This window comes from Carassius carassius, chromosome 17, assembly GCF_963082965.1.
Source record: "Carassius carassius chromosome 17, fCarCar2.1, whole genome shotgun sequence".
Lineage (NCBI taxonomy): Eukaryota > Metazoa > Chordata > Actinopteri > Cypriniformes > Cyprinidae > Carassius > Carassius carassius.
In genome coordinates this window covers 4,643,820-4,932,177 of record NC_081771.1, presented here as the reverse complement: position 1 = coordinate 4,932,177, position 288,358 = coordinate 4,643,820, and the positions used below count along the sequence as shown (strand labels likewise).

General features: G+C 36.1%; 11 protein-coding genes and 1 pseudogene across 20 annotated transcripts; 7 read left to right on the top strand and 5 right to left on the bottom strand.

Annotated features, from left to right (window-relative positions):
- Positions 1 to 12,383: 12,383 nt before the first annotated feature.
- On the top strand, positions 12,384 to 23,866 carry LOC132160821 (syntaxin-16-like). 3 transcript variants are annotated; one of them, XM_059570524.1, is made up of 9 exons: positions 12,384 to 12,818; positions 15,095 to 15,106; positions 16,203 to 16,310; positions 17,005 to 17,145; positions 17,310 to 17,472; positions 17,579 to 17,667; positions 21,163 to 21,306; positions 23,089 to 23,169; positions 23,334 to 23,866. In XM_059570524.1, the coding sequence occupies exons 1-9, from the start codon at positions 12,687 to 12,689 to the stop codon at positions 23,436 to 23,438; spliced, it is 975 nt and encodes a 324-aa protein (XP_059426507.1). In that variant the 5' UTR covers positions 12,384 to 12,686; the 3' UTR covers positions 23,439 to 23,866. The 3 variants fall into 3 exon arrangements, with proteins under 3 accessions (XP_059426507.1, XP_059426508.1, XP_059426509.1); XM_059570525.1 differs by lacking the exon at positions 15,095 to 15,106; XM_059570526.1 differs by lacking the exon at positions 15,095 to 15,106 and having other exon boundaries at positions 12,385 to 12,767.
- A 2,186-nt stretch (positions 23,867 to 26,052) lies between these two features.
- Positions 26,053 to 33,854, top strand: LOC132160820 (probable aminopeptidase NPEPL1). Its single transcript, XM_059570523.1, has 12 exons — positions 26,053 to 26,246; positions 26,905 to 27,090; positions 27,943 to 28,113; positions 28,233 to 28,322; positions 29,504 to 29,585; positions 29,850 to 29,992; positions 30,227 to 30,304; positions 30,840 to 30,940; positions 31,035 to 31,158; positions 32,058 to 32,234; positions 32,837 to 32,947; positions 33,030 to 33,854. Exons 1-12 carry the CDS (start codon positions 26,097 to 26,099, stop codon positions 33,192 to 33,194), a joined length of 1,578 nt encoding a protein of 525 aa, XP_059426506.1. The 5' UTR covers positions 26,053 to 26,096; the 3' UTR covers positions 33,195 to 33,854.
- Positions 33,855 to 34,124: 270 nt separating this feature from the next.
- On the bottom strand, positions 34,125 to 36,455 carry si:dkey-249d8.1 (uncharacterized). Of its 3 annotated transcripts, none has more exons than XM_059570146.1 (4): positions 36,271 to 36,455; positions 35,965 to 36,149; positions 35,616 to 35,808; positions 34,125 to 35,078 (listed from the first exon to the last, which is right to left on the bottom strand). In XM_059570146.1, the coding sequence occupies exons 2-4, from the start codon at positions 36,057 to 36,059 to the stop codon at positions 34,239 to 34,241; spliced, it is 1,128 nt and encodes a 375-aa protein (XP_059426129.1). In that variant the 5' UTR covers positions 36,060 to 36,149; positions 36,271 to 36,455; the 3' UTR covers positions 34,125 to 34,238. The 3 variants fall into 3 exon arrangements, with proteins under 3 accessions (XP_059426129.1, XP_059426128.1, XP_059426127.1); XM_059570145.1 differs by having other exon boundaries at positions 35,616 to 35,811; positions 35,969 to 36,149; XM_059570144.1 differs by having other exon boundaries at positions 35,616 to 35,811; positions 35,969 to 36,455.
- A 5,928-nt stretch (positions 36,456 to 42,383) lies between these two features.
- Positions 42,384 to 46,063, top strand: LOC132160818 (cathepsin Z-like). Its single transcript, XM_059570522.1, has 6 exons — positions 42,384 to 42,684; positions 43,740 to 43,903; positions 44,741 to 44,920; positions 45,002 to 45,152; positions 45,229 to 45,394; positions 45,477 to 46,063. The coding sequence occupies exons 1-6, from the start codon at positions 42,536 to 42,538 to the stop codon at positions 45,600 to 45,602; spliced, it is 936 nt and encodes a 311-aa protein (XP_059426505.1). The 5' UTR covers positions 42,384 to 42,535; the 3' UTR covers positions 45,603 to 46,063.
- Positions 46,064 to 46,557: 494 nt separating this feature from the next.
- On the bottom strand, positions 46,558 to 53,347 carry LOC132160817 (negative elongation factor D-like). Its single transcript, XM_059570521.1, is given in 14 exon segments — positions 46,558 to 46,655; positions 46,836 to 46,965; positions 47,071 to 47,211; positions 47,294 to 47,389; positions 47,509 to 47,623; positions 47,849 to 47,988; positions 48,105 to 48,239; positions 49,515 to 49,680; positions 49,771 to 49,901; positions 49,985 to 50,137; positions 50,239 to 50,346; positions 52,182 to 52,291; positions 52,996 to 53,125; positions 53,228 to 53,347. Coding segments are annotated over 13 exon segments (1,464 nt in total). The 5' UTR covers positions 53,000 to 53,125; positions 53,228 to 53,347; the 3' UTR covers positions 46,558 to 46,620.
- Positions 53,348 to 62,040: 8,693 nt separating this feature from the next.
- LOC132160816 (guanine nucleotide-binding protein G(s) subunit alpha-like) lies at positions 62,041 to 100,350 on the bottom strand. 3 transcript variants are annotated; one of them, XM_059570518.1, is made up of 12 exons: positions 99,766 to 100,350; positions 88,334 to 88,406; positions 86,127 to 86,181; positions 85,916 to 86,035; positions 78,139 to 78,236; positions 64,495 to 64,549; positions 64,265 to 64,338; positions 64,040 to 64,098; positions 63,719 to 63,839; positions 63,446 to 63,576; positions 63,243 to 63,310; positions 62,041 to 62,934 (listed from the first exon to the last, which is right to left on the bottom strand). In XM_059570518.1, the coding sequence occupies exons 1-12, from the start codon at positions 100,019 to 100,021 to the stop codon at positions 62,788 to 62,790; spliced, it is 1,257 nt and encodes a 418-aa protein (XP_059426501.1). In that variant the 5' UTR covers positions 100,022 to 100,350; the 3' UTR covers positions 62,041 to 62,787. The 3 variants fall into 3 exon arrangements, with proteins under 3 accessions (XP_059426501.1, XP_059426502.1, XP_059426503.1); XM_059570519.1 differs by lacking the exon at positions 99,766 to 100,350 and adding an exon at positions 90,353 to 91,763; XM_059570520.1 differs by lacking the exon at positions 99,766 to 100,350 and adding an exon at positions 91,394 to 91,759.
- Positions 100,351 to 102,625: 2,275 nt separating this feature from the next.
- LOC132160815 (tubulin beta chain-like) lies at positions 102,626 to 109,409 on the top strand. The gene is made up of 4 exons (XM_059570517.1): positions 102,626 to 102,911; positions 103,634 to 103,742; positions 104,001 to 104,111; positions 107,818 to 109,409. The coding sequence occupies exons 1-4, from the start codon at positions 102,855 to 102,857 to the stop codon at positions 108,948 to 108,950; spliced, it is 1,410 nt and encodes a 469-aa protein (XP_059426500.1). The 5' UTR covers positions 102,626 to 102,854; the 3' UTR covers positions 108,951 to 109,409.
- A 1,066-nt stretch (positions 109,410 to 110,475) lies between these two features.
- Positions 110,476 to 111,252, bottom strand: LOC132160467 (ATP synthase subunit epsilon-like protein, mitochondrial). Its single transcript, XM_059570143.1, has 3 exons — positions 111,094 to 111,252; positions 110,747 to 110,871; positions 110,476 to 110,614 (listed from the first exon to the last, which is right to left on the bottom strand). The coding sequence occupies exons 1-2, from the start codon at positions 111,123 to 111,125 to the stop codon at positions 110,748 to 110,750; spliced, it is 156 nt and encodes a 51-aa protein (XP_059426126.1). The 5' UTR covers positions 111,126 to 111,252; the 3' UTR covers positions 110,476 to 110,614; position 110,747.
- Positions 111,253 to 111,992: 740 nt separating this feature from the next.
- LOC132160814 (charged multivesicular body protein 4b) lies at positions 111,993 to 116,640 on the top strand. The gene is made up of 5 exons (XM_059570516.1): positions 111,993 to 112,303; positions 114,916 to 115,093; positions 115,254 to 115,368; positions 115,531 to 115,651; positions 116,403 to 116,640. The coding sequence occupies exons 1-5, from the start codon at positions 112,120 to 112,122 to the stop codon at positions 116,465 to 116,467; spliced, it is 663 nt and encodes a 220-aa protein (XP_059426499.1). The 5' UTR covers positions 111,993 to 112,119; the 3' UTR covers positions 116,468 to 116,640.
- A 2,684-nt stretch (positions 116,641 to 119,324) lies between these two features.
- LOC132160812 (adenosylhomocysteinase B-like) lies at positions 119,325 to 131,955 on the top strand. 2 transcript variants are annotated; one of them, XM_059570514.1, is made up of 10 exons: positions 119,325 to 119,481; positions 121,134 to 121,324; positions 123,123 to 123,198; positions 125,157 to 125,309; positions 127,719 to 127,831; positions 128,007 to 128,214; positions 128,481 to 128,568; positions 130,493 to 130,610; positions 131,133 to 131,327; positions 131,547 to 131,955. In XM_059570514.1, the coding sequence occupies exons 1-10, from the start codon at positions 119,454 to 119,456 to the stop codon at positions 131,676 to 131,678; spliced, it is 1,302 nt and encodes a 433-aa protein (XP_059426497.1). In that variant the 5' UTR covers positions 119,325 to 119,453; the 3' UTR covers positions 131,679 to 131,955. The 2 variants fall into 2 exon arrangements, with proteins under 2 accessions (XP_059426497.1, XP_059426498.1); XM_059570515.1 differs by lacking the exon at positions 119,325 to 119,481 and adding an exon at positions 120,862 to 120,881.
- A 13,678-nt stretch (positions 131,956 to 145,633) lies between these two features.
- LOC132160810 (eukaryotic translation initiation factor 2 subunit 2-like) lies at positions 145,634 to 151,422 on the top strand (annotated as a pseudogene).
- A 6,730-nt stretch (positions 151,423 to 158,152) lies between these two features.
- Positions 158,153 to 242,927, bottom strand: LOC132160811 (RNA-binding protein Raly-like). Of its 3 annotated transcripts, XM_059570512.1 has the most exons (11): positions 242,825 to 242,927; positions 238,708 to 238,792; positions 194,186 to 194,387; positions 173,213 to 173,492; positions 171,034 to 171,106; positions 170,176 to 170,223; positions 165,262 to 165,419; positions 164,706 to 164,819; positions 162,936 to 163,066; positions 162,679 to 162,723; positions 158,153 to 158,663 (listed from the first exon to the last, which is right to left on the bottom strand). In XM_059570512.1, the coding sequence occupies exons 4-10, from the start codon at positions 173,466 to 173,468 to the stop codon at positions 162,682 to 162,684; spliced, it is 822 nt and encodes a 273-aa protein (XP_059426495.1). In that variant the 5' UTR covers positions 173,469 to 173,492; positions 194,186 to 194,387; positions 238,708 to 238,792; positions 242,825 to 242,927; the 3' UTR covers positions 158,153 to 158,663; positions 162,679 to 162,681. The 3 variants fall into 3 exon arrangements, with proteins under 3 accessions (XP_059426495.1, XP_059426494.1, XP_059426496.1); XM_059570511.1 differs by lacking the exon at positions 194,186 to 194,387; XM_059570513.1 differs by lacking the exons at positions 158,153 to 158,663; positions 194,186 to 194,387 and having other exon boundaries at positions 162,515 to 162,723.
- Between the last annotated feature and the right edge of the window lie 45,431 nt (positions 242,928 to 288,358).

The window sequence follows — 288,358 nt, the reverse complement described above, 5'->3', positions numbered from 1 at the left end:
CAGAGGTTACAACAGCTGCAGCTTTCAATGATCCGGAAACTAAAATAAGTAACAAATAATGATGCTGAGACATTTCATAAATCCCCCTTATTACTTAAAACTAATCTGACCCAAATTAATCCATAAGAAAGTAACTGTAGTGTAATTACAGGTATTTTCAAATGTAATATAATCGAATTCCAAGTACTTTGTTTTTGGAATCTTATTATGTAATGCAGATTACATGTAATTACCACTGGTTTTGAGTGTGTTTTAGCTTGTTGCAATGCAGTGGATAATTTCAAGGCAATTGGTATTTTTTTCTTTTTTTTTTACTTAAATGTAGCCGCTTCCCTTAACAAAAGGAAATGGATGCAAAATATATTGGTACTATTTTGGATATATTTCTTTAGCCTAATTAATCTGTAGCAGCCAGTACTGGATAGTTAGCCTAATCGTTCTTGTTCATTTCCTCTATTTTCACATTTAAACTCCTTTTGTTGCTATAAAGGACTAATATTAAAGACTTTTTAGTACTGTAAATTTAATCTTTAGCAAATGGATGTTAATTTATTATCTAATTATTACACAGTATATTATAAAATTTATTAAAATGTAAAATATGTTTCATGTTCTTTATAGTATAATGTTTTGATTCCTAAATGTACCTTTCATTGAATTGAAAGCAATTGATTTTAGTTTGTAGTGTTTTATTTCTTATTTATACAAAATTTTATATAATTTACTTTTAATGTAGAAATAATGTTAAAAGCATGTATTTGTCAATGGGCATAAGAATAAAATAATAATACTCTAATATCAGAATTTTAATGTTGTATCTTTACTAACAATGAATCTACTGGCAGCTACATGTTTAATAAAACATGAAAAGAGCGCTTCATAACTTATGTTTTCATCATTGTTACAAGTTATTATTATACATTATCATTAAGGAGATTATCTTGAAGCGTTAGGGGTGATGGACGTGTTTTCTGCAAGAACAAAGGCTTTCTGTGTTTACGTGGGATTATAGCAGATTGGAAAAATGGAAATGTTTTTGAAAGCTCTACTCACAACACATTTCAAATTATGTTGGAGGTTCCTCATTTTGGCTCAAAGACATTCCCCAAGTGAGAACACGCGAAAAGTAAAACCCCGAGATGATTGACTTTATCATTAATCTCTGTAGATCTGTGAGCAAACGCCTGGAAAATACAAACCCCTGTGGCATGTTTGCTTGCTCTGACTCTTCTTTGTGTCTCTCGTTCACTCTCTCTCCAACATTTGCTGTCTAGTGTTAGTGATAAGACTTGTTGCCAGGAGGTTGAGAAGATTAGCCTGTTCTGAAGTCAGCAGCTCTCCCGTCTGCTAGCGGTTCGTAATATGAGTGTGGCTTGATATGCTAAGCATCTCACTCTCAACACTTCATCATGCACTGATCTGAGACCAGCTACCCCAACCAGACCTCAACCGTTGTGTTAAAGAAACCTCAAAACACATCTGATATCAGCAGTGGAATGAATCTCCAGCACATCGCTTCTCACTACATCTACAAAGCTGGAGATATCAATGGGCTCTCTGTAGATACATAGATTAACATGCCACTGGCTGACTAATTAACTGCCTCCAGTTCAGACATCATTATCTAAAATTGTCCCAACCGTGAAGCCAAGCATCCAAGAACAAGCCTAGTTGTTGTCATGCTTATTTAAAGCAACATGAACATATATATTATGGGATTTGATAATTAGACTATGACTGTAATATTGTTTCAAAGCATTTTTTCTTGATAAGTTTTAACCATAAAAACAACAGTTTTAACCTAACCTGTTTTGTTCAGAGTTTGGCTGGTTGAGGCCCATGCTAACTGCCATCTGTCTGTAAAGAGCATATTTTCTTTTTTAAATGGTATTTTGTCTATTTACATTCAGATTTGACCAATCTCATATGTCACTGTTGAATTAAAAACAAACAAACAACAACAGAAAAAACTTACACCAAACGGTAGTATAGCACAGCTTCCACAAAAAAATAATTAGCAGTAAAAACTATTTCCACAATTTTTAAAAGGTTTCTTTAAATTAATAATAATATTTCACAATATTACTGTTTTTGCTGTATTCTTGATCAAATAAATTTCTCAGTGAGCATTTTTGAGAATCTTTTTTTGGTGCAGTTTGTAAAAGAGAATTCTTTAAAAAAGCATTTAAAAAGCCTTAAAGATTGCAAACTTTAATGATAGCATTTACTACATTATAATAGGTCTTTCATAAGTGAACAATTCTTATAAATTCATAACAGTGTAAAATGGATTTTTTTTCCTTTCTGTCTGCTGACTGTGACGTTATACAGCTCAGATCTAAATAATCTTGAATGTCCTGTGTCAGCCGAGCAACTGCCTTTGAGATGAATGGGAACACTAACGGACAGCTTTTTCCAGGTGTTATAGACCTCCTTGATATTAGCATGGTCATAAAATAGTTTCCTTTTCCAGTATTCCCAAATGACTCTTTCTGTGCCATGTATGTGTTTTCCGATGTCAATTAAAGCTAAAGGCTGTTGACATAACAACATTCCCACTTGTCCTGAGAGCCAGAATGAAGCCTGTAACATGAGCCTTTTTGCAGATTTTGACACCATTGATATTACTACACATATGTGTGTTAGTGGTGGTGAATCAGGGTTCATGGGTGGTACAAAAAGATTTACTATATATATAAATTATTTATAATTATACATTGTTGAATTAAACTATATAATTTAATGTACCTGAATCTCCTTCAGAAACTCAGAAAGGCCAAATGGAGTATAACATTTTTTGCCCACCCAGGCTAAACAAACTGGGTATACAGGATATTTACTGTACCTTTGTAAATGATGTTGGTGAGTCTGTTCAACCATGCTGCTTATCTTGAAAATGTTTCTTTCATTATTCACAGAAATGTATCTGTTGAAACAGAAACGTCCCATGACTGTGGGATTCCTCCTGCAGTCTGCTGGTTTTAGCTGAACAGATTATAGAGGAAGCCAGATGGGTGGTGGAAGGGGTCACAGACAAAGCCATAATTAGCTGTGGCTAATTGCTGTGTGGCTTCACTGGTTTGGTTAACTTCAGCATTTAGCCCTTGCTGGTAGATGCCGGAATTACATCTACATATTTCTCCATTGACAACTATTTAAAAGTAGCTGGGTGTTCTGGTAAATATTTTGCGTGCAAGCATTCTTCGAGTTTGCTACGGAGAAAAAAACTGTAGTTGTGATGGAGAGGAAAAGGTTGAGGCTGGGTGGTAATGGAAGGTAAACGGTCTGTTTGGGAGTCTTGCAGCAACAGGTAAAATGCCGCTCTGATTTCACACCTGCCGACAGGTGCTTGGCAAAGTATGAAAATGGAGGGTTACTCACAAAGAGGATCAAGGACAGTTGTAGTCACACCCTTCCGCCCTCACGCTACAAACATCCTCTTTCAGAGGAAGAATGTTATCATGCACCAGTAAACATCAAATCTATATCAAAGACATTTTGCCGCCTGTACTTTTACAGTTTTTTTTACATAGTGAAATATTGAAATACAAATTGTAAAGTCACTGCAACTTCTTTGTCAGCTTACTGTTTCTCAGTTCATGACCCCTTTAAGATGCCTGTTAAAACCTGTCCCAATTAACCTGAATTCACACATACCTGTATGTATCTTTTTAAATCTTTGTTTATTCAGCTACATATGAAATAATAAATTCATATTTCAAGCTATAATTTGTTCTTTCTTTATTTCAGTTGATTCTAGGGTGAAATATGACCCAGATATGTGCTTGACATGTTTAATGAGAGTCAACTGCATAGAGAAAGGCCATTGATCTTTATGTTGGTTACCTTGGCCTGATTTAAAGATGCTGACACACAGAGGCATCTACTGCATGTTGGTTATGGTGTCATTCTATCTTCATAGTAATCGATCCAACATGCTCACCAGTGCAAGCCATCATCTCCATCCCCTCCTTGTTAAAGAGTCTCTCTGCTACCATTTACAACAATACACATTCTATTTCCATCACTTTGTGATGTATGATTTATGAAGCACTCCCTCGTATCGAGATCATGAAGTTCCATCTGTAACTTTTTTATCTCGCTTCTTGGGGAATTTACGACAAACAGCCGGTTTACAGTTCTCTGTGCTGTATAGAAATAACAACCCAGTGTAATGGCATGTAATGCACATAATTATTTACAATCACATTTTTACTGCAGGGACGCTCGGCAATGATACGGGAAAGAGAGTTTGTGGGAATAGAATTACGTTCAAGATTTAGTGATCCTTAAAAGAAAGGCTTCCCTTGTTGGATTGGTTTACCTCTCCTATGTGGAGTTCCCCTTCTGGAAATGGTTGGAGGAATAATCATAAAAACAGCATTGCAAGAACAAGTGAAATGAGAGTTGCTCATGTCGGGTCATGCGTGTAGCCACAAAAATACTTTGAACCGTTAAAAAAATCCATATTAAAGCAATACAGAATATAAATATAGTGACTTCACTAAAGGTATCTATTATGAATAAACACTATTCTTTTGAACTTTCAATTCAGTCCTGAAAAAACTCAGGATTGAGCAGCTCTTCTATTGACTGTGGGAACTGGAGACGGATCAAACAGGCCGTGTGCAAGGGAAGAGTCATTTCAGATTCACTGGTATGAAGCGTCTCCCGCGGAAAAACCCACAGGTCCCTGATCCGCCAGCTTAAGACCCTCTAGTCCCCCTATATCCCAGCATCCTATAATGTTTGTCTACATACTGTACTATGTATAAAGAGCGCTCTTGAGCCTGTGATTAACAGAGAACAGAGAAATGGAGCTCCAGCTCCAGAATGGAGAATTCTCTGCTTGATATGAACTCAAGGCCTGTAGAATTCCCAAGATTCCAGACTCAGTGTAGCAAGGAGACCAGCTAATGGTCTGTTCCTCCTCAAAACCTTTCAACTCATCATGAAAACTTACTCACACTTAGATCATCACAAGATGTTAATAGATGGACTGGAGTTGTGTGAACTGCTCAATGAACGAATCATTCATGCATCATTATCAAATATGTGCATGTGTGTCTGACATTTCTCCCTTCACGAAACACCCAAAAATCAGTTTTAATTACATTGCAACAGAAGTCTGTCTATTCAGCAGATGTTTGCACACACACTTTCTTCAGAGGCATATTTATAATCACAGAGAAGTGCTGGTGATGAAAAACATCGAACAAGTCAATCAAAGTGGGACAAAAACGGGCAAAGACAAAATGATGAGACATTTTAATTTATCTGTTTATTTTAAAACCTCCTCAATCTTAATCAAATTATTTAACCTCTTATTCTGTTTCTGCGCAAAAGCTGCATATATGGTAAAGCTCAATTTTCAGCAGTCTTGAGTGTCACGTAATATGCTGAAATTTTTCTTATATGTTGATTTGCAAGAAATATTTATTATTATTATCAATGTTAAAAACTGTTTTGTGGAAACTGTTATTTAGAATTGTTTTTATACAAAGTTCAAAACATTTTTTAAAATATATTTTTTGTAACAATGTAAAAGCTTTTACTGTCCCTTTTGATGAATGTAATGCTTACTCACTGAATAAAAGTATTCATTAATTAAAATCTTACTAACTGCAAACTTTTGAATGGTAGAGTTGGCAGACAAAAATATCATGCTGATGAAGTTCATATAGTCGCTGCTTTAAATTATGTATATTTGTACTGGTTAAGTTAATGCTATATTATGCTTTAAACTGAAGTTTGATAAGTATATTAATCTAGTGATGAGAGATAGTTTCAGATGTAGGAAAAACAAGCAGCACTGTAAATTATGGTAATTCCAGACGTTTCACACATACCACGCAAAACATCTGTTGTGTTTGACAAGAGAACTGAATATCTTATTCTGAGACTCCTCTGCTACAGAGGAATTCATACATGTGTGTGTGTGTGTGTGAGAGAGAGAGAGAGAGAGAGAGAGAGAGGGAGCACACATTAGTGTATACGCACAAATATACGCATTTTATGTACCATATACTATGGAGAGGAAGGTTTATCTGGTAGATGATCACACTGCTTGCAGGTTGATTTGCCTTTGTTAAGAGTGGTATGTCTGTGTTTAATGGAGTGTGTGTGTTCATGTGCAGTTTCGTTCCTTTGATCTTCAACATTGATGGATGATGATAAAAAAAGCAAAGTTCAATGTACTTTTCCTCGCCATGGAAAATACCTTCCACTTTCTACTGTACATGACTTCATTTTTTTATTCCAGTCTGTCATTTAAATCAATTTTCACAGTTTTTGAAATATTTAGGCCTCAGTTTAAATTGTTTGTATTTCAGTTGCACATAATATAACAGTTATGCATAAATGAAACAGGTGAGATTTTTGATAATATACTAATAAACTAAATGTGTTTTAAATACACAATAACCAGTTCATTTATCATTATTAAATGCACTTAGTTTCAGCCTATATATATAAATGGAATGCGTAAATCTTTAGGCCAAAATATTTTTTGAGTGCAAAGCAAATAATTTTTAATAATTCAGTAAATTGTTTGGCCTAGCTCATGGTTATATTTCTACTTTTTAGAGTTGGCACTTTTGGTACAGTTTTGGGTCACCAACGTAAAATTCCAGTTGAGCACCACTGTTCTGGCTTTGCAACCTTTCCTAAAACTGTGTGTCCTTTCTCTCTCTCCTTTGTCTCTCTCTCACACACACAAAACCTCACATTCTTTATAGTCTGAACCTCTGCCCTTCAGATTCCATCCAGTCTGTAACACCTATATAATCATACCACTACTGCGCCCCCTCTGTGACATGTGGGCCAATAATAGACAGGCCAGGTAGCTAAGCGATGAGGAATTTCACATTGATATTTGATCCCATCGACCCATGTAGCATGGTGAGAGTGTATGGGACACAGTGCATGTCAGAGATTGAGGTTTCCTCAGCTCCTGCCCAAACATCCAGAGTAGCTCATAAAAGAGTAATGGATGTTTTATCAAAGCTAAAAAAAAAAAAAAGAAAGTGAAGTGACATTCAGCCAAGTATGGTGACCCATACTCAGAATTTGTGCTCTGCATTTAACCCATCCGAAATGCACACACACAGAGCAGTGAACACACACACACACACACTGTGAGCACACACCAGGAGCAGTGGGCAGCCATTTATGCTGCGGCGCCCGGGGAGCAGTTGGGGGTTCAATGCCTTGCTCAAGGGCACCTAAGTCGTGGTATTGAAGGTGGAGAGAGAACTGTACATGCACTCCCCCCACCCACAATTCCTGCCGGTCCGGGACTCGGACTCACAACCTTTCGATTGGGAGTCCGACTCTCTAACCATTAGGCCACGACTTCCCCTGTTAATAGCATATGGCAAGCAAAAAAAACAAAAGACACTGAGAATGTTGTTGCTGAGGTGTTTGATGTATTGAGGGCACAGAAAGGGAAAAATAAGAGTCCCCCAAAGAACTGGTGGACTGGTATTAACCTCCTGATTAAGGGACATAGAAGTAAACTAAATATTATTGGAAAGGTGTAATTTAGTGTCTAACATTTGATGTTCATTAAAAAATGGCACAATTTCACTTCAGTTCATGTTTATTTATATAGCACTTTCACGATACATTCATTACGAAAAATTCGTAATGAACTTGTAAAGTTGTAAGATCATAGTTAGACATTATACATTAAGATATGTTTTTACAAATTTTATAATTGCATTATGAAATATTTGTCAGTGTGTCAATGTCAGTATGATTTCTTAATGTTTTCCCATATGCTCACCAAGCATGCATTTATTTGATAAAAAATAAATGTAAATTACTTTTTGGAATATATTTTTTGCAGTCCTTACTCCAGTGTGTTAAATATTCATATCCATCACTATAATATATGCTATAATTTGTACAGTGAGAAAACAAATACTCAATAATGATCGTTTAAAGGTGATTCATGGACTGTGACAGGTGTGTTGAGTTTCGTCTGGCTCTGGAAACATGATTCGTTTCGGTCCTCATGTCATCAATCTCTTTTAACTCTTCTCATATCAAAGTGTCTAAATAGCCAGTCTCTAAAAGTTTACAAAACAAAGACAAGAGTTCACTTCAAGAAAGACAGCGCAGCTCAAATGCACCAAAAACACTAAAGATAACACAAACACCCATCAAAAATTATAAAGTTAAAGTTATATAGTTTCGTATAAAGTTTCTCTTGTCATTAAAAAGCGTTGCGTTGCGTTTGAGCGAGGAGATCCAGCTGGCGGAGCTGAGTGTCCGGGTAATGGTGATTTATGAGAACTGTGGAAGGAATGTTTGAGGAACACATGTCTACAGCTCCGCTTCAGACCGCTGCTGTGTGACAGGTGCTGCATGCGAGAGGCAACACTTTCTGCTCATATCAATATTTCTCATTTGTGCTGATGAGTCAATAAAAAGTAGAAGCAAATGCTGTGGCTATTTATGTACATAAAAGATGACAGAAAGGAGATTGTATTCCATTGTTGTATATTTGTAGTATATAAAAAATTATGCTAACCATTTGAACCGTTATTGTAACATGCTACCGTTTATTCATTTGCTAATAGTCCTGCTATCTACAAGAGATATATCCAGTGAGAGAGCAAACAAAGCACAACACAACACTAAGCTCTGTCACTCTTATCAGGCGCTCGGGTCAAACATAATCAAAGAGATTCCTCTTTAGTCAAGGGCAAATAAATGTCATCACTCACGGCCACAAAGTATGAAAACCCTGTAAATGGTCTGTGGGATTTTCTGCACTTGAGCACACATCATTCCTATTGCATACACATGCGTTCTGCTTCCATTCCCCATGAGTTCCTCCACGCTGTGGGGAATTGTGAACCTGCGAGAGATTCGCTGTAAAACATTAAAAACACAACCACAGCCCTAAATTCCAGGAGATGTTTGCTAACCCCATGCCTGTGTCTAAGAGGACTGTGGGGGCTCAGGGGGATGTGATGAATAGGCTGAAAGAGCATGATGAATGTGGCTGCTGGTGTGTGTCTGTGTGTGTGTGTGGGGGGGGGGGGTGTCTATCAGGGTTTGGGTACACATGAGGGTTAAGATGAAGCAGAGAAGAGATTCTCACACTGAACTGTGAGTGGAAAAAAGAGAGAATGTAGCTGAGTGATGGAAAAACAGGAGGAGAGAGGAGAGACAAGTGTGTGAGAAAACAAAAAAAAAAACTGGAGAAACAGTCCTCAGGGAAAAGCTTATAATTTAGGATGGTAATCATTTTCAAACTTTGAATGAATTAGGATGATGAAAATTTTATTTATTTAATAACATATGTGCTAAAAAGACCTTAAATTAAGATAATTCAGATTGCATTTTTGAAAAGACAAAAAACGTAAATACTGGTTATTGCTCTGTGCAAACTTGATAGAATGACTTCTCAAACATCAGTTTTTCACAATCCAGTCAGTTCCCAAATTGTAAAATCAAGACTCATCTTTTTTTCTTACAGTATCCTGTTTCACTCTGAAATTTTGTCAGATCATGGTAGTAAAATGAGTTATGTAGAGGTTTTACGGTAGAGTTACTGTAGTTTGATCTATAACATATGATATTTTATTCATTATGAAGAATAGACTAACGGCTGCTAAAATTCAGCTTTGCCATCACAGAAATAAATTATTAGTAATAATATTATTTAATAATTGTGATGTTTATTTGTGTATTTTAGATCAAATAAATGCAGCCTTTGTGAATATTGGAAACTGCTTTCAAAAACATTAACAAATCTTAACCACCCCAAACTTTTAATCTGTAATGCGTAGTATATATAATATGATAGAAAATTGTATTGAGTGTCCTGAACAGTTTAGGAAGGGGATTTGGGTTACACAGCTGCTCTTTTTGTGAAATTCCTGCTAGTTACTCTTGGTCACAGCCTTTATTTTCTGTTACTGTCCAGATAAGGTAAAAACACTGCTGGGTTTTGTCTGCTTTATAGCCCCAGTTAACCTCTAACATTACTGTGCTCTCCATTTATGAACTTTTATATGCAATACACATTCTGTAGTTGTCTGTTCATGTTCATGTTGTATAAACCTTCCAGTGTCTGTCTTTTCTTATTCTGCAACCTCAACTTTGTTTTATTAGGCCTTTATATTTTATTTAATATTTTACTATGTATACTCCATTCCAGAGTATTCTGTAATCTTGGATCTACGATTGTAGTTTAACTTCCAACTGTTCACTCACACATATCACAGGAGGCTTCAAATGATGTTCCTGTGGGGTTGGCTGCTGCTGCTGCTCGTTTGGCAGGAAGTCCCAGTTCTTTATGTAGCGTGGCAGGAGGGTGCTTTTTAAGCTTGTTATAAGTTGGCAGCATGCAATAATAAATTCACCAGCACTGCAGAACATCTTTGAAGGGTCGCCTTTAGATGCATGCTTTTAAGTTATATAGACAGCAGGTCGACAGGGGTGGGTTTGTCTTACGCAAAACCCAGCAGATTTGGCACGTCACACTGGTTAGCACATGGAAAGTAAAGCTGGAAAATCTCTCTTTCTTTCTGTAAATGCAAACTATCAGTCAAACCTTTGGACACACCTACTGATTTTTTATAATGACTATTTTCCACATTTTAGAATAAAAGTTAAGTCATCAAAACTATAAACAAACACAAATAGAAGTATGGGAATGTTGTGACCAGATAAATAGATGAGTGGACCGACGAATAGATGGTGACCCATACTCAGAATTCGTGCTCTGCATTTAACCCATCCAGAGTGCACACACACCATGAACACACACCCGGAGCAGCGGGCAGCCCTTTATGCCCGCAGCACCCAGGGAGCAGTTGGGGGTTCGGTGCCCTGCTCAAGGGCACCTCAGTCAAGATATTGCCGGGCCAAGACTCAAACCCACAACCTTAGGGTTAGGAGTCAAACTCTCTCACCATTAGGCCACAAATAATTGAGTGGACCAACGAACAGATAGATAGATAGATAGATAGATAGATAGATAGATAGATAGATAGATAGATAGATAGATAGATAGATAGATAGGTAGGTAGGTAGGTAGGTAGGTAGGTAGGTAGGTAGGTAGGTAGGTAGGTAGGTAGGTAGGTAGGTAGGTAGGTAGGTAGGTAGATAGATAGATAGATAGATAGATAGATAGATAGATAGATAGATAGATAGATAGATAGATAGATAGGAGACTAGCCGTGTTTACAGTTTTCACAGATGGGGTTTAGACAGTGTGAGGTTAAGTGAGATAAATGACTCAGTTCCTCTGTTGCTCCACCTGGGAAAAGCAACAGCAATGTAGAAATGCTCAAACAAAATCTGTCAATTCCCACCCAGCCACTGGAGAAAGCTATTTTATCATTGTTATCCCCTCAACATCCAAACGTTTTCTACATCTGGAGTAAAACGTTTTCTTAAAGCGTTCACACAGCCGTTTTCCCTCTCAACGTCAACACTTGAGCGCGTGATCTTTCCGGTAGGAAACACTGCCGCCGTGTGGTGAAACTTCAAATGATAACATTCCTTGTGCAAATTGTGCCAATACCAAATGGTCCATACAACGCCACACTTTATTAAACAAAATTATTTATATGCTCCAATTTTGAAGGATAAAGTTGTTTACAATTTACGATTATAGCTTACATTTGTTTATAAGGCTTTCGGCTAAATATAAATATATAGGCTTTGTGTTTACATACTACCGTCTTCCTATTTTTCATTCAAATTAATTATTGATGAAGAACAACATACAAACAAAAACCTTCATAGTACAAAAATTAATAATTTAAGATATTTCATTATTTCCATTATTATATTCACGAAATAAAAGATACAATGAAACGACAGCTCCTACTCTCCAGTTAAATTCAACTTTTTATCCAATAAAATATTACATTTTGTATTATTAATATATATCAAAGTCTAAATAATCAAAGCAAAATACATTTAAAAATGTCTTTATATATTATTTAATAAATACAAGGTTTAAATAAAAAAAATATTTAGGTCTAAGCTAAAAATCTTCTGTGATTTTGCTTTTTTATTATTGATCACTAACAAAATACAAACTAGACAATGATAGTAGATAAAAAGTATATTTTTAAATATAGTGAATAATTATATTATATTTTTCTATACAGTATAAAAATAAGAATTATTTTGTTAAATATTTTTTTTCGTATTATTGATATATGTGAATCAATAAACCAGGCCAAATCAGTAACCAAATTGTTAAAATATTACAACATTTATTATATGATATGCAATTTAATAAACAAAACGATCGTGTTCAAAATAAAATTCTAAAAAAGTAATAACGTCACTGAATTTTGCATATTCATTGCTAAAAGCGGAAGTTTCATTGTGATGTCACGTCTACGTATTCCACGTCACGGAAGTCACAGCGATGATGTGATGAACCATTATCTAAAGCCGAGCTGAGAACTTGGGGTTATCGGTGTTTTAATGTTGCAGTACTCTACAGGAGACTGACTCAGGACTGTCTTGGTCTAAAAGAGAACCGACACCTCTCGAAAGCGGAGGCGCTGAGTCGCTGGGCGAGCCTGCTGTTTCGCAGGCTATAGCTCGCTAGTTTAGCATCCAGCTGCCTTGACGACGAGCTGAGTAACTGATATCGAGGCAGCTCGCGGTTATTTCATTTTACTGTCGCCTTGTATTGCGTAGCCATGGCAACTCGGCGACTGACCGATGCCTTCTTATTAATGCGGAACAATGCAATCCAAAACCGGCAGATTTTGGCTGAGCAAGTGAGTACATACGACCCCCGTCGTACTCTGAATACACGTAGCAATGCTGCGGTGAGTCTAATGTTCATTGTCTGAATTGATTGTTTTCGCGTGTGTGTGATTCTACACTAGCTAGACGACAGCCCTAGCTAGTGGTGTTTGTTGATGTCAGTCGGCCCAGTCAGTTGTCCAACAAACCTCTAACCTTACTGTTTTGTTTTCCGTGTGAGGAGTTTGCAGGTCTGTACAAACCGGCTAGCTGTTCATCAAACTCTTCTCATACAGTCTCATTTGGATTTACTTAACACGGAATGGCAATTAAATTACTGCGATAGAAGGTTGATGTTCGTGCTAGTTTGGCCAACGTTTAGATCATTGATTTATCAGTGCGGGACGTTTTGACCCTAAAATATGACGGGCCCCTTTCGGAAATATGAAGGCAGCTGTATATTTTCATTCATGAAGATCCATTTGTACTGTTAAGTTAAGGAGGCATATTATACTATAAAAGAAGTTCATTGGCTTTTTTATTGTCAATGTGGCCAAAATAAGTCATGAAAATATAAGCTATAATAATATTAGCTATGGAAATAATAGCTGTTCGATGAATGAACTTGAAGAGAAACATTTACATATTTTTTTATTTGTGGTTTATTTCAAATTTGAATATCAGAATAATATAACACAGAGGATAAGTAGTGATTCATCTAGGATAAATAACTTTAGGTCTTTAGAAAACAAAATGAAACGATAATGTCAAAATCAGTATACACTACTGTTCAAGTTTTTTTTTTTTCATTATTATTATTATTTTTTTCTAATGTTCACCAAGGCAGCGTTTATTTGAATTGGAAAAAATACAGTAAAAAAGGAATATTGTGGAAAACTATTTTGATTTAAAATCAAATAACTGCTTTTTTACTTCAATGTCGTCTGATCCTCCAGATACTATTTATTATTATTTTTTTCTTCTTTTAAACATTTTTCATGTGCTGATTTGCTGCTCAAGAAACATGTCTTAATATTACCTGAGTGTCTGATTTTGCAGGATTCTTTGATGAATGCAGAGTTCAAAAGAACAACATTTATTTGAAATAGAAATATTTTGTAAAACTTTACTGTCGCATTTGATCTGTTAAATGTATCCTTGCTTAATAAAATTATTCATTTATTTTTCAGAAATTTTATTTTACCCCAGACCTTGAACAGTAGTATAGGTTAGCTTTTTTCCTGAAATTTGATTATGCCAAAATATTTTAAATTAAATTAAATATTTATAAATTAAGGATATTTTGGCTTGGTTAACAAGGTTTATGGAAGTTACAAAATATAATGGTATTTTAAAATCATAATTTATGCCTTTTATATATCACTTTTCGTTAAATGCCTCTAAGCTGTTGTAATACCTTATTTTTATGCATTTAGAAACATAATAATTTAGTGTGGTGCTTTATCGCAACATTTCAAAAATATTTGTGTGAGACTCTTTGATTCTCTACATAGTTTTGCTCTAGTTATGTTTTGACATTTTAAAATGAGACTCCAGACGAAGACAGTATGTTTTGTCTCCCAATCTTCCATAGATCTTTCCTACAGATAAGCTATGCATCACATTTTTTGTTCTCTTTGATGCTGGTGGTTACTAGCACGGATGTCATTCTGATCCTATATCAATCATATATCATGCCTGCTTGTGTTTTGTCTGGTGTAGTGGCTCCATTCTTTACCATCTGCTTGCATGTTTCTGTTTTTCCCTGTATGTACTTGTGGTCTAGCTAAGCACTTCTTGCTCTGCCTTGCAAAATCCTGACAGGATCTTCTGCTGTGCATTGCTCAGATCTAAAGTAATCATGCCAGTGTGCTGCTTTGGGTTAAAAATAGGATTCATCTTCTAGCTTAATCTTTTATTGCATTTTATAAATTCAGTAACATCGCAAAGTGCTTTGTTTTTCCAAACCAAATATCTTATTTAGTGAATTTATGAATCAGTAGCACAGTCATGCATTAGGATTAAGATGTTGGAGTTACTGGGCTGGAATGGACAAATCTTAGGTACCTTGCAACATAATGCCAAAAAAACATATGCACATGTATATTTTGTATATATGTATTTCAGTTTTCTTAATTAACATATATATGAATTAATCTTCAGTTGAGAACACTTTGCATTTATTGGTTTTTGTTCCTGATTTGTCCAGTTCTGTCCATGTCCTGCTGTCAGTCTTTTTGATGCTGATCTCTGCTTTTTGTCTTGGGCTCTTCTGCTCTCACTCCTCGTGTTCCTCCCCTTCTCTTCTATATCTCCTCTAATTGGATGGCACATCGCTGGGCTCTTCTTATCATATTAGGAGTTTGATGAGGTAACCTTGATGTTTTAGCATCCCTTTACTAAGCCACGCCCCCTTGGTTACTGTTGCTAGCTCACATGTGCTTTAAAGAATGTCTCTCTGGAATTAATTAATGTTAATTTACAACCAATAAAAACAGTTATGTCTGTTTATTTAGGAATGATTGCAAAACGTATTTATAGTCACAGCATGGACTTTTTCCTGATTTGACAGTGTGTATCCTTTCTTCCTGATTTACAGTTTTAAGTGACCCAACAGCATTTTATTGATTTTTTTTTCTGTACAATTGCTTTCAAAACAATTTCAAACCTTCCATAGACTTGCATTAAAGGAGCATTGCGTAGGTTCTGAAATTTCTAACCGTTACTGACACCAGTGGCCGTTAGAGGAACTGCAGCCAGTCTCATGCTCATTCTCAGTGTGCACGCTCTTTTTTTTTTTTTCTTTTTTTTTTTTTAATACTTACGAGTATTGAGGAGTGTCCGTGGGTGTCTGAATTGCGCTGGAGGCTGGTCGCTTCATTCCATTCGCAGAGTCCATTTGAAAACACTATTGCCGCTGCTTACTATAATGGCTGGCGTGCCGTACGGTTGTAAGCCCAAGTAGACGAGAACGCGCATGACATCACATTTTGTGAATTTTCACGCCAATTCAGGCCCGACTTCTCCACACACAATTGAGCCTACAGGCTGATAGAGGCAACCGTGGTGGACAGTCGAGGTGCCATTCTTTTTTTTTACATCATGGTTGGCTCATACATGTATAAATGAAAACTCTATCTTAAAGATTTTTTTTAAGTAAAAACCTCCACATAGCTCCTTTAAAATAGAGCTTGTCTGATAAAATTATGGAACAATAGAAGGATAATGTAGGGTTGGTCCGTGCCATTTTTAAAGCGGGGCTTAGTAAAAGATCAGTTTGTGCAAAGTTTGAACACTGTTGTTTTTTACACTGATTGCTCATTTTTCATTAAATATTTTGTCCAATAATTCTTTCAGCTACCAAAAATAATCTCTCCTAAAGATACATTTACTATATTTGAATTAGTTTCACATATTTTATCAATAAAAATGTGATATTTGCACTCAATTCTTTCTCTGTCTGCTAGTTGGCTGATGACCGTATGGCCCTGGTGTCAGGCATCAGTTTGGATCCAGAGGCTACTATCGGTGTCACGAAGAGACTCCCGCCTAAATGGGTGGAGGGCGTGGATGAGGTAATTATTAGATCTTTGTTTTAAGTGATCTGTGACATTTAAAGGCATGTTCCAGTTGCAAAACAGGTTAAGCTCTACTGGCAGCATCTGTGGCATGCTATGAATTACCAGAGGAATCATTTAGACTCGCCCCTTACTGTGTTAAAAAAAAATAACAGTAACATATTTACAATATTAAAAAAGTTATTCAAAAGTGACATTTAAGGAAGTGAACAAGACATTTATTATATTACAAAAGATTTCTGCTTCAAACAAATGTTTGTTTGTTTTTGTTTTTTATCAAAGAATCCTGAAAAAATGTGTAGGAACATGTTTCTTGAGAAGCAAATCAGTATATTAGTATAATTTCTGAAGCAGCGGTTCCCAATCCCAGTCCTTGCTCCCTTATCAGTTATTTAAAATTGTCATTTTTTTTTCACAATATTTGTATTTTTTTTTATTGTAAGTGCAGACTTACTGAACATAAAATACTTTTTCCCAAAACATGAAAAATTCTTACCAACTTTAAATGTTGGTGAATATTAATTATTGCTTGCATAAAAAGTGGTCTTAAACTATTTAATGTTTAATGTTTATCCACAGTATTTGTTTTGAACCTAGATATAGATATTTGACATTGGCTATATAGTCTTTGCTCAAATAAGACTTCTATCCATAGTCAACAGAGTGAACAGTGATGTCCTTGTTCCCACAGATTCAATATGAAATCACACGTATTCGTCAGAAGATGAAGGAACTGGCCAGTCTGCATGACAAACACATGAACCGGCCCACGCTGGATGACAGCAGTGAAGAGGAGCACGCCATCGAGATCACTACACAGGAAATAACACAGGTATAATAACACACGCAGAAATCCTGTTTTATTACAGTCCCATCTGTTTTAACTAAAGAGGTGGAAGTGGACAGACAGAAAAACTACAGCAATTAATCTACAGCACACATCATAAAACGGAACAATTTTCAGCAGTTGTAGTGAGCCTGCATATGTGTGTGTAGATGTTTCACAGGTGCCAGCGGGCTGTGACGGGGCTCCAGACTCAGAGCCGTCATTGTACAGAGCAAGAAAACAGGCTGTTGACCAATGTGGTCTCCTCACTGGCCCAGAGCCTTCAAGAACTGTCCCTCAACTTCAGACACACACAGTCAAGCTACCTGAAACGTAAGTGTATGCAAACACAAGATTTTTGTAAATCAACATAAGAACATTAGCTTGTACCTCATGCGGTGTATTTTTGACACATTTTTGATACATCTTTTGTTTATAGGTATGAAAAACCGTGAAGAAAGATCCAAGCACTTTTTTGACTCTGGTCCTCTTGTGGAGGAAGATGAAGATATTGCGCTATATGACAGAGTGAGACTGTTTTACAAATACTCATGTTTTTAGTTTATATATATATATATATATATATATATACACTACATACATGTCTCCATATTGGTAACTGTATGTGACCACAAAACCAGCCTTAAGTGTAAATTTTTCGAAATTGAGATTTTAAATCTGAAAATCTGGAATCTGAGGGGGCAAAAAAAATCAAAATACTGAGAAAATCGCCTTTAAAGTTGTCTAAATTAATTCTTAACAATGCATATTACTAAACAAAAATTAAGTTTTGATATATTTACAGTAGGAAATTTACAGATTATCTTAATAGAACATGATCTTTACTTAAAATCCTAATGATTTTTGGCATAAAACAAAAATCGATCATTTTGACCCATACAATGTTTTTTAGCTATTGCAAAAAATATACCCCTGTGAAATAAGATTGGTTTCAACCAATCGCTGTTGCTTTAAGTTACTGACATTGTTGGGAGCACATTTACAATTAATTTGTCACATTTTGATGCTTAATGACCCTTGAAGCATGTAAAATCAAAATTCCAGACCTTAAAGGAATACTCATTTTCCAACTCCCCTAGAGATAAACAGTTGAGTTTTACCATTTTTGCATTCATTCAGCCGATTTCCAGGTATGGCGGTAGCACTTTTAGCCAGGGGCGGACTGGCCATCTGTAGCACTTCCCGCTGGGCCGCTGGCAAATGTGGGCCGGCCCACCCGGTACACAAATAAAAAATAATAATAATATATATATATATATATATATATATCTTTTTTTTTTATTATTATTATTAATTTATTTTTAATGACGGAAATCATAATATTACATCTCTTTTCTATGCAAATGGATGAGTGAGTTGATCGCGAGGCTGCGGCCGACAAGGAGTGTGTTTTGTTTGCATGAGTGTTTTGCCCTCCCTCCCTGTTTAGTTTGATCTAGCCCATTGCGTATCTTGAAACGCGCCCCCTTTCACGTCGTCTAATTTACAGAGAGAGAGAGAGACCGATGACACAGCGAATTTCTCTGAGCAGCAGGCCACTGTATACGTTCACTTAAAACATAACCGCCTGTGTTTACGAGATTACTTGCACAGACAATTATTTTGAGATGATTTGTGTGTATGTGTTCATTCAGAAGTTACGATACGCAAAAGATGAATTAATTCTGTGTACGCGCATAGTCTAAAATGCTGTTCTCAGTGCGTGCTTTGAACGAGTGCAAATTTAAACAAAATTGTTAAAAACGCTTGAATCAGCAAGATTTAGAAACCAGTGCAAACAATTAACTACGATCTGTTTCACCCCTTCAAGTGAGTGAACAACGCAAATCAAGTTAGGAATTTTACATCACTATTCAAGCTAGCCCGTTGGGCAGGGCGGTGATATATTTTGGAGCCCGACTGGAAAACACAATAGCCCCAGGATGTCGGGCTAGCGATTTTATGAGCCCTGCACCTCAGATCTATCCAGTTTGTGAACCATTGGTTTCCACACTGGTTTCAACAAAATAGATGATTATTTTAAAAGATTGACTCAAAAGAATAATGTGTTCACGAATCGGATCATTTACTTGTATTGCCGAGTCAAAGATGATCTATTGTTGAAGATCTTGAATGAATAAAGACTTCAAGTTCATCTGTAAAGCACATAAAGCTATCGTTTGAGTTTATAAACTTCTATTTCATGCATGATTCGTATGGATCTGTTAACTGAATGCAAAGTGTGAGTTCTTGGAGATGTTTTGTGTCGTGATGAGCATGTATCGCTCATTAGAAGTCGCTAAATGCATAGCTGCTGCACGCATTTATTTATTTATTTTTTTTCAACGGAGGATCAGTTGCCCTATTGTTTAAAATCCCCAAACTGTATACTTAAATATTAAATTAATACATCAAAACAGGGGCGGATGCGTTATGATGTGATGGGCTGCTGAGGGCCAGAAAGTCCAGGGCCACTTTTTGGTCCCAGTCCGCCCCTGCTTTTAGCTGTAGCTTAGCATAGATCATTTAATATGATTAGACTGTTAGCATCCAGCTCAAAAATGATCAAAGAGTTTGCCGTACCATGGGTGTAGTGATATTTCGTAATATCACTGCACCTGCTCCATCCATGGTACGGCAGCAAAGTTCCTTGATTATTACGCCGGAATAAGAGTATAGTCTTAGTACACAGTGTAAGTACAGCAGATTCAAGTTTTAAATGGGAAAAATATCGAAGCTCATTGGTCATTTTTTGAGCGAGATGCTAACGGTCTAATCCGATTCAATGATCTATGCTAAGCTAAGCTAAAAGTGCTATCACCAGACCTGGAGGTCGGCTGAAAGGATTCAAAAACAAATTGAAAATTGAAATTGAGTTGAAAAATTTGCCTATTTTCAAAAATAGTGGAGTGTTCCTTTAAGAGTGAACGCTGTATACATTTATTTAAATATGGACAAAAATATAAAATTAATATATATTTGTTTTCAGCAAATATTTAGATATTGGTGTGCAGTGGTCGACCGATATATTGGCCGATATTTGGCATTTTTAAATTAGTGGCATTGACTGATAAATTTTGGCTTGGCTCTTATTTTGACAGCGAATAACTATGCTGTGTTATATCCAGTTTGCTGCTGTCATATTCATATTCCTGGTCTTTATTCAAGAAAATATATTTTCCAGTGCTAGCATACTTACTGGGTCCACTGTTGGTTAGTGTTTACTTACTTTTTAAAACTATTTTTAACTAATTTTTATTTGTGAAAAATACTATAATAGGATTACAGAATCAAGAAGTTGCTAATTAGCGCAATTTTACAGAGATTTGTTTTTATCAAGTTAGAATTTATTTTCATGTTGATTAATTTTGATTATTTAGTTTTTAGTAAATATAAAAAATAATCGACATTTCATTGCAACTTTTGTTATGTACCGATTATAATACGACCCCCCTTTTTCCAGATATATATTTTCTTAAATTATTTTCATATTGCATATTTTTCCTGTTTTAATTTCTGTTTTGAAAGTATGGTAAATACTTGTCAAATGTACCAACAATCACATTTAAAAATGTACACGTTTAGATATATATCCATAAATATAACAGGTAGCCCATCTGAATTATAGGGCTATAACATTTAGTGTATCCATCTCATAGAAGACTACTAAACAAATTTTCACAGTAGAAGTAAAATCTTAGTGTAGTCTTTAAATCTGGGTACTGTCTTACGTTTTAAAATCACTTACAGAGGAAGTTTGTTCCCATCACGCTAACATGACAGTCACAACTCATGCCGCTGTAAGCATTTCTTTTTCTTTTTTTCACTCGCAATCTTTACAGCACATTACATTATGTATTTCATGGCACAATCGTTTAGTATAGTATAGACCCTAAATATAAAACGACTGTTTTTTCAGATGCATTTCCAGGAAAAAAAAACATTGTCTTGTATTCGGGTCAATACGGTAATAGCATTTTATTTTCAGTACATGGTTGACAACTGACTCTCTCACTCTTTCAGGGGTTTACAGAGGATCAACTAGTGCTGGTTCAGGAAAACACTGTGCTGGTAGAAGAGCGAGAGAGAGAAATTCGACAAATTGTTCAGTCCATCTCTGACCTTAATGAGATATTTAGAGATCTTGCTGGAATGGTTGTTGAACAGGTCAGTGTGCTTCTTAATGGGAAATATACAGTTGCAATCAAAATTACTCAACCCCTCAGAGACTGCAGTACTTTACAAATACAAGCTTTTCTGAAGATGTAGGATAAAATAAAAATTGCATCTATAACAGTTCACTGGCATATTAAAAGATATATTGTCAATATATAATGTACTTTTTTTGAGTTATAAGATTTTTAATAATACTGCTATGTCATAATTATTCAACCTCTATTCAACATTGCTGTTTTTAAATCATTTATTTGCATGGTGGGGAATAAAGCAGTCTCAAAACACAATTAAGCCTTTAGAAACTCTATTAAAAACAGAATTAGCTCGAAGCTGTTACACATACAGTTAGCCTATGCATGTGTTGAAGTTGAGTAGCAAAAATGTCAACAGAGATCTCACAAAAGCTTAAGAGAATAAATATTGTATTACTTTAGAAAGGCAAAGGCTATATGAAGATATCCAAGACATTGAAAGCTCCTAGAGACACAGCTCTCAGCCTTATTCCTTAGCTTAAAGTGTGTTTTACCAGAAAACCTTTGAGGGTGTTGAAGAAAAAGCACAATATTATAAAATGCAGTGTGTAAGAAGAACACTAAACAAGTATGGCCTTCACGTTGAGACATCGTGCAGAATACCACTCTTGATCAAGAAGAACAAAAGGCCAATTTTTACTTGATAAAATTAATTTGGATCAGCGGTATGTCTGCTGCAAAACAGGCAAAGCTCATAAGCAGAAGAACACCATGGACACCAACATCTCCATCGTCAAATTTGGATGTGGATCAGTCCTGTTATGGGGTTTCTTTACTGTAGAAGGAAGTGGAAATCATGACTGTATGAAGGACATAATGGATTCATTGAAGTATCAGGCCATTTTGACAAGAATTGTGATGCCTTTGGTGCAAAGACTGAAGCTGATGATCAATGGACTTTCCTGCAGGACAGTCATCCCAAAGTACACATCCAAATCTACTACTGCTTGGTTCAGGGATCAGTCACAGAATGTGCTTGAGTGACCTGTTCAGTCTCCAGGCTTAATTCTCATTGTGAATATCTGGTTGAATTTGAAGAAAGCAGTGGCAATGTGAAAACCAAAGATTATCAGTGATCTGGAAACTTTTTCAGGTGAGGAATGGGCCAAGACTGTAGTAGAGAGGTGACCGAAGCTTCTAAACACTTACAGACAGCGTTTATTGGTGATTTTAAAGAATAAAAAATCTGCACAAAGGGGGTTGAATAATTTTGAACATGAATGTTTAGAGCCAATTAGAATTTAATCATAATTCATCAATGTTCCATTCTCAGAATCACTCAAAAGTGTATTAACAAACTTTCTCTAATACTTTACTGATGCCTTTGTTGAACTGTTTTCATAAAATGTTGTTCTCCGCAGCAATATGTCTTGCAGGTCAAAGGGGTTGAATATTTTTGATTGCAACTGTGTGTATGTATATGTGTGTGTGTATGTGTGTATATATATATATATATATATATATATATATATATATATATATACACACATACACACACACACACACACACACGTCCTAAAACCTGTACTATTTTAGATTCTTCATGTGTAATTTTATTTATTTAAACTGATTTATTATAAATTATATAGGAATTAAAAATTCAAAATGAATAATAAAATAAGGATTATAAATAAATTAGGTTCCTACACAAAATGAATATTATGCTTTGAGGCAGTTGCATAAATATGCAAATTATGTTTTTAAAATATGCATTGTTAATGTCAATGTAAATTGAATGCAGGGCACAGTCCTCGACAGAATTGACTTCAATGTGGAGCAAGCTTGTGTCAAAACAGATGAGGGGCTGCAGCAGCTGCAGAAGGTGAGGCTCTTATCAAGCCTGATGAAGAGAAACTGATTACATTTACTTTGTCAGTCATTTATGGTGTAATATAAATGTATATACAATATCCACATGATACTTTAAAAATAATATCACATAATAGAGATGGAAAGCACACTCAACTTTTCTCTTTCCTTTCTTAGGCTGAACAGTACCAGAAGAAAAACCGCAAGATGCTGGTCATTTTAATTCTCTTTGTCATAGTTGTTGTTCTAATACTTGTTCTGTTCGGGACAAAGTTTAGGTGAATCATTCCATGGCCTCTAGGAGGGATCTACCTGTATGTATGAGAGAAATTGATGTGTGCTTGAGTGGGTATGCATGCTAACTTTCAACACCATTGTTTGAGTGTGTCGAAAATTTGGAAGGGTGTTTGCTTTTTAAAATGCTACACAACAAACATGCTACAAAACAAATAAGGACGCCCCCTTCTGGTCCCCGAGCGCAGTGTCTGGAGATGTTCATGTTTAATTCTGTAGTGAAGAGGCAGTTTTAGTACTTGGGTTTCTTTAAAAGGCCCATTTGTCTTAATTTTTCCCACACAGTAATCAGGAGCGTGGATGCAGTATGGCACCATGCTCATCTCAACTGCACTTGTCATCTCATTTGAAGAGTAAACAGAAGGATTAAAGATGTTATCCTCGGAAGATGATCATATCAGCTTGGGTGAACTAAATAGAGAAAAGAATTACAAAAAATAATGTAAAAAGAATTTCCAGATCATATTTCATCCCAAAATTTGGCTGAAGGTGACCTAAAAGCCTTGTTAATATTTTGCCTCAACCTGTATTTTTATTTTTTGGACATTTCCCTCTCAAATCTCATTACTGTTATGCAGAATTACATTATTTTAAATCAAAAAGCACAGTTGCAGTATTACAGTATTTGTTTACTGTATAACAGTGGGATCTAATGGGAACCACGATTGATAATAATGGAAGGTAAATTAGAATACATTAAAATCACTGAGACTTGGGGGGGCTCAATGGTTGTAAAAAATAATAATAATAATTTCATGATGCATATATTTTGAATATTGGGTTCAATATCACCTAAATGTGTTTTCATAGATTCACCCACTTTCTTGGGTTAATCAACATCAGTTGTGAGCATCTTCAGTGCTTTTGAATCAGACCTTGCTTGCAAGTTAGAATGTGTTTGCTTGATGCAAACCCAAGATGACATCATAAACTCATGTTTTCCTGTAATTTAATCTGAAAATGTTCCACTGTGTGTGTGTATGTGAGAGAGAGAGATGCACTGATATTCCAGTCAACCATGGAAGAAATTGATGAATGAGTAACATGTACTCAAAGCATTTACCATGTTCAGGTTTTTTTTTTTTTTCTCGTAAAATGTATATCATTGGGATTATGACATTAGTTCCTCTGCCCACGTCAGCAAAGGTGTTTTATGCACCATCATGTGTTTGTCGACGTTTTAATGGCAGTGTTGTCATTACATCAGTATCATTTCAGTCAGTGACTTATTCAGTGAAAAGCAGGAGTGATTCATCAAGATTTTTGTTTCACTGTTTCTTGCCTTAAATTGTGAACATTTGTGTGCTGAACTTGGATGTTTTTAAAGCTTTCCCTGTCCATGTTTCATTGGCTGGTGTTGTCACTACCGTATCGTTCAGTCTGACCTTTGAACTTAAACTGAACCTTGACCTTCAGTCTCGGACTGAAGTTCAGTTGGGTCTGCTGACTGTAAAACTACTGTTCCCTGCACAAGATGAAATTATTTATTTAAGATGCAAATATGTGTACAGAGTTAATGGAGTTCTATTGGTAGACCAGAGTCTTTTTTTTTTTCATTGTATATTGTAATGATTTACTTTTTTTCTGTCCTTTCAAAAATCAATTCCTGTTGGCTTTTGTGAAGGTTAATTGTATCACTACTGTATGATGGGGTTAAATCATGAAGTTGACTGTGTTATTTTATAAATACAGAGACTGTTTATTCTTATGTAATTTTAGAAGGTTTGAAAAAAGTATAACTGCACATTCAAGGCTTAAATCCATTTCAAGTGATTTACTCGCTGGTTTTGGCTTGAAACCCAGTGTGAATATAATATTTTTCAGCCATTATGGTACTATTGTATGCTATCTGAACCTTCTGTAAACGCTGAACAGGTTTTTAATGAAATTAAAACATTATATATATATTAGTTATAAAAATTAATGTAGTACTGTGTCAGGACTTTAAGCTCAACTGAAACAATAACTCTTAACTAAATCTCACTATTTTCTGCTTAACCCTATAAAGCTGACTGTATATATGTATTTCTAAAGCCTCTAAATTACCCGCATGATCAAAACTTTACTGAAAATCCTGTTGTACACCATCTAAAACATGCCTGTGTAATCAACTCTTACTGATTTACATTACAAGCTATTGTATTTTCATTTTACATTTTGGCCATGTAAATAACATCAGCTGCACACAGTTGCATATTTTTGCTTAGTTCAGGCCTCTCACATCATACTATATGAGCCATAAATGTCTGGTATAAATCAAACATGATACAAAGAAAAAAAATTCGTCTAAACCTTCAATAAAAAATGTGATTTTTTTTTTCGGACTATGGTTTCAAGGGTTAAACTGTATTTGGTCATAATTAAAAAGGTGTTAATGCCACTTACTATGTGATAAAACGTGATGTGATGCTTTGATACTGAATTATTACCATATTCAAACACCACTGCTACTCCAAGATACTTCAAGTAATGTTATTAATAATACTTTCTGCCGTTTTATAAGCCATTCCTCGTTCGAAAACCTGAACTAAACTATCTAGATTTAAATAAATACACCGCGCGTCAGCACAAGGGCTCGCGAGATGGGCAGGAGAAGCGGAAGGCCAAAGTGCATCTTCCCTCTAAAGAGACTCGTTCTGGCGGAAGATGGCGAACGTTCTGCTGGAGTTCAAGGCGTCTGCCGCGGACTCAGAACCGCAGAACCGGCCGGTCCTCATCGTCGGCCAGCTCGCTAACCTGCAACAGATCAACTGGACCCAGGTGAAAGGAAAACTGCAGCCGGTGGTCACCAAAGAGGTAAGTAATGTTAAATAAAAAGTAACTGAGCTTGTAAACACATATTGAGGTTAGCTTACTGGCTAAAGTTAAAGAGCAACCTGCCTCTTCTGACTGGTGTGTAACAGACCGCTAATCTGCACTTACTTACGGAAACCTCAAGTTAACAAAATAAGTTAACGATATAAATTATTGTTATTCTAGACGAACCGTTACAAATTTCAATAAAACGACACTTTTCACAGTCATCATTTCTTTCCTCTAACAAAAAGTAAAATGTTATTCTTTTAGGTATCATAACAACATTATGGCATTTTGGACATAGGTTACCTTTTTTATGTTTACTATGTGCTGTGGTAATATTAATTTACATATTTTGGAGAACTATATAACTCTGTTCAGTTAACAACGTTACAGCCACAGCCCTTATTTGTATGAGTTTTTCTTAAGTCAGCCACATCATGTTGTTTTTGTTAAAGGAAACACTTAGTCAAGTAAACATTTAGCATCAGATTTCCTAATAGACTTAGCTGTTATTGCATGCATTTATGATCAGCATGTTATTTTACCTAATAATGTATTTTAGGTTTCAGGTACACTGGTAAACAATAGAGCATGGCACTATAGTTTTTCGCTGTATATTTTCGTTTATGTGTGCTGTGTCTGTTTTTGCTTTCAGATATGGCAGGCAGCATTGGCCTCTCTGAATCCCAACCCTACAGATAGCTGTCCGCTGTATTTGAGTTTTGCAGCCGTGGGGGCCCTTCCTTCACGAGTCAGTCGTCACAACAGCCCATCATCTGCACACTTCCTCACCCGCCTCGTCCGAACCTGCCTGCCCGCCGGCAACAACCGATGCATTGTGGTCAGTCTCATTTCACACTTCATTATTAATATGCTTAAAACTCTTATTTTATGCAAATTGACCACAAAAATATTTCAGCAGTTTCAGACTGCATTGGTCTCAGTAGTTAATCTTCATTTCCCTTTTCTGTCGCTCATAATTTCCATATGACACATACAATCTTTGGATCTCCTTCACTCTCATATAAATATCAGTTTTATTTTAACCGTATCCCGCAATTTGTTTATCTTTTTTACACTTTTCTTTTTTTTTTTTTAGTAAAAGACTGATTTTTGAGTGTAACTGTATTTCATATGTAATTATGTATTTAAATGAGTTCTGAAGGAACAGGATAGGCTGCTGAAAATTCAGCATTGCCATCAAATTAATAAATGGCTTTTTAAAAGATATTTGAATAGAAAACATTTATTTAAAATTGTAATAATATTTCACAATATAACTGTTTTTCTGCATTTTTTCCTTTTTATCAAATTAATCCAGCCTTGGTGAGAGACTTATATTTAAATCATGTTATTTATCCAAATGTATATACAAATTATTTATCATTTAAGAACAATTTAAAGTGTGTGTGTGTGTGTGTGTGTATATATATATATGTGTGTATACAAATGTTTTTGTGTAATTTCATGAGTTACAGATCTGTCTAAGTCTGATACCACAGTCTGATTACAGAAATTAATTTCATGGCTCAGTAAAAAAAAAAAATGTTTATAGGAATGCTATTTACAATGGAATGAAATGGTGAACATTAAAATACAGCCACAACACTTTAATTGATTTGATGAAGCTCAACTTGAAACATTCCTTCAAATTTGACATCAGCTAAAATGGTGGGTTTGTTTGGTTTTCCAGATGGTGTGTGAGCGCTCTGATGTGTTTGCATCAGCGTGTGCCATTGCCCGAGCTTTCCCGCTCTTCACCCGCCGTTCAGCATCTTCTCGCAGGACAGAGAAGAAGCACGTCACTGTGGAATTTGTGACTGTGGGTCAGGACAACGGCCCACTTGAGGTCTCCACACTAGAGGTAAAGCATTAAAGTGTTCAGAGTTACCTTCCTGTTGCTCAGATCAAGTTGGTTACTAAATAATTTATGATTATGCATTTATATTACATCCATTTAAATGTGCAAGTGGTTGTTTCCAGTGTCTTGCCAGTGCAGCGGATGGAGTTCGTCTGGCTGCTCGAATTGTGGACACTCCATGCAGTGAAATGAATACTGATGACTTCCTGGAGGCAAGCATTTCTACACGCAGTTTCTGTGAAACAGTATTATTATATATGTATTTATTTAGATTTTGATTTCAGTTTTCATTTTATTGTAAGTTTTATTCAGCTTTTTTTCTATGTGCTTTTGTCACTTTTATTATATTTTTTGAACACAGTTAAGCTTAACAGAAATGTTTATTTCAGTTTTAGTAATTTTAGTACTTGAATTTATTTTATTTTAGTTTGCACTGCAGGTTTTAAGAGTCAGATTGAGATTCCTTTTATTTGTCATTTTTATCCTCCACATTAAATGAAATTGTGTTACACACATTCCCCACTCAATAATACAGTGCAAAACTATAAAAGAAATACCTAATAGGAATACTAATGAAGTTAAAGTAGAATAAAAAGGGCAGTGTCTTGAGTGCATATTATAATTTTCAGAAAAGAAGACACTAATGAAATGGAGCTGGGCAGTGCGACGTAATTGAAAAAAAAAATGTTAATATGAGCCTGAAAGGAGAGAGATAAATCGAAAATAACACCTAGATTTTTAACAGTAGATGGTGATATAATAAGAGTACCATCTACTTCACAAGAAAAGTCATTAGGAATGTTTAGTTTAAAAAACAAAAAATAACCAATCTTTTATGAACACAAACAGAGATTTTGTCAACTTGATTCGATAGAGTGGGCCTGTTTTCAGGGTCATTAGCATATAAATGGTAATTAAAGCCGTGTTGGTACAGGTTTTGATGCAGGGGTAGTATGTAAATAATGAATAGTAGTTGGCCAAGAACGGATCCCTGGGGGACACCTTGCTTCAGATGGGCAGTAGGAAATCGCAAATCCTGCACTGAAATGTAGAAGTGTCTGTCAGAGAAATAAGAAAACCAATGCATTTCAAAAAAATTATATATTTTTCAGTGTTTTTAAGTACAAATACAGTAAAAATTTAACAAATTTTTAAATTTTTATGCTTGGAACAAGAAGAAAAAAAATCTGTCAGTGGAAAATGAAAAAGTGTTTTCTTTTTTTCTTTTTAAGTGTTGGTTTTAATCTAGTATTTATATTTTATTTATTTTATTTTAAAGTTATTTCAATTAACAAACATTTTAATAGTTTTAGTTAACTCTAACAAAACTGCTGTGAGAAATGAATGCTGAAATTGCTTTTCCGCTCATAATACATTATGTAATCTTCTGCAGGAAATCAAGGCAGTGGGGAATGAATTAGGCATCACTCCAACTATAATTCGAGGAGAGGAACTGAAACAAAAGGGCTTTGGAGGTAATCCGAAGTTTCTTCTTTTAAAACGTCAGCAGATTGCAACATTCTCTGATCCATTATGAAAAAGATGGACTTGCATTGTCATCACAAGATGATTTCAGAACTGCTTGGTGCTTCTTCTTTCAGATGAAGTTTTACTGGCATGTAAAGAAAAATCATGCATGCTATTTTAAGCTTGAAATGAATGCGTTTTGTTTTGCATGACACCAGATGACTGTTATCTCTGTGCATATGTTCATGTGTGCAAAATCACTTTCTCTTTAGGTATCTATGGAGTTGGTAAAGCTGCCCAGCATCCTCCTGCATTGGCTGTGCTCAGCCACACTCCCTCAGGAGCCACACAGACCATCGCCTGGGTGGGCAAAGGCATTGTGTATGACACCGGCGGTCTCAGCATCAAGGGCAAAGTAAATACTGCGCCTTACTCTCTGCCTAGTGCATTAAAAGATGGACAGAATGTTCAATAATAGTGTTTTTTTGTTTTTTTCTTCAAAGTTAAGTTTTTTTTTCTGGTATTAATATTAAATTAATTATTATGCAATGTTGTTTGCTGCTGCTAGAGGCACATAAATGACACCCTTCACCTTTAAACACCACATTTGACAGCTTATTTGTACAATTTATTTTTCTCCCCTTTATAGACCACAATGCCAGGAATGAAGAGAGACTGTGGAGGAGCCGCAGCCATTTTAGGAGCTTTTAAAGCTGCTGTTAGACAGGTACTGATTATTTTGATATAACAGATCACTGACTGCTAAACTTATCTACATTAAAGGTCCTAACCCCGGTCTCAGGTGGTCTGATCACTAGTGGGCAGCCAAGATGGCTTGCACTTTACACTTGGTATTAATGTGTCTGCAGTCACCATTTAATATTTTATTTATGAGAGGTTGTCTCATTTCACATCTAAGTGTGTGTGTGATGTTAGTATACCAAATGTGTTCATTGAAGACTTGTATACACTAGTGCTCAAAAGTTTGGGTTCAGATTTTGCTTTTTAATGAAATATCTTTTAGTGATAACCAATGCTGCATTTATTTGATAAAAAATTTAGTTTACAATTTAAAATATGTATTTTCTATTTTATATATATATATATATATATATAACTTATTCCTTTGATCAAAACTTATTCCATTCTCAACATCATTACTCTTGTGTTCAGTGTCACATTATCCTTCAGAAATCATATTTTTATTTTTTTATTTTAATGAATGTTGGAAGTTTGACATTGACTTCTGTTGCATGTCTCAGGGCTTTAAGGACAATCTTCATGCAGTTTTCTGCCTGGCTGAGAACTCAGTGGGACCTACAGCCACTCGACCAGATGATATACACACTCTCTACTCTGGAAAGTAAGTTTTGGCGTCCCAGTGAAAACATCTTCCATGTGTCCTAACCAGCGATGCAGTTTGCATGTAACTGAGGTGTGTTTCTGTGGTTCTTCAGAACAGTGGAGATAAACAACACGGATGCTGAAGGGAGGCTGGTGCTCTCTGATGGTGTTGTATATGCGAACAAAGATCTCTCTGCAGACATCATACTGGACATGGCCACACTGACCGGTGCTCAGGTGCGTTGATGTTGACACATTAGTGGACTTGATTGCTTCTCTTCTTAGTAAAAAGGTGATAATTCTAGATTCAGTTTCAGTGCAGTCATTCCATCTTCTTTGTGTACAAGTCTTTACAGATTTTGACTGAGAACAAGATATTGTATACTGATATTTTCGAGGCAGGATTTCTGGGCCAGATTTCATTTCAAGCCAAGCATAAAAAGAGAAATCAGTGTCACATGATATCAGGAGGAATTGGCAGAATTCCAGAACCAAACCAGTTCTCTGTTAATCGGCAAACCCGTATCGCTGTTTTTAACTGCTATATGGCTGTTGCACTTTGGATTTTCGCAAAACCTAGTTATATTTATATCCTAAGTGGCCACTCAATCCCTTTGGGAGGGGGGGTTTCATGCATTTTAGTCAGAAGTGCTGACCAAAATTTGCTTTGTAAAAAAATATATATATAGTTATTCAGCAAGTATGGATCAAATGAATCAAAAGTGAGACTGAAGACATTTATAATAACATAAAATATTTATTTTACAAATAAAGTTCTTTTGAACTTTCTATTCAAAGAATCCTTACAAACGAATTCTTACAGGTTTTCACACAACTTTTAAACAGCTCTGTTGTTTCATCATTGATAATAATAAGGGATGTTTCTTGAGCAGCAAATCAGCATATTAGAATGATTTCTGAAGGATCACGTGACACTGAAGCCTGGAGTAATGATGCTGAAAATTCAACTTTGTCATCACAAGAATAAATGATGTTTTCAAATAGAAAAGGTTTTTTTTTTTTTTTTTTTTACTCTTAATAATATAATTGTTTTTAAATCCAGTTCCCAGTCAATAAAATGATGTCCCATACTACTCCAACATCCCATGTCTTGTGTTTTCTGTTTCCTGCTGCAGGGAATCTCCACGGGGAAGTATCACGCTGCGGTGATGACCAACAGTGAGCAGTGGGAAGCAGCTTGTGTGAGAGCGGGCCGCAGCAGTGGAGACCTGGCACATCCTCTGGTCTACTGCCCTGAGCTTCACTTCAGTGAATTCACCTCCGCTGTGGCTGACATGAAGAACTCTGTGGCGGTGAGGAAACGGGAAAGAGATGGGTGTGAAGTGAAAGGGGATAAAGAGAGTGCCCGTTGTTTTTGTTTTTTTTCACAAATGTTCACTATAGTGATGGAAGTTACCGGAATGGTGCACCATATAGTTCATAATAATTGTTTACCATTAGGACATAAGGGACTTTTTATCTTTTATCTTGTTTTTTGTTTTGCTTCTTTTATGTCTTTTTAGTTTTTATCTTTTTTACTTTTTAATTTAATTTTTTTACTTTTTAGTTTTTTGTTTATTCTTTTTTTTTTAACTTTTTGTTTTATTAAAAAAATACATTTACTTTATTTTACTTTTTCTTTTATTTTACCCTTTAATTTTATTTAGTATTCGTTTTATTTTATCCTTTCTTTTACTTTTAAATTTTTTTGTTTTATCTTACTTTTTATAAATGTTTTACTTTACACTTTTTTTTTCTTATGTTGAATATTTTATTTTACTTATTTAATTGTAACTTTTATTTTATTGCTGTGTGAATTGGAATTTTCAGTTCTTCACAACTTAAGACACATCCAATTAATTTGAATACTAATTTGATTTAAGTTAACATTGGTGCATATTTTGTTTGACTGCAGGACCGTGAGAATGCGCAGAGCTCTTGTGCTGGCCTCTTCATTGGCTCTCATCTGGGTTTTGATTGGCCAGGCATTTGGGTACATGTGGACATCGCTTCACCAGTCCACGCTGTGAGTATAGACTAAAATGAACTGAAATTATGCTTATTAATCCAAGAACCTTTTATAATTGATCAGTGTGGATTGTGCACAGGGGGAGCGAGCCACTGGTTTCGGTGTGGCTATGCTCTTGGCTCTGTTTGGCCAGGCATCTGAGGACGCTTTGCTCAACTCTGTGTCCCCTTTGGGTGCCGCCACAGCCAAAACTGCCTCTGAAGACCAGATGGAGAGAGACTGCAAGAGGAGAAGACTTGTCTAAGATGATTTCCAACTGTTCTTGATCTTCAAAACTATTAAATATCAGTCACGTCTTGTACATGTTCTTTCACAAAGGTTGTATCCATTAGACACACACACACCCCTTGCTTTACCCCGTCCTGTACGGACCACCTCAGATAACCTCCCTCAGTAAAGCTTATACACCTAGTAATGAATTTAATGAAAAGTGCAACAATGTCTCAGTGTTTTGTAATGTACATGTGAATATCTTTCAGTTTGCCATAGGGAATGTTGCAGAAACAGCAAGAGGCTTGAAGTATGTCAGCAAATACTGTACTGGGGTCTTCAACATCTTTTCTTTTTCAATCAGAAAGTGTTTAAAATGCAATCATTTGATTGATAAATGATGACACGATACCGATGTTAGTGATGTTTTTGACTCTAAATGTGTGCTGGCGATATTCAATGTTGATGCCAATTTTGTAAGTGTGGCAAATGAAGAAAATGGAAATTTGAATGACAAAAAACAAGTAAATAGTCAAAAAAAAAAGGCATTTGTTCAAATTTATTTTCTCTGCTATATGTCTGCAAATACTCAGAAAATCTAAAGATTGTGACATCATCAACATTTCAATGCAAAGGGCAATAACATCACAATCAATTTCTCACCACCAATTAAACTTTCAAATTAACATTAAAACCGTTTCTATGGCATGTATTAATAATAGTAGCTAACCTGTGTAATCATTAATTAGAGATTATTTGGAAATATGTAATCCATTCATTTTCCCCAGTAAACATTAATCTTAAGGTTTCATCTAAAAACAAAATAGAAAATGAACATTATATTATATATTTACTTTTAGTAGAATTTAATAGACGTGTGTGTATATACTGTATATATCATTTTGCATTGACATTTTAATGACAATTATAGACAGGTGTGTGTGATTACATTTGTATTGACTTATTTGAAGTATTTAGACATCCTGGTAGTCTTTGTTAGACTTTAGTCTTTATACTGATTTTATCTGAAGTCATGAATAATACAGTAATGGGAAGTTCTGATTTTCTATGATTAGAGTCAGTCAGTAAATTTTCTTTTTCTGACTTGTGAACTGAATAGAAAGCCATAATCTGGGGGTGAATGAAACTCGGATTCTTCCACAGGTTCAGCTTTAACAGGAAGCTCATCTTCAGACTTGATATCAGTCTTCTGAGGAACATCTTCCATCTTTACAATGACGTTCTTGTGAATTGTAATCTGCATGGGCGGCAGAGCAATGAAGCTCTTAATAATGTCCTTTGGTGATGCAGTGGGATTGACTGTGAGCGCCGACCTTATGACCTCGTCTTCAATCTTAGCCTTCATAACATTTCCTGTTCCTGGTTTAAGATCCAGGTGACCACTAAAGTTCATCCCGATGGCAGTGCTTTTGTAATGTGTGTTGCATGAGATACAATATAGAGTTGGGCTTGACAGTGTCACACTCTTCATTTGGTGTTTACGAGGACAAATTAAGACATTTTTAATGTTTGCACCAAGGATGTCACATCTGATAGTTTCTGTCGGCACTTGAACAGCAGCTGCTGTACCTTGAGATGGGATGCTGACGATCTGTGTGTCTATGGTAGTTGATGGGGATGTCACTTGAACAGCAGCTGCTGTACCTTGAGATGGGATGCTGACGATCTGTGTGTCTATGGTAGTTGATAGGGATGTCTTTCCCCTGATCTCTCTCACAGAGACGCCTGTGATGCTGTACCATTCACCCACAGTCATGCTGTGCTCACGCCAGACCATTAGACTCATGGAGCCTGTGGTATCTGCTACAGTATATTCAGTTTTTGGAAGACTCTGTCCATCCCATACAACACCGATTCCCCTGCGCAGCTCCTGGATAATCTTTGCATTGATGTTCACCTGTGCAATATACAGAAAACATACAGATGCAGGGGGCTCAGTGACCTGACACTTGGCTTGGTTATAAAAAAAAAAAAAAAAAACATTAAAATGACAACAAAAATTACTTGAATACACCCCTCCATTTTTTTTTCCTGATTAAATTTAATATCTTATTTTACGCAAGTTTTTTGTTTGTTTGTTTATTTTTTGTTGTTTGTTTTTGTGGGATTGTTACAAATATCCGGATATTATAAAAAGAAAAATTAAATTAAAGAAAATTAAATGATTTTTTAAAAACATTTTTTACAATCTTTTATAATTGTGTCTTTAAATAATCAGTAAAGTGGTTCAGAATTTATTATATTAATAAATGGAAAACATGAGTAACAAAAGTAATCTAACATGCAGGAAACTATTAACTTATTGTTTGTTTGTGATAAATAAAAAAAATAGGAAATTATATCCTATAGTTTTAGGTTTCATCGTCCAGGAATTTGTTTCATTTGCAAAATGCAAGATAGCATTTTGTGATAGTATTTATTATAAACTACCTACCCTCTTTGGTTTTGTATGCAGTTTAAGGAGTTCAGACAATTGCACAGCTTGTGATCCAGCAGAAAAGCTGCTGTTAAATGCTTCTCCGAGGTCACGGACGCAGGACATTTTCGAGCTGTGAGTGTAGAAGATGTCCATGCTTCTGCTGGAATCCACTGACGACGGTAAAACCACGTCATCTAGTGTAACTAAGCTCCTGCACAAAAGATTTGATAGTTTAGAAACAGAGATTAACAGGATAGCTGTTTGAATGATGCTGCTGTATTGTGTAGTATAGAATTAATCTTAATAAACCATTTAAAAACTTTAGAAAAATAAGATGTCTTTATGTTTGTGAGAGAAGCAAGACTCACCGTGTTTTTTCAGCGTTGTGGAAGTGCATGTGATCTTCCGGTCTGAAGACCACAACTTTACTATTTCCACCTTCATGTTGAAGAACGGCATCAAAATGATTGTCTTTTACGGGGCTCACGTCGCACAGAAAGCCCTTGACCTGTTTCCTTAGTTTTTTGGCTGGACTTTGTTCTGCCATGTCTGATCACATGTATAGCAGCTGTTAACGTCATTTTTTCAAGTTAAAGGTGCCATAGAATGCATTGATATAATATTTAAAATTGTTCCCTGATGTCGCCAGAGTGTATATGCGAAGTACTACCTCAAAACACCCCACAGATAATTTTTTTTTGTAGCTTGTTGAAATTGCCACTTTTAGGGTATGAGCCAAAACGCTCTGTTTAAGTGTATGTCCCCTTTAAATGAGAATGAGCTGCTGCTCCCCAACAATCCCCAGCTGCAGAACCGCAGAACCGCAGAACTCTTTACGTCACAGCAGTCTCGACAGCAACGCCACGCCAGCAGCAGCAAGCCGAGATGGGTCTGACCCGAGCGGCAACCTCGCGCTCTCTCTCGTGAGGACAATAAGGAAGTGACTAAAACTGCAATTTATCGACTGGCCGCTTGATGCTGGCTGCAAAAGGGAGTCAATCCCATAGACTCCCCATGTTAAAATGCCCAACTTTACAGCAGAAAAAAACATGTTTACAGCCTGGTTCAAAAAATGATTTTGGTCTATATTGCTAATTTTGCCTTTCATGACACCTGTGAGGGGGGTGAATTTTTTTTAAAACTCATCCGTTTAAATTAAATTAAGACTTAAAATTCTGCATAGTTAAGGGCGTGGCCACTTGAGTGACAGGTGGATTGCCGCTTCTGACAATGCCGTCGCGCTAGGTGGGCGTGGCTTCAGCAATCAGCTCCCGCCTTTTTGCCCATTATCGATTATCCGGGAGAGTCGCGCGGTGACGCGCTGCCAAGATGGCGACGGCACACTCTGCACACTTTACGCTTCAAAACCGCTATTGAGGAGTCTATGGGTGACGTCATGGACATTACGTCCATATTTTTTTACAGTCTATGGTCTGACCATAGACAGTAAAAGAAATGGACACAGCGACCCCATTGGAACTCAATTGAGACAAGTGAAGCCCATTTTTAGCTATTTTTAGCACTTCCGTTTCTGACGCGCAGACTCAAACTAAGCTTGATGACGTCAGCAACCTGTCTGACAGATGTAAATCTTCTAGTAGCTGTGCGTGCAAACTGCCATCGTTAATCTTGCAGAGACGGCGAGCTTGGGCTTTGGCGCGAGTGAGCAGGAGTATTCTGATTAATTATTTTGTATAGTATTTTAAAATGGGCTTCTCTCTTGATGTCTCCCCGATTGCCTGCGAGCTTCTCCTCCTGTCTGTACGGAAATTTCTCTACTGTGCGACAGAGAGTCGAGTGGTTATGACGCAATCGTTAGCCTATTTTTACAAAAACTGTTTCTACCATAGACATCATATATATGATGTCTATGGTTTCTACGGGGCCATAATGTAACATTGAAGGTAATGGAGCCCTTTATACATTGTCGGGTATCTTTAGAAATAAATAATTGACAAATGGAGTCTTTAAACGCCTCAGATGTAAAGTTATTCGCTGTCAAAGTGATGCCAAAATGAATGCAAAGTCAATGGGATGCTAACGCAAGTGAAGTTCTGCTCAGGCAAAAAAAGGAAGACAGTAACAGTACAAGAAAAGGCAATGAACAAAAAGTCTTTGGATAAACAAAGAAATAAAACGCGAGTTAATATCGGCGTGGCTTTCCAGCGATGGCGAGAATTGAGGGAACTCAAGGGGCTGAAAAGTGACTCCTTGATGGCTTTATTTCTGCTGGACAGGTAAATCTTTCTTTTTGTATCTTTTCTTTTTTCTCATACATATTTTTAGGGCCCGAGCACCGAGGTGCGAGGACCCTCTTGTATCTGCTTTGTTTATTATTATTATTATTATTATTATTATTATTATTATTATTATTATTCTCCCGAATGAATCGCATTTTTGAGGGCTTAAACATGCTCAAAAAGTCATGAAACTTTGCACACGCGTCAAACCTGGTGAAAATTTTCGTCTGATATAGGATTCAGAAGAGGGTGTGGCAAAATGGCTCGACAGCGCCACCTATACTAAGAAAATCAACACCCTTCCAGCTATGTTTCACGTACATGCACGAAAATTGGCACACATATGTAACACAACAATACCTACAAAAAAGACTCTTGGAGCTAGGGTTGTGCCGATAGACGATAGTATCGTGTATCGACGATAGTCAGAGATATCGACATAAGCAGATTTCTCTGTCGATAATCAAGACGATATTAGGCTCATTTTCCTATTAATGTATTAGATTATAATAATAATAACTATTATATTTATTAGGCTGCTTATTAAAATAAAACTGCCCAGCTATTTCATTTCAGCATCGCATTTCACACACACACACACAGCGCGTGCGAGCGCAGGAGGATTAGAGCCTGTAGTCACTGAAACTGTCCGCCTTGACTCTGATAACTCGTTAAATCCATGAAATGAAAGAAATAGAAAACGAGTTGGTGTCCCACACATTTAATGGCTGCTACAGGACAACACGCTCTTCTCATACATGACAGATTAACTCTTTCTTGGCGTTACAATTAAAGTAAAGACAAAATATTAACAAGGTGGCAGAGCGAACTTATCATCCATAGTGGTTCTCACGTAGACCTTCTATTAGACTTATCACTTATAACACTCACTATGTGATGATGACGTAGAAGGCTTATAACACTCACTATGTGATGATGACGTAGAAGGACTACGTGAGAACCACTATGGATGATAAGTTTGCTCTGCAGCCTTGTTATTATTTTCATGCACACCACACTATAATGTGATGCATGCAAAATACAGAGTTTTGGCCGTTACTAAGTCACCATCCACAAACAGACGTACATCTAATCTAAAGGCCTTTGCGATGTTAAATTGCGAAGATCTTGAGTTTTCGTTGAAGGGCGTGTCCGTGGTGGCCTGGCGAATTTCGATGATTCGCCATGAAAAATGAAGTTGCTCATGTTTGATGAGACTCCGAACCTGAACAGATTGACATGCCCATATTCAGTTATAGTCATAGCGCCACCTATTGGCAACAGGAAGTGACATATTTTACACTGCGACTAACTACTCTTAGAAATTTTATGACATCAATGTCTTTTTTGTGGTCAGTCTAATCTAAAGGCCTGTGCGATGTTAAGTTGTGAAGATCTTGGGTTTTCGTTAAAAGGCGTGTCCATGGCGCCATGACGAAGTTCGATGTCTCGCCATGGGAATAAAAGATGTTATAACTCAGGCATAAAATGTCTGATCTTCCCCAAACTTCACATGTGTGATAAGAGTCCTGGCCTGAACACATCTGTAGGCCAATATTCCATCGGGTGTGGCAAAATGGCTCGATAGCGCCACCTATACACTTTCAACATAGCGCGCCTCTAGCTCCGTTTCACGTACATGTACAAAAATCAGTACACACATGTAACACACCAATACCTACAAAAAAGTCTCTTGGTACGAAATCCGAATCCCAACAGGAAGTCGGTTATTTAGAATTTTCTCTGCAAAATTGGCGTTGTACTTTAACGAACTCCTACTAGAGATTTATTCAGATCAACACCAAACTTGGTCAGTTAAATCTTAAGGCCTTTGCGATGTTAAATTGCGAAGATCTTGAGGTTTCGTTAAAGGGCGTGTCCATGGCGGCCTGACAAATTTCGATGTTTCGCCATGAAAAAGAAAGTTGCTGTAACTCAGACATACAATGTCCAATCTGCCCCAAACTTCACATGTTAGATAAGACTTCTGCCCTTAACAGATCTACATGCCCATATTCAGTTATAGTCATAGCGCCACCTGCTGGCAACAGGAAGTGACATGTTTTACGCTGCGACAAACTACTCCTAGAAATCTTTTGACATTAATGTATTTTTTGTGGTCAGTCTAATCTAAAGGCCTGTGCAATGTTAAATTGCGGAGATCTTCAGTTTTTGTTAAAGGGAGTGTCCATGGCCCAATGACAAAATTTGATGTCTCGCCACAGCAAGAGAAGTTGTTGTAACTCAGGCATAAAATGTTCAATCTTCCCCAGACTCCGCATGTTCGATAAGAGTCCTGGCCTGAACACATCTGAAGGCCAATATTCCATTATAATGATAGCGCCACCTGCTGGCAACAGAAAGATTGGCACATATATGGAATAAACATTGATATATTCCACTTATATTTATGAGTTTAAATGCATATTTCTCACCGTTCGCCTATTTACTAAAGCCACTCGCTGCCGGTGAGCCCGGGTGCGAGGGCCCGTTCATCGCTGCTTGCAGCTTTAATTTTGTTTATTTTTTCATGAAGCCCGTGTCATTAGCACACGTAGTTGCATAATATAGCTAACATAACATTACTTAGCGTGCCGTAGTAGAGGCTTTGGAAGGAGCCCAGAAGGGAGGGGGTGGAGTGAATGGAAATAATGAGCTGTCTTTAAAGCAGTCGTAAGAGGTCTACAGACACTTGATTTTTATACTTTCTTTTTCAGAGTACTTACATTTTAATTATGTATTGATATATAAATAAAGTTTAAACAAATTTGAAAAAAAGTTTTTTTATACATTTTTTACCTACCCTGCCTTTAAAGGAGTTTGTACATGTTTGAGATCAGCCACCTTAACATATTAGTGAACTTGCCACTTCCTCTTACTGTAACTTTACCAACATTTTCCACAGATAGTGTGAAAAAAATGTCTATGTTAGATGATCTATAACAGTATTATTACATATGATATTAATCTACAGTACCATAAGTAGTAGGTAGTTTTAAATGCATCTAATTCCTTTGTATAGGAATAATACACACTTTTAATGTCTCTTTGGCGCTGACATTGTTCCTCCAGCAGCTACAGCAAGAGAACAGTAATGGTGGACCGCAGCTTCTCACCCAGGGCTGTGTATATGCTAATAGGACAGAGAGCGTCACAAATGGATGGGACTTTCACCAATTCTGATGTCATAGTAGTGAGGCCAAACAACTGTGTTCAAACACCTTATAAAAATGATTTTTTTCATTCTATGGCACCTTTAAATTGGAGAAGCTGACACATGAACATACAGCAAACAATATCTCATCTGACCAGATTATCATATAATGTTCAAATTGTTAGATCAAGCACAATTAGAGAAATAAATCTCTTTCTAGCATTTTTGTTTCTAGTCCTTACCAAAGATTATAAACCTTTAAATGGTGTATGTCAAGCTCTCAAACACGCCTGCAAACACACTGATAACAACTGACTCAAAACAACTCTGCATTTAGAAAAATATATTTCAAATGTAGCTAATGGAAACATGAACATCTAAACAATAAAGTGTACATTATCATGCACACTGAGCTACTATTATTACTTACAGAAAACTATTGAGGTGTTGGAACAGTTATGGAACTGGACAGCAATACTATGTTTGTTTCTTTTGTTGTTTTTGTAAATACCATGATACTAATAATTACCATACTGATATTCTATATGGTATATCCAAGGTATTTTTTGTTTGTGTTGTACTGCTTTATCAAACCCATGAACCCACTTATTCAGGTGACAGGGAACCACTTCTCAGCTGTGCATTTGTTTCACTGAAAACAGCAATGCTTCAGCTGGTGAAACAGATGTCAATACCATTAGGCCTACTGCTGATCATGTTATATATACAATTATGTAAAAGAATAACAGAGAATATGCTTACCTGTACTCTTCTCTCCTATGCTGTAAAAATTAAGACTGCACTCTGTCCATCACATGAAATGCAAACATGTATTATAAAACGTTATGATCTGTAAATATTATTGGAAGCAGAAGTATAAAGCCCTAATAGTGATTCTTTATTGTACTTATTTCAATATTTTTTAACCGGTATTGTTACTTTTAACTAAAACTATATCTTGTTTTTCGTTAATTAAGCTGAAATGTGTGTGTATATATATATATATATATATAGAATAGAATATATATATTCTTGTTTTTCATATTCCTTGCCTCGTTATCCGATTTTGCATTATTCATTAATACTAATCATTTTGACACACAAAGACACTCAGAGATATGGACACACACACATACGTCACACTCTAGTGTATATTTTAGATATTTAAGTTTTGGTTACAAAAAAAATAATTAAACAAATTATAAATAAAAAAATGTTTTATTACACACTGAATTTTTGTGACAAAACGACCTATACTGTCGCACTCTATAGAATAAGTTGTCACAATGGGAAATTACTGTTTACGAGAAGTTATGAAGTTGGGCTTTTCTTTCTGTTTGAGACAACTTCCGTGTGTGACAACTAACCCCCGTATCGCGTAGTACTGTCAATTATTGGGCATTTTGTGGCCAGAAAGCGTCCGACAAACACAACATATTTTAACACCCAATAATAGAGTTCGTTTCGATTTATTCTCCACGCCTTCGTGCAGACACGAGGAATAAAACCGCAGTGCAGAGTCAGACTGGTGTAATGATCATATGACCGAGACCGAGCGCCTGAGATTCAACATGGCTCGCGTGCTGCTCTTTTATCTGTTTACTCTGTCGGGTGTCTTCGCCGGACGGTATTTTAATGAGAATGAGCCCTGCTACAGACCCCAGCCGAGGAGAAACCTACAAGGAGTTAAGTATGTCAAACTATAATTTTTCTAACCTTCATAAAACTCAAATTATACATAAAGATTTGTATGTCTAAGTTACCTGAGTAGTGCATGGAATGCGTCTCTAGGGCCGTGTCTCAAATCTCAACGTCTCAGACAACAGTTTTGAGTATCAGAACTTTGTTCCCAAGTCAGGCGAGTAATACATTTTATTGAGCCTAAACAACTGTCTAGGTAGCTACATCTGGGGTTTACTAGTGAGTTTTAATAGGTTAACTTTTAACTTTCTTCTTACTCTTTAAAAAAAAGTAACAGATAAAATAAAACAGGTAGTGGTTCTTTTTTCCTTCTGGGTTTGTAAATTTGTAAGCAAAAATACGTGTTAATGTCAAGTTATTTCCTGTTCTGTTCTGTATGCTAATATATTTCCTGTTATTTTCTTGTAAACCTTATTTACAGTTAGTTCATGTAAGAGCTTATGAACGTTCTAATGATATTTTATTTATTATTATTATTATTATTATTCTGGCTCATATGGGATATGTGTGGAATAACACTATGTTTACTATTTTTGTTGCATAAAATATGTGAATTTTCTGCTTTGAACTGATCTGCCAAAATGCACAGTATTGACCACAGCATACTGTATCCCACAATCCAATGCACTCAAATTGACTTTCAATTTCCAGTGTAATGCATGAATCATTTTCCCCATTATTTGGTCATCTCATCTTAATTTTTTGGCTCCATTGTCGCCCAGTCTATTGCAGGCGACTCACGTCATGGCAATTCGGCACATGAAATTATTAAGAGAAAGACACAGCAGAGTGGTGAAAAGGTAGCCATCATGAGACCGTTTGACACCTGCTTTATTTATGATTATAAATGTCATGCCCTCAAGGTTCATTTCCCATTTTTAGTTGTTAACTGAAGAACAGATGGCCTGTGCATGGGTTATTTGCTGGAGTTTCCTTCATGGCCTCTTGCTGCTTGCTGTGAATGCCTTTTCAGTGTTATTGTGGTTAGTGAAGAGAGAGCTGGATTTATGGCTTGATGAAACAACTCTTTCTTGTGTTCTTCAGGACTGGACCACGTCCTTATGAATATATGAATTTAAAAGTGCTCCCCAAAGCATGGGACTGGAGAAACATTGACAGCATCAACTACGTCAGCACCACACGCAACCAACACATACCACAATACTGCGGCTCCTGCTGGGCGCATGGAAGTACTAGCGCTATGGCAGGTGAAGGAAAATATTGTTAAAAATGTAGAGCAGGTCAACCAATCCTTTTTTTATTTTCTGTGTATATGTGTAAATCACAAAAGGAAATATTAAGCAAAATGTCCTGGGCTGGCTGGTTTTTCCCATTAATTTCTGGTAAATATCTCCATGTTCTGTGAGGAAAAGTAATCAAGGGATTCACATGAGAATGAGTAACTAAAGACACATTTTTGTGAAGCTTGCATTTTCATGAGGAACCAAAGAACATCACCAGCTCTAGCTTATCATGACTTACAGGGTTGTTTAATTACAAAAATGCAACAGTGTGCATGTGTATGCCATATGACGTATGCCTACCACCTGACTGTCATCTGATGTGCAGTTATGACTTAAAGGTGTTTTCCTGATCTCTACGAGTTTGTACATGTTTGAGATCAGCCACCTTAACATATTAGTGAACTTGTCACTTCCTCTTACCGAAACTTTTCCGAAACAAATACTGTGGAAAACAAATGTCTATGTTAGATGATCTATTACAGTATTATTACAATATAATAATTATTATAATATTAATCTACAGTACCATAAGTAGTAGGTAGTTTTAAATGCATTTAATTCCTTTGGACCTTGTTGAAATAATTTAATTGTCATAATTGAGAAACTAATTGTTTATTTTTATTTAAATTGGAATAAAATAAAAACCACTCTTAATTTTTTATTTGACTGCTTGGCCTCATTATTCAATATTTGCTAATAGTGAAGCACATCTTTTTTACTGACCCTTTGTTGTAAAAAAAAAAGAAAAAAAAAAGTTCTTCTTTTTTTGTCAGCCTATGTAAATTATTTTTTTACTTGTAGATCGTATAAACATCAAGCGGAAAGCAGCATGGCCATCTGCCTATCTCTCTGTCCAGAACGTGATTGACTGTGGCGACGCAGGCTCCTGTCATGGCGGAGATCATTCTGGTGTGTGGGAATATGCACACAGTAAAGGCATTCCTGATGAAACCTGCAACAACTATCAAGCCAAAGATCAGGGTAAAAAGTTGTTTGCTTTGGCTTCTGGTAGTTTCCTCATTGGACATTTGTATATCATTAGTTTGTATTTATGTTTTTCAGAGTGTAACACCTTTAATCAGTGTGGAACCTGCACAACCTTTGGTGTGTGTAATGTAGTAAAGAACTTCACTCTCTGGAAAGTCGGAGACTATGGCTCAGTCAGTGGGCTGGACAAGATGAAAGCTGAGATCTATTCTGGAGGACCCATCAGGTATGCAACATTTTGTGGTATGCAAATGGTTGTGCATAACCAGTATTTCTCGATTTTTGACCCTTTGCCTTTGTAGTTGTGGGATCATGGCAACAGACAAGCTGGATGCGTACACAGGTGGTGTGTACACTGAATATGTACAGGATCCCTATATAAACCACATTGTATCTGTAGCCGGTTGGGGCGTTGATGAGAATGGAGTGGAGTACTGGGTCGTCCGTAATTCTTGGGGAGAGCCATGGGTAAGCAGAGCCTGACAGCTGGGCTAGAGTGTTCCTATGAACAAATGATGATGAATGTTTTTTTTGCTCTTTCGTTATACAGGGAGAGAAAGGCTGGCTCAGAATAGTCACCAGCGCATACAAGGGCGGCAGTGGGAGCCAGTACAACCTGGCCATCGAAGAGGACTGCATGTATGGAGACCCCATTCTACCCAAAAACTACCTGTAGATAGCTGAGATGTTATTCACAGACAAAAGAGCCTTAGATTTGCCAAACATGATTTTTTTGATGATGCTCAAGATCAGTTACAGAGGTTTTGTTTGAATCGTTTTTAATCTCAGGAATGTTTTAGATAAATTGTACAGATTTGTTTCTATAATTCTGCATTTGTAGGCCTCCTTTTTATTGGTTTTCTACACTACCTAATGAGCAGAAAGGGATAATTTTTTATGCACATTTTTAGGATGTTTTAAATGGACCCGAACTCAGGCCAAATGGTCATCTATTGTTTTAAGTTTTAGGTTTTAGGGTTTGCCATGTTGTATTAAAAGCAAAATTACATAGTTTGCCATTTCTTATTTTTTGCCTTTAATGCATCTGTTAAACCCTGTCAACATGAAGCCATGGATCAGTTTAATCGATGCGCTGTTTTCAAACAAACTCTTTAATAAAAGTCTTATCAAGTTCTACTTCTTGTCATTTTATTGTGGTAAATTGTAATTTAGTTTAGTTTAAACTGGAGTGGAACAGTCTAAACTGTGTCTTTGTGATCAGTTGTATTCCGTTCTATCAGACAATCAATAATTTTAACAAATTCTTTGAATCTTTGATTTAAAGACTACATCAAATGATAAACTCATGTTGCAATTGCCCATGGTCACTTTTTTAGTTAAGTTAGTTTGGAAATATTTTGAAGAATTATATACAGCAGTAAATCTGCCTCTTAATGCAACAGCATTGAATTAAATTGGCATTTACTTTTATTGAAGACTAAAACTTCCAAAGAAACATGTCACCAGTATACCTGACCAAATATATTGTGACCTTAGAAAGGATGACACTATAGACTTAGTACAACCTTGTTTAATAAAAATGATAACAATATACAAAGAGGAAAACCAACGTCTTGCATATATAATTTCAAGGCAAAATAGAGTCTCTGAAATCTTATGACCTCAAAAACACACTTTGAGTCCTGCAGTCCTATGTTCGTTCCACTTCTCAAACGTCCTACTAATTTAGATGGTTAGTTCATCATAATGAAGTTGGATTTGCAGTGAGCTATAATGTAAAATTGGAGATTAATGACCAAGTGTTACATAATTCTGAGTTGCATTTGCATGCCCCATAAGTCATGGTTCCTCTAGATAAAATGATGCCCCTTTTAGAGATACTATGAGAAAAAAACATCATAAATGATCCATCTCGTCAAACATATTTTCATTTTAAAAAACAACTCACCAATGAACTCCGCTACAGGGTCATGTTCTCCCTCAGTGCGGATTGTTCCCGCTATGCTGTCATTTTCTAGGATGGGTAAAAACAGCTGGACAAAGTCTGAGGTATATGGAGGTGTTATCACGTCTAGAACCTGTTCGAAATGAAACAAACTTCAGACTAGATACTGATCTCAGTCATCTATGAAGAAACTGCCACTAAAATCAACCAAAGCTCAAAACTATGACATAAGCCTCACCTCTGTAACAAAGTATCTGATGAGTGAAATATCTGTGTTGAGTTTCTCAAGACATTTGCGGATGTAGTCGACCACTGGAAGAACATAACCTCGACTCAATAGGTGAACCATACGATCCAGTAATGTCTTCTTAAGCTCCATCTGAAAAAACAGAATAGTAACTTGAATACTGGAGGAGCAAATAAAAATGCACTGTTTCTACCATTTTTGCAGTCTTACAAACCTGCTCCATGACATCAAGCTGCGAGTGCTCTGTCTCGAACAGTTTGATGAGCAACTGTAACACCTGCGGATGGAGAAGCTGATGGCATGTGCTGATCTGAGACATAAAGACAAATGTTAATGCTTAAACGATGGTGAATTACAATCTTCATAATAATGGTTTGGGTAGTGACCAGTTCGTACTCTGTTGGTATTGTTGGAGTATATTTCATTTACCTCATCCAGTAGTGCTAGATGGACAGGAGTGTGGTCCGTCTGTAGCTGGAAGTAACGAGGCTCAGACACGGTCCAGTCGACCCACTTCAGCACTCCCATCGTTACCACTGGAAACCTGCAATACAAATCCAGAAACACCAAATGTACAATCTTACAAGACACCACCATTCAAAAAGTCAGTAAGTTTTTAAAAACAATTTAACTTGTATTCAGCAAGGATGCATTAAATTTATCAAAAGCCATTCATAATTTAAAAGATTTCAAAATAAATGCTGTTCTTTTGAACTTTCTACTAAATAAAAATAATCCTTAAAAAATATAGAAATCTGTTTGTTCATACCTTATGCACTGGTATAATGTGCTGAGTTCTGCTACTAGCTCAGTAGTTCCCTTGTTCTCATTGCAGCAGAGATTATGAACCGTCTCGATGGCCTTTGAGGTCGACTTCAGCTCATCTTTATTTATATTCACACGCTTGTTCTGGAAATAATTAATATTTTATGTAATTCTCGAAAAAAAATTCTCGTCAGAATAACATACTAAGAAATATGCATTTTTTTTATACATAATGTGTTAAGTGTGTATTCAATCCGCACCTATTTCCATGTTTCCACAACACTAGCAGCATACGCTAAAATGTGGATATATTTGTGCTTGTGGTCCTGGTTGATTTTAGCTCCGGGTTTAAATAGTGACTGCATGAACAGATCCAAAAAGGCAGGAACTCGGATCTACATGGAGAAAGAAGCAGTTTACATTTTTCTGTAGGTATTTGTTCAAGGAATATTTCACCCAAAAATGAAACTTTACACACTCTCAGGTCATCCAAGATGTAGATGGGTTTGATTCTTCATCAGAACAGATTTGGTGAAATGTCGCATTATATCACTTGCTCACCAAGTGAATGGGTGTCGTGAGAATGAGAGTCCAAACAGCTGATAAAAACCCTCACAATAATCCACACAACTACATCATTTAACATCTGAAGCAAAAAGCTGCGTCTGCAATATTGCTTTCTTGACTGCTATCTTGTCTGAATCAGGAGAGAAATATGCCCAGATTTCTTACAAACATCTTACAGATGTTCATTGATGGTCTGGAGACTTGTGGATTTTTTTATCAGTACTTTGTACTCTCACTCTGGCGGCACCCATTTACTGCAGAGGATCAATTGATGAGCAAGTGATGTAATGCTACATTACTCCAAATCTGTTCCCATGAAGAAATAAACTCTGTATCTCTTGGACAGCTGAAGGTGATTTTTGGGTGAACTATTTCTTTAAGCTAAAAACAAAACAATAGAAATACAGTTGATTTATGTGCATTTTCATAACTTAAACAAAAATACACAATGGGTTAGGAGTCATCATCATCAATCGGCTGCGAACAAGGTAGGTTGACAGTCGGTCACTAATTTTGTCCATTCTTTGCGATTGCTGGCAGCTTCTCGTAGTTCGCTCACTGTTGCTGGTACGTCCTTATTGATGAGTTTGCCAATATATTGGTGGTATAGCTTTCGCGATCTGCCTCGACTTCTTTTGCCATGCCGCTGTTGTGGCGCATACAAGACATACTTGTTGATCAAGTCGCTCTCATGTCTTCTTAGGCAGTGTCCTACAAATCTTAGCTGCCTCTGTTGTACTTGAAGAACGAGTTGGTTGTGGCCGACTATTTCATAAATCTCTTTATTGCTCTTCTTGTCCAGATGCTTTATGCCAAGCATGATTCTGTAGCAGTTGATGGCAAAACTGTTGAGTTGGTCTCTGAGTTTGCTGCGAAGGATCCAGCTCTCGCAACCCATACTCCTATGGGTTAGGAGTATTAATCATTTATTCTATGCGTTTCACTTTTGAATTAGCTTGTTTCCTGATCTAGCTCTCTAAAAAACCTGCAGTTGTATACTACACATATTATTATTTTGTGACAAAATTACTTATGCTTCTTTATTGTAAATCGCTTTGGATTAAATTGCTGGCTAAATTCATACATGTAAAGTAGATTCTGACCAGTTCTACAGGAGGTGGATCCATGCTGCTGAACATCTTGAACAGGACTGTAATGTCTGCTGGGTTCAGAGCCCCTTTGGACAGCATGGCACCAAGAGCCTGGCATGCACGCGGATAGACAGCAGCTGTGCCCAGCGCTAATGTGATCTGACTGGCATCATGTCCCCTAAACACATCAAACAAATCAATAACATAGTTATTATTAATCATCAGATCAATAAGGCAGATGAAACAACCTGGGGTTACACAAAAGCACCTCTCATGGGCGTATTTCTGTACTTCCTGTCCAATTCGCCGCATTGCTGAGCCACCCTGCTCCTCTTGAGCGAGGATGGACATCATGGCTTGAGCAAACAAGTATGTGTGCTCTCCGTGACACACCATCTTCTACTCAAAACACACACAAGAATGAAATCTGATTATGAAAACACAATCATAAACAAATACAGTGACTTCAAAAAGATGCTCACAGCAAACTCGGGCAGATTTTTCTCCAGGTTCTGTTCCCCTCCATCCAGCAGTGTGGCGAGAGATGTTCGTAGGACTCTGGAGAAAACCTCCAACTGTTGACAGGCCGTGGACACGCTTGTGATCTCTCCTTGATATCCTGCATCTGAAATCAACTACAGACAACATACATGATCAAGAAACATGTTTTACCACAACATAAAATCATTTCATCAATATGACCATCTTTGAATCACTTCAGCCCAATTTTTGTTACCTTGACAGTGAAGTTGAGCATCAGGCAGTCTGGATGAGCCTCAGCTAGTTTGTAGAACAGATCTCTCCATGTTGTGTGTGCTATCATCTGCTCCAGCCATGCTGGTGTCTGAATAGAGAAGAACATTCAGCTCATTAGCCTGATAAACAAAGTCAAGCTGTAAGCAGCAAAACAATTCTTCTTCTGTATTATGGCGGTTATTATGAAGATTATTATGAAGTGTAATGGATTATCGAAAAACAGAAAAAATACAAAACAGGGTTTTACACATAGACGTGTCAAGACCTAAAACATGCATTTACACAATAGATTAGGTGACTTTATTTTCAGAATCAGAATTAGCTTTATTTGCCAGGTGTGTGCAAACACACAAGGACTTTTTTTTTTTTTAAGGTGCTCCTGGTACATACAAACATACATGCATACATACACACCTGACATGAGAACAAGAAATTAAAATAAAGTTAGCAAGACTTGGCAATAAATAATGTGAAAGAATCTGGAACAGTATACAGGTACAGTATACAGGCTGGTCATATAATTAGAATATCATCAAAAAGTTGATTTATTTCACTAATTCCATTCAAAAAGTGAAACTTGTACATTATATTCATTCATTACAAGACATGGGTTTCAGCTGTCGCATTCTTTGTGTCAAGCCACTCTTGAACAACAGACAGCGTCAAAAGCGCCTTGCTTCAAAAAGGACCGGACTGCTGCTGAGTGGTCCGAATTTATGTTCTCTGACGAAAGTAAATTTTGCATTTCCTTTGGAAATCAGGGTCCCAGAGTCTGGAGGAAGAGAGTAGAGGCACAAAATCCAGGTTGCTTGAGGTCCAGTATAAAGTTTCCACAGTCAGTGATGGTTTGGGGTGCCATGTCATCTGCTGGTGTTGGTCCACTGTGTTTTCTGAGGTCCAAGGTCAACCCAGCCATATACCAGGAAGTTTTAGAGCACTTCCTGGTATATGGTCTGCGATATGCCAGACCCAAGAATGCAGAATAGCTGAAGGCCACTATCAGAGCAACCTGAGCAGTGCCACAGACTGATCGACTCCATGCCACGCCGCATTGCTGCAGTAATTCAGGCAAAAGGAGCCCCAACTAAGTATTGAGTGCTGTACATGCTCATACTTTTCATGTTCATACTTTTCAGTTAAGAGAGAGTGAAGTGACATTCAGCCAAGTATGGTGGCCCATACTCAGAATTTGTGCTCTGCATTTAACCCATCCGAAGTGCACACACACAGAGCAGTGAACACACACACACACCCGGAGCAGTGGGCAGCCATTTATGCTGCGGCGCCCGGGGAGCAGTTGGGGGTTCGATACCTTGCTCAAGGGCACCTAAGTCGTGGTATTGAAGGTGGAGAGAGAACTGTACATGCACTCCCCCCACCCACAATTCCTGCCGGCCCGGGACTAGAACTCACAACCTTTCGATTGGGAGTCCGACTCTCTAACCATTAGGCCACGACTTCCCCAGTTGGCCAAGATTTCTAAAAATCTTTACTTTGTATTGGTCTTAAGTAATATTCACATTTTCTGAGATAATGAATTTTGGGATTTTCCTTAGTTGTCAGTTATATTAAATAAATATTAAAAGAAATAAACATTTGAAATATATCAGTCTGTGTGTAACGAATTAATATAATACAAGTTTCACTTTTTGAATGGAATTAGTGAAATAAATCAACTTTTTGATGATATTCTAATTATATGACCAGCACCTGTATTGATTTATGTACTTTTTTTATGCATTTTTACAAATTTTTACTCTTGTCTATGTTTACTATAATTTCATTTTGAAATTGTACTTAACTTCATAGAAACTTTATTATATATACTGTATATTAGTGTATATATATATATATATATATATATATATATATATATATATATATATACATACATACATATATATTTATAAAATAAAACCTCACCTCTCCCTCAACAGTGAAAATAGAATCTGCTTTCTGAGGGTCAAAGTGTTTGATTAAGAGACTCTTTAAATGATTCTCCACTCGCTCCTGCACCTGCGCGGGCTCAACACCTGCAAACAAACACACGAAATTCAGTTTTTGTTGTGTTTTTATTGCAGGTGTGACTCTCAAACTGTCCCGTTCACGTTTTTATATACAGTTTCACATACGCCTGTAACTTTTTTTTCACTCGTCTTAGCAGTAAATATAGCCTCTGTAACCATGGTGACCCGCGTCCAACTAGAGCGCGACTTCGTCCGTTAATTAATCCACAGCAGCTTTTATTTCTGTGAGTTCTTGAGTCGTGTGAAGACTACAAAACTGACCAGAGCAGCTCCGGTGGACAATAATGACTGGATTTAAAACCTTCAGACGACACAAACCTGATATCTACGTGTCTGTAAGTTACCGGTACCACACACACACACGAAACACAGGAGAGACGCGAGCGACTCTTTCGCACAAAAACGTTAAGAATTGACAGCCAACTAACGTTAAGCTCAACTCGCTCTGGTTTAAGTTACTAACTTACACTAGCTGTCCAGTAAGTTAAGTTCCTATTAACGAAAATTAGTCTGCGAGCCCTTAAAATTTACGGCTATCACTCTCGTCAATAACTGAAATGTGTGTGTGATCGTAACCGCTACAATAAATTCAAATAACGTTACTGGACGGACAACCGTTTTTTGCTAATGTAAAATAGGGAGTCGTGACGTATGCAGAGATTCAATAAACATAAACACGTTTATTCAGGATATGTGTATCATTGACTTACCCATCTGGATGAGCCACTCCGCCAGAAGATTGACGGTCTGTGCTACAGCAGAGTAGTTCTCTGACAGCAGCTGGATGACATGCTCAGGTGAACCACCTGCCTGGAAATACCTGCGGAGACACGATTCCACCTGCACTCACCAAGGAGATCAATGACTCAACTCAAAGTTGCTTTGAATCATCTTCCTCTTTAAATCTATACAAATCATCCTCTCTCAATTTGAGTGACTTACGTTTTCAGGGTGTTAAACACGGTGGGTTCCATGATATAGTCTCTGCTGGAGAATTTCTGCAGACAATCCTCCTGAACTTTTCCATCAGCCTCAGCATCCGCGTATCCATCCTCCAGGAGCGACAGAAAGATGGGAAACGGTCAATTTATCTTTTAGTGGCGAATTAGAGGCTATTTAACTGTATTACAGTAGTTCTTAGATCAAGATATAATTTGTGCATATTACAATCTAACACAATAACTCACGATATTAAATTATAATCATTAATAACCTTGAAAATGACGTGTATGGACAGCACTAGTTAAGTTATTATTATGATTATTATTATTGAACATGGCACAATGCTAATTCCATGTTTTTGTCTATGTAACGTTACTATGTTTCATCACGATGCAGTCATGGATTTTGCACATGTTCCACGTTATTAACTACCCTGTATAGTTTCATATAAATACGAATATGGTACCACGACAGTAACTTGCTTTTTGTAAGGTTGAATAAAAATCAAAGCAACTCCTCATTTCAAAATTGAGCTAGTAACGTTAAACCAGATTATAATTTCATGGTCTTGGTGTCTGTGGTGTGTTTTCAGGAAACTAACGTTACCATGTTGCCGTCGTGTCCCTCCCATTCTGCAACATTGTTGTAGTATTCTTCGTCCATTGAGAGAAATAAACGGATTTCTTTAACCCAGAAAAACGACTGTTTACAAAATACGTACGAGAACACCCAGCGGCGCGTGTGTAATACGTCACTTGAGCGCTTCCTTCTGGACTGTACCAAATGAGACACCCTTTTTTTATTATTACTATTATTATTATTACAAGAAAAACTTGTACAAACATACAAAAAAACAGGGAAGCGAGATATAAATACACTCCAATAAGAAGCAAACATAAAATAAAAATAAAAAGACATTCTGGATTTGCATATAAAATTATAGTACTATTGATACATAAAGGTGCAAAAATAAACTTACATTCTTTTGGAAAAGTTGTCATAATACATAAAAAACTTGCTACTCTTTTTGTTCTTTTTAAGTCTAAGAGATGAAACAAGAGAGTCCAATTCCACAAGAAAATGGGAGAAAGACAAAGGAGACTTAAGCCATTTCTGTTTATGAATGAAGAATTTTGAATTCAATATAAGAAAATTAACAACATATTCAACAGATAATAGCTTTGGATTTTCATAATAAAAGATAACATCTTTGAGGATAAAAGTGTGGGACACATTTGTAAGGTTAGAAGCCAAATGAGGCACCCTTCGCTGCACACTGTAGCGCGGTGACGTCACGTACCTACGTATGTACGTCACGTATGTGTTTATCGCGCATGCGCTTGTAATTTTCATTGCGTGATGACGTTAGTTGTTTTCGCGTCGTGCGTGCATTAAAACGATGCGCATACTTAAAAGAAAACTCTAATAAAATGTTAAAGTATTAAAGAACATTAAGGTGTAAAAAAGACGGGGAAAACAACCGTGTTTAACCATGTTTCATTTGAGGTAAAATTATACGGAATTAAAGTTTATTCTGTAATATCTGTGTAGTATCTTACTTAAAATTTATTAACATTCTGTTGCACTTTACTTCACTGTGTATATTGTAATATTACACTTCAATGGCACCTTATATTTCTTATTGAGCTAGTCAAAATTACAACAGATAAAGTACAGTCGTCGGCTCTAATAGTGCAGATGGTAAAACGTGTTGTTCACAATATGATGCAATCGATCCGGTCCGAATCTGCCTTTTTTCCCTACCTTTTCAAATTTCAAATCACATCAGAAAAGCATTTATTTTAAATAAAAACGAAAGAAATAATCAAACAGTTTTGAGGGAGAACTTTATTGTCCTAATATGCTGGCATTTAATAATTTGAATTAAAATTATAATTTACACTCAGTCATTATTGCATACTGTTTTATATTGTACTACAATACTGAAGTGCAAATAATTGCCACTATTTGCAATAATAATATAAATAGCAGAAAATCCTGCTATTTTAACATAGTGTAAATAGAATCTATAGCCATTTGCTCTAAGTGTAAATAGCCGCTGCCTTTCTTATTTTAATCTTTCCTTTGCTATGGTTCTTGTTTATCTATTTTTTAACTAGAAATTTGTACATTTTTCTTTTGTTTTGGCAATTCTGCATGTGAAACATTTAAGCCATTAAAGTAGTTTTAAGTTCAGTTGACTACATACAGTATATTTTCAGTGTCTGCATCCCATTTTATGCAAGGTGCCTCCAAAAAAAAAACTGATGACAGAAATCTTTTTTTTTATTTCAAAGAACAAAACAGAAAATATAATTGTATATACAAATATAGATTAAGACTATAGACATGACACAAGAAAAAAATATCTGAAGTTCACCTCCATCACTGATAAAACAATAAGTCAAGCAGTAGCCCTCAAATTCTTTGAATGGATAAAACCCACACAGGACTCTCCTCCTGCGATTCCTCACACAGCCAGGTGGACAGTCTTTAAATATCTCACTGCACCGGAGGCACTGGGTCAGAGAACATGACTCCCGGAACTCAGGTTGTATTGTTCAGACAATGCACTCCAGTTCACGACACCTAATTTACATAAAATAACAAACAATACTAAAGCAATATTAAATCATTTTGAAGAAAGGCAGAAGAGCCATACAAGGAAAATATTTTAAATGTATTTTTAAATATATTAGTGAAGTGAAGTGACATTCAGCCAAGTATGGTGACCCATACTCAGAATTTGTGCTCTGCATTTAACCCATCCAAAGTGCACACACACAGAGCAGTGAACACACACACACACTGTGAACACACACCCGGAGCAGTGGGCAGCCATTTATGCTGCGGCGCCCGGGGAGCAGTTGGGGGTTCGATGCCTTGCTCAAGGGCGCCTAAGTCATGGTATTGAAGGTGGAGAGAGCACTGTACATGCACTCCCCCCACCTACAATTCCTGCCGGCCCGGGACTCAAACCCACAACCCTTCGATTGGGAGTCCGACTCTCTAACCACCAGGCCACGACTTCCCAATTTTATAGCTTGGTGTTAGAAAAAGTGTTATTTGCTTTGTCTGTAAACTACCTAAGAGATTTGATTTACCAGCATTAACATCAACTAAATTAGTAAATTTTGTCAAGTCAAAATTTAGGTTGGCTTGGCTTGAGAAAGCATGGCCTGAAAGTTTGAAGTTTTTGTCAATTTGAAAATTTTACAATTGAGGGCTATACAGTCTGTCAGAGAAAGAAAAACAGATAATTACAGTACTCTAGCCACATGAAGTGAGTCTCTTCTCTGAATTTCTTCTCACTGACAATGTCCCCAAAAAGTCATATTAAGATATATGAAGGTCAATTTAAGAGGTAACACTTTACAATAAGGTGTCATTGGTAAACACTAGTTAATGTATTAATTAACATGAACTAACAATGAACAATACATGCGTTACAGTATCTATTAATCTTTGATAATGTTGGTAGCACTTTATTTTACAGTCCTGGTCCTCATGTACATACTATGTACTTATTATAGTAATTACAAAATAACTAGGTACTAACCCTACCCCTAAACCTAACCCTAGCCCATGTAGTTATCTTGTATTACCAGAACATTCTTAGATAAATACAGTGTAAGTACACTATAAGTACATGAAAGTACACGTACTGTAAAATAAAGTGCAACCATAATGTTAACCCTCTGGAGTCTAAGGGTATTTTTGGGGCCTGGAGAAGTTTTGTCATGCCCTGACATTTGTGCTTTTTTCAGTTTCTTATAAATATCTAAATGGGTAAAGTCTAATCTCACTGTAATCAGCACAAACTGGGCTATAATAATATAAGAAATGCATGTATGTACATGATTGTGTTTTTGAGAAAAAAAATATTATGCGTGGTTAGTGAAAAACTAAAAATGTTAAAACACTTGAATAAGGCAAAAAAACACATAAAGAACAATGGTTCCCGGGATTTTTGAGAACTGGAGCTTGTAGCCTAGAATTTTTCTTTCTAAATGATGTGAAAATCATCTTGTTTACTCACTCACAGAGAACAATATATTGATTTAAATTTTCTAAGACACTTTTTGTTGGTAAAAGTCATATGCGAGTAGGCGTCAACTACCATGAATATCATTGTGATTTACACCTGAGAAGACAAAGGCCTGCATAATGAGCTGCATAATGAGCAGTCAGTACAGCGCACAATCGTATTTACGGTAAATACATATACGTTACTGCGCATGCGCGGTAAACACACGTCACGTACATACGTGACGTCGCCGCGCTACAGTCTGCAGCGAGCGAGAAGTACTTGTGTACCAAATACACTTTGTCTGCACCTGTTTTTATACAGTCTATGGTCTGCACCATGGACTGTAAAAAAAATGGTCTGTATAAGTCAATGTCGGTTTTTATTACTGGTTAAAACATTTATAAAAATATATATAGCGAGAGAAATTGTTGGAGAAGATTTCAACTGGGATAAATTGATTAAACTTACCTATTTAAATGGACTCCGGCTGTCGGGCCGTCAATCCCCCTCTGAAGGAAAACGGGTTTGTCCCATAAGAAGAAGTTGTTTGCTAGAAAAATGTGCCGCCCAATGTCAGAAGAGCCATTTTGATGTCAGTTTGAAATCATGACCAAAAGTCAAGTTTAGATCCAGATGTTGTACACACTGTATATCTGATACTGAAAAAATACTGGATATATTATCTATATACCATTTTTAAGAATGCTAAAAACATTCTATGAAATAGTCATAGCTGAGACTAATGTCTTAATTAAATTAGATTTAAAAGGTTTATATAATATTTATTATTTAATGTTTCTGTCATTTTAAAGAAAAAGGTAAAGAGTATTAGGAAACAATCCATTACTCTTTAAATGGCCGTATCTGTCCGGCCAATCCATTACTCTTTAAATGGACGTATCTGTCCAGCAGATGGCGCTGAATGTGAATGTATTGCGAAACATCCAGTCCAGTAGGTGTCCCTGCAGTTCATGGGAAGTTGAGAGTGACCAACACTGAATAAAAGCTTCAAACAAAAAATATTATAATTGTGGCTAAGACTTGTAGAAACAATCCCTTATCATCAATCGAGATTATGTTCCTATTGCAGACCTAGTGGTTAGATAACCCCATTTAATTTTTTGTATATAAAAACAAATATGCTCAGCTGAATGAAGCTAATTTGTGATCTAAATACTGTGAAATGTAAATCCATATTTACTCATAAGACAAGATGAAAATCTAAATAACATGAATGGGTTGTATCTGTCAGTACCATAGACTGTATAAAAATATGGACGTAGTGTCCGTGACGTCACCCGTAGACTACTGAAGAATTTTTGAAGCCTAAAGTGTGTAGAGCGGGCCGTCGCCATCTTGGCAGCGCGTCACCGCGCGACTCTCCCGGACAATCAAAAATGGGCAAAAAGGCGGGAGCTAGTTGCTGTAGCCACGCCCACCTAGCGCGACGGCAGTGTCAGCAGCGGCAATCTCCCTGTCACTCAAGTGACCACGCCTTTAATTATGCAGAACTTTAAGTCTTAAAATAATTTAAACGGATGAGTTATAAAAAAAATTCACCCCCCTCACAGTTGTCATGAAGGGCAAAATTAGCTATTTAGACCAAAATCATTTTTTGAACCAGGCTGTAAACATGTTTTTTCCTGCTGTAAAGTTGGACATTTTAACATGGGGAGTCTATGGGACTGACTCCCTTTTGCAGCCAGCCTCAAGCGGCCAGTCGATGAATTGCAGTTTTATTCACTTCCTTATTGGCCTCACGAGAGAGAGCGGGAGGTTGGCGCTCGGTCTGTACACTCAATGTGTTTGGCTTAATGTTAAGACTCCCTGGATCATCAGTAGATTTCCTTAGGAAGTGGACAACTAAAATATACTCTGCCTCTTACATTATACAAGATAATGGTATGTTGTAATGGTAATTGTAACTCCAAATTAATTGTGTACTGTAAAACATTTTTCTGATGTCTGTTTCCTGAACTGCTGTTGCTGACACCAGCTAATACATAAAAAAAAGCTTCTTGTTTTTTTTTTTAAGATCATAAACGTTGTGTAGTGACTTCAGTTATCAAGAATATAGCAAAATATATACAATAAGCAAAATCTGGAAACGGAGTTTGATGATGCAAACCATCAAGGTGATGGATTCAAATAAGTTAATCAAGTTTGTTTTAAATACTACAATTGATTCTTTCCCAGTATAATGACCATTTTAAAAGTGAACCTCTTTTTATGGGAACTATGGGAACGTACACTAATGTAGGCTTCTTATTTCATTTTAAAGGTGATAATGTAAGATGTTGCAAATTTTCTTGAAAAATGCATATAAGTTTATCATGATTATCCATGAGCCTGCCTGCAAAACAGTGTAATTTAAGGACAACCAGATGGTTTCCAATATCATATTTGGATGTGCAATGCATAATGCCATTGAAACCATCAGTGTAAGCAGCAAATGATAACATTTAGCATCTTTAGAAACATGTCGCAAATGGTATATTAGACCTTTAAGAACCACCATCACTATAAGAGCAACTACATTATCCTTTATAGTTTGATTTGGGCCATAAAACAGAGTTAGCCTTGTGAAAAGTGTGTGTGTGTGTGCGTCACTCAGACAGTGTTACACTCTTCTTTTACTGCTGTAATCTGAATCTTTGTACAAAATGTACAGTAAGTGTGAGAGACATGGAAAAAAAAGCAACATATACACTGAAAACACTTCTTATAGAGACAGTCAGGCAAGGGGGCGTTTGGTACTCAAATCTCACTCACTTATTGCTGCAGCGAGTCTGAACTAGAAAATAAAATTAAAAAAGTAAACATACTAAAATGTCATAGCTTAACATCTCCTCCCCAGCCCATCCCACACCCTGAACCAAAAAAAAAAAATGCATTTTATTTAGAACACCTGTACCACATTTAGCAGAAAACACAACCAGATCAGACCGGTTAAACGTTAAGAGTTTTTGATTCAAATTATGGCATTTTGGGGTAAAAAAAGCAAACAAACAAAAAAGTATAAAATGACAAATAAATAAAACAAAAATAAATACTTTGTTTGTATAACAATGCGGACCATTAGAGCACCAAAAGCTGGCCCCTGCTTTCATGTGATTGGGTAGCAGGAAAGAAGTGTGGTACAGAGAGGGTTATGATTGGTCATTGTCCGGTGACAGGTGGCCTCTTTTTGTTAGTATGTCAGTTTGTAGAGCAGCCTTTTCTTTTGTTTTTTTCTTTCTTTTTCTTTTTTTTTTTTATATAAAAGAAATAAACATGAATACCATGGGAGGGGGGATATGAACCCAATATCTGACAGTGCAGCTATGAAAACAATTTGTACACTTAATACATCGACAGATTTGCTGTCTTTTTCACTCATTTTAAGCAAAGGAATTTGGTTTTTTTTGAAGAGACAAGCAATATTTTTGCATTTGGATTATTTTCTCCTTCAACAGAGTTAAAGCTTAAAAAAAAAAAAAAAGAAAAAAACTAAACAAAAAAGCCCCACAACCCTGCCTCTAAAAATGTTGACTTGTCACGGACCAAAAAAGGCAATTAAAACCTGTAAAAAGCAAACACATATATATAAATAATATATTTACACATATAAATATATATATTTATATATAATGTTTCTTGCTTTGTACTACACAGTATCAGGCTTTTCATCTTGATCCTAAAACAAACCAGAGGCAGGTTAACTGAATAAAAATAAAAACAGGAGGGGGGGGGGGGGGGGGGGGGGGGGTTGGTGTGACAGACAGCAGCTCCCCCCAAACTCCACTGATAAGAAGTGTCAGTAAAAGTTGCGCTCTGTCACCGATCTGGTGTCACGTGTTCTTCGTTCTCAAGTTGTACGGGGAGACCGATTCACGGTCGGCACAAGGGGGTGGGGGGGTCAACTTCCACCTAGAGTCTGATGAGCAAACAGGCAATCAGGGAGGGGGTCAGAGTTCAAGCGAATCGACAGAGGCAGGGCAGAGCCAAACAGCGCAATGAAATATATCTTACTTACATCTTAGCTCATTTTACACGTACAGTCGTGATGAAGGCACAGGGAGCTTCTACAAGTTACTTTTTTCTTCAATAAAGTTGTACAAAATAATACATTTTACAGTCTGTACAAGAATAATGATCCAGCAGAGAAATCAAAAGACAGACCAAAAGCCAGACTAAAGGGGAGGAGAGGAAGTCGGAGGGGAGGAAGGGGGTGGCGTTGAGCGACTAGGCCATCCGTTAGACGTCCTTCTCATGTCTCGCGTCATTACTCGGTCTTACCCTCGGTCTGATGAAGTCCCCACGTGTCAGTGTACAAGATTTTTGCAGCAGGGAGGAGACAGACAGAGAGAAAGATGAGGGCAGAAGAACGAGAGAGAGGAATGACACTCGGAAAACAGTTTTAAAATGGTGCATATTTGCACACGCCAACACACAAACTGGGGAAACTAACAAATAGAAAGAGACTGCATTATTACAGGAATATCTCATATCTCATATATATATATATATATCTCATATATATATATATATGTGTGTGTGTGTGTGTGTGTGTGTGTGTGTGTGTGTGTGTATGTATATATGTGTGTGTGTAGTTTGGATTTTTTGCACTGCATTTAGTTCACTGTTCTGCATGAATCTAGCATGGCATGCGCTCGTCTCTTCTGCGATGCATCTCGAGAAGGGAGTCGTGTGATGGGTCTTGTGTTCAAGTCATTCTCTGCTCCACACACAGAGCAACACGGGGCAGTAAATGCTCCAAACCCTCAAAAAAATGTAAAAAAAAGACATTTTGCTCTACATTCTGTTTTTTTGTTTTGTTCTAACATACGGTCCATCGTTTTGCTCCCCTCAGGTGGGGTCGGTCCACCTTTGGGGGTGGGATGTGGTTTTGGGAAAGGGGAAATGGGAAAAAGGTGAGGGGGATGCGCCAGGCTCGCACAGGCACTAAACGTTCAACAGGACCAAAACAGTGTAGGATAAGAATAGCGTGTGTATGTCTTGTGCGTGCGCATCAATACAAGTAACGTGTGTTTAGGCAGATTTAAAAAAAAAAGAGACAGGTTTGACGTGTAACATACATAGGACTGCGGGTCAGGAGTTTAGCTGGACGCATTATGTGTCTGTATGTGTACGAAATGGCTTCCTTGTCCTGAGCAGTTCTGGACACCTTTCTTTCTTCCCTCTTTTCTCCCCCCTCCCTCTCCCTCTCACATGTTTTATTTTCCTCTCTCTCTTTATTAACATCGGTAGTCCTTGGCTGTTAACATGTCTTTTTGCCAGATATCACAGCCATGCTTTCATCAGTAACACAGTGTGTCCCCTTGCCCCAGCCCCTAGTCACTCAGGATGTAGAAAGGCCGTGTGTGTATGTATGTATGTCTATATTATATATATGTGTGTGTGTTTAAGTGTAAGAGGTGGGGACTCATCAGTTTGAAGGTTCGTGGTTTGATATTGGGGCGTGATGTAGGGCAGGGGGGCCTAAAGAAAGTTCAGGTGGTGAGTTGGCGTCCTGTCATCCCTGCTGCAATCACAAGAGTTCGTACTGTCGTAGGTGCATGCGCTGGATGATGTCTCTGCAGTCGTTAAACACTCGGCTGATGTTTTCTGTGTCCACGGCACAGGTGAAGTGGGGGTAGCAGTAGTGCCGGCCATCTCCACTCGCTGTACTGATCCTCTAAATAGAGGAAACAAAAAAGATGTTAATTTTATTAAGACTGGCAGCATGACATGGTTTAAATTGCAATGCAGGTCATTTAAAAACATGTACTTAAATATTCCTTATATATATATATATATATATATATATATATATATATATATATATATATGAGCATATACATATATTTGTATATATAAAGTACTTCTTAGGACTAGTAAGATTAGTAATGTATTATTAAATATATATATATACATATGCCATAGTTTAGGACACAAGGTGATGGGTTGCTTTTATGATTTTGATAACAGAAGAACCAGACTCACCAAGAACTCATCTCGGATGAAATATTTTGCTCTTGTAACTCGTGGATCTTCCCCTTGCTCTGGTGTTGCTGATAGAAAGAAAGTATCTTGTTAATAACACTGATGGTGTGATATTCAAAGTTACTACTGTGCTTAAGATTAATATATGAATATGCATTCAATTCAACTATAAGGACTAAAAATCACTATTCTATTTCACTGACCATCATCTGGTGTAGTGTAGCGTGCAAACTCTGGAAAGTAATCCTCAATTTTTGATTTTCCCGCCAAAACCTTCTCAGCCAGCAAGTCCTGCTTGTTTAGGAACAGAATGACAGAAATAGTTCGAAGCCACCTGGAAAGAAAGGAGAAAAAAATATATGTATTTTTTAAATTCTTTTTTAATTTTCTGACGAAACTGTGAGTGGTGCGGAAGTATATTCTCATTAAGCCCTCTTTTTACATGTGTAAGCATGTTTTAGGAGTCTTAAGGGTACCTGTTATTCCAGATGTTCTTGAACAGGTTAAGTGCCTCCTGGAGTCTGTTGGTCTGATTGTCCTCTCTGAGCACCATGTTATAACTGCTGCTGGCTACCACGAAAATGATGGCTGTCACATCTGTAACAAGAGAAAACATGTTTAAGCGTACACTTTGAACAAGCAGTACAAACCATCCATCATAAAACTCTTTCTAAATTACAAAAAATTAGTAATAATTAATAAACCAATATATTGGCCAGACTAACATTCTTTGCATCAGTGAATAATATTATAAGTAATAAATAATAATATTTAAGTAATAAAAGCATAGCATTTACCATTAAAACATTGGATCCATTTCCTGCGTTCGTCTCTCTGGCCGCCAACATCAAACATACTGCAGAAAAAAAAAGAGAGCAAACATTAGTCAGGCAACCACAGATAGTTTCACATCGAGCACTCATTACTACTGTTCATTTAACTGCAGTTATGAAAATACATGCAAAATTTGTAGCACTGTGAATTAGTAAAAAGTTTCATGAAGGCCTTGTATTCAAACTCACTGAAAATTAACTTTGTCCACTTGGAATCTTGTCTCAAAGATCCCGGAAGTCAGAACTCTGCATCTGAGCAAGTCCTGAGAGACGAGGCGACAAAGTTACATTTACAATAAAAGACATCTTTAAATCAGACACAATACGAGAATGATGTCTCTTACAAACAAGAAAGAGGATATACGCCAAAGATATACGCTACAGTATCAATGAATCCCACCATGTGGATATTTACACACCTGATCAGTGGGAGTATAGTCACTCTGTTTCACAGTGTCAATCCTGTCCAGGAAACTAAAAAAAAAGAAAGAAAAATAACATTAACAACTGCACAGTGTGTCTTAACACTTCCTTTAAATTAACAGGGCAAGACTGATTTAAGAGATGCGAATAAAGCTTGAGTAATGCGATGACAGACAGCTGGATTTATTCCAAACAAGTCAAGACGAGGAATTAAAAAATGTTGTGATGCACAGCCCAAAGTTTAGTCATTGCTAAGCAATCACCTTACATCTGGAAAGCACCCCTAAAAAGGCATTACCACATGACTATTTATAAACTGTATTGTGCTATAAAGTGATCTAAATTATTTGCACTGTGAGATATCATATCGTCAATCCCTAATAATCATTTGAAAAACCCATGTTCAAAAGTGAATTCAAATAAAATATTCCTGCATTCACTAACCCCAGTAAGCATCAGCAAAACTTTCACATGCACATTTTTCAAATCATCGCATGACAAGTCAGCCATGGCAAAAAAAAAAAAAAAAAAAAAAAAAAAGGCAGCTGACACAATCTGCAGCTGTGAAATCAGCCAGCAGGTGGCGCATTTTGTGCTGGAGATCAAAGCCGGCAAGGTTCTGAGTCATAGTGATCAGAGAGCTTTCAGTCAGACGCTGCTCTACTGCTCTAGTCAATGGATCGGCTCTAGTGGGAGGAAACAGAGAGGGCAAAACAGAGGGATGAAGGGGGATCAAAAAATGCTGTCTTAGTCAAGCTGCTATCTGGTGTAAAACTGCTGCAAGATTGTGGGACGGCTCGAACTCGTCTCCTGGTCCATGAAGCTGAAATCTTAAAGACGCTCCTCAAAATCAAACGCATGCAAAAAGAATGGCCGATAACAATCGATGTGCCCAACAAAAATGTTTCTCATTCAGAATTGGCTCCATTTTTAATATTTCATCATAGGAATATGATTTATAATAATGTCCATGCTGACATTACAAATCAGAGGACAATCTAATACAATGTAATATAATATTCTTTCTATAATACAATACTTTCAACTAGTTGACCCTCAACTTGTATTTTATTTTTAAGTTTGTTTAAAGGGTAACTAAACACCTGGTCAGAGCCTGACTCCACCCACTGACAATATTTGAAAAATGCTGAAAAGTGGGCAGATCACAGCGGAGATAGAGGGGACGAACCGAGGGCGGGGCTGAGCGAGTGCGGCGTGATCCTGAGACTCGCAGTGACGGATTGATTGACAGCTGCTGTCAGAGACGCTAAAATGGAGAGTGACTGTAATGACGCAAGTAGCTTTGCAACAGAGCGATCATTTGATGTAGAGGACTTTTCTCCCCCTCCTTCACCTGAAGTGGATGATGTCGAGGTTTCTGTTCATATCAAATCGAGCCGCTGGCTCAAACTGCGGTCTTACCTCCTGCACCGCGTCGCTTTTCAGCGCGAGCTGTGTGGAGAAGTCCATTTCCACCTCCATTGCGTTGGAGAAGCAACCCCGTGTAAAATGCAGTTTGCACACTCCAGCTCTAGGCGGGAACTCACGGTCTTCCAGGCCAAATGCATGCAACCACTGGCGCCTAATTTTAAAAGTCTGCTGGAAAACTATGCAGTCCAGCAGTGATGTCACAACCAGCAACACACCTCCGTACCATCCTGACCACTGTACTAAATACAGATAAATCTACGCTAACTTGAAGATATAAATAACTTTATAATTGATATGCTAAATAGATGCTATAATAGTCTATCCTGATCGTTTTCAATACTCGCAATTCCAACTCCTGACTCACTACAGTGATTTTGACGGAACAAGATGGTTTTATACTGACGAGGGCGTGGTAGCTCGTACCAAGGGGCGTGGTGGGCTGGAAACTGCTTACGTCACCTGCCACCGCTTACGTCACTTGCCACCGCAACATAGGAAAAATCAACTGCAGTAGCCACCGTTCAACCTGAAGAGGGCAGCACTCAGACGTTTTTACACCATTTATTGTAGAATTAAAACACTTTATACTCAAATGGCAAAAAAGTTACTCGAATCAATGAACAGCACTAATAAAGCCCCATTCTTACAGATCATTAACTAAAAAAAGTTGGTTTAGGGTTTAGTTACTCTTTAAAAAGTGGTCAAATGATGTTGCTAAAGACAACATTGTGTATTTGGTGTAATGCAATGTGTTTATGCGGTTTAAGGTTAAAAAAAAACTCCACAATGTTGTTTCTCCTCTATGTCCCACCTTTCTGAAACACGTCGATTTTTACATCGCTCTTAAAAGCGAAGTGTGCTTTGATTGGCCAGCTGTCCAGGGCATAGTGATTGGCCGAATACCTCAAGCGTGACAGAAATGTTACACCCCTTACCATACTGTGATGCAGTCTCCCCACACGATGAGACAAAACCAATAAAACCCATTATAAATGAGGCATTTGCTGCATCCAGTGGGGCCATAATTATTGATTATAATGACTTGTCTTTTTACTAGGGATTGGCATTTTCCGCAAATATCACATTTGAATATTTGAGCTCACAAAAAACGAATATTCGAATATTCGTTTATTTAATTTAAGTTTAATGAGAAAGACGTTATTTTTCAGCAACATTTATTGTTTCCGCCTTTTTTGAACAAGCTTACACACAATAAGCTTGAACATTACACATCGTGTTTTGTAGCTGAAAACCTTTAACAATGCATGCAAACAAACAAAAGTACAGATTAAAAGCAAAAAAAAAAAAAAGTGAACCAAGAAAAAACAGCAGCCTGCAGCAATTAGGCTATTGTACAGAATGTAGCTTACACTTAACTTTAAAACTGTCAGCAAATCTTCTTTGCTTTTTTTTCTATTGTTTTACATGTTCTTGTTAAGAAATACGGGCATGTAAACATGATCGGGGGAAAGTCGGCTCCTTAGTCTGTTAACAATAAGGCCGGACGCGGAGAAAACGCGCTCTGACGGCACAGACGTTGGTGGGACTCACAAATAACGGTGTGCTAAGCGAATAAGTTTTGTGAAGCGCTTCGTGTTTTCGTTTCACCACTGAATGGGATCCTCATCTGGTGGAATACATAGCTCCAGCAAGAACTGTTCCCACTCGTCTCGGCTGGACTCTCTGTAATCATCGCTGAAAAACTGGCTCAGCCTTTTCCGACGAGTGGGCATTGCATCCTCTTCATCGTTGGTCCACACCACTCGCGTCAAGGAAAATGTTCTGATAATGTTGAAAAAAGTTTTTTTATCTGCTCTCATGTTTTCATCGAGAAACCAGATATGTTTGTGCCGAGGGTCTAGGGCGGACATGAGAAGAGGAGTTTTCACTGCATTCTCCAAATTAGCGGTGTTTATTCGTTGCTTGAGAGATGCCTCAATGTTCTTGAATTCGGTCACTTTCTGTGATTCTCCATGGCATATTTAAAGTACTGTAGAAGACCGCAGTTCTTATTTATTATTAATTATTTTTTGCTTGCATACATCTTCAAATATGCCGTGGAGAATCACAGAAAGTGACCAAATTAGGTTTTATTGTGGCCTTTTTTTTTTCTTTGAATTTTTTATGGCAAGCAAAAATATAACGAAATTCAAATATAATTTTTATTTATCAAATAATGAGAGCAGAACGAATATTCGAATGTTCGACTATCCGTGTACACCCCTACTTCTTACACGTTGCTTATCATGCTGCATAAACAAAACCATGTCTGCATTTCTGATAGTTGAGTTTAAAATGCAGCTGCTGCCATTTTGCTATGATTGTTTTGTATGCTGTAATGGATTATAAGAGAACTAACAAACATTTTTGTCTTAATTCTTTTATTGCCTTTATTTTGTGTTTGATCTCCTCCGTAGGGCTGTCACGATAACAAATTTTGCTGGACGATAAATTGTCCAAGAAATTTTTGCGATAAACGATAATATTGTCGTTCTAAGACCAATTAATATTATAATATAATTAATATAAGACCAACTAATATAATGATAATGGCATAATAACGCAGATACATCTTTTCAAAGATCAATAAACTTTTATTTTATGGCAGATACAGAGCAAGAAATCCCAACATGTTGACTTTGTGTGGCTTAAAATTAATTAATTTTGTATGTTATATTATGTTATATGCCAGTTAGGGATGCTCATATTGACCGTTTAACCGTTAACTGAAAGTAAACATTTTGACCGATGAAGGGGCCGTTCACATATCACATCTTTTTTTGTGTTCAAGCTCGTTATCTGCAGCTGATGGGTGCTTAGCAACGACAGACGCCTCAGGAGCGCAACTGCCCAAGCACTTTGGAAAGAAGGGCGCGCACGTGTGTGTGTGTGAACTCACTCGGTGCGTTGACACGCAACTACATGCTTACAGACATATTTAGCTGAGCAAGCCAAATGAAGCGAATGAAAAGTAGAGAGAAAGGACAACAAAGTTACTTGCAAAATATTTTACGGTAATAAAATAAAGCAGTAGTGCAAGTACAATGCAATACCACTTGAGACGCAAACATCCACAAGCAAATGAAAGGCACTTCCCAAAGCTGGTCACTCTAGCGAGACGTTATCTTTTTATTACCGGCACATCTGTGCCATCGGAGACTGTGTTTTCTACCGCGGGCTGTCCACAGGCTGTGCTCCAGACTAACCCCACATCTTGACGTTACATTTTTTTTTTTATAAAAATTGAAAAAAGAAATAATCGTGGGCAAAAAATTTTTTAGCTAATTTTTTTTTACTCGTGCGATTAACTGATTTATCGACTATCACGACAGGCCTACTCCTCCGACAGTATGTAATCAAAGTCTGGAGCCAAAAAATCTTAGTCTGTGACCATTATTCACTGTGCGATTTTCTGTGGAATAAGTCGACTCAAATCTGTAGACAGAGTTTCAACTTCTCCAGACTGTAAATCAGTGGAAACTCTGTGCAAAAATTGTGTTGTGTATTCCAGCCTTAAGAGACTATAGACAAGTTGACATCCATTTAATAAGAGGCTTCATAATAAGAGGTTTCTGTGTTCATCTCCATGAATTAAATGTTTTATTTGTTGTTTTGTTATAAGATTTTTTTATATGTTACATAGCTGAACGTGGACTAGTCAAGATGTTGCAGTGTGCTTAAATGACACTTCACTATGAATATATAACTGATCAAATTGAATGGCTTGCTGCTTGATTTTAGTGTTCTGTTTTTGTTTTTTTGATTGACTTTATACCTTAAAATAAAATAAAAATTGAATCATTCTTTAAAAAAAGTTGTTAAAAATAATTTTTGAAAATCATGATGCGAGCTTAATGATAACAGGAGTGTGCTTAAAGGGTACAAAAATTACCCATTAAGCACAGCCAGACTTCTTGCATTTAATGATGTATATTTTAATTGAAACGCTTTTGTCATTTAAAGGTCCCCTTGTTCGTGATCCCATGTTTTAAACTTTAGTTAGTGTGTAATGTTGTTGTTAGAGTATAAATAATATCTGTAAAATTCTAAAGCTCAAAATTCAATGCCAAGCGAGATATTTGATTTAACAGAATTCGCCTACAAAAAACAACCCGTTTGGACTACATCCCTCTAGTTCCTGCAGTAATGACGTCAATAAAAAGTTTTTTTGACTAACCTCCGCCCACATGAATTCACAAAAAGGGGGGTGTGGCCTTGTTGCGCTCCGACGGAGAAGAGCTGCGTTTGTGTTTGTCGCAATGTCGTTGAAACGCTGTTATTTTCATATCAGAGTCCAATCATCTTTGTTTGGCCTTCCCAGGGATGCTGTACTTGGAGATTAATGGTTACAATTTATGTTTAACTCGGTTCCCGAAAATTATAATCCACATATAAAACTATGTGCAGCACATTTTGCTGAGGATAACTTCCTCAATCTCAATCAGTTTAATGCCGGATTCGCACAAAGATTATTCCTGAAAGATGGAGAAGGCGTTGTTTATGGACCACAACCGGTAAGTGTATTTTATTAAGATGGTGCGTTTAACAGTTTTAACAATTATTACACAAAGGGCAACGCTGTTTAGCTTTGTTAACTAGATGTTAGGGCTGTGCAAAAAAAAAGGAATGTGATTTTCATGCGCATCTCGTCGTCAGTAAAAACACTCCTGTGATTATAAGTACATCTCCAGCACGTGCTCCTGCCCACTTGCTTCTCAAAACTAGTCAAATCGCGTTTCCAGGAGGGACGCTTTTTTACACGCGAAACATGAACACATGTTATATTGCACACTGTAAACACAATCAAAGCTTCAAAAAAGTGTGTAAAACGGGACCTTTAACTAAAATGAAATATTTTTGTGTAAGAGATTAATATTTTATTTTAATATAACTTATTGTGCTGAAACTGATATCTTATGCACTAAAAATGTTTCAATGTAGATTTTGATGAGTTTAGTTGGTACATTTACCCCTAAATTTAGTTTCAAGTTTTAGTTATAAATCTATTTCACATATGAATTGTATTCATTAGACTTTAGTTCTAGTTCAGAAACATAATTTGTTCTGAATAACATTTTAGAAATATTGTATAATTTTATCTTTCTACTTGTATACACACACACACACACACACACACACAGACATACACAAAACTGCTAAAATACATATTAATATTTAACATTACAATATGATATAAAATGAGTACAATTAATATTGGTTAATTAAATGTTATTCAGAACAAATGACTTTTATGAATAAGTTTATTTAGAAAGACCAATGAATCTCCAAAAGTACTAAACGAATCATTAAGGAGTTATAACTAGAATCATTAAAATTCCTCACAGATGCCAGCAAAAGAGTAACCCCTAAATCAAAGCATGAGGGAATCGGAGAGAAAGCAAGAGAAATCCGCAGGCCGGACGCGCATGTGCATCCCCCCTGTCTTAGTTCACCAGGAATGTGACACAGATGGTTGAAATGTGACAGCAAGGCTGTCGGTCCCACACACAGCGGCATGGACTGCAATAGTGTGTGTATGTGCATGCATGCAACACACCCAGCAGGCCGCACAAATGAAAGTGTGGCACATCACGTAGAAGGGGGGGCATAAACAGAAATAAAATGAAGCTAACAGAGAAAGACAGACAGGATAAAATGCAGACAGACAGACGGGGGAGGCTCGCACAGACAGTTGTGTTGTGACCACAGCCGTTGTCTAACACCGTATCTCAATTATTGCCTTTCTTCTTATTAATAGAACGATTCCAACAATAGCCCAGCCCGCTGGTCAGACATAATACAACTCATGCCCCTCTGGGTACAATAGTTGAGAACGCATACAGCCTCCACTGTCGTAACACCAAGCAGAAGAGACAGATATAGCTGCGACAGAGTACATTTAGGCCTGCATTCCAAATCCAGCCTCAACTCAAGTGGAATTCTAGAAATCAAATGGCCGCACGGCAGGACGTTCGTGAAATTCTAGTTGCATGTCGACATCTGCCAACAGTTGCGGAGGTTCAAGTTTGGAACAGTGTAGCAGACTTTGAAAATGCACTTGAAAATATGTGTGATAGATGTCTTAAAAACACAACAAGATGGATATTAGCGCATATGCATTTTATTCAGAGTTGTTCTAAGCATGCAATTCGGATATGATTAGGCAGCAACTTCAATAAAAAAAAATAAGTGTAAAAACACTTGAAGCTGTAAATGGATGGTCTGGTCTCACACACACACACACACACACACACACACACACACACACACACACACACACACACACACAGAAACGTATCACATGAGTCATATGACTTGGCCCACACAGAATTTCTGTTCAGCTCCCTTTATTTATTATATAAAAAAGTATGCAGCTCACTCGTGCTTAAAGCAAATCACTGCAGTAAGAATATGCAGTAGAATATAATTAAATCTGACCCATCAATTAACTTAATATAAAATATGCAATACAAAATATTACCCTGAAAACTGCCAATTAAGAATTAGTATAAAAAGCACCATATAAAAATCTTAAAGGTTTTGGATGAATCTAAATTGCTTTATTATTACCTACAATACTGCACCTTCCTAAACACCACCCAAAGCAACTGTATTTATACTTTGACTACTAACAATATAGTAAGTGCACAGTAAAAAACAGAATCACCAAAAATGTATCCTGAATCAAAACCAATTACTACTTTATCGTAAAAATTTTGGTTGGATGTAACTGCTTAATTACTTTAAATATAAACATATTTAGCTTCTTACTAAACTACAGTATTAATACTTTTTTTACTTAAAAGGAACAGTTCACTGAAAATGCAGTTTCTGAATTATACAATCCACTGATGTTGTTTGTCAAAATAAAGTAATTTGTTTTTTTTTTTAGTCATTCCAAAAATCACCAAAACAAATTCATATAGTCACGCTCTTTAAAAAAATAAAATAGTTATAAAAATGAAGTAAACCAATTTACAAAAAGTGACTCCCTACAACTGTGGAGATATTTGTTTGATCCTTAGCACCTTTTCAGTTTCAAATGCACTCTTGAACAAAAATAAGTTCAAGAGTTTGAGCCAAACAACGGTTCCGGGAGAAAAGACGATGGCACCGCCTAGTCATTTATCTGGAGGAAAGGTCCAAAATATTATATTTTTGGTGTGTTGTTGTGTTAAGCAGTCACAATGATAAAAAATTATCCAGAACTGTACAAACAAACTTTTACAACTGATAAAAGATGGCAAACAGTATCTGAAACAAAAAAGCTTTTTCATAATTTTTAGACTTAATTATGATATATGTATTAATCTTTTAAGCAAGTACATATTAGGTTGAAGTGATTTGCAAGTCAATAAATGCAATTTAAACAAATTTATTTATATTATGTTTTATATAAAAATAATTAATTAATTATAAATACACAATTGACTATCCAAAAAAGAAAATCATTAAAACATTTCAGCAACTGTGCAATTAAATATTATTATTATTATTATTATTATTATTATTATAATTAAAAATATTTACATTCACAACAGGCCACAGCATGGAACATTTAAAACGTAGTAGAAATAAACAATTTCAGATACAAAAAAAAAAAATAGCTTGGATGTAAAAAAAAAAAAAAAAAAAAGTTAAACCTAAAATAATTAAAATATAAAGAAATTTCTCTTTATATAGACAGAAGAAAAGCCAAGAAAAAACATGTAAAGAGAATAAACAATTCACAGAAAGAAGAGTGAGCTGTTGTGCTGATGGTGTATTAGCATGGAAAAGCTGATAATATCCTCATCGCTTACTAATCTGGTTAATGTTACCGCTCATCTAGTTAACAATAGAGTATTAAGAGTGTGGATTAGGCAGCTTCCGGGGCCAATACGGCAAACACGGTTGAGGCTCCGAGTGAACCGTGTGTGTGCGCGTGGCACGATACGGTACAGAGGATATCTAACGGCAAGCCTTTCAGAATCAAGTGGTGTTCAACAACAAAGGTTTCTTGTAAAAATAAATAAATAAAAATAGTAAGCATTGGTTGTGCCCATAAAAAAAGTGACACCATGAAGATCAGCATTTTATGAGATGCAACTTACAAAAAAAGCTAGCTATATTTATCACTCCGAATATGTTAAATCATGAATTAAATCGATAGCCTCCACCGCATTTTCCCTCTCTTAGATGCGAACGCACACACACTTCTGTAAGCTTGCAATGCTAAAGTAAGGAAGCAGCAGTAACTGGGAGAGAGGGAGCGGTGGAAGAGAAAGAAAAGAGAGAAGGCTGTGTCTGACATTACAGCGGTGCTCCAAAAATAGCTCCCTGGCGCCCTGGCCTCCAGCTCGGTTGTCATAGCGACAGAACCACAGGCGCTAAAAATAGACTATCAGCTCTAAATCTTGTGTGACTGGAGAGAGGCCAGAGAGAGGGAGAGACAGACAGAAAGAGAAAGAGTGAAGAGAAATAGAAAGACAGAGCAGGAGGGAGAGCGAGGGAGGGAGGGAGGGAGGGAGGGAGGGAAAGGTGGAGAAGGGCCAGTCAGAAAAAGAGAGGGGAAAGCAAACGAGAGAAAAAACAGGTCTGGTTTCGCAAAAGAGGGATGGGTGAAGAAAAGAGGGAGAGAGAGAGAGAGAGAGAGAGAGAGAGACGCTCAGAAAGAAACATGGCGGATGGTTTAGGAATTTTCTCTCTTTATGCGCTGGCCTTAGGTTAAGGAACTGCGAGACAAGCAAGAATGCTACGTTTATCTGCTTTACAAAAAACAACGCTTGTAGAAAATTTTTGTGTTTCTTTGAAACAGACAACATTATTGAAACAATATACCTTCAAACTCATGCAAGAAGGAATACAACATTTATTTGGTTTTGGAAAAAATAGAAATGCAAGTAACAGAAACACTACACAGACACAAATGGATAATTATTATAATTTTATTTTAACTGTCCCATCAACTAACTAGCATTGAAATGTTGCCCATTAAGAACTTGTATAAAAAGGATCGGATGGATCTAACTGCTTTATTATTATCTACAATATTGCACCTTCCTAAACACCACCCAGAGCAACTGTATTCAGACACCTAACAATATAATAAGTGGATAGTAAAAATATAAAATCACCAAAATTCATCATTAAAACTAAAATTACTTTATTGTAAAAATATTGAAATTAAATGTAAGATAAATATTGCAGCAAAGAGAATGATGTGAAATAACTGCTTAATTATGATTAATACTATACATAAAATATTGCTTCTTACTAAATTGCAGTATTTATACCTTCCCTACTTAAAAGGCACAGAAATCTTATAGAAAGTAAATCTTTTACTCTCCCTAGGGTTTTTCACACTGCACTTAACCCTGAGTTATTTTTGTTCTAAACAATGCTTTTAAGCCTGGGTAAAAGTAAGTTTCTTTCACACATGTAAACTAGAAGCGGAGTTAGCACGGCTATTTCCTCGGGGTTATGAAACCTTGCTCTGACTCAGGGTTAGCATCTCTCTTGCGGTGTTAACACCCGCATTGCGGTGCCAACCTTGTACAGTGTGAAACGGAGCAGTGTTAGCATGTTACTGGTGGATGCTTAGCAACAGACAACCAATCAGAAATTGAACAGCGTGGCTCATGTCATGTCAATAAGAGGAAGTGCGCGTTGTGTAAACAGTACATCATTTGAGGGAAAAATGAGAATTGACCCTTTGCAGGGAGCTTGATTAACAGCCAATCTGACCAATCATAACGCTGGATCGGTGGACTTAAACTTGTGTGTACTGACATCTTTCTGTAGTTTAAATAAAATACCTTCTGATGTTCTTTCATGTTTATTTGGCACTTTAAGGAAATATGAAAAGACGATCGGTTCACATGCTGCTTGAACTGAGGCGCTACAGTGATCTGTCACAACATATTAATAAGCCTCAAAACAGTATTTATTGCTTGAATAACTTTAAAAAAAATAATAATTTGAAATCCGACACTTTGATTCAAACCAAAAGTAACTGTATTGTCTGTCGTCGTGTTGTCAGTTTCCTCTTTTCTCCGCAATGTATTTTTCACTATGTGTGTGTGAGAATGTGTGTGGCATGACTTGTTGGACGTAGCAACAGTATCTAAGGGGAAGGGGTCAATTAGAGCGAGGAGACTGTTATTCTTACAGTTAGTTGTTTGTTGTTGATGCCACAATGCAATTGTAATTCTGCAATAAAAGCATCTCAGTGATTTTCGTAATGTGGTCTTTCAAATCTTTTACTACAACAACTCAAAACACTATTTGGTATTTAAAAAAGGGGGCAGTGCTGCTTGAGATGTCCTGTCCTGCCTTCCGGTTTCATTTGAAATGATGTCAACACATTGAATAACGTTGCGTATCCAAGCACCTCAGTGGACATTTAAAATAAGACGTCTGTTGGACCATTTAAGAAATTTTATTTGCACTCATGCTCCTAAATACATTTTTACATTTGGCACATCTATTTTAGTCAAAACGCTAGCACTGTGGAACACAATACTTCTCTGATTTATAAAAGCACACAATATACACAAATATAGAAAGCTCCAAGAAATTACGGTCCACATTAAACACTTGCTTTCTGTAATAACAGCACTCTAAAGAAAAAAATATATATCTTAAAAAAAAAAAATAAAAAAAAAAAAATCCTGCATAATGCTGTAGCCTGCAATAAATCCAATATTTCCTGAGGTGGCAACATTTCGGTTATGAGACCTTTGTCAGGAATTTAAGAAAAATGATTTACAAAATAGATTTTTTGTTTTTTTTTTGTTTTATGGAAATACATGGATTTGGAAAAGTTATGGTTATGGAAATATAGGAAGCATGTAAAAACACTGAATTTATGCAAATAGAATGCAAAAGAGGAGGAATACAGATATTTCAGTCATGAGAATTAAAAAAATAAAAATAATGCACTTGATTTGCATTTACTAAATGTTAACAGACAGGAACAGATAATTTCTCAATTTCATGAAAATATAATTGAAAAATTTATGAAAATATAAAAAAAACCATGTAAATAACATTAAAGAAACATGTATTTTCTAAATACACACTGAATTTATGCAAAAAAAAATGCCACTCATTTATGCATTCAAAATGCCAAAAAATTCTCTCAGTTTTTTTTTTTATCTCAGCCATTTTCTGTCACTGCAGTTACGATACCAGCAGATGCAGGAAGAACTAGTCAGGAGAGGGGGAAAAAAGTTGTGGGATGAACAAAAAACTGCGATACTTCAGTATTCTTTTCATGCTTTGTATAGCCATTCTTGTGTTTGCCTCAATGCTAACATTATTGAGCTTACGTTACTGCTGTGGCTCGACCGTACAAAGAAACGGAGGTGAATGAAAACACAAACGCATGCACGCACGCACACGTTCAATATGGACACCTGGCCATGTGACAGGAAGAGCCTTGAAAACGCTCCGACAAAAATGAGCTCATAACAGGACTAACGCTTGACGACGCTGTTTTTTTCTGAACGCGTGTACGTGTGTGAGCGCGCTCGAAACAGCACTGTCATTCTCCTCCGTCCCTCTTTGCAGTCTGAGACGTTGGGAGTTGCCCTCCAAACAGTCGAAAGTAGTCACCATTATCACTTCAAGCTCATTTCTCTCCTTCAAAAGAGGAGATGCATTATTTGCGATACTTGCAGATTGCCTCTCTCAAACCGTCTCCTTCTGTGAGTGAACCAGAGGAGGTAAAAATAGCTCTCCCTCTCTTTCTCCACTCTACGTTTACATAAGTGTGCAGCGGGGAGCAATGGGGGGGGGGGCACTTCCGGTCTAAAAAGCTCAGGCCCGCATCTGATCCACAACCACCACCAGTGGCTGTGGGAGAGGACAGGACACACACACTCGCGCACGCATATGTGCCACAATGCAGGAAAGCTTTCAATGTATACCCAACATTCATACCTCCGTGTCTTCTGAAAGCGCCTATCTGTCTAGCACTCATCAGTTTCTCTTTTTCAAGTTCTGTCACTTCTGCACTCATCGCATTTCTATGTCCATCCCTCTTGAATGCATAAATCAGTCCAATACATGCAACGTGCTACGAAAGTCACACAAACAAGCCAAGCGAGTTGAGTGCAATCAGCCTGAATAACAATTCCAAGAATATTGCAAAGCTTTTATACTAATAATTATACACAAATAAAAAGCACATTAAACCCAGCATTTAAAAGAAACCATATACTCACTACTGTGCGCAGTCAATCAGTTGATATTCATTGGATCTTTCGAAGCAAGCTCTCACCCCTTCATCCTGCCACAAGGTCTTTGTGTGTTCATAAAATTCCTGTTGGAAAGACAAGTGGGAGTGAGGACAAATCCATAAACTAGCTGTCGGAATTCAGGGAAAACTTGTACACCTCCGTCATTTGGCTGCTTATCATTTTTAAACATGTTTGTGTTAGTTTTGCCTCTTTAGTGCATGCTAACCCGTATAAAATTTTTAAAAACAGAACTGATTGGTCTGTTACAGATTCTGGACAGCCAATCTGGATTTGGGATTTTTGCATGCAAAAGGTATCGGATTTAAATTCAGTACCAATACAATAATTTTAATTATTTAAATGGTTCTATTAACAGCTATCAAATTGTTTACAATTTCAGATTTCAACAGGACTATAATTATGAAACCAAAATTAAATTTGTTTTTTCAAACGAGCAATTTCGTGTCTGTAAATACATCGCAAGAAGGTATTTACTCCTAAAAAATTATCGATTTACAACCGGAAGGAAGAATTCCATTTCTAATTTAGGATTTAATCGACTCTTGATGAACCAGGAAAAAAGGTAAAAAAGATATAATACCAAAATAGCTTTTTTTTTTCAGAGTTATGTTGTAGATATTAACATTATATGCATAGACTCGGCTCTTCCGCTGTCTCCTTTTGGATGACATACATTAACACCAAACAACGTGCGCAGTTCATGTAAAACAAAAGCCACATTTATGGAGTTCAAGACAGAACTAAACAATTCTGACCGCCCACTGCAATCCAGACATGGTGGTAAAGCATGAATGAGCGCTTGAAATGAAAAACTTCCAATCTGAACCAATACGTCATGAATCGGGACACACCTTGCAAAGCTGTTTATATGTAGTGGCATGAACCTGAACAGCAAACAGGTCGGTGCACACTGCACTGGACAAAGGAGGACCATTACCATCGTCTCACTTGATCTTTTTTGATGGTAGCGTTCACTCTGGCACAGCTCCTTTAAAAAGGAGCGCCACTTTGCTTTTAAATGTGTAGGACAAGAGCCACACACTTGAGAATCACGCCACCCACCAGCTCTCACTGCTCTTACCTTAAATATTTATTTTGTGGGTATCTGAGTTTTTGTATCATAACCGTATATTGTGATATAGGACAGTGTCTTGCATATGCTATTATGCAAGCAAATATTTTCTTGTTATAAAATAAATTCATTTTTTACACGAACCATGAAATGATTTACAACAAATAAGGCCTGTACATTTAGGCCTTAGTTATAGTTTACACAAAACATTGATATTTCAAAATTGATTATCAATTACAAGCAAAAACATCATCAAGCTAAAATTAAATATTAAAACATACTAATTTAAATATATTAAGCAATATACATATATTCTAAATTACAGAATGTGAAATGTAAAGCTGAAGTTGTTGTAAAATAATGATTGGTATTTAAGGTATGTTTACTGTACAGAATCTTTACCACATGCGTCAGTGACAAACAACATACGTGCAATACAGAAGACAATAGTTTTCAGTGGATGAACATGATTATCAGGGCTTGGAACTATAGAAACAATTAAGTTTTTTTTTTTCTACAACATGCTTAAGGTAGGGCTGGGCAATATAATGATTACCGTATTTTCCGGACTATAAGTCGCACTTTTTTTTTTTCATAGTTTGGCTGGTCCTGCGACTTATAGTCAGGTGCGACTTATATATTCTAAATTAATTTGACATGAACCAAGAGAAATGAACCAAGAGAAATCATTACCGTCTATAGCCGCAAGAGGGCGCTCTATGCTGCTCTGTGCTCCTGTAGTCTACACTGAGCAGCATAGAGCGCCCTCTCGCCGCTGTAGACGGTAATGTTTTCTCTTGGTTCTTGGTTCTAAATAAATGCGACTTATAGTCCAGTGCGACTTATATATGTTTTTTTTTTTTTTTTGTCATCATGACGTATTTTTGAACTGATGCGACTTATACTCAGGTGCGACTTATAGTCCGAAAAATACGGTATTTAAGAGATTTCAGTTAAGCAATGTGTGAACAGTATATATTTAAAAAGTATGAGAACGTTAAGACTGACATTATGATAGTTCTTAAAATTAAAACAGTTGACCATTCAAATTCACTTCCGAGTCAGTTAAACCATTTTATCTGAAAGACTGATTTGATGAATATGCTTCCAAATTGGATACATTTGGCATTAAATGAGAGTGAAATATACATGTAGTTTAAAACTGCGATGCATTATTATATAAATAAAAATGACAAATATGAATAGTATGGAAAAAAATGGCTTGCTTATAATTTTGTCTTACATGCACACTTACTGGGAAAAATTACAAATGTTTATATTTCATATTTATTAAATAAATAAATGAATAAATAAATAATATTGAGATGTATGATGAAAAAGTAAAAAAAAAATATTTTCAGGTACTTTGCCCAACCCTGGAGTACACCATTTCATGTGAAGGGTAATGTGTTTAAACATGTTTAAAATGTGTTTCTTTTAGGGATGGGCGTTTTCCACAAATATCACATTCGAATATTTGAGCTCACAAAAAACGAATATTCGAATATTCGTTTATTTAAATTAAGTTTAATGAGTCAGACTTTATTTTTCAGCAAAATTTGTTTTCGTCATTTTGAACAAGCTTACAATAAGCTTGAACATTACACATCGTGTTTTGTAGCTGAAAACCTTTAACAATGCGTGCAAACAAACAAAAGTACAGATTAAAAGCAAAAAAAAAAAAAGTGAACAAAGAAAAAACGTAAAGCAGCCTGCAGCAATTAGGCTATTGTACAGAATGTAGCTTACACTTAACTTTTAAACTGTCAGCAAATCTTTTTTGCTTTTTTTTCTATTGTTTCAAATGTTCTTGTTAAGAAATACGGGAATGTAAACATGATCGGGGGAAAGTCGGCTTCTTAGTCTGTTAACAATAAGGCCGGCCGCGGAGATAACGCGCTCTGACGACACAGACGTTGGCTGGACTCACAACGGTGTGCTAAGCGAATAAGTTTTGTGAAGCGCTTCGTGTTTTCGTTTCACCACTGAATGGGATCCTCATCAGGTGGAATACATGGCTCCAGCAAGAACTGTTCCCACTCGTCTCGGCTGGACTCTCTGTAATCATCGCTGGAGAACTGGCTCAGCCTTTTCGGACGAGTGAGCATTGCATCCTCTTCATCGTTGGTGACAGCGGCTGCATCCGCACCACTCGCATCAAGGAAAATGTTCTGATAATGTTCAAAAAAGGTTTTTTTTTCTTACTTCTCTCATGTTTTCATCGAGAAACCTGAAATGTTTGTGCCGAGGGTCTAGGGCAGACGCGAGAAGAGGAGTTTTCACTGCATTCTCTAAGTTAGCGGTGTTTATTCGTTGCTTGAGAGATGCTGCAACAATGTTCTTGGATCACTTTCTGTGATTCTCCACGGCATATTTGAAGTACTAGAAGACCGCAGTTCTTTTAGGGCGCGCTCAAGTTCGTTATTTCCAATGTAGGCGCGCGGTATGCGCGCTCATAATGGAAGCGACGCGGTTGCGATGCGCACGCGGTTGCGATGCGCACGCGGTTGCGATGCGCACGCGGTGCGACGCGGTCCTGTTATTTCCAGGCTCGTCCGAACAGCATCGAGTTAAAAACATCTCAACTTTCAGAATGCAGCAAGCGCACCGCAGGTCATGTGACAAGAACTAAACATTCAGCTTCATCCTTTCCTGTAACAACGTTGAAAGCTCAGCCAAGATGAAGGAACAGCTGATCATAGCTGTATATGGATTGCCATTTTGAAATAAATTTAGCAGCAGAGTTACTGAAAGCGATTTTTTTTGTGCTGCAAATCCATTTATCCTTTGCGGAAATTTCAGCGTCTTCATGGAGAGAATGCGTCGCCTCAGGAGCGCTTCTGCCCAAACGCTTAGGAAAGAAGGAGAAAGCGGAGCGCATAGCCTTTTCCACGCCTTATTAGGCGCGATATGTGAATGGCCCCTTAATCATTCATTAATTATTTTTTGCTTGCATACACCTTCAAATATGCCGTGGAGAATCACAAAAAGTGACCAAATTAGGTTTTATTGTGAACTTTTTTTTTTTTTTTTGCGAAATTCGAATATCATTTTTATTTATCGAATAATTAGAGCAGAACGAATATTCGAATGTTCGACTATCCGTGCACATCCCTAGTTTCTTTGCTTTTTTTCATCCTGTCTACATCTGTCTTTCTCTTCATTTAAAAATTATGCTAATACACTTCACCAGTTTCCTCCGAGCAAGATCGCTTCACAGCTACAGAAGTTGTTTTTTAGTTTAGTTTTTTTTTTTAAATGGAAATATTACAACTCAGCCATGTAACAGCGCTGAAATAGCAGTCGTCAATAAACTTCAATGGGTCTTTATATCCTAAAGTGGCATGACTGAGTTATAAATGTCAATAATTGCTTTTGATTTTATTTTTGTCTCTTGCTTGCAACACAATCAACCAGTCAGACTGGTTCCCAGCAGGCCCTTGGGCCACCGAGAGAGAGAGAGAGAGAGAGAGAGAGAGAGAGAGAGAGAGAGAGAGAGAGGGGGGTGGGGGGGTGGGGCAGTATCTTCTTTGTAGTAATGCTAAAACTACAACCAGTTCCTGCACCCGATTCTAGCGTTTACAGTTACAGTTAATGATCAACTCCGAATCACGCAGCCATCATGGCAATCCTGTATCTTACAGAAAATCCAGCATCCCGCAAAAGTCATTGTAAGTCTATCCAGTTTGCAGGTGGCAAAAAATCCAACTCATTGTATCCATAATCTAATAATTCTACAAATGTTTATGTAATGATGCTGGTTTCTATTTAAAACCTTGTCTAAACCTTGTCTAGGGTGGTGCTAGCGCAGTGGATAAGACACATGTCTTTGGTGTGAGAGACCCGGGTTCGAATCCACTGTGAGACACCAATGTGTCCCTGAGCAAGACACTTAAACCCTAGTGGCTCCAGAGGTGTGCGACCTCTGACATATGTGGCAATTGTAAGTCGCTTTGGATAAAAGCGTCAGCTAAGTGAATAAATGTAAATGTAAATGTAAACCAGCAGATAAGCTGCTAATGTTGCCTATTTTTAAGTCCATAGGGCCACCAAGTTTGAATCACCTGTGATTTAATTTTAAGTGCCCCATTGGCGCAGGTCAGGGTGGCTCTCCACACCTCTTTCCCTAGACACAGAGCACCTGTCTAGGTGATGAGGGAGCAGGGAGGTCCTGGGTGTCAAGGTGTGTGGCTCAGGTGAGGCCCTCTTAAGGGAGAGTTTAGAGGTTATTACAAGTAATCAGTCGTAATGAATGCCTCACCATTACACCCGAGTCACACATTCACACACCCACATTTCCCTGAGGTGGGGCTCCTTTTCAATTCACCTATGTGTTGTCCCCAAGCAAAGAATAGCTGCTAATTATGCTAATTGCATAAACCACACTAGGCCCTACAAACTGAGGAGAACCATCAAAACACACATGGGCCCGACAAAAATTCATGACCAGTGTTCGTACAGATTTTTACCAATAAATTTCTATGACTTTTCCATGACTTTTGAGACAATATTCATGACATAATGTTCCATTATTTTACAATAAAAATACAAATCTGTTCAAAATATCATGTGTTAACTTGTTTGCTTTCTTGTTTTAGTAATAAGTACAAGCTGCAACTGCACCAGACGTTATACTCCACACAGAGAACATACATCACTGAATATTATCATTTATTTAACACAGTTAAACGCAGGATCTGAATTTCGTTTTGGAAACTTTTCTCTTTCACAACTGTTTACATTCACTTAAGAATAAACGACAGTGCTTATGAGGATACTTGCCAGGATGGCCATTTTTACGTCATTTTGTGTGTATTTCTGCTGCTTAAACAACAAGCGGCGCTAATTAGAGCCCTGTATTTCAGCACAAGCCTGAATGGCCCCAACTTATTTATGGCTGCGGAACAATTTTCATGTCATAGCTCAGACACGGGCTGTGTGCGGGCCGTTTTTATATTTTAGATATCCATCAATTATTATGGTGATGAAAAGGATTTGCCACGCTGGTGGAAACAACGCTGGTGGTGACTGTCGAGAGCAGCTCGGACGGTGCTTAGTGTCCCGCCAGCAGCAGCAAGTGCTGGAAGTGTTTGTGTTATAGCGCACGCAATAAAGCTTGCCGCAAAACCCCAGCAAATAATTAACATGATGACTGGGTCAGGGCCAGGGGAAATAGAATATTCGCTGAGTTTTGATTCATTTTTGTGAAGCGCTTCTGCTCAAGACCAAGACAGCAGAAAGCACATCATGTTTGTTTTCAAAAAAAAACAACAAAATGTATACTCATATTGTGAGTGCACACAAATTAAAGTAGACCATTAACAGTCCCAAATTATGTATTACTCTTATGAGCAAAAATGACAGTTGTTTCCACTAAGAAACAAGTGGAAATGATCATGCTGGTGACTCAATGTCCTGCAAAGCGCGCTTTAGCTTCTGCTCTCTGCACAAACCTAATAATCACACATTTATCTACGTTAACCATTTAAACTAGCATTGTGATATGCTTTAAGTATTTTTATATAGATTTTATTTTAGTCAAGTGGTGATGATTTGAAAAGGCTAAATAAAATTATCCAAACATATTTCTAAATTAACTTAAACTAAAAAAAAAAAAAAAAGTTTAAATTAAAAACTAAACTGAACTATTTTAATGGCTGCAAAAGTTGTGTAATTAGGAAGAGAAAAAGAGGAAAAAAGACACAGGCTCCAGTCGGACTCGGGCCGATAATTCTGATAATCTGTCGGACTCGGGCCGGAGTAGGGCATATGTTTGAGGTCCGTGCAGGGTTCTACTGAGCTTATTTGGAACCAAACTCAAGTTGGTACTCGACAGGAGGCATTATATATATGCACGAGCATGCTTTGGATGTGACTGCGCCTCTGGAGCACGAGAGTACCAAATTGCTAAAAAGTAATGCAAATAAATAATACATTTTTGTAAAGATGCAACAATGTCCCAAGTAGGCAAGTGACAATTCTGTCAAATGTACTGAAAGTCTTGCAGCGGCTCCTGAAGTCCAGACGAGATGCACCAATGCAAAGCCGTTTTAAGAAAAGTCAAAGAGAGAAGACGCAGTACAGCTGAATCATTCATGGTGTTTTCAAATGACTGATTTAATCTGATAGTCCGTGTGAATTTTTTAACTTATCAAACCTACATGTTATAGGCTATTAAATAAATGTGTGAATATCCATCATTTTAAAGTCAAAAGCTGCAGGAATGAGTAAATCTATGCGATATAGCCTATGCGCAATCCCCCACCAAAATTCAGGACCTGATTAAACAATTTTATTATACAGAGTTTTGTGAAATAGATTTCCATGACTTTTCCAAAACCCTCTGAGTTTATTAATTTTTCCAGGCCTGGACATTGCTGTTTTAAAATTCCATGACTTTTCCAGGTCTTTCATGACCGTACGAACCCTGCATGACACTCAGCCCAAAAACTGGGTGCACAAATATATATATATATTTTTTGGATGTACATACTATACTCACACACTTAATCGCCATTTTTACCTTTAAACTTAATCAGTCTTTTTAAAATGTCTTGTTTTTATAACTAGAGTTTTGTGCATATCCAGTTAAAAATATTGAGATGGTACACACACTCTCACGGAAACAAAAACAGGGGTGATGGGTTGACACAATAACTTTATACTCACCGGTGTGAATTCAAAGTCCTTCTGATTAGCTAAATTGAGGATGTAATCAATTCTAAACTTATTTGCAGAGCAGGCTAACTGGACTGGAGGTACCAACACGGACATTGCCGTCACAATAGTCTGTAAAGGAAAAAAGACAATCAGAGTTATAGTGCGTTCACATTTTTGCACCTTTGGTTACTAGTTCAACTCAAGAAGCTTCAACACTTACCTCTATAGCTTCTTTTATATTATTCTTGATGTCATGAATTTTCTGTTTTTTCTCTCTGTAAAACATTGACGCTTGGTTAGTTCAGATCACTTCATTTTCAGGCAACATGAATAAAATAACTGTCATTTTGTGAACTGTATGAGTTCAGCAACTTAATGCTACTTAGGGGTAGACGGTAAACCCAATTTTTATATCACAGTATGTTTATATCACAGTATGAATCGATTTATAGTATATCATGAAATTATAGTAGCTCAAGTGGTAGAGCAATGCTATAGCAAGCGCAAGGTTTGGGGTTCGAATCCCAGGGAACACATGTTAGGAGAAGATTGTTAGCTTGAATGCAATGTAAGTCGCTTTGGATAAATGCGTCTGCTAAATGCATCAATGCAAATGCATATTATTTTATAAGGTTACTTATAATATATAAATAACTGTGTTACCATAATCCTGCGAGGTAAATACCCTACAAATTTAAAGTGTATCATCACAATTAACTACTTTGTCATTCCATTTTCTTCTCCATAATGGATGCAAAATGATTGCAAAATGAATTAAGTTTCATATTACGTGAGGCTGGAGTTAAAAACAAAATAATTATAACTAATATTATAAAACTGAAATTTTAAATTCCAATTCTGATTGGATGGGCTGCATTTGCTTCAGATTGTTGTAAAATGGCTAAATACAAACTAGGGGTGTGCACGGATAGTCGAACATTCGAACGTTCTGCTCTAACAATTCGATAAATAAAAATGATATTCGAATTTCGCTATATTTTTGCTTGCCATAAAAAAAAATCTACAATAAAACCTAGTTTGGACACTTTCTGTGATTCACACAGCACACCGTTATTTGTGAGTCCTGCCAACGTCTGTGCCGTCAGAGCGCGTTTTCTCCGCGGTCGGCCTTATTTTTAACAGACTAAGGAGCCGACTTTCCCCCGATCATGTTTACATGCCTGTATTTCTTAACAAGAACATGTAAAACAATAAAAAAAAAAAAGCAAAAAAGATTTGCTGACAGTTTAAAAGTTTCAAAGTTAAATGTAGGCCACGTTCTGCACAATAGCCTAATTGCTGCAGGCTGCTTTATTTACGTTTTGTCTTAGTTCACTTTTTTTTTTTTTTTTGCTTTTAATCTGTACTTTTGTTTGTTTGCATGCATTGTTAAAGGTTTTCAGCTACAAAACACGATGTGTAATGTTCAAGCTTATTGTGTGTAAGCTTGTTCAAAAATGACGGAAACAATAAATGTTTCTGAAAATTAATGTCTGTCTCATTAAACTTAATTTAAATAAACGAATATTCGAATATTCGTTTTTTGTGAGCTCAAATATTCGAATGTGATATTTGCGGAAAACGCCCATCCGTAATACAAACAAGTGGACCAACATTAACTTAATACTATATTAAATGCATGCATAGATAATTTTAGATAAAGTAAATATACTATCTACCACAGTATAAATGTGGAACATTACAGAGCGTAAACCACCGTAGCATTACTAATCCTTTTTTCTTGACTTTTCCTGCTTTCTAATCATCAAATTACAACTTGTTTTCCAGATGCTGCAATCCCAGTGATTCTATTGACGAATTCATGCAACAATTAATTGCCTTTATCTTATTTCAGCATTGAAATTTTAACCTGTGTTGAAATACTGATGGACTATACTTCTGTAACCTCTGCAGTATTTTGGACACCCTTTCTACACTGATCAAGGACTAGATTATAGTAAATTATGGTAATTTAATCACAAAACTGGTTTCAGAACTTCAGAATGGCAAATAGGCCTACTACTTATTGAAAGTCAGCTTTTTTATTATAATGGGACTTTAAGTGAGCATAATGCTACATTAATAAAATTTCCTGTCGCAATACAAGATAAATCACTTACAATAAATACATATACTCTAAAGTTATAAATATAGCATGTCCCACTAAATCAAGAGAACAACAAAATGACATAAAGCTCGCCATTACTGCATGGATTACAGACTTGGATATCAACATCCTCCCAAACCCAACTTTCACTGAAAAACATTACAATCAAACGACGTTGATAACAAAATGGCACGATGAACAAAAACAGGGTTTGTTTATATGCTGTATCATACTTGACAGTAGGCAATGCTTATGGACGGAATAAAAATCTAGTTTGCATTTGGATCAAAAAAGTACATAGATGTGAAAGCAATACTTACTCAGCATTGAAGCCATTAACGTGTAAAATGCGCATCTGTTTGACTATGGTGCTCTTCCCCGATTCTCCAGCCCCTGAGAGATGAGCAAAAGAAAGATATAAATCACAAGGGATGTGGGAGGAGGAGGAGGGTCAGATATCACCTGATTCATCAGGAATAATTTAATTTCACAGTAGCATTTCTTTTTAAATGGCAAACTAAACAAGCACCCCAAGCAGAAATTTCATGCTAAAAAGAACTGTCTATAAATTAATATATTATTGTTGCAAACGTGCAACAGCTGCGGAAAAAGTCATGTCACAACACTTAACACATATAATGTTATATGGAATCATTTTGTCCTTTGGTACACAAATAAAATGTCACCAGTTTAATATTTTTTAAAATATGAATTTAGAGTATCCATAATTTTACAAATATTAAACTGTCAACATTTTCTCCCACATATTTTATACCTCATGAGATTTCAATAAGATGCTTCTTTCTTTGATTCTGATTTTTCATTAAATTATAGACTATATAACTCCAATCAATACTCTTGTAAGTAAACCAACTAAGAAGGAACTGGTTAGCTATGCCTCAAATAATATAGTGAAATGCAAAATAAAACATAAGGAACTATCCAGAAACACCACCTATCATCTCTTAAAGCCATAGTTGTCAAACATTGACAAAGCTGAATGATTCTACAATTTATGGTCAACAATGCACAGTTTTCTGAATTTCCAAGTGCAAAATATGAGAAGAGAGTTAACTTTCCCCTGCAGATGTGAAGCACAAACTACAGAAGCACCAAAACAACTCAGATTTAGGCGCTTAGTTCAGATGTATGATGGGAACCTCTTTATCACAACACATATTTTGTTACAATGCTCCAGTTGTGTCAAATAGGCCTGTTTGCATACAAGAATTCCACTTTTGTGCTCCAATTACATTGGTACATATCCCTAAATCATATATCATTACAACACACTTGAATCATGGGTATTTAGAAATATCCCTTAAACACCAGACATTATGATTTAGAGTGCTTTGCTATGTTGAATTAATGGGATTTTGATTTAGAATAGGGTACTTTTAAGCCATGTGTATACCTAAAAAAATAGGCTGTTAGAGAACTGGGTTTTATCAGAATTAGCGAGACAAGTCTCTTAAACAGAGACTAAATCAAATCAAACTGAAGTTAAAACAACTTCATGTCGTGCTAGGAAAGATCCATGAAATTAAAATGCTTGCTGATTTTTTCTGGTTCAAGGTAGTAAGGTGGTTGACCAATGTTTTTTTTTCCTAAATGGCAAAGAACTCCAGTGCTGATGAACTGGCAATAGACAAAATATCTTGGTTAATACATCAGTCTATTGCTCAACTAAACAATGAATATTTAAGGCATGAAAAATGTTAACTGATCTAAGTGTAAAAATATGTATATGTATGTGTCATCTCTCTTATTATCATCATTTTGGGGATGCCCATAATGCTAAACCATAAAAATAGCACTATGCAAGCAACCCTTACCAGAACTAAACCTAAAAATGATGCACTAATCTCTCAAACATCTTAATAAAAAACAACAGGTATTTCCATCTAGAATTACAGTAATAAGCAAGCTGCTAATTTAGAAGGATGCAGAAACCACCCTAATCTCATGAACACCGGCCTTAAGAAACAGCATATGTAACTTTATTTTTATGAGTGTGGGATCTCCATGAGATAGTTGTTAATGAATTATAAAAATCACGGGAGCCCAAATATTTCCATAATGCAAAACCTATTCAATATAAATCAGATGGGAATGAATGGAGTGATTGAGCGGTGTTGGATGAAGCACAACAGGCCCTGAGTTGTCCACTACAACGGCCCAGGAATGCCAATCGAAACGCGTGTACCCCCATCATGCACTCGGACAAATGAATCAAATTCACACAAAACGCTGCGAAATGTGACAGGCCCCGATGACGTCACACGCATCAGGAAGGTGTTCGCAGCAGTGACAGAACCTCAGCTTTCAGACCAACCTACCTAACAGTAGTAGTCGATGAGTTGCTCTGTAGATCTGTTTGTCTTTCTGGAGCTGTTTCTCTATCTTTTTGTTAGCTTCTCGCTGGGCCTTCTCCTCATTTCGTTGGTCCTCAGTCTTACTGTTGCCCAAACAACCCATTTTCCCAAAAACCCAAGAAAAGTTTTGGGGTGGGTGTGGGGTGTATCTACCGTATGAATAAATGATCCAAATTCCTCGATTGTCCTCCGATCAGAACACTTTGATGGAAAACCGGGACATTTATACTTGTATGCACATAGCTTCCCCGGATTTCGTTGTTAAGGGCAGGAGGGGAGCACGGGGAAATGTGAAAGCTCTGGGTGACTGGTATTGGCGAGAATGGGTGGTGGTGAAAACACTAGGCCGGCCTACAGATGGCCGAGTCTTGTCGAGCGCTTTGCTGCTATAAAATATTTGATTTCGGTGTGTGGATGTGCATCCAGCGAAGCCTTCGACGTTACATGAATGATCTCGGCTTCCCCACGACGGCGATTTAGCAAATTTCCCGTCGCGAATCCATGGTCGGTTTCCCGAGATAACGAGCGACTCCTATTAAAATCATGAATAGCTCCACAAAACGCGATTCTTTCGGTTTGTTTCTGTCGAATCCGCTTGCCGATGCAACGAGACGGGCAGGACGAGATAGAAAGGGTGGCTACAAATTAAAAAAATAAATATTTCCACCAAAATGACGGCATGTGGATCGTTCCGCCCTGCGCCGTGGCCGACATGAACCTTTTAACTCCGTTACGAAACGACGTTGTCTACGAGAAAAATACGGCGGTGCTGCTGAAAAATGTTCCTTCGGGTTGACGCTATTTTCCCTCCTGTTCTGCTCACGGTGACTGATCGCTTTTTTTCGGCTTGTCCAAATCAAACGAGGCCCTTCTTCGTCTTCTCCGTTACCGTAATTTGAATTTCTCCTCACATCCGTAGGCTTTGCTTTGACGCGAGCGGCGATCCTTACGGTTCTTTCAACCGCAGATGCAAATGCTAGCGATTCCGTCGATATTTTAACGTACCGGTTATCGGCAGTCAGAGTCCGCTGTCAGGCTACGCTTTGTATCCTTCTTGAATCCTTCTTAGATCATGTGCATTTGGAAACGTGAAGATAAATCCGACACCAAAACGACAGTGATGGATTCCCTACGGACGGAGCGCACTGAATCCCCAATTGTGGCGAATGGATCCTTTTCGAGGGTGTATTTTTAGCGATTATTTCCTTTTCTCAGTAAATTGTACATTGAGATAGACAGCGTTGAGGAGATGGGTGGGGCAAACAGCTCTCATTGAACCCTGCTAATCACATGACAGCCCAAAAACGTCAGCAAGCGGCGATTCTGCGGAGCGAGGCGCCCTCTTTGAAGACATGATTCATACGTGATAAAGTTCGCGATTCCCACCCGATCCATCTTTGACCATGGAGACCGAAAACTGCTTCCTTGAACACATACCATAGCCGAGTAATACTTACATAATTTTAAACAGTTAATGGTTTTTGAGCGTACGTTTTGCATCCGAGGCACATGGAGCACAGTAGACTAGTAAAATACTCTGACCACTGGGATTTGAATCCAGAAAGATGGCTCTTTTGAGTCGATTCTTTGCAATGAATCACCAACATATAGCGCGACTAGTGGAGTCCGATTCCCGAACGACTGATCTTTATAGTGAATTAAAACATTTATGAATCACATAGAGCGCATACTGTAACTAAACGTGTACTAAAACCTACACATAAAAAAAGTTTTAGACAGATATGTTTTTATAAACGTTCGTTTGGTATTTTTAATAGAATTAGTCGGACAATTTATTGTACTGCAGTCTGAAAAGTCAAAAAGTATTGTCAAGTACATCTTTTGTAATAACTGTATTTGTAATATCTGTATGTGAAATGTTATGTAAATATGAAATTCTCATGTGACACTAGATGTGTGAGGACAATGAATGCAATAGTAGTTTTTTTTACGAGTATTTAAAAAGAACTAATATTCATTAGTAGATATTTAAAAATGACTAAAGAATGTTTGAATTTAAGTGTTTGTTCTCTGCTGATATGTACTTAATCCTGATGGCCTCAGTAAATTGATAATTTTATGTAACAATTATTGTATTAATAAACTGACACATTTGTGAGAGAGCCCTTAATTATTAATCACTGCAGTGTACAAAAACATAATTGCAAATAAGAGAACAAGTTAATATTAAAAGTGCAAATATTTTGAAGGTATATTTTATGGCCACTGATTTAAGCCATGATTCTTCCAATATGGTAACAACATGCAACAGTAGCAAACCAGAAGTAAAACATACGCTGCAAATCCATGTCACCAGCCAAAGGTGTATAGAGTCCAGGCTCATGTTCATTTGAATGGTTAAAACTAAAGTGCTTTTTAAAATTACAATAATTATAAGCTTCCATTCAACAGTATTTATTTTCTATTTTGTAAACTGGTAAAGTAAGTTTAGCTTGAAAAAGTGCTATACATTCTAATCGACCTGCTGAGAATCTCCACAGACATGCAATATGTCATGTACATGTGCAATATAAATCAGAAAATATATCAAACACTAAATAATCTAACATCGTTAGATTAAACAATATGTTAACAGCTTCTTAGAGGTTTGTTACAGTCAATCTAAATTAAAGTAAAACAGTCAGGTTTTCTACTAAATTATTTTAGTAACACTTTCTTGGCATACTCTTAAAATATTAGTTCTTCATTGTTCACATACAATATATCACACATTAAATTCATCAGACACGCTAGAAAGAAAATGTATACTGGCATACATCAGGACGTTAACTATACTTGTACTCTATACTTGTTTTTTAGTTTTTTTAATGCATTGCATTGGTTTCAATTAGTACATGAATTGGTCGGTGTGAGTTATAGTCTAGAAGTTGTTTTTATTATTCTTTTTTTTTTTGGCAAAAAAATTAGCACTGATATTATTTCATTCAAGCTATAGTAACAATCTAAAGCCAAACATAAATTAAGTCTATATTTGGTGCCTTGACGCGTTAACTTGAGTCTTTGATTTTTCTTGTACATTTATCTGTATTCCTCCAAACAAAGGCTTAAAATAGTGACATGCTGATAGTCAGAGAGTAAACCCAAGAGTCCAGACACATAGTTCTAGTATAAGAGATCATGCAAGAGTCAAAGTGATGTCAACACGTGAGAGATAAACTACTGTATGACAGTGACCGAAAAGGAAAATGACGTTTCATTGAGCTATTTTTTGACACCCTGTGGTCTATTTTTGATCCCATAATCTTTGTGTGGCATTCGGGGGCAGAGACTAAACAGACTGATTTGGAAACAAGGATAAGTATGCTTATACAGTAAGGGTTTGTTAAAAGTTTAAGCCTACACCAATCAACACAAAGTTAGCAAGTCATTATGCTCAAAGTTCTTCAGTGGTCACATCCGTATACATTCAAATTCCTTTCTGAGACAAAACCAGTTATCAACTTTAAATGTAAGGATGCATGGATAATGAATAGCAGTTGAGATGACTCTTGTGTTTGAGTTCACTACACTATGGTCTGTCACCAGAAGGTGGCAGCATTTCTCTAATATTTGATCTCAGAAACATTTACATTTATGCATTTAGCAGACGCTTTTATCCAAAGGATTCAGGATATAAAAATTTTTTTTACCAGTATGTTTGTGTTCCCTGGGAAATGAACCCACAGCCTTTTGCGTTGCTGATGCAATGCTCTACCTCTGAACCACAGGAGCATTCAAACCAATCAGATGAGACTTTTTTGAAACTATTTGTGAACTCTATATCCAACAGTTAAATGAGGATAAGCAGAATGATCTGTCTCATCTTCTGTGCTGAAGACATATGACAGAGCGTAAAACACAAAATATCCATTACATATGACACATTCTCTTAATTATAATAATAATTCGGTCTCACGGTTGTTGTTAACCCTTCTATTTGAGAAATTAATATCCAAAGTAGAGCTGAAACACCTAATCGATTTAATCGATTAAAATCGATTATTAAAATAGTTGTCAACAAATTTAGTCATCGATTAGTTGCTAAAGAACTTTTATTTGCCGTAAGCGGCTCATTTTGTGCATATTTTAAATCTGCGATGACCAAAGTGTGGCAGTAATGAGCCACCGCAGGTTTTATTCAGCCAGTACAGCAGGAGAAGTAGCGAATAGCCAATAGCTGGCCTCGTTTTATGTCACGTGCTTCCCGAACTGCGTCTGCAGCATAGAGGTCTGCAACAGTGAGATGGTGGAGACAGACGGCAGTGGAGTAAGCTTAAGAAAGAAAAAGCAAGAAAAAGAAAACTAATCGAATTAAGTCATCAAAAGTGTGGGAGAACTTTACTTTGAGCCTTCAAAAAAGAAGAGTAACCTGTAAACTCTGCACTACTGAACTGTTTAAAACTTTTATTTGTGCAGATTCTCCTGTATAAAGTTGTTTGCAAATGTTTAGTATTAAAAGCTAATAACATTGTTTTTTAACAGTTAACATTTGAAGATTTACAAACTGTGTTCTGTGTTCTGTGATCAGTTTGTCGTTTACCAGTTCATAATTCAGTCTTGCAGCCTAATTATGACTGAATGAGAGAGGTAAATGTTTAAATGTATTTGCAAGGCACTTTTTTTCTAAGTATTCACTGCTCTTTTTCACACAGCAGGTTTTTTGTGTGTCCATTTTTTTCCTGGACAGCCTTCTGATGGATTTTACTTTAAAATGTGAGTTCCATTCAGGTTTCATGCCCTTGGCACTTTATTTGAAGGATTATTTACAATTTCACAGAATAAGCTATAAAGTTGTTTCCCAGGTATAAGTTGTGTGTTTACAGGAAAAAAAATAATAAAATGCAATGTACTGCAAATTCATTCTGTTTTATTCTTCGTTAATAATATTCCTTAATAAGATTTGTTCGGGATGTTAAACTACTTTAGGAGCCCTAAGGACTGCCATGGTGAAAACATTATTTGAAATCTTGTGAAATTTGCTAGAGTATGGGTCAGTGTTTTGATTGCAGAAGTGTTTGACAAGAATTACTAACACATAATTAAACAAAACTCCAGGTATATTTTTGATGAGGATATGACAATGCAAAATGGTTAAAACCTAAAAGTCTATGTTGAATTATAAAGACCCTTTGTTAATAATTTAATTGGAAAAAAATGGGCAAAACTAAAATATAAGTACATAAAGATTAATCGTAAAAATAATCAACAGATTAATCGATTATCAAAATAATCGTTAGTTGCAGCCCTAATCCAAAGAAAAAATATATGATTTAGCAGTTGTGGAAAACATCATTTGTTATCCTTACAACAAGTCTTAAGTCTCTTCCTTATTTTTTTCCTTTGATTTGAATTAAGGCTGATCGACAGTGGATGAATATTGTTGGATACTGTTTCCTTGTTTTTGAAGTTTATTATCCATAACAATGTTCTTTCGCTACATATTAAGGAGTCATAGATCAATATATTAACCAATATTTCTGTGGCCAAAATGCTTTGACATATGTGACCCTGGACCACAAAAATGTCCTACCTTAAACATTAAACATTAAACATTAGTAATATGTATTGCTAAGGACTTAATTTGGACAACTTTAAATGGCAATTTTTTTTGCACCCTCAGATTCCAGATTTTCAAATAGTCTTATCCTCGGTCAAGTATTGTCCTATCCTAACAAACCACATATCAATGGAAAGCTTATTTATTCAGACTGAATATGTTGTATAAATCTCTATTTTAAAAAATGGACCCTTATGACTGGTTTTGTGGTCCAGGGTCACATATTTAGTGTGGCAGCACAACTTTTCAGGATCCAACACACAGCTTTGTTAATGTATAAACAACATTCAGTTTTAATTTCAAAAACTTTTGAGAAGATATTGTTTAAAATGAAGTTTGTATTTGTTTTACTTGCTATAATTAATTATTACAGGGCTTTCACGGGTTTTCAAAAAGTCTTTTTCTGTTGTATCAAATTTAAGAACATAAAATGGTACAAGATCATGGCACAAGAAAGTCTTAATTTTGATTTGAGGACGGAGAATTGGGAAATAGCTTAACAAAGGCTATGATTTCATTGATTAAAAATTAGCGTTGCATGTTTTAAAGTCATGTGCTGCGCTGCTTTGTGTACTGTGATAACCGGGGAACAGGGCTGTTGCCAGTGGGGTGAAAGGTGATGACAATTATAGAGGACTACAGCTGAGGGGGGCCCTCAGCCATTTCAGCCACACAGAGAGCCATGTCTCACAGAGAGCCATGTCTCACAAACAGCGTGCAAACAATGAACTAGCTTTGTTTTATTTATTTATTTGTGCTATTTACACAATTTCAAACATGGTCCATGGGTTCAACCTGTAGGCCCCACAAACCCCAGCTACAGTCCTGCCAGAGAAACCACTATATTTCTGCCCTTTCAAAAGCACCACCTGCTGGCAGGTGAATGAATTTGACTCATCTCTTTTCTTAGAAATTGTGTACATGCTAAAATGTGAAGTTTAACATTTTATAAAGCTTTTTTTTTTTTTTGGTGAAAACCTGTACCTGAACTGTAAATCGTGTCTTTAGAGTAATTTTACAGTTCAATATGTTACCATAGACATTGCCCTACCCCACTCATATGGCATTAATTTTATTTGTGCAGGTCTTAAAAAGGGATTTAAGGTTCTCTGTTTTGAGTTATAATGATGAATAATCACAAATTAAAATGGGACAGAAAGATGTGTGTACAAAAATAGAGATGAGTTCTGCAGTTGGCTGAATAAGTGGAAATAAAAACGTTATAAAACGGTAACTTATTTAACACAGTTTTGTATCCCTTTGAGGAAAACAACAGTAGTGTTTGTGGTGTTTCCTATAAGCCTCTGTGATATTCTTGTTTTAATGTTCTATGGGATTTTTTTCACCCGACAATAATAAGTATAACGCGGTTACACAATGAGGTTTAATACAGTCCAACCTTTAACTCAGGACCCATTTGTGTTATGTCACATTACATAAGACAGTTCCTTTCAAGGAAAGATGTAATTCGGGGAATTAGTCGCCTTCTCCTCATCTAATGTTATATTAAGAACTGCATGCCTTCCTCAAATTTGAACCTGAACAAAAATATGATTGTTCTTGGTGACAATTAACTTGCTTACATTTTCGGCATGCATTATAGACCAATTGGCTTAATTTGGTTGTGTGTAACCAGAGGTTAACAGCCCCTGATTCTATTAAAATGGGATGCAGTATGTGTTGAATGTCTTTTGTCATGCCCTGCATGAAAAGCATGATCAACAGTGGACTCCTTATAAGTCCATTCATCTGATTTCATGCAATATTTCATCCTTCATGAGAGGATGTGATTCTGTTTAAGTGAGCAATAACAGCATGCAATCACTTAAAATAAGACATTACACTTGTGGGCTTGCAGCTGTGAGCAGTGAGATCCAGCCTCAACAACAGAGGCAGCAGTCAAAAGCAGCCACATCAAAAGAGACCAAGTTAAGCTACAAACATTTTCATTGAGGTTGACTCTGCCTTAAAATGACAAATTGTTATTAAAAGCCCAAAAGCAGAAAGAAGGACACATTTCATAACCAGACTTCCTTTTTAGATGAGCGCGCACAAACACTACCGGCCAAGCCCCATAAAACACACAACACACAGAGATCGTTTTCCTACATTCTAAGGTTGCAACAATCAGCTTTGTATGTGTGTGTGTCATCTGTTTTTGAACCGAGCACCCGCATGACTAGAGTATTTTGGTCACAGAGCTTAACAGTTTCTTCGTTTGTGTCGTCAGCCTGCCCTCCTTTTCTTGTGTAACTTGTTAATAAAAAGAAGAACAGCTCTCATAAAGGTAGTGGCAAATGAGACCTTGTGTAATGCTACTTTATCAAACCACGTCAGCTCTAACGCTGTTTGCGCCTCCGAGGAAGGCCAAAGGGGAAGTCCACGAGTTTGAAAGAAAAAAATAAGGCACTTAGAAATTTCTTGAGATTCGTAACACCTTTAAATCTACATGTATTCCAGACCGATGGGCACAGACACATTACATCTCATCTTAGATTACAGAAAATATTCAGCAACACTTAGTTTTTTATGCAAAGAGTAGGTTGAGCCACGCAACTAGTGCAGAAGTAGGCGGAAGAAGAAAAAAAGAATAATAAAATGTATGCCAAAAAAATAGCACTGAAGTTTTAGAAAATAAAATTGTCGTCTGAAAACAGTTTCACTTCACTTTTATACAATTTTAGACCAGATTCAGCAGAATGTCTAGATTTAAGTTCTGCAAAAAATGTCTGAGTTAAAATTTCATTCTTTGCTAGACAAAAAAAACAAACAAGTAGGGCCAGTTTTCCAGTTACAGATTAGATCTTGACCAGATGCTTTCATTGTTATGACAATCCATGACGATCACAGAAACCAGGTTTAATCGGAGTTAAAATGCTCAGGCCATATGAAACTCAAAATTACTTGAAATGCTCTTTTTGTACTCCAGACATTTTAGAGAGCATATTCAGAATAGCGGTCAATCAATATGTTTTTCAGTGACCAACCGAAAACGAGGTTGACCATAGTTTCCACAAAAATACCATAAAACAACCTTTCACAGTACTTTCCATGGACAAAGCACATAATAGGACCTACAACTTAAAAAGAAAAGTGCAATCACTTCGTTTTATTTCTTAACAAGTGGTCAGTGAAAGGAGCTGCTTCATTTTCTATTTTATATAGGTTTGTAGTGTCTACAGTTTAGTATAACATTTATGTTGCTTTTTGTTTGCCAGTAAACATTAAATGAACAAAATGTATCCATTTCAATTAAAATAAACCTGAGCGAGAACATGGGTAAGACCCTTTTTTTTTACTTACTAAATGAGAAATTATTCTATTCTCTGCTAACCAACAGCAGGCCACAGATGCTGAAGCTTGCATTTAACCCAAAATAGTACTGATGACCTGCAAAATATGTCATTTGTATTAGGCGTAAATGACGAAATCGAGATTCCATCTTGTACTAGTGTAAAGATGAATACCTAAGTATGCTAATAAAGTTTTAACCATTTTTTATATTTAAGTTTATATGCATTCAACAGATGCATGATTTTAATTGTTAGTGGAGAAGGTCAAAACCTATTATTAAGTGGTATAGTCCAAACATACTTAATGCCTTTAAAACTAGTTATGCAAATTATGCTTATTACTAATTTTAAAACCACGCCAATATTATCACCTCTAAAAGAAAAAAAACCTACCACAGTATTTAGGTGGAAACGACAATTACCATGGTAACGTGTTTTAAAGGGCCAGTCGCACACTTTCCGTCAGACGCTCGTGGCTGCTCTTATTTACCTTGACAGCAGATAAAGTAGTCGTAGCATCCTCTTACCTAACAACAGCAGCCTGTGCGTTTGCTTGTACTCTCTCTTCTCCGCCTTCAGGCTCTTGTCAATGTTTCGACTCCGTTTGTTCTCCGCTTTGACCCGCGCGCGCTCCTCCACCCGCCGCCGTTCTCTGAGCTGTGGGTCACAGCTGTCCGAATGACCGGACTCGACATCGATCCCGGGACTCGCACCGGTCCGTCCGCCGGTGTATGAGATCGCCGACTGTGATAACCTCGATCTGAAGCTGTGACACATCCCCATGACCAGAGCTGGGATCGATCCTTAACATTCGAATGGAAAAGTCTTGCAGGATAAGAACACCATGATGATGATGATGATGATGATGATGGTTATCCAGGTCAGGTGGAGAGAAGGCTCGCTATCCCTTACAGCCTTATCGCTCGGGCTCTCCAAAGGTGTCGGTTAGCCTCATCGGGTTTTCCCTCAGTTTCTGACGTTCACGAGTGGACAGAAGTGAACTTTGACCTGACACGCATACCGTACTTTTCACTGTTTGTTATTCTTGCTTTGCTATTTCGGGACGCCGCTCCAAGTCCCTCCTCGTCCGCCGGAGCTCTCGCCGCTCCGCTCGCGCTCTCTGGGGCTGACCTGAGATCAGCTCTGCTCCGTAACTTTTGCACAGCGTTAAATTTTCACGAGCGGCAGGGGGAGGTCACTCACTCCGTGACGTCGTTCAAATATTTGTGGCTTCACACATTATTTTAAGGGAGATGAAAAACTGTTTAATTTCATTAATCTTGTCATAATTTTAATGACATCCCATACATACAGAGACAAATATTGGTGTTAATGAAAAATGTATGTAAAGAAAACACACTTATTGAGTGAAATGTAGTGTTTATTTTGATTATTCCCCGTGGCTGTAATTTTATCTCGGTTGTTATTTATAGTGTTGTATAATGTTGTTGTTCACTTAATAAAAAAAGGTCATCCAATGACGTCACACGGAAAAAATAGCACAGTTTTCGTTTTGTAAACCGACTATTCCTTTTATCTATTTATAGTTTTATTATATGTATATTTATTTATTTGTTTATTCTGTTTTATGTTAAAATTAAGTTAATATTATTTTACATTATATAGTTTTTATTATTGTAGACATCTTTTCTCTCTTTTTTCTTTCTTTTTTTGTACCTTTTTTCTTTTTTACTGCCATTCCAGCTTTTGGGGTACAGGGTGCATAGAATATAACAGTTGCAATAATAATATCCTGTAGGTGGCGTTATTATACATCAACATGCAAGTTCAAGACAGACTTGACAGCTGCTATTACTCATTTAGATATATTGCAGTGTTCAAGTAGCATCATCTGCATTCAAACTGAATGCACATTTGTTTGTTTTACTTTTTAAATCCTTATAATCAAAGTTAGGTCAGGATTTTAACCTGCATCCCCTTGCTTTATAAAAAAAAATGGTACCACTTATGTAAGAAGAAAAACCTACAAAGCTTTTATTTATTTATTTGTGATATATCACATATGTGACCATTGACCAATAAGTGACTTAAGTGTCACTTTTTCAAAATTGAGATTAATACATCAACCAACTAAGAGCTTAATAAACAACATTTCCATTGATGTATGGGTTGTTAGGATAGGACAGGACATCAATAATTTTGACTCATACAATGTATTTCTGCCTATTGCTACAAATATTATATTGCTACAAATATTATAGGATACATATGGGTATGACAGGGTAGAAAGTTAACATTTTCTGAATATTTTCTAGGGTATGACATGATATGAGTTAAAAGGGTTGTAAAGATGTCACGCAGGCTATTAAATAAATTAAAAGTGAAGATGACTCTCTTGCCCTTTATCTTCTTTTGCTTTCCGCATCTTGTCACTATTTCTGTTTAATTTCCCCAAATAAAATGACCTGAAATCATGAAAGCCCTCTTTGTAACTGCAGATCAGACACAGTATGTACAAAAAGGACAGCACTTTGCTAAATATACGAACTCTCTCCTGTTTCTTGGAAGGTTGAATAACTTGCACAATAGAATGCCTTCTGTTCTTAATCTGTCCTACAGCATGCCTCATGCATTGACATTATCAACAAGAGTGCCGCTACTTCACACATTCCCTTATTACTCAGTACTTGTGCTTTATCTTATCTTATATTATTCATGGTTGATAATCAAGAATCACCGTAATAAATGACATGAAGAAGACTGATTGAGTCCATTTTTAAATGTAGTAGTAAAATAAACAGATCTTGTGAAAACTAAGTTGGAGCACAACAGTGGCATCTGTTGGTAAAATATGAATCTGCATATACCCAGCTATTAGAACTTTCTGGCAAGATTCTCTCAGAAGTTACAAACAAATATTCTTAATAGAATGTTCATCGAAAGTTATGTGATCTTAACATTTAAAAAAATGTAGCACAGAAACATTATTTATACATCGTTCATTCATGGAATGTTTTTTCCTGAAACATGTTTAATGTTACTACTTGTTCAGAGAACATTCAAACAGAAATTTCTAATAATGATTGCAAATTGGAACATCCCCTTAAAATGTTCTAAACATTGAGAATAAAACCGTGGCATTCAGAAATAGTTTTTAACTTAATGGGAAAGTTGGGTATGCCAGCTTCAACATATAGTGTATAAACAAACTCTCCTTGCAGGAAACACTTAGACAAGGATTATGTGGTCTGTCTGTCTTTCTGACTGTCTGTCACTGCATTACAGCAGATAGGGCCCGCAAGAGTCTTATCATGCACACCAGAGAGACGGCCACTGATCCAAGCTCATGATGACAGGACTTTTTTCATTTGAAATATTCAAATATTAAACTACCCTTAAATTCTTAACAAACATCATAAATTCTGCCGTTCACAGTGTGCCAAACTTTGACCCTGCAACACAATTGTTGTTATTGACTGAAAGGCAGTAGTCTGTTGTTCCAGCTTGCTAATTAAGTGTCACACTGTCTAGTAAGTTATGTGACATATGGGTGACTCCCTCTTGATGATGTCATCAGTGGTATTACACACACAGTGGGCACATCAGACTCAGGTCTAGGCTATTCCTGCTCTTTCAACGTGCCAGATCTATCATTATGCGTGAGATTGTTCATCTACAGATCGGACAGTGTGGGAATCAGATCGGCTCAAAGGTGCGTTGGCTCCAAATATCATTTTTTAAAGTGTATTTTTATGATTAGCAGCTGCATTATCATATTAACTTCAACTTTATTCAAGCTAGGCAATCTGATGCAGGCTTAACAGACAAATGAGCATGCATTTCAGTTTATGAGTGTTTATTAGTAGTTAAATTCTCAGTTGTTTATGTCATGCATTCTTTTTTTATTATAGTCATTTTATTATAGTCTACTGTCATTTTGAACAGCATTCTGTAGTAGCTAAATATTGCAGTAATGTGCTTTTTCAGTTAAATGTAAAAGCAAAAACGTATTTATTATATTTGAAGTATGAAATGCATTTTAAAGTGAATAAATATATAAAGTTATGATACGTGCAGTCAAGGGTGTTTACCCTAGAGTGGTCTAATGTAAGATAAGAGACACAGAGCCTCTTGTGATGGGGTGGACCTTCATTATCATGGAAATGAGCTCAGCGGCCTGTGAATTTCTGAGTGACAGATGTAGTAGAATTGTGCTCAAAACTGAATGGCATCCGGAAAAACAATTGGCAGTCACTTAAACTCAACAGATAAGTCAGTTATTGGAGGCTTCCACTGACTCTGTGTGTAGAGAATGACCATTTTTGTAATTTGAAATAACAAAACATTTCATTCAGTGCTGAAGATATCAGTCGAAGCAGGTCACAGTGCAGTTCATTGGAGAAAATATGGTGACTAATTTCCATGTGTTTGCAGTTCTGGGAGGTGATCAGTGATGAACATGGTATTAACAGAGAAGGAGTGTATGAGGGTGACATGGACCTTCAGCTGGAGAGGGTCAATGTTTACTTCAATGAAGCACATGGTATGTAAACCTACATGTTACATTCATTTATTTTATGCTTTTCATCAACTCACAAACCCAAATGACATTCATAAATTTTTAGCACATTAATAAATATCTAGATTATATAATATGCTATATGTATAAGATTGTAGTCTATATTGGGTAAGAGTTTATATATATATATATAAATGTGTTAATGTGTCTTGGACTCAAGGAACAGAGTAACTTCCTGTAAAAAAAAAGTATCATTGACATTTGACTTTCATTGCCTGTCAGGTTGCAAGTATGTTCCAAGAGCCTTGTTAGTGGACCTGGAGCCGGGCACTATGGACAGCGTGAGGGGCAGTCACATAGGACAGCTCTTCAGACCGGATAATTTTATACATGGTGAGCCAGCAATCATCTACATTAAAGACATTTTATATATATACCACATGAGTTGACTTCTTTAAACTATAAATAGGGTTGGTTTCATAACGTCTGAAACATACACTCTTAAAAAAAATAAAGCTTCCAAAAGGGGATTTCACAGTGTTGCCACAGATGAGCCATTTCAAGAACTTTCCAGTAAACAATTCTTAAAATAATTTTTTTTCTTAGTGTGAACAATATTTTAAAAAATCAAGAAAGAAAGTTTTTTTTTCCTACTGTAAATAACCTGTTGTGGAATGGTAAGGTTCTATGGATGTTAAAGTTCTTTATAAAGCAAATAAAGAGCCTGTATTTTTAAGTGTGTATCATGATTTGTTATATACAGTTTAGAACATATAGATCAAAGACATTATTTTGTTTATTAGCCTAATTCTATAATAAGCAGCTCATTAGCTCATTACACTATCAGTGGCCATAAATTTGGTTCCAAGAGAGTGCATCAAATATTAAAATGCATACCTTGCATGCAGTGTTGTTTTAGATAAAGATGTCAGCCAAATGTGTGCATGTAATGGATGGAATACATTTTTCAATTATTTGATCCTAAGCATGAATCATATGAACAACCCACTCACAGAAATATTTCACCCAAAATTTAAGATTTATGTAATTTTATTACATGACAAATTCCCATTTATATTTTTTTTTCATAATTTTAACACAAATCTACCAAATAAACTTTATACGATTTATTTTCATTAGGATAATAAAACCTATTTATTTTAAATGCATAATCCTCAGGTTTATGTAAAGTGTAATTATTCTTAATTAATAATAAAAAGTTTATTAATTTAAAATACATAAAGTTTATTGTATAAATTGCATAATAATTAAGAGAACTAAATCAGGATAATTAAAAAAGTTAAATAACATTTATTTGAATCATGTTTAATGTATGCTTATATACTAAACCAAATTAAACAATGCATCACATTTATGCAATTGTTTCCCCATCTTATAAAAAAAATAGAATTAGACAAACACAAAAACAACTCTATTAGGTTATTTGTGAACTTACCCACTGTGCAAAGTTACGTCCAGTGGACGTCTTTTTATGTCTTTGCAGACGTTGAAAAGACGTCCACTGAGGAGCCAGAATTAAAGTTTTTATGACGTCTTCTGTACGTCTGATTTAGACGTTCACAGAACCTCCTTACAAGGTTAAAAACTAGTTAACAAGTGGTCAGTGGAAATATTTCAACATCATTTAAGTTTCATTTAGACATCATTTATACTGTTTCTGGACAAAATCAACACTCTCAGGATGCATTCGATTTAGACTCATGTTATTTCAATGTAATTTCCAGACACTGTGTTTGTCCTAAAATCAAGAAAATAAAATAATCTTCATGAAATAATGAAATAACTGATGATTGAATTGATTGATTGAAGATCTCAGCAGAGGAGGATCAATTTACATCATTTACATCAACATCATTTGACGTCACCATTGTGGTGGACAGTGTTTGGTTTAGTTGGGATGTTGGTCCTCATACTTCTTGTGTTAGCTTGTCTCTTGCTGTTGTAACTGTGTGTTATAAAACACTCTTATTGTGGCAGAGAGCAGTGAGCTCAAGTGTTATCATCTTGATTTTAATGTTGATTAAACTATAGCACAATAAGTTATTAATGTTTTGTTGCAACTATGTATTTATTTTTTTATGGACAGACACTTTGTAGAAATAAAGAATGTACTTATTTTTAAAAAACACATCATGTAGTCACACACAGACATCAAGATTGTGGATATGCATCACATCAATGGTGACAATTAAAACTTAAAAGTCTGGAAAATAAGGACGAGTTTGTGCTATGAAGCAGTTTTGTTTGTTTTGATTGTCACCATTGTTGTGATGCATATGCTAAATCTTGATGTCTGTGTGTGAGTACATGATGCTTTCGCTCAAAATATTTCAAACGCATTCATTTTGTCCAACTTCACAATAAGTATTTTGCTCTTGGTGCCTGTACTGTAGAGTCAAAAGGATTAGGAGATCTATACAAACAAAACAACACTTATTTCATGACCTCAGATACTTGTAATATGATTACTTTATAATCACTAACAAAGAGCTGATAACACCTGAGCTCTCTTAAATTTGTCTTTCTTTGCTACAACAACAGTGTTTCACAAACACACAGTTATAACAGCCAGAGACAAGCTAACACAAGAAGTATGAGGACCAAGATCCCAACTAAACCAAACACTGTCCACCACAATGGTGACTTCAAATGAATCAAATATCAACATTTAAACCTCTGTTAATTCTCAATAAGAGCTTCTCTAGATGTCTGACAGAAATAAAGTCAATCTAATGATTCTCATGTTTGTGGAGATGTTTGATCCTCCTCTGCTGAGATCTTCAGAGATTTAATGTCTTTGTTTTGCAGTTGATTTTACCACATGCTCAATCATCAGTTATTCCATTATTTCATAAAGATTATTTTATTTTCTTGATTTTAGGACAAACACAGTGTCTGGAAATTACATTGAAATAACATGAGTTTTAATCTAATGCATCCTGAGAGTGTTGATTTGGTCCAGAAACAGTATAAATGATGTCTAAATGAACCTTAAATGATGTTGAAATATTTCCGCTGACCACTTTTGAACTAGTTTTTAACCTTGTAAGGAGGTTCTGTGAACGTCTAAATCGGACGTACAGAAGACGTCAAAAAAGACGTCATAAAAACTTTCATTCTGGCTCCTCAGTGGACGTCTTTTCAACGTCAAAGTCAAAGTCACCTTTATTTATATAGCGCTTTAAACAAAATACATTGCGTCAAAGCAACTGAACAACATTCATTAGGAAAACGTCTGCAAAGACAAAAAAAAGACGTCCACTGGACGTAACTTTGCACAGTGGGTAAGTTCACAAATAACCTAATAGAGTTGTTTTTGTGTTTGTCTAATTCTATTTTTTTTATAAGATGGGGAAACAATTGCATAAATGTGATGCATTGTTTAATTTGGTTTAGTATATAAGCATACATTAAACATGATTCAAATAAATGTTATTTAACTTTTTTAATTATCCTGATTTAGTTCTCTTAATTATTATGCAATTTATACAATAAACTTTTATTTATTAATTAGGAATAATTACACTTTACATAAACTAATTACATAAACCTGAGGATTATGCATTTAAAATAAATAGTTTTTATTATCCTAATGAAAATAAATCGTATAAAGTTTATTTGGTAGATTTGTGTTAAAATTATGAAAAAAATATAAATGGGAATTTGTCATGTAATAAAATTACATAAATCTTAAATTTTGAGTGAAATATTTCTGTGAGTGCATGTATGAGTGTAAGTCAGTAGCCACACCAGTGCACAATAATGAGCACTGTAGTTCTGATCTCTGCTTCTTTAAATGCATGTGCTTATTAAAAGTCTAATTAATTCTTATTAACTGCCAATGCTTTTATCATTCATCAGTTGGAAATGATGCAACAATATCATTCTTCTGTTTCATTATTGTGGTGTAGACTTCACTATTTCCACAGAATTTTAATGACTATTAAAACTTATCCTTCCTGGCTATGAGCGAACCCGAACTCAAACTCTGAAATCTGATTGGCTGATACAATGACACAATGCCATTCATATGTAATAACATCATTCTTGATGCGGTTTTCTCTTTATAAATGTAAAGGTAATTCCGGAGCTGGCAATAACTGGGCAAAAGGTCACTATACTGAGGGCGCAGAACTCGTGGAGCAGGTTGTGGATCGTGCTCGTAATGAAGCCGAGGGCTGTGACTGCATGCAGGGCTTCCAGTTCGTCCACTCTCTGGGCGGTGGCACTGGTTCGGGAATGGGGACCCTGATTATCAATAAGATCCGAGAAGAGTATCCTGACCGCATTATGAATAGTTTCAGTGTAATGCCCTCACCGAAGGTCTCCGATACAGTAGTCGAGCCGTATAACGCGACCCTATCAATCCACCAACTGATTGAGAATACAGATGAGACGTTTTGTATTGATAATGAAGCGCTGTATGATATCTGCTTTCGCACTCTTAAGCTCACAACACCAACTTATGGAGATCTCAACCACTTGGTATCCCTCACAATGAGCGGGGTCACGACCTCCCTTCGCTTCCCAGGTCAACTGAACGCTGACCTTCGGAAGCTGGCCGTCAATATGGTGCCCTTTCCACGCCTCCATTTCTTCATGCCAGGTTTTGCACCTCTCACTCCACGTGGTAGCCAACAATACCGGGCCGTAACAGTGCCCGAGCTCACCCAGCAGATGTTCGACGCCCGAAACATGATGACAGCGTGTGACCCGCGTCGAGGACGCTATCTGACAGTGGCGGGCGTTTTCCGCGGTCGCATGTCCACTAAAGAGGTTGACGAGCAAATGCTAGCCATTCAGCAGAAGAACAGCAATTACTTCGTAGACTGGATCCCTCACAACGTCAAAGTGGCTGTTTGCGACATCCCACCACGAGGCCTCAAAATGGCCTCCACCTTCATCGGAAACAACACTGCCATCCAGGAGATATTCAAGCGCATCGGAGAGCAGTTCCTGCTCATGTTTCGACGCAAGGCCTTCCTGCACTGGTACACGGGGGAGGGCATGGATGAGCTGGAGTTCACAGAGGCCGAGAGCAACCTGAATGATTTGGTGTCCGAATACCAGCAATATCAGGATACCACCGCCGATATGGATTATGATGCAGAAGATGAAGAGGCAGAAGAGGAGGCTCTGTCATCAACAGCACGCAGCACTCGAGTGGAGATTGAGACTGAGGTGTTCACTGAAATTTCTGTCAACGAATGACTTGTGGGCTTTAGTGAATATGGCAAGAGTGGATCTGATTGTGTGAAGAGTGAGAACAATCAGTGGCCCCAAAATATTTAACACTTAAGATACAGTTAAAACATATAAATGAGTTATACTGCATTAGAAAAAAATTTTTGGCTTGAAAGATGTGCTTTTTTTTATTTAATTTAATGACAATGTGCCTTAAGAGTTTAAATACTATTTGGAGCCACTATTCATAGCAAACTGTGAAATATTTCTGACCTCCAGGAGAAAATGATGAATTACATAAATACATAATAATATGATATATTCAAAATTTAAATATAATTTTCTAATCTGTCCTAATATATATATTTTCAAAGGTTTGGGGATGATATGTTTTTAAAAAGAGTCTCACCAAGGCTGCATTTATTTAATTAAAATACAGTAAAACAGCAATATTGTGAATATTATTTATAATATACATTATGAAATGTATTTTATTGCTGTGATGGAGCTGAAATTTAAAAAAGAAAATGGTTTCTTTTTATCAATGCTGAAAACAGCTTTCAGGATTTGATGAATAGAAAGTTCAAAAGAACAGCATTTATTTGAATGTATAAATGTTTGATAAATTTAAAGTATCCTTATAAAGTAAAAGTATTCATTCCTTTAAAGAAACAATCTCACTGACCCCAGACGTTTAAACGGTAGTGTATAGTTTATTGTAAAGCTTAATTTATATAAAGACAAAAAAAATCTATATTGATGTGTAACATCACTGAAGCAAAACAATTTCTGTATGTTCTGTAATAATGGATATCTATAGATGTCTTGAGAAAAAAACCGGGGGAAACAGATATTCAAAAAATTTATATATATTTTGTGTGGTGTTCTAGTGCTATATAGAGGCTTAAATTCTTCTGTCATTATTTGTTGTAAATAATGAATTTTGTTAATTTTGCTTATCCTTTAAAAAGCATAAGATGCTAAATTATTTTACCAATATAAACTGCAACTATTTCATAATAATCTGATGTATCTGCATTGTGCTTGAGCATTTACAGTGCAAAAAACCTTCAAGTATTTACAATTTATGTAATGCAACAATCAGTTTTCTTGCAAAATATATTAAAATTAACATCTATTCATCTTAAATCATCATTTACTTCATTTTTAAGTAACTACTGGACTGCAAACTGGTAACAGTTTTAGTGTCTCTTCTGCTGATGCTCTTAAACCACACATAACCAGCAAGTAAAAATTTAAATATAATTTTCTAATCTGTCCTAATATATATATGGGAGACCCGGGTTCGAATCCACTGTGAACCGCCAGTGTGTCCCTGAGCAAGACACTTAACCCCTAGTTGCTCCAGAGGCGTGCGACCTCTGACATATATAGCAATTGTAAGTCGCTTTGGATAAAAGCGTCAGCTAAATGAATAAATGTAAATGTAAAACTGATCTGATAGATCAACATGACAATACACCCAGTTTGCTCAGCGAACACCTGCTAAACAGAAAACTGTTTAGAATGAAAACGCACCAAGTGAAGACTCTTAGTTTGAGACTCTTCATAATTTATTATCAAAAGAACACAGCTATTTTCATTGAATCATCATAACTGCAGGTCTTATTGTATATCCGACGGAGAACGTATGTGGAGAAGTGGGAATGGAAGAAATGTAATGACAGATCCTACAAAAAAAAAGCAGAGAAGACAATCATTTTTAACAACATAGGTTTTAAAAAAGGTCTAAGGGGTCCGTTAATGCATCGTTTTTTACAAGTGCAGTAGAGTTTAGGTAAACAGCTGAAATATTAACTCACATTATACCGTCTTCATTTTAGTGACCTTCACACTGGATTCTGCGTTTTTAATCGCCTCGGTTTTCAGCTGTGGCTTCAGGGCTGCCCGCACGACCCTGGCGCAGATTGCCGAGTACCTGATGTAACTGAAAGAACAAGACACATATTAAGTCACTAAATAACTCAAAATTGCTCGTATGAATATGTCCAAGGTGATTCAAATGAAACATGACGCTAACGTTAGTATTACTACAGCAAAATTCATACAGAGCAAGGCTAAACCAACTCCACAGTACAAATTACAGAGCGTACAGCAATTAAAATACACATTTCACAGCTTTTGACGTTATTAACTGTAGTACATTTACCTCAGTCCTGCTTGTCTCCAGTAAGCAACCATTTTTCCGCGCAAATGTGCGTCTTACGTCCGTCAAATGCTGCGATTCGCGCTGATCAAGGACGAGAGCAAGGCCTGTGCGTCTACCGGGATATACGTCATAAACCAGCGTACAGTCTCATTGGCTGGCAAACATGTCACTCATCATCATAGATACTGTCACCTGGAATCGAACCAATCACCGCAGTTTAATGACAAAATGTACATTAACCACGAACTAGCTGAATAAAATTTCAAAATAAAGATGCTGAATTTCTGTGTATGAATATTTGAATTATAGGTAAGTTACACATTCAGATTTATCAAAGTTTTTGGCATTTAAACAGTGTATTACATATAAATATTAATTCAGTAATCTCTCTCTCTCCTAATCGCAATATATATATATATATATATATATATATATATATATATATATATATATATATATATATATATATTATGGTTAATAAAGGTTAATAAAGGTTAACAAATTAAGTACATTTTTATTTGTTGCTTTAAAACAACACTATTCATTATCTGAGGATTATACATGAAGAAGGTTATTATTATTATTATTATTATTTTAGCAATGCCCGGATTGACGGATAGTTTGTTGCAGTTTGTTTGCATGACATTTTATATCACCCGATGTTAATTGTTCATATATACTTAAGACCTTTAATAATAATAATAATACTTTATACAATAACAATTTTTGCGCAAGGTTAGGGGTTCGATTCCCCGGGAACACATGATATGTAAAAATTGATAGCCTGAATGCACTGTAAGTCGCTTTGGATAAAAGCGTCTGCTAAATGTATAAATTTATTTATTTAAAGAGTGGAGACGCTCGATACGCCATGACGTGAGTCACGCTCCTGTGACGTGATGATGTCATGCGGCCTGGGTTAGAGAGGAGGAAGAAGAAAAAACAACAACAAGCTTGTTGGGTCAGTGATCGACAGCGTCTAGACCAGGAGTCAAAAACCAGTCTAATATCACTCCCGAGGGCAAGATGTCTTTGTTTGGGAAGTTGTTTGGTAGCAATGGAAAAGGGGGCAAATATCCAAGCCCCCAAGAGGCCATCCAGCGACTGCGAGAAACAGAAGAAATGTTGACCAAGAAACAAGAATTCCTTGAGAAGAAGATCGAGCAGGAGCTTGTGACGGCCAAGAGAAACGGAACGAAGAACAAAAGAGGTGAGTCACCTGGCATAGATCAGCTGGTTAACTCAGGTTAGGATGGCACTGTGGCTGTTACTGCTTCGTTAGTTTAGCGTTGTTTCATGTTGGTTTATTACACAAAGGAATATGTTAAAACGTATCTTGTAACTGAAATAATAATAATAACAGACTAATTAACAGGGCTAGACTTTTACTAAAACACATGTGAGCTGTCATGCAAAAATGAGAAATGGAATGATCTAGAGGTAGATTTTAGGACGATAATGTGCTTTGTAATTGTAATAATTTTTTTCAGGATGCTTGGGCTAGACAGATAAAATGTTGTAGCCCTCCACCAATTAATCTTTGACCTATCCTAGTATCCATGGTGATGATAAAACATTTTGGGAACAAAATAATGGAAATAATATACACAATTATCCACCGATGTTAAATTGCAAATGTATCCATACTGATAAATGTACTATCTGCAACACATCAATTAAAGATATTAAACTTTTTTTTTGTCCTTTCTTTCTTTCTTTCTTTCTTTCTTTTATTTTGGAGAGAAAATGTGTTAAGCCTTAAATTTAGAACACTTTATTTACAAAGTAAAACAATTCTGAGTAAGAAAATTACTCCAATAATCTTTTAGTAATTTTTGCAAAATTGTACATTACAAGTCAAGAATAATTCTCATATATTACCTTCTGTAACAGTGATAAGATATACTTTAAAACCCTTTTAACATAAAAAAAAATTAATGCAGCTGTCCAAATGTTAACTTTATTGTTTGTAAGTTTTTTTTTTATTTGACCTTCTCTGAACTGTTAAATAATGCTACTTAAATACATTCTGTATTTGACTGTTATTACTGAGCTACATACATGAAAAAGGACTAAAAACTACCCTTCTGCTCAAAACCTGGAGAATAAAAAAAAAGAAAAAAACTTGTTTTAAACTCCTACTTTGTCATGGTTTACATTAGTGTCACATTTTGGGTGTGGAAATATAATGATGTAAATGCATTTACAATACGTATATTTATAAGTCTGTATTTTTTCTGTCCCATCGATGCTACTATAGATGTCCAAATCCAGAGATAGCTCCATAAATAATTTCAGTGCAATATAAGGACCATTTTAAAGAGCCGCTTAGGTTGTACGGCCTGTAATACAACTCCACATTTAAAGTCCCCAGAACATAGGTAATCAATAATTGATCTGATTAGCCTATGAGGGCCGCTGGAACACGGTTGATGACGCCGATGGTTTGACTGCAACGAGTGTGGGACTGATGTTTTGTCATAGTTTACAATTCCAATGTCTTCATGGAAAAAGTGTTTAATTTGCATGACCTTTGTGTCAGGTGACGCCTTTGGAATGCCCCTTTTGAACGTGCACATGACGTAAGAGTCTGTTGAAGGTTTTATTGTATTGCAAACCTGCTAAATTAAGGTCCTATTCCATACATTGAACAAACACAGCTGCTGTTTCATCTTCTACAAATAAATTGACAACTCAAATCATTGTTTTGACAGTATATGAAAATCTATTCTGTAGAAAGCAAAAATGGAACGTTGTGTTTAGTATAATGACAGTTTATGGGTGATTCACACAAAGAGCATAGTCTGAATATTTTTTTTCATTATGACATCTGTTTCAAATGTAATTTTCCAGCGTCATCCTGATTTTCAAAAAAAAAAAAAAAAAAAAAAAGGGGGAAATAAAAGGCAACTACTACTGTGACAATTTTATGTTTTTTGATGTTTTTATTAAAAATAGATCTGAAATAAAATAAGTTACACTTTTTAAGTTAAGTTATTATTTATATCATTTCAAGTAATCAAAATGTTTTAAATGGGTTTTATTTGTAGCTAATGATAATAACCCTGGTTATAAACACTTTACAACTTAAATAATACTTTTTTTATTTTGAGAATGAGTATAGGCAGTTCTTTTTGGAAAAAAAAAATGTTACAATAAAAAACACATTGTAATGGTCCTAAAATAGGTTTACTGACTTAAAATATAATCTCTTTCACGTTTTTTTCTTGACTGGCTTTGCAGGATTCAGACTTTACAAGAAAAGCATGTCTGTACAGATGTGCTTGTTATTAATTCATTATTATGCTGCCAACCACATTCTCCCTACAACGCAACACTTTTTTTTCTCTTTTTTTGCAGCTCACTTGCCTGATTAAGTTTGGTGAGTGTGCCTCATTTAAGAGTCGCTAACTCTGCACCACTGCTTCCCTGAGAAATATAACAGAGAAAGATCTGTTGGGGATCGGAGACCTCACAATTTTAATTTAGCATTGAGAATCTACCAATGTGGGCTTTCCATCTTACCTTTACTGTATATTTATTTTCCATGCAAATACTTTCTTACCAAAGCGACTTGACAATAAAGTGCACAAACCACATTACTGGGTAATAGTTGGTTTTATAATGCATAATGCTTACTGAGCTAAATCTTAATTGAAATAAAAGTGGCTTCAAATTAAATCAATTGACACATAATTACATAGTGTTTTCTTTAACTTTTAAATAAATCACACTTAATGCTATGCAATACTTTTCTAGAGGGTTCCAAAATTCTCTTATTTTGCACTTTAATCGCTTTACCTTTCTTTTTGTTTGAAACAGCTGCATTGCAGGCACTGAAGCGTAAGAAGCGCTATGAGAAGCAGTTAGCTCAGATTGATGGCACTCTTTCTACTATCGAGTTCCAGCGGGAGGCACTAGAGAACGCTCACACCAACACCGAGGTCATCAAGAATATGGGCTTCGCTGCCAAGGCCATGAAAGCTGCTCATGACAACATGTGAGGAGCTTCTCTTCTATTATCAGTGTTTTATTCCCTTTTTGTATCAGCCTCACTACATTAAGGTTTTGGGTGTATGAGATCTTAAATAAGATTAGTTTACCAGTGCAAGCTATTAGGATTCTGTATGGCACTCATGGCACCTAATTTGTACTTTCAGGGACATCGACAAAGTGGACGACCTCATGCAGGACATCACAGAACAGCAGGAGCTGGCGCAAGAAATTTCAGATGCAATCTCAAAGCCTGTCGGGTTTGGGGAGGAATTTGATGAGGTAAGATTAAAACAAGCAAACTCCACAGCCACGATCTAAGTTTTTGGGAGATTTTTAACATCTCTATTAACATCTAATTTGGGTGAACTGATCACAAGTGAAAAATGAAAATACTGTGATGCATGTTAATACAAGTCATAAAGAGATGTTGTGTTGTTTCAGGATGAGCTGTTAGCTGAACTAGAGGAGCTGGAGCAGGAAGAGTTAGATAAGAACCTCCTGGAGATTGGAGACAATGTACCATTGCCAAATGTGCCCTCTACATCCTTACCTGCCAGACCAGGTACTAAACACACACACACACACACACACACAGACACACGCATTCACATACATGGTGTTTGGGAGCACAAGTCTCCTGATATCTAGTTTTGTTTTAGACAGTTAAGTTTTTTAGTTTTAGTTCTAGTTTTTGGACATTTAGTGTAGAAAAAAATGTCACTTTGAAATTGGTAGTAAATATCATGCATTGACTGAAACATAACATTTTAAATTAATAAAGTCTATTTTAGCCTATATGTATAATGCATTATAATTTAAGGTATTCATAACATAGGTTGTAATGCATTACCGGTATGTATTTTTATGAATAACTGTAACCAAAGTTAAAAAGCATTATAATATGTAATTGTTTGTCATGTGTTTTAGTGCACTATACTTTCTAAAGATGTAACAGTTAATAGATAGATGTATTATAAATGTGGCTATAATTATTCATGAGATTTTAGGCATAATAAGTACATTAAAACTACTTAAAGTGAAGTCTTATCATATTTCCTTATTAAACCTATAATAAAAGATACAATATAACACATTGGAAAAATACATTTTACAGTTAATGTGATTTATTTGTTTTATGTTGATTGGTTTATTTATTTGTTGTTGTTGAAATAGTTCATTAAGAAATAACTTACTTAAGATTGAAAAACGTAACCTTTGCATTAGTAACAGGTACTTCACATGACACATGAAGTCATTTCTGGTGCAACTCTCTTGTATTAAATGCAGCTCTTGAATGTCTTTCATAAATGCAGCAAAGAAGAAAGAAGAAGAGGATGAGGATGACATGAAAGACCTGGAGGCGTGGGCTGCCAATTAATGCCCCCCGAAACCCATACACACTATACAAGGCATAAACCTCACTCCGATACCTGTAACTAAAGGACCTGGAATGTTACAGTATGACGTCTTCATATTTAAACACACACACAAGAGGAAAACAAAAACATAAATAAAAAGACAAATCTCCGTCAGGTCAACACACTCATCTAAGCAAGTCTGAGATCTTGCTTCATTTCTCCTCATCTCTGGACTGTTCAAACATGACAAAAGGCTTGTAGTAGATCAGTGTTGTGTGTTCATTACCTTTAAAGTAGTCTTATATTTTCAAGCTTCCATCACAAGGAATCCTCTGCTTTATCTGAGAAACCAATACTCACAGAAACCCTCTGCACGCAGGGGAAGTGTCGTGTTTTTGGAGAGAACATGTGGTATATTACGAGTTCATTTGTTCGCAAGTTCTGTTAAAAGCACTGAAAGCCCCGTTTGATTCTGTGCATCGAGCGTTTCAGTGCAGGTGCTTCCCACGTCTAATATCCGCTGCGCCCACGGGACGTCCTAGATCAGCACTTAGGCTTTATGTGTACAAGTCTTGCTTTCCGTTTCGGGACTGAGGTGGGCATGAAGTTTTGAGGATCCATCTGAAGTTTGAGTGCTGCTGAAACTGTAAGGCTTTTACTGTACACAGCGTCTCTCTCTAATGGCATCATGGTTTACAGTCTCTTGGCAGCATGGGATTCCTATATGGAATCGGTCTCTTCACTCGAGAAACGTGTACTGTACTGTATTTGAGATATTTCAGAAATACCAGTAATTGATTCTAAGATATCTTTACAATTGGTTTCTTGAACCTGAGTGTTGTATTAGGGAGAAAAAGGACAAGGTTTGTTGTAGATTTCAGATTGTTGTCTTATATCTGAGATGTGAATGCATTCAAACAGATTTGTACAGACAGGACAGACTGCACAGATTATTGTCTGTCACTATTATGATGTTCTGGCAGAGTGGTTTTATTCATTTTCCTCTCATGAGAGTCTATAAATAATTTGATTATTGAATATTGAGAGGTGAGAGAAGCACTAAACTTTAACTGTTTATTTATCGGAAAGTTTCATTCACATTGTTTATTGTTTGACACTCTTCATTTATGTCCTTCTCTGCCTTTCAACCTTACACCTGCATTAAAGTTTTGCCAAATTAACGCCTCTCTGGATTTTTATTTGCGCAGTAGATTTTCCTTCCATTGTTTGCCTAATTTTTCTTTCTTTATGCACATCACGTCATCAGTGCTCACCTTGAAAATGAGTTTTTGTCTATTGAATATGAATTTGTAGAAACAGTGTCCAGGTAGGAGAATATACCCACCGGTCCATTACAAGCATACAGTCTTTCAGAGACATCAATAGAAAGGGCATTTCTGTTTCTTTATTGAAGTGCAAAGGAAAATTAAGGCTTTGAAGCAACATGCGGTGTGTAATAATGCAAACTGATTTGTACAGGATGTGAAAGACGAAGCTTTAATACATTTGTATGTTTTCATTATCTTGTAGGTGCTGGATTTATTATTGTTATATCATTACCGTCATAATCTCACTTATTACTGTTATTAAAATATTTTGACTGAGTTTCTATTGGTCCTGGTACATGACTTAAAGAATTCAACTAAAATGAGGCTTCAGTACAGTAGATACATAAATACTTCCATTCAAAAGTTTGGGATCAGTAAGATTTGTTAAAATATATGAATAAAACATTTATAAATGAATTCAAAGTGACGATAAAGGAATGTTGAATAGATTTCTATTTTAAATAAATTCTGAACTTTCTGTTCATAAAAGAATCCTGAAAAATGTATCAGATTCTTCATTAAGCAGCACAACATTTTAACATTAATAATAAGTAGAAATGTTTCTTGAGCAGTGAATCAGTATATTAGAATGATTTCTGAAGAATCATGTGACACTGAAGACTGGAGTAATGATGCTGAAAATTCAGCTTTGCATGACAGGAATAAATTAAGTTTTAAAATACACTGAAACAAAATATTTAAAAAAATAGCTGTTTTATTTTATAATAATATTTCACAATATTACTGTTTTTACTGTATATTATGTCAAATAAATGCCGCCTTGGTGAGCATAAACTACTCTCTCAAAAAAAAAAAAATTTTATTATATGATTCCAAACTTTTGAAATAGGAAATTTTAAACATTATTTCACAATATTACTACTGTATTTTTAAACAAATACATTACTGCTGGAGAGCATGAGACTTCCAAAAGCATTAACAAATCTTACCAACCCCAAACTTGGCTAGTCTGAGTAATAATCTACCTCAACATTTAAATTCAGATCAGCCAGTTGCACAATTTTGACCTCATACCATCCTTTAACCATTTAATAATTTTATGATTGACAGAGTGTTTGGAAAATATTTAAAAGATATGTAAATCTTCAGTCTTTCAGGTTTAATTTCATCACACAAACCAGACAAATTCAGTTATGGGGATAAACATGGGGCATATTTTCAGGACATTGAATGGACTTTACACAGGGGGCCCTAGTGTTATCCAAATAACCCAAAATAACAACCGTTCAACTGAAACTGTTCTTAGTGGCTCTGATTTATAGGGATTTTACAAAAAAATAAAAAATAAAATAAAAAATTATATATTTGTAATTTTAGTTAAGTAATGGTAAAACACAAGAGCCTGTTGAAACTTGTATTAATCAAGATCTCTACATTCCAAATAATATTACACGCCTTAAACCACCGTGGATTCTCATTGGCTATCCTAAGAGCAAATGAACACGCCCACTATGGATTATTTACAGCGATAAGGCGGGGCATATTTCGGCTAATGAGAAATGAGAGGCTGCGTGATCTCATGAATATTACAACAACCGGTTTGTACACGCTTATATTCAAGTTCACATAACAAGTTTCCTCCTTCTGCACTCACTCAGCTCCACAGCCGGGCTCAAGACCAACCCATATCAGGCTTACCTAACGACAACACAGCAAAATGTCAGAGAAACTTCCATTCAAAGTTGGTTAGTATACGTTTATTTGATTATTGACATCGGATCATGTTCGATGCTGTTCTGCACAAAATCACGCAATCATGTTTTTGCCGGCAGTAGTAATGAGCTAATTCCACTCTAGTGGTTTCCAGTAAGCTCTCTTATTGACTCTCGATAAAGCGTACGATTGTCTGCAAAAGGGTCCTGGGGTGTATTTTTGGTCGAGCATGGATTGTTGCAGATCTCGCTAGTGCTTATGTATCACATGGCAGTAGAGGCGTCATTGTCAGCGCTACCTTGCACGAGACGCACTATTGCAATCCCACCCCCATAAAATTACTGTTCGCGCACTTAATATCTCTAGTTTTTCATTATAGCCATTTTGTGCTTGCTCAGAAAGTATTTTATTTGATTTTATCTTTAACACCTGTCAAACAAGCTAGTGTGGTCCCATTCGGAAGACGTGAAAGAGAAAGTTTGGAAGTTGTAGTTTTTGCGTGCATTGTAGAATCGCCATGTTATGAGATTTCCTGCGGTGCTGGACAACATTTCCCATAATGCAGTAGTCAAACGTGCCGCCACTTTTCGTTGATCGTAGTCATTCATTTTTGTGAATCGGTTCTTTTGAACAGTATATTGAACAGTTCATAAAAAGGCTCAGATACTCTTTACGTAATCACGTGGACCCTGACACTTCAACTTTAAAGTAGGGAAACGTTTGATTGGGTTTTTCAATCGTGTTTTATTAATAGCGTTTATAGTATGTATCATCTCACTTAGAACATATTCATTTAGAGCCTAAATGTGATTTGCATATAAATTAAACTCTATTAAACTAAATTATTGACACTAAAAAAAACACTGCTTTTAGTTTGCATGCTAATAAACGCCATAAAAGTCTAAAACATATTTCCAGTTGATTTCAGTTAAACCCTCGATTCACTCCAAGTGGTTTCGTGAATCATTTCAATCGGTTCATTGAAAAGGTCCAGTTCAAATGAACGTTCCCTTCTGCAACAAAAAAATGCATGTTAGGAGCTAAAAAGGTGTACTTTGAGTTGCGACAGATTAAACGCACTTAAGTTCATATCTTCACTGTTTGTGCGTCGCATTTAGTCACACGTCAGCACAGTCGGGACTTGGCACCTGTCTCTGAGGCACTCGTAGCGTCTTTTGTTGTTTCTCAGTAAACTTCTCCGATGTTCTCCGTACAGATAAGGCTCAAGTAATTCAATAGTAAATCCATCTGGACTTAGCTCCCTAGTCTTAAGAGATCAGAGTTCAGTTTTTCAAATTCAGAGAATGAAATGTCCAAGTGCACCAGTACTGCACTCTTATGAGAAAAGGGATTTCTTTTGGGTTGCCTACTGGTTGTTAAGTGTGCATCTGAAACCGAGCACCATCTCCTCAACCAGTTTAAAACATGTTAGGTATGTGGTTTTGGGTGTCAACTGTTGAATTCCTATTCTAGATGTCCATATATGAGACCGACACTTTAAAGACCACTTAAACTTGCATGTAATAATGGGATTTGTTGTTACTATGTAACCGCTTTCAAATGCATTAGTGAAAGTTTACATAATCCGTACAAGTTTGACTATTTAATTTAATCATTCTTTTTAGTTTCCTGAATTTAGCATTTGTTTTTATGCTTAATCTGTTGTCATTTTCTCTCTGTCCAGCTGATATCAGCCTGGCTGAGTGGGGACGTAAAGCCATCGACATAGCTGAGAATGAGATGCCGGGTCTGATGAAGATGAGGGAGCTCTACGGTCAGACCAAACCGCTGAAGGGCGCTCGCATCGCAGGCTGCTTGCACATGACTCTACAGACCGCTGTGCTCATTGAAACTCTGACCGCTCTCGGAGCTGAGGTGAGGATGCAAAGGCAAATCCATTAAAAAAAATTATTTCTCCCCCCAAAAAAAAAAATGAATATATATTTGCGTTAAAAATGCACTTTGCATTTGCTTTGATCGTGACATTAGTAGATTATGAACTGTCGGTATGGAAAATAACTGCATTAGCATTCTTCGAAATGTCATCTTATATCTTATAAAATTCTTCAACATTTTTCAGTTTGGAGCAAAATGTTTCTTTAAAACCATTAAAAGTAAGGTTTTAAAATTTTAAATTCAACAATTACTGAATGTGTAGTATTTCTTTGCTGCTTGTGATGTTGCTATATGGTTTTCTTTTTTATTGTTGCAATAAATGTAAACTTTTATTCCGTAAGGACGCATTAAATCGATCAAAAGTGATAGTAAAGTCATTTGTAATGTTGCAAAATATTTCTGTTTTTAACTTTATATTCATCAAGGACCCTGAGAAAAAGAAATGTTTTTTTTTTGGGGGGGGGCATATGAAGGAACACAACTGTTTTCAACATTGATAATCATAAGAAGTGTTTCTGGTTCAACAGATCAGCATATTAGAATTTCTGAACGATAATGTAACACTGAAGACTGGATTAATGATGCTGAAAATTCAGCTTTTCTATCACAAGAATAAATTGTATTTTAATTAGTGCTGTAAAATGATTAATCGCATCAAAATAAGTTTTTGTTTACATAATGTATGTCTGTGTATATTTATTATGTATATCTAAATACACACATGCATATATAAATACACTCATGCATGTATATTTAAGAAAACATTTATATATTAACCCTCATACCCTGTTCACATAACAGCCCTTAATTGTTTGTTCGTGGACAAATGTGGGCACAGAGGTCTCAGGTGTCATCCAATTTTTTATTTATTATAAATGTTATATCAATGTCTTCGATAAAATTTATTCTATCCATTTATGGTATTTTTTTTTTATTTTGGGGTTATTTTTGAATTTATTTACCTCTAAAAGTACCACAATTTCTATGTAAATAATGCTTATTTTATGTTATATTTATTATTTCTTTACCTACATTAAAAATATCATTCCACTAAGTTCTGAGAGTTAAATCCTAAAGATGAAGTGTTTTTGCTGGCATCTAGTGCCTTTTATTGGTATTAAATCAAGAATAAAAAACAATAATATCAATAGCCACTAGATGGCTATAGTACTACTCATACTCAATGGCTGCATAGACTACAGGATCAGCCCTTCATTTGTGTGTATGTTAGATATACATTGTATTGGATTTATTGATTTTATTTTACAAAAAAACAACAAGAATGCTCTGAATTACAGGTTTTCCTATTCATTCCTATGGGTGCCCATTTTTGTCCACGAACAAACAATTAAGGAGTTTTTTTTTTTCACCCACTTAACATTGTAGAATCGAGTCATTTTTTTGTGTGTGTGTTCAGGCGGTAAACTTAGGAAAAGTAGCCAAGTCTTGTACCGCTCAGATCAAGGGAAGTATTTTTTAAAAATAAATCAAAATTATTTTGCCCACATTTGTCCCCAACAGGGTTTTAGGGTTAAATATAAAAGCCACAGTACTTTGTTTGCAAAGAGACTGTATAGTTTCTTCACCTTTTTCTTGCTCCTAGATGCCTGAACCTGATATCTGACTGAAATGCATCGTTCTTCTTATCCCCTATTTCCTCTGGAACTTCCCAGCCCAAGGCCATATTTTACCCGAGAAGTTATGAAGCTGATGTATATAGTCTCTGCACATGTGTCACATGCTCTCATTCCTTCTCCTTGATCTGTGTGTGATCCAGGTCCAGTGGTCCAGCTGTAACATCTTCTCCACCCAGGATCATGCAGCAGCAGCCATTGCTAAATCTGGCGTTCCAGGTAACCGGTGTTGGTGTGCTGGACTGACTGCCCACTGTTTGCTCTAAAGCAGTGTAATCAAATCTAAGATAAGGAGAACATCCAGCTTAAAGCATGTGCTCCATGCAGGGTAAACCTAGATTCAGCACAAATGGGTTTAATCTTTAGATTTGACTCAACATTTTTGAAGGACTAACATGCAAGAGCACGCAGGTTAAGAGAACTCTATCAACGTCATCATTACTGCTTTCCCATGCCATTTTTAAGCACTAAAACCTTTATTTAATTGATACAAGCTAAATGATTTTTAGCCTGATTTTACCTGTGAAATGCCTATTTTAAGTCTCTTCTCAGGCAACTTGCAGTGCTCCCGAAAGCATAAAAATACACCGGTATTATATTATAATAAAACACACAAAGGGTGAAATAGTCTGGTTTTTTAGATTAAATTGTTTAATAGTACTTTTGAGTATAGAATGAACAATAAATATGTTCTTGGATGGATTTGTTTAACTCTGATCACAGTGCATTATGAGATTGCCTCTCCACAAAGGATTAGCCTAAATACAGAGCTGACTAAGAACTTGGCCTTAAGAAGGTGTTTTAGTTGGCAGCATAATTATGCTGAAAGCGTTTTGTAATTGGGAGCATGACTATGATGCATTAAAATGCTGCTTACTTGCTCACTAGGTTGTGGAATAGAGTCATATATTAGTTATTAGTTAGATTAGAATATTAGATTTGTAGTTTAGACCTTTATACATTGGGGTTTTGAGAAGCGGCTTATATGTTTGAATTAGTTTTATTGCAGACTTGTATTGATTAACCAAAATATTCAAATATGTATTAATGGCATGGTATTATCTGATATCTCAGTGACTGTAGCATGAATAACATGCACAAACATTTGATGTAAGATTTTTTTTTTAAATGTTTTTAAAAAAATCTAATGCTTACCAAGGCTGTAAATATTTGATAAAAAAAAAAATCTGTAATATTTAGAAAAATATTATTTCAATGTAAAGTAGATTTTAAACTATTTATTCCTGTCATGGTAAAGCTGAATTTTCAGCATCATTACTCCAGTCTTCAGTTTCACATGAAAGCATAATATGCTGATTTGATGCTCAAGGAACATTTCTTATCTAATTATCATATTATCAGTGTTGGAAACAGTTATAAAAAAAATCACTAAGGTTTGAATTGACGTTTCAAAAGAACAGCATTTATTTGATTAATAAATCTTTCACTGTCACTTGTTTAATTTAATGTATCCTTGCAGAATAAAAGTATAAATATTATTGAAAAACAATTATTGACCCCAGACTTTTGGTCTTGAATGGGTGACTTTGCATTAATCCATACTTTTCTATTGTTGTAAGTAATATAGTTTTATAGAATTTCATGTGTTCCTATTAGTCTCATTTAGTTTTCTCTATTTCGGTTTAGTTTAATTTCTGTTAGTTCTCATGCATTATTCTTTTGTTGATTTTGATTGCTTTCATCGTCCTCATTTGTAAGTGGCTTTGGATGAAAGCGTCTGCTAAATGACTAAATGTAATTTAGATTGATGACAGTAGGTGGTTGTTACTTGCATCCAATGCTTATGTTACAGCATTTCTCAACTAACTCTTACACCAGCTAGAAATTAATGCCTCATGAAATCTATCAAACATATTTAGAGCTTGTTGTGGTTTGGAAAAGAGCAGATTTTCAGCTTTTGAAAACATTCTGTCCACTTTGCACCTTATTTTGGCAAAAAAGCATTTACTTGTAACTTATTACTTGCATTTACTCATGTAAAATTACGTTATGTTTATTTTTATGTGAGGCAGGTAAATATAAGATAAACGTGACTTTGAAAATAACCACTTAAACTTCGTAAGCCCAGTGACCAGTTCATCCTTTGCAGTAATATTTGCAGCATCTAGTTACACAGTTATATCCATGTCTAAGGTGTTGTTTGTGCTGTTTTCTAGTGTATGCCTGGAAGGGAGAGACTGATGAAGAGTATGTGTGGTGCATAGAGCAGACCATCTACTTCAAGGACGGTCAACCTCTCAACATGATCCTGGACGACGGTGGAGACCTGACCAATCTGGTGCACCAGAAATACCCCAAACTGCTTGCAGGTATGATGTTTGTTCTGTCATCTACTCACCCTCTTCCTCGACAGCCAGAGGTCATGGAGAGTCATTCAGACTACTCGTATAAGTACCGTTTCATTTCATTGCCCCAAAGACTATCATTGTATGGATTTTCCTGGCTAGTAATAACCGTACTTCTGGCCACCCCAATCAAAAGTGCCGTTTTTTTGTCCCCTTTTTTTCATGACAAGAAATGCATTTATTAAGATGTGGAACCGCTGTATCTCTTTATGATCAAATCAAATGGGAGAATTTTCAGACGCGCACTTCAGCTTCACCTCAGTGTCAGGCGCGAGTCAAACAAGTGAAAAAACTACAGCAGCCAAATAAGCTTCAGTAGAACAACTGTGAACTGTGGTCTGATGAGATGTTGTCAGACTATGTCTGTAAAACACACTTTCCTGTCCCATCAGGCGTTTCTCACTCTGCACAATTTTCAACAGTACATAAATATGTGGAACACACTCTATATCACTTCATCATGGATAACCCGCACAAGAAACTATCAGCATAAATAGCGTACCTAGTTCTGTCATTAGTAAAGTCGTGAAATCACCAAAAAGGCGATTAAAGCTCCAAACTGTGCATGTACACGCAGCACATAAAAACATCGCTCAAATGCATGCACTAAAATATATTGTGTAATTCGAGATCACATAAGGCACATGCTGATATGTACCCTTTTTTTGAATTCACAAATAAATGTGAGCACAGTGCACGTATACACCCTGGCTCTCCACCACTGCTTCTGGCCTGCTGATGCTTATAGTTTAGTTTTACTGTACTGTTGTTTAATGGCCACTAGATGGCAGACCTATGCGCGATCAAGCTGTTCCCTTTTTGATTAAGCAAGGAAAGTATGCATTATAGCATAATATTAGCAGTCTTCTAAAACTGAAAATCATAGATTGTGATAGTTACCCTAGAGGGGAAAAGGGCAAGTATCTGCTGTTGTATTTGACAGAGATTTTGGTGTTAGTTTTCGGCTGTAAATGTTGTAAAATTTTAATAGGTCAAATTTATGAGGCTGCTCTTTTGACCTCTGACCTTTTGGTAGGGTTAAGAATCTGGTCTGGTAACACAAAGGCCAGCTCTCTGATTCTACGCTGTGGCCTGTGAACTAAAGAACTGTTAACTTAATGCTTTTAAACAATGTTTATAACCGAGTGGCTCATGGATTCCTCCTCATGTGACTCTAAAGACTGGAGAAATGATGCTGAAAATTCAGCTGTGCATCACATTAATAAATTACATTTTAAAATACAAAAAAAAAATAGAAAATGGTCATTTGAAAGTATTACTGTTTCTACTGTATATGGGGCACGTAAATCTTAAAATGTGTTTATTGATTTTATGATTCCAAACTTTTGAATGTAGAGGTAAACTTTTAAATATGAAAACTGCATGATGGCAGTGTAATGAAGAGGAAAAATAAACCCTACAAGACCCCCTACCTGGGGTCTTTCTGCTACTCCTGCCTATGGCGGGCGAATGTGGACCAATTACAGTCCATAATTATTTACAACAGACCATGAAGAGATGCAAAATTAAGCAATGGGCAAAATGTTTTTCTATGATTCTATCATTTTATAGTTTGTAATTTTTTTTTTTTTTTTTTTTTAAGCAAATGTTTTATTATATGTAAAATGTTTTTTAATTGCGTTTAGTATTCTTTAGCATTGGGAGTGTGATATAACTTTATTAAAAAGGTATTCAGTCATCATAAATGACTAGAGAAGTCATGTAACATCTAGTAAAATGTACCGGTCAGGAATAAAATAGATTAGACAATTTATTGATTTTTGTTTCATTTTAATGTTAACTAACATTATTACTTAAAGTACTGCCTCTGACATGTAAGCTAAACAATAAAAGTTAAACAGTCATGCACATCTTTGCTTTTACTGTGTCCAGTTTTAGCATTGACCAGAATGTGTTTTCTATTTAACATAATGGCTAGTATTTTAATAATTTTTTTTTCATTCCACATGAACGGGATATGGCACACATCACGAAGCATAAAACTTAATAACTTAATAGCCAGTTTCTCTGTGAAACCGCACAAAAATGAAGACCTGCAGTGACTTTCTCCTCGTATTTTCATTTCGTGTGGCTTAACGCCAGAAGTGTTTCCAAATGGAGTTATGATAATACTTTTGGCTTCCAAGATATTGTATATTTTCCGCTAAAGTTGTCACAAGATATCTGACAGTCACTGATCTTTCCCTGAGTAGATGCTTGAAATGTCTTTATTGGATTCGGTCACAAGTCACACCAGTGAGGGTCAAGCTAAGCTATGCAAAAATCTAATTTGTCTGCCTACTAGTAAGACCGATGCATTGAGCAGGATTCTCTGGGCCTTTAACATTTGCAGAATTGTGATTTCTCTCTCAGGAATCAAGGGCATCTCTGAGGAGACCACCACAGGAGTCCACAACCTCTACAAGATGTTGAAGAAAGGGGAACTGAAAGTTCCTGCCATCAATGTCAATGACTCTGTAACCAAGGTAAACTTCTTATTTCCAGCATATAATACCATCACATGTTGTTCGCTGTCATCATTAGATGGTCTGTTTTGTTCATCCTTGTTGACAAATGCGAGCACTTTATGCATGGTTCTAATATTATAAGGCTGTTGTAAATAAAAGTATTGATTTGAGAACAACTTATTCTCCCCTTCAGAGTAAATTTGATAACCTGTACGGCTGCCGCGAGTCTTTGATTGACGGCATCAAGCGCGCCACAGATGTGATGATTGCTGGGAAGGTGGCAGTGGTGGCCGGGTACGGTGACGTCGGGAAGGGCTGCGTTCAGGCCCTGCGAGGGTTCGGTGCTAGAGTCATCGTCACAGAGATCGATCCCATCAACGCTCTGCAGGCGGCTATGGAGGGTATGTTTGTGTGTGTTCCTTTCCTTCTCGGCAAAGATGAGACGCCCATATTAAATGCTAGTAAAGTGTCTTTTTAGGTTTCAGATAGCTTTTGTGAAAATAAAATGTAAAAATATGGGAATAATCTTAATTCACCATTCAGTGTAACTCCTATATTAATGTAAAAACAAAACATGCTTATTCTGACCCATGCTTATTAAAATATATAAAAGTTTCTATTGATTTGTGTGTGTCTGATTGCCTTGCCTTTGGCTCTTGTTACTCAGGCTATGAGGTGACCACCATGGACGAGGCCTGCAAAGAAGGAAACATCTTTGTGACAACCACTGGCTGTGAGGACATTATCCTTGGCAGGTTAGTAATGCATTAATCAAACATGAACCAACTAACAGATGTCAAGCTAGAATGTGTGTTGTACTGCATTTTGTGTCCCCTTGAGAACTGGGAATTTTCTATTTCCGATTTCAATTCCGGTTTCGTAATGATACTTTTAGTTGTTTTAAGATGGACCAGATGGAAAATATTTCAAGAACGAATCTTGTAGCAATTTCAGCAGCTTTTTGCCCAATGACGAGTTCACATTTGCTTTCAACAGGGAAGTAATGAATCAAATATTATTTATGGTACAAAAGGTTATTACTCAATCAAATTTACTGCATCTAGCGACATTAATGTCTTTATCTGACCTTAGTCTCTCAGGCTTAGTTTGTCTCATTCTATGAAATGCCTGCATTTCATGATCTGATCAATTTTACATGTATGAAATCAAGTTTATCTATCCATCTATATACATATATATTTGTGTTGTCAATTCATTGAATCCAAAATAAATTTGTTTTCATAATGTGTGTGTGCTGTGTATATTTATTATGTATACTGTATATAAATACACACACACACAGATATTTTTTAAATATCTATGTATATATTTGTATTTATATTATATATAAATATATAAACAACATATTTTTCTGAAATATATACATGCATTTGTTTGTATTATACATAATAAATATAACTTATTTTGGATGAGATTAATCGCTTGGAAGCACTAAAATATATATGTATGTATTTGATACATAATAATTGAAATGATAATGATGCTTGTTTTACTAATTACTTTTGTTCAAATGTTTTTCTTGTTTTATTTAAAATGTCATTTATTCTTCTAGTTGCAAGTGTCATGATTCTACAGAAATAGTTCTAATATGCTGATTGGCGACTTGAATCATTTCTTATTATTGTCAAAGTTGAAAACGTTGCTTTTGATCAATGTAATGCACCCTTATTAATTTCCGTAAAAAAACTAAAACAAGTAGTGTATTAATATTTTATATTACACCTTCATTGCGTTCATACTCCAGCATTCAAACAGCTTAACTCGTCTGACATCTTTCTAAAAAAAAAACTGAATTGAATTCTCACACTGTACGCCAACTGCATATGAGCATGTCATCCGGCTCAGCGTGAAAGTTAGTCAACAATGAATACTTTCAACATGGTGAAGTGGGGTTTCTGTTCGGAACAGGCAGGGAGATTCATGTGTGGTGGAAGGACCCCTAGGCCTGCGATCAAACACACACAGCGTGAGATCTGGCTTGAGCCCGCTACATGCAGCGCTCGCTGGAGTTTCGTGTGCATATGCGTGCAGGGTTAGAGGCGGAGGTGAGCGGGCTGATGGGGTGTGGGCCTCTGTGATAAATGGTCGGGATGAGGACACGCAGGGGCCAGTGGAGCACAGCTGCTGTTTGGTATTATCTACAGATGTGAGAACTGTCTTAGATTCTCTGGAAGTTTTCAGAGCTGATGGGACATGTTTAAAGGCTGGCAATCTGCATATGTCTGTCTGGCACCAGTTAAGCAAATGCAGTCCAGAAATGGTTGAGGTGAAATATTTTGAACCTACATTTTTGCTTCAGCCTTGATTGCTTAGAAACATAATTGCCCATCTCTGCTCAAAAAGCCGCATGATTTGAGGCATCATTCGTTGGCTGAAGAATAAAAGATGCAGGACGAGTTACTTGTCAAATGTAATATTACGGTTGGTGGTTTGTATAAAATGGAAAGGCAAACATCACAAATTCATTTAATGTTGGTACCACATGGTTGAGCGTTGTTTTAGATTATTGTTCTTGTAGTGGTTTGTTTCGGCTTTTACTTGTGAACAGGCCTTTGAAATCTTGAAATGCTTTGACTAGAAATGTTGCTCGTCTTTGTCATTTGCTCTATCAGGTAGTATAAACATCATGTGTTTTTTGTTGTATTTTTCCTCTCACAGACACTTTGAGCAGATGAAGGATGACTCCATAGTCTGCAACATTGGCCACTTTGACTGTGAGATTGACATGAAGTGGCTCAATGAACATGCAGCGGAGAAAATCAACATCAAACCTCAGGTATGAGATTAATGACTTCAGTGTTGTTTATGCATGTTCGGTTTTTGTTCTAAATAAGGATTTTTTTTATTTATTTTTATTTTTTTTACTTTTACTACACTTTATTTTAAGGTGTTCTTATTACAGTGTAATTATACATTTAAGTACTGATTAATATTAATTAACTACATATACTTACTACTTACTATATGATTAAGGTTTGATTTAGGGTTACTTGCATGTAATTATTGTTAATATAATAATGGGTGTTACCAAATTATAAATACTGAAATGATGATATTGAAATATTTTAATGATTTAGTAATTATTTTAGGAGAAAGATCAGAGTACCTAAAAGTTTTTACTTTTAAATAAACATTCAACTGAAGTATGGTTTGTTAGGATCTGACAATATTTGGCTGAGATACAGCTATTTGAATATCTGGAATCTGAGGGTGAAGGAAAAACCTAACAGCCCTGCTTTCTGACCCATGATGTTTAACTGTGATCTGACTTTGACTAACTCTCCACTCTTTTATACAGGTTGACCGTTACCGCATGAAAAGTGGCCGTCACATCATTGTTTTGGCTGAGGGGCGTCTGGTGAACCTGGGCTGTGCCATGGGCCATCCAAGCTTTGTGATGAGCAACTCATTCACCAACCAGGTCCTTGCCCAGATTGAGCTGTGGACCAACACCAGCAAATACCCACTGGGTGTTTACTTCCTGCCAAAGAAGGTACAGTAACTTCATGTAAACTCTTATTGCAGATACAGGTGCTATCATTAATATGCACATTATCTAGGAATCTTTTCTGATGTAAAAGGTCTGCAAGCTTACTTCAAAACAAGATGCAGATGTTTTTCATGCTAATCGAAGAAGCGAAGCTTAACAGATGGTTATCAGAATATATGAGATGTATATGTTTCACTCATTTTGTGTTTTTTGCACGTGTAGCTGGATGAGGAAGTGGCTGCCGCACACTTGGACAAGCTGGGCGTCAAACTGACTAAACTGACAGAGAAGCAAGCCAAATATTTGGGTCTGCCCCACGACGGTCCTTTCAAAGCGGACCACTACCGCTACTAAGTAGCTTTGACCAATTGCAGCTTCAGCTGTGGATGAGGACGGACTTCACGATCATTGGCAGTTGTGCCAGTTACCTTCACGGCTATAATAGTGTTTAATAATTTCACACTCATCACAAGTGCTTGCGAGCTCTCACCAACGCCTTTTTGCATTGATATCAAGTTGTCTTGTTTGCATTCCCTGTTATATTATACGGTTATGTTAAAAAACAACACACAAAATTCTTCCATTTGGACAGTTATTTGATGCCCCCTCAATAAATGAACATGCTGGGACAGTTTGGTTCTTTCCATGTCTTTCTTTGAAGTGTTTCCAGTCCGTCAGATAACTAGAATTGAGTGAGCTTTGCCTGTTTTGGCCATGCATACTTTTGAAAAAAATAAAAAATAATAATAATTTCTCTGTAAACAGGATGTGAGTTTGAGCCGTCTGGGTAGCTTGTCCTGTTTTATTACACCCAGTCATGAAGACCTGATGAAATAAATGTTCATTTCAGCACATCATTAAGAGACTGGTTCTCAACTGGTCAGATCCTGTAAAATGAGTAGAGATTTATCAATATTGCTATTGCTCATACATGAGCTTAAGGATTTGAAGCCCACGTATTATCCTTGATTTGTTTTGTCACAGACTTGAATGATTGATCGAACGAATATAATTGATGAAAAGGACAAAAAAAATAACTATACAAGCTCTATCTTGAGATCTTGCAGAGATTTGAGGGAGGGTGTTTTTCATTCATTGAAATAAAGCTACAATAAAATGTTACATGGAAAAACTTGAATGGCGATTTAGAAAAATTTGCTTTGAAACTTTAAGTTGAACTAAAATAATTTCTAATACCAAAACTGAACTAGACTAATTAAATTTAAATAGAAAAAACATGCACACAAAAATAATAAAAACTCAATGTATATAATTAAAGCTACTAAAATTCCTAATAATATTAATAAATACTATAATTGTTTATAAATTCTAAAATAATACTGGTAGTCAAAAGACAACATACTAAAGACAATTTATGTGGGTTATGCAAAGACAAACTAATAATTCACTTCAGTAAATGTAAATTCTATCATCTTACGGACAAAAGGATTCCTGTCTCTCAGACGACACGCCCACAGACCGTTGTCTAAACGTCTGATGCATATGGGACACAAAAGTGGAAACACTTCAAAGTCGTCATCAGATTGGTTAAATTATACAGGATTTCCGGGAGACGTGTGTGTCCGGTTCTGTAACGGTCCGCCTGGAAACAAAAATACCATGGCACCAAACCCCTTAACAAAAGAAAGCCATCGTGTTTACAACTGTGACCACGAGCACTTTTCAGGATCAACTAAATGCCGGATATTCAAAAGTATGTCAAATATTTAAAGTTCGCGGCACAGAATCTTTAAAATAAGTCCTAGAGTTTTACTCACCACTCTGTGACATTCCCACGCCCCCTGAAACGTGCACTGAACGAAACAAACTGTGATTGGTTGTTTGACATCTCAGTCAAACAGCCTCATGAGCAGGCCTTGGCCAATGAAAGCTGCCATGAATTCCAGACCTTCAAGCCTTCAGTCTGAAGGTCTTGTATGGAATTACATTTGGTTCAATAAAAATGAACGAAACCTTATAAAACTGAACGTAACTGAGTGGCGTCTGTACTTCCCGGTCAGAGAGCACCTGTCCATCAAAAGCTCACTATCCAATCAGAGTAGATCACTGTTAAGGCCGCCCCCATGAGAAGTTTGTGTCACACCAAACGAAAAACCATAGACGGTAAAAGAAATGGACACAGCGACCCCATTGGATTCAACGGAGAAAAATGAAGTCAATTAGAAGCACGCACTTCCTGGGGGTCGGGTGTGCTGCCAGACTCAAACTGAGCTTGATGACGTAAATGTCACGTGAGCAACCTGTTAGTCTTCTAATCGCTGTGCCAAGAGAAATCTGAATCACACACCGAATCTTGCAGAGAAGGCGAGCGTGAACAGGAGCAAATTTTGGTAAGTATTCTGATTAATTATCTCCCTTGACTTCATGCCTCCACGTCCCCCCGATAGCCTCATAGACAGTAAAAGATTGCCTGCGAGCTTCTCCTCCTGTCCATACTGTAATTTCTCTACTGTGCAACAGAGTCGCTGGTTATGATGCAATCGTTAGCCTATTTTTTACAAAAACTGCTTCTACGGGACCATAATGTAAGATACCAGGTAATGGAGCCTTTTATACATTTTTGTGTTTCTTTAGAAATAATTAATGGACAAATGGAGTCTTTAAACGTCTCAGGTGTAAAGTGATTCGCTGTCAAAGTGATGCCAAAATTAATGGGAGTCAATGGAATGCTAACAGCAGGTGGGGGTCCGGTAGCCAATGGCGGCGCCCAGGGGTGCTTCAAAAAAATATGAAACCCTGCCCCCCTGAGAAAAACTGCAAAGTGTAAGCGAAATCTGTGGCAATGCATTCAGAATCCACGATTAGCGAAAATGAATCTTTGAAAAGCATTGACAAAGAATGAGGCATATTTGAAGAGCCTGTTAAATTAGTGCGACTGAGTTAATTTTTTTTTCATTTTCATTGTGTTTTTCTTCTTTTGTAATGGCATATTTTTGATAGTTTCTGAAAAAGTTAAGTTTAGTTTTTTTTTTTTTATTGAAGCAAATGTAATTCCATAGTCTTGCTACACGAGACAAGGATTCGTGTTAATTTTGAAAAGTAATAGTTTCTTAAAATGTTATTTCAGGTCATCTTGGCAACCTGAAGTCATTCTTGTGGCTGTTTAAAAAAAAAAAATTAAAGGGACAGTTCACCCCAAAATGACAATACTGTCACCATTTACTCACATTTGTGATTTTCTAAAACTGTATGACTTTCTGTGGAATACAAAAAGAAGGGAAGTTCCCACACAGTGAAAGCCAATGGACCCTAATGTTGTTTGGACCCCACTGACGTTCCAAATACCTCATAGAGAAATAAAATGACACTGAACAAGAAAATGATGGCAGAACTTGAATTTTAGGGTGAACCGACCATCTTACATACTCCTGTGAAGACTTTGTGCAGTTCTTTGATGATTGCAATATCTTCATTCTGATGTTAAACAGAATGATGCAAAGCGATTTCAAGAATCTTCACAGCATTTGAGTTATGACATTTCCCATAAATATTCGTAATATCGCAAGCCAAAACATATTAAATTAAAACCATTCCACTTGTTTCCTTGATAAAAACATCATGCACAGGGATTCACTGACAGACTTGTGACAATGATAACTCCCCGATAAAAAACGAGGCCACGATGTGCAGTCGGCAACACAAAGCGTCTACGAGGAGCCATGAAAAATAGCAGAACCTCTGTCAGAAGTGGGCCTGCATCCATAAAATCAGTACTGGGTCTCATTGAGTAACTAATTAACCCAAACTGGTTTATTCTATAGATAAGCAATGCCTTAGTAATTCTAGCTGCCATACAGAGACACATGGCTTCAATCTAATTTGGCCCTTATTAGGTGGAAACTGTAAAATGGTGTAGTTAGTGTTTGTGGGGTAAAGGAATAGTCTGTAGGCCATTAGATGCACTGGACCCCTAAAATGCCTGCAAAGTGTCCCGAGAGACATAACAAGGGCCTATCTTTTTTGAGTTTTTCTTTTTTCTTTTCTCCTTTCTCAACCATTGCTTCCTTTCAATGTGAACCAGCTGTGGCGTCTGGAGCCTTTAGTGTCACCCTGTGCGTGTGTTTTATTACCTGTGTTGGACCGATAATTATTTGAGGTGTTTGGAACCTGTGTCCATACGCTTTGGAATTGCTTTGCATAATCAGTTGTCTCTAAAAAAGACCTTTAAAGTAGTTTCATTCTAGTTTGTATTAAATAATTTTGGGAAGCTAGTATACTCAGTGGTGTGCCATGCTTTACTTACTATTTAAACACCATTTTAGTTGGTTATTTTTTTCTTTACGCCTGCAGATTTTATGAGAGACTAAATGGGATATATGTAAATTGAATGGTTTATAGTAACGTCTTTATTTCAAAAACAGTTCACTTGGCAGTCACAGACTGCGCCTGAAGTGGAAAAAAAAATGGTACTCGTGCTCAAAATACACATTCTTCTTGATGTTGATTTAAAAAATTATAATAATAGAAAACTCATGGATATATTATGTCAGTATAGCAAAGATGCGTGTTTACAGCATGGGTAAGTGATAATAATAAGTATAATAACAAAGTTGTTTTTTTTCTCATGGGCCACTGTTTAACAATTTCCATACAAGGACTTTACAATGGTTTGCCTTAATCTGACTACTACATACCATGTGCAGAGAAGTCACTAGCTGGCTGGCTTTTGAGAAAGTGAATCATTGAAAGTGATCACAAGTAAGCATTAAAAGAATATATATTGAAAATACAAAATATAGTATATATAAAACAAAATGTAATCTATAATATAGAATTATAGAATCCCATAAAATTATATATTTTTGTACATACAGTATATATACAGAATTCCCCCAAATGATATACAGTAGCCTATATTTATAATTTTGGGGAATTATGAACTCAATCTCGAATAAAAAAAAAAAAAAGCTAGTAAGAGCATTTTCCTAAATCAGAATGCAGTAGACAAATTACACGTTTAATTATTTATTATATTAATTTACAGTGCTATTTATTTTTTATTTTTACAATGAAAAGCGCTAGATCGTAGCTACAACGTTTTTCGTAAATTAGATATTGGTCATCCATTGCTCTTGAATCAATAATAATTATAAACATTGCATCTACAATTTCCAGACGAAATATATACACGTATGCACAGAAACGTACATTTATCAAATCGACCCAAGAACTATATTTACTCATTAACTTTGTCTTTCAACAAAAAAATTTCCCATTAGTTTAAAACAATTACCATTACAACCAAAGTCTTCATACACACACAGGTTCGCCAAAACGGTTTTTTCTCTCTCTCTGTAAAATACTCGTATTAAATAAGATATGTGGACCTGTCGTTTTATTTAATTCTATGTTTATTTTTCTTGTCTTTTATGTATTTTCGAGAGTTTTGTCGGTAAACAACAACAACTATTTAACGGCCACTATTGTTATCATGGTGATTTTAGGTGGAGTCCCTTTTTGTTTACAGCAGCTCAAACAGGTTGCAGATCAGAACCGGGTGATTTAACATTCTTCCATAAAGTGCTTACTCTTTTCATTAACGCGAACATTTAAAAACATTATATATATATATATATATATATACATTGAATTAAAATGTGATATAAAGTACTTCGGTAATCACTCAGGTAACGTTAGCTCTTCTCCACTTATCCCGGGCGTTTGTAGGTATAACCTTATCTGGCCAGGAGATCTCCGATTATATGATGGAGTGCACTGAGGTTCGGTTGTCATAATCCCATAATGTTTTATAAACAACCCTTTGGGATCGGGACAGTCCCATCCTCCTCCTTTCAGGGCAGGGGGTGTTCAACATTTCGGGTAACCCATGCGGCAGTAGCAGACGGTCTTGAACAGGCGGCAGTGGCAGAAGGCGCACTGGTCGCAGCACACCGCGCTCGGCGTCTTGCAGCTGCCCCAGAGCGGGACGCAGTTCGGCGGCGGCGGAGGTCTCTTCTCATGGGTGCTGAATTTCTGAAACACATAAAAAAATGAAAGAAAAGTTCCTATGTGGAGCATTTTGCATTTGTTATTGGAATTAACAAAGCAAACATGAGTCAAAAATTAACAGACGCGTGACGTGTGAAGAAAACAAGATCCAGGTAAATGTCACGTAATTTCCACGCAATTTTGTCGTGTTTTAAAAGTGGGGAAATGTTGTTTAATTGTAAAAAATGTTAGCTCTGAAATTAGCCTCAGCAAAACAAATTAGTAGTCTACATTACATCCCAAAATATTTAAAATGTAATTTCCTCCACAGAATGGTATACTAAATCCTATACAGCTATTTAAATTTTAATAAACATACAGGCTATTATATTTCCCTAAATAGTAGTACAGATAAATAAATAAATACAGAATTTTATCATCCTGAAATTTTTTTAAGGCGGTAAACTGAATAAAAAAACAGTTTGTACTCTTAATTAGTTTTTCGTATATATATATGTATGTATATATATATATATATATATATATATATATATATATTAGCAGCATATTAATTTTACAAATTTTTTAAATCACCATAAACTAAATTAAACAGATTTTTTGTGTGTGATTTTGCAGCTTCTCCTGATTATATTTGTGTGGAACAAATGTATTAAAGTGATAACCATGTAACTTTACAAACCTTTTTTTGTTTCTTTTCCATTTTATTGTTCTTCTTAGGTGTTTTTGAAAGCCCTTCGATAGCGGAAAACAAATACATTAGAACATACATCATTTAAGTTTCATGTTTCTAAATTAGTAACACAAAGAAATGTAAAATAGAGAATGATACATACATATTGATTTGATTTTAAAAAAAAAGTTTCTGTTGAGAATTTCTGAGGTTCATGATTAATAATGATGATGATTTGTTTCGAATAGTTTCCTGTAAGAGAAAGAAGCCTTACCGACTATGAGCACAGAAGGTGCATCTGTTTGGTTATTTGCTTGTAAGCTGATGGTTGTTTGGTTGGAGCTGTATTGTTCCTCTATAATCATGTGTGTGTGTACCGTAACACAGCAGGCTAAACAGAGCAGCACACAGCACAGCAACAATGACGGATGCATATTAAGACTTCACCCTGCACGAGACAATAGTTTCAAAAACAAACATCAAAAAAATAAAGCTGCAGATTTAGTAATAATCACATATGTACACAAACAGAATTAGCCATACACAAAACTGAATGTTCAATCTTTAAAGCCTTGTGCTATTTTAAACCCCTAAACAAAGAGAGAGAGAGAGAGAGAGAGAGGGAGAGAAACAATAGACAAAACTAGCCTTTATGAATTAAAAAAATGTATCCAAACTGAAGCTCAAATCGTTGTGTAAATACGCAGAAATTAGAAATTAGATGTGAAACAGACGCAAGCGTAAACATTCCTTTATGCCACTGGACACAAAAAAACACATCCAAAAAACATCTATAAAAGCACTCTTAATGGTGGTTAAATTTATAACCTATATATTTTGCACAAAACCACTTCTCCAGCCGGCATCGGAGTTGTTTTTTTGTAGTAGGCCAAACAACATGTACCAAGAAAACAAGTAGGACTGTTATATTCCAGTGCAGTAAGTTCTATATCAATACCCACAAAACGCTTAAAAGTTTACAAGCAGAGCTACAATTCCGGTTTACAGTATTTCTTAGTGGCATTTGATCATAATTCATCATGTCTCACCATGTTCAACCTCCTGTTTCTGACAATCTCGTGTTTTCTTTATATCCTCTTTCAGGGTGCATTCAAAAGCGAAACTACCCATGGTAATCTTCAGGAGTCGGTGTCGGGAATTTACAAACTGACCTGTCCTGGTGAGTAACGGGGCCCCCTGTTTTCCCTTTGTGTAGCTGGCTTGAGATATTCCCCGCTCCCCTGCTGAGACTGTGAGAGAAATGTCAGACAGACTTTTGTAGTTGGGAAATTCTGAAAGGGGCGAAATTGTAAAATTAAAAAGCAGGGGCGGATCCACATGGCCAGATGGGACAAAGGGAGGGAGACCGACGTAAAAAAAAAAAAAAAAAAAGGAAAAAGTGTGATATGCGGTTGAAGAGAGAGCAAGTGTGTGTAGTGGCCCGAAAACATATTTGGGCACTTTCTTCACACTTTTTTTCTGAACAAAAACAAATAAACAGTAGATATACAGTTCAAATTAAAGCATTTGTGACTGTCTAGCTGTCAAACATTAATGGAACATGTTCATATTTAATGTGAAGATCTACCTTAATATAAATCACCAAAACACCAGTTGCACTCAGAAAACCACAGATGCCACTTGTTTTGATATTTTGTGACATTCAGACATGAAGTGTCCAGATATTTTTTAGGGATATTGTGCGTGTTTGTGAGGGAAAACTCAGAGTTATTTTTATTTTTTGAGAGCCTGTTTTTAATTTGTGACTCAAATGTCATCAGACCCAATGCAGGCTTATGACATAATCAGTAATTACACACAGAAAACAAGAAGAATTTGATTTGTTTCGCTCACAGGGCAGGTATGATTGTTACAAGATCATCCGAACAAATGACCAAAAGCACATGCATTTTGATGTTTATTTGATATGAGTTGTTGCATGCATGCTTTTTGATCTGTCTTCTAGTTTTCAGTACAATGTTAAGCTTAAGACGTTTCATTACACCTTCAACAACAATTTCAGTACAATTACACAATATCAAGAGTCTAAATGAATAGAGGCATTTTTAAAAGTGGGGAGCAACATTTTGACCAGGAGATGACGCTATAATTACTTTTCTGAGCCCTGAAGTTTTTCCACTTAATCACATTTGCCCATTAGGAAACCTGTTTTCTCTTTAGATGATTTCTCACTTCTGACTTAAACTTCCGACCTTCTGATCTTTGAAGCAAATGCTCATAACAAAATCATGTACTGGTAAACATTGTTTTCCAAAGATTCTTCCAAAGGAAAGGCCCAGATGTTACAAATAGATTCAATGTGAACTGATGGTGTGCGATAAACAGAAATGAGTGCGATAAACAGAAATGAGCTGATTCCATGTGCTTTAGGCGGCAAGTGAAAAGCCCACCCACAGATACAATACTGCTTTCTACATCTCAATAAATGGGACTGAATGTAAAATATACATTTTACAAGATTCTCTATAAAATAGATAGCCCTGCAAAGGTACCAAACATTTACAAGGGTGGTACTATTTCAAAAGGTAATATAATATGTGACCCTGGACCACAAAACCAGTCATAAGGGCAAATTTCTCAAAATTGAAATTTATACTTCATCTGAAAGCTGAATAAATACCCTTCCAATTGATGTATGGTTAGTTTAGATAGGACAATATTTGAGAGAAATGCAAGTATTTGAAAATCTGGAATCTGAGGGTGCAAAAAAAAACAAAAAAAACATTCAAAATACTAAGAAAATATCCTTTAAAGTTGTCCAAATTAATTTTTTAACAATGCATAATACTGATCAAAAATTTGGTTTGTTTTTGATATATTTACATTTGTATTTACAATTAATTATTATTATTTACTTAATGTCCTACTGATTTTTGTCATAAAATAAAAATCTATAAGTTTAACCCATACTGTTTTTTTTATTTTTTATTTTTATTTTTTTTTGGCTATTGCTACAAATATACCCCAGCGACTTAGGACTGGTTTTGTGGTGCAGGTTCACATATATACTTTTAAAAATACTAAGTAACAAGAATTACGTAATCACATTACTTTTTCAAGTGACTAGTAAAGTAACGCACTGCTTTTTAATTCATAAGAAAATATCTGAGTTACTTAATTCTATACACAGATTACTTTGTTTCCCCAATTTATTGAAAGCTCTGCTGAGAAATCGGGAGAAAGTTCAGAGGCGTTGTGAGTGCTGTGTAAACTGTAGTAGTTCTAGACTAAATGTGAACATGCATTTACTGAATTTTTTTTAAAATAATAATTCAGTATTCTTCAAAATTAATAAAAACAGTGAAATGCAAATTTAGAATATGATAAAAAAACTGCAATAATTAAATGTTAGACATAATGCATAACCTTCTATAAAAGGTAATACAATAAGTTACTTTTTAAAAGAGTAACACAACATTTTAACACATTAGTATTAAAAGAAACTTTCCACAAACCTGCTAAGGTACTAATATGTAACATTTAAGGTTAAATAAGGTAAAAACTTTTTATTTTGGAACATCTTGTTTTCCTGAACAACGTCACATTTCGGACACAAAAGGGTTGCGCTTGCTATTTTGTGTTTACTTTAAAGTGACAAAACTAATTTATAAAAATGCTTTAAATAAACAATCATGTCGGTCTTGATTGTTTCTTGTTTTTTGGATGGCTCAACGTGGTAACATTACATTCACTTATTCAGCACCAAAGTATGCAAGTATATTAGGTAATTACATCCATTGTTTGCTCATCTGGATGCTGCCAGAGACTTGGACAACAATTGTGAAACCAAAGCCATGGAAGTGGAAAAGCCAACCGAGTGAGTGCTGAACATTGCTCTCCAGAGATTTGGGAAATCTTTGAATTGTCCAGGATGAAGAGATGCTATAATGGCTGTCTGGAAAGGTTAAGAAACAATGTTTTTCTTAGCCACTTATATTCTGTCATTGACACCAGCTTTGTCTTCTGGGCTAATCCACCTTTAACATTCCCGCTTGAGCATTCATATGGGATTGAGAAAATATGCCTAAACCAAAGCAGAACCTAATGAGAAAAAAAGCATGAATGTTTTCATCATCTCATACTAATTACCATGATCATGTTTTGGCTTGTTTAAATTGTAAGACAGATCTTGGAGCATAGTGGACATCTAAAACCTGTATCTATGATAATTACATCTGCTGAAGAAGAGGTTTTTTTGGGTGCAATTTTTGTCTTGTTTTACAATGTAAGAGAATATATTGTACATTTAGTGTATTATTATAGTTATTATATTTACTAAACTGAACAATTTTTGTTACTTAAAATACTTGAACTGAAATAAAATTATATATATATATATATATATATATATATATATATATATATATATATATATATATATATATATATAAACAATATTTTTCTTTAGTTTATCTTGATGTACTAAAATAACCAAAGCTAAAACGAATGCAAACTAAATTGAATGCAAACTATATAAAATATTAACAAAAATAACAAAGACACAACAACATTACTAGAACAAACTAAAATAAGAAGAAAGAAAAGCTAAGTAAATGTGTGATATATGGCATTATAAATCTAGCGTTGTCTTCCTCCCAAGAACAATAGTTTGGATCACATGGTTACAAATTCAAGTCTGTTACAAGTTAGTCTGGTTAAGCAGTGATTTAACATGAACAAAATTTTCAGCACAGGATCTTGAATATTTTAAATGATTTGCAGAATTTATGATCTTTTCCTAAATTTTGTTCTCTGTAGCACTTAAAATGGATATTCAATCTCAAATTATCACAAATGTAACAAAGTCATCGCAAATATTATCACAAATATAATTGAACTGAACATTTAAATGGTATAAGAGTTAATAATGTCACCATTATCAGCTCTTTTCCTCATGCAGTATACATTTTTGACATAATGAAATATAAAAGACAACATACTGTATTGTTGCTTTTCCGAGAGAGTTTTTAAATGAACTTTTAAATATTTATATATTCAGAAAATGTGCTTTGGACATGATTTTGAAATCCTATCTAATATAAAACTAGACATAATATTCTAATGTAACATATGCATATTTAATTTATGCTTAGACTGTGAAATCAGGGTCTAAGTGTATCAAATAATGAATCACAAACACAATTCTTTATTTCAGCTATGTAATACACACTATGTAATACATACTATATAAAGAGATAAATATTCATTTGTGAAAAATGAAGTAAATGAAACAGAAATGTCCACATCACAGAAAAGACATGAGTGATTCTACATGTGTTTGGAGCTATTATCTCGTTTGGTTATACCATGGGTAGAGAAACCTTTGATTTCAACATCTTACATTTAGTTTCAAAGCCTTATTGTGATCCAGTTTCAAATATTACTCACAAATATGTCTTTGAGATCAGTGGAAACTGCCCCGCATGTGAATAAGTGCCCACAGACTCCAAATAGCTGCACTGTTCATTATCTGTTAAATCTGTCCTCCTGATTTAAAGTTTTGCAGACTTCACTCTATCCTCTGAAGATTATGACAACGTGTATATTTTCAGCTTTACTGGTGCTAATGCTACACATATAAACCTGAAATGGGCCAAAAATGAAAATAAGACGTCTTGGCACAGCTTCAGTGTTTTGATTGGTAATGTGTATATGTTCTTTTTCCAGTCTGAAAACAAGGCTCAGGCTCTGCAAGATCTAAAGTAACAAAGATATTTATTACATTTAAAATGCTTTGGTAATTTTACAACCCTTAAAAACAATAATGTCAAATTTGTGAAGCGTTTAGCTGAATGTATAACCAAGATATTCTTTTGAATGAGGTCCTCATGTAACCTTGATGATAAGCTATGAAAATAACTCCAATTAAGAGAGCGAGAGAAAGAAAGAAAGAAAGAGAAAGAAAGAGAAAGAAAGAAAGAGAAAGAAAGAAAGAAAGAAAGAGAGAGCGGGAATAAGAAATGTTTTACCTTCTGCACAAATTGGATTTTCCCATGGTCTTCCCTCACATGCTCAAAAAGCATAAACTACTTGTTTCCTAAGAAGATTTACACATGAATATATTGTCTGTCACTTCATGGCTTGTGGTAAGACTGCAACAGCTCTTTTACTGAAAATCAAGCTGCTCAAAGCAAATGTAGTATGAAGATGCATACATTAGCAGTGTTCCACCCCTTAGGTAAATTATACATGCCCTGAAAACGCTCCTGATCCACTGCTGGCCTCCAGTAGCATTTATACTGTCTGTGATATATTACATACAGAGACCCCTGATACTCTGGAGACACAAACCTGAAAGCCTTAAAACTGCACAGCTGAAACCAAACATTAAACAAGGACTTTTTTTTTTAGCATTTTAATTCAAGAAAATATTTTGAACAAGCTTTTGTTGTTGTTGTTTTTTAATAATACTCTTTACTAAAGCCTATATGCAAGACTTTATACTGCTAGAAATCACTGTTTACTAAGATACACACACACACACGCACACACACACACACACACACACACGCTTGTTTCTGTGTACTTGTTTATGCTACCATGTGGGGAGCAAATGACCCCACAAGTATAGTAAAACCTGAAATTTTTGACATTGACATGAGGGGAAAAAGATTAAAAATAGTAAATGATGTTTATCTAAAAGTGTAACAGTGCAAACAGGTTTAGGTTTACGTTTAGGGTTAGGGGATAGGAAATATCATCAGTATAAAAGTAATACAAGTCTATGGAAACTTCCCACAATTCACACACACACACACACACACACACACACACACACACACACACACACACACTTGCAGTAACAGTAAATCTATACATAAAATGAGTGATTCTAACTAAGAACAAAAATCTGCAGCAATTTAAAAATCATCTTACATGCTGTAAAGGTAAACCTCTCAATGCACATGATCCCACGGATCAGGAAACGGTTCACTTCAAACAGGTGGATTTCGTTGCCATTTATAGACATATTTTGGCAAGAAAATACGTAAAACTGACCAGTTACCCCTGGGGCTGTATTTGATCTTACAAGTAAAAAAAGTTAAAAGTTCCCATTTATTTGAAGAAGTAACATACGGCAAATAACATGAAGAAGCAGACCATAATAAGGAAGCTGGAAAGGGTTTTAGCTGTCTGGGAGCCAGAAATCCCACTGCAATTTTAAACAGATTACTGGAATAAAATGGTTTGCAAGCCATTATGAACAATAAAGAAAAAAGCACCAGGTCTGGTTTGTCTCTGGAGGAAGGGTTTGAGAATATTATAGCGTACATGAGAGTAAGGAAAATACTCCAGAGGCATGATGCCTTCAAGCAATGAATTTAGAAAACAATTTGGGCATTATTTCCAAAGATTTATTGTATCACATCTTCTTCGTTCTTTGTTCATGCAAACGCCCTTAAGGTTCTGCCAGCTCAATAGGGTTTTGGTTCATGAGCTCCAATAATCTGATCAAACATCATGATATGCAGAGACCAAAAAGTTCAGTAATCCCTATCTTACATGCCTGCTGAGATGCATTTTTGTGCCACAATTGTATTAGTTAAATGTTCTAATATTCTAGTTCGAGAGTCATTGAGTAACAAACGTTGAAACAATGTCCCTAGTCTGCCCTACGTAGTTTTGCAGCCAGAACTACAACAACTATCATGCAACGCGCCTTCTAACGCGAACGCGCACGGAGCTCCGCCCGGCCTGTCCCAGGCAACGCGCATATGGAGGAAGTGTGTTCGTTAAGATTAGTTTATAATAACGTTTATTTTCAAGTAGTTTTTGCTTCCTGCGTTTTCACAAGTCGAAACCATGTCAGGAGACGAGGTTAGTAAACAGTGGTTGTTTAGTAAGATTATTTGTTAATATGAATTTATTTAGGCAGTCAAAAGAAAAGGACAGTTGGGCCTACCAAGGCTGTGAGGAAAAGTGCACACCCTAGTCTTTTCTAAATCTTTTTGTCATTTGTCAGCTAGTTAGATAGTAAACAACTTAGTTTCTCTAATTGTCTTGCCATTTTATTAACAAAACCTAATTCGTACTTCCATGGAAATTTACACATGATACCATGTTCTTTGAACATTTACCATGGTAATACCAGGATTGTTTGGACGTTACAAAGACATGTTTATTTGGAAGAGTAACGTTACCATGATACTACTTTCTTTGGACATTTTCTATTACTTTACTATGTTTTTTGATGCATTCCATGGCATTATCACTTTTTTTAAAGAATCCTGTAAATGTACTATGGTATTTGAATATTGGTAATATTTAATAAAGCAGTATCACATACATAATGTTGTGACTAGCCTCATTAGTCCATTATTACTTGCGTGCTTCATTTTGACCTTTTTGATCTTATTATTAAACTCATGCTATGGTCCTTCCAGATGATATTTGATCCCACTATGAACAAGAAGAAGAAGAAAAAGAAGAAGCCTTTTATGCTGGAGGAAGATGGTGTAGAGGGAGATGAAGGTCAACAGCTGGAAACGAAAGAGCCAGAGGCTGATGGGGTCGATGAGAAAGAGTTTGATCTTGATGAAGATGAGGGGAGGAAGAAAGGTACAACACATCACAGTTCAATTCTGCTTTAATGTTGTCTCTTTTTGATTGCATAGTTGAATAGATATAGAGTAGAGAACATAAAGCTAGATTATTATGGGCTTTTCCACCTGCATGGCTAGTGAATGCCCAGTTTCATTGTATCCTACCTGGATGGTGCACACTGGTGCTGCTTGAGGAGAGACACTCTCATTTGATTGAAAAATGCTTTGGGTGTACAGCAATACACAATAAAGTGCTATATAAATGCCTCATTTATTCATACCAGTCATTTTGATTTTTATAATTCACATACTATAAAATATTCAAAATAACTTGTTATATTTGATCTTGAACAAATGCTTTAAAAGTGGCCAGAACATAAGCAACAAAAAAAATTACCCTAAAAGGGAACTTTTTTGCACTCGATGAAGAGATGTTTTTTTTTTGTTTTTTTTTATGAATACGTAACATTTGATCTTTTTGTGTGTGTGTTTGTCAGGATAACAATGCATATTAATAAACAATAATAAATGACACAATTCTTCAAATCTGTGTTTTTGAAACAATTCACACTGAATTTTGCAAAAAAAGTAAATTTTCTGAATATTTTCCAGTGTACAACTGGCTTAATGTAATTGTCATGTAAAAAAAAAAAAACATTAAAAACTAAGGCTGTGCAATTAATGAAAATCATAATGAAATCATGATGCGAGTATGCACATTTTCTAAACATCAGAACTTATGATTCCTTACGGTTCGTGTCCAGTGGGGTCGAGTGAGCGGAGGAGTGTGTGTGTGTTTCCAGTTCATTCCTATGGGAGTTGAGCTTTGAGAGCGACTGAAAGCAGCCAGAAGTTCAGAGATGATCAACTTAATATCGAAAAAAAAAAAAAAAATATCGAAAAACGCAGAACGTCACCCAATTGCTGATTATGCTAAAGTTCCTGCTGGATTAAGTATTTAAATCATATTGTTTACATGCTAGTCTCATTAAATGATTTCTGTTAAAAATTGCAGTTTTGATGTTTACTTAAACTTGTAAATTGGCTTTGTTTAAATGCTTATTAAAATGACACTGTATTGTTACTTTGGGCATTCGCAAACAAAGAAAAATCCAACATATTGGCCAGCTTTTCATTGCACACTAAATGTTTATTGAAATGTTAAATTAAGTACTAAAGTGTGGCTTGTTTGATTTGATTTGGGTGATTTTCCAGAAACATCAGATGACCTGGACGACTTAAACTTCTTCAACCAGAAGAAAAAGAAAAAGTCCAAAAAAGAGAAAATTTTTGATGCCGAGCTTGAAGAAGGAATGAAAGTCAGTCGATTGTTTGCACATTTATAATTGTTAAACTCTTGATTGCTCTCACGGCCTTAATGGCTTTTCACATTGAAAGATGTTTTGACCATGAAAGCATTATCCTTCAGTGGCCTTGGATTCCTTTGAAAAATAAACTGATGTCTGGGCCTACACATCAGATTCTCTTTGCATTTGAAGTTTGATATGTTCAGCCATGACAGCAGTTGTCATGCATTGTCTTGTACTAAATAAGTCATACATTTCCAAAAGGAGCTGAAGATCGAAACGGAGCCATCAGAGACACAAGAGGAGGATGACTTAATGCTGCCCGTTAAGAAGAAGAAATCAAGAAAAGTCAAAGATTTTCAAGAGGACACAGACAGTCCAAGCAAAGACGACGGTAAGTGCTTTAGTAGGGAGTTTCTCTGTGAATAACTAATGCTGGCCGTCTAATCCTGTGCTGTTTGTGTGAAAGGTGTGGAAGATGAAGACAGTAAAAACACAGATGACATCACATTCAGCACACACACGGGCCCGGCCTGGGCAGGATCGGAGAGGGATTACACATATGATGAGGTAAATGGGCACACTCATTATTCACCTTTCGGCGCAGAACATATGCGCTTGTTTCAGGTGATAACTTGATAAAGGGCCAGAAACTGCTGCCATCTGGTGCATTTGTAAAGTAGACCAGCTTTTCTCTTTTAACTCCTCTTTTCTGAGACACGTTTGGAATTATTACAGCTTGTGTCAAGATGATATTTATTAGATGTGTGAATTCGGTTCTCGTCAAGTTCACACAGGTGTAGTTTGTCACGTAAACTGTGGATATGTAACGTTTGACAGTCAGAATGTGTCACAATACTTCATTTTAGACAATAGCTTATGTGTGCGTTCCAGGGTTTTTTATGTACCGAGTATTTTGTTATGTTATGTAAGGTCAGCCATACATCAAGTGGAGGATACGTGTCCAAGTACGTTTTGGCTACACTGCATTATTTAAAAGGAGTAGTTCACCCAAAATTTGTTGCTTTAATAAAATTCTGAAAAGGGTATTTTATATTTCTGATTCTGATATATGGGTTGACTGCAATATGTTTGATCCCCTTGAAACTAAAGAGTCATTTTAATGTCTTAGTTTAAGTTTGTCCTACTATGTTTCTTAGATAATGCCTGCTTGCATCTGCTCTTTTTTTTAGCTTTTGAATAGAGTTTTTAACATCATGCGGGAAAAAAATCCAGACATGGTCGCAGGAGAGAAGAGAAAGTTTGTGATGAAGCCTCCTCAGGTTGTCAGAGTTGGCACAAAGAAAACCTCATTTGTAAACTTCACAGACATCTGCAAACTGTAAGTCTACAGTTGAAATTGTCAAGCTGTTTTATAAAGCCATAAACAAACTCTGTTTTGTGGAGCTGACATTGAGTTTGATCTGCTGTAAAGAACTGTAAAGTTATTGTTTGTGAGCGTTCACTCCTCGTTACACTCGTATTGTGTTTTTGGCCATTTCATATCTGCCAACAAATAATTCAGTGGCACTTTACCTTAATCTTGATTTCTTTTTTCCAGGTTGCATCGACAACCAAAACATCTTTTGGCTTTTTTGCTGGCTGAGTTGGGTACAAGGTGCGTTTATTTGATATTTTTCTGAGAACAGTAAGATATGCTTGATAAACTTGATATACTTGTTATCTAGCAAACAATTAACACTACATGACGAGTAGCTAGTTTTCAACACCTGAAAGATTTTTTGTTGTTGTTGTTGCCTCGTCTACCTCAAGCAATTTTTTAAATGTGATGCGTTGAACTGATATTTAATTTATTGTAGTAAATATTAATAAATAATTATTGCACTAATGTTTGGAAAGACCAATGTTTGTTTTGAAATTGTATTGATTCAAATGTTATAAGAATAGATTAAGCATCACTTAACTTTTTACTGATGAAGAAATACTTTATTTTTTTAATTTTTAAATGAGGCCTTCTTTGTGTCCGGTTTGTGGAAAGAGCCTATAATGATCTTATGTCCATATGTCATTTATAAGTGAACTTTTATTTTGCTTTATGGGGTGCACCACTTCATCGGTCGATTATGAACCTTGCAAAATATGGTCTCAGTGCCTGGCAAGCTCTGGGTTTATTTTTCCCGCGTCTGTATGCAACTGAAACCCTCCAGCAGAACACGATTTGCATGTTTTACTGGAGGGAGAACCCTGAATCAGTTGAGAAAGGCATTGCTGCTGTAGAAGGAGCGACTGATCCTGTGATGCTTTCAGAAGGCATTATTAAAAGATAAGCAGGCTGATTTCAGTGCTGCACACTCATTCCAGCTCCTCCTTGTGTTCACCGCATGTATCTCAGAAGACGCATGAAAGGAAAACGATCGATTTTGCCTCCTGGATATTTACAGATGATTTTGGTTTTGGAAGGAGATCAGTCTCATGAGCAGAATTCTTCTTTCTGTAGCTAACTTTGTGATTTGGAAAGAATATCAAATTGCTATGTATTTAGATATGCACTAACCACTGTTCTGACTTTTCAGCGGATCCATAGATGGAAACAATCAGCTCGTCATCAAAGGCTGATTCCAGCAGAAACAGATAGAGAATGTCTTAAGAAGATATATAAGTGAGTGTTTATTTGAGTGGTGAATTGTTAAGAATAATGTTCTTAAACATCGTACGTTGATTTAAATTGAAATGGCCTAAAGGGTTCACTGAATAATAAAATAATGATTTTATACTTATCTACATATACACCATTTTAACAAGATATATATCTTAATTAAATAAATATCTAAAGTATTTTATTTATATATATATATATATATATATATATATATATATATATATATATATATGTGTGTATATGTGTGTGTGTGCGCATCTTAAGTATAAAGTATTGTATATATTTAATATACATGCCATCAAGCACATATATAAAATATAATTACTATATATCTCTTATGGTATACTATAATTATAAGCTTATTGCCATTATTTCAGTATGCATCCTGTGTTTTTATTAATATTGCATAGTTAATAATATGCATTACATGGGGGGGGGCGAAAACCTGCATTAAGTGGAATGTTTGTGTGTTGCAGAGGAGTATGTGACGTGCCACACGTGTCGGTCTCCTGACACAATCTTGCAGAAGGACACACGTCTGTACTTCCTGCAGTGTGAGACGTGTCACTCCCGCTGCTCTGTCGCCAGCATCAAGACCGGATTCCAGGCCGTGACGGGAAAGAGAGCGCAGCTGCGTGCCAAAGCCAACTAACGCTGGTCCCTCCACCATCACACACCTGCGCTCCACCACCAGACTCAACAGATCCACTTAAGCAGGTTACTACCCTGTCTGCTCAGAGTTCTCGGCTGTCTCAAATGCATCGTTTCATTTCCTTCATTTTCCTTCAGCTCCTCTGAAATGGCCTATGCACAGGAAGAGAGTGTTGATTTGTTCGGTCTGGCTGTGGAGCAGAGAGAGCGCAGAGACTGGAGGATTTTATGAATGAACTGCTGGTGAAATTTGTTGTTGCTGTATTACTTTCAGAAAAACAATTTAAATAAAATGCATACCAGCTGGGCTAACACATGCAGTGTGTGTTTCTGGGAAGGCATGTTGCTTTACATTTAGAGAGTTTGAATGTGATATAGAAATGAGCTTGATAATTGGCTTGAAATGTACTGTATGATTATGTGAACAAACACTATTATTTCCACCTCTTTTGTTTTTCTGTGCTTTGAAAAATGATGATTGTATGTTGACTGAACATCTCTTAAAAGAACTGGAAGAGTGTTTTTTTTTTTAAATAAGAAAAATACAGTATCCTGTTTGCACTTTTTCATAATTGAAACTTAGTTTTCTCATTATCTATATTAAAATTCAGATTGAAAGGATTTTTTTCAAATATTGTTATAATTCTGTCCTCCATATTATACTAATATTTAAAAAAAAACTAAAGCATTTCATTCACTTAAGTCATTTTTAAAAAATGAACTTTGAAGGGAATTGTTGTATATATAGTTATTTTTGGTGCTGGTGAGAAAAAGTAATTTTAAGGCATTTGAATCAAATTGTGTGGTTTTTTTATTTTTATAAAGTTAAATGTACTTTGAAGGGAATTGTTTCAAATGTAGTTACATTTTTGTATTCTGTATTAAAGAATGACTTGAAGGTATTTTAACCACTTTGCCATCTAAAAATATTTTTAAATGTTAACTGCATGCATTTGATTTTTTAATGCATTTTCTTGAATTTTTCATTTTCCTCCGTACATTTTTTTTTCTGTTTTTTTCCAAGAAAGGCTATTTTCTCTCTCTCTCTCGAGTTATTCTACATAAAACGTTAACGAATTACAACAACATTAATAAAGGTTATTATGGCCGTTTTATATTTAAAATGAGATTGCCCAGAACTGATGATTACCCTGAAAAATGTGAAAACATTGTAAGAGTCACAGCCCTTACTGTGCATCGGTCCGACTGAGTCCAGTCTTTGCCTGTTTAAACTCCATAGAGCCCCAAAATCCCACTGTCATAAATCAAGGAATGTTATTCAGACACTGAGCATTCCAGTGTATTCCTATACAAGTGTTACTCTAACCCAAATACCCTCAGTGCCCTGGGCCTCTTTATGTAAACCAACTCACTTGTTTATGCGACTGCTCAAAGTATGACAGCTGAATGAGAGTTTGATGTGTCAATCAGTCACCCTGGAGCAAAACATTGTTACGAAGTAGATATACCCTTATCAGTGAGTGCACACAATGCGAACACATCCTTTCTTTGCCCCACTTCAAAGGATTGGGTGTTCTGGAGAAATAACTAGCACTGGTAAAATTGCTAAATTGCTTCCTAATGCAAGCTCGGTATTGACTGTTGTTGTACCTGGCTATTTCCAGTGTTTTTGTGTTAAAGTAGTTCCATCTGAATGATGGGTGAGTAAAGACATTGGAACGTGATTAAAGGCATTACCAGCTCCAGGGACTTGAAGGAGAGTCATAGCAGCAGCTTCTGGTTAACATCCTACTACATCACTCACTTGTAAGGTGACACAGGATGAATAATGAGCAGGGTTTCTCGGCTGGCCTGGATGTACTCTTTGATGGCGGTCTCTGCTGCATGGGAGGAAATGTGTTGGAGTCCTATAAAAGTAACATCCGTCTGGCTGCTATGCACAAAGCTGAACTTAGCGCCATATCTGAAGCCAAAACATTTTAACCTAATTTAGTTGTTAATCTGTTGCCAAATGTTTTAAGTTTTTTGACATGCTTAACGCCTGATTCAGAAATTTCTCTGTCGTTATCTTTAATTATAGGGGCTTTATGTCTTACAGCCTACCATAAATCACACGCGAAACTCATTTATAAAATGTTGTGCATAAACCGTGCTAAATTTGTTCTAAGATCATTTCTCAAAGTTGCGTAAGTTCAATTCAGAGAAAACGATCGTGCGCACAAAAACACGTGCATAGCGTACGCCTCTCTTCCAGATGTGACATTTATAAATAGCAAAAGATCTTGAAATTGTGAGCAGATCTCCACTTTGTAAACGTCCCCTAATTAATATCATTAGTATAAAGAAGAACACGCCAATATCCGAATTTATATCCTTGAGAATGACGAGCACAAAGAAAGAAAAAAAAACTGAAATTAGGTCCTACTGGCGGAGGTAGAGGTTCGTGCGGGGACGCTTTTTATTTAATTATGTGTAATTATTCTGTGGAAAAACAATGTGTGTGTACATATAATAAGTTGTGTACAGAAAGCGAGAAAAGAACTCTCAACATTAGGCTACTAAAAAGTCAATTTAATCTCGCAAAAACTCCCGTTAATAAATAAAAAAATCCGACTGCATCTTTGTTGTTTGATTAATTCGGTGCTTGGACGTACATCACTTTTACTTTACTTTTATTGCAGCGTAAATGTTCAAATAGCTGCAGTACTCAAAAGTGTACGTCTGCTCGAGCCTGACGGGACCCTAGCCTCATTTTCCACCACAAAGACCGTTTTTATAAATATAAAAGTTGCCGTGGATTTTAGGGTACGCATAGCCTTCTCTAAGATCTCTAAGAAAATTCAGAGGCAAACCGCATCGACAGTCAAATTACTATAAGCCTACTGTCTTAAAGGTACAGTACACACACAAAAAAAGTAATTTACTAGGCCGTGTGTCATTCCAAACCTTCCTACGGAAGCCCATTTCCATTGTCAAAAAAACAAACAAACAAACAAAAAAATAATTATGACTTACACGTTTCAGACTTGCTTCTTCCAGTTCCCAAAAAAAATTGAAATTTAAAACGAATAAATAAAACTTTCGAGACTCAAAATTATGAATTTACATTCATTTGAGTTTATGGGGCTTCATTTATAAAATGCTGCGCAGACACGATCCTAAAAATGATCTAAGGATAATTTCTCAAATGTAGGCTAAGTATGAGTCATAGAATGAACATACGCAAAAACGCAAACATAAGCCTACGCCTCTCTTTCAGATGTGAAATCCGTGAATCGCAAATGCTCTTGAACTTGCTCGCAAATTAATGGTTTCAGCTCTCTGGATCATAAACGACTCCTAATTAATGTCATTACCATGTAAACGATCGCGCTCCTCATCCAAATTCTTTAATTTAGAACAGCGAGCAGCAATAACAGCTTACATTTCCAAAAACCTGCAGAACTCCGATAAGAAAAGGTCCATAAACTTCTGCTTAGAGTAGACCCTAATGTGACGCGAAGCACTTTTCCATGTCAAAGGCAGTTTTAATGAGCATTGGCGCGGATTTAAGCACACCCACATTCTAATAAGATCAAATCTGAGTGTATGCACGCTTTATAAATGAGGCCATGTATTCCGCAATTGTCAAAATTCTGACTTTAGAATTGCAAGTTAATATCTTTCTAAGTCTGAGTTTCTCAATTCTGGCTATTTTCATAGTTGCAAGATCATTTCTTTGTGAAATAAATAAAATTCTAAGAAAGATGTCTCCTAAATTTTAATTATTAAATGGACTAATGTAGTTCTATTTTTGTACCCCATATGCAATTGATATTTTTTTATATTATCTTTTGTTTCAGACGTTTCCCTCAATTCTTAAGAATTGCACAAATTATGAGAATTATTAATAAAATAAATTCTTAAAAGTTCTTAGACTTTTCAGAATTTAGTTCATATCTTGCTCTTTCTCTATAACTTAAAGGCCGTGTTGCAAGGTTTATTTTTTAACAAATTTGTGCAATTTGCTTGTTGGTAATAAACATTTAAACTGTTATCCATTGAATTTTATGTTGTTGGGTATCACAAAACGGAATATAATACGAAAAAGTAGGTACTATTTTACAGCGGTCTCCTTTCCCCCACAATGCATTGTATCACGTCACGTTGGGGAGAGAATTTACCAAAGAAGCCTTGAGAGCATTGAGAGTGACTAGAGCAGGGGTCTCCAACCTTTTTGTGAGTGAGGGCTCCCTGAAGGGATAAAATAGTCTTGAGGGCTACTTGTTTGATATAGGCACACACACACGCACAGTTTCAAGTTTTGAAAAATACAACAACAAACTGTAATATAATATTACAGTTTGTTGTTGTATAACAACAAAAAGCCTATATTTTTAGGACAAAAAAACTACGGTAATTATATATTCAATAGTCATATTTAACAATATTACTAATATTGTTAAATATGACTATTGAATATATAATTATCGTAGTTTTTCTGTCCTAAAAAATAGGCTTTTTTTTGTCCTAAAAAATGGGGGGTCGTCTTATATTCGCGATATAGACAAAATCACGGGGGGAAAGGGAGAAAGAACAACGGCATAAATATGAAATAGTGACTGAATGATATACTTTACATACTTGCATGTAAAATTAGAAAAGCAACATAATATCTGTGTTTAACTAAATTAAAACGCTGCTCCTCTGCCGCGCGATACGCAGAGAGAACAAGAGAGGTGCGCGCACGAGACGCAGAGCGAGAGAGAGAGACAGAGAGGTGCGCGCGCGCGAGACGAAGAGCGAGAGAGAGAGAGAGGTGCGCGCACGAGACGCAGAAAGAGAGAGATAGAGAGACGTGCCGAATCTATTTTTTTTTTGAATTATTGAATTATTTTATTATGTTTTAATGGTATATGAAATGTCACCAATAGTTATTTTCTCATTTTATGCCATTATCATAAAAAAAAAATGAAAGATTACAATTCAGGCTATTTATAGAACGTGCTCGGCGGGCGACTCAGAGACTCCACGCGGGCTACCAGGTGCCCGCGGGCACCACGTTGGCGACCACTGCACTAGAGAGACGAGTAGTAGACGTGAGTATTCAGATAGCCCAGATTATAGATCAATAGATAAATACATAGATATATATAGATAAGATAGACTGCATATATAGATAGATAAACAGACAGATAGATAGAGAGATATCGACCAACAGCGACCCAAACACACTCACTTCCCTACAGCACAAGCTTTTCAGCGCAGTTTCCATGGGACGACACCGCCCACACAAGCACCTGCCAAACACAGCGACACACACGCGGCTACGTTTGCATTTTGCAACAACATTTTCACCGGAGGACGAGATAAACGCTTAGAAACGCCCATATAGCTAGCATGATGCCTTGTATTTCTTGATGACAAAGACAAAGTTTACCAGTACGACGACACTATGAAAAAGGTTACCGGTACTTATCTGAACTAACATCATGATCACTGCCACTAGATATAAAGAAAACGAAGATTTTTTTTACTCGGTGCTACTCAATGACAGAAAAAAATTAATAAAATTGTATATATGTATATGTGTGTGTGTGTGTCGTTATTGTGCACTGCTGCTCGTAGACTAGCTCCAGTGCTCATTGTTGCGATGCTAAATGATAGCAACTCACCAGGACACTTCACCAACTCTCCACTAATTCTCCTCGGACCATGCATAGGCTCTTGGCAATTCCCCATTTGCCCTCTCACGACTGGCTCGATCGAAATTACACGGCTGTGGATCATACATGTTGGCTCTTGCCACCTCTTCACTGCGTTCCAGGCAGGTTTTTGAGCTCGTATTGTAATCACTAACTACTAACGACTTTGTACCGTTCCAGGCAAGTTACGCCAAACTTTCTGAGCGCAAGGAATTGTAACAAGATTATTTATTTTATTGCAACGTTGCATTAACCTAAAATCGTTTTTTCAACGTGTACCACTTGCATAAACACTGCATCCGTAGGCAGTATTATCCGTAGGGGCTGTCATCGTTGTTTCGCGTGTGACCTCGGAGTACATCGATCTAGTACGAGACACGAGTTCATGGGTGGGAAGTCACGGGTTTGATTGCCGTTTCAGTGCACTTTCACGGGATTAAGGTTGGAAAAACACGGGTTATGGGTTGCCTGGAACGCGGCATCATACTAGACCGAGGCTACCTTTCCTCGACTTCTCCCCAACGCGACGTCATCACAGTGTTGGGTAAAAAAAACCGTTAATACCAAAAACTTAAAAAATAGGTCTTTAAGACCATTTTTGAGACATTTTAAAAATGATATACATATCTTGAGTGATTTATGTACCCATTAATCGAAAGTGGTGGTTAACCTGCAACATGGCCTTTAATAACTTAATACGTGAAAGAAAAGTCTGAATTGTGAGAAACTCAAAAGTTTAGAAAAAATTTCAGATAAATTTGCAATCTTATTTATTTATTTTTGCTGTGGTGGAAACCAATTTTCACGATTTCTTTTGTGGAACACAAAATAATTTAAGGTTTTTATAAGCAGACTGAATTGAGGACTGAAGTCATACATTTCTGCAAAAGTTTTAACCAGAAGATCCAATTATTATGGTAAATTTAAACGAAAAGAAAAGAGGAAATGTATGCATGGATGAATAAGATTTATAACATGCATTTAGAAAATATTTAGGCCTACTTGAAGTTAACTTCTTAACTTTATAAACTGTATCGACAGCATCCAGTGGATTTGCTCTTTCAAAAGAGGAATCTGTGATAAATGTTCTAAATCTTCTAAATGTTTTGGACCTCAGTGATTGTCGTTTGTGGCTATAAAAAATAAGGCAATATTGCAGTGCTTCTTTTACAGTCTTTCTACAGGTTGCATTAGACAGAACGTTCTCTCCCATCCAGACCTCAATGCAAGCTGTGGCTTTAAGTAACTGCTACTTAAATCCTCTTAGCATCAAATCTAACAGAGGTGGGATAAATCTCGTCTTACAGGTAAAGATTATATTAGACAGGGTTTGGAGAACTAGCCTAAATATTAGGATTCCTAGCAGGCAACATTTAAACACACAGAGAAAGAAGTCTCACAAGTCATCATTTATTTACATCTGTAAATATCTCTTGCAGTCTTGAAAGTGCAAGCAGAAGAAAAATGCACATGTAATTAAAAATAGCCAACCTTTCGGATTCCGATTGGCATATAAATAAAATGTAAAACATTTTTCCAAAAGCACAAACAGACATGAAGGAAGGACAGAAATCAGATGAGGCTATTTACATATGAGGCGCCCAAATGTGTAGAAAAACTGCATGTTATTAGTGTTTTGTGGGGAAGGATGAATGCAGAATGTCTGTGAAATTGATCCCCATCTGTTGTCAAGTGTGTGATGGTGTTGCTCTTCGGAACTCTGGCCCTTTTTGTAATGGATTCCTGTTTTGGGGACGTCCCCCTCCTCCCTCCCACCAAGCGGCTAGTTTAGCTGTCTGTCTCATTGACGGTTGATGCTGGAGTTTGACGGCGTCTGTTGGTTTCGGTGTCTTCCTGTTGAGTCTGTGGTATTAAAAAAAGTTTCCAGTCGACAGTGTTTTCCAACTCCCTGCTGTAATAAATCCAAAAAAGAAAGACAAGCACTAAGATGTGATAGTGGAGGGAAAAAAAGAGATGCCCAAAGGAGGGGGGCTGAAATGAAAAGAGTTTGCTGGATCTCCTTTAATACTCGCATGTGGTTTTATTCTTCCCCAGCTGCCTTTAAGGCTAAAACTCAATATAAAGTATGTTTTGACGAAATGTAAGGACTGCTAATACAGCAAACATCCAAAAACACTGATAGAAATCAATACATCATGGTAAAGTACAACCCAAATGGACTAAATGGTCTTTTGAAAGTCTCTGGTATCTTTCAACTTTTATTGCACCAATTACCACTCAGAGAGAGTGAAATCGACCCAGAGATTTTCTAAACGGGGAACCTGAACTTCTCTGTGGTCCAGAACGAGTGTTATCTGACTTTTAAGATGTATGCACTCACTTTAAATCATTGCATTCACTGAACTGCAAAGCCATGTGGATCAATCTCACAAGCCCTGTCAAGAACTATATATACAACCTCATTTCCAGAGAATTTGGGGCGCGTTGTAAAATGCAAGAAAATCAAGAATCCGTGATTTTTTTTTCATTCTCTTTAACGTTTATTTAATTGAAAAAATGTACAAAGAAAAGATTTCCAAAGTTTTCACTGACCAATGTAAATGTATTTTGTAATGGCTGCATCACATTCCAAAAAAGTTGGTACAGAGGCATGTTTAACACTGTCACATCCAGGAGAGAGATGTTTACAATCTGTAGTAATGAAGTCATTCGAGTGCCTTGTGTTGTCCCAGCTCAAAACCATCACAGACCCTCTCCTGAACCCCCTGCAGTTTGCCTAGAGAGCCAACAGGTCTGTAGATGATGCAGTTAACATGGCCCTACACTTTATCCTTCAGCACCTGGACTCCTCAGGAACCTATGCCAGGATCTTGTTCGTGGACTTCAGCTTTGCGTTCAATACAATCATAGCGGCTCTGCTACAGGACAAGCTCTGCCAGCTGAATGTGCCGGATTCCACCTGTAGGTGCTTACTGTAAACAGTTTCAAAATAACATGGATATTCTATAACTGTTTCACTTTTATTTTGCCTCTGACCCAACTTTTTTTGGAATGTGTTGCAGCCGTCAAATCAAAATTTGTTAATGGTTACAAAATACATTTACACTGGTCAGTGAAAACTTTGGAAATCTTTTCTTTGTACATTTTGTCAATTTAATAAAAGTTATTAGTACTTTATGAACACACACACACACACACACACACACACACACACACATATATGTATTTGCTGTCAAATGATTAAATCACAATTAATCGCATACAAAATAAAAGTTTTTGTTTACATGTGTGTGTACTGGGCATATTTATTATATAAATACACACACATACAGTATATATTTTGAAAATATTTACGTCTATTAATATACTTATTATATATATATATATATATATATATATATATATATATATATATATTTAATATATAAACATAACATTGTTCTTAAATATATACATGCATGTGTTTGAATTTATGTATACACTAGTGCTGTCAAATGATCCAAAAAAACACATCCAATCCACATCACATCCAAAAAATAAACGTTTTTGTTTACATTGTTTGTTTCTTTATGTATATATAAATACACTCACACAATATATATATTTAAAATATTTACATGTATATATTTATATTATTTATATTACATATAGATATATTTAATATATAAACAAACATATTCTTAAATATTTACATGTGTATTTATATATAAATAATACAATAATAAATATACACAGTACACATATATTATGTAAACAAACTTTTATTTTGGATGTGATTAATCATTTGACAACATAAATATATTATAATATTTTGAATTACCTGTCATTGTCATATATTCTGTTTTCATGTTAATTTAAAAGTGACTTTGCATTTTCAGTTTTTTAAACAAGCCGATTTAGTTTATTAATTTCGGTTTATAAATTTCAGTTTTAGTTAGTTTATTGCTTTAAGTCAAACTAAATGAAAATTAGAAATGTTGCCTTGGCAATTAGCTGAAATTAGATGAATTTTAATAAGGTATTTTTATTTTTAAAATAAATATATTATTTAAAATATAATAATTTCTTTAAACAATATTTTTTAACACAATACATGTCATTAATACTTAATGTAGGTGTAATATGTACTTGTCATGAAAGTAATGCAAAAAAATCCTAAACATGGGCTTCATTTTTCTATTGCAAAACTTTCTTCTTTTGATTGTGTGGTGAAATATGACCGGGGTGTTTTTTCCTGAGATCCAACCACAACAGCATGTCAGCCAACACAAAGTACCACTGAAAGTCTCCTAATGCAGATAATTTCACAGAGGCCAGCGTGACCAATCACTAATTTGTGCTCAGTGTGATGTTAACTTTGGTTTGGCCTTTCAAGGAGGAGGGCAGAAGTTACTGGTGGCGATAAGACTGTGGTCAGGCAGATTAGTCGAATAAACAGAGCGGTGATCCACAGACAACACACAGCAGGATCAGGTGGAAACCGCCTGTGTATTATGTAGCCAAACACGTGTATTATGTAGCCAAACACATGGCAATGTTTATACTGAAACAGCAGAAGTTGAGCCACTACACCTTGAAAACAGATTAGTACGAATAAACCCAGCTATTTCCCTTCATTTTGATAAACTTTATGCTCATAGGTCACAGACGGGGAGGTCAAACTCCCTCAGACCACCAAAGACAGACCTGATGAAGTAATACTAACATAATTACTCTAATCAGAACTAAACTGCTCTGACATATACGTGGCATTAAACACTCAGTAGTATTCTTTATCGGTCTTAAAACAAAAGACATCTGACCTCTGGAGAATTTACAAAAATGTGTTATGAACACATCTGGATGAACATTGTCTGGTGTTTTGTTGCCAGTCAATTTAAAACATATACAAACATGCCAATAGTGTGAATCTGACTAGAAATCTTTTTAGTTTTGGTTTGAGATTATTACATCAATTTTTTTGTTTTTGTAAATGTTATATATTATATAATATATACAAACATTTATATTTTATTTTGAACACTACATTATACACTACCATTGAGTCTGGGGTCAAAATGATTTTTATTCTATACTTTTATTTAGCAAGGATGTGTTAGATTGATCAAAAGTGACAAAAGATTTGTATTTCAAATAGATTCTTTTCAAATAATTCTTTTGAACTTACTATTCATCAATAAACCCTGAAAAGTTATATCACAAAAATATGAAGCTGAAGCAGCACACATGATTTCAACACACACACACACACACACACACACACACACACACACACACACACACACACACACACACACACACACACACACATATATATTACATATAAATAAATAAATAAAACCTTTCTTGTTTAGCAAATCAGCATATTAGAATGATTTCTGAAGGAGTTATGTAAAAAAAAAAATTAAAATTCAGCTTTGCATCACAGGAATAAATTACATTTTAAAATATATTCTAATATAAATATATATTTTTTAATTATTGTAAAAAATATTTCCCAATATTAAGTGTTTTCACTGTATTTTTATCCAATAAATTCAGCCTTGGTGAGCACAGGAAACTTCTTGTGAAAACATTAGAAAAATATTGAAAACCCCACATCTTTGAATGGTAGTGTGTGTGTGTGTATATACACAGTATATGCGAGATGTTTAGCTTGAAAAGCTAAGAAAATCATTCTTTGCCAATCCAAAGCAAAGTCCTCACCAGCCAAGAAACTCCCAAATAATGTCCAGCTGTCATGCTTAATGGATCATTAGAGACACACTAAATTGAAGTGAATGAATACCCTGTGAAAACAGATTTAGTAGTTTGTACTCACTAACTTCATTTTTACAATGTGTTTTCTGCATGAAGAACAATGTTGATTAGATCTGGAAACTCAAACTTGGAAACTTGTAAAACCTCTCATGGTTTGAATTATCACTGTGCTCCAAGAATCCATTGTCCCAGCTATGAGTTCTTGCCTTTTATTGAAGAATGGAATCCATTTCAGATATGTGATTGTTTTCCTGAAGAGAGAAGAGAAGATAAATCTTTTTTAAGAGCCTGTTAACTTGAACATTCACATGGTACGATGTGTGAGTGTTTGAGGATTTATTAACTGATACGTCAAGTTGTTTTTAAGAACATATTCCCTGCTCTCATATTCTCTGGTCTTCTGACCTTACAATATCATTTCAATTTCTCATATAAATGCCCCCCCCATCCATACATCTCTTACCATGTCTTCGTCGCACTCCTCGTGTGTGAGCTCCTCTCCGTCCTCCACATCACTGTGCTGCAGTTCCTCAGACTCTGAGCCCGACTCGTCCTGAGACAGCTCGCTCTGCATTTCCTCTGCCTTCTGCAACTCTGCTCAGACAAACATTTACATGCACCACATAAACAATTAAGCTATATGGGAAAGTAACTGTTGCTGTAAAAAATTCTTCTTCTTCTTACATTTGATTATTCTAGTGTACTTGCTAAAAAAAAAGTATAAAATATCGATCTGAGGGCAAAAGACATTTAGTAGATTGTGCACGACAGGCTTTTCAGAAAAGTTTTGAGAGGTTAATCATTTAGAGGGCTTCATATCAAACATAAAACAGTAGTCTTTACAGGGTTAACGATGCTGTGAGTGATTTCAGCTGCTGTACTGACGTAACTGTCTCTATTTCCACTGCTTAAATATGTCAGTATGACTTTGGGATTTTCTGGTCCCTCCAGCATTGGCGAACCACGGTCCAAATTGAATTCTCGCATCCTAAACAACCAAGACACCTCTGTAGGGACACGTTTCAAGAGCAGACATGTGGAAAAACATTGCCAAGGTAAAGAAAAACTTGGAGCTCACTTTTATTTACGCATCGGTCCAGTTGAAAAGTTACGAGAAGAGTAAGTGCTAGTCGACTTTCCTCCCTCACCAGGGCTTTTAAAGCATCTCCTCAACAGTCAGCAACACTCGCATACATGCACAGAAATGTGCTTCGCTCTGGGGGGACATCATCATTGATTAGCCACAAACCATTAGCCACATCACAACAATTCCTGGACAGACGAAGAAGGAGAATAAAGCAGGTTTCCGTGTCTAAATAAACATGGGAGGCATGTTGCGTACTGTGGTAATGCTTGTCAAATTGACCGCTGATGTGAAACAGAGGGACATATCTGCAAAGCTGGATTGGAGCCACTGAGCCGTAAAAGTGTTTAACCGCGAATGGCTCCGTGTGACAGCGGTGGTGCTGCGCTGAGTCAGCACTTTGTGTGGAGAGTAAACTGCTTGCTGCAGTTTCCATGTGATTAAAACAGCCCTTGGAAAGCTTTTCTCAAAAAATATTTACTGAGAGGACGGTATAACAGGCACATTTTTATGAAATCGTTTCTAATAGAATACAACCTTGATTTATCACCAAACAACCAGGCTTGTATAGTACAGAATAATACAGTATGGTGTGCATACCGTATATATGCATTACTCTTCAAATGTTTGGAGTCAGTTTATCTGGCAAGGACGAATTCAAATTATTACAACTTTCACATAGTTACAAAAGATTTCCATTGAAGTGAATGATGTTCCTTTGCATCCTGAAACAAATGTATCATGCTTTCAACAAAACTAAAATATAAAACGGTATTATATAAAAGTATAAAATATAAATGATACTAATGAAACACTATTGTAATCCACTCTATATATATCAAAGTGTTATGGTATTGTCCAGAGTTGTTATTAACAAAAACTAAAGATAAAAACGATTAAATATCAACATTTTTTTGCTTAATATTTTTGAAACATACTTTTTTAGATTCTTTGATGAAAAGAAAGTTTAAAAGAATGGCATTCATTTATTTTGTATCATTATAAATGTCTTTGCTCAATTTAATGCATTCTTGCTAAATAAATGCATTAACTTCATTAGCCCAAAAATCTTACTAAACCCAAATGCTGGAACGGTATTGTATGTTTGTGTGTATGGCAGATATATAGATATGACACATAAGATCACACCTGTTGCACAGTATTTGTCCTCTGTGATCTGGTCAAGACGTCCCAGCAGCGCATCGATGTTGGACTTGATCTGCGTTAGTTCTGATTTAATAGCCTGCAGCTCGGTTGATTTCACTGCTCGCACGTTCAGACAAGGATTACAAAAGAACACAATGTTTTAGATGAATACATCAGGTTTATATATGGCCATAAAACCAAAAACAGAAATAAAAGCAAAGCACAGGTAATTGGTTCTGGATCTGTAATGGAGCACTGCCCAAGACAAAAGGTTCCTCTGCTGCAGTATTGCAAACATCCTAAATCCTTAACCCGGCACGTTAGACTGTCAAAAGGCCCAAAGGCCGGTTCAAGAGTTTAAGCAGTCCATAAATCATCTCAGCGCACTGAATCTGAAGAAGATCTTGAGATGTCACGCAACAGAATCTGACTACAACTCTAGACATTTCTTAACTATCTTAAAGATCTTTTTATGTTTCAAGATTCAACATACAGAATGTGTAGGTCAGCAACACGGAAAACTTCAAGAAAACTGATGCAAAATAGAAACTGAACTTACACTTGTGTTTGACAGAGCTGTTGGGAAGGATGGTGGATCTGGTCAGGAGTTTGACAGGTAAGGACTTCACCCTGCGGACGACCGGCACTGCCACACGGGGGCGCTTTACAGGAACCGCTCTGGGCACCGGAGATACTCTGCCTCTATACTCAAACAGCCTGGAGACAGAAAGAGATGTATGAAGAAATTAACTGCTTCAGGCAACCACATGAGTCTGGTCATGCTCAGGAAACTGCAGTGTTTGTGACTTTTTATTTAATATGTCATTTTCTCCCCACAAATCAATTCACTTATCTCAGGCCCAAAGAAAACACCTAAAATACTCAGGGACCATTATAGAACAGCGTTTTAGAATCAAAAATCAGAATCAGAAAAAAGCTTTATTGGCAATTATGTTTGTTATTAGTAACATACTAATAAAAAATAGAAAACAAAAAAGAGATCATTAAAATAGAATGTGAAATTTTTTTTTACCACTCCAGATGTTACATTCATGGACTTTCTGTTCCCTTATTTGATCATCTTCCTTTTCTTGTTTTGTTAATTGATTGATCCCCACCTGTCTCCAGTTCCCTTATTACCTCCTGTGTGCTTAAATACCCTGTCTGTTTAGTTCTTCTTCGTCCGTGATTAAGTTAAGGTATTGTGATGTAATGATGTTAATGTGTTGTATATTGTCTGTTATCTCCTTCGCTGTTCAGTGAACTCCTCTTTTTGATTAAGACCCTCCTTGAGCGCTTTATTCCTACGTTAGCATACACTCTTACTGTAACAGAATCACAGACCCAAACAGTTTAGTTAGCGGCGTTTTTCTTTCCTTTCGGTTTTTGTTTTCCTCCCTCTCCCGGAATGGCGATTCCAGCTCCTATGCCTGGAGCAACTGGACCGTTCGCTGGAAGACCATACCAGGGACTTTCTCGATCTGGCGTGCCTTACCCACTTCCCCGACCGCTCGCTCTCAAATTTCTACTACACCGGCCTGAACGAGCGGTGTAAGGCTTTCGTGGAGCGGGTGCTGGAGAAAAATGGATCTTCATGGACCATCTGCACCGCCGAAGAGGATATCTCCAGCCCCACTCCCGAACCCAGAGACCAGCCAGCCGCCATCACGGAGCCAGAGCCCACCGCAGCCGCAGAGCCGGAGCCTCCCACCGACAGGGAGCAGGACCTCGAGAGCGCGACTGACCAGGTGTGTGAGCCGGCAACACCGTGCGTCGTGGGAATTTTAGTGGAGATCGAGGGCGCGGAGGAAAGCCCTGCCCACACTTCTGAGGGTGAGCTGTTTTCGGCTTCTGGAAATGATATGGAGCAATTTATGGACCTTAGTTTAGCCCTGAGTTTTCGGTTTCTCCGCTGGTTCTGCCCAGCCCTGAGTTTTCTGTATCTCCTGTATTACTTCCCAGCCTCCCTCTCCCACCTCCTCCTAGACCTGCCAGTTCCCCTGCTCCACTTCCGCTGGTTCAATCCAGCTCCGTATCTCCTTTCTCTCTGCTGGCTCTGTCCAGCCCTGATCCACCCGTGTTTCCTCCCATCCTTCCTCTCTCATCTCCTCCTAGACCAGCCAGTTCCTCGAACTCCTCTCTGCTGGTGCCAGTCTGTCCCGCAGCTCACCCTCAGTCCGCGCCATCTGGGCGCGATAGTTCGCCACTGGACTGCCAGTCTCCAGCTCCGCCTTGGCGTGTGAATTCCCTGTCTCCGCCTCCAGCCTCCGAGCCCTGGACTCCTCCTCGGTCCTTCGACCCAGCGGCTCCGCCTTGGCTCTTAGCTCCCTCGTCTCCACCTTGGCCTGGCGTCCCACCTGCTCCACCGGTCTCCCTCGTCCCTCCGGCTCCACCTTGGTCAGTCGTCGACCATCCGCCGCTCCGGTACTCCATTCCTCTGGCTTCACCTCGTCACTCCATCCCTCCGGCTCTGTCAGGCTCCTCCTTCCCTCTGGTTCCACCTCCATCCTCAGTCACTCCGGCTCTGCAGCGGTCTTCCAGGGCCCCGCCTCCGCCTTGGTCGCCTGAGCCTTCTGCTCCACCTAGGCCCTCCGGATCCTCGGCTTCACCCTGGCTCTGCGGCTGCGCTGCTCCATCTTGGGCTCCTCACCCACCTGTGCTGTCTCCGTCTGTCGGCCCCCTGGTGTCGTCAGCCCCTTCTCCACCATGGCTCCTCCCGCCATCGACTCCACCGTGGATCTCCATCCTGGCTGGTCTCTAGAGGACCATCTGGCTCCTCCTCCTCCGGGCTCCTCTCTGGCTCCTCCCTCCATCCACTCCACCCTGGTTCCCAGCTCCTTGCTCCCTCTTCGCCTGCCCCTTGCCTGCCCCACGCCCGCCTCCAGAACCCCCACCCTCCCTCCCTCCGCTGGTATTCCTCTTGCGGTGCGAGGATGAACGGTTACGTTCATGGTCTTTCTGTTCCCTTATTTGGTCATCTTCCTTTTCTTGTTTTGTTAATTGTCTCCAGTTCCCTCATTACCTCCTGTGTGCTTAAATACCCTGTCTGTTTAGTTCTTCTTCGTCCGTGATTAAGTTAAGGTATTGTGATTTATGTTAATGTGTTGTATATTGTCTGTTATCTCCTTCAATGTTCAGTAAACTCCTCTTTTTGATTTAAGACCCTCCTCGAGCGCTTTATTCCTACGTTAGCATACACCCTTACTGTAACACCAGACCGCTATTTGACATTTAGTGTATCCCATCATGCATCACGTTTGGGAATAAATCTAGAGATTTTTGCCGAGATCTCACGAGAGGTCACAGAAACCTTTTTAATGCAAGTTAAATATCAATATTATCATTAGATAAGGCACATATTACACATAATTTGGTAGAAAAACAAAGTGTTACACGTTTTATTAGATTTTTAATAATGTATTCTATGACCACCAATCCAACATAAGCGAGTATTTCAGAACTATAAAACCATGTTAAAAAACTAATCTTAAAAATGTTTGCATGCATGTTTAAAGAATTTGAGAATGCAAGTATGGGTTATTATAATAAAATATAAATTATAATACTATATAATTAATACTTCCATAATTTTACGTAGTACATAATACTTTTTTTTCAAAACACTTGTTATGCATTGTTTACTAAAGCTATATGGATGGATTTTGCCCATCAATTGTAGAAGTGTTCATGTGTTGCTGGGGAAAACAAGAGAGTGCGATCTTTGAGTCATCTTACGATCAGAGCATACCTGCTTTCCATCCATCATACATCAACTCCTCAAGAACAGAGCGGGAGATGCACCTGACTCAAAGGAGCTCAACCGCTCCAACTCATAGCATAAACTGACAGCGTACATCTTTGTATTGTGGCCAAATCATCTGAAATGAGGCCAGAAGCGAATAGTTCGCAATCCAATTTGATCCTAGAGCTCTTCTGTCAGGGATGAAGGTGATGTGGCATGAATGAAGTGAGAGAAGATGATACTTTTGCCTTCAAAGAGAAGCACGTCTGCTGCCCAGACAGGAACCTAAAAGTAACCATCTGGCTTCCCAGATGCCATCTACGCGGCTCCACCGACTGATCCGCCATCCTAGAGATCTAAATTATTGGATATGTTTGCTGTAAAATATCGACTGGAGTCTACGTCTCCCTAAGACGGCTGTAAGTCAGGGAGCAGAGATCACAAGAGAGATATCAATAAACATGTCAGCTCATCAAATGGACGCAATATCCCTTACATCTGCAAACAAGTACATCCAGCTGAGTCTCGCAGCAGGGTTTCCATAGCTACCGAAAAGGGATGCCGGCCAACCGCGCGCTCGCAGAGCCAAAGTTTGCTTAAAGGGTCGTGGAGGGAGTTCTTGTGAAACACTTTTTTTTTTTCATCTGCCTTTCTTTCTGCAGCTTACAGCTGTGTGTGTGAGTGTTTTTATGAGAGTTCCTTTAATTCTGCCAAGTTGTGAGAAAATGTATTATGACAGGAAGAGCCGTGCTAGAGAGAGAACAGTGTGCCTCAGTGCATTATAAGTCACTGTTGGGTTACTGCACTAAAAAACACTCCATATAAAGCCAGACTGCTGGGTTATGAGTTCAGGTCGGTGGATTTCAGCATGAGCAAAAAGTGCTTCTGTACTTAATCAGTATACTACAGGTATTTTTATTTAATATATGGATTTTATTTATTCAGTGTGACACCTAATGGATGACAACCTTTTTCATCAAATAGTCTCTTTCCATTCATCAAAGAATCCTGAAAAGAGGCATCACGTTTTTTTTTGGATTGCATTACAATTATTTTCAACATTGATAATAAGAAATGTTTCTTGAGCAGCAAATCAGCATATTAGAATGATTTCTGAAGGAACCCGTGACACTGAAGACTGGAGTAATGATCCTGAAAATACAGTTTTGGATTACAGGAATAAATGACATTTTAAGATATATTCAAATAGAAAATTGTAACATTAAATTGTAATAATATTTCACAGTTGGCTATTTTACTGTTTTTACACTGTATTTGTCCAAATAAATGTTGCCATTCTTTCTTTCATTCAAAAACAATCAAAAAAATACCAAAGGTTTAACAGTAGAGTAAGTTCTAGATGGTCACAATGTTCATAAATGAAGAAACAGAAGTCTGATAATATGCATACTGAATGTTAACAATGGCTTTCAGATATATAGTTAAATGGCTATAAATTAACCAGTTTATAATCAGAAATAATGGAAAATTTCATTTTATTACAGGTGGTAAAAAAATATTATCGTCACATTCCCTGCTCTGGAAGGGTGCAAACACAAACGAATGGTGATACAAACGGTGAAACACTGCTTGGCTTGTCAAATTAGAGGACAAGGACTGTATACTGACATATTGTTATACCTGGAGTGTGAACTTATGGATTCTGGATTCTGACTTTTACTGTGCATTTCCTGTATTTCAACAAAATAATGTGCAAAATCATGAACTCACCTGTCATAGAAGTCATCTCTGTAGTAATCATAGTCAAATTCATAACCGCTGCAGGGATAAAACACAAAATGTCATTATTTTAAATACAGGTGCTTCCCAGGATTTTCAAAAAACAAACAAACAAACAGTCAATTTCATCTTAAAAAACAGTGACATTTTGCTAGACAAAAAGCAACTGATCCTTTCTTTACATATTTATTGTAAAGCAAACACACACACACACACACACACACACACACACACACACACACACACACACACACACACACTACGTCACACTATACAGAGGAAGTTGTCAGTGCAAAAATTACAATTTACAAGTCATACTTTTATTTGAAATGCCAAAATTAATCTAAAATATAAAAGCCATTAAATATACACTAAAGTGCTTTTACAGTACAACTGTGTCATTCTAATATGCTGGTTTGCTGCAAATGTTGAAAACTGTTGTGTTGCTTGGTTTTGTAGAAACCATGATTTTTTAATGACTCAATGATGAATAGAGAGTTCAAAAGAACCACATTTATTTGAAATCGGGTTTTTTTTGTAATATTATAAATGTCTTTAATCTTACTTTTAAATTAACGCATCATTGCTGAGAATTACTGACCCCATAACTTTTGAATGGTAGTGTATTAAACAATATTCAAAAGCCTCTCTTAGCAATATTTAGGTAGTGAAACATTTCTAAAACTTGGTAAAGGTAACAGAAAAATATCAAACACAGTGATATCAAACAGTGAAAAATACAGACTCTTACACATCTGAAACTTACCCCGGTCTCCCCTAAACAGTATCTAAAAGTGTTGCAAGCTTATGTTTTGACTTAATAATAGTTTAATCTTGTTCTGGAATCACCTGTATAACGCTGCCGCGGTTCTCTTTAGTCCTTTAGGCCTATTGGGTTTGGGTTCACCTGCCATGTTAATGTCTGTGAACAGAAGCGGAAAACACATTCAATCTAAAGTTTCATTTTATAAAAAGCAGATTAAAAAAAAAGTCTAATTACATGACATACGTAATAAACAATGACAGATGGAAGAAGCCTTTCAAAGTGACATCTGCAGCCCTTTGATAATTGTACGTTACCGGGTGCACTTGAGGCTGTTATCTAATGACTCTGTAATTATCACGGTGCACTGACATCACGGACACTTGTCGTTAAGTGGGAGTGCTCCGATTTGCATAACCACGCGCTCGACGCGTCCACCAGAGGGCACTCGACACCCACGCAACGACCCGGCGTTTGCACTCTTTCCCAGCACACTCCAGCTCCAGAGTCTCCTCTGCTTCAACTTTATGACAGGATGAGAGGCAGAAAGAGAATAATGGATAGCCGTGAAGCAATGGAAGACATGCCTCTGTCACCCGATGTCATATTTCCAACACTCAAGCGAATACAGAGGTGCGCTTTGAGACCGTGAGAGGCGCCAGGGTTTGAGGGAGAGCTGTCAGCTGTGATGATTGGCCAGCGGGGAACGAGTGGGGCCACGTGAGTGACAGGTCACCGGGGCTGTCAAGTGGAAGCCAAAGGCTCCGTGGAGCGCGAAACAGCGGCTAATCTGAAACACGTATGTCATCAAGCAGCTGCGGAGGGCTGGAGGGCAAACGAAAGACGGTCAAACAAAGATTGGAAGCGAAGGAGACACAGATCGAACTGAACCGAGGAGAGATAGAGACATAACAGGTGGAAGCGAGCAAATGAACAACTGTCTGATGTCCTCAGCGTGACACGAACACCTGCCGCTGACACACCTGTCCTGTTCCTCGTTTATCTGAGGGGGGCGGGGCATCAGCGGCCGGTTGCCCGGATACCGGCACAGCTGAAGAACCAATCAGTGTCTAGAGGTCACCTCGTAGAGGACGCACCATTACTAGCTGGTGTGACGAGTCCTAAATCGACGTGATAACTGAAATAGCGCCGTGATCATACGACCCCACATTGACTGACTGTAATTCACTTGAACTGGCGCACATATATAGATTTAACGGAACCTAGCAAGTGTACTACTCTAGGGCATGATAGGAATTTTTTATTGAGTTTCTCTGAATACTAAGGCTGTGTTTATAATAATAAAGCCTACTAAAATATCACTCTTTGCTATTTCCAGTAAAATAGCATGCATATGTATTCTCTACGGCAAAATTTGAATTGTACCACCAAGCATATGCCACATATTGCATAATAACTTAACTTAATGAAACGTTTCATTTCTAAAGTGATTATTGAACTGTAACATCAATTGTCCAATAAATATTTGTTTTAAAATAAAAACCTATTATTATTACCATCATCATATTGTAATATTTGTAAATTTCCAGTTATATAATATTAATTATATTTGTGTTATTTTGCAGTATTTAAATAACAACAACTATTATTACGCATTTCCATCTACTATAATATTATTATTGTTGTTGATGTTTTTTTTATTTTGTTATATTTATATACTGTAATAATAATAATAATAATGATTGTGTGTGTGTTATAAGTAACTGTTATAATTTCTGTTTGTAATGTTTATCATTGCATACATACTATTTCACAAACTATATTTAAAATATAGCTGTCAGTTTGCTATTATTTTAAGTCTAAACACATGCAGACTGATCTCCTGTGCTAAATTATCTCTAGTAAGTACTCAACAACTACATTAAAAAGCTCAATACAAACTTAAAATTCACTGAGGTCAAGAACCCTGAAGAGCGGAGAATGGCACTGATGTCATATTTGCCACCTTATAATGTTGATCAACTTGCTCTGCACTATATTGACCTTGCTTTGACCCGTCACAGTGATGGCAACAGGAAACTGTCATCAATAGATATTAATCTTAACTGCTTCAGTGTCATGGGGCTCGCTCTTGGCAGCAGTCATAGAACATACAAACCAAACACTCTACAGGGTGATTAAAAAGTCAGTTCGCTCCTACAGCAAGTGTTGTGCACTCTATTTAACCTTGGAGAGATGATACGTGATATATAACACCAGCCTGTGATAACACATATACACAATTCATATTATTGTCCAACTCACCGAGGGTCTGTCCAGCAAGTACACGTCCATTTTCTCCAATGACAGCTCCACGAGCGTGCCTCTCATTAGCGTACTGAACGAAGGCGTAGCCTTTGTGAACCGAGCAGCCCAACACACGGCCGTATTTGGAGAAGATCGTCTCAACGTCGCTCTTCTTCACCACCGCTGTGTTCAGGTTACCGATAAACACGCGTGAGTTGATAGATTTGGGGTCATTTTTGTTGGTAATGTTGCTCGTCTGGACTTTCAGCGACATCTTGGGTCAAATGTGAACAACAATCTGGAGAAGAAACAAATTACATAAATTTAGGCCAATCGCTGTATAATTAGTTACATTCTTGATACTGTGAAATGAACAAAGCATATTCCTAAACGAAACAGATCAACAGCATAGATTTCTTAAAAAAGATTACTTAAAACAAGACACAAGCAGTTACAGTTACTTTTGTGATTAAACTTCTATTAATTGTATAAAATATATACAACATATGAATAGTACATTTTTAACACAATAAAATGATAAACTGTTCATTTTCAACAAATTCAAATAATAATAAATACATATTATGATTCATTATTATTAATAATTATTATTAGTAATACAATTGTGTGTATTAGTATTTATTATTAACACAATCTTAAAATTAAAATAAAATAATTATTTATATGTAATATTAATGAATATTAAACGTAATATAAATTATTAATATTCTGGTAAATTATTTATATGAACAATCAATATATATATATATATATATATATATATATATATATATATATATAGTTTTATTATTATTAATAACAATATTATAACAATAAGCCATATTAATTAGTACATATTATTTGAAATTCTATAAAAAATATTAATATATATTATTAATATTAATATTAATTATTATTATTAATAATAAATTAAACAATCCTCTAAAATGTATTTTTTAAATCCTCTGTCAGGTAATATAATTACTTTCCAAGCCAGACAATCCAGTATCTTGGGTTTGAAACAGTGGCGTAGCCACGAGGGGGCCTGGGGCCCCTCAGATTTCCGATTGCTTAAAATAAAATAAGAAAATGTTGGTTTGTAAGTCTGATTGATAGATTGACAAATGCTGCACGGTAAAGCATCTGTTTTCAAACTTGATTTGATTTAGCCTATGTCACGTGTTGTGCGTAACTGACGCCGTCATCTTCCCTTGAGAGTTCATTAAAAGGTTAATTCACCCAGATAGCAAAATTATGTAATTAATAACTTATCCTCATGTTGTTTCAAACCCGTAAGACCTCCGTTTATCTTTGGAACCGTTTAAAACGATTCAGTTCGATTTGGTGAACTGAATGATTCGTTCGCGAACCAGATATCCAGACTGCTTTGTTTTGAACTCTCTCTCACAACAGACACGGAAGAGAAGACAATGCTGAATAAAGTTGTCGTTTTTGCTATTTTTGGACCAAAATGTATTTTCGATGCTTCAAAAAATTCTAACTGACCCTCTGATGGCACATGGACTACTTTGATGATGTTTTTCTTACCTTTCTGGACATGGACAGTATACCGTACACACAGCTTCAATGGAGGGACTGAGAGCTCTCGGACTAAATCTAAAATATCTTAAACTGTGTTCCAAAGATAAACGGAGGTTTTACGGGTTTGAAACAACATGAGGGTAAGTTATTAATTACATAATTTTGCTATCTGGGTGAACTAACCCTTTAATATTCGGTGACAATGGCAGCTGTCACGCAAAGTACAATATTACGCTTTTTCAAAAAAGCTCTTCGACAGCGAGTGAAGTGGCACCTGAGGCTTCTCAGGACACAGAAACGACTATTTCATCACAGGAGTGTAGCGGTAAGACTTCCACGACACAGATCAGCATAATGCCCAATTTGTCTGCAATTGATGAACCGCATTCAAAACCAGTGATGACCGCATTTACTTACACTGAGTTTGCCGGAAAGAATCGTTGCTTTTCCCCAAAATGCTACAATGAGTTCACATGGCTTGATTATAGTTCAATAATAATCGCCCTCGTAGACTCCGCTTTGTCATGTAAAAGTTAATCCCATGGTTTGAATTATAGCCGCTTAGCTATGTTGTATGCTGTTATGCTGCTGAAACAGTGAAGTAAAAATGCTGTGATTTTATGAGGTATATATATTTGCTTATGCTGTATATATTCTGCTGTTTTTCGAACGTAAATTGGTCTATTTTCTGGACTGAGTATGATGACATCATTTAATAATTGCCCTCATAGATTCTACGATGTATGGTTAAACTCATGTAAAAGGTAATAATCACCGAGCTATATGGGCTGTTATGACTGTTCTGCTGAAATGGTGAAGTAAATATGCTGTTTTAAATGTGAACAGGTGTTAAGCTGTTTTTATTTAAAGGTGTTTAGATATATAGTGTATATATATATATATGTATGTATGTATGTGTATGTGTATATAATGAGTTGCCCCCTCATTTTAAGATGGGACACCCCAAAAAAAAAATTCTGGCTACCCCCCTGGTTTGAAAGGTGCTGATTTTGCCCTTGAGCAAACATTAGCCTATGAATCATCCTGAACACGGACACGCCCTGAACTATATATCGCCTAATTAATGAATAAGTGATCAAAGCCCTCCTGACACCAGCACAACACGTCTGATGTACGCCATTTCTCACGGGCAAGACCGGCTACACCCTACGCAGTAAAATCAGACAGAACTGTAATTAGCGCACTGATCAAAGTGTTAATGACAGGCCGTAAGAAAGAACAATCACACATGAGATCACTATAGTATTTCAGTTGTTTCTCTTAGACTGTAATGGGATTCAGCTGAGAGGAAAGTGAGAATTTTCTTAAAGGGATAGCTCGAATTTCTGTCATTATTTACTCACCCTTATGTCGTTCTAAACCTGTATGAGCTTTTTATCTCTTCTGAGCACAAATGAAGATATTCTGAAAAAATGTTGGTAACCAAACCATTGACGGTAGCCATTGACTTCCACAGTGCTTTTTTCCATACTATGGAAGTCAATGGCTACCGTTTTACAGCTGAAGAAAGAAACACCTACAGGTTTGGATCAACATGAGGGAGATTAAATAATAACATAAAATTTCATTTTTGGGTGAACTATCCCTCTAGAGGCTCCTCTAGAAGTTCAGACGAGGTCTTAACAACCAAAGTCTACAACCAAAAGTCAGAGATCTCAAAATGATCTCAATATGAATATGAATTCTGAGTGATTCGATCCACATAAATGTTTAGTATGACACCCACCTACTATTCACAATCCAATCAATGGATGAGTTACATAAAAAATTACATTAAGAGGTAAATTAGACTGCATTTCAAAAGATCAACCTCCAATCAATAATTTTCTTAAAAGAAGTCTCTGCTTTGCTTCTCATATATTTTATGGTGAAACGACATGAGATAAGAGTATTTGGACCTTATTATGGGGATAGAAAAAAATGTGGAGGTTAAGTGACGCTTCTGACTGCTGCAGAAGTGGCCCATCGCTGTTTCTCATTAGCAGCCGCCAAACGTGAAATCAGGAGAAAGTGAAGTCTGTCAGGGTCAAATGACTGTGTCCCAGGTATGACGGAATCAGGTCTACGGTGAGGGCTGTTCAGACCACAGCTCCCCTCTGACATTCTGCTAATCACACAACATTTTCACAGAGCAAGCAAACAGGAAGGTCATTTAGTGCAAAAGAGAAGTTTCTCCTCTAATTACTGGCGACTCTGTACATCTCACATTGCTGGGGATTGTACAAGTCTTTGAAGCATGTGCTGTCTTTCTTTCCTCTTTGTTATAAGGACTTAGGCAATAAAAGCTTTTGAACAGCATGCTATCATCCTGCTTGCAGAAATAACTAGCCAATTTGCTGCTTTGTTCGGACTCGCCTTTAAAGTCCTGCCTCCGTGAGGCCCATTAACACCTGTTAAATAGTTTCTAAAGAGTTTGGTTGTTGAAAGCGTCAGAAGGTTTAGGGATCGTGGATTGTAATTAAATGATCGATTAGACAGGGAAAATACTGGAGTGGATTCCTACATCACACCATGTTGGACGGCATCCTGACAGAAAGCATTCATGCGGTTGAAAGACTCACACTACCTCCGGCTAACTTAATGAGCTGTGGGTTTTGGTGCTCCCATTTTTCCTCATTATGTCATTCACACAATTAACCCATTCAAGCGTATTATTTTGCATGAGTTTAATCAAAGTGAGACCCAAAAAGAAAAACGAGGATGCACTAATTTGGACATTTTTGTCAGATAAAACAAAACAAAAAAAAATATAGGGTACTTTGTCTTTTTTTCAATTGATTTATTTATTTTTCTTTATACACAAATACACATTTAAATAAATACATAATATTATCATAATTTACAGCTTTCAAAAGTTTGGGTTAAGTAAAACCAAAAATACAGGAAAAACACTAAATGAAATATTATTCGATTTATTAAAATAACTTTAAACAGTTTGAATATTATTTTTTAAAAATGTAAATAACTACTGAAATATATATTTTTATTGTAGTGCTTCACATTATAAATGTATTGTCACTTTTGATCAATTTAATGCAGCCTTGCTGAATAAAATAATTCATGTCTTAAAATAAATCTTACTGACCCCAACTTTTGAGCGCTAGTATAAATATTATTTTAGAATTCATCAAAACATAAAATTTTCAATATTGTATCTGCACTTCTAAACAATAAATCCCACCATTTAAAATTTGTGGAAAATACAGTATAATTGTGATTGTGAATATTACGTTTAAAAATGAATGTTAATGTAAAACACACACACACGCATTACAGACTTCAGAAGTTAAGGTAACTTAAAAACATATTTCTACAACAAAACTCTTTCACAGATCAATCTGGGTTGCATTTCCCAAAAGCTTCGTAAGCCTAAGAAGTTCTGTAAAAACTATTGTACGACTGATCTTAAAATTACGGTCTGTTTCCCAAAAGCACCTTAACTTAAGTAGCACCTGTGCAATGTGATTATAATTTGATTAATTTAAGGATTTGATTGTGCTTCATTGTATACTTTATTACTCATTTTCTTTAGTAATAAAGAAAGTAATTTTTTATTAATTTATAAATGAAATAATTAAAAAGGGCAGAAAAAAATCTAAATACACATCTAAATGAAATGACCTAAATGATAAGAATTAATGTAGGAAATATGCATCAAAGACTGAGGGGAAAAAATCTGTCAAAGACTTGCTGAAGTACACAATGTATTGGACCTGGAGATAACGTCTCTCTCTCTCTCTCTCTCTCTCCCTCTATATTTATACTGTATATAAAGTATATTATAATGTAAAGTATAATATAATATTGCATCAAAGTATATATCCAAGTTGTCTGGAACGCAGCATTAGGTTAACATTTCAATAAATGATCGTGTACTACAATTATGAGCCATTCTATAAGGTGACATTTCAGCACTTGACAAACGGATAGGGACTCCTAAGTAGCTATGTGCGATTGCTTTAAGTGCATATTTGGGAAACACATGTAAAACAATAATGAACGATCGTAAAATTACTCGTAGAATACGCTCTTAAGCGCTAAGATTATCGGGAAACTCGGCCCAGTTTGTTTTATGATGTATACCTAAGACACAGCCATGATGTAAATTAAACTTTCTGAGTGAATTAAGAAAATGTACCAGCCATGAAACTGAATTTTGCATAATTTTTATTAAATATATACTTGATAATGAAATATTTTGCTGTCTTGTTTCTTCTACTCTACAAACTGTGCTGATCACTCCACTAGAAAAAATAAACTATATATATATATAGGCTATTCTTTTTTTGAAAATTAAACATTACTGGAGTAAGTTTTACGAGACAATACTAAATACTAGTATACTTTTTCTACTTCAACATTTCTTGTTTAATTCTGCTGTTTCTTTATAATTGTTTGTGAAATTGATTATTATATACTGTTTTTTTTCAGATTGTCACTTGCAACATAACATAAAATACTACCTCTTATCAAATATTTATAAACTTGTTTTGGTGATTTAATGTGAACAATATATCACATACATTTCATACACATATTGTGTTTATTCATTAGACTATGAGCAGATAAAACATTATAGTTCCTTTAATGCAATACATGTACCTCATAAATTACTAATAAAACAACATTAATTATTATTATTTTAACTATTTTTATATTGATTTTTTGGAGTTATTAATTGTATCGTAAATTATTATTGATAATTAATAATCAGCATTTTTCATGCTCATAGATTTGATAAATAATTGGCAAATACATCATTGGCTAAGGCATCTCTAAAAACAAGAAAAGCTGGCATATTTAATTAGCAGTAATGTGGTGAGCAGAGGGAACTGTTTTTTAACAGTTTAATTGATGAAATTAAAAGAGCAGAGATTGGAATGGATAGAGTCCAGGCCAAACAGCAGCACGATTCGTCAGGGATAGATACACCAAGCTCTCTCTCTCTCTCTCACACACACACACACACACACACACACACACACACACACCTCTCTCGCTCAGGCCGCGTTGTGGGGTGAGAATGTGACTCTGGCACGCAAACGTTTGACTCTCCAGAAATTTGGCAGCACTGTCCCACCACACAAGTTTCCCAGAAGCAGCTGCTTGCATTGCACAACACACTAATGCCAGGTTATTAAAATATCCGGGGGCTGAATGTTCATCTGCCTTTACTGCTGACCTGAAACCTGTTTTAGATTTTGTAGTAACAGTCCAGGTTAAAGTGTGCTGGAGGTTTGCATCTTAAACTGAACTCTCAGCACTTTCAGCATACTGATCATGTGCTCACAGGAGTACTTCATTCACCCAGAACACATTCTTAAAGAACTGAGATGTGAAATTACAATGTAATGTGATGGTTAATCTACTGTAAGGCTTGTTGTAAAGGTGCATCTGAAAGTAAATCAAGGGATACTGTCTACACTGTAAAAAATGTATTATGGAAAACCTGCATTTTGAAAAACATTGTTAACATGCTTAGATGTTTTAATAACTGGTTACACGTAAATTAATATACAGTTAAATGTATTAGAAAGACAATGCATTTTTAATTGCATGTTTATTTTTATTACTATTGTAAATTTTATTTATTTTATCAATATAAATATGTATTAATATTATATTAATATAATATATAATGAAATGTATAATATTTTTATAAAATACATTTTCTGTTGAATATAATGTCAATATCATGTAAATAATATATGTTTTGGTAAGTATAAATCACCTTGAAAATAAATAATACACTCCCAGATAAGTCATATATTTTTATACACGGTTATATTTTTCAATTCAAATTTTAATTTATATATATTTATTTTAAATGATTAAGTTACCAAAATTCTTACCAATAATTTAATAATTTGCATTTAGATATTTAGTCTTCTAAATATATTACAAATATATTCATCATAACACATGTATTTAAAAAACACTCAAATTTTGCATTTATTGTAATACTTAAGCAATAATAAATTAATAATTTACTTAATAAATTACTAATTTGCATTAAGGTATTAGCAGCAGTCTTCTGAACATATTAAAAATATATTTCTTACAACACATATAATGTACATTATTTGTTTAGAATTTCATTATTTGTAAGACAATAATATAATATAATATAATTAGTGATGAGCAATGATTACATTTTTTAAATCATGATTAATTGCATTATTGTCTGTGTTTAATCGCAATTAATCGCATTATGCACAAAACTAATAATGTATTCAAAAGTAGTGTACTTTGCACTTTTTTCATTTAGAAGTACTGCTATGTGAACAAAAGTGCAATAACATTTGGTTTACAAACACTTTAAACAAATAAGGTGCTTTTTTACAGCAGTATTCCTAGTAGGCTAGCAGTTAAAATTGTTCTTGTAAATCTTAACTTATAACATTTATATAATTAAATTATATTTAAATTAAATATAAAATAAGCTATTTGTCACTGCCAGGACATTAACATTTTTATAAAAAATATGTTATAGTTTGTTATAGAAAAACAAGTTATGCTCTTGATCATAACTATAACAGGCATCTTCCTATTAGAGACCTGCACGATCGCGGGACCCAATGCAGCTGTGTGCAGCGCGGGACAACACTTAATAAGACTCGTGTGTGTGGGATGCAGGAGAATAATTAGGGTGTGCTCACACTAGGCAATCTTAACCCCCAGAGCCTGTTTTTTTTACTAGTGTGATCGCTTCGTTTAGCAGTCCCAGGCTCGGTTGGAAGAGGTGTGCCAGAGCGCGGTTAAGTTATATATAGATTAGTGAGTGTGAGCGCTAATCGAGCCGGAGCGCAGATCTCACGTGCTGCATGATTGCGTGAATATTTCTGAATGACAAAAGAGATAGATTTGTAAAGCAATATATTGTGAGAGGGCCGCGTCCCATATGACTCAGAATAATAAACCACAAAGTTACAAAACAATGCACTCCATTGTGCTGAGCAAGCGCTTCTCTGCTGTCTTCACGTGCTATCGGATACTTCCTTAATAATTATTGGCGTTAATCAATTAATGCGTTAATAACTTGGCCAGCCCTAAATATAATATAATATAATATAATATAATATAATATAATATAATATAATATAATATAATATAATATAATATAATATAATATAATATAATATAATATAATATAATATAATATAATTAGGGGTGTAACGATACGCGTATTCGTATTGAACCGTTCGTTGGACTAATTAATTATATTTGGAAAATAAAAAAAATTGTGAAATATAATGATATGCGTTCAACAAGGTAGCCCAATAACCCAAACGACGTAACAGGCAATGCCCCTGACACCCCCGAAGAAGAAAAAAACACCAACTTATATGTTTATGTTAGGGTACTCAGTCAGGCGCTCGCTCACTCAGTAATACACGCTGAAGGCTCGTTGCAAAATGGCCAATGCGTTTAACAGACCAGAAATAGAAGATCCTCCAATAACCAACAGGTCACTTTGGATTCCCTGTAAGCTATAATGGTGATGGCAAGAGAGTGGTGGATAAAAAAAACAACAACGACATGTCGCATCTAGGGTACACCAGCGGGAATACAAAAAAAAAAAAAACACCAGTGTTAATACTTGAAACATGTCAACTCATTTACGCCGACATCACCTTAGTGTGTCAGTATCTGGGAAAAGACGAAAAAAAGGCGAAACATACACGCAACAAACTATCCCCGCAGCATTTAGACAGACATTTCCAACGGATTCAAACAGGGCAAAAGACATCACCACGGCGATTGGTAGGCTACATTTACCTTATAGCTGCGGATATGAGACCTTACTATTTACCATTCATTCTATCATTCATATCTATTATAGCTTACAGGGAATCCAAAGTGCACCCAAACACCAGACCTGTTGGTTATTGGAGGATCTTCTATTTCTGGTCTGTTAAACGCATTAGTCATTTTGCAACGAGCCTTCAGCGCATACTGAGTGAGCGAGCGCCTTACTCTGTAGTGGAAAACATAGGTTTTAAGAACATGCTTAATGTAATTGAGCCCCGTTACAATATTCCTTCACGAGCCCATTTCAGACAGACCGTAATTCCTGCTTTGTTCCAAAAAACATAAGCCCTATAGCGAACCAATTGAGTAAAAACACACTCAATATAAAGAGTTATAGAGTTCCATATAAAAAGTTACATCTTTGTATTTGTTCATAACTACTACAATAATATAACATTTTCATTTTTTTTTATAAGGAGCTGTTTTTGTTTTATACAGTATGCTGCTAAGAAAACACCATAGAAGATGGGTAAAGAATAGCTCCATCATTGTTCAATGTAAAAAAAACAAAAAAAACATACTTTGATAGTTTTAATAAATAAAACATTTTTTAAAAATCAAGGAAATTTATCTGCCAATTTTTTCTTTTTGCTGTATCTAAAACGTACCGAACCGTACCGAACCAAACCGTGACACCAGTGTATCGTATCGAACCGAACCGTGAATTTTGTGAACCGTTACACCCCTAAATATAATATAATATAATATAATATAATATAATATAATATAATATAATATAATATAATATAATATAATATAATATAATATAATATAATATAATATAATATATAAGAGCATATAAACATGAGTTATATGAAAAGGCACATTCATGAGTCTATTAAAGTTAAAACACGAAGAGCGTATTATATATATACCCTTGATCAACACATAATGCTGTACAAATTGAATTCTGTTTGATTTATAAAGTCATGTGCTTGAACTCTCTCTCTCTCTTTCTCTCTCAAACACACACACACACACACACACACACACACGCACGCACGCACGCACGAACACACACACACACACACACACACACACACACACACACACACACACACACACACCTTGGTGAAGAGGTGTGCCACATCCCATGTGGGGGGACATCCCATAGGTGTAATGTTTTTTATACTGTTCAAACGGTATATTCTATCGCCCTTCATCAACCCTACACCTAAACCTAACCCTCACAGGAAACTTTGTGCATTTTTTAAATCTCAGAAAAGTTCTGTATGATTTATAAGCGTTTTGAAAAAGGGGACATAAGTTATTTCCTCATAAGTCACCCTCTCCTTGTAATACCTGTGTCATACCCATGTCATTATACAGAGTTGATATGTCACAAAAACAAGAGCACACACACACACAACTACACACACACGCACAGCAGTGAGTACTGCACTTGGTTGTTGGGGATAATTTACATTCTATTTGAGCTTGTGCCAAAATCATTCCTGTCAGTAATGGTATTTTACAGACAGGCAAATGTGTTTGGGGGTCACTTAATAGCTCATTAGAAATGAGAGCACCTGTCCCCCCCACTGCACATACAAACCACAGATGTTACTGGAACAAGCACCAAACTGCTACCCTTCCCTACGATGTTGCTAGCCCTCTGTTGGGATCAAACAGCATCAAATTCTGTTTGGAAACAGCAGCCAGGGAATTAGGTTTCTCCACTGTTGCCCAAGGGAACTAAATCAGAGTCTGAGCATTGAGGAAAGCATCAATACATCATCCAATCAGCTCCTCAAACAGAAGCTTTGTACCTGGTGCGGTGTGCACAATTGTAGTTCGAGCAGGAATATAAAGAGATTTCTTTGGCATTTGATTGTTAATGGAATAAACCACAAATCTGTACAAGCTTTCGTCTGTAGAGCACAAAAAGAGATTTTGAGGAATTTACTGGGCTGTGTATTACAAAAGCATCATAAGCGTCATAAAGGGTTATGTTTGCAAAGCATCATCCTTTAGATAATGCTTCAAAATTTCATGAAAACCACAAAATTACACAAAATTAAACTAAAATGGATAGTTCACCCCAAAATTTTAATTGTGCAATTATTTATAAGCAATATCACTAGAATAGCAGTGCCAGACAAGTAGGGTTGGGTATCATTTGAAATTTATCAATGCCCAATTCCGATTCTGCTAATCGATTTGATTCCAATAAGATAAAAAAATGAAGTCAAACACATAGATGTCAAACATTTATTCTGTGTCTGCTTACGAAGCATTATGTTGCAGCTGAATAACATGAGTAAAAATCAGAAGCCTACAGAGCACTTAGGCCTACAAGAGGAACTTTTGCCTATGCTTTTAACAACAATACCACAGCAAAAACAACTATACTAATATAAAAATGTCAAATTGCAAATTGATAAAGACAAGTAAACAGTCAGTTATAAAATAGGAACAAACTAATTAATTAGCAATGGCATAAATAAATACAACTGAATGGACACAAACCGGGAACCCACACAGAGACCACTGTTTTCTGTGCTCACGCTTACGCTTCAGACATCTGCAATTCATGGAAACAGAGTGCAAGTTCTTTTCGTTCCTGCACTTAAATTGTTTTAAATCACAATAAAATGGAAACGCAGGAATTGTTAAGAAGAATCAAAATGCATGCATCTTTTCAAATACCATGTTCTAAAATGGAACCAGTTTTCAAAACCCAACCCTACACAAGGGTTATGAGTGGGATACTGCGTTTATACAACAGTTCAATGGCACAAGTGTGTAAATAAAAGGGACAAAGGAAAAAGTTACTTCAGTTACTTCGTTCAGCCACATATTCAAATCTCAGTTTCACAGTTTCAGAGCTGAGCCCAAGCCTCTGTGACTCATTCGAAAATGTCACTTTAGAACTAGTTACAAAGGAAAAGAGCTGCTTCATTAAAAGCTTATTGTATTACTGTATTAAAAGCTCACTGTATTATGTGGAGTAGAGTATAATGAGAGAAATGGACTGAGCGAGTGTGTTTACTTACAGTACGTCTGATACAGAATTCATTCTTCAGCTCAATCTCATATTCACAATAAAACATTAGTTTGAATGTTTGCTGAGGAAAGTGATATCTTTGTCATACTATCCTTTCATCTGTTAAGAGTGATTTCCGATGACAGCGCTGCTCAGTGCATTTGTTGGCTGCATCTTACAAGCTGTTGTTAAAAGTAAAAACTTCCTTGCTTACATCCTTGCTTCAGTCTCTTTTAATATGAAAGTTTTTACTCCTGACTCGCTTAGAAAAACATGTAAATAAAATGACCATTATGAGCTTACACCAATTCTTTATACTAAATACTATTATTAAATACTACTATTATTTATATACCTTTTTTTGTTTATAATAATATTTAATAATCATCAACAACAACCATCATGTTGTTGCTAGGCAATTCAGTCAAAAGTACAAAGGAAGTGTATAAAGTGATGACCTCAGCTAAATCCATTGCTCTAGTCTAGAACAAATAATATATTAATGAGACCAAAGATGAATTATATCTCATGTTTAACCACTATAGAGACATCAGAGCCAGCAGCAAATTCCAGAAGATCTGGATGAAGTAAGGCTGCTCTCGGCGGGTTCATGTGCTGATGCCCTGGAGCTCACATCTTCGAAAACGTCAAAGGAAATTTTAAAATAGACGTTATCTTTCTTAACAAACTGCATATTTGGATTCTAAACAACTACATTCTCACCTAAAAAACTCATTATGCAGTGTATCATATTTTATTTTAAAAATAATGAAAACAATATTCCATAAATGCACAAAATAGATGAATACATAAATAACTAAACCAGTTTGTGTTGGTACAAACAAAGTTGGTGCCGTGATTGTTATAGACTGTATAGATGAGTTTCAGAGGGAAACTGGCATACATTGTACATATTGGCTTGCCTTCTTCCTCTTCCTGTCTGAAGCCCAAGGGCGCACTTGCTGGCACCGCAGTGTTGTGCAGCACTGTGTCACAGTTATTACTGCAGGGAGTAAAGCGCAGACCACTGCTTGATTGGTGAATGTCCCTCAAGCGTAGCTCTCACCTCTCTGTTGTGCACCTCAATACTGGCAACCAGTGCACCTCGTTATGCTCAGTGTGTCACTGCCAGTATCAGTCACTGGGTCTCAGAGGGAAAGCTTACACCTCGACCCACAGATCACAATTAAACTCTGCAAATGCAATTTAGCAAATCAGGCTGATTGTGAAAAATAGATTGTTCTGCAGCTAAATTATCACAACAAATACGCACTAATGTTCAAATGTTCATGGTCAGTATTTTTTATGTTTGTTTATTAATACTTTTATTCAGAGAAGATGCATTAAATAGACCAAAAGTAAAAATATTTCTAATGGTACAAAAGAGATTTCACTCAAATAAATGCTTTTATTTTGAACTATCTATTCATCAAAGAAACGTGAAAAAATAGATTACAGTTTACATAAAAGTATTATGCTGCTTAATTATTGTATTTAATTACAATGAATTGCAACTGTTTGTTAATAATAAGAAATAGGATTTCTTGAGAAGCAAATAAGCATATTAGAATGACTACTGAAAGATCTTGTATTTTAAAATTATATTTTGTATTTTTTAAACATTCATGGGATATGCAGGTTAAAAATTCAAAAACATTCATAACCTTGCACACAGAGAGGTATTTATAGTTAAGATCTGACATTACTGTTAAAAAAAACATGTAGTTGCAATGAATGAACAGAAGGAAATGCTTCACAATTAAGCTTCAAAAAAGGATGTAAAAACACTAAAGACATCATATAGTAGTCTATAACCCGTTGACCTTTTTGGTTTCTTCCTCACACACATCTATTATACGGCTTGGAAAATAGACATAAGGACCACTTTTAAAAAAATATATATATATATTTTAGCAGTATGTTATTGTGATTTTAGAGCTTGACAGCCTCATTATACTAAACACAATGGCCTAAACATTATTCAAAATGTCTTCTTTTGTGTTTCAGAAAGTAGAGAAAGCCAAATGGGTTTGCAACAGCACAGGGCTGACAGAATTTTCATTTTTAGATGAACTATCCCTTTAAGTCAGACAACACAGCGGCTGAGGAATATACGCACAGTTGGTGGCTGCCTGTGTCAAATTTATATCTCTACTCCCTCCAAAAAAAAAAAAAAAAAAAAAAAACAGGCATGCATCCGCTCCAAATTCTCTATTTTCTTTTTTCTCAACTCTGAGGGCAGGTGTTGCCAGAGATAAAAGAGAACGCAGAATAAACGAGTGTGCTTGTAATGATGAGGTCCCTTCTCATCCCATCCTTTTCCTTCTTTCTATCTCACTTTGTTAATTTCCCGTCAGCGTCTGATGTCTTGCTTATTACCAGTGGTGTCTGAATCCACAGAATAATTAGCCGAGGAAAAAAAACACGGGGTGCCCACAGATGCATGAAGGTCACTGGGTGTCATACTTCACTGTGAGCTGTATGACAAGGGACTTGGGGGCTGCTGCAGAACGGATGACTGTATTGATTATTTTTCATCTCTGCTTTGAGTTATTGGATCTGTGCTGTGCTTGCATGTGCTGCCTGGCTGGGAAATATGCTTCTAATGGCAGGCACCAGCTATGTTTCGTCTGTATATGTACAGTTTTTTGGTTATATTTGTTTATGTGTCCTTTAAGCTACAGGCACCTATATGTCAAGTGCACTTTGATTAGTCATAAAAAAGCAGGTAGAAGGAAACACCTCTGTCTCCTTTGTGCAATAGGGTTTCTTCTTTCAATAGATGAGCAATTGGGTGTTAGTGTGTAGGAAAGAAAATCATGAAACAAGGAGAGACTCAACAAGTATGGCCAGTGCAAGAGAGCTTCCAGTCATTTGAAATAACTAATAATTAGATAGTATTAATTTTAAACACATTTTCTTAACATTTGTGCATGCTTTTATATATGAAAAAATATACATGTATTTATATTTATTATGTATACAGTATATTCGTAATTATGCAATAATCACACTGCTGGGGAGTGTTGTGCTTTGTATAGCTCTGTGTTATTATTTAAAAATATATTTGATTTTTATTTGCATATGATAAGCTTTATATATTTAAACGAAATTGAATTCATATATGGATAATTATGTAATATCACTCTGATAGTGAATGTTATGGACTTTTACAGTGTATATTACCATAAAAAACATTATTTGCATATGACCCGCTTCAATAGTTTAACAAAATATATATATATATAAAAAATGCATATATACAAAATACTTCACAATGATGGCGAGTGCTGACAATCAGTCAGATTTTGCAAAAGTCATGTCGCTTTTTTACAACAGTTCAACAAACAATTAAGTTAATATCGGGTGACTTACATTTTAGGGACAATATTTCCATTTACTTGGTTTATTTTTTTGCTCCAACAACACAAATAGTCAGAGACTAATCACGTAATCATGTTCTTGAATGAATCGGTGCTTTTGAATGAATCGGCTCAATGACTCACTCAGAAAGAAGCCACTTGTTTCATCCCTGAAAGAATCAGCATTTTTGAATGAATCATTTAAATTAATGGTTAAAAAACAACACTTCTTGATGTTCAGAAATCCATGCAATGATTCTTATCCCAAAAAACGGAAATTAATATATATAAAAATTGGGTTGAGCACTTAGAAGTTTATTAGATTTTATCAGATTTTTTCATGATCTCTTTATTTAAGGCACACATCAAACATGTCACAAGAGACAATATACAAACAGTCAAAAAAGGGCATCTACCAAAGAAGGTAAAAGTGATGTCAACTAGAGAAAAAGGGACAGAAAAGACTTTAAAAAAATTTGTTTGACTTCCTAAGGCAAGAGCAGACTCTTTTCACCACCCCATGGATAAGTGCAAAACGTATACTGTATCAAACCAAAGCACATACAAAAATATTAATAAAAAGACTCCTATTTTACATAAACTCATCCAAGTATGCCCAGAGACAGAAAAGACCTTTTCCCCGAGACAGCTCTAAATGGCTCCAGGCTACATCTGGTATTGCTGATAAAGTCTTGCTCTGGCTCCTCCAACCAGATATATCATAAAATGATTGGGCTTTAGGACTCCGCAGGCTGTTCCTTTGGGAAGCCTGACTTTCCCCATCCTCAGCTGAACACTACTAAATCAACAAAGCAGCAGCACTTCATTGGCCTTTGTAGACTAGAGAGCATGCCATCACTAAGACGCCAGGGAAGATTTGGACCCTCTGGCACTTTTTATTCAAGTTGCCTGGGCCGGTCCTTGGTTTTATCAGAGTTAATGCAGATTTAATGTTGCGAAAGACTCCCTCCCCCTCTCGCTCCGCATGCATATGCGTTTTATAACAAGAGGAGTGCTTCAAACTGTACATAATAAGACCAATTCCATTATCCTCATGTTCACTCTGTGGATTCATAACAAATTAGCCTACGGCGAAATTGCCCAAAGCAACAAGAAATCATGTTGCATCTTAGCCTTTTATTTTAAAGTGACACGGCATAGTCATAAATATGCTAACGTTGTGTCTCAGTAAGAATAGAGACTGTTTTGCTTGCTTTATTTACAAGAAAATCTGTGCTTTTGTAACAAAGCAGAGTATTATAATTGGTGATGCTTGCTAAGGCACTTACTAGATTACACAATATTACTCATAATCAGGGTTAGGGGCTTTGAAAAATGCTAAACTTCAGTGCATAATTTGTCATGCACCATTTGTGTCTTCCTGTAGCTTGGCACTAGCAATGCTAATGTTATGGGTTCAATTCCCAGGGAATGCATGCATTGAAAAAACCTAAAGCTTGCAATGGGAATCACTTTGGATAAAAGCACCTGCCAAATGAATAAAGGTATATGCTATGGAGTTGAGTCAGAAAGTAGCCATCCTAGTGAACACTGAGAATACCAGAGCAACCATACAGTAATGCCCTGTCAACCACCCAAAACACTTAGTGGCAACTTTTGCACAAGCAAGCCCATTTTCTTGTAGGATAAAACTCTAGTTACAAACTTTAAATATTGTAAGTTTAGTGGTTTACAATGGTGAATGCACTTAAGCACTTTTTAGTGTTCAACATATTGTCTACAAACCACATTTTAGGAAGGTCTTGGCAGACACTTTCGTACTCAACTGATATGAAAGTGCATATATTGTCCATGAATAAGACTTAAAGCTGCTGTAAGCATTTTTTTTATACTCTGGCTCTCTGCCAGTGACGTCATTTGGAGCGAGACTATCCGTTGAAACTTGTTTGACTTTTAAACAGAAATATGCTTGCAACAGTGTTAGACAGGCGATTATGCATAGAATTCTTAAATCTAAACCATCGGAAAGAATTAAATATCAATACAGTTGCCTTTGCTTGAATAGAACAGAGTATTAATTAATACAACAGGTAGTCCAACACACTTTTTATCTCTCCAGTTGTCTGTGAATTAGTGGTGAGCATTTATTTATTTATTTTTTGGTGATTATTTCTGCATCTACCTAAGTTGCACCAAAATATTTGCGATGGATGCAAGAACATTTGTCATTAACAACTAAAAGAAGGAAATTGGAAGTGCTTTCTCCCTTTCAAAAAAAATTACAGTAAAACTGTAATATTGTTACATTTTATCACAGTTTAAAATGTTTTCTATTTGATATTTTAAAATGTAATTTATTCCTGTGATGCAAAGCTGAATTTTCAGCATCATTACTCCAGTCTTCAGTGTCACATGATCCTTCAGAAATCTTTCTAATATGCTGATTTGCTGCTAATGATACATTTTGTTTTTTCTTTCAGGATTCTTTAATGAATAGAAAGTTCAAAAGAAAAGCATATATCTGAAATAGATTTGTTTTACTATGTAAAAGTTTTTACTGTCCCTTCAGATCAATTTAGTGCATCTTTGAAAAATTCAAAAATCTTACTGACCACAAATTTTTGAACGATAATGTATTTATTTATTTCAATGCATTCAAATAATGCAATAATTTAATAATAAAGCTAAAGCTAGTAAATGGACTTAGTAGAGGGACCTGTCCAGAGCAACCGTTGAACTCACCAGACATCTCATAATCTTCAGAGTAAACATCAGGTCAAAGAATCAAGGATGACCCAAGCAGAACGCACTGACCTGACAACTGCATCAGCACACACATCTATTAACTAGAACACATGAGACCAGCACAGCGATTCTATCTGACAAGCTACAGTAACATTCACCCGAGCTCATGCTATCCACTTTACTGCCAGAGAGACTAAAAAAGCAGCATTTTAAAGACCACCCAGCAGACCGCTATATATAGCATGCGTTGACTGTTGGACCATTTGTCAGGATGTGACAATTCAAGTGTGGATTAGCGCAGAGGGACTAACCAGTGTTGAGTGAGAGAGAAGACACAAATGAGATGCAGGAATGGTTTACAACAAACAAATCCACATTTTGAGAAACTATCTACAAGCTGTGCTGCCCATTTTTTTTCTTCTAAAGGTGTTTATTATTCTAGAATATCATAAATAATGCACGCTGTCCTATATAAAACCATCTGTTGTTTGGTTTGTCTTTGTAGATATTTTAAAATCACACAACCTGAAGTGTTTTCTCTCAAATTGCTGAGTGAGAGAGAAAAAAAAAGCCTAAATTTGTTGTGACAAACATTAAAAGTAATCAAAAGTCGACAGCTTTTCAATAGCATCAGACGTTCATGCCCTCTGTTTGGATTGTGGTGCAAACGCATTTATTATTTTATGCATCAATCAGTCGTTCAGAAAAGACTAGCTTTAAATCTAGTTTTTTCCATACTTCTTGAGGCAAAAAGAAGACATTTGCTGTTTTTCTGTCACTGTGTCATATTCAAACAACAATACCGGTTTGATTTAGTCAATGTTTCTGGGGCAAAACAATTTAGACTCACTTCTTTCGGCCGAGTGGCACTGCACTGCAGCCACTCCAATCAAGGAGCAGCTATGCAGATGAACTATTGTACAACTATTTACAACATACTTTACCAGCGGGGGTCTTTCAAGTCCAGCATGCGCAGGATACTAACACACAAACATAAAAGGGCATTCATTTGTAGCCTGATAAGGAAAAGGGGAGAAAATGTGTCTAAAATGTATGTACCTTCTAATAACTAAAAAACACTTTGAATCCAACAGCATTTGCAACTCATTTCTCTTCAGTAATGTGACATATTCATAAGCAAGAAATGAATGAATCGGAATTCAGCCAAATCTCAAAGTGATTTTGGATTGTGAAGGCCTTCTCTACTGAAACACCCTTATTGAAGAGACTTTTTATGTGGGATGTGGAAGCAAAAGGTTTCATTTATTTTTGAGAGCATTCCCATTTGTATGTATCTTCAGTTTCTTTATCAGATCTATCATTATATGCTAATATTGTTAATTGCATTGCTTTAATTTGATCATGTATTACTGACAAATGTATTATTGCATACACGGCCTTGGTGCATAGATAAAAATATGATTCAGAGGCAATGCAAGTTATAAAATTTTCCAGCAAGTTTAAAAAGACAAGTTGTATACAATAAAAAACAGGGTCATATTGATTTCATATTATGTACAAAATATTTGTTTATATGTACAGGTTTCTGCAGGTTTTATGAAGGTAAATTTAAGACCTTTCTAAGATCAAGTAAAGAAAATTGAAGGACCAAATCCAGTGGAACAAATACATCAATATGGTCTCTAAATGAAAATGTTTCATATCAACACTTGACAGTTTGAAAATAATGCAGATGTTACAGATCTCTTCATTACTTTTTACAGAAATAACCTTCACTGTGCTTTCTGATCACACTGCAAAAAAAAAGTGATGAGAGCAAACAAGACTGATTTGTTCTAAAACAAGAACAAATAAGTATATAGGCTCAGAAAAGTTGTAGGACTTCAATGTGGATCAGTGGATGACAGTCCAAATTACAGTTTCAATGCAGCTTCAAAGGGCTCTAAACAATCCCATCTGAAAAATAAGGGTCTTATCTAGTAAAACGATTAGTTTTTAACGACTGAAGAAAGAAAGACATGAACATCTTGGATGACATGAGGGTGATTAAATTATCTGTATATTTTAGTCCTTAAATTTTGTTCAGTTTCTCTTCAGTTCGCATATTAAGTAATTGTATTTTGATTTAAAGGTGTTTAAATATTTTCATTAAAATACTGAGGAAGATTTTTTTGAAGTATTCATCACTTAAGACTTTCTGCTCCAATTTTAGACCTTTATAGACCTTAAATTGTGAAATAATATTTGTTTTCTTCATTTTCACAAAATCAGGGATAATCACACTTAGAGGACATTGTTTTATGGTATTAATTAGACAAATATAGAATTTGCTTGTGTTTGGACCAAATTTGCATATTCAAATCCAAGCACTAATCCTTATTTGCCGACAAACAGTATTTTGCTGATGTAAATCCACATTAGATTTGTTGTGCTCGTAAACTTTTCCCCCACTGTAGTGCATAATGGTCCATAGTAACAGCTCAGTCAATTGAATTATTATCTTTACTGTCTAATAAACTATAAATGCTCTATGCAACAACAACACAGCACATAATGTCATAGATTTTTTTATAGATCAAATGAATCATTCATTCATATAACCTTCTCTTCCCAAATTCAATTAAAGCTTTCTCGTCCAATGGTGAATGCTGTTCCCGCCCCGTCGACTCCTCCCGGTTTATTCATCATTGGCTGTTGTTGCTGCCCGTCTCAATCACTTTGCTTTCCTCCTCTAGTTTGGGTATGATGAACGAGCTGGAGGGACTCTCATCTATCTGCTCGGCACCTCCATTTATCGCCGTGGCTGAAAAATAGATGGTGTATGAAGTGTAATTTGGTGCTGTAGCGAGGCTTCTGTCCCAGTGGATGTGTCGTGGGACTTTGATTAAATCCTTCTTATAGGAAATCGATACATTCTTCATTAGGCTTCTCCTTCTACAAGCCTAGGCATTTTCCTTCTTATGCATTTAACCCACACACATACATGAGGGGGATGAGGTGGAGAACAGAAGAGTATATGAGAGGATGTAGGATGGTTGGAGGCTAAAAGGAGGAATGAGCAGGAGAGGATAAGGAAAGGGTAGCCTGACCCAGTATTTAAGGGAAAAAAGGAAAGTCTAGGGGAATATGGGTGAAAAAAGAAAATGAAGAAAGCAGAAGGAATGACCAAGCAAAAGAGAGAGAGATTTTTCAAAACAAAGTGAGCCACCTATCTAGAGAGCATCACAAAGCACTTTCTTTAGGTCAAAACCTAATGCGTTTCTATACTATGCAATACCATACTGTACCTGTACTATACAACCGTAAAGAAAAGATTCATTCAAATGATCAAAAGTGACAGTAAATATATTTGCATCATTAAAACAAATGTCTTTTTCAAATATATTTTGCTCCTTTGAACTTTCTATTATTCAAAGAATCCTTAAAAAAGTTTCCAAAAAAATTATAAGCATCCCAATGGTTTTCAACATTGATTATAATAAGAAACATTGCTTGAGCAGTGTGTGACACTGAAGACTGGAGTAATGATGCTGAAAATTCAGCTTTGCATCACGGAAATAAATTATAAATTCAAATGGAAAACAGTTACTTGAAATTGTAATAATATTTCACAATATTACTGTTTGGGTGGGGTATGATGAAAATCTCTATATCAGAGTATTACTCACTACTCACTATATCACGGTAACAGAAAATATCACATAATATAGTTTTTTATGCAGAATATTCAACCAATTTATCTTTGTATATTACCTTATTCAATAAATGCAATAAAAATTAATAATTTCAGTTCAATACTCTATAAAAATACAAGTCAACTTGATGACCAAAACGTTAAGATTATACATAACATGAATGACAAGCCTTGCATTAGTACAAAGAAAACGAAAACAATGAACTAATATTATAAACTGAATAACTGTAAATACATATAAACACACACATACGTTACACAGTTTAAATGGTATAGAAAAGTATAACATTCTTTTCTTATTATATACTGTATGTACAGTATGTGCTGTGTATTTTTGTGTTTATTAGAGCACTGAGTTGTTAGCTTAAAAACACAAATGTCTATTGCAATCAATTGTGAATCATACAGTTAAAAAAAAAAGAAGCGTACAAATCTATTTTCTGTTAACATGCCTGAACGTGTCAAAGGTGCTATAAATAAAGACTCCACACATTAGCGCTCTTCCCGTGAAGCTCACAACTGTTTCCAATGGAGGATGTGCGACGAGTTGCTACCTATGTGAAGCGTTTCATATCAGTGACACGTGAAGAAGATATCACAGCAGTCACTGTTTTAGATTTGAAGTCCTGCCTGAGAGACACCCAATTCCCTTCATGCATGCCACACACTGCACGCCGCTCGACTCCAGTGGATTAAACCAAATCACAAAAGATCAACAGTCAATAGTGCAAATGCTAAAAGGCTGGCGGGCACAAGCTGTGCTGTTAGACATGACTTGAGAGAGCAAGAGAGAGAGAGAGAGAGAGAGAGAGAGAGAGAGAGAGAGAGAGAGAGAGAGAGAGAGAGAGAGAGAGAGAGAGAGAGAGAGAGAGAGAGAGAAACAAAAATCACTGCTAATGACCAGTACTTGCCATATGGGTGGGCTGAACACTGAGCATTTTTTTTAGTGTGATAAATTAACTGACAATTCAATTGTTGACGAAGTATGATTTTTAAGTATGCATGTATGCACCATGTTCTTTGACTTGTCATGAAATATCAACTATAAAGTAATTTACTATAAATTAATTTCTAAATCAATGAATTTTTGTCATCATTTACATGTACCACATGTTGTTCTTAACCTGATTTTCTTCTTCTGCTGAACACAAAAGAAGATGTTTTGAAGAATGTTGGTAGACACTGACTTCCATAGTATGAGGAAAACAATTCTATGGAAGCCAATGGGGACCAGAAACTGTTTAATTACCAACATTCTATACCTTTAAATTATACAACTGTTCAAAGTTTTTTGATTAGTACAGTTCGTAGCACAGTTAGTATGCGGTTTTTTTTGGTTTAGATTAATGCTTTGTATTAAATTAATCAAAAGTGACAGTAAAGACTCTTATAACGTTAAGTTCCCTTTCGAAGGGAACTTCGACAATACGTCATCGACGTTATGGGGAATGCCTCAGGCGTGACAGGTGTCTGAAATCAAATATCAACAGCCGTGAATCATCAGCTTGAATGATAAGCGTGCGACCTGGATATATAAAAAGGGCGCCTTGAAACCATGACAATATCCTTTTCGTCTTCAGGGACTGTTTTGTCTGATTTAAACGTCTGCTTACAGCGAAAATGAAACACAGATCTAAGGCAAGTCCTAAAAATTTTGTGAAATGTGTTGACCCGTGCCCAAGATATTTGTCGCCGGGTGACACTCATGAGATGTGTGTGTACTGTTTGGGTGAAGAGCACGCACAGGATGCTCTTGAGGGAGCATCCTGTGCAAATTGTGAGCATTTTCCTATGAGAACGCTCCACTCTCGTCCGGCTCTCTTCTCGAGGGAAGAGAGTTCAGCATCTGGTCCTCGTGGATCGGGTCCCGCTCGTGCCGAGGAAGCAGAACGGCGACGCGCTTCATGGGGCTCCCAGATGGAGCTCGCTGACAGTCTCGAGAGGGGCGTTAACCTCTCGTACACGTCATCGGCTTACGAGAGTGAGCTGCAGGTGGATGACGGAGACGATTCTCCTACTGATACTGCAGCGATTGCTCTTCAGGCTGGGCAAGAGATGGCTGAGGAGGATGATTTAGATCCTCAACCTCGTCAGCCATTCTGTCCCGTGTACGCAGAGTTGGTGGAAGTTATGGAGCGCGCCACTGACAAACTTCAGTTGCCATGGCGGTGCGCTCAGGGAGAGATCGTTTGGACGATCGGTTTCTCCCTGAACATAGACCACCAGCTCAGCAGAGTCTTCCATTCCTTCCTGATCTCCATTCAGAGATCGAGAGGGCATGGAAGAAACCGTACTCTACCCGTATTCATCGACATCAGCGGGGTAATTTTGCTGATGTTGAGGGGATCGGGGAGTATGGTTATGTGTCGATGCCGCCCATTGACGAGACGTTTGTGAACTATTTCGTATCTGGGCGGGTGTTGACACTAAAAGCTCCGACTCTACCATTCAAGCCCCTTAAAGCCACGGCTCGCTTGAATGGCAGAGCGTACACGGCAGAAGGTCAGGCTGGTGCTGCCCTTCATACCATGGCAGTGCTCCAAGCCTACCAAGCTGACCTGCTGCAGGATCTCGACCAGGGGGCGGGGCTGTCCCCTGAGGCGGTCGCTGAGTTGCGCCGGACCACAGATTTGTCTCTCCGGGCCACTAAACAGACTGCTGCCGCGATCGGCCAATCGATGGTGGCCACGGAGAGGCATCTGTGGCTCAACTTGGCTGATATCGGGGAGAAAGAAAAATCCCTTCTCCTTGATTCACCAGTTTTGCCTGCTAAACTCTCGTGCGCCCCCTCCATGGAGGAGTAGGACGCAGAGGAGGCAAGCCTCCCGCAAGAATAGGGACTTAAGGGAGGTCATTCAGCACAAGCGCAGCAACGCTCAGCGGAAGTAGGGTTTTGATCTCCCTGGAGGGCCTTTTCTACCAGCCCTCTCCCTCCTCTTGACTCCCCAGGCGTTTATGTTACAGCAGCCCTGGGGATGGGCCTTATGATGAGAACTATGTTCTGATGGCCCGCTGTAGCAACTGATTGATGTGAGCGCCTCTTTTAGGCATGTAAAAGTGGTGGACCCCTGGTTCATTGAGAACTCTCTGGCGAGTCTTCACTCCGCACGCCGCAGGTGAACTTATTGGTTTTTAAAAAATTCTGTGTGTATAACTAATACTGATTTGTATTTCTCTACAGACGTTGTTCCCTGTATAGACCTAGGGGGTCATTCTCAGAGGAGCAATTAAAGTATTGGACTATAGGGCCCTGAAGCCTCCCCAGTTGGTGGGTAGAACAAATTAGGGAGAAGCTCAAAGAAGATTTGGCTTCCATGCTGAGTATGTGATGGCTTTCCTGTCATAACATTTTATATGCGTGGTGGGCCACCGCTCATTTCTGTTTAGCCTCAGGGCTATTAGCCACCCAGGGGTAGAGTAGTTGGTCTTCCTAAAAAAAAAAAAAAAAAAAAGGAGAGCTTTTTTGCTTTAGGTTTAGACTGACGCTGGTGCTTCAGATAGATCTTCAGATAGATGTCCTGCCTATCGGTTTGTGACATTGGTATCCTGAGTACTCGCTCCCTTGAGCTCTGTAAGGTTTCAGTAGGTTGAGTGTTTCACAGCCTCTCAATCAAGTAGGCTGTGGCTCCTCCGAGCCCTCAGGTAGATCTATGCTTGTAGGTCGGCCCTCACCCAGGCCGCCTCTGTAGCTGGCCTAGGCTATGCTAGGGATATTGGAGGCGTTTTGCTAAGTATAGCTGCCGCATTCATTATGTGTTAGGCTTCCTCCCCTAGATTTCAGCCTCCTCCCTCAAATGGGAGTTGTTGGCCAAGGCCCGCCCCTTTCTCTGCATTCAGGGGTGATAGAGTAATGCAGGGTGGTAGCTGAGGTAGGATCAGTCTGGCAGGGTTAGGCCATCTTTCGCTCGGCGAAGTGACAGTTCGTCAGACCCTGCCGAACAGAGATGTTTGGGCCTCTAGAGCTGGCTCCACTCAGCCCATTGAGCTAATCGCTTGACCGATGGGTTGAAGTGGGTTGGCTTGCAATTTAGCCCCCCGCTCCCCTAGGCTGGCACAGGACAAATCCCTGTCACCCTTTGGAGCCACTTGCAGGCCCGCTCCCTGTCTAACATTGCAGGGGCATATGGTTGTTACTCCCCTGCTAACTCAGGGTAGTTTTGAGTAGTCCATTCTCAGCTTTGTATTTATCTACCTCACACCACGATGGCTCCGGTTGAGCAGGGAGTTCTAAACTACATTTCATTCCGATTTTTGAACTCCGCTCCCTTGAAGCCAGAGCATTGCCATGGGCAGACGCCTATGCATTTAGTAGGTAGGCCCCTAATGGGGCCTCCACTAGGCAGAATGGCGTATGTTGTACTCCCCTGCTATAAGGGTATTGCTTTTTGCTGAGTACACTGCCTTTGGCAATGTGATTAGGTACCAGGATGCTGTAGTAACAGCTTTCTGCCGCGAAGGCTGCATGGTTAGGTAGTAGGCCCCAGCAGGCCTCCTTGACCGGATAGCCCCCAAATAGGGCTCCTAGGCCAGCTCACCTTTGTTGGTTGGCCCTGGTAGTTCGGGCAGAAGGCTCACTGCCGAGTAGTAGGTCTTAACAGGCCTCCTCGGAGGTGGGTCACAACATTGTGGAACATACACTAGGACAAAACTATAGGAAAAGTTTTTTAATAGTATGGTTCCAGCAGTGTTCGTTAAAGTAGCAGAATAGACTCGCTATCAGCTAGTAGGCTCGACCAGGCCTCCCTGTTAGGCGAGTCCCCAGCAGCAGTCACATCCAGCTGATTAGACTGTTTCAGGTAGTAGGCCTCTTCAGGCCTCCCTGAAGGTGGGCTCCCACATTTTGTAGTGGTCAGGTAATAGGCTTTACTAGGCCTCCCTGAGGGTTAAATCCCACATACTGTGGTTACTAGGTGGCAGGCCCCACAGGCCTCCCTGAAAGTAAGCTCCTTCATGTCATGGTTTTCGTACTTTGAGTTTCCACTTAGGGTGGTTTTCTGGTAACAGGTAGTAGGCCTCTCTAGGCCTCTCTGTAAGTGAACTCCCATGCACTGTGTTTATCAGGTAGTAGGCCTCACTAGGCCTCCCTGAAGTTGAGCTCCCACATACTGTGGTTGTCAGCTAGTAGGCCTCACCAGGCCTCCCTGGAGGTTTAGCTCCCACATACTGTGTGTTTCCACTAAATAGCATGGTTTTTCAGGTAGTAGGCCCCTCCAGGCCTCTCTGTAAGCAAGCTTCCATGTTTTGTGGTTGTCAGGTATAGGCCTCACCAGGCCTCCCTGGAGTTGAGTTCCAAATTACTTTGAGTTTCCACTTAAGGTGGTTATCTGGTAACAGGTAGTAGGCCTCTCTGTAGGTGAACTCCCACATATTGTGGTTATCAGGTAGTAGGCTTCACCAGGCCTCTCTAAAGGTGAGCTCCCACATACTGTGGTTGTCAGGTAGTAGGCCTCTCCAGGTCTCCCTGAGAGTATTTACACAGTGGTGCTGGGTTTTGTATGCTAGTGGCAGCTTACTTTCAGTTTAGCAGTCCTTTTCAGGCAGCTACCGAAGGTGAGCTTGCGCCCTGGCTCGACTCAAGTTTTTATTCTCTGCTACGGGTTCCCTCCTGGACCCTCTTTATCCTGCTAAAGCCTGGTTGCCTACCAGGTAGATCTTATGCTCCCCTCACTGAGGGTCAATATGAGTATGTGGTCTCCTGAGTCTGGTCAGTCGGTCATTGGCCTCTCATGAGGCCTCCCAGTTAGATCAGTCCTTAGGCCCTCACAGGCCTCCTCAGTGTTTTGAAACACAAACACTGGGTAGATCCATGGATCGAGTAGAGAAACTCCCCTCGTTGGCAAGGGTTGTAAAGCACTATGCTGAGTCATACTCTCCAGGATATCACGTCTCTGAGATCCGGGCCGAGTGGTTCACTGCCTGCTCTGCAGTTCCTCGGGTTGGATGCCTTCCTAAAGGCAAGTGTCCAGAGGCTCTGTCTTCGGACAGACAGGAAGTGGCCAGACTGTAGTGTCTTATGTAGTGACACCAGGTCAGGCCTGCCTGATGGCATTTCAGGTGGCACATTTCCCTGAATAGTGACTGGTTGGGGTTCCCTCGGGTTCCCTAGCCACATTCCCTAGAAGGGACCCCTTCTAAGAAGTTGAAGTTGTGGTCCTAGGCCCTTGAGCAGGCCCAGGTAGACCTTTCACTAAACTATGTTTATGGAGGTTTTCTGTGGTATCATATAGCTTGGGCTATGACCGTAGGGAGTGAGGTCACTGACAGCCCAGTGTGACCTGAGGGTGAGTGGTTCTAGCGTTCATTGAATTGCTGGTTCTGACAGTTGTCACTGCCATTGGGCATGCACTCCCTTTAGCATGGCGGCGTGGGTATTTCATTCCCCATAACGTCCATGACATATTGTCGAAGTTCCCTTCGAAAGGGAAGGTCTCAGGTTACAAATGTAACCTTTGTTCCCTGAGAACAGGGAACGAGACAATACGTCTCCCAGCCATGCCTCGTGGGTCTGCCTTCCAAACAATCCCTTCAGACGAAAGGATATTGTCATGGTTTCAAGGCGCCCTTTTTATATATCCAGGTCGTACGCTCATCATTCAAGCTGATGATTCACGGCTGTCGCCGGTCAGCATGATTGCTGTGAGTTGATATTTGATTTCAGACACCTGTCACGCCTGAGGCGTTCCCCATAACGTCAATGACGTATTGTCTCGTTCCCTGTTCTCAGGGATTTCTGTTCCAATTGAGCATTTTATGTTGTTTTTAACAACATTGATAATAATAAGAAATGTCTTTCTTTAGCAACAAATAGGCACTTAAGAACAATTACTGAAGGATCATATGACAGTAAAGACTGGAGAAAAATCAGTTTTGCCTTCACATTTTAAAATATATTAAAATAGAAAACAACTAAATTGTAATAATATTTCACAATATTGTTTTGTACTGTATTTTCAATCAAATCAATGCATACCACACTTTTTCCAAAAACATTGTTAAAAACCTACATACTCCAAACTTTTGAATGGTAGTGTATAATATAACATAGAATAACAATTAACATGGTACTTGAAGAACTTATACTTAAAAATAGCCATGCAGTTGTTTTAAATATTTAAACTTTTCCAGTCTGATGGCTCCTCAGCTCACTTTAGCATACATTATATTAGGGAATATTCAGAAGCGAATCACATCTTTTCTTGACTCATTATTGGACTGGAATGCCAAAAGCTGTCATGTATTTATCCTCACTGCAAGTGAACCCATATTTAATGTAGTCGTGACCCTCCAGTCCATAACTGCTGCCCAAAACTATGTGCTTTCTTTTCAGAGAAGCTTACTGTACTTTTGGTGTGAAATATAAGTATGTGAATTGGGATGCAGCCATACTAATGCTAATGCTTCGGTCTCCTCCAAGCCTTGTATATTTATCTCATCTTTCTTCTCATTCTTCCCTTTCTTTCTTTCCTTGGCTTGCTGAAGGGGAGGTTCATTATGTGCTCCCCATCTCAAGGTTTTGTGGCTGACACTCAAGGTTTCTGCTCAGCTTAGTGGATCATCCATCAGAGCAAAGCTGCCTGTGCTGCTTTCATAGCTGAATGATCCAGAAACTCTTCTCAGTCTTCAAATGGTGTTAAGATAGAAAAGTAAAGGGTAGTAACACCAGCTTGAGGTTACAGGTTGCTTAAAGGGAACATTTACGCAAAAATATCAATTCTGTCATCATTTACTCACCCTAATGCTGTTGTTTCTTTCTTCTGGGGAACATAAAGGAAGATGAAAATCAAAAAGAAAACCAAAGAATGTTGGTAACAAGAGAGTTTTGGTTACCAATGATTCCATGGTATGGAAATAAAACACAATGGAGGTCATCTGACGCTTAAGACTGCCCTGTTATTGGCTATCACCTTGCTAAAGAGAGCTGGAGATCTTCAGGCCCTTTCGGTGGCCCCTACTTACCTAGAGTTTGCCCCTGGTATGGCCAAAGCATTCTTATACCCTCGAGCGGGTTATGTTACTAAAGTTCCCTCTGTTACACCACAACCTATAGTACTGCAGGCCTTCTGCCCTCCTCCCTTTCGGGGGCCAGACCAGGAAAAGCTAAACTGTATGTGTCCAGTGCGAGCACATCTGCAACGCTGCGCAACGCTGCAATCCACACCGTCTACATTTGCCAGATTTTATGACCTTGATATGCGAGCAACTCCGGGCTCTTCTTGTGTTATCTCGTCTTAGCTGTGCTCTTCGGATACACACTAGGCAGGGATTTGGAAGTCTGGCAGCGTGGGCACATCGTTCCCCAAAGTGCTTGACGTAGCTTGAATTCCTGAAAACGAACGTCTCAAGGTTACGAATGTAACCCTGGTTCCTTGAAGGAACGAGACGCTGCGTCGCAGATCCATACTCCCGGCCCCCCTGCCGGCGCTTGCTTCCCTACTTGAAGCTGAAGCCAGCTGCGTGGCAGGTGCCTTTATAGCTTCCTGGTTGCTACGTCACCCCGCCCGTGACGTCACGCCCTTCCATTGGAAAGACTGCACACGATATTCAGAGTCGGTCTCGTCAGGGACATTCCCCAAAGCGCTTGACGCAGCGTCTCGTTCCTTCAAGGAACCAGGGTTACATTCGTAACCTTGAGACATTTTTTTTACACGCGAAACATGAACACATGTTATATTGCACACTGTAAACACAATCAAAGCTTCAAAAAAAGTGCGAAACACGGGACCTTTAATGATGACAGCATATTCATTTTTGGGTGATCTGTTGGTTGAGCTTGTTAACACCTTATGAAAGTGATCTGTTAGCATTCACATTCATCTCAACAGGACCAGCAGCAGGACCATGCGAACTGAACAAATCTTTATGACAACACTGACTGGCTGCATTGACAACATTGAGAGTACTTTTGTCCTTTTGATTGACACCTGTCACGTCACCTTGCTCAGACCCATCTTGGCCATTCATTATAAGATCACAGACATGCATACAAAATGCATTTCAGGTCTCAATCACCACCATCACAATACCACCTCTTTATTTAATCACACACTTGCATTTTTGTTAAATTAATAGATTGTTAATGTAATGGGCTGTTAAATTAAACTGTACCTATTTTTTTGCTTTCAATAAATGTTGTTCGCCCCTGAACCACCGCCGTTGCTGTTTTCTGCAGTCAGATACTCTCTCGGGCTGTTGTCAGAATAAAGAGGCATTCTGCACACTTTTCTTTGATGTTTGTGACCCGAAGAGAGGAGAGAAGAGAAGACGGCAAGATACTTAAAAGAGACTGCTCTGGGAGAAGGAGGAAGAGGGAGCAGGCAGGGAGGAGACATAAGGTATGAGGGAGGAAGAAGAGGAGAGGTACAAAGAAATGTTTGCTCTGTCTCTGTGCTCCTGAGCCTCAGAAGAGTGAAAAGAGACTTTAGTCTACATTAACAAAGAACTGTGATTTCAAACATATACAGTCACAAAAAGAATGTAAAAAAGCTGAGGGAAGGAACATGGCAAAGAATTGCGATGACGTTATGGGCTTCTGGAAAAATACTTTTCGTACTACAAAAGGCTTTTTGAATCAAAACTAAACTTTTATGAGCTGAGTATTCATAGAAGAATTGCTAGAAGAATTTTCATTCCATGGCATTTTTAGAAAAGTGTAAAAGCACCAATATTAGCACCAATATTGGTAAGATTTATTTATTAGTGTTGATGCATATAGAAATGATATCACCCCAAAATTGTAACAAAATGTCTTGACTTGTGATAATTGTACAGTAGTTTTGGGTGGCAAAAAATTAAAATGTCTAGTCTGTCATTGTATGCTAGCCATATAAATTAAATGGACAAATTTGTCTAATAAAGGAGTTTTAACCTTTACAGGCCGATGGACCTTATACATTATTCAGTCCTTAAAAACTTGGAAACAGAAACTTAATTTTTTTTTTTATACAATTTCTATGTATATATATATATATATATATATATATATATATATATGACCCCATCAGACTCCCTCCCTTAAGGAAAATAATAACATAAATAATTTGTGTGATGACTTGAAAAAAATGTAAATTGATTTTAAAATGTCTTATCATTTGCTATGTTAAATGGTTAAATGTAAAAGTCTGATATAAATTTCCTTCTTGTGTATGGTTTATGGTCAGCACATCTGTTTAACTGCACTGCAGATGGTGGTTATTCGAGTACAGACTCTATTAATTCAATACTAATTTAAATTCTTAAATTCTCAGATCTTTCTTTAATACAATAAAAACATAAATAATTACATTTACCCAAAAGCTTTGGCATTACTCACCGTTAATAACACTTACAGCATCAGCAGTAATCAATTATAGCAAACATGACCATCGGAGGGCTCAATGAACTATTTATTCACCTCTATGTCAATACACTGACCTTGCTAAATCGCAAAAGGAAATCCATATTGTTTAGCTACGATTTTAAATTGCATCAGTTTTGCCCATAATAAATAAATAAATAAATAAATCATAATAAATGTCCAAGCCTTTAATTCAAAGCGAGCATATCACAATCCTTGCTTCAAAAGTTCATGGCTAAATTCAGGTGCAAAACCACACAAATGATTATCCACTCAGTTATCTTTCTTTTTGTTTGAACTCGGTCGAACGCTGATCCAACCGCAATAGGAAATAACAGGGTATTCATAATACACAGAGCAAAAGCTGCGGCGGTTGTTTAGAGAGGGGGAGCAGTAGAAATGGTTCAAGTGAAGCGTGTCTGATTGCAACACTGCGTTGATTTGGTTGCGGTGCCATACGGCCATAATGCGGCGGTCATTCTGATAGCTTGCAAATCGTCGCTTTAATTACTTCTCGCCAAATCCAGATGAAGATCCTTATTCCAGATTAATTATCTTAATCACAGCATATCAGAGTCAGTTGAACCCACGGCGTCAGAATGTGAATCAATGTGTGATGACATTGAAAGGGCAGCGACGTCTGAGACATTCTGATAATTATGCTCGGACAGGGATCCAATGACAAAACAAATCAGTTAGGTTCATCTCTGAAGTGGAACCGGCCTTGGAATTATATAAATGTATTGTATAACTGTGATGAGACAATGGTTTAAAAGTCACACGTTTGATGAACGGAAGACTCACACTTCCCTTCCACTTACTGTTTACCATCACCTTACTATTTAACTCAATAACAGTAACAGCATGTTTGAATATGAACCACATTTTTGGTCCTTGGAGGGACCCTTATTCATATCACATCTTTATGTACGCCTGTGATTCTTTGCAGAATCATAATGAGCTGTTTGAAGTGTTAAACTATCTAACTGTGTAACCACCACCTTCCCTAGTGACTTCTTGGCCTCAGCGGTATGTAAATGAATCCAAACACATTTAATAATTAACATAGAACAGTTTGTCACCATGTTACATTCAAATTTCAACTTTAAAAATTAGGGCACCTTGTTTTATACTATAGTACAGCGGGTATGGAAAGTATTCAGACCCTTAAATTTTTTAATTTTGAAGGGCAGGGAGATAAAACTTTGTTATCTTGCAGCCATTTGCTAAAATCATTTAAGTTAATTTTTTCCACATTAATGTACACACAGCACCCCATATTGACAGAAAAACACAGAATTGTTGACATTTTTGCACATTTATTAAAAAAGAAAAACTGAAATATCATATGGTCCTAAATATTCAGACCCTTTGCTGTGACACTCATATATTTAACTCCAGTGCTGTCCATTTCTTCTGATCATCCTTGAGATGGTTCTACACCTTCATTTATTGGGAGAGAAGTGCCTTGGTGAGAGAGGTAAAGAAGAACCCAAAGATCACTGTGGCTGAGCTCTAGAGATGCAGTCGGAGATGGGAGAAAGTTGTAGAAAGTCAACCATCACTACAGCCCTCCACCAGTCAGGGCTTTATGGCAGAGTGGCCTGATTGAAGCCTCTCCTCAGTGCAAGACACATGAAAGCCCGCATGGAGTTTGCTAAAAACACCTGAAGGACTCTGTTCTGATGAGACCAAGATATAACTTTTTGGCCTTAATTCTAAGCGGTGCCTAAACCAGGCACTGCTCATCACCTGTCCAGTACAGTCCCAACAGTGAAGCATGGTGGTGGCAGCATCATGCTGTGGGGGTGTTTTTTAGCTGCAGGGACATGACGACTGGTTGCAATCGTGGGAAAGATGAATGCGGCCAAGTAAAGGGATATCCTGGACGAAAACCTTCTCCAGAGTGCTCAGGACCTCAGACTGGGCCGAAGGGTCACCTTCCAACAAGACAATGACCCTAAGCACACAGCGGTAATATAAATAATGAAGGAGGGGCTTCACAACAACTCCGTGACTGTTCTTGAATGGCCCAGCCAAAGCCCTGACAAACTCAATTGAGCATCTCTGGAGAGACCTGAAAATGGTTGTCCACCAACGTTTACTATCCAACCTGACAGAACTGGAGAGGATCTGCAAGGAGGAATGGCAGAGGATCCCCAAATCCAGGTGTGAAAAACTTGTTGCATCTTTCCCAAAAAGACTCATGGCTGTATTAGATCAAAAGGGTGCTTCTACTAAATGCTGAGCAAAGGGTCTGAATACTTAGGACCGTGTGATATTTCAATTTTTCTTTTTTAATAAATGTGCAAAAACAATTCTGTTTTTGTCAATCTGGGGTACTGCGTGTACATTAATGAGGGAAAAAAATGAAACTTGATTAAATGATTTTAGCAAATGGCTGCAGTATAACAAAGAGTGAAAAATTTAAGGCGGTCTGAATACTTTCAGTACCCACTGTATGTGATCAAAAATACAATGGAGAAGATTGGTGAAAAATGAAGGTGATCCACTGCCATATACACAGCATTTAACACGTTAATTCAGTATCTAATAATACTATAAGTTAATTAATGTTGAGCAAGGTAATCATTCTCTTAGTATTTGACCCTACAGAATGGAAAAGTATTGACCGACTGCATAATCAACATAATTTTTTCCTTATAGCAGCACAAGGAAAAAAGGCGATTCATGAATAAATCATTTACAGTGGTATTCTGTATTACAGTGGTATTCTGTATCAAGTGTTCTGGGCAATAGCTGCAGTTTTTCCAAATCAAAGGCTGACAGCCGGCAGTCTGTGAGGTTCTTGGATTGCTGGCAGGAGATGCCGAGGAACAATGGGGCATCCCAGGGAACTGCTCTGTTCATGCTTTACATTATAGATTTCCAGTACAACACCAACTCATGCAATCTACAGAAATCTTCTGATGAATTCCCAATGGTTCGCTGCCCTGACACTGTTGTTGATTTTGAATACAAGAATGTGGTGCAGTAATACTGTAGTATTTCTGCTAAAAATACAGTTATACTGTTAAATGTTATCACGGTTTAAAATAACCAAACTATACGTTTTCTATTAAAGCTTGTTTAAGAAAAAATCCAAATCAAAAAGTAATTTTGAAATTTTACCTCGCAATTCTGACTTTTTTCACAATTGCAAGATATAAATGCAGAATTGCGAGATACCAACGGACAATTCAGAGAAAAAAGTCCGAATCGCGCAGTTGTGAAAAATGTGAAATTTTGAGAAATCCAGTTTGTGAAAATAGAAAAGCACAAAAAAATTTTTTTTTTTTTAATGGTTAAATGTAAACTCAGAATTCTGAGAAAAAAAAGGTAGAATTATGAAATATAAACAAAGAATTCTGAGAAAAAAGTGAGAATTGCTGAGATGTAAACTCAAAATTCATAATTTTAAATTTAATGTCACAATTCTGAATTTTTTCTAATACACTGCAGTTGTTGAGTTACATCTCACAGTTCTGAGACAAAAGTCAGAATTGCACAAATGTAAAAGAATTGCAATTCTGACAAGTCCAATTTGTGAGACAAACTCAAAATTGCACAATTGTTAAATGTAAAGTCAGAAATCAGAGAAAAAGTCAGAATGTAAAATGTAAAAGTATTATGAATTGTATTTATTTTATAAAACTGAGTTTAATCTTGCAATTCTGACTTTTTCTCATAATTATTAGTTTCCTTTATTATTAGTTAGAACAAATGTTTCCTCTTTAGCTGTGTCATCTCAGATCTGTGTAAGTCTGAGTGGGCTGAGATGTAGACATCTTTAGGGGCACAATGTGCCCTCTGCATGTTGAACACTGATCCAACTTACCATTCTCTCTACAAACAGATGTATAAGACTGAGGGGCTGAGAAACACCCCGTGGTATTCATTAGTCAGGAGCTGATCCTGCTGCACTGTACAACAGCGCTCAGGGCAAGCCAATGCTAATGCGGCAAGACCTTCCAGGATATATGGCATGTGGTCAGACCGGGTGAATAACATCCCCCTCCTATTACATTCTCCTCCTCTCCCTGCCCTTCAGCTTAAGACCAGCCATGAAATCATGTCTACATGGTAACCCCTGTACTATGGAAAATCTTGTGAGATTTACATGCAACATTCATGCAACAGTCTATCAATCCATCTATTTAGACAAGTCTATTTCTAAACAAGTCTATTTCTAAAACATTATTATTTTAAGAATAAGAGCAAATAAAATAATAATACAAACCTCTTTTCACCACCAACAGACATTCAGCCAAAGTGCTGTACTATAAAATAACAGCAATAGTATTAGTGGAAAATAAAATAAAATACATTTAAATTAAAATGTTTTTTTTATCTTTTATTTTTATAATTTTGTATCTACAGTAAAGGCATTAAAATCAGCAATGGTAATAATAAAATAAATAATAATAATAAAATAAAATAAAATACAAGATTAACAATAAAATAAAATGAAAGTAGTATCACTATAAAATAACAAGATAATCTGTAAAAGAAGCTGCTGGACGCATGATTTCATAACAACACAGTATAGCGTGAAAATGCTGACATATCCAGGTGAAAACATAAAGCGAAGAGTCTGATTTAACCTGCCAGTTGTCTCTCAGGAGAGCAGAGAAGTCAAGAGAGCAGTCAGTAGAAAGACTAGCCTCTTGAATTGATCATGCCAGGAATCAATGGTTCTATGGTCTCTAGCTACTTGTTAGCAGAGATCAAACCACCTTTTGAGGTCTCTGGAAATAAAGGCAGGGAGCACGCAATGACCCCAACCTTAACACACGCACAGTCACGCAGAACACATGAGTGTGTCCACCCCCAAAGATACCATGTCCTCCTGTGATAATTTACTCCTACCTGCATCAGGGATAGATTAATTAGGCCTGCAGAGAGCTCAGGCACTGCGTACAATCATTTACAAGAGGCTGGAGGGGTCTTACTATTTCAAACGAATTGGCACAACAATTAAGAGTGCTTTTTAGCGGAGTTAAGAAAAAACACAGAAGGCTGATGGAGAGAAAAAAACATGGAAGGTTGATAAATAAGTGGAGACAAAGAAAGGACATTTCAGGAGAAAGTGATACAAATTTTCGATAATATACTTAGAGTATAATAAGAAAGAGAAGTATCAATAAGAATCCCTTTCTGAAATGTACACAGTCATTTTCTTTTTTTTAGAATATTATTGGAGTATTATATTTTACAAGAAAATACAAGTTTAGTCCTTCTACTTCACAATTTCACATTTAATTCAAAAGAGTTACTTATAGAAGCAACGTTTTAACTCACAGTTAAGACTCTTTTTTTTTTTTAATCACAATTTTGAGTTTATATCGCACAATTCTTTTGAAAATACTTTTTTTCAAAATTGCGAGATATAAACTTGCCGTTCTGAGAAATATATTAGAATTGCAAGATGTTAACTCGCAACTGTGAGTGTATAATTGTAAGCTTGAATAACACAATAAAAAATATTTAAAAAAATTAAATTGAGATAAAAATTTGCAGTTAATTTGTTTTTTTTTTCCATGGTGCAACCCCCCCCCCCCTCCCAGAATTCAGATTTAAAAAATTCATATTCATTCAATTCAGTAACTGTGAGATGTAAGCTCAGTCAGAATTGCTAATAGACTAAGAATTGTGAGAATTTGTAGTTTATGTATATATCTCACAATTCTGAATTTATATTTGGAGTTTAAACTAAATCCAAACTGTGAGATATAACCTTGGCTTCATACTTGCTGTTTCTTTGTCATTATTTGTGAAATGTTATTTTGGGATGAAAATGGTTTTCAAAATAAATCCTGCACCACTTTCTTTTTCAGTGTAGCTTTCTGTGATTTCAACTATAACATTTCTATCAATCAATCAGGGATTTATCAACAAATAACTTTTAAAGGATGACATGTTTGAGAGGACAATAGATGTTGATCCAGGAACACATGGATGGGGTTGTGCATTCAAAAACATTGAAACAGAGCACAAAAATAAAAATAAATAAATAAATGAAATATAAACTGTAGGGGTTCGAGAAATAATTTTGTAGTTTGCTTTGCTTAGAAGGAGTTACACCGCACTCACACGATCACCAAAGTCCCAGACAAACAAGACTGAAAATCTCAAAAAATAAACTGTCTGCACACTTGAATCCCTAAAGCAAATTTAATCACCAAGCTTTCGGTCAAAACCAAGCTGTCACAAAACAAGCTCACAAGGGAGACACTGGAAAAATAAAAAGATATGATGCAATGGTCAAAGACGTCTAACACATGAACACACAATTAAAAAACAGCACAATGGCACTTTAATTTTAGGCACCATAAAAAAGATAATAAGTGAAATACTTGAAAGATTAAACAACAATAAGACCTCAATGTCATTGGTATTACAATGCAAAGAGTCTGACATATGTTCGCAGACATCATGCATCAGGGATTAATGTGTTATTTCATTAGATGCATTTTGATTGATGCGTCAAGTAGGGGATGTAGAAAATCACCTCTGCTGCAATGAGACTTTGATTGTGTCTATGGCAGTTTGAAACTGGCAATCTATCCTCAAAGCAATCTGCACAGCAGCCATTCTTCTCGTCTTCCTGCTCGCCCGTCCTCTCAGGGGGAACACCAGTGTAACTCTTTATAAAGAGTCAAACAACTAGACCTAAACAACTGCAAAGGATGTTAAGCAGGGCAGAAAGTGCTGTTTCCTCGCTGATATCACACACCAAACACAGTCTGCCACAAAGACTTGTGTTCACAAAACAATTAGAACAGTGCTGAAACTAGTGTAAAAAGATACAGAAAGTAGCAATGATTCAGGGATTATGAGCTGGTTCTGAGCTTCTATTGTAGTTCTATTTAGTAAAAATACTAAAACCTTTTAATAAATCATACTACAAAAAAAACATAATAATATATACATTTATTTTAGAATTATAATACATATGTACATGTTATAATTTATGATCTATTAAATGGCTTCAAAGGATGAAGAATGTTATAGTAAAATTAATAATTTAAAATTATCTTGGATGCCGCAAAAAAGACCATATGGATGTTTGATTCAACTGTAACTGAAAATCTGGACTGATTTGTGAAAATGAGTTTCATAAATGAGTGAATCTAATGCACTCCTGGATCAAAAGACAAGGAAAGATTGCCAAATTTGCCAAATTAAAAACATCACAAAATTCACCAGCAAATTCATTGTGAATATTCTATATGCTGTATTGCTCAGCTCTTACACCTGGCATGATAAAAATAAATGAAATGCATTTAGATTATTGCACAAACAATGATCCCAAATTTCCATAGTCTGTCAAATTTTAAGGGCTCTGCAACCACTGATCGATTTCCATTTCTATTTCAATCTGCATGCTTTCACCGATTGTCTGAAACTCAGTTCATCATGTCACTTTTCCTCTGTTTTCTAAAAATACACTAATAATACAAAGGGCTTCAGCCGCTCCTTTTAGAAAACTGCCAATTGTTCTCCACTCATTTCACAAGCCTAAATACATAAATTACCCCCACCAAAATTAAAACCCCTTCCATGCAATGGGAATCTTTGCATATTTATGATATCTGGAAGAGCTCTCCATCTCCATCAATGGCGTTCATTAATATGCACACTGCATGTATTTAGTGAAGTGGGTTTGTTTGACAGGCCGCGCTGTCTTCCGTCAAACTCCACAAACACTCCACATCAACAGACTGCAATAATAGTGGCTTGAAGCCTGCATCATTGTTTTGTGACATTCTTCCACCCTGCCTCTTCTTAATGTGTGTCTACGGTCCCTGAAATCCCTCTGTGTCCAGGTTCGGTGGAAAGGGCGTTTCCAAGCCGTCAATCAAATTTATGGTGCTGCTGTTGGCCAGCTACATGCTGACATTGCTGGGGCCGTGAGACCTGGTGAAGCCGGCAGGAACGGAAGACCATCCATCAAGCCGACAGTCAGGCAATACAAACCACTCGGAGGGCGAGAACACACACGTCCTTCCAGTGCCAGATTTATCGCCCTCATATATATACGCTCCGCTGATGGATACCTCGTAAATGGCCGATCAGAAAAGCTGAATTAAAGCTCCACCCACAATGGCATTCTTCACTCTCACCGGCTTGTACATTAGCAGAAAGGTCATCTTATGTTATCGCAATTTGTTTTTTTGTTTTTTTAGAATCAAGGAATAATAGCAGGTATTTGGGAAAGTAATTTTAATTTTTCTCATTCTATAAATATTTTCCTGACTTTCTACTTCCTTTTTTTGTAGAGAGAGGGATACAGGGTCAGGAAATTACAAAAGCGGGATTCAAACACGCATCGCCTGCCAATAAGCCATAAGATGTCAGAAGGTACGCTTTCAAACAGTACAACTTTGTACCAAAGGGTGGATTTTAAAACTTTAACAGTACATATTAGTACCTTCTGAAGAGGTACTGCCCCAGTGATATCTTTTGTATGTGTGAACCAAAAGCTAAGTCACAGCTTTAAAGCAATTATCCACTTCCTAAAACAATGTGTTACAGCAATTGTACCAGGGTAAAGGGTGTTTTGGAGCAAAGCAAGTAGCAGTTTTAAATTCCTTTAATAAAACAGCAGAAACAGCATGATGATAAATGAATTCAATAAATAGTTAAATGTATTATAGCTCAATGGAAATCCTAATTTAAAAGGAATGTACACTTAAAAATGAAAATTCTCTCATTTACTCACCCTCCTGTTGTTCCAAATCTGTATGACTTCCTTTCTTCTGTGGACACAAAAGAAGATATTTCGAGAAATGTCTTAGTGTCTTTGTTTTGTCCATTCAGTGCATTCAAGTCAATTAACTCCAATGTTGTTTGGCTCACAACGTTCTTTGAAATATCTTTGCTTGCAATACGCAATAGATGGTGTGACACAAGGATGTGTAAATGATGAAAGAATTTTCCAACCCTAACCTATACACTTTATATACATACACAATGACTTTGAATGTGGCTCATCCAATCCGAAATGTGATTCTGAACACCACATTTTTGGGTTTGAAAAACAACAAACATGCTGTACAAATGAGTGAGAAAAAGCAGATATAAATTTTTAAATCCATGTTGAAATTCCACATTAAATACAAACTGTATTAACAAAATGACATTACAAAAAAATAGGCTACTTATGACAACGTAATAAGAATCTTTCTGACATAAATACACTTAAATCTGCCTTTTTATAAAAAGCAGCAGCATTTACAGAAGAATCAATCACAGTTTTGACGCTCTGACAGCTGTGTTTAGGAAACTCTTTGTTAGATGAGCACAGTCACTTTCACATAACTGCTGATGTCTTATTTTGCTGAAGTAACGGCATTTTAATTCTCAAGGATTCTGAAATGCTGAAAATTTCATTAAATATCCATTATTCTTTGTTCCTTGCACTTGTCATCCTCGTCTTTTCTTCCTTACACATTCACTCTGTTCCAAAATCTAGTGAGATGTCTATCTAGACAACATTTTAATTTATTATAGGTGTGCTCCATACACAACAAATGTGTATGAAGGCATCTTAATTGTGTTGTCTTCTAAAACATACACTACTGTTCAAAATTTTAGGGTCAGTTATTGAAACAAGTCTCTTATGCTCACCAAGGCTTCACTGATTTGATCAAAAATAAAGTAAAAAAAGTAATACTGTGAAATATTTTAGATATTTAAAATGTTTTTTTAATGTTATTTATTCCTGTGAAGCAAAGCTGAATTTTCAGCAACATTACTCCAGTCTTCAGTGCCACGTGATCCTTCAGAAATCATTCTTATATGCAGTTTTGTTGCTCAAGAAACCTTTCTTATGATTATCAGAGTTGAAAACAGTTGTGCTGCTTAATATTTTTGATGATATGTTATGATTTCTTTGAAAAACAGAAATGAACAGTATTCTGTTGCAAGCCACTGATTATGCAGGCAGTAGTAGGCAATGAGGCAACTCACTAGGTTTCGAAACAGAGCTTTTGCCTGTTTACACACTTGTTTATGTCCACACTTCAGACATTTCAAAGGCTAAAACTGAGTCTAAAAGAAAACCTGCGGAAATGTATTTATACAATCTGCGTCCCAGAATTGAATCAGAACCAAACATCATAACTGAGGTGCCTCTATATTGAATTGCAGTTCTCTGATGCACGTCGAGTGGATTCTCAATTTTTTTTTAGGCTGACAGCACAGCACAGTGCCTGAGATAAAAAAGACAACATATGGACTGGATTCACTGACTTGAATATGAATAAAAACATCTAAGGAAGAGATTGTCTACAAAACCTTTGTTGTGATGTGCTCCCCTAACCAAGATGAAAACAGAAATCAATGTGGTGAAATTATATCACTGCTATATAAAAAAAAGAGAGATCTGCACAATAACATCAAAGCATATATTGTATATATAAGACATTCAAAGACATGTGGATGGTCCCAGACATTAAACTCAACACAATGTGTGTATTTGTTTATATATGGCATGTTTTTTTTTCTTTAAAATGACATGCACTAACGAATCTTGCAGAATAAGAACAGGAACGCACATGAAAAAAATGCATGTTCCTGGTCATATCCATTTTGCTTTCATGTTGACTTTAAATGGAGGGGCAAATAAAATTTTAAAGCGGAAAGGAAAGAAATGAAAAAAATGTCATGCCTTAGCAGCTGTCAAAGGTAGCTATGTTTTATCTTGTGTTATTCAGTATATGTTCTGCCTATAACGCTGAGAGGAAATAATACAATGTTCCTGTATTGGGCGATTATACTGCAGAGCAGCTGTGAAATTCTTCGTTGTTCTTCGAAGCAGGTACAACAAGCATATCCAGACACTTCTCAACAAGGGCCGGCTTCTCTGAGGAATCTAGAGGCAGTGCCTACTCAAAAACATTTGCAAGACAAAATAATCAATAGTACCACAATAAGGCTAAGCAAATTTTATAAAAGACCAACACATTGACATTTCTATCTCTTTTGGCTTGATGAATTCTAATCATACAACACCACATTTGACCTTTAGGGTTTGCCCTGGAGAGACTGGGTTCACCATTCTTTGACCCATGAGTAAATGTTTACAGTACTTTTGAGAAAAAGTTTGGCTGTATGTGTGTGTGCTTGAACTCAGCATCCCATTTTCACTCTGTCCCAGTGCTAAAGATGTCTCAGGTGTGCTGGAGAGCTTTAAAGATTTGACTGATAAAACCCCCCCACATGACCGCAGCAGGGTCACTGACCCACACTTTTCATTCACACATCCACAGAGGTTCATTCAAGGGACACCGGGTTCACAAGACAGATAATGGACTTAGGCTCTTCTGATCTAGGTGGATCTCACAAAGTCAGTTAATATTTTCACCCCAAAATATACACTGTTAAAAATGTATTGTATTTTTACAGGAAAATCCTGGCAACTAATTGCCGTGAATTTACAGCAAGTAATATACAAGAAACATACTGTTGATTTAATACAATAAAATTCTGTGTTTATACAGCAGTGTTGCTGTGATTACAGTAGCATTAATACAATAAAATGTTGTATTTTGTATTGTTGTCGTACAATCCTCAACAGTTGTGACAATCCCGAAAAACAGAATTGCAGCAATGCATGCTGGGAGCCATGAATATGTTTTGTATGCTGGCATGAAACATGTCACCATTGTTGTGTTTCATATGCCAAATGTTGATGTCTGTGAGTTTATAAATAACCTAAAACATGTTTTAAACAAAAAGTTAGCAAAGACAATATTTATACACTGTTAAACATCAGTTTACGAACCACAACAGTGTTTCAAATTACTTATTTTTATATCAGTTGGTTCACTTAAACCATTTTAGTGCAGTCAGTTGGTTGCTATTAAAACAGACTTGCTGATCTGCTTTATATATGCAGAAATGTTTTCTGAAAACAACTGCAACTGCTGCAGAAAAAAGTAGTTCAGCAAAAGTTGAGGGTCAAGAGCACAACTGAAGCAAACCCTGATCTCTATGATGGTGATCTCAAAAAAACATTTTCAATAAGACATCAACATCTTAACCTCTGTGAATTCTCAATAAGAATTTCTGTAGATGCATGACAGAAATAAAATCATTCTGGTTAATATTATAAGTGAAGCTGGTAATGCTGTTTGTGGAGTTGTGGCTGAAGAAAGTTGTAGTTTGTGTTCTTATTTCTCTTTCTCTCTTGCTTGTTCACAGCAGGTGTTTGAATGACTGAGAGAATGTTGCAGGAACATTTTACTAACCTTAAAATAACATTATACTAATATGGAAACTGGACTTTTTTATGTTAGAAAGAATATGAAAGTACCAGTTTTAATGCTATCCCACAATGCTTTGTGGTGTCTGTAAAACAATGCTTCTACAGTGTAGTTACAATAATATTACAGGACTGTCCTTCAATTTCCCATCATGCATTTGCATTTACAATAAAAACCATGAATACAGTGTATTGTTGTAAAATGTATTGTAAAATTACATCAGTTGCTAACAGTGTACCTTAAAAATTTTATACAAATATATAAATTTATATATATATATATATATATATATATATATATATATATATATATATATATATATATATATATATATATATACAGTACAGACCAAAAGTTTGGAGACATAACTATTTTTAATAGAAGTTTAAGAAAGAAGTTTCTTCTGCTCATCAAGCCTGCATTTATTTGATCAAAAATACAGTAAAAACAGTAATATTGTGAAATATTATTACAACTTGAAATAATAGTTTTCTATTTGAATATACTTAAAAAAAAATTTATTCATGTGATGCAAAGCTGAATTTTCAGCATCATTACTCCAGCCTTCAGTGTCACATGTAACATCCAGTCTATCACATGATCATTTAGAAATCATTCTAATATTCTGATTTATTATGAGTGTTGATTTATTATATATATATATATATATATATATATATATATATATATATATATATATATATATATATATATATATATATATATACAATTTTGGTTTTCAACATCATTAAAAAATAAGTTTCTTGGGCAGAAAATCTGTATATTAGAATTATTTCTGAAGGAACATGCAACACTGAAGACTGGAGTAATAATGCTGAAAATTCAGCTTTGCATCACATAAATAAATAACATTTTAAAAAATGCAATAATATTTCACATAAATAAATGCAGTCTTGTTGAGCATAAGAGACTTTGCACACAAACCTATAATAATTTATATAAAAAATGGCCCCCTCCACATTCTCATAATGCAAGAGCTCATTTTTATAACTGCAATGCTTATCAGAAAGTAACAAGAATTTGGTGGAACGGGTGCTTAATTTTCATAAAAAATAAAAAATAAAAAAAACCTGTCCATTTTGACTGTCCATCAAAAAACAACTTGTAAATGTTTCTTTTGATTTTGGTGTAAACTGTAACCTGAACATGCCTTTGTTAGGTTCTCAAGTCTTTCAACAATTTACAGAAACTACATCCAACTAACAATTTATTTAAGAATTTGTGGTATTGTGGTGTCTCTGGTTCTTCTGCAAAAACAATTTTTGTAGCATTGTGTAAAAACTTTGTTTGTGTTCTCTCTAATATAACTAACCTTCAAATGACAACATATCCAAGATAAGGACATGGCACTATCATCTCCATAGGTAGTGTGCACTAAAACCTGAATCTGATTAGCCAAAGTCTCAAGGTCTTGAGTGGGAGCTGTGTGGGACTGTGAAAAGTGCTGAAAGCTACTCTCCCTCACAGAGCATGAGAATGGAGAGGATGTTCTTGGACAATAAGCAAGCAAGGCCACATATCCAGAACTGAAGTAAAAAAAAAACTTTATCTTTAAATACATATCATGTAGAAGTTGAATGTTTTTGCAGAAATATTATTTAATATTAAAATGTTTAGACAGATATTATTAGAATATAGTATTCTTTTTTTTTTTTTTTATAAACAGTTTCCTGTTATAAGTCACTAGTTAAATAAGCTTTAATTATAATCATTATTTTTCATTGGATATTAATTTCAATGGATATTAAACAAAACTTGAGACTTTTTGCCCCACAATCTTAAGGCATTCTAATATCCTGAATTTCTATCAAATGACTGTATCTGCATGTTATAAAAACTTAATCCAAATAAAAAATTAAAAACTGCTGTTAGTGTAAAGCTAAACAATATTTAACGATGTCAGAGCATTAATAACAGTTATCTGAAAGTCCCTCCACACCTAATCTGTATTCATTAAACAGTAACTTTTCAAAGCAAGGCTGACTGATTTATTTACAATTCGACATGAAAGACACATACTGCACAGTGATTCTCATAGTGGGGCGCAGGCTTGTGTATGATTCTGCTCATGTCACATTTGTGTTGTTCCATTTACATCCATAATTTCTGGAAGTCTTTGAACCTCGCAAAGACGCACTAAAGGCTTCGCATGCAGGGAGCTCCAGTGGAGCACTGATACCCAGCACAATACAAACAGACTTTGTAATACCAGCGAGTACACACTGCGATCACATATTTGTCTTGCTTTGGTGAGGTTTAGATGACACACACACAGTTGTCTCAGCATTTGCATTGCAAACCAGTGAGAAGTTGATTTGCTGAGATTGTAAGTGGCATGGAGAAATCAATGATGAAACCAAGTGGAAATGTTTGGCTTTGATTTCGAGGCTTTTTTTACGTTTACATTTGTATGATGTCCACTGCAAAGTCTTGACGCGAAACCAGGTTTTATTGCAGCTTAACAGAGAATTGAGCTCTGAATTAAAAAAGCTGAATCCAACCCAAAATTGACCACTGGCTGAGCAAATTCATTTAAGGGATTGCTCTGGTACACAAACACACACACACATACAGTACTGTACACCAGGGGCGTAGCCATCTTTTCAGAAGTGAGGGGGACAGAAATTGTATATATAATTTCTGTAATCTATATAGCCTGCCAATCAACAGTTTTTGAAATGTAAGATATTTTGTTTTTAAAGAAGTCTCTTCTGCTCACCAAGCCTGCATTTATTTGATTAAAAGTACAGCAAAAACAGTAATATTGTGAAATATTTGTATATTTAAAATAACCTTTCTCCCTATTTGAATATATTTTAAAATGTAATTTATTTGTGTGATCAAAGCTGTATTTTCAGCATCATTACTCCAGTCTTCAGTGTCACATCGTTCAGAAATCATTCTGTTATGCTGATTTGCTGATTATCAATATTTAAAACATGAGTTTTTTTTTCAGTATTCTTTGATGAATCTAAGGATCCAAAGATCAGCATTTATGTGAAATAAAAAGCTTTTGCAACATAATACACTATATCATTCAAAAGCTTAGAGTCAATATAATTTTTGTTTTTTGGAACATAAATTATAGAAATATTTATAGCTTATATTTAGCAAGGACTCTTTTTAGGGTTCGAGTCTCAGGCCAGCAACACCACTGCTCCCCGGGCACCATAAATGATGACCACTGCTCTGGGTGTGTGTGTTCACAATGTGTGTGTGCACTTAAGATGGGTTAAATGTGTGACTGGAGTAATGATGCTAAAAATTCAGCTTTGAAATCTCAACAAATTACATTTTGAAATATATCCAAATAGAAAACAGTTAATTTAAATAGGTTAGTAAAAATATTTCACAATTTTTCTGTTTCGCTGCTTTACTTTGGATCAAATAAATGCAGGCTTGGTGAACAGAAGAGACTTATTTAAAAAATATTAACAAGCTTACTGTTCAAAAACTGTTGACCGGTAGTGGATACTATAGGCAACTTACATTTTTCTCTAATTTCTAGCTTTTAAATGGCTTAGAAATCTATAACTGCTGGACAATAACAAATTATAATGATTTGTTTATATACTACAAACATTTTTTTTTATCACATAATAAGGCAGAATAGTTTCTATTCTGTAATAAATGCTATGTCAATTGGTACTGCATTGTTCATACTTTATCACCTGCTGGAGATTACTTGAAAAACCATATATTGTTGCAATCGTATGTTTAATGTCTTCGTGTTTGCAAAAGTTTCTGGGCTTTTTTTTTCTTTGTAAAAACTGTTTTCATACAGCGATAGCTGGACACTTTTGCCCATATTGGGAATTTCCTGAAATGACTTTCTGCGCGAGAGCGCCCTCGGGCTTTGAGTATGAATGAAACGCACACTACAGGAGTGTTTGCGCTCTTTTGCCCCGTTTCCAACGCAGGAACTTTACCCAGGAACTAGGGACTTTGGCCTGGTACTTGGCGTGTTTCCACCGCAGGAACCAGGAACTAAATAAAGTTCTGGGTAAAAAAAAGCCCCTCAGAAAGTCCCTGCTGGCGAGGTGGTACTTTTTCAAAGTTCCTGAACTTTCGGGGGCGGGACTTGGCCGCTAAACATCCTGATTGGTTGAGTTCAACCACCATTTATTCGGATCAACATTTTCAAAATATTACTGTTATTGTGTCATGAAATGTAATTTTAAAAGTATTTCAGGCGAGAATGTAGTTGTTTAAAACTCAAATCTGTGGTTTATTTATAAAGACAGCGCCTATTTAAAAATGTGTTTTGCCGATCTCAGAGACGGTGAACTCCACGCGATCAGCGGGAGCTCAGTGATCATCTATCCGCCGAGAAGCAGCCTCTCCTCGGCTAGACTGATCTGATGTGTGCCACTTGCTCTGATGTCTCTTTAGTGGTTAAACATAAAATATAATTCGTTTTGGGTAAATCTAACAGGTTATCTTTGGTCTGTATTCAATTTATCTATATGTTAAAATGAAAATAAAAAAGGCAAATCTATATAATATTTCATTTCATTGTAATGGCTGTATATATACACATATCCCTGAACTAAGTACATTTCTGCAGCTGTTATTATGCTTAAATGAAAACGAAAGGAGGCAGTGGTATTTGATATCCTATTTCGTTTTATTGTAAATATACAGAGAGGAAAATAATAGCCATGGTCAGCTGACTGAAGTTATCAAGTATATGCTGCTGTTTGCAGATTTACTGGATTTGCGTCGTCGCGGACATCACACTCCCGAGTCGAATGCACAAAGTCCGCACTACCGAGGATGCACGTCCAAAATCAGCGTACTTTGTATTGAGAAATGCGCGCAGACCTACGTCACCAGTCTATTTGCCTTATCTTCCCGGTACTTTACACCGCGGTGGAAACGCAGAAAGCAACAGGTCTGGGGGAAAAAAAGTTCCAGGGGAAAAAAGTTTCTGGTACAAATGTTCCGGGTAATTTCGGTGGAAACGCGGCATTTGATGTCCATCTCGCTGTATTCTGGGTCCGAATAAAATATCAAATCATATGCAGACTATCCCGTCTCTTTGAGTTTAAATCTATATTTATTCACACCAGCTCTTGAAAACCTCTACGAGAACAAACTTGAACGAAAAAGTGAGGGGGACGAATTTCCATGATAATTAAAGTAGGAGGGGGGCACGTCCCCCGCGTAATCTACGCCCCTGCTGTACACATTGTGCTGCCTTGTAGATTTAAAAAAGCTGTGACTTTAACTAAACGGGTGCTGCTGCTGTACAGGGGGCAAACTGAGGACAGCCAATACTCTAAACACCACTTCAATGTCATAGCGCTCTGAAAAAGGGAAAGATTTGGTCCTCAAAAAGCCTACGGTGTAACAGACGCAATCTGAATTTGTCAGCACTGACAACAGATGGTTGGGACCACCAATAATAACATTCATACAGCTGTGTATGTTCTAACAATCTTATGTATGACACAGTATGTCTTGTTATTCACAACAAAAGGTGATTAGGATGTTGGTATGCTGTCATTTTCCTCTTATTGCATCCATTTCATATTTACACTGCCTCCTTATTCAGAATGTGCAAAATTACATACTAGCCAGGCAATTGGTGAAATATTTTAACTGCGAGTCAACAATCAGATGCATTTCTCACAGATTATATATAATTTTTTTTTATTTATTTATTTATTCTTATTTAAATGTATTTATATTTTAATAAACATCTATCTATCTATCTATCTATCTATCGTAGAAAAATATTTATTAATACAGTACGAATTAATAAATATGCGTGCATGTGTTTGTGCATGTGTGAATCATACATTTTATTAATACATTAATATTTTGATTTTGTATTAAAAATGTTATTGATTATTTTTTTCATGCATTTGTACATTTATTTTTATACATACTGAAATAATTACATGGCAAATATTGGTAAATAAATGATTATTACCATTATGAGACACACACACACACACACATATGCATGTGTGTATCATACATTTTATTAACAAATTATTTGTATTAAAAATATTGTTCATTCTTTTTATTCATACATTCTTTTTTTCATAGATTTATTTAATATATACTGATATAATTATACAGTGAAATATTTTAATGGTTATTATTATATTTAAGATTAATTATGAGAAAAAATACACACATACTGTAGATATATATTTATATATTAGCACAACCCATCAATGTGAAACAAACAAATAATTATGCTAAAACAACTATGATGATAATTTTTCCCTGTATACAGAAATGTCAAATTAGGTGTTACACTTTGTTTTAGGGTGCACTTCTTAAAGTGTAATTATTTTTTAAGTACTCAGTAATATTAATTAGTAACATGCTATAGGGTTGTGTTTATGACTTGGTTTAGGGTTAGTTGCATGCAACTATGCATAATTTATTGTTATTACTGTAAGTACATCTAATGTGTAACAAAGATACTATAAAATAAAGTGTTACCATAGAATGAGTTACCATTTAACTTGACCTTAAGTGGAGGGTTTTAGACATGCAACTACAATAAATATAATTTCTAACTCACTAACTGACCAGTCAGCCTTACTGAGCCATTCTTAATCTTAACTCTCGTGGTTTAGGTGTACACTGTGTGTCTTCCTGAGCCAGTCGATTATTTTTCACTGTCTTTGGCTTTTTTAGTGATCAGTTCCGGGCCATACTTTCTGTCTCAGTACTCTGATCCGTCTGAAAACTAGATCTTATTTTACCAAGAGGTTATCCTTCGGGGCAGTTCAAAGGCCCCTCAAAATCTCCACATAACATTGACATGGCTGTGAAATTTTCAGTTTTACATCCCCACCTCGGGCAAAGAGATATGGCCGGCACAGCTGGACTTGGCCTAGTTAGTATTCTGCCTGACTGTAGGGTACAGCGCAGGGGTTTATAGTGTTCTACTGACAGTAAAGGTCAGACCTCAATGGGCAAGCAATCTGTTAAACCCTCTTCAACTGTGTATTGCACACACACTCACAAAGACTCCCAAACACACACAGGGCAAGATTACACGACTTAGACCAGTTCCACAGACCCAATCACTCTCTTCACTCACATACACAATAAGCCTCTCTCTCACTTGTTCCACTGCTCACGCACATGCCAGCATCTGGGAAAATCACATGAAACATGTCAAGAACATGCCTGGGTCATGTTTCACTCCCAAAGTCAAAAGAAAAACACTACATTTTTTTTCTTTTGCTTTGTGACATTACTTTGATATGAAATTAGCAACGCTTTCTTAAAATGTATGTTCTCATGATTTTTGTATTATTTATTTTCCTATTATTTTCAATGATGTTTATTATTACAGTAATTCAATTAATTATTATATTATATTAATACATTATCAAATGATGTAAATTAAACATAAATAGACTTAAAAGTGGACTAGAAACTATTTTCACTCTGAAATTGCTAGTCAATTTCTCAAGTAACTACAAAGAAACTGAACTGAATTAAACATGAAATTTTGAAGTAGAAAGGCTGAAATAATCATTTATTGTAAAACGTCCCCCAATAATCTTAAAAAAATAACCTTTTTACAGTCTAATAATAATAAATTAATAGTACAAAAATTGGTTATATTTAGTTTTTATAATATAATATAATATAATATAATATAATATAATATAATATAATATAATATAATATAATATAATATAATATAATATAATATAATATAATATAATATAATATAATATAATATAATATAATATAATATAATATATTTAGTTTTGCAATATACTTTGAGTTGGACTTTGGATAAAAAAAAAAAAAAAAAAAAGAGGAATCCACCCATTAATTAAAGGCCTTTGCAGATCAGATTAATTCTTAAAAAATGTGGTATGCTATAGATTAAGTACAATGTAAAGTACAAGGTTTACATTCTGTAATGTAAAGGATTTCACGTCATGTATAAATCACTAGTCAACAATCCTTCCAAACAAACAGACCAATGCACAAGATAAACACACAAACACAATTCACTGTTTTTAATGGTTAGACATAATATGCCACAGACTAAATATATCTGGCAGACCATAAATACTTACATAAAGACTTACACTGAAAGAAAACCGGAGACCAGAATATCACAGAGATTTGGTAAACCACCCAGAGCATCCTAGCACAGTGGAGGTGAATTCTGCATTGACAAACATCACTCATATTGTCTTCAGGCAAGAAAAAAAAAAAAAAAAAAAAAAAAAATAATAATAATAATAATAAATAAAAATATTAGTATGCAATTCAATGCAAACTTCAAATAATCAGAAAACAATTTTAAATAAACTCAAATATGCATGTGCAGAAACATGCACAAAAACAGATGCATATATTGCTTTTAAAATTTAGCTAAATTGTAAAGAATAATAAGAGATGAATAATAAAGAAATGTTACTGTAATAAAAAAAGATGCCTCTGGAGGTTGGACCACAAGAGACTGCCAATCTGTACCGGTTATACAGCTCACAGCAAATGCAGAACTGTGGATCAGTATAGTATCTCATCAAAGAAATACTTTACAAAATGCCTAGGATGTCCTTGAAGTCCACCCGTATGGAAAAACACACAGAATACAATAAAGAGAAGGCGCTGATGTTCTATGGAGGGGCTGTAAACATTTGATTGCTTGTATAAGATATTTGGCTGTACACGTTTTTCATGAGCAATGCTGCTTTTCACTCCCATGTTAAATGTGTTTCACCCTGGGTCTTTATCATTAAGACGCATTGCCTACGACAAATGAAGCCTAGAAAAAAAAAAAGAAAAACTGAGCTACAAATTGAGAGTGAAGCAGAAAGATCAGGTTGATGGAAGGAAGATGTATGAACTAATTCACTATTTTTTAAATTAGCTTCCCTGTTTTGTTTTTTTTTTAAGTAAAAAATATGCATGCATATCATTGCTTTTTTTATTGATTTTGATTGCTTCTATTGTCCTCATTTGTAAGCAGCTTTGGATAAAAGCGTCTGCTAAATGACTAAATGTAAATGTAAGATACATCTACTGTATATATCTTAATATATCAATATAATTTTTTGATACATTTTCTTGAACATGCTTTTGTACTAATGGGCCTGCAGTCATTTGGCAAAAAACACTTAAAAATACAAAAAATGTAAATGATAAATGAATGTAAAAACTAATTATTAAACCTGTTAAAATTCTTAAACTAAGAATAACTGAAACTAGCAGAAATGTCTAGCCAAATAAATAAATAAATACATTAATTAATTAATTAATTAATGGCTCTTGAAATGAAACAGAAATGACTGAAGCAATAGTTTTGCCAGAAGTGAAAGTTTAAAATGAAAGTTTCCAAATCAACATGACTTTCTTTCTAACAATACAAGTGTATGGAAAATGTGGGCTGGGGCTCCAAAATGAGAAAAAAATGACAGATAGGAGAAGTCCAAATTATTTATGATAATAAAACATATTACTAAGTCATATGACCGATTTCTGTGAGGAACAGACAGAATTTTAGAGGAAATGACAGAACTTGTATTTTTTGGGATGGTCTGTTCTATTAAAATTAAGCATTATAAATTTTTTATACAAACGGATACGATCTGTACCCCAATGTAGTAATGGTAGCGAATTAGATCACAATCCTTCATATCTCATGAAGATAAAATTGGTAAGGTCATTTTTAGTGCTGCTGTCATAATGGCAAAATGAGCGCTGTGGAGATAGATAAATGCGCCATGGCCTCTGAAATCCATTCAGCCAAACATTCACATGGATTCTGACTCTCTTAAAGAGGTGTATGAGGCTGAAGGGGGGTCATCTCTGCAAGCTGGTATGCTGAGTAAATCCAGTTATGGCAATGAATGTGACATCCACACGGTGACGACAATTCCATTTCCGACAGTCATATGGTGAGGTGACTTTATACCTGCCTTTCCATCAAACATAATTGAAAATAAAACACATAAAAGCCCACATAGAGTGCAGCAAGTGCAGTCGCTTATCAGCGGCTGTGTACTTTCACATCTTGCTGAAGGAAAGTGCTAATTCTGACTCATCAACCTAAAAATGCATCACCATCCACATTTAGGAACCCCTTGGCCTGTGACATTTTAGTGTTGGAACTTGCCACCGGGACTCGTCTGGATCACTCTGCCCCTCTAATCTGATGCTAACCGTTTCTGAATATTATAGCTGATCCGAACACTGGAAATTGCTGAAAGGTCACTGGCACAATAGCTCCTCTTCATACACTCTGTGTCAAGGTCACACCAACTCACTACTGAGAAAGCAAATAAAAATAAACCCACATGTCAATTTGCACATGCTGTTATAAAACTCTTGATGATCTCACAGAGAAACTCTCCTTCAAAGATCAGTTCACTCTTTCAGCAAAGATCCACTTGCTTAGCAAATAAACAAACAAATAAAATATGAAATAATAATAAAGACATATTGCATTTTTAATGACAATTAAATCACATGCATACATTAATATAATCAAATAAAAAATTGTGTATATATATATAAATTCTATATTGCAACATGTTCAGATATTTTATTCCTTATGTATATTTTACTATGTATTACTTATTCCTATTATTCTCAATGATGATTCAAATTACACATACACAATTAATTATAAATTTGATTTCAATGCACAATTAAACAATACAAAATAAACACAGGGTTAACATAAATAAATTAGTGCTGTCAAACGATTAATTGTGATTAATCACATCCAAAATAAAATTTTGTGTTTACATAATGTGTGTGCGTACTGTGTATATTTATTAGGTCTATATAAATACACATACATACATCTACAGTATATATATATATTGTCTGTGTGTGTATGTGTGTGTATATATATATATATATATATATATATATATATATATATATATATATAAAAAGCTTCATTTCATGTTTTTTTGAAGTACCATAGAGCATGCGGGTTCTGCAGTTGCATCATATACAAGTATAAACATTCTCCAGGCATCAGACTGTTAACTCCTTTCTAAAACCTTTATTTTTAAGTGTGGGACTGGGATCTAAGGAGAAAAGCAATGAGGAACTGTTCTGAATCAGTCACTTGGATGTTGATTTCCATAAAGTATAATTTAAATTTATGACTCAGTTATCAAATTCATGCTCAATAACAACACGCAGAACATAAACGATAAAACAGTACCTCCAGGGCCTTTTGCTTCATTAGCAAAGCCAAAATAGCCTATAAGTGAAGCCAACTGTGGGTTTTCAGTTGACAAGAGTTTATAAATGGATCAAGATTGCATTTTAGACTTCAGCCCAAGTCACAGGACAGTGTGAATGATGGCACTGATATCTCAATTGGAGCCACTGAAAAGAGTGTGAAGAACCACTAAATAAAGCATCTGACATGCTCATTATTTTTCAAAGGTGTCTTCATACATGCAACACCTATCAATTATGGTATCAAGAATATGTGCCAAGTCGTCTCCAAGTGTCATTCAATGCTTAAAAGGTTCAGTAGAGGAATGCCTGGCATCCTGATTTTAGGACTTAATTGAGCAACAGAAGGCTTGACAGGAGAAATGTGCAATGACATATCATTAGAGACAAGTCGAACGAAACCAAGTGAAAAGTGAAAACATCTGTAATTCATGCACTTCACAGTCAATTCAGAGCTTTTTTGGAAGCCAAAAATCTCTTGTACAGTAGCTCTGGGGAAGCATCCATGTATAAAGCATGCAGGACCAGGCTGGCCAACAAAAATACTGCTTTTACACTGTTTCAACATCTGAAATGGATATCTAACATTTCAAATGCACGCCATGTCTATCAGGACCATCTACTTTCTCCAAGCTCGTTTTCAGTGCACATGAATGATTTCCCCAAATGGAAGCTGTGAATGTAAAGTTCATGCCCCAGATTTCTCCAAAGTTCCTCATGTTTGCGGTCCAGTATGCAGACCCTCTGGCGATCCTGTCCTGCGGGCTGAATTTGTTATTGGATACATCACACCATTAAAGGAGATTAACCAGGATTAGTGGAAACCCTTAGAGACACTCATTAAAAGAGGCTAAGTGTAAATGCTGTAGGGTACAAGATGTGCTAGCTGGATTACGCTCAGATTTATCATGTTAAAAGCCAGACTGAAAATATGCTCCACTGAGATGTTAGAATTTTATGCAGAAATTTCTATCTTGCAAGATACACTCAAAAATATATTTAAATGACAACAGTGAAAAAGCAAAAGACTATAGCGTGCTTTTAAAGATGCCGAAGTGATTTCACAAGGTGAAGGATCACTATTTGTAACCGATGGTAATTAACTCAAGCAAGGAATGTCGGAAAATTTCATTAACATCCCATCTTTCCATCTCTAAGCTTGTGCAAATTCAAAAGGCGGACAGAATCAAAGTCTTAAGCTTCAATAATAATTTTAACATCTAACGAGAAATTCCCTTTGACTAGTTCTGAAGCTTTACCTTTAGCTATTTTATGGAAGTGGATATTGAATTTCGTAACCATTAAAAAAAAAAAAAAAATAGAATCAAATTAAACTTCAGCTCTAGCATTCATTGTGCATTTTGATGTTGTGGAAGGCTGTTGTACTAATCGTGAGCCTCAATTGCAAGGATGTTTTTCAAGGAACCACTCAGAACGGAGACCTCTAAGGGTCAAGAAACCAATCATCTATTCAAGAGGAAAAGAAAAGAATAATAACCCCAAGAGACCGTTTCTGTGTCCATGAAGCTCAAGACCTATTGACCATGGTCCCCCTTATGGGTAATTTAAAAGGACAACCATCACGTAATAAGGAACAATCAACAATTACATTTGTTTTACAGTGTTACCGCTAGACTCTTTCAAACTTTACTGGGAATTTCAGTCTAGTTTTATTCAATGAAAATTTCATAAGTTATAATGGTTAAACTAAAAATCACAATTATTTTTCTCAAAATATAATCATGATTATGATGCACAGATAAAGCACAAATAAAGAGAATGTAAACTCATGCAGTTTTCTGATTTAGGGGTTGAATTATCATAAATGAACATACTCTCTATATTATGAAAACTGGTAAAGCTTAAAAGCTTTTATAAAAAGCTAAAACAGTGAAATTCCTAATATTTATTCTAAAATACATTAATGTTATTTTTTTCTTTTTCTGTTAAACCGGAACAAAAAAGACATTTTAGCAACCACTATTACAAACAATATAGTCAAGGCCCATGTTTAGATTTATTACAGTTTGGATTGGATTTATTATTAAAGTTTGATGGCAGACACAGAATGGCTGTATTACATTTTAATTTGACCAGAAAATCTTATCGGAGATTGCTAAATCACAATTTACTTGTTTGTCAATGTTTTCAGCTCATCAGCGCTGTTTTCTTCTTCATGCATTGCTTAATATAAGCTTCAGCTAATATCACACGGTTGCCAGGCTGTGAAGATTAAGTAAAATACTGTGCAGTATATACAGTATACTGCAGTTTTTTCCCTCATAGTTTTCATTAACAAAATGAACATGTTTAACGCTTCTATTTAGGGGACCTCCATATAAAACAAGGATACACTGCTTTAAATGGTTAAGCAGCAAATAAGACATGTTTCTGGTAGTAATTGAAGCTTATATTAAGCAATGCCCAAAGAAGAACATAAATCAACAGGTCTATCTGAGTAAAAGCACTCAAGACAGCAGCAGAAACACATGACTTGGATGTCTTTGACAAGGATAAAAGAGCTAAGCCCAAAGTAACACAATTATCTTCTTTTCTTTTCACCTTACTTTCGCTGCCATTAAGGGAGAATTAATTGACACATTATCTTCCCATTAAGTGGTTATTTTTCTATCAGATACAGCCACTAGTGATAACAGGACAGCACCACACACTCATTCATTATCCTTCAGGATTACACGCTATACCTGACGACAGAGGGAATTTCTTTCTTTTTTTTCTGCACTGATGTAATGTACTGTTCCTAAATCAATTTAAGATTGGACTGCAGATGGTCAATTTACTCAAAATTACTCACATTTTATACGACGTGTTCATAATTGCACACATTTTACCCAAGAAACCAAATGTGAACAGTCAAACCACAGATGGGTTGTTCCTGTTATGCTGTTCATTTATTATGTCCTCATCATCTGTGTCTAAATGTAATGGACTAAATATTAAATTCACAATTTTTAGAGATAGAAATCCTATCAATTAGGACACTTTTTAAATACTTTCTTTAAAAAAAGCGCTGCTTTTAAATATTCAAAATAGGCAATTCAAATCAAAATGTTTAAAACAAAAGGTATTTCTTGCAAATTGAAAACTGAACTGGTAAGACTTGTTGTCAGTTCCTTCATGACCTTTGTTCTTGCTATATTGTGTAAAGAATCAAGCCATAATTAAAGTTTAACTGACTGAGATTGACTAGAGCATATTTTTGTATTACTTAATGTTAATGCATTTTTGCTGATATATCTAATATTCATAGGACACATTAATATTAAACATTTTAATAATATGCTCTAGACAAGCTAGGTCAGTTAAACTTTATTAATTATAACTTATAAGTGTCTGAGCTTGACCAGATCATATTCCTAAAAGTCTGATATACCATTTTAATGAAAAACTTACATTTCAACAAAAGTATATGAAATATTTATGAGTTACAGACTTCAAAAGGAACTGGAGAAGAGGAATGACCCTGTAAGTCTTCTGGTTAACAACTAGACAGAACACAGCGAAGTCTGAGATTTGAAGTCGCCGGGTTCATGTTCCTAAAGAGAAGAGATTTTAAAGCTTGGTATGTGTATCATCTGGTGAATAGCCTGAAATGAATCTGTGTGCCAAAGACGAGGATTGAAGAGGATTTTTTTTACCCAAGACCATATAAGCAGCTCTTCTGTATGTGAGGCTTTCAGGGGTCTCTCTTGATCCGTGCGTGTTGTTTGTTGGCAAAATCAAGCAGGCGAAAAAACAGAACTCTATGTGATGGAACAGTTCCTCTTGTAAATGATTTAGGGATCAGTCATGCCTGATTAGGCCTGAGCCAGAGATATCGGAGAAAATGGAGGGCTTGTGTACTTCTGAGCCCTGCTGAAGCTGACTGACAACAGTGGGCTTCCAACATGTTCGATACTGTAGATGGCAAAGTGAGTTTTTATTTGATGCACAAAAGCTTGTAATGCTCCATTCTTTGCCAAATTGGTTCAGACAAGATGACACAATGACAAGGAGAAAGGCATGATGGGATATGACTTGGGCTGTGCCAGCAAAAAGTCAGTCAAAAACAGAGAAGCCAAGACTCAGCAGTGAAGCATTGTGCTTTAACCGCTATACCTCAGCCCTTCCAACCTATATAGATCATTATACACAAACTGATACTACTAAACAAGAGCATTACTAAAATTACAATTTCACTCCCATTTACAACCCATTCCCCTACTATCAAATAAAAAATAAATAAATAAAAACAAAACAAACAAAAAAAAAGGAATCATACAAATGTGGCTAAAATCTATTTTAAATATAAGAAAATGTATTTATAAATTTATGTAAGCATATAAACTGTGCAGTTTAAGGGAATATATGAAAATAAAATGAAAATATATTTTCGTTAAACCTTCACAGTTAAAAAATATATATCACAAAATGTACTTCAAAGGGCCAAAAATCATTAAAATCTGGCTAAAATCTAATTTAAATATATGTATAAATATATAAATAAATAAGTATATAAATTGTGCAGCTTCATGAAATATATTTCTCAAAATACATATTCGTTAAAGCTTCATATAAAAATATATATATAAAAAAAATCTAATTTTAAAATATATTTTACAAATATTTAATACAAATATTTTGGACAATATAAATCAATGTATATTCAAAACTTACATTAAAAATGGGCAATATTTTTTAAATGCTAAAAAATGTATGAGAAAATACAAGTAATAAAAAAAATATTTTAACCATTTATTTGTATATTTTAAAATATTATTAAAAGTTTTTATTTTTTCCATATAGTCACAATAATTAGCTCCCAAGTCAAAAAATGCATAATATAATATAATATAATATAATATAATATAATATAATATAATATAATATAATATAATATAATATAATATAATATAATATAATATAATATAATATAATATAATATAATATAATATAATATAATATAATATAATATAATATAATATAAAAAAGCAGCAGCAAGAGACTGAAGGTCTTTGGCATGCAGAGGGAAAAGTCTTGTCAGAAGTCATATTGTAGCAGGAAAGTTTTCCTTCATTAATTCAAAAGCTTGACCCCTGGGATTACGAGCAATGACTCATGAACTATCCAATCTGACACCAATGTGCACTACCACAGCTTGGCAGTAATGCATTTACTAAGCTAGATAAAGGATGCAAAATACATAACAATTTTATCACACCAAATGAAATCACAGCTTTAAGCATTTTTTTTAATGTTATACAAGCTACTGTTGCATGTTACTGCATTTCTGCTGTTTTGTTTTGCTGCTCAGAGGTTGCTCTTTTATAGCTCAGGAGAAGAGGATTTACTGTTTAAACCTAATTGAGTTTTCAGTTCATTCAGTTTCAGTAAAATATCAAAGTTGTCGTTGTTTGTTTTGTTGTTTTTAAACACAGTGTGATATAATAAGAACATGCATTTGTGATATTTTGCTTCATGCAATAAACCACATTTACCACCTTAGTGCCTACAAAACCAATACTGTCACTTGACTTGCAAGACATGTTGTCGGTATTTATAATAACTGCTGGGTGATAATGAGGTTTAATTAAGGGAATTTTAATTAAGAATTTTAAAAGCCACAACACTTTCATACAAGATACTTGTATGAAAGAATACAAGATACTTCTGATGACTTTAAGAATTTTGTTTCGTAAAACTAAAGAAAAAGTGATTTGGAATTGAAATGAGCAGAATATTACACAAGAATACAGCAAATATTTGTGAAAATGATGTCCTTATTATAAAGTCTAACACTTTCTAATAAAGTCTAGCATTTCCCCTTAGGTGCCGGAATGTTTAATATTTCATTAGAATTTTTTTTGTGTGTGTTTTCTTTTATTTTTTTTAGAGTGAGAAATAGCAGGGATGCAATTTCTGTGTAACACATCACTACACACACACACACACACACACACACACACACACACACACACACACACACACACACACACACACACACACACACACACACAGAGGAAGCCTAAATTAACCCATAACTCATGCCAGAGGTCAGGCCTTCTTATATAGAAAATATTCTTTTTAGCAAATAGGCAACAGCAGGAAAAGAACATTTATTATTGATAGAACAACATAAAGCAATATATAATAATCCGATGACTTGGCTTAAAGTTCCCTGGAATTTCATCCATCAAATTAACGTTTTCTTCATCTAGCAATATTGACCACTGTCACGAGCTTTGTACAATGAACAAGAATTCTTTGGTAAATAAGCTGCAGGGCGGGGTTAAACTGATTCATGCAGACATAAACTGACCATATTGACTTGAGTCATATTTGTATATTGATTGCGTATTTATTTGATTTTGCTCTTAAGGGAGTGCTGTTTGTTTTCTCACAAATATTTGTAGAGTACTAAAGTGGCACATTTTTTATTCATTTTAATATAAAAGAATTCACTAATTTACTTTAAACACTATATACCTCATAATGACAAAGCTTTCAACATTTTGTCAATTTTGTTTTTGAAAGAATTCTCTTAAACTCAACAAGACTTCATTCATTCATTCAGTCAAAAAAAAAAAGCAATATGAAACATTACAATTAAAATATTATTGAATATTAAACATTCATATTTAAAAATAAATAAACAGTGAAATATTATTAAAATGTTCTAGTTTAATATACTTCAAATGTTATGTATTTATGTAATGCTAAAGAAAGTTCAAAAGAATAGCATTTATTTTAGATGTTACAAAATCTTTTGTAACATTATAAATGGCTTCTACTGTCAGTTCAATCAATTTAATGCATCCTTGCTGAAAAGAAATTATTAATTTCTTAAAAGATCCCACTGACTGTGTACTTTTCAATGGTAGCGTGCATAATAATGCTTTTGCCCAATTCCAAAATCCCAGTTTAACCTCTTGTGGTGGCTCCCCATGTGGGTTGAGTTCCAAGGAAATACTTACTAATTTCCACGAAACACATCAGATATATTCACTGCAAGCTCATTTTGGTCTTACTCTAAAAAATTGTGCTTTTACTGAACGCACATAATTGGCTCTGATTTGCAAAGCATGAGCCTAATTGCAGTCCTGGTGAGTCAGGTGATGGAAATAGCTGAAAATGACTTCAAAAGAACTTGTTGTCTTTTCTTCCTCAGATATGACTGAATTCAGACTGCTAATTTAACTTACAGTGAAGCAGTGCACGGTTTCTTTTAACCCCTCTCTCTTTCTCAGTAAGCAGTATTCGCCATGCTCTCTGGCCAATGTTGCGGTCGGTGTTTGACATATCTGAATGCATGAACATTACATGAAATTTTCAGAGTCTTTCTATAATTCACATGCCTTTTCTTAGCTAGTGCTGATTAGAGAGAGATGCTCGAATCACTGCTGGGATCTGCTTGCCGCATCGCTGATGCACATTTACTATTCAAAACATTTTAATCGAGATCTTCGTTCCAGACATTCTTGTCTAAATTCCAAACCGAAGCCGACCTTGTTGCACTGCTTCCTCTAATTAAAGCTCATTCAAGACTTTCATGCCAAACACATTTAGCTCAGTTCGTCTAAAAATACTTAGCCCTCCCACATTCAAAACAAATTTGCAAATCATATTCCCCAGATTGCAAGATTGTTTGCTGTTTAGTGACTGAATGAAGAGTGATTTTATATACAGGCACTGAAAAGATCAAAATTTAATTTGCTTCTAATTTACAGATATTACACAATGTTATAAACACAAAATCTCATACACAAAACCTTCAGTCCGACACTTGCAGTTTATAAAAGTATATGAATGCTGTATTATTAAAACCAAACTCTCCAAAATAACTTTATTGTTTTGAGGTCAAAACAGAAGATTATGAATTCTATTACATTGCTTTATTGACTTTGTCGCAGATGCCTCTTTTAAACTTTCTCAGGGGATATCATAAAAAATAGATATAAATGAGACAACTGTTAATATATAGTAATATCTAGTATAGCTCAGACAGTTTGGTCTTGAGAGTTCAAATCTAATGACTGATTGCAGACTTTGGTAATCTGAGCACTTATTACGATGTCTTTTGAAACTCTAGAGAAGACTTCAGAAGAGAAATGTCTCAAAGGAGGAAACTTTAGCAACACTCTCCATTTGCACTGCTTTTTTTTTTTCTTTGTCCACAGTCTAGGTGAAACGACATTCGAGATCTCATTTGAGATATTTATTTCCTTATGTTTTGGCTATTAAACTTTAAAGGTGCTGTAACAAATGTTTTTAATAACACATATAAAATGTGCTTAATATTGTATCTGACAGATTTCACTGATATATGTGTCCTGAGAAATAACACCTGTCACTGTGAAAGCCCTAGAGTATTTGCAAAGAGCACTTTTAGCCAAAGAGAAACAACTTTGGTCTGCGAATGATTTTCACTGTCTGGATTTCTGATTATTTAACACTTTTATATTTTTAAGGAATAGTTCACAACCAATATTTTCTAAAAATGTACTGCCTCGCAGACCAGCCAAGATGCATATTAGTTTGTTCGTTAAAGTTAAAGGAATTGTTCACCAGTGGATCCTTTGCAGTGAATGGGTGCCATCAGAATGAAGTTCAAACAGCTGAAAAACATCACAATAACCCACAACCACTCCAGTCCATCAATTAATGTCATGTGACGTGAACAGCTGCATGTCTGTAAGAAACAAATCGATCATTAAGGTGATTTTACTGTAAAATGTTCCTTCTGGCCAAAATATGCATCCATAATCCATAACAACTCTTCCCTCAGTGAAAAAATTAATCCCCTGTTGTCCCCTTACACTAGAATCCATGACAGATTTGTTTAGAACTATATAAGACTGTTTTCACTTGTAAACAGTGCTTGACCAGTGCATATTTCTCTCCTGAATCAGAAGAGATGTATTTTAGCCAGAAGCAATTTGAAGGTAAAAACATCTTTGTAATAGATTTGTTTCGCACAAAAACACAGCTTTTCACTACAAAAGATGTTAATTAATGGACTTCAGTGGAGTGGAATACTTGTGGATTATTGTGATGGTTTTTTTAGCTGTTTGGACTCTCATTCTGACGGCACCCATTCAAATGATGTAATGCTAAATATCTTCAAAACTATTCAAAAGAAGTAACAAACTCATCTACATCTTGGACGGCCTGAGGGTGAGCAAATCTTTTAGAAAAAAAAAACCTATTTTTTTTTTTATGCTTTCAAAAAATCAACTCGGGTGACAACCATTGACAGAAGATCTGCTGAAATCAACAGCGAATCACAGACTTAACAAAATCAAATAATCAGTGAAAGTTACATCAAACCAGTTTTTAGCAGTGTTAAGAGATCGTCCACACTGAATGTGTTTGCTTTTAAACGTCACATATTATTATCCAATTGCAGAAGAAGGTAGGATGCACTTCTTTTAACTTAAAACATGATACTTGTGTTTGAGAGAGCATGTTCCCAATGAGAGTTCTGCACAAAAGCCCTATTAACATTTGTCAGTATAAATGCTGAACTTTAACACCTCCGCTCAGATCAAACACTGCTAAATCTATGTAGAGACTCAGGCTTGGTAACTGAAGTTGCACATACCTCTCAGATCTCTTCTGTGACCAGGAGACAGATGCGGTTATAGTGCTTGGTCCCAGCGCTTGTGACCTGGAGTGCGTGAGGGATCCTGTGGTTCAAAATAAAGCAAATACTTATACAGTAGTAACATGCAGGATTTCAGCAGCTGAACATGACTGCATAAGAGTAACGCATTTTTACATTTTCTGAAAAATGGTGCAAACTTCACTGCCTCAATGTTATTGGTCGTTTATGTGTTTTTATCACGTTGCTAGTTTCTAGGGTTTTCTGGGTGGTTTCTTACTGGTCCAATTGAAAAGAGTATAGTACTGTAAGGCTCTGTGATATTAGGGTATGTAGATATGGCACAAGTCCCTTCATTTAAGTTTTTTTACCTGTCAAGTGAAAGCTTTATTGCTTAGAAAAATATCCCCAACAAGCTGCAAGGTTTTAAGGTATGATTCATGTTTGTACTTACAAACAGTGCAGATTGGGAATTGAAATAGCTATGATTCAGGGTTTGCGGACTCTAAAAAATAAAGGTTCTTTTGCATCTATGGTTCCATGAAGAACCATTAAGATTTAAAAACCTTTCCATTTCACAGAAATGCTATTTATAGTGGAAAAAGTTTCTTAAGATTTTTAGTTAATTTTCCAGTTGAGAAAAAAAGTTATATTTTGATTTCAATGTCTCTCTTGACCCTCATCATAAGCCTCCTTTTTCACAGTCATGCCTAATGGAAACTTCCATTGAAAGCATAACTCATGAGTAACTTGAGATATTCCATCATTTCAATCATGAAGATGCTGACAAACATAAGCCTGTTTCACATCAAGGCCAGCCAAAGGGAGAGTCGAGTGTAGGACGATCCATCTAAACACAGTTGTGATGTTTAATTCTGAATGTGTCTCAGGGGCTTTATCGTGGGATTAGTTGTTTGGATGGCGGCAGCTACTGACATTTGAGGAGCATTCCAGTCATACAATATCCCATCCACTCAGCCACTGCCCCCTGCTGCAATAAGCACTGATAGTAACACCACACATCCTCCCCAAAATATTCACTCAGATACATTAACTGAAAAATACTGAAGCTGAAATGGCAAAAAATGGCTGAATTACCATCAATTATAATTTAAAAAACAATGTTATATAACTATATTATTTACATAAATTGTAAGGTTATTCACATGTACTACAATATTTTAAAGTGATATATATGATATTTTTAAATAAAATAATGAGCTTATGATTTCTCTGACTAACTGACTGAATTCATTACACATCACAGTGTGTTGAACAACTGCCAATTTACTCATTAAACTTTCATGTACATGTAATCTGAATTTCTAATTCATTATGTTTGACTTGACCAAACCAATTAATTAGTCTGATAAGCCTTTTTAATTTTTGATTTTTCGAAAAAACATGAATATGACCTGAATGTGAAAAAGTTTGAAAACATAAAAATACCCATTAGACTTTAATATTCCTGACACTTAGCTGGCTTAATGTAATTTTTGCCACTGCCTTGTGATGGAAGAAATAAGTATAATGACTAATAATATTTGAACTTTTTATGACATAGCTGCAAGCTAATCCAAATATATCCAACTGCCATGCCAATGTCACTTCAGTGGTGCTAACTACTTAAAGCAAGGTTATAGTTAGTATCTTGAACACTGGGAAGTCACAAGACACAACAGTATATTTGACCTTAACAGTATATTTCTGGAAGTTGATAAATAATTCATAGCACTAGAATACCACTTTTTGACAAGTGTGGAAAGATTCACTAACCACTAAATCATTCAAATTTGGTAGCATTTTTGCATTGTTTTCTCCAAGGATTAATCACTTTGTTTTAAATACAAATGTAAATAGTTTTAAACCTTTTTTTGACATATGCCAACATATTTTACTGGCATTCAAACATGCAAACTTTGTCAATTTTGTCCTAATGTGTAGATTCATTTTAATGCATAGACCCATTATTTTATAAAAGCATAAATGTTTGTTCTGGTGCTGCAGTGTTACTTGAATTCAGTAGCTGTAAGTGGTCAACTTGAGTTGGCTGTCCTTGAGGTAGGCAACTAATGCCCTAGATAAGCTAACGGCAGTACAAGCCGAGAAACATCATGATGGACCAACCAATATAAACAACAACAACAAAAAATCACCCCAAAACACTCTGTAGACAGTCACATCTCTACCTTAAAGGAATATTCTGTTATTTAATGACAAAGACATTAAGCTGTGCATAACTGAAAATATGAATCTAATGGCATGACAGTAAACAGGGAATAAGTCCTTCAAAATCTTCCATAATCAAAAATAGAAGCACAGCACATCAATTGAAGGGCATGAGTTATACAAAGCATTACTCTAGATAAGGTATGAACAAATGGCTTAAAGTGTTTCAGTGTGTTTGGAAGGTCAAAACCTTATGTTTTTCTTCATGCTAAAATCCATACCTGGCCACATACTGGAAATAATGGACTTTTAAAGGGAAAGTGCATGCACTGAAGATCATATGGAGTCATGGAGGACCTTCAAAAGAAGCATGTGGGTGCAGCAACGTGGACAGAAGAATGTCTTCTCTATATTCAACATTGTTTGTTCTCTATCACATCTCATTTCATTGATGAAACGTTTGTGTGTGTGTTCAGTTCATACTCCTTCAGACTGAAAATGACCAAAAAACGAGTTCTGAATATTTTTTTTTATTTTAGTTCAGAGGCATTGCATTTCAAACCATCATGTTGTTGCACATCACAAACACTTATTAGTCCTGTAACATCTTCTACAGATCAAACTGTTGCTCTTGTGATAAGATGTAATTAAAAAGCTAAAGCTGACTTGCAAGAATACGAGACTTTGTATGCGACCAGCAAAATAGACCAGCTAAAACAAGGTGGTCCACTTTGACTGCATTTTTGGCATCAAAAAAAGGCACGTTTCCAGTCAGCTATCCACTGCTGCAGACACATAAGATGCACTAAAATGCTGCCTAATTAGACAGCTCACTAGGTTTTGAGACACAGCCAGAGATTCACAGAATTCAATTTCACAACATGCTTGGAGGGTCATTCCACAAATAGAGTGTCTTTGGTGTCCCTAGTGCTAATATATGCAAACAATATCTTTGACAATGAAAATCTGACACCGACTTTTGTTATTACTAGATTTTTTTTCATGAGAATGCCTACTTTGTCTCTAGACCCATTTCTCCAACCTAATATATATATATATATTACAATTATCTGTAGCAATATCAGCTTAAAGAAACTTAAAATCTGTCTCTTTCTATGAATCTAGTGAATCTATCTCATTCAGTAACTGCAGTATATCAGCATATATATACAAAAATTGGCTCAAGATCTAATAAATGTAATTTAGTAACACTAAAAAAACATGTCCGACAGATCTTAAAGAAATTCAATTTTCCTTCGTGGAATTAATGACACTGGAAAACAGACCACAGTGAACTCAAGTCAAGTCGAGTCAAGGTATCTGCACGGCATTACCACATTATCGGTGTCTCAGTGGCATAACATGGATAACTGCGGTGGAATAGCAGATCTAGGATGTTATTCAACAGTCCAGACGTGTTTAAATGTTCGCAGGATCTGCAGTGGAGAGTCGCGCGCTGCGCTGCATTGACACGCGCTCGAAAACACGCAAATATCACATCAGTCCTCACACACAAAAAATACAATTTTGATCGATATAAAAAATCGCTCCACATCTTTGAAACATAGCTGTTCTCTCAAAACTGAGAGGGGAAAAAAGTATTTTCTCATTGATTTAATTCATCAGGACCTTCATGTAAATGTCCAACCGATAAATACAAATAAAAAATGTTTAAAAGCAAAACAAAATCGTGTCCAGCACTTGCTCCTTTACAGGATATTGTACAAAATAAAGAAACTAATATACTCAAGAGCTGACTCACGTTACCCAAAGTTAACCAAAACCCGACGTTCCCCCTCTCCAAGAAGTTAAAACATTAAAAACCGGCTTCAGATGAGTGTCGGCTGAACTCAGGAGAAAAACAAAATGCAAGCACATCCCAAATCAAAAGAGGACGTAGAAAAGAGGTAAAGATGAAGACAAGAGAAAGGGATAAGAAAGTACTCACCGGTGAAAATGTTTTAGAGAGTAAAAATGTGGAAAGCGCAACAAGAGAGAGCGTGAGCGCGCGTGAGGAGGAGCTGTCAGAGGCGTAGTGACTGAGGAAAGCATCGCTGCTACAGTAAGAACCGCCCTGGTGTGGAGCAAACCATTGCGACCGCGCAGGGGGAGACACACAATCTCTCTGTAATTAAAGGTGCACTCAGTAATTTTGTAATTAAACTCATTTAAAAAGTTTCACACCTAAGTAAGGCACAGTATTTTTCGATAAATAACCTTCAAATGATATGTACTCACATGAGGTGAATAGTTCAGTCTTCTAAAAAGACTGTTTTATTATGTTTATTTCAACATAACAGAAATGACTGGTCATTATAGAACATAAAACTGTAAGGTAATTACTAGCAACTTCTCTGAAAGACAAGTGTTTCTACACCATCTTATTTTTAGTGTAGGCTAGTGTTGTTTTATTTTACACAGTGAGTAGAGTTGAAATCACATAACAATCTGTCATGCAATTTGCCAGGTTAATAATTCAACAGTCTGTCATATATTCCTATAGCGCTTCCATCCAGTACTCAAACCCAACAAACATATTATATTCTATATCTGTAATGTCAGAAAAGCCTGACATCTGAGCTTCGCTTCAGGGCTGTGATGTGTATATGTTGTACACTGGTTGTCCATGTAACCTTACTAGAATTGTAATTTATGGTTCAGAAATATAGTAAAACATTTTGACAGCACTGTGACAACAATTCAGACAACAATGTCAACCATTTCAGCATGTTGTCACAACGTTCCAGCAACATCTTGTGTTTGCTGGGATTTTTAATACTTATATGTGAAATAATACACGATGTCTAAAACAGCATTGTGATACACTATTATTTCTGCAGAAAATAAAATTGTGCAGTGTAAACAGTATGTATACTGAACATGGCAGAAAACGTAGTCTTTCAAATAAAGATTCCAAAAGGGTTTTGCATGCAGAAATGTCGTAAAAGAACCACTTTTGTACTCAAAAGAACCGTTTAGTTAACAGTTCTTAAAAACACCATTTCTATTACCGTTTTAGTAATCTTGAGAGCAATTTTTAACCACCATAAAGAAGATTTGTGCAATGAAATGTTTTCATAGATGTAAAAGGGTCTTCATGGACCATCAATGCCATAATGTTTTTTAATAGTGTATGGCAGTTAATGCAAACCTTAAGAGGGTCTTTTGTATTATATGCAACTTTGTGGGTGATTCCATTTTGTTGCTGTCAGATTACAAAATTTCTGATTTCTAGAAGGATAAAAATAGTTTGACTATTTGTGTGCACATTGAATATTTTAAGAGATTACAAACTGTAGGGAAAAAAATGTATATCAAAAGTTCACATCACACCATACACAGTGTCTCTGCGCGCATACACGCACACCCACACACACCCACACACACACACACACACACACACACACACACACACACACACACACACACACACACACAGCACTACACACTTAAGCAGCCATGCCTCTCTCAAAGATATGAGACAATGCCAGACAGTGACACTTAGGGCAAGGATTACTGAGATGTTTTTCTCGGGTATTTACCGTATCTCCACGGGGCTGATGTGCCCATTTCACATCTATTTTTTTGTTTACGTTGTGATGGAGACATCATACTGTGTGCAAGCAACAGCTTAGCCTTGAGCCCAGAGCTACAAGATAAAATTAAATTGAAAGCTCGAGATTTTAATTCAATTCCTCAGAGGGAAGTCAAAATTTATCAGGGCCAACAAATATAGATATGCCACTATTAATGATAACACGGGAGGTGAGATGCACAGGTGACACTTTGAGGGAGTGTGGGAGGAAAACGTCAACTGCGATGGAGTAGAAAAAGAAACAGAAAGCCAGTAAGTAAGAAAACAACTGAATGAGGATTTAGGAAACAACCTACCCAAGACAGAAGAGCAGCGGAGAGAGAAAAAAAGATCCAAACATCAATAACACACATTAGTCCTTGCACATCTGCTACAGCTGAAACTCTTCCAAATTCTCAGCTTCACACCATCCCTTGAGAGTTTAACTCCCTCCATAGTGCTCTCAAGATTTGTTGAATCCTGTTAACGGGGAAAAAAGCCCTGAAGAAGAGATCCTATTAAAACTGACTGGTGTAGACAAAAGATTGGATATCTGTGTGGATTTGTCACTCTGTGATTTGCTTATTTAAATACGATGCAAAAGAAACAGAAGCTAAATGCCAAACAGGTCCTCAGAGAAAACACCACAACAATATAAAAAAAGCCTAGATTTTATGCTTGTCTGTAAAATAGACCATTACAGAAAGAAGACAAAGAAAGAATTTTTCCTTGGAATTACATCAACATGTTTCCAACATCTTTCTTCCAGACAGTCATTAGTCACAAAGGCAATTCTGATGCTTTCAAAAAGCAACAACTTACAGTAAGTACCACAAACACCTGAGGTGGTTGTAGCCCTGTAACTCAATCTGAAGGCCAGAATCATAAATATATACTGTTTGACAGGGTGTTTGACATTTTTGCAGCAAAATAAATGGGTGTATTACTCACTCTACTGAATATTACCGGCTAAAAGGGGTCTAGACTGTCAGCAGCATGACAGCGATGCTTCCTCTTACATTGTTCTTGCTTAAAAAAAATCAGGTGGAAATATCCAATGCTAATTTGTTTTAACTCGTCAATCCAGAGGTAATTATTTAGAGCGATGGCCAGCTGTTAACTAATGCTGCCCCTCATTGACTGTAAACATATTGACGAATCGGGAGTCTCAATAATTCTTGGACACTGCACTGAACACCTAAAGTCAACACTAAAGGATCCTTTAAAATGAGGACAGTCCTGGGCATGTAGAAAAATGGAAGGTCAGATGATTCCACAGCACCCGGAGATCATGTGTTAACACATCGTCAAACACGAGGCAGATAGTGTGATGGAGGTGAAGACGATCGAGAAAATACCATATGTCCAGGCTTGCTCTGCAGGTTCTTTTGTGCTATAAGAACAAAAAAGAACAAATGGAATAAAATAAGACAATGGACATTTTTCAAAATGGTTAAATGAATTAGAAACGACAATTTTGTCATTATTTACTCACTTTCATGTTGTGCCAAATCTGTATGACTTGATTTCTTGTGTGGACACAAATTATGCAAATGCTGCTTTTTGGTATGAAAAAAAATACCCTGAAAAATGAAAAACGTATACTATAAAAAAATATATAATTTTTATAATAAAAAAAAAATATACATATAAATATAAATATATATATATTTTAAGTTCACTAGAGACATTTCAAAAGTAAATTTTTGGTTGAACTATTTGTGAAAAATCTTAAGTACACTGAAAAAATTTGAAATCATGTTCACTCAAAAATTGCAAGTAAATCTCACAAACGATTACATAAAAAGGCAAGCAACATATAATGTGAAATCTGAAGTAGAAAAACTGCATAACTGTAAAAGGTACTCCAATAATAATTTCTTTATTTACGGCTTTGAAAAATATTTTTAGTCTTACATGATACATGATGAGGCATTGTTGTGAATTGTAAACATTAAATTGCAATGCCTCTGTGTTCATTTGCATACCACTAGCACAATATCTCTGTGACTTTTTCGGTACAAAAAAAAAAAAAATTATATGATGACCATTTCGAACTATTTTCTGAAAACCTCAGATTTTTATTTTAATTTATCTTAATAATTACCTGGATTTAGCTTAATACACTGGAATTCATTGGTGGCTTTATGAGATTATGAATAAACACTAATGTGTGAAATATTTTACAGTACCTAAATTTTCAGAAGTATATGACAAAAACTAAATTGTGGCTTTTTAGTCCATGTCTTTTAGCCTTTCTCCTGAACTCAACCCTTATAGATGCAATAAACAGCCCAAACAGTAAATATACAATGTCGTTTGCATTCTTATGATGTTCTTCACAGAGGCTGGGTTGAACTTTAGGTTAATGGGCCACTCAATAATGTATTGATATCTTCCTCAGGTCAGTGCTGCACAAGGATCTATCTCAATGACGCCTTGAGTCAGAGGTTATAACCTTAAAATATAATGCTCACAACACCCATCTACATGATTTAGTGTGTGTTCCTTAAATATTTCTAATACCTGAATGGGAGTTTGAGGTCCAAGGGTACAGGCTGAAATTTAACAGTGTTATGGCATCAAACGATGCACTGCATATCTGAGCGATCTGTTCTCAGCATATCTAAAACCTTATAGAGCCCTTTAGAGAAAGGTTCAACAAATGAAAAACTGTGGAACTGATTCATGCTTTGATGTTTGTTTGTTCAGATTTTTGCCTGTCGATATGTCCCGCTGCACACAGGAACACAAGCTTTCTTGGTTCATGTTCACATGTATAAATGGCCGGGGAGAACGAGAATGAGGACAATTGGAAGAGGGAAAATATAACACACTAAATTTCTTCAAGCACAAACAAGTGATGTTACTCACTCAGCACACAAATAAAGTCTCTCTCTGCCTGAGAAAAAGAGGTTGAATTATATCATCTCATAAGAAATTTTCAGCACAAATGTTTTGAATTGGTCTTTTTCTTCTGGTTTCTGATGCCTCTGAATTGAATATATATGCATGTGTTTGTGTGTATATTATGGTTTTTGTTATATAATTATAGTTTTTAAAATTAATATCACCTAATTGTTATATGTTTAATAACTGTTATTAAATTTATTTAATCAACATCACCTAATTATTATATTTTTACAACTGTATTTTTATTACATTTAATATTTTTTAAGGACACTTCAAAGGTGAATGTATACATGTGTGTGTTTATTATAATAATATTATAATTTCCATTTATATAAGTTCAATATAATTTATAATAATTTAAATATACATTTAATTCAAATTATTATTAGAATTTTTATAATTGAATTTACATTCCATTTAAATGATTTTTTTTATTTGTTTTTGTTTTTTTAAGAACATTTTAAATTAGATGCAAAGGTGAATCTGATAGTGGGGAGTCCCTGGCATTTAAGAAGAGTCACACATTTGAGGACAGTACTGTATAGATCTTAGACATGACTGGTATTTCAAACGAGCTAATGTTGAGCCAATATGTCAGCTGCTCACAACACACAGTAACATCCGTACACTCTAACATCTTAAACCTGGCATTTCCTTCGCAATTCACACCTTCAGGGAGGCAATTCCCATTGCGCTTACAAGTCTCATGAAACCCTAATGTTCAAATGTCTTAAAATGCCAGGGATTTTCCATCAGAAGACACATGAGCACAAGCTGCTGTACTGAAAAACACAGAAGAGTTGGTTTTGATGCAATTCTTGAAAAATATCCTATACTGATATGCACTCAAAAAAAAAGGCAGTAAAACTAAAACCGGAAAAACCTAGAAATTGAATTCCATGTTGTAACATATAAATGAACTGTTTTAAATTCAAATAAATTATCTAACATATCAAATAAAAACCTGACTACACTGGGTTACAATATACTTTATAAAAGCCATTTTTTGGATAAGGCAGAAATGCTCCTTGAGCTACAGTAATGACACTTTGCTTTTTCAAGTGGGGTTGTCATACATTTTTACTCTTAAACTACACTCTCATACATCTGGATGAGGTACTTTTTGTGATGCCCTTTGCAAACAACAAACCTGTTTAAATAATAAAAGAAGTAAAAGATGTAAATTGACAAAGCAATGTTGTGTATCATAATAGACTCAAAAGACTTTATACAGAACATAATTATCTTTTTTTGGTTTAAAGTTTATTAAAATATGTATTTTCAATACTTGATTTTCTTGTTGTGTTTACATAAATGCAAACTCTATTGAAGTCTGTCTTTCCTGATCTGTGCATTTTATTGTACAGCCAATATGTATGAATAAAACTTCTAGCATACTGAAGTTATACAATCCCTAAAAAATAATCGATGTGGGTGAAAGAGCAAACTTTTAAAAAATCTCTGAAAGCTCCCTCCTATGCCTATTATATAAGAACATCTGTAAAAAAAAAAATAAAAATAATAATAATATATGTATATATATTATATATATACAGTACAGACCAAAAGTTTGGACACACCTTCTCATTCAAAGAGTTTTCTTTATTTTCATGACTATGAAAATTGTAGTCACACTGAAGGCATCGAAACTATGTTTCTTTGCTGTTTGATACATAATGTGATGTTGTACAGTCAGAGTACATTAATGCTATGAAGTAAAGAATGAAAAAGACTGCATATTCAACTACTAAATAATGCTTGTCTCACTGATACAATATCCCAGCACAAGCAAATTAACTGCGTGTATCGGAAACAGAATAAAAAGAAAAATGTTCCAATATAGGCACAAGAGACTGCAGCGATAATTCATAAGACTTCTGCTCACTTTACCGTAGACTAGGTGTCTATCAACGCTAAAAAAACTCACCAACTTCCATTCATCTGTCTTCCATCCATCTATTAAGGTTAAAGCTCTCAACGTTTTCTTCCAACAATGAAGGCGGCCAAACAAAAGCTTAAGTGCTGAGATGGACTGCCAGTGCATTTGAGAGATAATTGCGTCTATCTTACAAAAGTGAGAAAAATGAGAAAATATAAAATATTTGTAATGCAAATCTCAACAAAACACATCTGCATGAAGATGAGTGACTTACATACAGCATAATAGACAGTGAGCTCACTAGAGATACCAATTTCAATTAACATTTAAATGTTTATGCAAATTAATTAACCAATTAATTTAATTCCAATAATCCAAAATACAAAGTTACCATTGCAGAAAACAAGAATTACCTAAATTATTTCATTAGGCAATCTTGGTCATGAGTGGTGGGGGTAACGCATTACGAGTAACTAGTAAAGTAACACATTACTTTTTAATTTACAAGAAAATATATGAGAAGCTTTTTCAAAAAAGTAACGCCAGTTACTTTGTTTTCCCATTTAGTGACTGACAAATCTCCTGTCCCCATACTGGGAGAAATCGGAAGTACAGACGCATTGTGTGTGCTGTGTTAACATGATGTAGTTCTAGAGTAAATGGGAATATGCACTCATTCATCCCACTCACAAAAAAAAATATTTTTTTTTACTATTCATCAAAATGATTTAAAACATTGAAACACAAACTTAGAATAAGACACAAACAAACATTAAATATGTTAAATAACACAAATCTATCTAATCCCATTTTATTAACTAATGTCTTCGCTGTTGACCTTTGAGGATCCAGTACAACCATACTAATAAGCAAATATGACTTTAGATAAATTGCCAGATATTCAGATATAAAATGCTTTATTATTATTTTTTTTTTATTGCTGAAGAGTGTTCTTTTCAAGACCTTCTTCTCATGTGTTCAACTGTACAGATGTGAATTTACTTTTTCTTCAGCCTGAGGTTTATTCATTACACCTTTTGGTGTGAAAGGGCTTTTACTTTGCTATAAATAGAACTTCTTATATTAAAAACAATCAAGCCCTGCTCATATTTAAAAAACAATGGGAAAGTAACGTAATGCATTACTTTCCATAAAAAGTAACTAAGTAACGTAATTAGTTACTTTTTTAGAGAGTAACGCAATATTGTAATGCATTACTTTTAAAAGTAGCTTTCCCCAACACTGTTGGTCAGAATTATTGGCATCCTTGGTAAAAATGATATAAGTTAAGATGGATGTGAAAATTAACCTGCATTGTTTATCCTTTTGATCTTTCATTTAATTTACAAAAATAAACAATTCAAAGTGGAAGAAAATTTTATTATGTAATAAATGTTCTATAATGCATGTTGACCTCAATTCTTAACAGTCTTTAGAGTACAATACTGCATCTCTATAGGATATTATACCAATCATATTTATTTAGGTTTTTAAGAAAAGACTGCTCCCAGAACACTCAATGAGCCAGTTCAGGTGCAAACGATCGGCAGGTGTTCCTACTTGCTGATCATTTGCATCTGAACTGCATCAGGAGGCAATATAAACAGAGAAAGATAAGGGAGGGGTGAGCTAGTTCTCCAGAACTCATGGTGTTCTCTCCATCTACTTACAGCCTCAAGCGATTGAGGATTGGCATGTCACCCAACACACAGGCACAGACCGCACTGTACGAAGCCCGTCATCTGAGCACGACAGTTCCTGAGCACCATTCACAGTATTTGCACACTGTGTTTAATAAAACACCCTCCGGGATTTGTCCTGCAATTCAATGCCTCGTTTGTGTCCATTCTTCTCACTCACCTTGCCACATTGGTGGAAAAGTGGACATATTAAAGAGTGAGTGAGCATCTGGATCGCATGCTGATGGCTGTTGTTTGTTTTGCAGAAATTCTGCTCTCTGAAAGAAATTATTGCCCCAGTGGGTGATGGTGGATAGGTGACCACCGGAAGGCACCTCCAGACCAGTGAGCAGACCGGCGGCCCCCGCACCAGTGGATGAGACCATGCCCACTGAGCCCCTTTCCCCAGGAACATAAGCCTGCAGGAAACTGAAGGTCCGCCTGGTGGAAGAAGATGGTCTGTCTTTCAGCACCACATCCTCTCCCGTACATCGTGGTCAAGAAAGGTCTGCTCTACTGTGTCACGCAGCGGCGGGAGAGGAAAAATTGCTTCTAGTAGTTCCCTGGACCAAGGCAGAGATGGTCATTGGACTGGGCCACTCTCATCCAATGGCAGGATACCTAGGCATGAAGAATACTATCCAAAGAATATTGGATAGGGATTGATTTCACTGGCCCAGTATGGATGCCAAGATAAAGTGGTACTGCCAGAACTGCACAGCCTGCAAGCGGACCTCCCCCCAGCCCATTGATACCACTACCCATCACTGAGGTGCCCTTCGCCCGTAATGGAATGGACCTGGTAGGGCCATTGTAGAAGTCTGCACGGGGCCATGAACACATCCTCGTCATAGTGGATTATGCGACCCGGTACCTGAAAGTTGTACTGCTGTGGAAAGCACCCACCAAGGCCTTTGCGAAAGAGCTCTTCCTGCTGTTCAGCTGTGTGGACTTTCTCTCTGAGATCCTGACTGGCCAGGGAACTCTCTTAATGTCCCTCCTCATGGGAGACCTATGTCAGCTCCTCCAGGTGAAACAGTTACGCATTTCTGTCCCCCCCCTACCCCCCCACCCCCCAGACTGACGTCTCAGTGGAGAGGTTTAACTAAATGGTGAAGCAGATGCTATGATGGGTGGATGCTGAAGATGGGTGTGATTGAAACCTCATGCTACTCCTTGCGCTCTTTCGGATATGGGAAGTCCTACAAGCTTCCACAGGATTCATGCCCTTTGAGTTTATTTTCAGAAGAAAACCCCAGGGATTGTTGGATGTGGCCAGTGAAGCCTGGGAACAGCAGCCTCCCCCACACCGAACTGGGGTTGAGCAAGTACGTGAGATGAGGGAGCGAATCATAACAGAATATCTGGTAGAGTCCCAGCGTGCCCAGCAACAGATGTATGACCGACCTGCCCAAGCCAGAGAATTTCAACCAGGTGACTGAATGCTTGTTCTGGTACCTACAGCCACATCTAAATTCCTGGTGTCCTAGCAAGGGCCATACAGTATATCATTACAGAGAAGGTGGGGCCGGTAATCTATTAGGTCCGCCAGCCAGGTCAAAGGCGGGAGTAGCAGTTGTACCATATACAGTAGATCTCCTTAAGAGGTGGACTGCTCCACCAGAACAGTTGGCAGCCCTCACTTTTGTTGAACCTCTGGTTGAGGATATGAGGGAGCAGTTGTTCAGTGTACAGAAGACGGAGTTAAGCGCCCTGCTGAGCCAGTTTGTGGATGTGTTCAGAGAGCTTCTGGGACAGAACAAGGTTATCCAACCTGAAGTCCACACACCATCCACCCTCATCATCCAGCAAAATGCCCAGCAGAGTCTCGCCGGCAGGCTATCGAGGAGGAAGGTCAAAGAATGCTACATCTAGGAGTCATTAAACCATCACATAGCATGTGGACCAGCCCCTTCGTTATGGTCCCAAAACTACATGGCACTCTTCACTCCTGCAATGACCTCCGCAAGCTAAATGAGATCTCCAGCTTCAACAGATACCACATGCCCCTAATGGATGAATTGCTGGACTGACTGGGTGGGGCATGCTTTTTTTCCACTCTGGACCTAACAAAGGCTATTGGTGAGTCCAATTGTCCCCATCCATGTTCTGATCAATTGCACCTGAACTGCATCAGGAGGCAATATAAATGGAGAAAGAGAAGGGAAGGGTGAGCTAGTTCTCCAGAACTCATGGTGTTCTCTCCCTCTTCTTACAGCCTCAAGCGATTAAGGATCAGCAAGTCACCCCACACACAGACACAGACTGCACTGTACGAAGCCCGGCTTCTGAACACAAGACCAGAGCACCGTTCACAGTATTTGCACACTGTGTTTAATAAATCACCCTATGGAGATGTGTCTCCTCTAATGTTCCGCCCAAAATGAAAAGCTACTGATCTCCCATCTCCTAATTCCTCACATGTATACATGAGTCCATGGGGTGAGCTCAACAGGGCCGATCGAGAGTTTTTCACTCTCCACATGCCCAAGTGTGCAGCAATCTGAGGTACAATTTTCAATCACAGCATCTTTTCATCAACAGGCTCTCAACTAACAGCTGTCATTGGGAGAGCCCTTGACCAGGACACTGCTAGTTCTATAAGTTAATGTGAAGAGATGTACCGTTCCACCGCAAACTGCCACCACACGTTCAGTCACTGTGATAAACAAACCTGCCTGAAATGATTTGGAGCAAAATTGAAGGCTAAGTATTGGTTCTAAAATTAATAGAACTGTTTGTTAATTGAGTTTTAAAGTCAGTATTAATTGCAATCTTTGACATTTCTGAGAGAAACATTCAATGGAGAAATGTTGAGCAAGACTTACATTTCTGAGGGGGCATTTGGTTAAATTTTCCAACATTAAGTTTGGATTAGGTTTTTGAAAGAAGTCACCAAGGCTGCATTTATTTAATAAAAAAATACAGTAAAAAGAGGATTATTTAAAGTGTTACACACGTTACTGCACACATTGGCACAATCTGAACTCACATACCTACAAATAACTGGTCTGTGAATTTCTGCACATGCTGGAAATCCAATTTAACCAATAATTCTGTTGCACTTTTCCTAGAAGAACTTGAAAATTTCAAATTTTCACAATTCTGTGCTGCATTAAACTGTGTTTATCTGGGGTGTCCAGGTTACATTCTTAAAAATAAAGGCTCCAAAAGGGTGTTTTTGCAGAGATGCTATAGAAGAACTATTTTTTGGTTTTTAAGTGCACAGTTCTTAAATGAACCATTTTTAAGAACATTTTAAAAAGCTCTAGAACCTTTTTCGACTATAAAGAACATTTTCTGCATTTGAAAGGTTTCATATGTTCAGGGTTGTACATGGAAACATCTATGTCAATAAAGACCTTTTATTTTTTATTTAGTCTTTTTCTGAGCCCTTATCTTCCTGAAGTTAATATGCATCATTCGCAGTGTTAAAAAAGTAACAATGCAAGAAAACAAATTTATTAACTAAAGTAGAATGAATTATTAGATAAACAAACATACCTTAAACCTCAAGTACAGAGCAGAACACATTATCATTTCTTCTCTCCGAATAAATCTGGATTTTTGTCACAGACATGGATGTTTGGTCAAATTCCATGTATCTGTCAAACAGGTTTGTTATATCAGATAACCTGTTAATGTTTAATTAAGACTGACTCAGTGACAGCTGGTGGACGTCCGACATGTTACATAAATTAAACACAGCATTCAACTGTTTGGTTAGGGATGATCTAATTGAATTTTCTGTTTCCTCATATCTGACTCGCAAAGAGATTGAATCTGATAATCCATTCCTGCTGTTGTTTACAATAAAAGATAATATAAACAGTAAAGACTGCGGTTATGCAGAGCTAATGAATTATCAGCATGAATGTTTTCTTTATTGGGGCCTGCAGGAAACTTGAGTCACAATATCAGAGACTTGGGTGACTATTTTGTTGTTGTTGTTGTTTGACCTGAGCTTGTAAGCAACCATTGAGAACACCCTAGAAAAGACCAGGGATGCATTTCCCAAAAGCTGCATACCAGCACCTTGGCAACCATCAGAACACCCCAGCAACTGCAAGAAACACACTTAAAGCCACAACAACTGTTTTCAACATTGATAATAATATGAAATGTACCTTAAGCAGCAAATAAGCATATTAGAATGATACTGAAGCCTGGAGTAATGATGCTGAAAATTCAGCTTTCCATCACAGGAATAAATTACATTTTAAAATGTATTCACAAACAAAACAGCTATTTTAAACTGTAATAATAGTTCACAATATTACTGTTTTTACAGACTTGGTGAACATGAGAGACTTACAGACACTAAACTTTTGAATCATTGTAGCAGCAACCATCTTTTCCTCAGTAATGTAAAACCATTTTTATGTACTCATTTCATTCATTATTTAAGCCTGATTCCAAATATTTGAGCCTTGCAAAAGTTATACTTGCAAGATATAAATCTCTTATAGTTTTTAATCCAACCATAGAAATAGTTCCAAAAGAAGCCAAAGCATCAAGCTTGTGTTGTCAATGTCTCTAGTCCTGTCAAATGTAGTGAGAAGAACTAACTCTTTCATTCCGAATAACATTATACAACATTAAAATGTATAAAGTCATGTAGTCAGGGAGCAATTATTATTTCTAACTCTTGCAGGTCATTAAATGCATTCTGCTCTACACTTGCCAACGTCTCCACGTCCTTAATCAAAACCCCAAATGGTACACGCAACCACACCGCAGGTTTCTCTTGTTACAAATGTGCTGCGTATTGGAGTGGACAGATATCGGGCCACGCCAAGTGTGTTTTAATTACTATCTATCCTCGCCTGCTGACCCACTCCTGTGCTGCCAAGACACATATGAATCAACGTAATGAGCACATTAACTTATCATGTTAGCACATGGAGAACAGGTTGAAACCAGACACAACAACAATAACAGCCGAGTCATGCTCAGAGAGCGAGAGAGAGACAGAAAAGACCAGAGAAAACAGAATGAGAATGAGCAGAGGAGAGAGTCTGGAGGGATACAAGAGGGAAAAATTTTGCTGGTTCGTCTTTTTTCTCAAATCTCTTTAATTGGTGATGCGCAATCATGTTGATTTCTAGGAGGTTTAATCAATGATAACCGCAGCATAGCATTTCCTCTGTGATTAGCTCCTGCAAAAGGCTGCCCGGACTTATTGGCAGAGCATTTTTTTGTATCCTGGCACACATATTAATACATTCTTATAAATGACATTTTGTGCCAATGTGTGTCAGAATAAATCAACTGTTCAGCATTAAACATTGTTTCAATGTTGAAACAAGAACTGACCTTATTTGAACTATATTTCAATGTTGAAGGTCGGTCATACAGAATGCCAGCTGGGAACTGGGTCAAATGACTGAACTCTCTCATATTAATTTAAGAAACTGCTATTTGGCTGATAGCAAAGTAGCATGAAAATAGATTAAGATAATAAATAAAAGAGTGGAGTAAACTGTCTACGTATTGGTGGTCTTGTTGACACGATGTCTTTTGGGAGATGAACTATGCTGATGGAGGAAAACAGACCCACACACAAATACACAAAAAGTGAGGCAAAGGGAGATGTGGATTAGATTTAGTCAAGGGGTCTTAATATTTTACACATGAATCTTGCAGCCATTGCATATAGTTCTCATTGATGGATCTGCATTTCGATGCAAGATTTCTGGGGCAGACAGAGAGAGAACCACTGAGAGAAATTCATTTTAACTTCAAGGGATTCATAAACTGTGTTGTATCCATGTACATAAATCCATGTAGAGTTCTGGTCCTTTAATGCTAATTGGATTGCAGCCGAGCTACAATGCACAATGTAGTAACTGTAATGATACAAAAAACACCTGTTCACCAGCTACCCATAAAATACATATTATGTTATTGGTTACAGGGGGAATAAATGTTGTAAAAAGCTTGAATTTATCCATCAGTAACTTATTAGATTGTGAAAAGTGCTCGGCAGATGCTTGAAGGGTGGAGAATAATGCGCAGCAATGAATCGTGCCCAATAAGAACTTGAATTCCGAAATAAAAAAGTCTTACATTTTCAGCAAGGGCTAAAATAATTTGATCAAAAATACAGAAAAAAAAACAGTAATATTGTGTTTTGCATCTGAATATATTTTAAAATGTCATTTATTCCTGTAATGCAAAGCTGAATTTTCAGCACCATTACTCCAGTCTTCAGAAATCACTCTAATAAAGATGTGCAGCTCAAAAGACAGTTCTCATTATCACTAATATTTAATTTTGTTTTGTAACCTAAATGTCTTTTCTTTGAATTTTGATCAGTTAGTTAAGCATTAACTTTTATACAAATATGCATCTGATATAAGAACATACTGTTCCTCTCTATATCAAGAGAGGATATAGGATATAACCCCCCCCCCCCATACACACACACACAAGCACAAAAAACAGTCGGCAGTCAATGATAAGCTCCCTGAAGTCTTTTTAGGTCATATAAATCTCTCCTGACTGGTTTTACTTTCACATTTTTTAAATTAATCTCAATACTTTAACTGTCCAAATCTTTTGTCTCTTTACATTTTACCAATGCGAAAGAATCACCTTACCACAACCTAATATCCGCACCATCTCAAATAGCCCTAAGAACAATATAATTACACATACTGATTCCAGAAGTAACATCATACCCATGCTGAGCATTGAAATGTTTTTAAAAATTGCAGGAAATGATGATATCATCAATGAGTCAAGAATCCATCTGATGGTTTGCTCTGGTCAACTGTACGTAAGATGCTTAACACTTAGCTGTATTTAACTGTAACTCAGTAAGCCAGGGTGACATTCACACACAAAAATTTCCTGTATGTCCATCCGCTTTCGCGGTCCGAGCTCTGTGCTGACGTTGGAGAAGGGGGATGTTAAAGAGATATATATGAGACATTTAAACAGCCAGCTCATGACAAGGTTATTGTTGTGTGCGCCTCCAGGTCGGGTGAAGATGAGGAAAGAGTAATTGAGCATTTTGGATGACATGCGGTGGATGCAATTACTGTGCTGTTATAGTGTGCACTGAGGGAGTGCCTTCTGCCATCCATAAAAACGTCTGAAAGAGAGTAAATCAAACGGTCTAGAAGATAAGGAATCACTTCTTGCTTTTCCTGTCTTCCCTTGCTTGCTCTTAAACTTCGCTAGACCTGTTTTTTTGTTTGTTTGTTTGTTTTTAAAGACCAGGGCCTGAATAATTTTTACTGTAAGAAGTAGAAGTGACAAATTAATAGTTTGCAGGCTTTTAAAATCTTGACAATGATTATAATTGATAATAAAATTACAGTAAGCGTTACCGTTAGAATACAATGAGTTGTTTTGAACAGTGAACTGGTCCTTAAAGGAATAGTTGACCCAAAAATGAAAATTTGCTGGAAACGTACTCACCCTCAGGCCATGCAGGAGGTAGATACGTTTGTTTCTTCGGATGTATTTAGAGGAATGTAGCATTACATCACTTGCTCAACAATGGGTCCTCTTCAGTGAATGGGCGCCATCAGAATGAGAGTCCAAACAGTTGATAAAAACATCACAGTAATACACAAGTGATCCACATTGTTTCTTTCTCAAGCAACAATTGGCATGTTTACATTGAACAGATGAATCAATAAGGCATTTTTAACTTCAAACTGATGCTCCCTGCTAAAATAAAAAGTCCTCTATCCATAATATTGCTTTCTCCAGTTAAAAAGTTGGCTGGCTTGAATCAGGAGAGAAATATGCACAAACCAAGAATGCTGTTTACATGCAAAACAGACCATAACAGTTATAAACAAATATATCTGTGGATTTTGATTTAAGAGGACACCAGGGGATGGACTTTTTCACTGGAGGAAGCCTTATTATGGATTATGGACTTCTTAAGTTAAAATGCCTTAATGATGGATTTGTTTCTTACCAACATGCAGCTTCTTGCTCCACAAAATGTTAACTGATGCACTGGAATCGTCTGGATTACTTGTGGATTATTGTGTTTTTTGAAAGCAAACTCACATCCGGTTCTGTGACACATGCAAGGTATAATGAATTTCTGATGGATAAAAACTTTTTTTTTTCATCAAATAGCCTTTTTACTTGGAAATGCAGTATGTCACATTAGGGAAGCAAAATAATCTCAAACAGGTTTTGTTCAAATCCCTAATCCTAAAGTAAGATTAATAGAAACATGTCCTTTAACCGTTAAAAATAAAATCTACAAACTCTGCCTATGATGTAGACTTAAGTTTCAAGGACACAACAGCTCAATACAGTAATTCAGTTAGACAGAGCTCAGTTAGATAGAAGGTAAAACATATGCTCAGGGTCAGACGTCTTATTGACTCATCAGGACATTTTTTAATCACTTATCATTCCTATCATCTGTCTAGCAGGTAAATTGGCACCATAATAGCACAATGTTTTCCTCAACAAGTCATCTAGCTTGTCAAGAAAATCAATTTAAATAAAATAATATAAGCCCATTTGACCATTTTATGAAGGATAACTCCCATTTTCCTTTTTAAACTACAATCATTTTCATTGGCACCTTAAGGTTGAAAGGTGCATTCATTTTCCACACACACAAAAAAAATTAATAGTACTTTTGAGAAATAAGATTAAAAATCATGGTCATTCTCATGCGAAGAAGACTCCAGACATGCCACTCTTCTAGAAAAAGCAATTTTATTCCACATGGATATGCTGAAATCACATGACCACCAGATGACCCATTTCACTACAAAAGACAACAGGAACAAACCAAAAGATGAACACACAGCTTTAATGGGAAATTGCAGCATGCAACTTCATGCATCAACTAGTGTCAGTTAAAAAGCGAATGAAAAAAACTGTGTGTGCCTTTAAGAACTTTATGAACATGTATTCACTATTGCAATTGTGAAGATGTGTCATTTTTATTTGCATCAAGGTCTTCCCTTTGTACTTTATTTTCCTTCCTTGGCTAACTGCCTATGTAATTGTTGCAAACACAATATAAGTTTTTTTTTTTCACCAAATGTCAACAAATGTTACTTTATTTATTATGGCATTTAAGTGTGTTTCAGGGCTGATAAATCAATCCATATTTCTACTCCACTATATACCACACAATAGACACTATAGACAAAACAGGAAATAAAAAGGAAAAGAATGGTAAATATGCACCAATAACTTTTTTTTTTACTTCAATGAACTTTACAGCCTCATTTCTAAATGACAGCAACAGATCTTTTGATTTGCGCAGAGACCCAATAAAACCGCATCATAAGTGTAGATTTATCTGCTTTATAAATATTATATAAAAACAAGAAAAAGTACATACATTTGAATAAAAATGTGTTTATTGATTATTGGATTTTGTGTGTCTCAGAGCTTCCGTTAATCCATATTTCATACTGCTGAAACCATACAACTGACACTATAAATAAAATATGTTAATATCCTTTTTTTTTTTTGCTTCTTTACTTCAATTAACTTTACAAACTAACTTCTAAATGATTTCCACAGAGAAACTGCTTCATAAATGTAGTTTTCCATTAAAAACACAAATGAATGAATAAATACACATAAATACACACATGCATAAATACATGCATTCAAAAAAATTTTAGGAGCCCACTAGAAAATAAATGACTTAAAAAAAAAAATAATCTGTCTATGTGTGCTTGTGCCCACATAAATGGACAGCTAATGAAATAGCATTAGCAGCTGATTGTGTACTGTCCCTGGAGAAATGGAGTTATTCATAGACTGTAGAGCGTAGTCAGTAACGACTCTATCGTTAGCGATACATGGTGTGATGTGTTATTGTGCATCAGCACATTTTACATTACAAAAGCAAGGCAAAAAAGACACAGTACATGCACGACCGAATGTGTGAGCGCGGCAAGTTCATGAACCACTTTCATCCTCTCAGCACCAGTCAGAATATGTTCAGCCATGAAGCCACGGATAGTAGGTGTGAACTCATGCATTAATCATCATTAATAATTCTGTATGCATAGGTCTACAAGTACAGAGAAAAAGTATAACTAAGATCCTGAAAGTGCCTGCAGTCCAGGCCATATGCCTAATTAGCCTCTCCTCTGAACGAACATGGATTGATTGTTCAGTTGAAAGTCACACACGACTTAAAAAGAACCATATAAAAATGAAAATAACATAAGGTCACATGCAAAGTACTGAATCAGTGGTTTTCAATAGAAATGACAAGAAATTAATTTGAGATTTGATTTTTTTTTTGTGTGCGTGGTATGAGTTCCGCTCAATTTTTACATGCTTACAAATGCTGTACAACATCTGCAAAAAATTTTTTACCATGAGCATAAACCCATTTTTTTTCCATAATGTGACACTAAGTGAAACAGGATAATCAGTGGGGGAAATGAACCCTGAGAATTTTATCCATTAGGAATTAACTGGATTATGAAACGTGGACATCTATAAGTGAATGCAGCCACACCTGAAAATGTCTTTTTAAGGCTAATTTATTTGCTAGAATTTTATGTAAATACACAAAACTAAATAATATGTCCACAGTTTCTGCATAATTTAACAAAGATACTGATAGGAGACAACGTCCCAAAATAACCTGTTCATAGAAACGTGACTTTTTCACCACAAATCACACATATTTTTTAAAAGGTGACGTTCTTTCAATGCAATTTTAATGTGAATTTCAAATAACAAAGAAAAAGGTATAAAATCTGTATCTGTATACCCTGAGACATAAAAATGCCCTTAGTTGATGTAACACCTAAAGTTAAAAAGTTTGTGATTGGTAAGATTCTTTAATGTTTCAATGAAATAACGGTCTTATGCACACCAAAGCCTGATTTATTTAATAAAAAATACAGTGAAAATACAGGTAAAAAAAAGGTACATAACTGTCACTGGGCAGTACCCAATCAAAAGGTACAAATATGTATTTGAGAAAAAGATGTCAGCTAGAGACTGTTTTTCTGAGTACACTGTGAAATTTTATTACAATTTAAAATAGCCATTTTCATTTTAGTATATTTTAAAATGTAATTTATTCCTCTGATGGCAACGCTGAATATTCAGCAGCCATTACTCTAGTCTTCAGTGTCACATGATGACCACGATACATTCTTTGATGAATACGAAGTTTTGAAATAGAAATATTTTGTATCATTATATATGTCTTTACTGTCACTTTTGGCCAATTTAATGTGTCCTTGCTTAATACAAGTATTAATGTCATTTAAAAAAAAAATCTTTCTGACCCTAAAATAGTAGTGTATTTGTACTGTAATAACAGATTTTAAAATGGTCAATCTGATTATGATTGTAGACATTATAACAGTGTACTGTAATACGCGAGCAGAGGGCTCCAAAGACATGCCCTGTCGAGCCCCTGATCCGGTCATGTGTAGGGTTCATGTGACTTAATGTTTCACGCTCAGGGCTGGTACTAGAAGGCTGCTGGTCTGAGCGATCACCACTGTGCCCTTGAGCAGAGCACTTAACAGCAGGAGCTCCAGGGGCTTGTCACTGCAATAAGTATACAGTGGGTTACTTGGGATAAAAGCATCTGATAATTGACTACTTGCAGTACTTGTGTTCATCACTTTTAGTGCACTTAAGTTCAAAGTGCTCTTTATGACACAACGTCCTTCCCTTACAACATAATTATATCATCAAGACACAAACCCCTTTTTTAATCATCTATTGAGCGATTTCAGATGTTTATAGATATGCATGCATATAGCTACCTCTATTCATATTATTCCAATGACGTTCTGTTATGACTTATCACATAGTTTTTGGCTCACATCACTGACTCACTTGATGTTAAGTGCTACCAAACTGAAATTCCTAATTCCCACAATGCCTTGAAGTCACAGCGTTGAAAGAAGTGCACTAATCCATAGTGATCTGCAAGTGCTGAATATTTATGCCGCAAGTACTTCATTATCAATCAGCTTCTTTATCAGTATTCATGTTCCAACTTCCAACAGCTCTGTGCCATTACTTATTAGCATGTTAGTGCCGCCACCATATTTGGAAGATGTAGTGGAACTGTACTTCTGACATACCCCAAATTTGTAATTAAAATTTAGGAATTAGCAAACAGAGACGTCCGTGTTGCTGTGTCCTGTCCCTTAAGACCTGAACACATCTGTCATGATTGCATCCAACCTGTACAACTGTCAGTTCTGCCCAGATTCAAGTGTTTCTCAGAATATATTATCAGAATGTAATGCAGCTTTGCATCATCTAGCATTGTAACAAAAGATTCAATATCAACAACATGGCTTTTTTGTAATGCTGCACGATGTTATTCACATTCTCAATGCCTATTCAGCTGTTTGACACAAAGGCAGTCAGTTCAGCATATGGGGCGCATGCATGATCAGTTGTTTGGAGGGATGCTTGTGAAATTAAAGACTGCACACAAGCATGCCAATGTTGATAAAAAAATTAAATAAATAAAATAAAAAACATGCTAGATGTGGGAGTACCTTGCATTCACATCAAATCATCATACATTTTTTCTGGGATCTATTAAGATTTTTGTTAAAATGTACTCACCTCAGGCCATCTAAGATACAGTTTGTTTCTGCATCAGAACAGAATTTGGAGAAATGTAGCATTACATCACTTGCTCACCAAAGGATCCTGAGCAGTGAATGGGTGCCGTCAGAATGAGTCCAAACAGCTAAAAAAGCATCACAATAATCCACAACACTTCAGTTACTACATTATTGTGTGACAATTTTTTTGGAGGGCTCTTAAAAGTGTGAAACAGACTCACCCATCAAAATCTTTGCTCACATCCAAAGATGACAGAGAGCAGGTCATATTCTTTTGAGGGTTCCTGCGTTGGCCAACAAGATGCCATTGAGATTGATGGGGAAACCAATGGATAGTTCTCTCCAGGTATTACAGAGCTTGTTGGTTCTGAAAACCCTCCTTTTGGAAAATAGGAAGCAGGACAGGTTTCATCTATGGGTCGGTGCATTTTACTGATCTCTCCTCTGGCTTTCACTGAGAAGACGTGTGTTTCTTTAACATTCAAAGAGCGTGTTGGCAACAGTGACACATTTTAAGCATCTTCTTCAATGCGGTTCATCTTGGAAGACAAAGAAGACAAACTAGTGAAGTAGATCAACCAAGTAAATACTGTAAAACTATTCTGTTTCTGCTTTTGTAATAGGACAAATATCTATATAGATATATTGAAATAGACATTTAGATATGTCAACAAACTGCATTTATAACATTTCTGGTTTTATTTTGGCATGTTAGTTACAAATATATGTAGAAAAATATTGTGTAGAACCAATTTTGAATCAGAAATTGCTAGTGAATATAAAATACATCAAAGAAGTTTTTCCAGTGTATTTATATTTTTTATTATATTATATTTCTATATGAATCAGAATCAGAAAAAGCTTTACTGCCAAGTGTGTTTACACAAACAATGGATTTATCTTGGTGTAAAAACCCCCCGCAGAAAACAGTTTATATTAATTTTCATAAATCATGTTTTTTATTGTGTTATAATGATTTTATTGTGTTAGTTAGCTTTATTTTTTAAATTGTTTTTATTATTTAATCAAAACAACCCAACTGCAGTTTGATTGATATCAACTGGAAGTCAGGATAAAAAACATGATTCATCTTTTTTTGCAAATTAACCCATAGATAGATAGATAGATGAATAGAAAAAAGCTGGGAACTTTACACCGTATATTAATATATTATATATTATATATATATATAGATATATATTAATATTAATATATCATAGTACATATTAATATATTACATTTAAATTGTAACCTGGACAGCTAATCTTATCAAGAGCTCATACAGTGATTTCTGCAGATTATATGAACATGTTCGCTTCTGCCACATGAGACAACAGGTATGGAAGTGAGTGACATCACAGTGGCATCCGCCTGCTGTTTTATGAATGACTCCCCACAGTGGCCATCAGTGCAGAAGACTGAAAACGCTTTCCCTCATTTTACACAGTGATTAATTCCACGGCTTCATTAGCCAGCCTACCATCTATGAAACTACGAGTGTGTGTGTGTGTGTGTGTCTCTCTCTCTGCAGGAAGTTCTATCTTCTCTGGCGCTGCGGGGGATTAACAGGAGCATTTTTGCATGAAGTTTGATGGTGAAGTGCTTTCTTCCCACGCATCAACTGCAGACACAGCATTCGCAACACTGCAAGCATCCCGGCAAAAGCATCTCTCAGCTCGGCCCTCTCATCTTCTTTTATCCGCAGCCCTTTTATCCACTTCACTTTGTGCTTATTTGTTAAGAAAGCACTTTTCGTGATATCTGAAAACAAGTGGTCTGAATGCAGGTTAAACTGTTGATGACTCTTCAATGTCACTAGTATAGTATTACCACTTGCTAGTTAGAACACATTTCATGGTGGTTGCAAAAAGTCTTTGATTAAAACCCCAAAATTCCCAAGAATTCATGTGCCTTTAACATGAAAACACTCCTTCAGTAGAGGAGATGTTGGTCATTTATAGAGACAAAGCACACTTTCAAGAGGAGTCCTTGAACAAAGTCCCTAAATTGTGTTCAAACTCATACCTGAGAAAGGTTTCACATGTGCCATCTATGATTTTACATAATTAGCCTTATTTGCCACAAATACAGTTAGCACAATAAGGGTTATGAAGAATGACCACTAGTAAAGATGAACTCAATCAGATCGCTCATATCTTGGAATTTATAATAGCTAGAATTAATTACTATGACAGTTACGTTGAGTTCCATCAAATCAGAAGTCATAGTTCATGGCTTCTTACTTTGAAAAGTACAACAGAACGCCACTTGAATTCTGAAAAACAATTAGTACCATTTAGAGTTGCACACACACATAATAAATAATAATAAAAACAAATCAATACATGATTGATTGATTGATTGATTGACTGAAGTCTTTATTTCGAACATGAGAGAAGAATATGTAAAATAAAATACAAAAATGTTTAAAGCATTTTTTTTTTTTTTTAAATAAAAGAAAAAAAAAGAGAAAAAATAACACCAGATAAGCCGTAACAAATTACAATTTTTTTTTCCTGTGTAAACATACTTCTATCTCATGTGCGAAAAGGAGTAGGAAGAAGCTAAACTTATGTACTCCTACCCCTTTAATTCTTACATTCCTTTAAATAACAATTTTTTATGTTATTATTATTTTTTTGTTATCTGATATCACATACACACTTATACACACATACATATACACATACATATACATACATGTACACATACATATACATACATACCTACATATTTACATACCTACATACATGCATCAAAGTGACCACTAACAAGTATTTAAATCATAACAAAGGAGCACTCCTACTTTCACTACAGTGCTTCTTGATACTTCTTGAAAATCTTTTCTTTAAACATTTTTTTGAAGAGGCATATGTTAGGGCATTGCTTTAAGTTTTCATCTAGTTTATTCCACAATTTCACTCCGCAAATTGATAAACATAATCTTTTCCTTGTTGTTCTAAATCTATTAATCTTAAAATTTCCCCTTCCCCTTAAGTTGTACCCTCCCTCCCTCTCTGAGAACATCTTTTGTATATTCCCTGGCAATAACCTATTTCTTACTTTAAACATGAATACTGCAATTTGATATTCAATTTGATCATGGTATTTTATTAATCTAGACTGCAAAAATAATGAATTACATACATAAATACATGAAAGCAGCACAACAGCATATTAGAATGATTTCTGAAGGATCACGTGACACTGAAGACTGGAGTAATAATGATGAAAATTAAGCTTGGTCTCCTATGAAAAACATTACATTTTACAAAATTACATATTAAAACTGAAAACTGTTGTTTTACATTGAATATTACAGTATTTTGATCACATTAATGAAGCCTTTGTTAGCATAAAATAGCTTGATTGTTAGGAGACTTCCTTGTGAACAACTGTAAAGCTACTGTAAGCATTGCCATTTTGTTCACGTGTGTCATCTTTCCAGAGACACTGCAATGCATTTATCAGAGTCCGAGTCCGAGACATCAGATAGAAAATTATCCACATTCAATTTAAAAATGGGACACTGAATTATTACAATTATGAGTCACACAATCAGTGCAGAGATCTATAACAAAAGTATTTTACTGACCTGGTTGCTTAACCTGATTTATCAGGTAGGATATGTTCTTGGATTGACTTTTTTTTTTTCACTGTGAAAAATGCAACTGCATATTTTACAGTTTACGAAACCTTTTGAGTCTCAAATACAAAAAAAAAAAAAAAATGCTATTTTATTTAAACTACAACAAAATTTGCCTTAATGTTATCCCTCCCAGCTAGTCAAACACAGATGTCTGTACAAATAGTTTCTAGGGGAAGTCGTGGCCTAATGGTTAGAGAGTCGGACTCCCAATCGAAAGGTTGTGAGTTCGAGTCCCGGGCCGGCAGGAATTGTGGGTGGGGGGAGTGCATGTACAGTTCTCTCTCCACCTTCAATAGGACTTAGGTGCCCTTGAGCAAGGCATTGAACCCCCAACTGCTCCCCGGGCGCCACAGCATAAATGGCTGCCCACTGCTCCGGGTGTGTGCTCACAGTGTGTGTGTGTGTTCACTGCTCTGTGTGTGTGTGCATTTCGGATGGGTTAAATGCAGAGCACAAATTCTGAGTTTGGGTCACCATACTTGGTTGAATGTCACGTCACTCACTAATTGTTAAAATGTTAAGGCTTTGTGAGTTTGCAGCATGAATAAAATATGCTGTTAATGTTGTAGGATTATTGTTTTGCTTTTTGCTTACTTCATTTAAGTAAGCAAAAAGTTGTTTTGTCATTATTGTTAGTTATTTGTTTTACTGTGATGTAAAGAGCTCATCTTTTTAACATTTGTTGATTGAGGTTTCGGTTTAATTTTGCGGCCTAGAGTGTTCAACCACTTATATCCGTTTCCTGGATATCTTAGTCTTTTAAAATGTTTTACAAATAAAGACAGTGTTGTTAACATTTAGACTAAGTTATCCATTAATAGGTTTGGGTCCATTAATAGGTTCACCCAAAAAATGAAAATTAGCCCATTACCCTCAAGCCATCCCAGGTGTATATGACTTCCTTTTATCAGAGTAATCCAATCATAGTTATATTAAAAACTAACTTTGATCTTCAAAGTTGATTAACGGCAGTCAGCGGGTGTTGAAGTGCATGAGTCCAAAAGAAGTTAAATAAAGCGCATTCCATCTATAATAACTCACGCCTCTCACGCGTCTTCGGGAGATGAACAAATGCCTCCTGTAGTGAATCAATGCATTTTTGTACGAAAAATAACCATATTTAAAACATAATTGGCCTATTAATTTAATCTAGCTTGCGCTCACTGTTGTACACTGAAGTAGATACTCTAGGTGGATGACGTAAGACGTCGGCATTGTACATGCGCATAAATTACCTAAAAGACAGTAATTGTTGTTTTGATTTTTCTATTAGCAAAATAAGACAATCAGCATTGCATGAATGAACATCTTTACACTGGCTACAGAAACTTTCTTTATTGAGAAAAACTTAAAGTATTTTTGAGAGATCACGTAAGTCATCAAGTTTCAACCAATCATATTTTAGGTTTAGGGTTTGAATTAGATCAGAAATATACTCTGGGCAAATGAAGACATGAATGCATGGCCAACACACTTCAAATCCACAATTTTAAAATGCACTGCAACAAACCTCTTTATTTTTGAGGTATCAAGCTATAAAAATGCTCAATCAGATTTAACCTGCTTAGCAACATTTTCTTCAAGCTGTTGCTTCACCATGATATGGAAACATATGGGTAGCATTATTTGGAATGTAATATGCAAAATGACAATGCAATATGTAAAATGACAATGCATTTCTGTATTTACATTTACATTTTCCAATACATTTGTGCAACGTTTGGTGCAAAATGAAAATTAAAATTAAATTACATAATTTTCATTTGCCATTTCATACACCAGTTTTAATATGTAAAATGAATACTAATTTTAACGCAGCACGAATTATGTGCCCAGCTACATCTGATTCAAATATTATGCTAATTAACAGTGAGTGTAGTTTCAGACATTACAGTGTCTCACTCGTACTGACTCTTATTCTGCCTGAAAGAATGAAAAGACCGAGTTGAAGCTGGAGCGATTCGACCAATCAGATGAAAGCAGTGTTTCAGCTCCGCGCACAAGTGCGATTGAAATATTGAAGCCATAAACCGAAATGATCAAAACGTACACGGGCCAACTGTCTTGTCCTTGTTCTCTCACTTGAATCCTCTTCTTGAGATTTGAGTCTCTTGACCTTCTGCAAGCCCCGCCTTGTTCACGCAGTGATTGACGTGGCGGGAGGGGGCGGAGACGTGATCGGCTCGGAATGCATTTTCAATGTGCACATTGAATTTTGCTACATTCATTGCGGGACACTGAATGAAAATGCAATCGTAAGTGTCTTGACTGTGAGTGTTAATGCATTTAAGAAAAATAGCATTTAAATGATCATTTTGCCACAGTTTTTGCTTGAACATGTTATACATATCTTATCATTTCTGTAATACATTTTCATTTTAATTTTGCAACTTATAAAGCGTAACAATTAGTATTAATTTTACATATTAAAACTGGTGTATGAAATGGCAAATGAAAATTATGTAATTTAATTTTCATTTTCATTTTGCACCAAACGTTGCACAAATGTATTGGAAAATGTAAATGTAAATACAGAAATGCATTGTCATTTAGCATATTGCATTGTCATTTTGAATATTACATCCCAAATTAAATAATGCTACCCATATGCTTCCATACCATGACAGTAGTTGATCTGAAAAAGGAAATCAGCTGTTTAATATGATGCTGTCTTACCTGCAGTAACGCTGAGAATGCAACAGACATTTGCACTGCATTATGAGTTAATGCATAAAAATAAATCATTAAGTGGCTGCGTTTATGTACTTTCATGATGTACGTTTCAGACATATAGTTTATGTTTACAGCTGATTTTATGGGTTTACACCACTTTATTAACAAAAAGTCAATCAACCAATCATTTAAATGTCATTTTGTGGTTAGGGTGACAACTGTCTGATGGTGCTTTTGAACGAGGAACACATTCCACTGTGCTAAAAATCAGTGAATCGACTTCATTGAAGTTTGAAAAATGTTCTGAAGACAAGAAGTGCCATTTTAGACCTTTGTCCTCCACCTTGGACACCATCCACATGTCGCACGCTGCAGGTTACGGACAAAAGAGCAAGTGGTCACTCTGTTTTAGAAATCTCTAGAGTTACAGCTGGGAATAGCAGCCAGCCAGACCTTGAGGGTCTATTTTAAGAGTCAAACAGCTGAGAGAGAGAGACAGGACGAGAGAGTGAGAGAGAGAGAGAGAGAGAGAGAGAGAGAGAGAGAGAGAGAGAGAGAGAGAGAGAAAGTGCAGCGAGCTGTAATCATAGAGGCAGAGAGTCCCTGAGGATTCGCACAATGCTGTCAGCCCACCTCAGTAACCCCTCAGAGCTAAGCCTATGCAGGTCTTATCAAACACCTCAAGCTATGCACTCCAGACTCCATCACGGCTCACTGTTCTGTTGCATTGTTCCACAGAGAGAGCTATTTAGCTGAAATCTTGAGCTATACAAAAGTCATGCACCATATGGCTGTTTTTGTCATTGCACTCACGTGTTTGAAGATCTCCAGCCATAGCGGTCGGATGGTCATCCTCAAGTTTTAGAGTTTTAAAATTGTGCAAATGCATGGTTGTCGCTGGCAAAATAAGAAGACCTGGCCCATTAAATGATAGAGGCAAATTTAGAAAGTGTCATCCAAAATAAATATTCATCTGTCGTAACAGTGTGAGACTTCACCTCATCAAAACAGAGCAGAGATAGCCTCGCTGGGCAGCCTGCCTTTGGATATCAAACTTGGCTCAGTTGGAAACCCAGCTTTGATTTTTCAAAAGGATGATCGTGCATGTCTGATTGCTCCGACTCACTGCGCGGCACAGTGGGAAGATATCAGTGTGTCTGTATTAATGTCCTGGAACAGGTAAACATGGCTCACGGGGAGGGTAACTGTGCTGAAGATCCAGCGCAGGTGAGAGTTCATGCGTCTGTCTGGACAGATGCCTGTACATACTGTATATTTACAGACTATTTCAATAGCTAAAACAATCATATAAGAATTTCCATTTAAATTTTCATGTGAGGAAGTAGAATAAAAAAAAGTGGAAATGGAAAGTTATGTAAATACAGTGTAAGACACCCCACCCCCCCGCCCCCCAAATAAAAGTTAATTCCAATTTAAATTCCAATTTCTTGTGTTTGTGGCCAATGCCATTCAAGTTCACATCATAGATTGAAAGAACCCAATTCTTAACCTTTTAATTTTGCCCAACCCTGGACTTGGGAAACATTTTCAAGATATAATCTAAGAAAAAGAAAGTGCTAATTACTCAAGTTTCAGTCAAAATGAGAACCTGACCATTAAAATAACTTCCAATCAGATTATTTTACAGAAAACGTATTTTCAAAAAGGTGATTTTTTTTTATGTAAAAATTTTCCAATCTTCCCAACCAGCCCAACATACCAACGCTGGCTCAACCAATAGTGTGATATTGGGGAGGGGCTTCAGAGGAACCTGTCTGAATTGTCATTTTTGCAGTTCCCTTTAGTGACACTATTGGCACAAAACTGCACACTTCACCATTTAAAGAAATGCTTTAAAGTAGTTTTTTAGTTTTAAAGCAATATAGCGCATGGCTCCAACAATGCCAAGGTTCTGATTTCCATTGAAGTCAAGAACTGATGAAATGTATACGTGGAATGCAATGTAAGTCACATTGGATAAAAGCATCTGCCAAATGTAAATGTAAAGGGATGTGATTGGTGTCAATGGAAGACATTAAATACAGTTTTAAATGACATGAGGCTGAGTACAACTGACCCTTCACTACTCTCCACCATGTAAACGTTACCAATTCTTCAAAAGTTTCTCCAAGGTAATTCTATGGAGGACCAGTGTGAACACCTATTGTACTAGCTAAATAATGTTAATTTATGTATTAATGCAGGTCATAAGTACCATTGCAGAAATGTCAGGAAACGTTCTATTCACTTTCACAAATAACAAGCGAGCAACATTAATTAAACTAAGGGGGTGGAGCTCAAAAGGGTCAGTGGCATCCATTATAATTTTGAAGTCTGTGCAATAAAACAATATAAAATATCTAATTTCTGCATGATTTATAAAGTACAAAAATAACTAAAGGCAAATTTCTGTGAAAGAAACCTTTGTTAAAAATCTTCACCATGTATTGTTAAAAAAATAATTGCAGTACTACTGAACAGAACGCCTGGCAGCCACCTATTAAATTTTTTTTTGGCTAGCTATTTGCTGTTTTGAGATTGCTGTCTTCATCAGTACAGACCGATACTTTGCAACTTTTGGTCTTACAAAGGCATATAGGACCAAAGTTTGCTTAACACCATAGAGAACAATTTTAATGCTCTTTTCAAAAGCCAGGGTCTTAGAGAAACAGATTTAGCTTTTACCATTATATCAACATCTTTTACACTAGCTGTAGTGCTGATCAGATGTTATGTACTTACATTATACTGCCTAATATTAATAGGTTTATACAAAATGACCTTTATAATAATTGTGTTCAAATGAGATGATGGTTTGGTTTGTGTTTATCTGCTGCTAAAATATTGCACAATGATTGTGGGGCTAGTGGTTAGAGAGTTTGACTCCTAACCCTAGGGTTGTGGGTTTGAATCTCGTGCCAGCAATACCACGACTGAGGTGCCCTTGAGCAAGGCACCAAACCAACAACTGCTCCCCGGGCGCTGCAGCATAAATGGCTGCCAACTGCTCTGTGTATGTGTTCATGGTTTGTGTGTGTGTTCACTGCTGTGTGTGTGCACTTTGGATGGGTTAAATGCAGAGCATGAATTCTGAGTATGGGTCACCATACTTGGCTGAATGTCACTTCACTTTTGTGCTTTAAGTGCCAGCCTTGGCTGAAGGTTGATTTTTGTCTATACGTGTCTAATGCAGGGCAGCCATAAGAAATATCCAAATGGTCTTGGGTGCATATGTACACTTGAGTGGGACAGAGTCATTGTGTCCTGTTGTGCATACTTCATGGCAAACTATTGAGAAAGACAGAGCAAGGTTTTGTGTTTTGTAAAAGTGCACTGAAGTACATTTCATTGAGTGTATAAAGTGAAGATGGGAATTAAGTAAGTCTTTCGGGTTCAGGTTGCTGTGCACAAAGAGTTTACTGGAAGCAAGAGGCATCTTCATACTGTGCAAAAGCACATGGTATGATTTCATTAGACACCACCGCAGTGGCCTTGAGCAAGATACAAAAGCCCAGGTTGCTCCAGGGGTATTATCCCTATAAAAATGTACCGTTAGTTGCATTTAATGAGAAAATGAGCAGCAATGTAAAGATAATATAAATTATGAAATGCTCAAGCAGATGTTCAAATAAATAACTATAGCATGCATTTTTGGAATTCTGTACTAGTGTTTACTAGCATATCAACGTAAAACCCTCGTTAAAATCACTTGCATACGTATATATGGAAATAAAAATAAATGGCTCTGTAACTCTGTTCCAAAACTTAGTGAGTACTTTATGACATTCGAGGTGCTTTATGGCACAAAGGATTTTCCATAAAGTAGCTGCTTTCTTGTTATGCCTTCTAAAAGCAGAGAAGACAATCCAAGAATGCACTGCGACAAGCACAGTATGAAAAGGTGGTGGGTGAATTGGAGATAGAAAGTATAAACAGTATGAATAGAAATGGTTACTTTAATTAAATTAATAAATCTATGTAATGTGGATCAAATGTTTTATTTTAGCTAATATCTCTTAGTGCTATATGTTATACAATTTTGGGGTCTGCAATTTTTTTTATTTTATTTTTTTAAATGCCATTCTTTTATAGCAATGCAGCAGATTATAATGCTTTTTGAAGGATCACGTGACACTTCTTAATGCTTAATATAATGCTTTAAAATCTATTAAAATCAAATTTAAATAGAAATCAGTTATTTTACACTATAATAATATTTCACAATATTACTATTTTTACTGTATTGTTTTAACCAGATAAATGTAGCTTTGGTAAGCATAAAATACTTTTTTCAAACAAACAAATATCTTATGACTCCATCATTTGAACAGCAGTGTATTTTTATTATTAAACCATATATATCAAACATCTAACTCTATTAGAAGTACAGTATGTGAATTGTGAATCAAATCTCCCACGTGATTGTGGGTCTAAGACGGTCCCAAATCAGTCACTGATGAGGCTTTCATAAGATTTTGAAACAGTTTATATGCTCTGGAGCCCACAGACAAAAATGATGTGGATTTAAGTAAAGTTTACATTAGGTAATGGATAGTGTACAATCACAAGGCTCCTTATCTAAATAAATAGCACATGAATATTTATTTGAGTATATGTTTTATGAGCATGTATAGACTACAGTGAGATGAAACGGGTGCACAAGTGAAACATAGGTTTTCCAGATGCATTTTACTTTCCCACTGTATGCAAGTTCTACGGTTTCTGCGTGAGAAAAGAATGTCACAGAAACCATTGTCATTCACCCTCACCATGGCAAAGCAAACAGCTGACAGAAAGAAAAATGACCGGAGTCCATCTCTAACCTGATTCTGATCCCTGCCGCTCTCTTTTTCTGCCCGGCTCTTTCTCACTCCTACCTCTAATTTACATGGAATGTGATGGGTTCTGATTCTTAGACAGCAATTTAGCATCAATTTGTCTGTTATTGATTTTATTTGGCATGAACTGACTCATTCAGAAATTATATTATGCCTCATATTTCTGTGGATTAATCAATGTAAATTGTATGCTAATTGGATCAGATCAAATCTGGTCGGCAGATGGTCTCTGTATTTTTCTAATACTGACTGTAATAGCACTTGTTGTCAGTGAAAATGTGCTTGTGTGTTCTAAACAAGGACTGCATCAAGATTTGTGTGTTGAGGCTCATCTTAGGTCAGTGGGCAGTGTACTCTCAGTGTTAATAACATAATCCCAGCACGCATATAATGAGCTATGTTAGTGTGTTTGTATTAGGAGTTGGCTTATTCTATAATTCAATTACTATGTCGGAAGTTATTTTAAACATCATGAGCTACAAGCAGAACCAAAAAGAATAGCAAATATATTGCAATTTTTCATAATTTACTCACCCTTGTGAAGAACATTGGGAATGCTGAAAGATGGTGGAGATTTTCACAGTACAAAAATCTAATGAGCCAGCCCTAAACTCAAAGTCGCTTGGTAATACATCTTCAAAAACGACTATAAATATATATTCTAATATTAATAATAATCACAAACCCCTCTAGTTATCAATACTTACACATCTGTTGAAACCGCACAAAATTTCACATAAACATTTATATTGTTAAATGAAAATGGTGTTTTTTTCTTAAAGCATAATTGATGTTTGTGGTTAAACATTAATCCATATTTTCAGGCAAATCTCACTCAGTTCATCCATTTGAATTATTCTCAAGACTCTGTGCAAAAACACAAGAAACGTAATCATTCAAACATAAAATCTACGCAGTGCACGCAGACAATGGGGATAGGTATTAATTAATATGAATCGTACGACTTTAACGAAGAGAAAATGCTGTATGTGTATTTTTGATTTAAAGTGCAGGAACACAATGCCAAAATCAAAGATTTCTCTAGGCAAAATATTATTGATGATGGGTAATTTGTTTTGTAAATTAGAAGAAAAATATCTATTTTACTCGGAGGACATTCCAACCCAATTACCATAAGCTTATTAATCATGTGCAGAAAGGGAGCTTTGCTTTCAAAACTTATTAAACCAGCACAATTTACTCTTTTAGCCAAGAGCTGAGGGACTATGATGCACACATCATTTAATCAAAGAAAAAAAAAAAGAGGTAGAAAAAAAATCCACACTGTATTTTACCTTAATTTATGGGAAGCACCAATGTGGGCAATCCATTTTAGTCTACAGGCGCAGCACAGGAGAGCCGTTTGTAACAGCAGCTCCATCATTCACAAATGATTTCTTGAGTGCTGAAACATCTGAATGAAAAGTCAAGGACTCGTTACTGTAAACTGATGAAATAATATGTGAATTTATACTTCTGTGTCAATATATGTTGCTTTGCCTTTAATGTCTGCTGATTTAAATGTTACAAATAAATATGGTAACACCTTTATGTATGGTATTCAAAAATATGTTTTAATGTATCATAACTTTTCATAAAGAAGTGTAAAAAAATCATTAAGTATATTTTCATAATTTCATAAATTAACTTAATTATAATATTTGCAGACAGCTTGTTATATCTGAAATCGTTTGTTAATGTTTTAATGCATTACACTATCTAAAGATGTAACAATTAATAAAAAAAAGTCTTATAATTGTGGTGCATTACAAGACATAATGAATTTAAAATACTTTTATAATGCAATATATATATATATATAAATACTTTGTGTTACCATGAATATTTTACTAAATGTTAAATATTCATATATATAGAAGAGCTCATACCATAAAAATAATTTGTGATCTTTTCAGATGAGTCAGACATACTGTACTGTACAGAAATACTGTAACTTATAATGTAATAAAAACTAGATCGTTCAGAAGGAGATCACTTGTTAGTACATCAAAACTAAAGCATAAAACAACAATAAAACAAATCTAAAATAATTTATATATTTTATCAGTATTATTATTTTTTACTTGGATTATTTTAACTGATGAATTTAAACTTAGGAATCCTTCTAAAATTATTTATAAAAAGATATTTCAAGGTTTTTTTTTTTTAAAGATCACTAGTTAGTATAAAACAAAAAAATAATAATTATAATTTAATATTTTTTTATTATTATAATATACAGTATATATATATATATATATATATATATATATATATATATATATATATATATATATATATATATATATATATATATATATATATATATATTTTTTTTTTTTTTTTTTTTTTTTTACAGGGGACATTAACATGGGAGTCCCCCTGAACAAAAACTGTTTATTAATCATTTTATTTATTTTAACCCTGTCTGTTTATTTATTATTACTAGTACTATTACTACTACTACTAATAAATTAATTAATCATAATAAGTAAATAAAAAACTAGATAACCTCACTAATCGACTTAGATTATGCACTACTCAACCATTGTGAGCTGAAGCAGGAATACACAACAAAAGAACAGAACTGTAGTGCTGCAGTGCACGCTCACGTTGCAGGCAGCAGATCACTGAAATGGTCCAGAGTGTTACTGAGTTCATCAGTGTTCTCCGGGGAACAAACTCCTTTTATAAAGCTTACAATGGCCACCAGTGCCAAACTTACTTTGAAAACATCACCACTTCTGGAAGTTCTGCAGAACCAGTGTGGACAAATTGCCCCTCCACATCCCAGCCATCATCATAAGAGGTCTGCAGAGAAGAAAAATAATCACGCCTTGCCCTCAGCACCAGAGACGTCCTGTACAGCAGCGGTGAATCATCAGATACCATAATTGATCACGCTATAGCAAAAGGGCTAATGGCAACAGCACTGCACAACCTGCTTAGCTTCCTCAGACTCACACAATCATTTGGGGGCCTCCATAACCAAGAGCTTTAACCACTTTTGTTTTGTTTGGTCCCACCCCAATTGACTTTGCAGCTAAATTGGAGACATGCTTCATTCAGTTAAGCCTGTGATGTGTTGGGAAAGTAATTGAATAATATGTGTTTTCTCTGAGGAAACAAATCACAGCTGTTGGGGAGACCGCTGATTATTGGGAGACAAAGCCATTTTTAAATACTGATGCACTGAGGTGGGACCTGGAGCCACTACAAGACATTTGGCTAAGAATGGGAATTGTCAAAATAAATTAGAAAAGTGACTGGATGGTTTTAGCTCTGAAAACATGCAAATGCATGGTTCATTACATGAAATGACCTGTAAAATCCATTCCATTCCAATTTTTTTTTTTTTTTTTTTACTTAACTAAAGATTAGCGTGCTTATAATTAACCTGTCTGCCGGTGAAAGAACACCTTCGGAAAGTACTTGTAGGTGTCCAATGCTAATGCTGTTCTCTCTTCAGTTACTGTAATAGGTGATAATTCATTCTGATTTCCAGCGTGAACTCATTGGTATTCATTTGAGGTTCCTACCCTTAGATTTGGATAGACACTGAAAAGCACAGTATTATATTAATAAAAACCATTAATTAAGCAAATTTGTTGAACTAAGCTTAATGCTTGACTGTTTTAATCAAATTTAAATCAAAACAGGTACAAAAAAGTGGTGCTATTTTAAATCTCAAATCTCTTCAAAATGACATGAAATCAACTAAATTAATTAAATAAGCATGCTTTTCATTTATCTATAGTTTACTTTTTTTCAAATTACTGGAAATAATTTTTAATAGTCTTAACAAAAACAACACTAGCTTGTCTACATTTTGCATACAGATACTTAGTAATACGAATACATTGTTAAAGCAAGGCTTTGCTTTTGTTCGCACACTTTCATCTTCATTTTGTAGTGTTGCACACCTTATTCTGCTTTCACTCAGTCCTTTTGTCTGGAGAAACTATAGCAGGGGAAAACAGTATAGAATTGTAAATTGAATGCAATTACAAGGACAGAAGCAGTGACAAGACAAGTGTTTATTGCACTTGATTTCCATATATTTGCTTTCAAAAAGCAATACAAAGGAATGATTATTATTGGTGAGTGTTGTTTATGAAAACCTGGACCTGGTCTTCTAGACAACAGGGGAACAATAAAGCAGAAGTCTGAAAGAGAGAAACTTTAATATTGATTGGCATTACTACTTGTAAAAATCTCGAAAAAATCTTGACTAAGACCAAGATGTGTGTCCATAATCCATAAAAAGGCTTGCTTAGTAAATAAATAATAAATAACGCTTGATCTTTGTATATTTCTCTCCTGATTCAGACAAGACAGTGTTTTTAAACGCATCATTACAGATAGAGGACTTGATTTTTTTAGCTGGAAGCAATGGTTTGAAGTTAAAAATGTCTTGATAGATTTGTTCATGGTTGTTTTTTTATTTGTGGATCATTGTGATGTTTTTAACAGCTGTTTGCACTCTGATTCTGACGGCACCCATTCACTGCATATTGGACGGACTGACGGTGAATACATTTCTTGGGTGAAGTATTCCTTTAAGTAAAATATAATTTCTTACATCTATCATTTGACATTAAGGTATGACCCAGACATGTTCTTGAAAGGTTTCACCCATGTAGTATATGATTACACTGTATTTCAGCACTAAAAGGTTTTAAAACCTTTCAGTATTTATATACCCCCTCACATCTGACCTTTATGTGCCTTACTATACCACACAAAGAAATGTCAACGAGAGCTCAAAATCAATCTCATAATGACTGACCTGTTTAAAACGTCATAGAAATAGCCGATAATACTAAGCTGCATTGCAGTTAAACCTCAGATCCCTCATCAGCACACAGTGGATGGCCATTAGCACTGACGTGAGAACAGTGGCACACACGCCTGCCACCGCTTAAATTCTTCATCAGTTTGTATAGCGGTCTAAATAACATATACCACGAGAGCCACTTAAAGGCCCATTTCTGATTCAACCAGCTCAGTAGGCATCCACCCGCTCAATCAAACGCCAAGTCAAGCTGTATATAAGCCCTAAAAGCAGCAAAAGGAGTGGAAACCTCATGCAAACTTAAAAGAGGAATTAATACTGAAAGTGGGCTGCTTGAACACAGTTTCAACCCTAAATTCATCACATCAACATATTTAAACCAAGCGACACTTCTTAATCAATAACCACCAACAGATCTAATTCATGAACTGTCTTCACTTCTACGTAACATGCTCTAGGGCTAAATTGCCTTAGCGCTATATCACTCGCTTCATACAGTAATGAGTTTTTGGCTTTATATTTTAATTACATTGAGAAACAACTCGACTGACTGTCTCACAGCTGTTGGCAAGCTCCTTACAAATGTGCTTCATTTTTTACACTCGCACGCACCTTGAGTCCCCAGCTCTCGAAAATAAATGTCTGGCCCAGAAAATGGGCTGATTATTGTTGGAAGTTAATTAAGCGTTAGGTTGGAGTTATGAAGACTGTGGAGGAGTGCGGGTAAAAGGGCAATATTTAACAAGCTGGTGTGCTGTCGTTCTGACTTTTTAGTGGAGGTTACCTATACATGAAGTATTACCGGATATCCTCCTGTTGTTGCATGAGCATTAATTGCATGTGTTTTTGCTTTGGCTACGTGCCTTAATTGCATTTATTCCACATGGTTTTCTGCTACTTGTTTATGCCTCAATGGAAGGTTCACTAACGGTTTCAATTTCCAACTCCTTAAGAGTTTGATATATGGGTTTTGGCTTGTTACCATCTGTTATGCTGCTGAACAGCTTGGGGAAAGGGGGAGTAAATGCATTTTAGTAGATATTATGCTCAGTCTCAGATGGTTTCGTGATGTTTAATGTACTTATTAATAAGCCTATGTGTTGTATCGAAGCATATGGGCTCATTAAAGGAATATTCCAGGCTAAATAAAATTAAGCTCTAGTGACACAATGTGTGCCATTCTGTAAATTACAACCAAAACTAATTTAAAATATATAAATAATTATCAATAACAATTAATAATAATCTATCTATCTATCTATCTATCTATCTATCTATCTATCTATCTATCTATCTATCTATCTATCTATCTATCTATCTATCTATCTATCTATCTATCTATCTATCTATCAGTAAAGCAACAGTAAAATTTTTTACATTGTTACAGAAGATTCGTTTTTCAAATACATTTTTGTTCTTTTGAACTTCTAATTTTTTTTAATGAATCCTGAAAAAAATGTGTCAGGATGTACACAAAATAAGAGGCACGACTGTTTTCAGGTATTGATAATAATAATAAGAAGAAATCTTTCTTGAACAGAAACTCAGCATATTAGCATGATTTCTGAAGGATCGTGTGACACTGAACGCTGGAGTATTGATGCTGAAAATTCTGATTTGTGTCTCAGGAATAAGTTTAATTTTCAAATATATACAAATACAAAACTGGTATTTTAAATTATAGTATTTCCTAATATTGCTGATTTTACTGTACTCAATTTATGGCCATAAACTAAGTGTTAACACATGCCCATTTTTTTTATATATCCGCCAAAATATGAACAACAACTAAAAATTGCTTTCTTTAATGGCACTAGAATTTGACTTTTCTGATTATGGACTTATGCTACATAAAAAAGGGCAAATTTGGACAATGATCAGGCTTTGGTGAAACAAAGTGGTACATTACAATGTTGCGGTGGCAGCAGGAAGGATCAGAGAACAGGGACTTAGAAATAAATATACAGTTTGTTCATGGATTGGAACAAGGAACATCTTATGATGAAATGTATTGATTCAGTCGATGCACTTAGACACACAGATATACTCTGAGAGACAGTGAACTACCACTGTGGAGTCATAAAAACTGCTTTGATTGCCCTGCAAGAGATGGTGTATGGATTTTCCATGGCATGTCAAAATTATAGTCTTATTTCAAAACAATCAGCAAAAAGCTGAAAAAAGCGACAATACACCCAAGACTGCTGAGTCCAATTTAGGCTTCATTTAGAAGGAATCAATTGATTTACAAAACTTGAGAAAGGACAAGAACACCCACACATACCGCAAGCAAACACCTCGGTGTAACTAAAATACTATAGGCAGTCCTCATGTGTATGACAGTCAGTAATCTTTAGATAACAGGTCACTGCACAGTGTGCTACACTGCTGAGGAGATAGAACTGGGAGATGCTTCGAAAATAACCACAGCAGTGGAGAAAAGTTTCATTTCCAGCAGAACAAGATGACCGCCAGAACTTCTTTTATTTTTTTTAGATCATATATGATGCAAAATCTTGTCTCAACACATTTGATGATTGGCTAGGCTCCTCATAATTGTCAGAATTTTTAAGATATATTCCGCTTTTTTTTTTTTTTTTTTTTTTTTTGTGTCTGTTTGTTAAAGAGGTATTTGTGATCGGTGGAATAATTCATATAGTTTTTATTCTGAATAAATAAATAAATAAACAAATTAAATATTACAATATAAATATTATTAATATCAACCGAATTGAACATTTGAGTTAAGATGGGCCCCTCAGAATAGGCACAGCAGTCCAAATCAACAGCAGTATTTTTTAAATGTAATACTTAAAGGTAATTTATATAATAATTTAAAAAAGCTCAGAAATATTTAATATTCATTCAAATGTATATATTAAATTAAGTGAAATCACTCAATGTGAATATTAAATTGAGTTTGATTAAGTTTGAATACACAATGTTGAAATTATGATATAATCAAAAATATGGGCAATTAAATGTCCATTCATATACCTATATATAAGCCATAGAAGAAGAAAAAAAAAATCACATTTTAAACTGAGTAGGTGATTTGGTATTTTATATTATACACTATTATGTGTGTTTTTGCACGTTTTTATTGTCACACCATTTTCCCTAAACAACACACAGACTGATGCACCCCCCTGCACATGCAAAACTTATATCTACTATCTAAAAGTTAGTGAAGTAAATGTTTTTACTTGTTTTAACAGGGGCATATTCCTCTATTTTAACCTAAAAAGTCACTTTTAACTTTTTTTCCCACTTAAAAAAATTCTTAAACCAACCAAACATATCATATTAATCAAACAGTACACCACAGGATTATTCTGTCTAATGTCTACTAGTATTAGCAGGAATGTGTGTTTTTTATCCACATATACTTGGGTTTTTATTTTTTTGGTCCCGTCTGGCCTCTCAGTCATGGGGCAGACATTGACTAGCATTGGCTGGCTGCTAATTGCTCCAAGACAAGGTAATTGAGTGGTCTCTGGGGCTCCATTCAGTTCTACAGACTTCAATACTGTCAGCAAATGTCAATGTGCGGCTGAGGATTAATGAGCTAGCGCTAATGCCAATGCCACCAGTACCACCAATTGCACCAATTCCCAAGGCTCATCCAAACTGACACCCTGACAGGAAACGGCAGGAAATGTATAGACCTGTGTAATACTTGGAAGACGTCAAGTATTTGAGTGGATAGTGGAACTTCATAGCTTATTCGTGTGGCTGTTTGTCTTTTGATGGGTGGATAAGGGTTTGGATATGCAGATTTTCCATGCTCAGCTGCCAAAGCATCATAATGGAAACTGTAAGTGACTTTTTCCCTTTCTCACCAATATATATACATATAAACAGGGGATGATCTATTACTCTGAGAAATGATCTGATGCAATTTCTACCCTAAATGTATCTGTAGCTCAAAACCCTAGTCTGTCTCAGAGGACATGTGTGCTGCTGTTGTCCACAGAATAACAAACATCTTGATTTGGGATTTTGGTTTATTCTGTCAATAATATAAGAATCAAATTTTTAGTTTCACACATAGCTGAGAAAATTGTGTTTATGCAATGTCAGTTCTGGCATGAAAGTCAGTTTGTTGTTTTGAGCCAATCACCTGAGCTGTAATACCATGTGACTGCTTTGCTGCCACAACAAAATTATGCAATCTTAATATATAAAGTGAATTTATAATCCTCAAACAAACAAAAAAAAATATGGTCAAAATATGTTTCAGATTTATGTTAGATTTATATGCTTAAGAAAATATTTTTTTAAACAGAAACTATATCTTGTTCAACTCTTCACATGCCAAAATATATCAGAAAATGTATTTTGAGGACCAAGAAAAAACATTTGCAATCTTTAAATACATTTCGGGTAAATGAAATGATTTTATAAATATATTGTAAATATATAACATATTGGATAATATACTGTAAATATTTTATATTGAAAACATATAAAATGCCAAAAAAGAAATAAAATAAATTAAACAATTAAAACTTATTAAAATATGTGTATGATAAGATATTTTAAATGGCAAACTATATTACAAAATGCTCTTTTTAGGGCCAAGAAAATATATTTCTAAACTTACAATAAATTTGGATAAATTCTAATTATATTTTTATGAATATATTTTGGATAATATAAATATTTTTAGACTGAAAGAATATATATAAAATGGCCAGAAAATAATAATTAAAATAATAATATAAAACCCACTGAAACTGTACAGTGTAATCGCATTTTAAAATCTGTAACATATATTTGGCCATTTTTTGTATATTTGAAAATACATTTAACAAGTTTTCTGTATGGGACTAGCATACTATTCTTACTGTTTCTTCATATAGCAGAAATAGAAAGAGTAGCATGTTAATGTGCTATTCCAAATTCAGAAGCCGTCTCAAAAATTCTTCACAAACAGATATCCTGAGCTGTGACATCAGTGCTAACCATGCTATAACCAGCAAAATCTCAACCTCTCACAGCGTTAAAGCACCTGTCATATAAAGCTCACACCCATCCAGCCCTATATGGTGATATATATACACCCACTTTCACAATCCAACCAATAAAGTAAAACCCTACACTGTTTTCTTGAATATTTTGCATTGGAATTGCATTTTAATGTTAATATTTTCTCCAAATGACCAACTAGTGCAATTAACCACAGTTTTTGATTCACTTCCAACTTGGCTTCTTTGGGAAAAGCTTGAAAAATAATTTCTGTGCTGTCCTGCCCTGACACGTTATTGTCAGCTGAAGTCCAGACCATCAATCATGGCTGGCTGCCGCTCTATTACAGCTTTTTCCCCCTACCCTTAGAGCAGGATCACTGTTTAATCACTGCTTGGCCCCCACACAAAGCTGCAGCAGCCTGCAACATAACAGATGAGCTACTGGCAGAATTTCAAGAGGAAACAATGCTCTGCGCATCGCACAGGCGCTGCCACAAAACTTGTTTTCCCCAATTGTTAAGGACAACAGAACTGTAAATGAAGGATGAAGTGTCTCCTTTAAGGGACGGCAGCTTTGAGAAGATTAAGAGGGAGATTATTGGAGAGCCCTGTTGTGAATTCATTTGTTTTTATTTGACAAAGTGCAATCAAGATGTGTGGCACTTCAGCAGCACACTGTCTGAGGTTAATGTTATAACTCATTCATATGCAAATCTTTGCCTAAATAAAAGCTTCTGTGTATGAAATATGCACTCCTGGTTTTTGCATTTGCTTCTCTTTTACTCGGTCAGAAAACAGCAGAAATGTTGATATATTTGATGAAGAACCAACCTCACTGAATTGATCAACACATTTCCAAGATTCAGCTTCAGAAACTGTGGAGAAATTAAGATTTTTACTTCATGCTAAATGAATGAACTGACACATTAGAAAACATGCTTTACTGTTCTAAGTTGACCATGACTCAAAGGCAATCTTTTTTTTATTTTCAGAGTTTATTCAGACTGAAAAGATTACCGTTAGCACAGTTTCACATTTAAACACAACTGAACTGAGCTATTATACAGAGAATGTGTGCAAAGAGATTCAAACTGAAAAGTGGTCACCTTTGCAACAGTTAGGTTAAGGGAGGTTAGGTCGGCATTAAATGCTGTTCATAACTCATTTTATTTCCATCTCTACAAATTCAAATGCTGATGCCCCCCGCCCCCAAAATGATGTTTTAATTAAAGCTGCAGTCGGTAACTTTTGACGCTCTAGCAGTTAATAAACAGAACTGCTTGCGTCTTGCGGAAGAACATTGTAGCCGGAGCTACTTCTCTCTGTTTATGTCTATGAAGAATCACAAAGGTACCGGGTTACTCCGTCGCGGTACCCCCGAAGCAATCTAAAATAGTCCGAATATAAACACTTATTATAGATGTACCCTAGTGATTCAGGACAGGCTAAAAACACGGTTTGGAAAATGGATTCATGGTGTACTCGCTTATTATATACTGTACAATTTGTAAATCTTGAACACAAAAAAAGTTACGGACCACAGCTCTGATTGGTTGTTTCTTACCGGGAGCGGTGAATTTCTGCAAATGGCAATAGGACCACTGGGAGGAGCCAGAGGAGCTTGATTTTTTCACAGATAATCTGTCTCATATTCTACTGTCAGGACAATGACAGGTTTCACAAATACATTTTTACAAAAGTTACCTACTTCAGCTTTAAGGCCAAATTTGCTTTTAGTGCCATAACCTTTATTACATTAAAATTATGCAGACAAAGAATGTCTAAAAATAGGCTTTTCTTAATAGTCATAGGTCAAAATTGCCCATTTAAAATATTATAATAATTAAAATGTAAAATAAAAATAAATAACATTAACTGTATTATTATTAGTTGTATTATTATTATTGAAAGTAATAAAGTATTACATATATTGTTTATTTATAAAAAGGATTATACTTAAAAGATGATAGCCATTATTATTATTAAATAATATATTATCATTAATATTATTATGATTACTATAATATATTATATCTGATTATTATTACTATACTAATTCTGATTATAAAAATCACAATAATAATAGTAATAATAACTGTATTATAATTATTAGTAGTATTAGTATTAATAAAAATAATAATACTAAAATATTATATATTTTTTGTTGATAAAAAGAATTATAACACAAAAGATGTCAGCCATTATTATTATTATTATTTTTATTAAATTATATATTGTTACCACTATTATTATTATTATTACTACTGCTACACATCTGATTATAAAAAGCACAATAATAATAATAGTATTACTACTAATAATAATTGTATTATTATAATTAACATTGTTATTAATAATAAAATTAATAATACAAAAGTATTATATATTTTTTGCAAATAGAAATGATTATAACACAAAAAAGATTTTCAGCCATTATTATTATTATTATTATTAATAAATAATATATTACTACTACTACTACTACTACATGATTATAAATATAACAATAATAACAACTGCATAATTTTATTATTATTATTATTCAAATAATAATAATATTAATAATAATAAAGTATTATATTTTTAAATAAAAACTGATAATAACACTCAAAAGATGATGTGTAATTAATATTATTCTTATTAAAATATGTTATTATTGTTATTATTATAACATCTGATTATAAAAATAACAATAATAATAATCATTTAATAATAATTAATAAATTATTAATGAATTGTTGTTGTTGTTGTTATTAAAACAGCCAATATTCAGCTGAAAAGCAAAGTAATTTCAGAGGCAAAGTAAAATATTACATTTTGATATAATGTTACAAACACAGTTTTTTCCACAGTAATATAATGCACTGGAATATATGTATTAAGAAAGAAAACACAGCTAATTTCAAGCTACTTTTTAAAAGGATCAGGAGAGCTGAACGGCAATACATTGGTCACTTGCTTGTTTCAGCCTGTGCTTACTGTGGAACAGTGGCATATTGATTAAAAAAGAAACTAGGCTCTGCTTAAAAGAGTGGCACAGACTAGACGGGAGTCGAGCTCTAAAGATAATAGAATGTACAACAGCAGAGTGGAGCACCTCATTTCTTAACACATGATGAATTGCCTGTCATATGCTTATTATGAGCAATCAGTGTCTGCAAACTCTTCCCTCGCAAAAGCTGAGAAGTTTTCAAATGATCTTTCAATGAATATCATGTCTCATTAATGCTGCTGCGGGAGGATATTGGCATTCAAATCAGCATCAAACAGGAGAGCAGATGCTGAGTGTATTGACTTGATATATGCTGAATCAGAATCTGAGCTGGAATAATTATACATACATCAACACAAACGCAAGCTACACGAGATCAATATAACCAATGGCACAGGTGAAATTCAAACTTATTAACTTTCAGAAATCTCCGGATGCATTGGAAAGCAGGTCAAAGGCTGACACTGAAAGAATCTATCATTTCCTCATAACATCAGTGCTTCTGTCTCATGGTGAAGGCTGAGATTTATTTATTTATGCTTTGATTCACTCAGCCTTATCTGATTCCAAAGCCACCTAAGGTTTATTTTTTGAATCTTTTGGCAGTTCGGCAGAAATATTGCAATAATCTTTGCCCCCTCGTCGACAACAACTGTTTGCCCTTCGCTCCACCCAGTAATACCTGAATCTACAAGCTACGGGTGACCTTTCAGCTTGTCTTATTCAGTCCTCAAGGAAGCAGTCAACCATGGTTAAGACTGACACGAGAATGTGTAAACACAGAGACACGCTTGGTTTGCACTCATTTCTGTAATTAAAACACCTGATGGTCAAAGAAAACTATTTTCAGCTTACACTATTATTTATACTGCCATTCAAAGAGAACATTTTTTTTGTTGTTGTTGTTGTTGTTGTTTTTTTAAGTCTCTTAAACTCGTTGGC

Excerpts from the sequence above, each read along its gene's own strand:
- LOC132160811 (XM_059570512.1), bottom strand. The coding sequence starts at position 173,468 with ATGTCGCTGAAAGTCCAGACGAGCAACATTACCAACAAAAATGACCCC. Across the intron at positions 170,224-171,033 it reads ACCGCGGCAGCGTTATACAG|CGGTTATGAATTTGACTATG; the intron begins GTGATTCCAGAA and ends TTATCCCTGCAG. Across the intron at positions 163,067-164,705 it reads GGACAAATACTGTGCAACAG|AGTTGCAGAAGGCAGAGGAA; the intron begins GTGTGATCTTAT and ends TTGTCTGAGCAG.
- LOC132160816 (XM_059570518.1), bottom strand. The coding sequence starts at position 100,021 with ATGGGGATGTGTCACAGCTTCAGATCGAGGTTATCACAGTCGGCGATC. Across the intron at positions 64,550-78,138 it reads CTGATTGACTGCGCACAGTA|TTTCCTGGACAGGATTGACA; the intron begins GTGAGTATATGG and ends CTTTTTTTTTAG. Across the intron at positions 63,577-63,718 it reads AAGAACATCTGGAATAACAG|GTGGCTTCGAACTATTTCTG; the intron begins GTACCCTTAAGA and ends CTTTCTTTCCAG.
- si:dkey-249d8.1 (XM_059570144.1), bottom strand. The coding sequence starts at position 36,147 with ATGGCAGAACAAAGTCCAGCCAAAAAACTAAGGAAACAGGTCAAGGGC. Across the intron at positions 35,812-35,968 it reads CACAACGCTGAAAAAACACG|GAGCTTAGTTACACTAGATG; the intron begins GTGAGTCTTGCT and ends TCTTTTGTGCAG. Across the intron at positions 35,079-35,615 it reads TGCATACAAAACCAAAGAGG|GTGAACATCAATGCAAAGAT; the intron begins GTAGGTAGTTTA and ends TATATTGCACAG.
- LOC132160818 (XM_059570522.1), top strand. The coding sequence starts at position 42,536 with ATGACCGAGACCGAGCGCCTGAGATTCAACATGGCTCGCGTGCTGCTC. Across the intron at positions 43,904-44,740 it reads AAGTACTAGCGCTATGGCAG|ATCGTATAAACATCAAGCGG; the intron begins GTGAAGGAAAAT and ends TTTTACTTGTAG. Across the intron at positions 45,153-45,228 it reads TATTCTGGAGGACCCATCAG|TTGTGGGATCATGGCAACAG; the intron begins GTATGCAACATT and ends TTGCCTTTGTAG.
- LOC132160812 (XM_059570514.1), top strand. The coding sequence starts at position 119,454 with ATGTCAGAGAAACTTCCATTCAAAGTTG. Across the intron at positions 125,310-127,718 it reads ATACCCCAAACTGCTTGCAG|GAATCAAGGGCATCTCTGAG; the intron begins GTATGATGTTTG and ends TTTCTCTCTCAG. Across the intron at positions 128,215-128,480 it reads TCTGCAGGCGGCTATGGAGG|GCTATGAGGTGACCACCATG; the intron begins GTATGTTTGTGT and ends CTTGTTACTCAG.
- LOC132160815 (XM_059570517.1), top strand. The coding sequence starts at position 102,855 with ATGCGTGAGATTGTTCATCTACAGATCGGACAGTGTGGGAATCAGATC. Across the intron at positions 102,912-103,633 it reads GGAATCAGATCGGCTCAAAG|TTCTGGGAGGTGATCAGTGA; the intron begins GTGCGTTGGCTC and ends ATGTGTTTGCAG. Across the intron at positions 103,743-104,000 it reads TTACTTCAATGAAGCACATG|GTTGCAAGTATGTTCCAAGA; the intron begins GTATGTAAACCT and ends ATTGCCTGTCAG.
- LOC132160821 (XM_059570524.1), top strand. The coding sequence starts at position 12,687 with ATGGCAACTCGGCGACTGACCGATGCCTTCTTATTAATGCGGAACAAT. Across the intron at positions 16,311-17,004 it reads GGGTGGAGGGCGTGGATGAG|ATTCAATATGAAATCACACG; the intron begins GTAATTATTAGA and ends TTGTTCCCACAG. Across the intron at positions 17,473-17,578 it reads ACAGTCAAGCTACCTGAAAC|GTATGAAAAACCGTGAAGAA; the intron begins GTAAGTGTATGC and ends TTTTGTTTATAG.
- LOC132160820 (XM_059570523.1), top strand. The coding sequence starts at position 26,097 with ATGGCGAACGTTCTGCTGGAGTTCAAGGCGTCTGCCGCGGACTCAGAA. Across the intron at positions 30,305-30,839 it reads TTAAAGCTGCTGTTAGACAG|GGCTTTAAGGACAATCTTCA; the intron begins GTACTGATTATT and ends TGCATGTCTCAG. Across the intron at positions 32,948-33,029 it reads TCGCTTCACCAGTCCACGCT|GGGGAGCGAGCCACTGGTTT; the intron begins GTGAGTATAGAC and ends GATTGTGCACAG.
- LOC132160467 (XM_059570143.1), bottom strand. The coding sequence starts at position 111,125 with ATGGTTGCTTACTGGAGACAAGCAGGACTGAG. Across the intron at positions 110,872-111,093 it reads TGGAGACAAGCAGGACTGAG|TTACATCAGGTACTCGGCAA; the intron begins GTAAATGTACTA and ends TTGTTCTTTCAG.
- LOC132160814 (XM_059570516.1), top strand. The coding sequence starts at position 112,120 with ATGTCTTTGTTTGGGAAGTTGTTTGGTAGCAATGGAAAAGGGGGCAAA. Across the intron at positions 112,304-114,915 it reads CGGAACGAAGAACAAAAGAG|CTGCATTGCAGGCACTGAAG; the intron begins GTGAGTCACCTG and ends TGTTTGAAACAG. Across the intron at positions 115,369-115,530 it reads TTGGGGAGGAATTTGATGAG|GATGAGCTGTTAGCTGAACT; the intron begins GTAAGATTAAAA and ends GTGTTGTTTCAG.